At 36.0% G+C, this 288,358-nt stretch overlaps 1 protein-coding gene and 1 pseudogene across 1 annotated transcript in view; one reads left to right on the top strand and one right to left on the bottom strand.

Moving 5' to 3' along the window:
* Window positions 1-62,036: 62,036 nt before the first annotated feature.
* Window positions 62,037-174,161, top strand: LOC100762937 (annotated as a pseudogene).
* Window positions 174,162-207,649: 33,488 nt separating this feature from the next.
* Window positions 207,650-288,358, bottom strand: part of Cnbd1 (cyclic nucleotide binding domain containing 1) — a 358,967-nt gene continuing 278,258 nt past the window's right edge. The window contains exons 11-14 of the mRNA XM_035439974.1: window positions 280,545-280,550; window positions 245,246-245,313; window positions 222,780-222,839; window positions 207,650-207,766 (exon numbers count right to left, since the gene is read on the bottom strand). Of these exons, the coding sequence (XP_035295865.1) occupies window positions 207,650-207,766; window positions 222,780-222,839; window positions 245,246-245,313; window positions 280,545-280,550 (251 nt within the window). The remainder of the gene's footprint in view (window positions 207,767-222,779; window positions 222,840-245,245; window positions 245,314-280,544; window positions 280,551-288,358) is intronic.

Consider the following 288,358-nt stretch of genomic DNA (forward strand, 5'->3'; position numbering starts at 1 on the left):
AGCTGATGGAAGAAAAGGCTAAACAATGAGATGAACTCTGGAATCCAGTTGCAGAGAGGGAGGAGTCATGAGCAAAGGGATCAGTACCAGATTGGAGAAACCCACATGGACAGCTGACCTGAACAAGGGGTTGCTCTTGGACCCCAGACCGATAGCTGGAAAACTAGCATAGAAGGAGGATTTTAGTTTGGAATTCTGGGCAATCTATGGGACCACTCTTAATGGATCAGTATTTATCCCCAGTACACGAATGGACTTTGGAAACCTTCTCCACATAGAGGGATACTCTCTCAGCCTAGACAGATGGGGAGGGTCTAGGCCCTGCTGCAAATGATATGAAAGACTTTGAAGATTCCCCATGGAAGACCTTATCCTCCCTGGGGAGCAAAAAGGGGTTGGGATGGCTGTGGGGGAGAAGGGAAGAAGGGAGGGAGAGGGAACTGGGATTGACATGTAAAAGAAGCTTGTTTCTAACAACAAAAACAAAAAGACCAAGCTCCTTGCCTTGTGTTAAGATTGGGCAAGGTGCCCATTGTGAGAAACAGAATCCCACAAGCCAGTAAAGGAGTCAGATTCAGCCCTGTTCCCACTGTTAAAAGTCCTACAAAAAGATGAAACTACTCATCTGTCACATATATGCAGAGGGCCTAGTTCAGATCCAGGTAGCTTCCCCAGTTGATTCAGTCTCTGTGAGCTCCCATGATCCCAGGTCAGTTGATTCTATGGTTTTCTTGTGATGTTATTGAACTCACTGCCTCTTACAATTCTACCATCCCATTTCTATAGGATTCCCTGAACTCAGCCTAACATTTGATGTTGGGTCACTGAATCTGTTTCCACCTGTTTCTGGATGAAACTTCTCTAATGACTATTGGCTAGGTACCAATCTATGAGTATAGCAGAGTACAGGCATCATTACACTGTCATTTTCCCCCTCTAGTCACTATCAGCTCTATCCTAAGTCTCTGAGCCATCCAGCCTCTGAGTCGTGTCACTTCAGACAGTCAGCAGTTGTAAGGAGTTGGCTCACTCTCATGGCAAGAGTCTCAGGCTGGCCACAGTCTCTGGGTCACCCTTAGCCCAGCCCATCCCATAGACTATAAGTCAAAGATTATGTGTCTCTGTTGGTGTCCTAATCCTTCACACGGAAGTCTTGCCTGGCCATAGGAAATGACCAGTTCAGGCTCCAAATCTAAAATTGGCTATAGAATAATTTTTTAAATTATTTTTATCGATTATTTGTGAATCTAACACCATATTCCTTGATCACAATTGCCTCCCAGTCTTCCCATGTACAGATACTTCTCCCATGACACCACCCACCCCCAAAATCAAGTCTATTTGTATGGTCCATATATTTACTGAATCATGGTCTAAATCCCAGTGTCCAGTTCTCTAAGGTAAGATGAGTCTTTCTCCACCTGCATCCATGCTAAGAAGAGCTGCACAAATGCTAGAGCAGTGTGCGGTTAGCTCTCCCCAGGCCACTGCCTGGATCTATGTGCCATTGGCTTACAAGGGTTGGGAGCAGCTTACCATGGCTTCAGGTAGCACTCCAACAACTGCATATTTTCCTTTCAAGCTGTTGGCCAGTGTAATCTATGGCACCCCTAAACAATAAGAGCTACTGAGATTGTGCTCTGTTTCTTCATAAAACTTGAAGAAAAAGATCATAATTCTGCCACCACACAGAAAACTCTCTTCCATGTGAATATGTCTTATAAGTATCTGAAGATGTTACTTATGCTAACAAAGATAAAAACAGCAAACAACAGTCCTACCCATGTATAAAGACTGAGACTACAACAATAACTCATAGGGAACTACTTCATTAAGAATTTAACAGTGGCATTTATATATTGATGTAACTAGCAACCATTTAATAGGAATTAGGGCCCACTCTGTAGAAGTCAATTTATTCCTAGTACTTAACCCCAGCCAAGTGCCTATGGCTGGTGAGATTATAGCCCATAGAGAAGAATCTGCTACTGCCACCAATGCAGTTTTTAACACAATTCTAAAACCCTTATAATCCTAGATAGTGTATCTCTCACCTCTCACAAAAGAAGCTTCCTTTTTCAGCAGACAGAGACCCTTACAGAAAGACACAGCTGTTTGAAATACAGAAAACAACTGACTGTGGAATACCAAACCAACTGATACATTTACAATACAACATATACCTGAGGATTGGGAAATATTTCTAAAAAGGAACAAGAAAGCTTGTAAAAGACAGAGCCCAAAGAGTCTGCTATAATGTAAGGTGTTCTATATACACCAAAGAAGCTTGAACCATGACATCTCAAAAAAAATGACTGTATTTTAAAGCTGAAAGCAAAATATTTTTCACATAAAAGAGTTTGCACGGTGATAATAGCAGTTGACATGCCAGTGTGGACAGGTGAAATCTCACAAAGCTTTAATCCTAGAGAAAGAACTATGAGGAAATTAATGTTCTGAGAGAGAAATCAGTTTTCTCAAAGATTAAGTGACCCCAGAGAGAAATTATCCCATGGCAAGTGGTCAGTTCTTAACACATACACACATGAGCAACACTAAAGAGTCTCAGGAAGTTACACACACACACACACACTCTCTGTCTCTCTCACACACACAGAAGCAATCATTAAAGAAGATGTAAATTTGAAAGTGAGTGGTTCAAACACAAAGGAGTTGGAGAGGAAATGTGGGTATTATATAAGATATAACTCCAGTACACATGAATGGAATTCTCAAAAAATTTTAAATAAAAAGGAATTGCTATGTATTGAAAGATACATGGAAATTAAAAAAATAACATTAATAAGATGGATAATGATTTAGTAAATATTTTCAGTCAATCTCTAGTGTCACACCCATACCCTTTTCTTACCTATATACCCACATGCCCACACATACATATAAATCATATATACATGTACACATGCACACAAATGATCAGTTAGGTACTATAACCTGTAAATAATGAAGAAACAGCCATCAAATGACTTGTATAAAATACAAGCAAGTTGGGATGTGGCTGTGCAAATAAACAGCAGTCTTCCATGTGTTATTCAAAATGAAAACCATTACAATTCCATACTCAACATAAAAGGAGATAGTATAAGCCCTGTTTTATATGAGAAGTAAGGGCTGCCAACAGAGCTGAAATTAGTCAGAAGCTGTGCAGGGAGGAATGGAGAAGAGAAGCCACAAAGAGAAATCATATCTTCAAGGGGACCTAGCAACAGCATGCCTCAGAAGGTACCAGCACAAATCAAATCCCTTGTTGTATGGTACAAAGCTCTGTACTGTGTGATCTAGTGTCAGTATAAAAACTGGCTTGCCATGAGCAGTATAGAAGGCATCAACAAAGACCCCAGCAGCAGCAGTACCATGGACCCAGACATGGCCCTCAGAAACTGCCCATATGTCACCATAGCATCCGTGGAAGCACAGGCCACCTAGAAGCATGGCCCTGGAAGCAGCATAGGCCTCATATACCAACATGGTATAAGGTAGCTGAATAGCCCCTGAGCATCCAAACATCCCTCGGTAGTAACAGGAGCCATGAACATCAACCCAGTCCCTGGCTGCATCTGGGCCACAGACCCAGACAAGACATGGATCTAGATAACAGCCCGACCCTCTGACACCATCGACCCAGTGACAGCAAAGGTCACTGAGATCAGCATGGCCTTCGTGGCAGTGTTACCCTTAGACACCCACATGGCCACAGGTTTTGGCATAGATGCCTGCCATCCACGTGGCCTTTGGTGGAAACATGGGCCACAACATCAATACAAACCTCAGCTGTGGTGGGACCACAGACCTAGACATGGTCCTAGAAAGCAGCCCAGGCTTGAATGTGATGATGGCCCTAAGTGGCAGTGCAGGCTACCTAGATCGGTATGTTTACAGTGGCAGCGTGCATCTTAGAGACCATCATTGTCCCCAGGTGGCAGCACAGTCCCCTGACATCTGTGTAATCTTCAATGGTATCAAGAGCTGTAGACATCAACACAGACCCTGAATGTGGTAGGGACACAGACTCAGACATGGCCCTTGGCAGCAAGTATTCAGGCCCCCTCAGCTGCTTCAGGGCCTCCAACAAAGGCTTGGGTATTGGCTGCATAGCCCAGAACTGGATATCACCTTTGGCTTGGATAGCAAGCAGGACATTCATATTAACCTGTTCCTCAGCACCCTCAGAGTTTTCAGAATTTCCTCTCTCTTTAGCCCATTAACTGCTCCATCTCACTCTTCTACCTCTCCACCCTGCATTTGCTCACCAAAATGGTGCCTGGATGCCCTGGATGCCCTGGATGCCCTGGATGCCCTGGATGCCCAAGACTAGAAACCCTAGGAAGCATTTTGTTTAGTCTTGTCAGTCCCAGTCACAAGCCATGGAATGAAGCATTAGTATTGCTGTTGTTCTCTCATGGGCCCAGTGCCATATTTTTGGTTCTTTATATGTAAAGACTATGTATGGAGACTGCAAACTATATTGTCTAAAAGGTGTTGTTTTGAGCCAGGTGTTGGTGGCACACGCCTTTAATCCCAGCACTTGGGAGGCAGAGGCAGGCCAATCTCTGTGAGTTTGAGGCCAGACTGGTCTCCAGAGCGAGTGCCAGGATAAGCTCCAAAGTTTGTTGGAAAACAACCCTGTCTCGAAAAATCAAAAAAAAAAAAAATAAAATAAAGGTGTTGCTTTGTACCTGAAGAAAGGATTCATTGATTATGAGCCCTTGCTTCTCTTGCAGAAAACTGTATTCAGTTTTTAGCACCCAAATGATGTCTTACAATTGATTTAAATGTATTTCCTTGGATTCTGACATTATCTTAGGGCCTCTATGGGCACCTGAACACATACACATAAATAAAATACAATTTTTTAAAAGTAAAACAAAAGTGTTCATTTTGTCATATTATAGAAATTATTGTTTTCTAGTAAATAATTTGGTGAGACTCAAATGCACAATCCTTATTTATGGTAGTTTACATTCCTAAATAATCTCAGTTGACTTCTTTGATCTTCAGTTGAAATGAATTCCATGGTAATTATTAAATTATATTGAAAAAACTAATTAGTAATCAATGGAGATTAGCATTTCTGGAAGGGTTACTTACAAAGGAGCATCACTTGTTTTGCTTATGAGATAGATATTCAAGAAAATAGATTCCATGACTTGTGTGTATGCATTTGTAGCATTTTGAATTTATGTGCATGAATGTGTACTTGTGTGGATCTGAATATATTTACAAGAGGGTGGGTGTGCCTGTGTGCACACATGTATAAATCCAAAGTCACCATCAGGTGTGATTCCTCCATTGCTGTCCAACTTTACTTTATGACAGAGCCTCTCAGTGTACAGAGCCTATCAATGCAGCTATACTGGATGACCGGTGAGCTTCTTGTCTCTCTTATCCCCATGCTTCAGTGTTAGGGTTGCAACTAATTGCTGCCCTGGCTTTTCATATGAAATTAGGTGACCTTAATAACAAAAGACACTAGCAGAAGTGGATGGTCTACAGTCTGATTCTGTGAGAAGATTCATGACTATATATGTGGGGGCCATAGCTCATTTTCTGCGTTGATAATGCAGATTGTCTGTTTAAAGTTGCTCACATGTCTTTTGGTTTATTGTCTACATGTTTATCTGACATCTATCTAACCATGATCTATCTATCTATCTATCTATCTATCTATCTATCTATCTATCTATCTATCTCATCTATCATCTATCTATGTATCTATATCTATCTTTATCTACCATCCATCCATCTCCCTCTCTCTCGCCATATGGCCAATCTAGTTTACACAGAATTAGAAGAGAACTTTAAAAATGTTTGTGATCACTGTTGTGAGCACTCTCTTCTTATTTTCTACCTATTCATTTCTTATTGCTTCACTGTTATATGATATCATGTACATTAATATTAATATAAAGTTTTAATAAACATAATATTAAAACATGTATTTTTTAAATTAAGAGTTAAAGATCATTACAAATAGAATACTAAACACAAAACTAAAAACAAGATGTAACAACTGATAAGTGAACTAATAGTAATGTAGAATGATCTTAACATTATGAAGAAATAAAATCTGATGCTAATAAAATTCCTTTTGGGGGGTGGGTTTTGAGAAAGGGTTTCTCTGTGTAGCTTTGGAACCTCTCCTGGCACTTGCTCTGGAGACTAGGCTGGCCTCAAACTCACAGAGAACCACCTGCCTCTGCCTCCCAAGTGCTGGGATTGAAGGCGTGCCCAACCAATGCCAGACTAAAATTCTTTAAATAAAAAATATACCACAGTTACACCAAATAACCACAACAACACAGAGAACACAATAAATAATAAATTACTAAAACAAGTCTTTGTTATATTACAAGTCTTTGTTAAAGGCAATCAACTATTCATGAATAACAGATTAATAGGATCTATAAATTGAACAAGAAGGAACTTTGTGTTTACAGGGCTACAATAACTTGGAAATGGTAAATAAATATATAAATACCCTAATTAGTAGTCACATTGACCATTAAGATGCTGGACAGGTAGAGGGGCTCAATTCAGTCTTTAGGGTGGCCTAAGAGTTATTTACACACTAGTAAATGGTGGAAAATATATTAAGTAAAAATAAACTTTCAGTCAATTTATCTGAGTCAACACAAGGCAAAAAATAAAACTTTTTAATAGTTATACATCTTATTACAGCCAAAATCATTATTTTATTTCCCTTGAATTTACTACCAGGAAAAAAAAATGTGTTCAGAATTTAAATATCAGAATATTGCTTTAGTTTAGTAAGTCAAAATGTTTTTTTTTTTGTTCATGACATCTAGATTTAGGAGTTAGTAAAATAATTCCCAAATATCTTTCTTTTAATATGACTTACATGAAGGCATTTGGGCTGAGTCAATGTATTAAGGGATAAATCTTCAGCAGTCCATAAATGAGAATATCTAGTGTCTGATGAGCTTTATTGTCTAGTTGCATTACAGAAAGCTCAGTCTTTATTTTTCTGTTAATTGAAAACATATTATTTTCTCAAAGAGTAGATCCTGGTTATATTTTCCTTTACCTTAATTCTCCTAGTTCAGCCCCACCTCACTTCCCTTCTGGATTTATTCCCTTTAGAATATAACAGGCTTCTAACAAATAAAAACACAACATGACAAAATATAATAAGGTAAAGCAATACCTACCAATTACTTTTCCAAACTTTTTTTCTAACATTTCAATTGTGAATATTTAATTTTTAGGAAGTCTTAAATCACAGTTCATTGTTACTTACAGTAATGAAATTAGATTTTTCCTCTTAGTTTGTATAGTAGATTATAGTTGATAATTCATCTGGACTATATCTTCCATTAGAGAAACAAGTGGATGCCTTTGGATATCACTATATTCTCAGGAATGAATATAGCTCAGAGCACATAGTGGATACTCAAATATTTTGGTAATTTTTTAACAATAAATTAGAAAGAAAATGTGATGATACTTGCACCATATTTAGTTGACCAGAAAGCAATAATAACATTGTCTAATTCAATATTGATAAACATGGATAGATAGATAGATAGATAGATAGATAGATAGATAGATAGATACTGTATGTTCAATAGCATTTTCTTAAATCAGTTTCTAGTTAGTCTAATAAAATTGTTCCACTTAAGATATTACTTCGACTCTTCCTTCCCTTTCTGCCGACTCATCACAGACCAGGTGAGCGACCCCTGCTTCTACCCAATTCTTGTCCTAAGTGCCTTTCACCCAGATCCCTCCAGGCTTGTCCCTGCTTGAAACAGACACTCCCAGGAAGGGAGGAGCTCCCTGAATCTTGGTACAGGCCACTCTTCCTTCGGTTCCTGGCGACCGATCCACCAGGAGGTGAGTGATCCACTGCTCTTACCCAACTCCCTATCAAAGCCCCATCCATCCAAATATCCCTGGGCCTGCTCCTGCTTGGGATAGACCTGCCCAGGCAGTGAGGAACCCCCAGAGCCTGGAAACACCCCACTCTTACTTCCTGTTCCACCCCCACACACCTGATCCCTATGGAGGCCTAACTCCTTCAGAGTGAGGAGACTACGAGGAGAGGCAAGACCATCCAGAGCTTCGGACATTGAATTCCTGGCCCACACACACTACAGAGTAACAAGAGGAGACAGAGAGATCCTACCTGCACTCACTGGAAAAAGATATGGGAAGAAGACAGAATAAGAACTCACTCAACAACAGAAAGACCAATATGACACCACCAGAATCTAGGGACTCCACTCCAGCAAGACCTGAAAAGCCCAACATAGTGCATGAAGAAGAGATGGACCTCAAAAATTATCTCAGCAAGATGATAGAGACCTTCAAAGAGGAAACAAGAAAATCCCTTAAAGAAATAGAAGAAAAAGCAAGCAAAAAATTACACGAAATGGAGGAAAAGACAAACCAAAAAATTCAAGAAATAAACAAATCTCTTAAAGAAGCTAAAGAAACCCAAGATAAAACAACCAAACAAGTGAAGGAAGCCCTTGAAAGAGTTCAAAGCATGAAAGCTGAATTAGACACAATAAAGAAAACACAGAACGAGGCAATTCTGGAAATGGAAAGACTGGATAAACGATCAGGATCTAAACATGTGAGTATAACTAATAGAATCCAAGAGACAGAAGAGAGAATCTCAGCTATTGAAGACTCGATAGAGGATATACATTCATCAACCAAAGAAAACCTCAAGACCAACAAATCCCTAACACAAAATATCCAGGAAATATGGGACAATGTGAAAAGACTAAACCTAAGAATAATAGGTGTAGAAGAAGGTGAAGAAACACTGCTCAAAGGTACAGAAAACATATCCAACAAAATCATAGAAGAAAACTTCCCCCAACCTACAGAAAGATATGCCTATGAAAGTACAAGAAGCTTATAGGACACCAAACAGACTGGACCACAAAAAGAAGTCCCCATGACACATAATAATCAAAACTCCAATTCTACAGAATAAAGAGAAAATATTAAGAGCTGCAAAGGAAAAAAGCCAAGTAACATATAAAGGCAAACCAATTAGAATCACACCTGACTTCTCAATGGAAACTCTGAAAGCCAGAAGGTCTTGGATAGATACCCTACAAGAACTAAGGGAGCATGGATGTCAACCCAGACTACTGTACCCAGCAAAACTTTCAATCATAATAGATGGAGAAAACAAGATATTCCATGACAAAAACAGATTTAAACAATACATATCCACAAATCCAGCACTACAGAAGGTTCTGGAAGGAAAACTCCAACCCAAGGAACATAACTACATGCACAAAAACACAGGCAATAGATAATCTAATTTTGCCAAACACAAAAAGAAGCAGGAGGGCAAAATCCACACACAATGACACCACCAACAATAAATCCAAAACAAACAAGAACCAACGAACAATGGACATTAATATCCCTAAATGTCAATGGTCTTAACTTACCCATAAAAAGATATAGGCTAACAGAATGGATACGAAGACAGAATCCATCCTTCTGCTGTTTACAAGAAACACACCTCAACTTCAAAGACAGGCGATACCTCAGAGTAAAAGGATGGGAAAAGATTTTCCAATCAAATGGCCTCAAGAAACAAGATGGTGTAGCAATCCTAATATCTAACAAATTGGACTTTAAACTAAAATCAATCAAAAGAGATGAAGAAGGGCATTTCATATTCATCACAGGAAAAGTCCATCAAGATGAAATCTCAATCCTGAACATCTATGCTCCAAATAAGAAGGCACCCACATTTGTGAAAGAAACATTACTAAAGCTCAAACCACACATAAAACCACACACACTTATAGTAGGAGACATCAACACCCCCCTTACGCCACTAGACAGGACCACCAGACAAAAACTTAACAAAGAAACAAAGGACCTGAAAGAAGTTATGACCCAACTGGGGTTAACGGATATCTATAGAACATTCCATCCAAACACAAAAGAATATACCTTCTTCTCACCACCACATGGCACCTTCTCTAAAATTGACCACATAGTAGGCAACAAAGCAAACCTCCATAGTTAAAAAAGAATTGAAATAACCCCATGTATCTTATCAGACCACCATGCATTAAAGCTAGAATTCAGCAACAATACAAATGGCAGAAAACCTGCAAACTTTTGGAAAATGAATAACACCCAATTGCACCATTCCTGGGTTGAGGAAGAAATAAAAAAACAAATTAAAGACTTCTTAGAATCTAATGAGAATGCAGACCAACATACCCACACTTATGGGACACTCTGAAAGCAGTGCTAAGAGGGAAGTTCATAGCACTAAGTGCCCACATGAAGAAACTAGAGAAAAGTCACATTAGAGAACTGACAGAACAACTGAAAGCACTAGAGCAAAAAGAAGCAAACTCACCAAGGAGGAGTAGACTCCAGGAAATAATCAACCTGAGAGCTGAAATCAATAAAGTAGAAACTAGGAAAACATTACAAAGAATCAATGAAACAAAGAGTTGGTTCTTTGAGAAGATCAACAAGATAGACAAACCTCTAGCCAAACTAACCAAAAGGCAGAGAGAGAGCACACTAATTAACAAAATCAGAAACGAAAAGGGGGATATAACAACGGACACTGTGGAAATCCAGAGAATCTTTAGGTCATACTTTGAAAATCTGTACTCCACAAAATTCGAAAATCTAATGGAAATGGACAGTTTCCTGGATAAATATCACTTACCAAAATTAAATCAAGATCAGATAAACAGTTTAAATCGACCCATAATCCCTAATGAAATAGAAGCAGTCATCAAAAGCCTCCCAACCAAAAAAAGCCCAGGACCAGATGGCTTCACTGCAGAATTCTACCAGAAATTCAAACAAGAGCTGATACAAGTACTCCTCAAACTGTTCCGCACAATAGAAGCAGATGGGATATTGCCAAACTCTTTCTACGAGGCTACAATCACTTTGATACCCAAGCCACACAAAGATAAGACTAAGAAAGAGAACTACAGACCGATATCCCTCATGAACATTGATGCTAAAATACTCAATAAAATATTGGCTAATCGAATCCAAGAACATATCAGAAAAATCATCCACCACGATCAAGTAGGCTTCATCCCAGGGATGCAAGGATGGTTCAACATACGAAAAACCATTAATGTAATCCACCATATAAACAAACTGAAAAAGAAAAACCACATGATCATCTCACTAGATGCTGAAAAAGCCTTTGACAAAATCCAACATCCCTTCATGATAAAGATCTTGGAGAGAACAGGAATAACAGGAACATATCTAAACATGATAAACGCAATATACACCAAACCAATAGCCAACATCAAACTAAATGGAGAGAAACTCGAAGCTTTTCCTCTAAAATCAGGAACAAGACAAGGATGTCCACTCTCTCCATACCTCTTCAATATTGTACTTGAAGTTCTAGCTAGAGCAATAAGACAAGAACAGGGGATCAAAGGGATACAAATTGGAAAGGACGAAGTCAAACTTTCACTATTTGCAGATGACATGATAGTCTACATAAGTGACCCGAAAAACTCTACCAGGAAACTCCTACAGCTGATAAACACCTTCAGCAATGTAGCAGGATACAAAATTAACTCAAAAAAATCTGTAGCCCTACTGTATACAGATGATAAACTCAATGAGAAAGAAATCATGGAAACATCACCTTTCACAATATCCACAAGCAACATAAAATATCTTGGGGTAACACTAAACAAAAAAGTGAAAGACCTGTACAATAAGAACTTTGTGACTTTAAAGAAAGAAATTAAAGAAGATACCAGAAAGTGGAAATATCTCCCGTGCTCTTGGATAGGCAGAATTAACATAGTAAAAATGGCAATCCTACCAAAAGCAATCTACAGATTCAATGCAATCCCCATCAAAATCCCAACACAGTTTTTCACAGACATTGAAAGAACAATACTCAACTTTATATGGAAAAATAAAAAAAAACAGGATAGCCAAAACAACTCTTTATAATAAAAGATCTTTTGGAGGCATCACCATCCCTAACTTCAAGCTCTACTATAGAGCCATAGTTCTGAAAACAGCTTGGTATTGGCACAAGAATAGACAGATAGACCAATGGAATCGAATTGAAGACCCAGATATTAACCCATGCACCTACGAACACCTTATTTTTGACAAAGGTGCTAAATCCATACAATGGAAAAAAGATAACATCTTCAACAAATGGTGCTGGCACAATTGGATTGGGACATGCAGAAAATTGCAGATTGATCCATACCTGTCACTATGCACGAAACTTAAGTGCAAATGGGTCAAAGATCTCTCCATAAATCCAGCCACACTGAATCTTCTAGAAGAGAAAGTGGGAATAACCCTTGAACAAATTGGCACAGGAGAATGATTCCTGAACATCACGCCAGAAGCACAGACACTGAGGTCTGCAATCAATAAATGGGACTGCCTGAAACTGAGAAGCTTCTGTAAGGCAAAGGACACAGTCAGTAAGACAAAACGACCACCCACAGAATGGGAACACATTCCCTATGGAGGGATACTATTGCAGCCCAGATACAGCAAGGAGGACTTAGGCCCTAGCCCAAATGATTTGAGGGAATTTTAAGGTCCCCTGTGGAGGGCTTCATTATCCCTGGGGAGGAGTTGGGGAATGGGTTGGGGAGGGTTTTTGGGGCACATGGGAGGATGGGAGGGCGAGGAAATGGGGAGAATGGATATGTAAATGTAAGAAGTAATTCAAGAATAAAAATTACAGATTTTCTAATCAAATGGACCCCAAAAACAAGCTGGTATAGGTATCCTAGTATCTAAAAAATTAGACATCAAAGTAAAATCAACCAAAAGAAATGAAGATGTTAATTTCATATTCATCACATGAAAAATCCATCAGGAAGAAGTCTCAATTCTGAACATCTATGCCCCAAATACAAAGGTAACCATGTTCATAAAAGAAACATTATTAAAACTCAAATCACACATAAGACCTCACACAGTAATGGTGGGAGATTTCAACACCCCACTCTCACCACTAGACAGGACCACCAGACAGAAACTTAACAAAGAGACAAATGAACTAACAGAAGTTATCACCCAATTGGGATAAACAGACATCTATATAACATCCCATCCAAACACAAAATAATATACCTTCTTCTCAGTGCCACATGGAAGCTTCTCTAAAATTGACCACATCCTCAGCAATGTAGCAAAACTACACAGACAAAATTTGGAATAACCCCCTGTATCTTATTAGAGATAAATACTGGTTCCACTGCCAGAGGCCTCATAGACTGCCCAAGCCTCCCAACTGACACCCATGTTCAACAGCTTGGTAGAGACTTAAGCTTGTTCTCCAGCTGTCAGACTGGGGTCCCTGAGCTCCCATTTGCTCAGGTCAGCTCATTCTGTGGGTTTCCCGAGCATGGTCTTGTTCCCTTTGCTTGTCACTCCTCCCTCTCTACAACTGGATTCCAGGAGATTGGCTCAGTGCTTAGTTGTGAATCTCTGCTTCTGCTTCCATCAGCTACTGACTGAAGGCTCTATGATGGCATTTAAGGTAGTCATCAGTCTCATTATCGGGAAAGGGCATTTAAGGTAACCTTTCTACTATTGCTTAGATTCTTAGTTGGGGTCATTCTTGTGGGTCCCTGGAGATTTCCCTAGTGTATCACCTACAATCCACAATCCTACAGAAGTTAGGAAACAAGGAGGACCCTAAGAGAGACATATGGACACCCAGAGGAAGGGAGTTAGTGATTCTTAAGGCTCCTTATTTCTTATTTGAATCTGGCTTAAATTTCTATGTAGGTTGCTAACTTATATGAGTTCTATGTTGTGCTACATGATCCTTTCAGACAGTTGCTGGGATAGAAGATTTACTATGCTTCTCATCTACTTTGTCTATGCACTATCACTATTGGTATTCCACTGAGGTCACTGTGATGAAGGGATTGATGATCGTTGATCTAAATTTCCACAAAACGGTTAAGATGTTTCCTTACAAGATGAGGCAAAAGCAGTAGAGACTACTTTATGACCTGATACTGCCTCTTTTCTCAGCTGGGAAGATACAGAAGGGGAACAAAGTCTATATAGAGTTGCTCTCTGAGAGGGCAATGCAATCTATTTAAATCAGAGCCAGTGGAGAACATACCTAGAGCTATTCAGATCATCTTCTGTCCTGTTATCACATCCACGCCACAAGTTAAAGCAAAACTCTTTTTTTTTTAGAAGAATTGCTCAGATTCAAATCACTTGCAGAATATTTTAGAGGGAGTTAGTTGGCAGAACAAGTAAATCAATAGAAATGCAATCATTGCAATTACAAGTGCTCTGAATAATTCCCTTTTCTTTTTAATATTAACTATTTTGAGAATTTCCTATATGTGTACTGCAGTCACATCTGTTCTACCAGCCTCTTCCAACCATACCCATGCCACCAACTACTCCATCTCAAATTCATGGCCTCTTATTTAGTATTGTTATATATGAATACATATGTATATAGGAATACAACATGCTGAGTCCATTTAGTGTTGTATTCATATATTCAAATGATTTCTGGAATGTTTTCAAGTTTTAATAAGAATAAATAAAGATTTGGGAGCCCATTCCACATGGAGGGGTGCTCTCTCAGCCTCGACACATGGGGGAGGGCCTAGGCCCTGCCCAGAATATTATGACTGACTTTGGGGAACCCCCGTGGAGGACCTTACCCTCCCTGGGGAGCAGAGTGGGGATGAAGTTGGGGGCTGTTGAGGGGTTGTGGGGGAAGGCAAGGGAAAGTGAAAAGGGATTGGCTTTGAAGAAGTCTTGTTTCTAATTTTAACTAATAAAAATAATCTCTTGGAAAAAAAACAGCATACACACCAGAAGTATAAAAATTAAGAATAGATAAAAGAATATTTAGTGTTGACAGGAGTTACTGTAATAAAACCATCTTGAATATATTATATATGTGTGTGTACATACATACACATATGTATATATACCTATATACACACATACATTTTATAATTAGAGAGACCTCATATATAATATACACATACACACATGTATATATGAAAGACAGAAAATTCCTCTCATGAAAGCACACTACAGAACCGTGGCTATGAGTTCACTTTTGCAGGTTACAGAAGCTGGAGTCAACAATGGATACTCCTGCCCAAAAAGCCTATAGAGTCCCAGGATGACCTGGCCTCCTCATCCTGCAACTTTTGTTTCATAATAGGCCCAGCCCACTGAATGGCATTTCTCATATTAAGATCAGTTCATCCATCTCAATCGCTGTTCCATTTTCCATTCTCTGGAAAAGCCCTAAGAAACACACTTTACCAGTGTGTTTTCCTAATCACCTGTAATATATCACAGATAGACATTTTGGGAAAAGAAATGATAACCATTCAACAATATGTACTGAACATTTGCTGTGATCCAATAATAGAAACACAGACTCTCTATGTTTACTTTGAATAATTTAGCAGGAGAGTAATAATTTATAGGTCTTGCCAACAAGTGATCAATATTAATTGGTTCTTGATCTCAGCTATTGATTTCAAGTACAATGGGAAAGGCAGACATTAGGCAAATGACAAAAAATATGTACAAAGTAGTCATTGGGTATATCATAGAATCTATATGATTTTAAGCAAAGTATAAGTAAATTAAAATAGACTGTCTGATATTTTAAATTATAGAATTTACTGTCTTGGGTAAATGAAGTTTTACTAAACCTGGATGTTAGGGTATTATTATTCGTGAATATATTTCAAGAGGATTTAGTGATTGTGAATCTAAATCGAGGCAAATTGTTTAGATGTTCCTACAGTGGAGGACAACAGAAAGAAGGAATGGAAGGGGGATTAAAAAGCGAGGAAAAAGAGTAAGAAAGGAAAGTAGAAGGGAAGAGACAGTAGACTGAAGGCATAAATATATAGTCAATATATTGGTTTATATACCTCCTTATATTCAAAAGCAATCTTTTATGGATAGAGGTTTATTATTTACTTAAACCAGCTTGAAGATAAAGATATCATCATTAATATTGTATTTTGTCTTGTAATGGATTTTCAAATTGATAACAGTTGCATGTAAATGTAAAATCTGCATAAAAAACCAAAAATGAGAATGCCCAGAGTTAACTGAAACCATGAAATGGACCAAATTGATCAGGCCTAGTTTCTGAAATATATTTTTAGGAACTTCTGTAGTCCTAACTTTGATAGTAGGCCACTGATCTTCAGTGTGGAGAAGCTATTTTTGTCCTTATTGAATAAGGGATATGGAGTCTATGTATGAAGAAAAGATATTTGTTGAGACAAATTTCTCTTGTAGTTTAGTACAGCTTCATTGAATTAGTATTACTTGGCTCTGATTCCAATAAAGCATTTAGAGATCAAATCATATATTAGCTTTAAGCTTCACCATATGATTTATGATTTTAATTTCAAATTCTTTAATGTTCCAAAACAATGGTGGTAAAATTGTTAGCCCTAAGGCATAAGTCTAGGATATTTATCTTGCCTAGATTACAACATATGGCATCTATTTGCATATTGGAAAGTGTCCACAGCTCCATTTAAGAGTTTGATGTTCCATTAAGTTTAATCAAAAGTCATTGTGACTACCACTAAATGGTAATGTAAGACTGAATGCTCTCTGATGAAGACACCATCTAACATTCCACACTCCGTTGTACAAAACATCATCACATGTAAAGAGGTTTTTCTAGGTAAAATGTGGCTTAGATGGACAATTATCTTTGAGCTATTTCTACATAATTGTTCTTATTACACGTTTCCACTACAAAAACAAAGTAAAATATAGTGAACCTCCAAAGAATAAATGGATCACAAACAATAAATTTTATTGAATTATTAAAACAAATTATATCATGCTTATATTGAGTCTATGTGTCCATTAATATAAAAGTTTTGTTTTAAAGATTAAATTCTACTCCATTTTGTTATTTTATTCAAAATTTTAATAGTGTGTAAATTATATATAAATTAATATGGAAATCACCTATAATATGCAATGTGTAAATTCATATTTTATTTCTAAATTTGTAGTGAACACATTTTGAGGTTCTGATTAATTATAAAAATTTATGACTTATATTCTGTCTTTGTTTTCCATTGCCAGGACAAAGTGCTATGGTAACAGCACGTTACAAAATAAGGCAATTAATTTAGGAGCTTACAGTTCCAGAGGTTTAGAGTCCATGAATATCATGGTAAGAATCAAGCCAATAGGTTGGCAGGAGTGTCACTGGAGCAGTAGCTGGGAACCTATATGTTGAAACAATATCCACAAGGCAGAGGGAGCTAACTGAGGATGGTATGAGTTTTTAAAATCTCAAAGTTTGCCCCAGTGACACACCTACTCCAACAAAGCCATGCCTCCTAATTCTTCCCAAATGGCTCTACCAACCAGATATCAAGTTTCCAAATATATGAACCTATGAAGGCTTCTTATATAAACCACTGCAGTTTCTGTCATAAAAAGGAAAGGAGAATATTAAACAAATATCTGATGAGTAAGTAGATATTTCACAGTCCTTAGTTGGCAAAATTAATATACATTTCCATTTATCTTTCTTTAAAATGTATTGTTTTCATTTTGTGTGTCTATGCGAATGCCTATATGTATGTATGGATGTGCATCACATACCTTCCTTGTGCTGAAGTTACAGGCAAAGCCACTGTGTCAGTACTGGCAACCAAACCTGGGTCCTCTGCAAGATAAGCAAGTACTCAACCCCTAAGCCATCTCTCCTGTTCCATACATTTTCTTTTGCATCTAATGCTTATAAATATTTGGCTATTTAGTTACTATTGAAAAAATTTTAGTTTTACGCTTTAACTTGCTGCTTTAAGTATTTTATTTAAAGTCTATTGAACTATTTTTATCTCATGAACTAATTTCATATGACCATTTTTTTTTTTGCATTTTGAGACAGGGTTTCTCTGTGTAGCTTTGGAGCCTCTCCTGGAACTCGCTCTGTAGACCAGGCTGACCTGGAACTCACAGATATCTGGCTGCTTTTGCCTCCTGAGTGCTGGGATTAAAGGCATGTGCCACCAATGCCTGGCTCATAAGACCATTTTTATATATAGTTATGTACTGTGTTTTAAAAATACTCCTTCTTTCTACCTTTACTCCTAGTCTCCCTTCCCCTTTCTTTAATCCCCTTTCTCTCCAGATAGCTTCACTTCTGCTTTTATTATACATACATACATACATACATACATACATATATATATATAAATCTAGGGACCAGAAATGAGACAAAATATGTAATATTTATTTTCCTGACTTTCAATTCATTTCCTGAAATTATCCCCAATTGTATACATGTTGCTATTAAAAAAAAAACAAAAACGTGTTCATCCTTCTTGATGGCTAAAACTTTTATTGTATTACTAGCCATCACAAAATTAAAATTAAAACTGGATTGAAATTTTAAGCTTACCCCAATCAGAATGGAACTAAGAAGGAAAATAATAGCAAAATCTAGGGATTGAGACAAAAGTAAACATTTATGTTCAGTGCCTCATGTTGAAATATAAACTTGTCCAGCTATTTTGGATATCAAAGTGGAGGTTTGTGAAAAGAACTCAAAGTGAATCTATCATATGATCCAAAGAATGAACGTGGGTGTTCACTCAATAGATTACAAATAAACATATCATGGGCATATTTGCAAATTGGTGCTCACTACAATTCTGTTACCAAACATGGGGTCACAGTCTGCACCCCTAGAAAACCATGTTTGGCAAAACTAAAGAAGACAGTTAAAAATGGCAAATTAAAATGAAAAAAAAAAGCAAAAGAAAGAAAAACTATTTATTTGGTGTACTTTTATGGAAAGAGGAACAAAGAGATATAGTAAAGACTCTGGTATATTTTCAAGGCCCTAACAAGAGACTGAAGTTTACATAGTGGTCCAGGATTATACACATCTAAGTAGCATCATTTAAGGTGCAGTTCCTGGCCATAATTGTCAAATTATCTTGGCTTTGTTCTCATCCTAATGGATAGTCTGACAAGTTATAACAACTGTGCAAAATCTGTTTCTTGGCCAGGCATCACACTTTTTTTCCCAAGCATGGGATTCCTGGGAAGAATTCTACCTTCATGGGATTCATTGACTCAGTAGTTTGATAGATTGAGGGACACAGGTGTCATTTTAGAATATAATTATTTCTTCTAGGACTGTTACAATGTAGCTCACAATAATTAAGTTATAGAACAAATGTAGCTGTCCATCAACAATAGAATAAAGAAATAAAGTATGGCATATATTTTACCGAAAATGTTGACCTTCTTTTGGTGGATATATAGCAATTTATTTGTTAACTTTAACTCAAATTTCCTTTATAGAAATATAGTGTTTCACCAGGCAAAAATTATATATAGTATGGTAGAGGCTAATAAGTCTAGTACATTGACCTTTATTGTAGAATCTTCAATTAACTTATTTTATGCTATTAAATTTGCTAATGTGTGTTTTCAAATTAAAAGTAATTGTGCCAATGTTTCAGAGCTAACAATTTTGAACTGTATTTATGTAGATGGAACACAAAACAGTTTACAAGATTAAAACCACTTTTTGTTTCCAAAGGAGTTTTAAAATTGTCCCCTTCTTATTCACACAATGTTCTTCTGGTAAATCACTTCACTTCATGTTGTGATATCCACAGTAAAATTCATTATCTTGCTAGGGATAAATGTCATATTTCAATATACTTGAGAAAAATAACATGATTTTATCCTTTGGATGACCACTACATAAATTTCCTGACTTTAAAGTACCTTATGCTTTATCTTGACTCCCAACAGAAACAGCTTATCTGAACAAGGGGTTGATCATGGACCCAAGACTGATAGCTGGGAATCCAGCATAGGACTGTTCCAGACCCCCTGAACAAGGATGTCAGTTTGGAGGTCTGTTAATCTATGGTGCCTCTGGTAGTGGATCAGTGTCCCTAGTACACAAATGGAATTTGGGAGCCCACTCCACAAAGAGGGATACTAAAAGAGTATCTTTTAGTACTCTTTTAGCCTAGACACTTGGGAGAGGGTCTAGGCCCTGCTCCCAATGATTTGACTGACTTTGAAGATCTCTTGGAAGGCCTCACCCTTCCTGGGGAGCAGAAAGTGAATGGATTAGGGAGGTAGAGGGCAGAGGAGGAGAGGAGGGAGAAAGAACTGGGATTGACATGTAAATGAAGATTGTTTCTAATTTATTGTTTTTAAAAGAAAAAAAAACAGTACTTTATGCTTTAGAAGTGTTTTTAACACTTTCTGACCCTAAATTGATTAAAGCAAACAAAATCCAATCAGGAATGTTATAGCTTACTTCAAGAATAACTGAACATCTTTATTGTATTGTTCCTTAATGATGTTTCCCCTAGGTGTTTTGAAGCATGGATAGGCTAAAATTAGCTTGTAATAATGTACTTATATGGTACCTACTTTGTGAGAAATCTTTGTCATTCATAATAAAAATAAGCTTTATACATATCCTGGGAAAACAGAATTAATATACTCCCCCCATCTTTAAAGACACACTTGAAGTTATTTCCTGAGCGTTGGCTCTCTTCCTATATGATTGACTCTTATCAGGTACACATTATTGAGACTTTCATTCTTAGCCCATATGTTTAGAATGCAGGTTAGCATGTCATCTTATTTAATAAATTAAACTTGATGAATATTGAAACAAATGAGGAATATATAGAGCATTGTGTAAATGTTTAAATAACTGGCAAAATAGTTTGAAACATCCTATAAAATAAATTCATTAATGATTTCACTGGAGAGACTCCATACATTTAAGGAAGGAATAGCCCTAACACTATGTGAATTTTCCAGATACATTTGAAGAGACAGTATTCATAGTCTCTCCCTTCTTATCCATGGTTTATACTAATTAATTACCAAATATGACAATAATAGAGAAACAAGAAACCACATAGAAATTTATTTTGTAGGCATATGTTCAGATTCAAAATAAAAATTTGGAACCAAAATCCACATAATATACATAAAAAGAATAGTGAATAATTTGTATTTTCTTTCTTTATTTTTTTGGTTTTTTGAGACAGGGTTTCTCTGTGGCTTTGGAGGCTGTCCTGGAACTAGCTCTTGTAGACCACGCTGGTCTTGAACTCACAGAGATCCGCCTGCCTCTGCCTCCCGAGTGCTGGGATTAAAGGCATGCATCACTACTGCCCGGCAATAACTTGTATTTTCAAAGACTTTATTTAGTTTATAAAATCCATTAAAAACCATACAATATGCACAGTGTTAATACAGTAGCCTTAGCAGCCACTGAAGTTTTGGGTACCTCCTTGTAATACTAGAAAGATAAACATTAGTTTTGCTGCAGCTTTGGTTTAACCTGTCATGTGATAAAGATGGTGGTACCTGGACATTTGGAGTGACATTAAGATAAAATAGTCTTCTCCTGATCAAAAGATTAGTATGGAACTTTTATGTCTGGGTCTGTAGCAGAGAACTAATAATGTTCTAACATCCCCCCAAAGAACACATATTATTGTCTTATCTGTTTAAGAGTCAGTTTAACTTGGCACGTCAATCACATGACCAAGAATCTGGCCCCCAGGAAATCTGGTTTACATGAAGATAAACTAAGGACAAGGAAAAATTAATAATGTACTTATTCTTCCCAGAAACTTCCCTTCACTGTATAGGCTTTTAATGCTTCTGTCACTTAACATGAAAGCCTTCCCACTTCTCTGAATTACTCAAAAACAATGTAATTTTTTCCTCTTTCTTTCTTTAAAATTTTTTCTTTACTTTTTGATACTGTCCGAAAGTTACTTTTTCAGACACTCATTTTCTTTGAAGCTATCCTCTCACTTCTACCAAGGGATTGCATGTTCCGCATGTCTGGTCACATATAATATAGCTTTTCCTCTTTCTTATCTTCATTGGCCTTCTCCTGGAAACTGCCAATGTTTAAACCATGCCTGGTATGGTGTTTTTCTCTCAAAGTCCAATAAAATTAATAATTTCTTTGTTTTTTTGAGACAGGGTTTCTCTGTGTGGCTTTGGAGCCTATCCTGGCACTCGCTCTGGAGACCAGGCTGGCCTGGAACTCTCAGAGATCCACCTGCCACTGCCTGCCGAGTGTTGGGATTAAAGGTGTGTGCCACCAACACCTGGCACAATAAAATTATTTTTAAGTGTTATTTCTAGTAAATATTTGCATTATTTTTAAAAACATTAAACAGTAAAGAAAGAGAAGCACAATTTCCTCAATAAATAACAGTATCATGAGTCTACTGTACTGAAATTGTAGAATTTGCCACCCAAGAATTATCACCAAAGTAGTAGAAGGCAAACTAGGCTAATCTTATGTATTAGGTTCATAATAAGAATTTCTTCACAAGCTCTAGTTTCTTTTATTGGAAGAAAGCTTTAGAAACCAATATTTAAATCTGTGTTGATATTGGCTTTAGGTTCATTAGCAAAGAGACCCAAGGAAAATATATATGTATTCTATTCTTTCTCTGTGTTTCACTCTGTCTCTCTCTGTCTCTATCTCTCTTACACACACACACACACACACACACACACACACACACACAGAGAGAGAGAGAGAGAGAGAGAGATAGAGAGAGAGAGAGAGAGACCCATGTTTATCTGCTTCTTATACATATTCTAATCTGCTTTCACATGTATGATTACTGACCTGGACAAGCAGGCAATTTATCAATGACAAAATCCTAATGGGGAAGACCTGGGATTAGAAGATAAAGAAGATAGGAAAGTGAGGAGCAAAAGATATTGCACAAGCTGATGACCTAAGCCAAGCAAGTTTGTTAAGAAGCACAACAGATATATAGATAGAAATGGCACAAAATCAGCAGGAACTCATACAATGGAAGGAAGTCAACAGGAAGCAAATCCAGCAATGCTGTAGAAGTGGAACACAGGATATATGGCATCAGAGACTGAACCCAAAGCAGCCTTGGGACTGAGAGCTCCAGTCTCCTCAGGTCTCTTTAACTCCTTTGAGGCTATGGCCCCATCCCCAGACAAGACCTTGCCAACTCCACCCCTGAGCAAGTAAACAGAAATAATTTCTTTTTGTCCTTCCACGGGGCCTCCTGAGAACACATTGGATCAACCGAGTCTCATCCAATTAGTCTATAAATGTACTCCCCTCTGTCAATGAGAAACTTTGATTCTACTACTTACATTCAATTTGATTGCTCATTTAATAGTTCATTGTGTCCATTTCAGTATACAAGCATAGGATTTTGTACTTTTTTACAGAAGCTAATATTGGTGATATTATTTTTAAAGTGATGTATGTGTGAATAATGTTTTAATATTACATGGGTTTTGTTTTTTTTCAGCAGATAAATGGGTATACCAGTGTTGAAATACAGGCATATAGGATGCTCAGAGCACAGTGCTTACTTTCCACCCTTTCTTGAATGGTCAAAAGAAAATAATATTTTCTCTTGTAGGAAATGACTCTGGGTGTTTAATATCTGCTGAAAATTATATAAGGAGAAAATTTCATTGATGAACTTAAAAACTGGATGTTTTGTTAAAATATTTTGAAATATTTCCATATAATTTAGGCTTATATTTCCACATTACATCATAGATTTAATACATCATAGTATATACAGACATCTTATTGCTCATTTTTTTTCTGATCTTATTTCAGGATTATTTTTTATGCTGTCATTGTAAATTTTTTGTGGTAACATACAATAAAAGATTGCCAATTGTGTTAACATTAGATGTTTATCTGTCTTCATCCTTCTTTCCTTCCTCCTTCTCTTCCTGGTCTCTGGATGTGAATATAAAACCCAGAACCTCAGGCATCTGAAGCATGTACTCCCACCTCCAGTAGCTGACAGTTGCTTTTTCTATTCAGTTAGTGCATATTTATTGCTTATCTTCTATGCTTGAGGTAACACAATTGGTCCACACATTCAAGCAATTTATTTGTACTCAAAGAAAAAATAAACAACTACAAACATAATTATCATAAGCAGGAAAACAACCATGAAAAGCTGAACCTAGACTTAGTGTTAGGGAAGTTTCTGCAGCTAGTTTGAAATAGTACTCGAAGGTCTTTCCTGTTTCTTCTTCAACCCAGCAGTATATTTGGTTTGATGAAAGCTTGAGGGATGAAATATATTACATTTTCTTTAACTGTCTTCAAACATCCCACAGTCCACATTTATTTTCTCATTCATGAGTACCTCTAGCACCTTGCTCATTATATCATCCTCTTTTCTCCATTTTTCATGTTTTCTGTATCTATATATTTGATTCATTTATTGATGCACAAGCACTGCCCTCAAGCAAAGACAATAAAGGATACTTTATGCTGAATGACCATGGTCCAGAAACACAGATTTAGGTTGCCCAACATTCCATGTTCCAACATAGGAGTAATTTTATGTCAAGAAAGTCATCACTCAACACTTAAAATGTACATGGGTGAAAATGTCAGCAAGGCAGCTTACAGCTAGGAAGAGAAAGTTCAGCTATAGGCCAGAGAAGTTATCTGATTGTATACCATTGGTGGACAGAGTATAATGTTTGGTTAAGTTACTATATTCCAAATATTTTACCTGTTTCCCTACTTGTTACACCTGACACACAGGTGAATAAGGAATAGCTATTTATGAAGCTAGACAGGGCCCTGATAAATTGTAATTAGTCTTTGTACCTGCAGCATTCTAATCTCTCGATATCACTGAAGTTCTAGTGAGTCAATCAACTTTTGCAAATACAGCTTTTTCTAGGTATTTCCATATTAAGCTTACTTAAGTTTTAGGCTTTGTCTCCATAAAACTTACTATACATAAGCTAATGGCAAATTACCCTTCATTTTAATCTAGATGTTTGTGTGACTTTATATTGGTATAATCAGCTAATGTAAAACAGAATTTAAAGTAACATTCAGGGAGAAATTAGTGAGTGGCTTTAAATAAGTATCTCCAGAAACTTCATAGAAGTTAAATTTTCTAACTTTTTTAACACATAGATATTTCTTCTTCACAAAAAAGTTAAACAAATATATAGGTTCAACTTTATGGACATCACTTTATCCTTTCCAAATGTAAAATAATGCTGATTATTTTACTTTATTGATATACCTTTATGAAGAATTAATTATTTTGTTTTTGAATTTACATATTTGCTGCTTATATAGAAAACTATCATGTTTTTTCATTAAATCCCTAAATGTAGGATTTGCTATTGAACCTTCTGAAGTAGTACTGGCTATTTTTCTTTTCAGCATATGTCATGCTAATAAATAGCAAGAAATTTACCTGTAAATTAATCTCTGATAGCTAGTATAGACATATTTGGCTCAAATAACTCACTTCTGAACCTTTTATATAGTACAAGGACTTCTTACTATGCAGCTAAACCAAGTCATTCACACATTTCAGGTTGCTGAGAATTCCCAAGGTACCCAATAATACAAACCAAATAGAATGAAAGTGTACATGATGAATATTCGCATAAAAGCAATTTAAAGCATGAGAAAGTCATTACCTCAATCTATAACATTTATATTAGCAACTAAAAATAATAACATCACACAAAACAAAACTAACAAAGCTCCAGTCTAATGTCCTTTCTCATTCTAAACCAATTTTATATATGAGCTCTACAATTAGACCATATTGCTAAAGTGGAGAATTAAAGCTCTAATAGGCTAATTCCAGACCATATCCAAAAATAAAACAGAAATTTGGCTTCCAGGAATAATTAGCCCAGGACAGTGTGTTTTTAAGTAAAACAGGATTTTATGAAGATGTAGCTTTTAATTTAGCATCAGATAAAATTTATGAATGCAAGAGTGCAAGAATTTGAAGAACAATAGGTAAGTTAACCATTTAAGTATCTACCCATCAAGGGATAAATAAAATGAAATAAATGATTATAGAATATAGTGGACTTCTGTATAAAAAGGAAGACAATCACTTTTTCTCAGCAATTAAAGAATATTATATATGCTTTTCAACACCTTGTTCTCTATTGGTTATGCCACATGAAATGTATTGTAGAATGAAACCTGAAACAGTTTAAAGAGAAAATAATATTCTATCCTTATAGCAGCAACAGATGATAAAATCTAAATTCATAAATGCTGTTGCATCCATTACATCCAGATGTTCTGCAGACAGTATTGCCATGTGTTAATTGATTGTCAGAGATTAATTATTTCCTTCATTACTCTGAGGTACATAAATTATGTGTCCACTGATCACAGAGATGAAAATCAATAGATAAAATATTCAATGAAAAGTGTTTCTCACAATATATATATATATATATATATATATATATATATATATATATATTGAGAATGTTGCTGCATACCTGTACCACAAGCTTCTGGCAGAAACAGGAAGATTAAAAATTCATTGCAAACCTAGTTTACATTGTAAAACCTGCCATAGAAAAAGAAAGCCTGTCACATGTGGTGGGATTGGAGCAGTAGCACAGGTAGTATAAATTAAGAAACTTCCTCATGATTTTCTAGAATCTGAAGTTAGGCAAGCCATGGGAAAAGTACATGTACAACTTAGTTCAAGAAATCTATTCAGTTAAGCTAATGAGAGTTCATTGGAGGTAGATGTAATTTCAGCTGTTTTAGACCCTTGAGCCATTTGCAACAATGGGAGTACAGTTTCTACACAGATCCATACAAGAGAAAAGGGAAAAGGATAGGCTTAGAGAAATTAGCACCTTCCAATTTCCATATTAATCAAGTCCATAAAATGCCAAAACTGGGAAAGGACTATGGTTTGTGGAACATTTTAGAAGATACTGTTTTTAACAAAGTTGTAAAGTGCACAGAGTATCACTACTACTAGAAATATGTTGAGTATCACCAATACACAACTTATTCTAAGTGTTCTGTACCAGGTCTCAACTTACTATTGGCAATGAGGATGATAGAATTTCCCAAATAGAGACTACCTATTATTAGCCAGAGAACCATAATTATTTCAATTGAATATTAATAGGAGAGTCAATGGAGAGTTCACCTTAGCAATAGTTTTATGTTCCCCAAATATTTGAACAATTGATCAATGGGTATCTTTATAAGGGCAGTACCTGATAATATAGTGTGAATAGAATCAGCGTCACAAAACCTTACTTATTAAGCCTTACACTAAAATTGCTTAATAATCTCCAATTCTCTTCAGAGACTGAAGTATCATTATCCTTCAAGGAAATCAGTAAGACACTTGGATTGACTCAGGCTGCTTTCCGCCTGGAAAAGTCATTTGACAGAATGAATATTTCTTAATACAGCTCTTGTTTTTTTCTGACTCTTTTTTTACTTTATTAACTAATTTTTATGCAAGCCAAGTAAATTTCAGTCAGTTTCTTTTGTATTTCCAGGCAGTTTTTGGTGGTTTCAATGTAGTAGATTCCTACAAAACTTCATTTAGTTTTCTAGCCAACCATGTATTAATTTTTCATACAATGTGGTCATTTCCTTTTTAATTTTAGAAGCACTCTTATTTGCATATCTACCCTCCATTCCCTCACCCTCTCATTCTCCCATATTTTCCACCAACCCCCGAACACCCCTTAACCCGCCCTTAGGAATAGTGAGGCCCTCCACCAAGGGGACTATCAAACTCAGTCACATCATTTGGTGAAGGACCCAGGCCCTTCTTCCTGTGTCTGGGCTGCAATAATATCTCTCCATAGGGAGTGGACTCCCAAAGTCCATTTGTGCTCTAGGGATAAACACTGGCTCCACTGTTAGAGGTCCCATAGATTGCCTTGGCCTCCAGACTGGCACCCACATTCCAAGGGCTTGGTTTGGGTCAATGCTGGTTCCCCAGCTTTACTACTAGCATCTCAATGTTCTCACTAGTTCAGGTCAACCACTTCTGCTGGTTTCTCCAGCACAATCTTGGCTCCTTTGCTTATCTCTCCTCCCTCTCAGCAACTGGATTCCAGGAGTATGGCTCAGTGTTTACCTGTGGGTGCCTGTTTCTGCTTCAATCACCTACTGGGTGAAGGCTCTAGGAATGTTAATAAAGGTAGTCATCAATCTCATTATAAGGGAAGGGCATTAAAGGCAGCCTCTCCACTACTGCCTAGATTCTTAGTTGGGGTCATCCCTGTGGACTCTCTAACTCTTGCCCTGTGCCAGACCTCTCTCCAGGCCTGTACTGTCTCCCTCTAACAAGGCATGTCAATTCTTGCCTTCCTCTATTCCTCCCCATCTCAGCCCTCCTGTTCCCCTCCCCCCTTTGCATTGTACCTCTATCCCCTTTCCAACTTCATCCTCAACCCCCAATGCTCCCATTTTGTTCAGGGGTTCTTGTCCTCCTTCCCTTCTTTGAGGGAACATACAATCTTCTCTTGGGTTTGTCCTTGTTTCCTAGATCCTCTGTAGGGGTGGATTCTAGGCTGGTAATACTTTGCTCTATGTTTAAAATCCATATACGAGTGAGGACATACAATGTTTGTCCTACTGTGACTGAGTTAACTCACTAATATGGTTTCTTCTAGTTCCATCAATCATCAATTTGCCTGTGAAATTCAAGATTGCATTGTGGGTTTTTTTTTTTTTTTTTTTTTTTTTTTTTTATGTCCGCAGCTGAGTATTACTCCATTGTTTAAAGGTACCACATTTTCTGTATCCATTCTTCAGTTGAGGGACATGTAGGTTGCTTTCAGGTTCTGGCTATTATAAATAACACTGTTAGGAACATAGTTGAACATATGTCCTTACTGTATGAATGTGCATTCTTTGGGTATATGCCCACGAGTGTAATTGTTGGATCTTGAGGTAAACTGATTCCCATTACTCCAAGAAATTTTATGTCATTTGTGGCTATTCTAAATGGTGATGTTTCTCTGATTTATTTCTCAGCATGTTTTTTCTCAGCTACTGATTTTTTTGAGTGAATTTCGTATCCTACCTCTTTGTTGAAAGTGTTTATCAGCTGTAGAAATTCCCTGATAGATTTCTTCTGCTCACTGATATAAACTATCATATCATCTGCAAATAGAGAAAGCTTGATTTCTTCCTTTCTGAATTGTATCCTCTTGGTCTCCTTTTTTTGACTAATTGTTCTAGCTAGAACTTCAAGTACAATATTGAAGAGATATGGAGAGAGTTGGTAGCCTTGTCTTGTTCCTGATTTTACAGGAATCACATGGAGTTTCTCATAGCAACATTGAAATGTGTTTCTTGTATGCAGCAGAAGGATGGATTCTGTCTTCATATCCATTCTGTCAGCCTGTATCTTTTTATAGGCAAGTTAAGACCATTGGCATTGAGGGATATTAATAACCATTGATTATTGATTGTTTATTTTGGATTTGTTGTTAGTGGTGTTTTTATATGTGGATCCCCCCTTTTTTCTTTTGGTGTTTGGTAAAGTGGAATTATCTATTGCCTATGTTTGTGAGTGTAGTTATCTTCATTGGGTTGGAATTTTCCTTCCAGTACTTTCTGTGGGGCTGTGTTTGTGGATATGTATTGTTTAAGTCTGGTTTTGTCATGGAATATCTTGATTTCTCCATCTATAGTGATTTGTTGGATACATAGTCTGGGCTGGCATCCATGTTCCCTTAGCCTTTGTAGAATATCTATCCAGGAGCTTCTGGCCTTCAAAGTTTCCTTTGAGAAGTAGAGTGTAATTTGGATAGGCCTGCCTTTATATGTTACTTGCCCTTTATCTTTTGCTGCTTTTAATATATTTTCCTCATTCTGTAAGTTTGGTGTTTTGATTATTATGTGACAAGGGAACTTCTTTTTGTGGTTCAGTCTATTTGGTAATCTGTAAGCTTCTTGTACTTTCATAGGCATATCCTTCTTTAGGTTGGGGAAGTTTTCTTCTATGATTGTGTTGAATGTGTTTTCTGTACCTTTGAATTGTATTTCTTCACCTTCTTCTATACCTATTATCCTTAGGTTTATCCTTTTCACTGTGTCCCATATTTCCTGGATATTTTGTGTTGGGGATTTGCTGTACTTGAGACGAGATTTTTTTTTTGGAAGGTGACTGTATATCCTCTAGCGAGTCTTCAGCACCTGAGATCATCTCTTCCATCTCTTGTATTTTATTGGTTATAGTTACATCCATAGTTTTTGATAATTTACCCAGATTTTCTATTTCCAGTATTCCCTCATTCTGTGTATTCTTTCTTGTTTCTCTTTCAGCTTTCAAGCACTGAACTGTTTGAATTGTTTCCTTCAATTGTTTGGTTGTTATTTCTTGGCTTTCTTTAGATTCTTTAAGAGATTTGTTTATTTCTTGAATATTTTGGCTTGTCTTTTCCTCATTTCATGTATTTCTTTGTTTGCTTTTGCTCTTTTTTTTCAATGGCAAAAATAATTTTTAATTTAGTTCTGTATCAACTCCAGTGCTCAGTCTCCCAGAGTTAAAATATCTTTCCTGCCTCACAATGGAAATGTATAAGAAGTCTTCCTTGCCAATGATACCTCCAACAATACAACTTGTGAATGTTAATTTTTGTTCAAGAACACACTGCATGCTCAAGAATCATTTTTCAGAATAAGACATGTAATATGGTCACATTTGCCATTAAATATTCCTCTTATAATAGAGACAATGCTGGCAACTTTGCTCACTCTACCAACTTTTAATGTTTTACCAAAAATTCTGAACACTCTTGAGTCACATAGTCACCCAGATTTTGTTCATCCCTATGTTTTCTTCTTGAGTTTTTAAATAACTTGTAAACAAACTGAGAAAAAAATTTTCCCAAATTTTTATAAATTTTAATTAGAAACAAGATTGTTTTACATGACATTCCTAGTTCCCCTTTTCCCTCCTTTCCTCCCATACCACCACCCCTAACTAAAACCCTACCTATCACATATCCTTTCTGCTCCCCCTGGATGGTGAGGCCTTCCATAGGGTGTCATCAGGGTCTGTCATGTCCTTTGGGATAGGGCCTAGGTCCACCCCCATGTGTCTTGGCTCAGGGAGTATTCTTGTATGTGGAATGGGCTCCCAACATTGACACCTATGATAGGGATAAGTACTGAACTACTACAGCAGGTCCCATAGATTTCCAAGGTTTCCTCACTGAAATCCATCTTCCTGGGGTCTGGTTTAGTCCCATGCTGGTATGCCAGCTATCAGTCTGGGTAGCATGAGTTCCCTGATGTTCAGGTCAGCTGTTTCTGTGGGTTTTGCCAGCCTGGTCTGGACCCCTTTGCTCTTCACTGGTCCTTCTCTGCATCTGGATTCTAGTTCAGTTCAGTGATTAGTGGTGGGTGTCTGCTTTTTCCTCTTTTTCTTTAAGGGATTTTTTCATTTCCTCTTTAAGGGTCCCTATCATCTTCATAAGATAGTTTTTAAGGTCCATCTCTCCTTCTTCTGTGTTGGGCTTTTCAGGTCTTCCTGGTGTGGAGTCCCTAGGTTCTCGTGGTGTCATTTTGGTCTTTCTGTTTTTGAGTGTGTTCATATTCTGTTGTATTCTTATTCCTTCTTTGAGTCAGTACAGGTGGTGCCTCTCCCTCTCCTCTAGTCTCCTAGTGGTGAATGTGGGCCAGGACTTCAGTTTCTGTAGCTCTGGATGGTTGAGCCTCTCTTGGTAATGTCCTCAGTCAAGCAGAGGGTGGAGGGTAGATGAGGAACCAAGAGTGAGGTGTGTCTGGACTCAGGGTGGGTGTTCCTGTCTGGGCAGGTCCACTCTACAGGAGGAGTAGGCCCAGGAAGATCCTAGGAGAGGGTGATGGTGGGAGTTGTGTCCAGAACAGTGCCCAGACTCACCTCAAACAGAGGGAAGAAGACAGAGGAGGGGCCAAGGATGAGGTATGGCCAGAATCAGGGTGGTCCTCCCTGCCTGGGCAGGTCCACGATATTCGAGGAACAGGCCCAGGAAAATCTGAGGAGGGGGTGATGGCAGGAGTTGGTAATATAGCAGAGCAAAGACTTACCACCTTCTTTTTTTATAGAATCTCATGTAGCACTAGTTCAAAAGCATTCATTCAGCTGCTCAATATTCACATATCAAAGATTGATTCACTGATATTCCAATAGAAATTAATCATGAACCCAAAGACTCACTCTGTAGCAAATGAGGAACATGGTGTGTATAATACTATAGGATCTACTATCAAATAACAAGTTCCTATAATCTGCCAGCCTAATACAAATACTAGAGACAATGCACAGAAGTATGAGAAATGATTTTCCAGTTGGCAGTACATACCAAATTGCCATTATGCTGTGCTGGTGCTGTAACTCTCAAAAGGAAAATGGATCCAAAATGAAACCAGGTAGACAGTAGTGGCAACTCTGAAGTGCTGCTAAGATCTCTCTACTAGATGAAGCATTCATGCCTCTGGCCTTCAGTGTTTAGTCAGTTCTTTTTGTATATTGTAGCAGATGAAAAGAGATGACATAGCCAAAGGTGTGTCCCATTCTGAACTGGTGTCATCCAATGAGTGATTGCTCCCTAGGTATAAAAGATCATCCATGACTCTCCAAAAATAGGCAGTACTGAAAGGCTGGCACAGATTTATTGTTTGTAGCGGGTGTCCAGTCCTACAGAAACTTGACTTGCTTCCCCTCTTATCACAGGGTTAGATCCTGTGAGTACTAGTTTATTTCTCAAATGCTAATTTTCACCAAGGCATGCTTCCCAGAGAAATCTACTTAAAACTTTCAGAAATTAAGTTTATATGCTTATACAACTATATAAAGATAGGAGTTTCCACATGTAGATGTGTTTCATCTATGTAGAATTTACTTTATTTTCATCTAAATTTCTTAAAAGTACACCTACTCATTAATGATTTTCCCATACTTTTAACAAAATTGTCAACTTATCTGAATTCAGTTATTTTTCAAAGTCAAATAATGAGTCAGAAAATATTTTAAAGTAAAGAAATTTTAACCAATATTCATTCACAGATTTTTATCTGTCTCAGCTATTATATATAAAAACACCCTCACAAGGAAAAACAACAAAACTTTATCTACACACACATTTTTCATATATATTATTTCCATGGTCAGTAAAAGGTAATTCAAATTTGCTAGCAATATCAAAAGGTAGTTGTCTTTATGTCTTTTCTTATTGTTGTGGTAAAATTCTTTGACTAGGGACTAGAGAAACAGCTCAGCAGTAAGAGCCCCTACTGCTCTAGCAAAGTCTCTGTCTTTGTTAGGGTTTCTATTGTTGGGAGGAAACAACTTTGCTATGACAACTCTTATAAAGGAAAATATTAAATGGGGGCTGGTATACAGTTTCAGAGTTTCAGTCTGTTACCATCATGGTGGGAAGCATGGCAACACACAGGCAAACATGGTTCATAAGAAGGATCTGGAAATTCTACATCTGGATCACCAGGAAGCCAAAAGAGAAAAGCACTGGACCTGGCTTGAGCATTTCAAACTTCATAGATCACTTTCAGTGACACATTTCCTCCAACAAGATCAAACCTACTCCATCAAGGGCATACCTCTAACCCCTGTCAAATAGTGCCATTCCCTAATAACCAAAAATTCAAATATATGAGCCTATGGATTATATATAAAAACACCCTCACAAGGAAAAACAACAAAACTTTATCTACACACACATTTTTCATATATATTATTTCCATGGTCAGTAAAAGGTAATTCAAATTTGCTAGCAATATCAAAAGGTAGTTGTCTTTATGTCTTTTCTTATTTCCTATTCAAACTACCACTTTAATTTGGTTCCCATTCCCCATGTCAGACAGGCCACAACTACCTTAAAGCAGATTCAGAGGATATGACAAGCTCAAAAAAATGTCTTCTTAAAGGATAGAGAGGTCACAAAATGTTATTTTAAACAGGTACTATGTGATAATTTCTTCAATGCTAGACTATGAAATTGAATAAAAGTGAAAATTTAGCATCTTTTTACTTTTAAAAACCCAATATGATTATTGTCAATTTCCATATTACTAGTAAATTATCATTGAAACAATATGATGAAGAATAGAGAGATAAGTCTTGGATGACCTTGTTGGAATGCATATTTGATTGCTCCCATAGGTAAAATGATAAAAACAACCTGACCAGCAGCAATGTTAGGTAGTGTAGACTGGGAAACCAGGTTTAGTACAAAAGAAAAATATGTATCATCTGAGACTTCACAGATATCTTCAGACAAGGCACCACAGTGACTCTGTAGGCTATTACTTGTGATAAGTATGTGACTGTCTGGTTCTAGCTAAAATTTCTTTTCCCAAGAAGGACCAAGTGTCACTTGTGAAAACACTACAATACCTTTGATGGCACTTTGTGTTTTCCCAAAGTTGAAGATCTTTTGTCTGATGCTTCCTTATATTTTCCTCTAATTATATTAAGCATTTCTGTAAAATGCATATGCATGTGCGAGCATCTACAAAGTCGTTCCCGACTGTCATGAATATATGCCGCTGCCCTGCTCCCCCCAAAGCATACTTGCGTGAATGTGTGCTTGCACACACACACACACACACACACACACACACACACACACACATGCACAAACACAGGGACTATATCCCTATTTTCTCCTACTCATGTTTTTCTGATGTTCTCTAGGATTCAAAACCTGAAAAAGCTTATTTCCAAAATTTTGTCTCTGGCCTCTTATTGCAGCCAATGCAAGGCAAGAAGCCTGAGGCAGAAGAATGAGGCCAGTATGCATTCTCGTGTGCCTTTGTGCCCAACCCAGGTTTTGGCAATGGTTGAAACAACTATTCTCTGGCCTTTCACATGTCCTATATTATCAGCTTCTTTCCATCAGGAATAGAGGTGATAAAAATTCCTTTCTTCTATGGACATTTTAAGCTTAAGAAACTTTTGGGCTTGGCTTTGTTTTTCTATCTCACTGTTTTTAAATAGATTCTTAATTAAGTAATTCATTTGAATAAATCATCTGGATGATTATTAGTTAAATAAGATCTTGCTCCAATGTAGCATTTTTTTCTAATTTCACATCTTAAAGTGATGTTGATGGAATTATCCTGGGCTATCTTTCTCTTGATACTTATTTCTATTCAAGTGTAGAAAGTAAACAAATATCTACATGTACATGTTATGTATTATTTGTTTCACACAGTTTACAACACATCATGAACTATAATATTGCTTTAACGTCTCCAACATTTACTATGTATATTAGTAGTAAAACAAACCATTTACATGTGTAGTCTGAATAGTAAGATATTATTACACTCTTGATTCTCTTCGGATATATAGCTTTTGTTTTAATATATTAAATGCTTTATATTAAACATATATGCTTACACATATGCTAAGTATATATGTCTAATATAAAGTATACACATTATTTTACTTAAGCATATTTTGCATTACTCTATTCATTTTTAATTAAATTGTCATTGAATGTCTTTTTTCCTACACTTCTAATTTGATTGTTGTAATTTTTTCCCTACAACTTGGTACAAAACCAGTCAGTTTACAAAACCAATGTACTGCCTTCTACACTTTGCAAGCAAGGCCTTCCTGATTTACTTGAGGCTAATGAGAGGATTTATGCTTTCAAAACTGCCCTTATAATTCTCATCAATGTTAAACAGAAAAGTAACTTCCATCTCTTGAATTTTGTTATGCAAAATAATAAATTTGTCAAAGTTTATAGTATTGCTTCTGATATATACGTTAATATTTTAAAAATAATTTCAATCTTAACTTAGGTTTGTTAATTTATAACGTTATCTTTTGATATGTAATTTTTCCATTTGAGAATAATTTTATCATTTTCATATAGATTTTGTCTAATTAAATTTATTGAATTCTACTTTCTACCAGTTACATTGGTATATTTCCCATGCCATGTCATCTCTGAATTTGTCATTTTCTAGCAGTCAAATCTATATTTTGCAGATGAATATATTTTAATTCAGTAGAAACTACTTACTATACCAACTAATGTTATTGGAGTAATGGTAAAAGAAGGCAGTATGGAGTCAAATGTCTTTGTAGAGTAACTGTTACACAGTTGAAACATGAAGCTCACATAGCCATATTGTTTGGAATGCAGTTAGTGTTTGAAATGGGTGCAATAGCTTTCTTCAGTTGTTTAAGTGTGTGTCATGTTCCAATTTAGACCTTAGAGCTGTTGATTAGAAAAATATTTGAACACTGTTAGCATTGCTTAATAGGATACACTAGTAAGAGCATTGAAGACAGTGGTGCTAAGAGTTAATTGAACTATGGGGGCATGGCTTAAGAGGTTTCAGAAAAAGATATTAATATTTGGCCCAGAGATTTTTCTTGTGATATTTTGGTGAAGAATATGGCTGCCTTTTGATCTTGTCCAAAGAGTTTTCATGAGGCTAAACTAAAGAGTTCTGGACTAATTTCATTGGGAGAGGAAAAATCCCAAAGCAGCCTAATATAGACTCTGCCATGTGGTTATTAACAGAAACTCTAATGAAGATTTATAATGAAAACCAGAAAGCTGAGAAAGTAAAAATACAAAAAGTTAAATTTAAGATTACTAGAAATAGGTTAATAATTAAGAAGAGCTAGCCAATAAGAAGCCGTAACCATCGGCCAACAGTTTAAAAAATAATATAATTCTCTGTGTGTTCATTTGTGGCTAAAGGGGTAGCAGAACCTGGCAGGACAAGAGAAATCTACAGCAACATTTGTCAACTTCTTTTACTGCTTGTTTCTGTTTTACTTCATTACATGATGCATTGCTTTAAGACTTTTAGCACTATACTGAATAAAAGAGAGTGGAAATACACAGGTCTGTATTTTGATAAGACTCGAATCTTCTCTCATTTGTCTTCCGATACCCTTCCCTTATTGTGTGTATTTAATATTTTAATTATAATATGGCATAAGGAGTTTCTTTTATGGTCATGTATATTTTGTATTCTGTGATTTTCCTATACCCATAAAGGAATGCCTTCTTTTAGAATTGGAATTTTTCTTCTTTTATTTTTTATTTTTTTTGATGATGTAGTCTTTGCTATTGACCTGAAATTCATCACTTTCTATGCCCATAATTCACATATTTGGTCTGTTTGTGGTATTTGAAAGTTGGGAATAGATCTCAAGCTTGTGCAGTATAGTCATCTTAGGAGAGTCCCTAAGTGTTTTTGTGCCCTGAGAATCTTGGGAGATTTCAAGAGGTTGATGATGAAAGGAATGGGTCTCTTACAGAGGCGCCAGGGACATCTGGAGAGAATTCAAGCCTGGCATGGAGGATGCTTCTAGAAATCGCTTTACTGTACTTGCAAGATTAGAATATTTCCAAGATAAATAAATCATTATCTGTTTAAATTATAAATATATAAAAATAATAAAAAGATATTTTAGACACAAGTTAATCTAGTCTGCAATATGTAATGTTCTAATAGAATTATTATTTACTCAAGCCATTGGTTGAAAAAATAAATATGTAACCCACATTTGTTTCAAAATATTTTTTTTAGTATGGTTAGTTTATTGTTTAATAGTTGTCTTCTGTTTGTCGCTCTGAGAAATTATTTAACCAAAATCTGTAAAGTTTTTTGTTGATCCAATTGGTGAAAGCAATGTTTGTGTCTCCAGTAGCCACATAGGATGGTTGAGTTGGGGGAGGGATTAGGTTGGAAAGCAAGGAAAGAGATATCTCAATAGAGGGAGTCATTATGGAGCTAGGGAGAAACCTGATACTAGGGAAATTCCCAGGAATCCACTAGGATCACCCCAGCTAAGACCACTAGAAATAGTGGAGAGGGTGCCTGAACTGGCCTTCCCTTTAATCACATTGGTGATTATCATAATTATCATCATAGATTCTTCATGGAGTAACTGAGGGAAATAGATTCAGAGATACACAGTCAAGCACCAGGCCCAGCTACGGGAGTCCAGTTGAAGAAACAGAAGAGAGATTATATAAGCAAGAGCTGGGATGGAGAGGGGGATGGGAGGATGGGGGTTGGGGGGATGGGTGTCAAGGTCAAGATGGGGAGACCCACAGAGATAGCTGACCAGGACTTATGGGAGACCGCAGACTCTAGACTGAGAGCTGGCAAGCCTGCATGGGACCAAATCACGCCCTCTGCATGTGAGTGGCAGTTTTGTAGCCTGATCTGCTTGTGGAACCCTGGCATTGGAACCAGGATCTATCCCCAGTGCATAATCTGTCTTTTTGAATCTCATCCCATATAGTGGGATGGCTTGCTCAGCCTCGATGCAGGGGAGTCAAGGAGCTTGGTCCTTTCTCAACTAAATGTACCAGGCTCTGCTGACTCACCGTGGGAGGACTTATACTTTCTGAGGAATGGATGGGATGGGTTGGAGTGAGGCTGGGGGAATGGAGGGGAAGAAGGGGAACTGTGGTTGGTATGTAAATGACTAAAAAAATAAATCAAATTTAAAAAATATATTTTGGGATTTAGAGATGAAAAATTGTGAGAAACCCTACCTTTCTAAATTTTACATTTTAAACTTGAAAACTTGAAAAAATATAAAGAGAGAGACAGACAGACAGACAGACAGACAGACAGACAGACAGACAGAGACAGATTTAATATCAAGAAATAATAAATGAAATGCTATTTGGAAGTTATGGTAGAGAACCCATTTAAAAATATCTTGTTATATGCTAATTAAAGATGAAAAGATAAATTTTTTTCTAATAGCAGCAAAGAACCTGTATGGGGAGAAAAGTAAAAAGAAATAAGTAAACCATTCCTTCCTTCCCCTTCCTCCCTCTCACACCTCCAGGATACTATACTTCCTGTTTCAAATGCATTGCCACTTTCATTAATTGTTGTTACCTATATAAAGTACATGTATAATATATACTAAATACTCATATATTGTGTATATTCCTAAATACAAAACCACAACTTGCTTCTGTCCACATTACCTGCATGCATATGTTATCAGAGGTTACCACTTAGTATTGGATAACCAATTTGGGGACTCTTCTGCTCTCAGAATTCTCAGGTTGTCCATAGTACTTTGTTTAAGGTGAGAGCTATCCCCACTTTTTCAGCATGTTCATTGGTGTTGTCATTGTTAAAGACTAGTTTGGGCTGCCATTCAAATGTGACTTTATGGAGGGTTTCTAGCACAGCTGATAGATCAACAACTAGTCCCTACACCTAAGACTCAGATATCTTTGCAGAAGAATTAAAGCAGTGTAAGAATCAGAGGACTAGGAAGTTTGCTGTGAGGTTGTGTCTCCTAAAAATGCTCTTGTTTTAAAACAGTACTGGCAATATAGTAAATACACAGAAAATTCATGTTATCTAATGAGGTGTGTGCTTACATCTAGGAAGGAGGAAGAGCCCTGACCCGAGACTTGGTTACCATGCTTGAATATTCTACACACTTGTAATATGTTTTAATTAGAATAATAGGTAGCATTTGAGCTCCCCAGTTTCTTTTAAACACAGCCTTATCATGTATGAAACTGGAAATACTCTCTAATCAACCATTCTTTATTTTTCTTCTACAGGTGCACTTGTTGAAAAAAAAGTTGATGAAATGAAGCCTTATGGGTACTACAGTTTAGGTAGCATTGAACCTGGAATCTTCTTTGTGATATGGATAATTTCAGGGTTTAATGAGGGAAATTTTTAAATGGTAGATTAAGTGGGATCTTTTAGGTTTCTTTTGGACTATTTAATATTTTCACTACATGACACATGGGTTATTGATTTAAGTGTTCTTTTCACAATTTTAGAAAATCTTATCCAGGTATGCTACAAGATGATGGTCTTCTTCAAAAATCACCCAATTAAACTTCTATAATACATTCTTCATTTCAATGCCCACCATAATCATTAAGTTCAATGGGAAAATGTTGCCTTAAGGATAAAAAATGAGAGATATATGAATTATATGCAAAATCACAAGGCAAAATATGTTAATGAACTCTGCTTCCTTCATTAATAACTTTTTTTCTTGTTTTTTATTATTGTAAATTTTAGTCTGTTTATAGACAACTCTTTCCATTTTGGGATAAACACATTTGGGATAAAAATGTGTTTCATCATCTGGTTTTAATCATTTCCACTTATATTGAAATATTTGAAAAGAGATAGAGTGACTTAGGTTTATGGCTGAGTTAGTACAAAAATGAAATATATGAATAACTGCTTGCCTTTCCTACATGTACCTACTAGCTGTCAAATCCAAATGTATAGAAGACTTTTATGTATTATTTGACAGTTTGCAATAATTTTTTCTTGATAATTTATTTGGTAAAAATTTCACAGTTTGGATTAAACTGAATGTATTCTCTATATGATTTATACAATGGTTCCAAAATCTAAATGTTCTGATTTTGTCATAAAACCAAGCAAAACCTAACATTGATATGAATGATATAGAAGGAGGATTTTATGTTGTTGTTGTTGCTTTTGGCTTTTGAACATTCACTATAATTTTATGTAGTATTGTAAAATAGAATAAATTTCAAAAAAGCACCAATGCATTGCCTAATTGAAACTGGAGTAAATTTCATAAATTAACAGTGCAGAGTTCTCTGTTCCCAAAAAGGCAACCATTGACAATGGAATATCATTATCATCAATGGCCATGTATCATCACCACACTTAACCAAACTCAAATTTTCAAATGAAATTTCTTTTTTACTTTAGTGCTGGAAAATGCCTTTAATGGGAAGATTTATATTTTCCACAGTTCCTTATTTTTCTGATTTCCAAGTTCCTGGTAGAATGATGTTATTATAGCTGACATGTATCTGTAGAACATATGAATAATATATTACACTTTCAAGCTGATTTCTAAATTTTTAAACAAAGGTCAGCTGTCTTACTGAGGGTTTTATTGCTTCGAAAGAGACTCTATGACCATGGCAATGCTTATGAAGTAAACATTTAAGTGGCTTGCTTACAGTTTCAGAGGATGAGTCCATTACCATCATGTTGGTCATGATGCAGAGCATGGCAGCTTGCAGGCAGATGTAGTGCTGGAGGAATAGCTCAGAGTCCTACATCTTGCAGGCATCAGGAAGTTGACTGACTCACTGGGCCATATTCTGATCATGGCAAACTTCAAAGCCCACCCCCACAATGAAACAATTCCTCCACCAATGGCATATACAACGCAACAAAGCCACACGTTCTAGTCTCGCAATTCCTTATTAGATTATGGGGGTCAATTACATTCACACTACCATATCATGTTTCAAATTTTGAAAAGTACTATCCTCTAGGATATGATACTTATCTTTTTCTATAACTCAACTATATGAAAAATGAAGTAAATGTATTCTCCATCAGTTTTGCACAACTATGTTCCTGAGGTTTTCAGAATATACATAAATGTAACAAAGTAAAGTAATTTAAAAACATCTCACAAAAGCCAGAAAGCAAAGATTTCTTAAACATCTGTCCCTTTGAGTTGGCATAAAAATATGTAGGAGTAGGTACATTGATTGTTTTTTAAAAAAAATAATTTCACTCCAATTGGCACTGTTAAAATTATTCATTGTATTTACAATTTTGTGATGGCTATTCTTGATTGTCAACTAGATTGTATCTGTAGTGACCTACAATCAAGATATGGAGGACAAAACTGTGAGAAATATATTTGCTTACTTGCTTGGTTAGAAGTGGGTGGATCTACTTCTAGTCCTAAATTTTGAAGTTGGAAGACATACTGTTGATTCAGATCTGGAGGCAGAAAGATAAACCTTTAATCTGGGCCACACCTTCTGCTGGTAGTCTATACATAGACATGAAAGAAGGAAGTTTTTGCTTTTTACCTGTTTGCTCTTACCTTGCTAGAAACTCTAATCTCTCATTGGCATTAGAGCCTACTACTGGGGTTCAAATGTTCTTTTGAAGACCAGCTAAGACTTCAAAGATCATGTACTGAACAACTTCTGTATTCTTGGCCTGTTAGACAGTCCCTAATGGTTTAGTTGGATGACAGCCTGCCTGTACGTCATTTAAAAAAACACCCATATTACTTTGGAGATCCCTGAGTACTACACATTTGTAGTTGCAAATATACTGATAAGCAATTAACCATATCAAATTTTGTTGACTCAGAAGCACCTGAAGATATATGACTTATCCTTTCCTAAAGTAGTGGGATCACCGAGGTTAGAATTCTCAGGGAAAAAATGTGAAACTAATTTTTAGGAGATTTAATTTTTATGAATGAGTTGAAGTCATAAGTAGAGAAAGTCTGAGTGATCATTGAACTCAATTGCTGATGAAGGGACCTGCCCATTTTTCTTCTTGTTACACAACACTTTTATCTTACTCCTGGTTATACTTCAGCAACTCTAAGAAAGTGTTCATACTTGTGTGTCAGGCTCAACTAATTCAAAGAAAAGTGTAGATGTCTGGCCTGGGAATTGGTATTTTCTAAACAATCTTTATAAATGAATTTGTAACTATTACAGATAGTTACAGCAGTAACTAAAACACTGTGCATTAGCAAATTCTCATGGTAAACATACTCATCAATATATGGCTAGCTTTTCCTTCACCAGGTGTTTATATTGCATACACCTGATCCTGTTACTTTGATATCTCTTCATTAACCAACAAGCAACAAAATCTTAAATAAAACTGAAGCTTACGTGGTAAAACAACAGATAAGAACATTTGTTCTTATCCCACAGGTGGTCAAGAATGTACCACAATTCTTGTGACATCCTCTATTTGATTTTCTCTAGTGTAGTAAAATTATCTCAAAAATAGTCTACCACAAGATCCAGCAATTCCACTCTTAGGCATATACGCAAAATAAGCACATTTATACAACAAGGACATCTGTTCATCGATGATCATCACAGCATTATTTGTAATAGCCAGAACCTGGAAACAACCTAGATGCTCCTCAACTGAAGAATGGATAGAGAAAATATGGTACATTTACACAATGGAGTACTACTCAGAGGGAAAAATAAATAATGGAATCTTGAAATCAGCAGGCAAATGGATGGAACTAGAAGAAACCATTCTGAGTGAGCTAACCCAGTCACAAAGAGACAAACATGGTATGTACTCACTCATATGTAAATTTTAGACTTAGAGTACATGATTACAAGCCTACAATCCACACTGCCAGAGAAGATAGTAAACAAGGAGGAACCTAAGAGAAACATACATGGTCCCCTGGAGAAGGGGAAAGCAACGAGATCTCCTGAGCTAATTCGGAGCATGGGGGGAGGGGAGAGGGAAGTCAGAGAATGAGAAACGGAGAAGAGGAGGGATGAGGAAGACATGATGGGGCATGGAAGTTGAGTTGGGGATGAACAGAAGAGAGCAATATAAAAGATAATATAATAGAGGGGGACATTATAGGTTTAAAGAGAAATCAGGCACTAGGGAAATGTTTGGAGATCTACAAAGATGACACCAACTAGCAATCTAAGCAACAGATGAGAGGCTACCTTAAATGCCCTTCCCTGATAATGACATTAATGAATAACTTATATGCCATCCTATAGCCTTCATCTTGCAGCTGGTGGAAGTAGAAGCAGACACCCACAACTAATACTGAACAGAACTGAACTGGAATCCAGTTTCAGAGAAGGAGGAGTGTTGAGCATAGGGATACCAGGCTGGTGAAATCCACAGAAACAGCTGACCTGAACAAGGAAGAGCTCTTGGTCCCCAAACTGATAGCTGGGAAACCAGCATGGGACTGATCCAGACCCCATGAATGTGGGTGTCAGTGAGGAGACCTCGGGAATCTTTGGGAACTTTGTAGTAGATCAGTACTTATCCCTATCATAGGTGTGCACTTTGGGAGCCCATTCCATGTGGAGGGATTCTCCCTAAGCCTAGACACAGGGGCAGGTCTAGGCCCTATCCCAAAGAATAAGACATAAATTGAAGAACCCTATGGAAGGCCTCACTCTTCCTCAGGAGAAGAAAGGGTAAAGGGTAGGTAGGATGTTAGTTGGGGGAAGGGCAGGGGAGGAGGGGAGGGAGAGGGACCTGGGGTTGACATGCAAAATAATTTTCTTTCTAAGTAAAATTAAAAAAATAAAAAAGAGAAAAAATGCAAATCTCTGGAAATAAAGGGACTAACTTCAAACCTTTCAATATGATTAAAAACATCATTGTAGCATTAATTGTTAAATGATTCCAAATATAAGATCCAGCAATTGCTTTGTTATTTGATTGGAGAATGATATTGAAAAGATTCCTCCCCTTACCCCAACAAAATAACTTTTCCTTTGCTAGAAGACATTGAAGACAAGTGAAACTCTCCAAAATAATTTTATTGCTTTAGAATTTATGGCTTGTTATTACCATCATAAATCACTGAAGCATGTAATTGCAAGAAGAAGAGAAGGAACAAGCAAAAAAAATGTACAAAGAGAAGTCCAACCACAGCTAGGCATTGTGCTGAATCATAGCTCCTTTTGACATAAAGAATATACTTTATTTTTTGTGTGGAAATTTTTCTTTACCTCTATACATCTGAGAGATGGTTTTGTAATTTATTCATCACAATTGAGTAATTCTAACCTCTAAGTCTTCAGACACTATAAAACATGTGTGAGGGCTCACATCTTGTTCATTAAACAACAGGTTATTTGAATAAATTTGTTACATTTTAAATCACAAACTTAAAACCTATTAGATTATGAAGATAGTAATATAAATAACATTGTGCTTTGTTGTTTAAAAGATTTTCAAAATCCTTCAAAGCATGGGTTTTTGCATTGAAATTCCTTTGTAATATTGTCAGTCACATAGAAATGTTTCTAAATATTAGGAAGTAATTTCTTTATTTCAATATTGAAGGAATTTTCATGTGTGATAATTTTTAAAAAACTATTTCATTTAACATCCGTATGCACACTAATTAAATTTGTAAGTTATGTTGAATAAATGATGATGATGGTCTCTAGAAGGCAGCTTTGGAAATTCCTTATCTGCTATGGATAATGAACCTGTGCATAAGGACATGCAATATGCAAGTAATCATGAGGATTACAAAAGAGTCCTTCACTTAGTAGTACAATTGTTCTTTCAAGACTGCATTAGATCCCCTCTTGTGCTTACCTTTGAAATGTTTTCAGCTTGGTTCAGATTTTAAATTCAATGAATTCTGTAGAAAGAGGTTTTAAGACCTTAATTAAAGGTGATTGTCTCATTTCATGTAAAATGAGCTAGGTGGAAAGAGGAGCACCCATACAATGCTGGTGGGAGTGCAAACTTGTAAGCCACTATGCTGTCTAAAAAAATTTGCAGTCACAAATAGTGCCATTTTTACACACACACACACATATATACATTAAACTTACTGTGAAATTATATGTATTAAGATGTTAGAGGCAATTTATATATGTAAGTAAAATTTTCATAAGGTTTTCATGCTATTTGATGGTTGTTTTAAGGTTAATAATCAATGCACCCTTTGCTGCTGCTGCCACATTAGATTACATTTCTCTTTTGATTTTGTTAGCTGAAACAGGTATAGCTGGTATGAAACTTAATTTGTAAATTCAGTCATGGGAGAACTACTGCATAGGAGAAAAACTTTCCATCTGCTACTGCTAAGCAGGTGAAATCTAAGTTCCCAATTGAACTGATATAATCATCTGTTCCTTATGATTGTTTTCTAGCATGATAAACATGGCCTCCCTGTGACTCTTCAATCACAATTAAGAATTTAGAACCTAGATATTTCTGCTTATATTTGTATGTGCATGTTAGTGAGCTCATACACTCTAAACATGGTTCTTAACCTTCCTAATGCTGTGACCCTTTAATACAATTCCTTATGTTGTGGTGACTGCAACCAAAAAATTATTTTTGTTGCTACTTCATAACTGTAATATATGGTTACTATTTTGATTCATACTGTAAATATATTACATGCAGGATATCTGATAAATCACCACTGTTAAAAGGTTCTTCAACCTCCAAAGGAGTTGAGACACACAGGTTGAGAAGCACTGCTCAATTTATATTGGACCTCAATCAATTAGGAGATATGAGTAGGTATTTACTTTCCCAAGTCTAATAAAGCTTTATTTAAATCCCCTTCTTCCATACAGATTTTACTCATCAGAAAAATAAAAGATTTTTCTTTCCTTTTTTTTTTTCGTTTTTGGTTTTTCAAGACAGGGTTTCTCTGTGGCTTTGGAGGCTGTCCTGGAACTAGCTCTTGTAGAACAGACTGGTCTCAAACTCACAGAGATCTGCTTGCCTCTGTCTCATGAGTTCTGAGCTTAAAGGTGTGCACCACAACCATCTGGCCAAAGATTCTTTCTTGAAGATCTTTGAGTGAAAATATAAAGTCTTCAAACTTCTTCCTCCAATTCTTCATTCTATTGAGGGATCACATTTTTGAAGCTCTCCATGGTGACCACAGTGTCCTTTTTCCCTGATCATGGGACTCTTGTGAACATTAAGTGCATTTCACATCTGGCAAAAGGGTGAGACTAATGCTGGGTTAAGATGGGGAAAATAATGAGACATGGAAAATGTGCCCTGAACTATGAACCAAGTTGAGAGTAAAGATTTCCAGTGCAATCACTAAAAAGTGCTGTGAAAAGATAGCTTTTATTTCATAGAGATGCTTCAAGTAACAATAAGAAGCAGCAATGAATCATGCTTAAGTGTTGAGCATACGAGCATACTTGGCTTTTCTTTTTCCCCAGTTATAAACCTGCCATTCCCAGTGATCTCAGGGAATCTATATACAATAGTGTCCTTAACCCTTTGTATTATTTTTTGTGTTCCATGGCTTTGCCTTATTATATTATAGTCCAAAAGGTGGGGGAAATGTTTCTCAGCTACCCTGAAAAGAAAGATGTAACATGAGGTCATTAAAACTATTATATATATATATATATATATATATATATATATATATATATTAAACCATGTCAGTGTGACTTTCCCTGTCCCTGTATTCTCTTTCTATAAGCTTGTGCTTAATATTATGTTAAAATATCTTCTTAATAAATTACAGTTCTCAATCATATTATCATGTCCAGAAATTCTTTTCCATAGTGAAATCTATAATCTGATCTATACCTGAGTAGAATACTTTGAGAAGTCCTGAGAGTGCTGTGGGAAGTGGAGAGCTCTGTCTGTAGTCCACACTCGACTGCCACTGCCACTACATGAGAAAATTTGCTTAATTCTTCCAAATATAAGCAAAGAAGTGAAGTTAAATGAAAATAGTAACAGAATGAGGGAGTTTGCAGAAAAGCAGTTAGGACCAACAGTCTCTGTTCTTTCTTATTGAAGTACATAAGTAGTTCCACCTTGAATACAATGTGACTTAACTACACATGACAGAAGAGAAGAAAATATTGGAAATAAAGGTTCATGAAGAAAAGAGAATGTATCACTACTAAAGAGAAAAGCATCAATGACCAATTGCTTTTCCATTCCTCTTATTTCTGTTAAAATAACTTTTCCAAATAGCATGGTCGCACAGTTTGCAACAGTCACATATAATTAACTCTTGTGAGCTCCTGCATGATATAGCCAATGTAGCAAAGATATTCTTCAAGGTAAAAGAAAAACTCTATGGGGAGAAAAATTGCTTCAAAGTGTAAAGAAATTTTAGGAAGAAAAAGTTTGAAAATCACTGATCTCTTTAGCTACAGTTATTCACTGTAGAATAGTGGAGGCAAAGCTTTCTCAGGCATGTAAGCCAACCATGTTCATACTATCATTTTCTTTGAACTGTAGCCTTTTCTAAAATGCAAATAAATTAAATTACTCATAAATGAAAATATGCTCTTTTACTTGTGAATTTTGATCACTATATCAAATCAAAGAACTTTCTACCTATTTTAGATATCAAAGACTACAACATTTAAGTGTAGAAGTAGTTGTCTCTCTCACAAATTCTAATTTTAGTGAATCATTTTCATTTTATTTGTTTTTATTTCACTAAAAAATAACATTGAAAATGAATAATAAATATGAATTAGAATTTTATGAAGTTTGGGATATTTTATTCAAAAAGGGAAACCAAGATGAAGAAAGCCCATATATATACATAATTTTGGATATAAAGAAAAGTAAAAAATGAATGTAACTAGATTTTCTTATTAAGTATATTAAGTCAGACTCTGAATAAAATGATCAGCTTTTCTGTCATTTGGGATTCTAGATTTTATATAGATAGATAAAATCATGTAAGTATACATAACAGTGTATCAGAAGCAAAACTGGATGGGGAAAAAGTAATTCTAATGGTAGAAAGGGTAAGTAGAAGGAAGGGTAGAGTTGCCGTATGGAAAGGGGCATGGACAAAGCACATTTATAGAAATGTCTCTAGGACTCCCAGTTCTGTGTATGCCGACATTATGCCAGCAAAAATGAATATGGACTTCAGAATCTTCAAACAGATATATTAAATGAAATTATACATGTCATTAAACATGCTCAAGATTCCATGAGTAAAACAAATGTAGCACAAGTTTGCAGGACTCCACACTACAATGTTTCGAGTTTTACCTTGTGAATCAAGATGAAGCATGAAGAATGTGTGACTTCTAATATCTTGACAGTGAAATATGTATTTCCATAGAACAACCCACCAAAAATGTATAATATACATAATACAACACACACACACACACACACACACACACACACATATATATATATATATATATATATATATATATATATATATACCAAAAATTTATTTTTAGTGACTGGGAGCATTAAAAGAATTATGGAATGAATACTTTTTAATGGTTCTCCAGTAAATTGTTTTTATTTTTTTATTTGCTCTGTGAATTCATACCATTAAGAGTAATTGGTAAAAAATAAAATAACCTTATAAATTGAAAATATTGCATATTCATGTATATTATTGCCATAATAATACTTTTTCCTGATTCCTTGTACCTTATAGATGAAACAAAATATAGTAATTAATATTCATAAATATTCATATTATTTAATCAATTTTATAGGTGTAGTTTTCTCTAATTCTTTTTTGTAAACAAATATAATTTGAAATTGTCAACAGTTTTTATTATGTTCACTATGAAAATACTTAAAATTACTGAATACTAGAATATTATCCTTCTTTGAAAATATTCATTTCTACCTGAGAAAACATCACCTTTTGGCTAACCTCAAATTGAGAGGAATCCTGACAAATAATATGTTACAGATATAATTTTATTTTAAGTTACACATAAATATATTATATCAAATATTTGTCTAGGAACCCTTTTTAAAACTATTTTATTATCTTGACATGTATATGAATAATCTTACTGTGTTCTTTTCTACATAACTTATTGTCATTGTCAATTGTCAACAATTTGTGGCCTAAAACCAGACACCTCAACTTTACACATTTTCAGATTACACTTAAAAACTGCTCCACAAAATTTCTTTCTCCAAATCAGGGTATTTCTACAGAAGGATGTATAAACTCAAGATTATATGTAAGCTCACTATTTCAAACCCCTTTTAATTTGTTCAAACCCTTGCTTGTTGTTTGCTTGGTTGCGTGTTTGTTTTAAGACAGGATCTCATATAGGCAGGTTGGTTTGAACTTGCTGTGTAATGGAAATTAGACAGGATCTCATGAAAGCAGTGCCATTCAGTGGAGGATGAACTGGGTCTCAAGTAGTCCCAGCTGGCTTGAACTTGATGTGTAGTGAAAGATGGCTGAGCTTGAACTGATGATTCTCCTGTTTCTATCACCCTGGTACTGAAATTATAGGTATGCTCTACCACTCCTCGTTTTTAATTTACTGCTAGTGGTAGGAATCCAGCTATGCAGACATTCTAAATGCTAATATCCTCAGACTCCTAGTTTTTTAATAAATTTAAATATTTTGTCATTTTAAAAACACGTTTTCTAAATTTTTATTTATATGACTTTAAAGTTGAAGATTGCTTATATTTTCCTCAACTTCTTTTTAGACATCTGTAAGCTTCAAAATCATTTTGAAGATATTAAAATTAAGATTTTAATGACTCATAGGACGTTTTTAATAAGAAAGTAACTCCTCAAAGGCTCATATGTGCCTGTGTTCCAACTGATGAGGAACAGCAGAGAAAATTGACTGCAGAATGTGCATTCCAGTTTAATTTTGGTTTCTGTAATCAGAACCCCCTTCATTTTGTAGTATATGACCTTTAGGTACTGTGGCTCCATAATAAACATATGTGAATTTTATAAACTCATTTCTATTCTAATTGAAAATAGAGATTTGGGGGATTTTCTGGCCTTGTTTGTCAAAGGGCACTATGCAGATCATTTCAAAAGAAACGTATAAGCTGGGCTCACAGCAGAAAATAAAACCAAAAGGAGGGAGTTCCCTTACAGGATTTCCACTTAAACTTTTATTAAGCTGAGGCACTTTTTCTTCAAATGCATCTTATAGGCTACTGGTTAAAACCTTTGGAAAACCTGTATATGAAGATGGAAAAGCACCAAGGACATCTGGGATGCATGTGTTTCACATTCTGGTCAGAAGTCTATATTTTCTCTTAAGGGGAGGCAATCCCACAAAAGAACGAGTTCATGCCTGCCAAGTATCCTTGTAAACATGGTAACAGTTTCCTACTGGCACACAAAATTATGGTTTTTGCTGGAGAGTTCTTATCTTTGCAATGCTTTTAGCAATATGTGTCCCATCTATCTGAGTCTTTGTGGCAAGGAAACTTGGAGATTGAATCTATACAGCATGGGTCACTGAGAAATGTCAAGAAGACTTACAATTATGTAAGGGTGAATGGAGATGTTTCCTGGCCAAAATAGCACCTTCCGGGTAAGTGGTATTGCTTCATATATCATTTAGAGACTGAGAATCTGATGTGGCAGTGTGTTCTGCTACGGCACTAAGAGACCTGGGAACACACTGGGACTCCCCCTTCTTCTGGGTCCCTGATGTACTATGACTTGTCAAATTATTACAATTATTTGTAAATTTTTATATAAATAAAGGTTCAGATTCATAAGTTTTACCATGAAATAAAATCATTTAAGCTATTATCAAAATTACACATCAATTTCTGCAGATTTTAAGCATTTAAATGAAAAACTCTGGAGGGAGCCTGGAGCAGACCTCTACTTATAGCTGACATACCAGAGCACATCCCTAATGAAGTCTAGTGTCTGGGGGCAGAATCCCACTCTTAGTTGCCCTGCAGATCTTGTGATATCTATTTACTTGGGTCTGTTTAAAATGAGGCTCTCCTTTTACTAGAACATGACATATTTATGCACATAGAACTAGATGGACCAACGGGTCTCCAAATGACACGTGTGTTGAATGAGTTACTCTGAAATTACTTGGTATGGTGGTTTGAATAAGAACACCCCATAGGTCCATAAGGAGTTGCACTATTAGGAGGTGTGGGCTTATTAGAGGAAGTGTGTTACTATAGGATGGGCTTTGAAGTCTCAGAAGCTCCAACCAGGCTTACTGGCTCTCTGTTTCCTTCTGCTGCCTCCAGACCAAGAGGCAGAACTCTCAGATCCTTCTCCAGCACCACGACTGCCTGCACTCCACCATGTCCTGCCGTGACAGAGATGTACTAAATCTCTGAACTGTAAACCATCCCTAATTAAATATTTTCCTTTCTAAGAGTTGTCATGATCATAGTTCCCCTTCACAGCAACAGGAAGCCTAACAGAGACACTTGGGCTTTTCACTAAAGCAAAAGATACTTTATGAAATACCAGTTTAAATTTTTTAGAATGTCAAATACTTGGAATTAAAAAAAGTTTTAGATGCTCACATTTTGTGACCCACACAAAGGCTTGTTTATCTCTCTGTGTGCACAGTGGTACAAAGGAGAATAAAACTTTTAAAGGGAATATAGTGAAACACATGTCAGTACAGTTGCTAAGATTTTTACCTCTGACTTAAAACATCAAACCATTGGCTTTAATACAATCCATGATGCCACCATTATTCCACTACCAACATGAATTACTTAGACAAAGAACAGAATTTGTGGTGAATGCATTAAAATCAGTGATACATAAAATTTAAACGTTATTTATTTTTTCCTTATATCCATGAAGTCAAAGCTTTTCCCAGACCCAGAAAGCCAAGTATTCACAGTGGTCACAGGAACAGTTCAGTCTTTCCTAGTTTGCTATGCTAGCTAAAAGCCCCCAAAGCATGCATATGAATAACAATGTACAAACAGTACAGACTGTATTCATTTGCTTAGGAATATATGTGTATACATGCACATATGTGTGTGTAAAAATCAATTGAAAGGATGCCATGAATTTGACAAAGAGCAAAGATGGGTGTATGGAAGTGTTTGGGTAAGGAAAGAGAGGGGAAATTATGTGATTAAAAGGGACTCGATTGTTTAGACATGAATACCATGAAAATGGGATTTTAGGGGTTTAGGCTAGGGTGTGTCTGTCACAGTATCACCAATAATTGTTCATTTTCTGTTGACAATTTTTCTGTCTAAAGCAAGAGAACAGAAGTTTTATTTTTTATCTTAGTTTCTATATATATATCCACATTCTTCTTCTTTACCTTTCAGAGGACTTCAGCTGAACATCTGAAGTGCATTCTTTTTCATTAAATTCACTGTGGATGGTAAGGACTTGAGACTGTCTAGTTTAGTTCTACGTCTCTCTTAATGACAAATACAGGACTCTATGTCTGAAAATTAGTGACGTTTTACAGAGTCTGTTTTAAAAGCACCGTGCTTGAGCTCACTGTTTCATTAGGCACTCTATTTTCACTGTAGATGGTAAGACTTGCTTTTAAAGGTATTATTAAATGAACTGAATATTTTCCATTATTGAAAACAAGTAAAAAAATCTAAGTGTGCTGGATTGAACAGTATACCTCTCAAACTCATTTCTTTCTGAAATTCCAGAATAACACCTTATTTGGGAATAGAATTGTGCAGATATGAGCATTTAAATGAGGCCAGAGACTAAGAGTGGGCCCTCCAATAATTTCTGTCTTCATAAAAGGGTCCTAGGGAAACAAGAAAGAACAGATATGACTGTGGAGGACAATCAAATGCCAAGAAGTGTAGCAGTTAGTAAAGGCTTGGACAAGCCAGGGATCATCATTCATTTCAGACATCAGAAGAGAAACCTTCCTGATACCTTGCTTTTGGACTTCCAGCCTCCAGAACTATAAAAGAAAATGTGCCCTCTGTTTAATGTTATCCAGTTTGTGTAATTTGCTCTGGTAGCCCTAGGAGACTAATAAACAAACAAACACACATCTTTTACTCTGAAACATCATCTTACATGCTTATTCCATTTTTACATATAACAATATATTAAATACCAACATCAATCTTTGACTCTGACTTTTTCCAAGCTAAATTCAACAGTTCCTTAAGACCTGTTTTTTCTTTCATGTGACATAATTTTATTCTGGTTGCTGAGTTTCAAAGTTATGTTGTATGTCAACCCATTATTAAAACATTATGACCAGGACAGAATGTACCACATTCATGAGCTTTTTGGGACACAGTAGAAAATGACTGAATTTAATCTTAGAACAATTTCAGTGGAAAATGATGTTAAAATTCTAAGTAGCATCTCACACACATTATTTAAGATACTGTTAGTAGTTTTTTAAAAATGTCAAAATTTATGACTTTTGTGAATTGTTGGGCCCTGATGCTTATGAGAGATTTTTCACATCAATATATGTAGACTCTATGATGGTGTTATTGATCACAACATATAGCTTTACTCTCAGACCCCTAATGTTTACGAATGTGGAATTTCAATGACGGTGAACACATCTATCCTCTAATTTTGTGCTACTTGATTATTTGAAAATCTTGCTTCCTGTGTGTTCATTGAAGTTATTGATAGAAATGCCAAGGAATCTTGGATAAAGTTTTTAAAATATGATCAAAATAGCATTCAGTAGCATGCAAACTGTTTTTTAAGAGAACTTCACCAAATCCATCAAGGTTCCTTAGGAAGCTATCTGAGCAATGAAAAATAAACAAAACAGCATAGTATCAGCGAACATTTTGTTGTAGAACTCACCAGAAGCTCATAAATTATCAATCCTACCTTGTGTTATTTAAAAATTTAAGATTTTTACTATTATATAACTCATCCATATAATTTACAATTAAAATAAAATCAAATTATTTTGGCAAAATTAATTTGTGAAAAAGCTTTTTGTCTAAATGTTCATAAATTTGTTTATAAACTTTAAAATTTTCATTTATTTTTAACAAATGTACTGCTTCTGAAGTAAACATTTTTGTCGCCCCCTTAAAAATCACCTAGCCTTAGAAATATAGCTTATTAGTCCTTTCAAATGAGATCAATGTGATTGGTAATTTCAGTACCTCCTTGCCCATCCTGGTATCCCAGGTGTTGTTTATGGTAATGGATCTAGGCTTTCTAGTCTGAGAACTGTGTCCTTGAAGGAAAAGACTAAAACACAGCAGATGCTACCTAGGTTTACCTGACATGCTACTATTCCTTTGCTTTCCCTGAGCAGCAATCCTAGGCCACTCCCATTCACTTTTCTTCTGATGTGGCAGGCAATGTTCTTTCCATGGCTCCAAGGAGACCTTGTCTATAAAGATCATAGAAACACTTTTCATTATGACACATTAGTGGCATCTACATTATTATTATTTTTTGCATAAAGAGTTCCTATTTTTAGAACTCTTCTAAACATGCAATTTTTGAATTGGATTATGTAAGTAAATTTACTAAATTATGTTTTATGAGTATTAGTGTTCTTAAACAACCCATGTATTTAAAAATATACTGGATATATTTTTAAATTAGTAAGTCTGTATGGATTTGGAAAATACCTTATGTGCTACTTCTTTGTATGTCACTATGTAGTAAATTTTAAAAGTGTTAATGTGAGTAACTATAAATCCTACAGCAAACGAAATTCTTTAATTGTGTAATACACTGTTTCATACAATTGCAGAACTTGAGCACAAAGCAAGTGGTGGGGGCTCATGCCCTTAATCCCAGCATTGGGGAGGCAGAGACAGGTGGAACTCTATGAGTTCCAGAGCAACCTGGTCTAAAATTAAGTTCCAGGACATCCAGGGCTATACAGAGACCATATCTAAACACACACACACACACACACACACACACACACACACACACACACACACACAGAGAGAGAGAGAGAGAGAGAGAGAGAGAAGAGAGAGAGAGAGAGAGAGAGAGAGAGAGAGAGAGAGACTGAAGGAGGAGAAGGAGAGGAAGAAGAAGAAGAAGAAGAAGAAGAAGAAGAAGAAGAAGAAGAAGAAGAAGAAGAAGAAGAAGAAGAAGAAGAAGAAGAATTGAGCACAAAATATTTTTCCTGAGGATTTTTCCTAACTTATTTAAGGAAAATATATTTAAACAATCATTGAATTACATCATTAGCACACAAGACTTTGGTATGAATTACTTGACCATATGAGTCAGAATGACGCACAAAGATTTCATCTAGACTGCTCTTCAAAGACAGCTCTCTGTTCAGCTGTGGGGAGTCCCTTCTATACTGTCTCCAGCTGTCTGTTTTGGAAGCAGCTGTCCCTAAGTTCACAACTCTCAAGGGAAAGAGATGAGCTGACAGAGCAAGTCACAGTGCATGGGTTTCCTCATTTAAGGCTACACCAGCATCTGTAACACAGCTTCCTGATTCACTGGCCAAAGCCCTTTCAAACTTTCATTACAACTCATCCTCTTTTTTCTGCTTAAGACTATTTCCTCCTCCTTCTCTCAACTGCTAGTCTCATATCTTAAACCCAACATAACTTATCACTATCTGTTTCTTGAGAACATAATAGTTGCAAGGAAGAATTTCTTTTATTCAAAACAATTTTCTTTGAATAAATTATTTTAGTGAGAGCTGAGTCAAACAGCTGTACAGGTCAAAGCAAGATTAGGCAAAGCCAGCACAGCTTGCTATATTTCTGCATGGATCAGGAACCATAAGCTATGGAAACCCAAAAGCAAGTTTGGTTAAAAGAAAGAAAGAAAACAAACATTTGGGAACAGATATAGCTTTATTTAGCTACATTTCTTTTTGGAAGACTTAATGGTAGGTCTCAATGTTCACTGCTTCTTTGGACTTAGAGCCAAGAAAAATTGCTAACCTTAATTTTAAAGAAGAGTATAAATTAGGGTCTAGACCAGATTATCAGTCTCTTTTATTTCTTTGCCTATTTTCAAACCTCTGCTAAACTTAGCCATATGACTAGCTCCAAGAATGTGTGGTAAAGATAATTTGGCAGCAATATTTTGCTGCTCAGATTTACATGAAGAAATGCAAATTGATTTAAGGAAAAATAAAACTGTCTTTTATACCTCTGATTAAAGTGAATCATTCTGTCAGGCCATCTAAGCAAGAATGTTATTAAAACTCTAGCCAAACTGAACAATCATTGTATGAAAATACTACCAAAATAAATATGCTTAAATTACATCTAAATCATATATAAAATGTGACATTATTTTCTACAAGTTCTGTCAATTGATTCTCAAATTCATTATATTTCTTTCTTTCTTTCTTTATCTTTTTTATAAAATATTTTTGAGACAGGGTTTCTTTGTGTGACAGCTCTGGCTGTCCTAGAACTAGCTCTGTAGATCAGAATGGTCTCTAACAGAGATCCTTCTGCCTCTGCCTCCCCAGGGCTGGAATTAAAGGCATGCACCACCACAGTCTGGCTGAGTTCATTATCTTTCTGTATACCCCTTTTCATAGAATCCTAATGGATACTGGAATGGGTTTACTTTAGCCTTTTATGACAGTCTATTTCAAAGAAGAAGCTATCATCTTGAAATATTTTCATATAAGCTATTTATATATAATATATAAATATTTCCATGTATCTATTTGCATGTTTTAATCTAGCTTTACCTAGGAGAGGGTATTTTATTTCTTCTTTGGTGCTGACATGAAGACACTATGTATTATAGAAGCATAATATGGACCTCTCCTCAAAAAATACTATAACATTTTGTATTAGGCATCAAGAGTTATTTAGTTCACTCATAATACTGGACTTAAAAGTATTTGTGAAGAGGTAACAGACGTAAATCTGCAGAGAAATATCCTAAACATACAGTTTACTTATCTGTTTATTCACAGATTTGAAAATTGAGCATGTTTTCAGGAAAATGTTTCTCTCAACATTATTGCTCATATTCATGTTGAAATCGCACATGGAAAGTTAGTTAAGAAGATATGTAAAAATAGCATTATTGAATGCATTATCATTGTTTAGGAGAGTCAGATCCAAATCCAAGTGTAGGACATGGAAACTTGCATTGTTTCCTTTAACAGGATAGCATAGACCTTCCTATGTTTAATGCTTTGGTTAGTGTTCTATGAAATATGTCTCAATTAATAACTTCTTGGTAGATGTTGAAGCATTATGGAAGTACACAGACTCCTACAATCCCTGAAAAGTTATGGAATCATACCCTCATGTGATGATAGATGAGGGATATTTTTAGAAAATTACCAACACAGTTAAGATGACATTACTACTCTCCTAATGTCTGTGTACTATCTGCTAAGTGAAATATATACATCACTGCAGTGTACTTAACCAATGAAATTAAATAGGTACTGATCCAATTTCTTAGCCATGATAATTAGCAAGTTGCATAATATTCCTGAGACCTCTAAGCTTCTAATTTGTACTTATTTGACTTGAACTTTAAGCTCTGAAGTGTGTGTTCTTTCTACTTCATTAAGCTCCCTCTATTAGTAAATTGAACCATGAAAAAACAAAATTGAGCATGGTGGTTCCACTCCATGACTAGAACTCAAGTGTTCTAACAGTTGTTCTTGATTAAATCAATTACATTTTAATAACCTTGGAACTCATCCCATTTTGGGTATGCCATCTGGAAAATGAACACAGGTAAATTAAAGTCATTTTATGGTTTGTAAAGATTACAAAAAATAGTATGTGCTAATCAGATATTGGTGCCATTTATTTTAAATAAACACTAATGGTTTATTCTATGAGCTTTCATATTACAAAACTAAAACATGATTCACCCCCTTAAGTATGTCCCCATGTTTCTTTATTTCCTCATAATCATCATGGACTTGAAAACAAAGTTTGTATCCTAGAAGAAGAAAATAGTGCAGGATTCTGTTTTGTTGACAATACATTATAAAAGCCCATTCTTGTATCTCCTGATAAAAGTTGACTATTCTGTCTCACCATGAAACACAAACAACAACAAAAAAAGAGAATATCGCTTGGGTGATGATCATTGCCTAATTTTGGAAAACTGACATATCTAATCTTTGTCATCATCTCAGTGTTACAGAGAATGCATCACCACTGTAGATACATTTTAGGATTTCATACATCTGATTGTAATTTCTCATAGTATTAAGAACATTTTTTTCATGAAAGAGCATCTGATTTTGTCCACTTTCTGTAGCCCTATTATAATTACTTTTAAGGTATTGTGAACTCCAATTTCCTTGACATTTCCTGGTTCATAAACTTCAACATCATTTTTACATGAATAAGGTTTTGCTCAGAAATGAATGTTTTTCACCACACCACAACTGACATAAGTATAACTAAAGGCAAAAACAAACAAAAAGAAAGAACAACAAACAGTGAAATAGATATGTTTTTTAAATTAGATATTCTAGACTCTGTGGAAAGAGTTAAGATTTTTAAGGTTTAAGCCCTTTCATCATAAAACATTTTACTAAGATTTCTTCCAGAACATTCCTGGTGTAATATTTCTTTTATTCTCCTGGCAGCAACTGAAGGTCAGCATGGTTAGTACAATGGAAGTCAATGAAATAGGGTCTAAGAAATTCCAATTAAATCTGCTTCAACGTCCTGAGTTTTCTTTTTGAAAAGACATGGTCCCAGACAGCGGTGATGACTACTTGGTTAAATGGGCTATGTGTCAAGTTTTACAGTGTTATACATGAGTTTAAAAGGTAGCAATATTTCTTTGTATGTTTTGTACAAAAAATTGTCCCTTATTACCTGACCGTTCAGAACAAATTGATGGTTTTAATTCAGAGAGGGCTGAAGGAAAATGTAAGTTACATTTTGTAGAAGTTGGTTTTGAGAACAATTTGGGGGATGGATAAATAAAACTATCCTGGTGTTACCCAGAGAAAGGAACTTCTGATCCAGAACTTACTATGATGGGAAAGACACCAGTGAGCTCTCCTTCCCAGAATCACCTTTAGCATTCTTTTATAAAGAAAACATCAATATGGCTTCAAACTACTGAATAACACTTCAATGCTGACTGTTTTAATCCCATCAGGTCATGACTTGAACATGGTGCCTTTATATTACCTGTAATATTTGTAAAAATTTTAGAATATTGCTTCTTTTCTTGAATCTTTCAAGTAAAATGAGTTTTTAATACTATTGAATAGTTTACTGGAGTCTCTTCCTATAACTGATATTTTTTTATTCCATGTGTAAACAAATACTTCCTGGATAGTAACATTAACAAACATAAAAAGTAGAGTGGTTAACATTAAGAAGTTCTCTCTAATGAGATATAGTTATAATTATTTAAAGTAAAATTCTAATGTCTGTTAGTTGGTCTAGAGTTCAAAATGAAGTAAATTTCAAAATAGAAGTCTTATTCATGAAGGTCGTACTTCACTCCCTGAAATGGAATCCATAGTCAACACTACTTTAATTATTAAGAACCTGAGACTAGACAGTCCATAGACCTAGTGTATAACCAAATAATACTGTTTGACCAAAGGAACCCCATGGGAATCACACCTCCCCATGCCAGACAGCAAGTCCTCATTGTTGAAGTCAAAACCTACATAACTGATTAAAAATGGAGATGCTGACACAGATCCTACATAGAGACCTCATCCATATGTTCCAGTGTTTCTGATACAGGAACCTATTCTGCATGCTTTCAAAAGAGAAATATAAATACCAAGCCATCATTAAACCTTTATCTAAAATGTTGTACCATCTACAAGATATGATAGGGCTATGGTGGCACAAAGCTTGTGGGAGTAACCAACCATTAGCTGATTTCACTCAAGACACACTCCACAAGATTGAACCCATACCTAAGCCTGCTTATGTGGCCAAAAACCTGAGACTAGATACCCCAGCAACCTAGGTAAAACCAAATAATACATATGTATAAAACAACTCCTATTGATATTCTTCTATAATTGTTTATGTTTTACATAGCTATTACTAAAGAAATATCTTCCTGCTTCAGGAAATAAAGACCCACAGCCAGACATTACAGACAGACCTTAGAGTACTCATCCTTAATAAAAGAAATGTCTCCATTTGACCTCATCTCAGAACTCAGAGAAGAGGCAAGTAGAATATAAGAACCAGAGAGGATGAATGAGATCAGGAAAATAAGGACCTCTAATTCAACATGAGCAAAGCTCATATGAACTCACAAAGACTAAAGCAGCAGGCAGAGACCATGTACAGATTTGAACTGGGAATTCTTCCTGTATACTGTGACTTTCAGTTTAGCACTTTTATGGGACTCCTAAGTGTAAAAACAGGTGGGTATCTAATTTTTGTGCTTCTCTTTTTCCTGCTGTTGGTTTGTCTTGTCCAACTTTTATAAGAATATTTTTGTTTTATGTCATTATATAGCATTTTGTTTTGTTTTTTAAGAAAAAGAGTGAATGAATGAGTAGATGGATGAAAATCCATTCACAAAGGTAAAGGTTAACAACTGAACTGTCATTTATACTTGCTAGGAGAGGGAAAATCAGTTTTCTCAGAAAGAGTGACACTGGGTAAATCAGCAACTTCAGGACATGTCTCATTTCAAATGTAGTTTACCAACAGATAATGGACTCTTAGATTGTGTGTGTGTGTGTGTGTGTGTGTGTGTGTGTGTGTGTGTGTGTGTGCGTGTGTGTTTATTTGGTTATGGTTTTGTTTTTGTTTTAGGTGGTTGTGGTTTAATTCCATTTCCCTGAGTTGTTTGTTCGTTTGTTTTGATTTTTGTTTGTTTCTTTCTTTTAGAACAGGGATTGTTGTTGCATTGAGTTTATGGATTTTTTTTGAGAATGAAATTAAAATTGGGTGGGGAGGGAGATGAGAAGATCTGAAAGGATGGGGAAAATAAGAATATAATCAAATATATTTAAATTAAAAATTTTAAACTGATAAAAATACAATTAAAAAGGCAAGAATACTTTACCCTAATACACACTTCTTGTGTATAACTAACACATTGATTTGCCTTCCTCTTAAAATACTGATTCTGTAATCTTCAGTGTAGGGTATGAAGCATTTCATGTGTTAGAGAAATATAGGTTAATCATTTCATGTTTGTGAATACATAGGCTATGTGTGATAACACAAAAAGTTCCAAAGTAGAAGTTACAGCTCTAGTAGGAGATAAATTCAATGAGAAATGATTGTGGGAAGTACATCTCTTATGTAGGCTAAATGGATATCACCTTAGCCCTGAAAGACATTAAATTGGTGTCAACTCAATGACCTAGAAAACTTCATGGATGATAAAGCTGCCCAGGAATTATTGCATGCTAATACAGTCAATATAATTACTAATACAAGTTTCAGTGTTTGGATTAATGTCTCAGGAAATAAATAAAGGTCAATGAGGTAACTCAACAATGAAGCCACCTAGCTTCCATTACATATCCTCAATGGTTTGTGAGACTTATTCAGCAGGTTGCATCTGGGGATCTAAAGATGTGTTCTTAGATCAATACTTTGCTCTAGGTCTCAGTATATTGCTTTATGTACTCTTGATGTACTTTGTAGGGAGCTGCAGAAAACCGCACCCAAAAGATGACGCCGGTTTCCGCCTTCCGCCAGCCCGACGGCGAGCGCTCTCTATGGTAAACAACTCCAAATAAGGCAAAGGTCATGTATCCTCTTAATTCTGCTTGGAGACAACCTATCCTGGCGCGCCACGTAGGGTTAGGTGATTGGTAGATGTAGACTATATCAAGCCCCGTCTCCCTCGGCCCGCCGCTGCCGCCGCCATTATACATTGTACAAAGCAAAGAGGTTCCCGATTAAACTGTGTTTGAAGAAGATTCCTCGATGTGGCGTCTTTCTTGCTGGTCAAGGGTGGACGCCGCAAGTGGTGGCCCGTACGGGGATGCCGCCACCGCCGCGAGTGGTGGCCCGTACGGGGAATTCAGAACTTCTCACAGTCGGGGCGGCGCCGGTAAGTTCCCAAGGTAAGTGGAACTGTAAAGTCCGCGGTGAATGCGGAGATAGGTCTCCGGTAAAGGAGCACCAAGGTCCTCAGGAAAGAGGAGATAGGTCTCAGTAAAAGAGTACCAAAGCCCTCGGGGAAGAGGCAGTAAAGTCTCCGGAAAGGAGCAACACTGTTCGCGACAAAAGCGAACCGAAAGTAAAAAACCTCGCTTCTGCTTTAATTTGCAGAGTGAGAGTAAGTTAATGGACCCTGCTATTATAGTGGTGATTTGGCTGCTTTTTAATATCGCAGTGTGGGCTTTTGTTTTCTGGTGGTGTTATCCGACTTGCACACCTTCGGAGCGCGCTAACTAAGACAAAAGCACAATGGGATCGTCACAATCACATCCAATTTTTCTGGCTCTTCAAGAGCTACTTCATTCTAACAATTTAAGGTTAACTAAAGCCACATTACAGAGGTTCCTGAGTGAATGCGACACCATTGCACCCTGGTTTGCGGCCTCGGGCAATCTCACTGTGGATAGTTGGGATAAATTAGGGAAAGACCTGGATTTTGCCTGGGAGCAAGGAGCGTTGAAGCCGAGTGTTCGCCCGGTTTGGCGTCTGGTGCGCAGCTGTCTAGAGGACAAAGGTGGAAATAAGAAAGCTATAGCAAATGGACAGGCTGCCCTTAAAATGCTCCAAGAAGAAAGGTCAGAACAGTCAGAAAGTGAGAGAACAAAGGAGAAAGAGAAAAGGGATAAGAAGCGAGTCTATCCTTCTCTAGGAAGGTTGAGGAAGGAATTAAAAGAACCAGGAGAGGATTCAGAATCAGAGGAGGATATATATGAGGATGAGGACATCATGGAGGAAGAGGAGGAAGAGATTATTGAGCTCATAGAAAAACATTCATTAAAAGTATCAGAAAAACAGCGTCCTAAAATGGCGACTGTAAAACAAGGGCACCGCCCTACCGCTCCTCCCCCCTACTGCTCGAAAGAGGAAGTAGGAGGTCCTGGTTGCTCCACCTTCTGTCCGGAAGTGTGGCGTACGGTTCGCACTGAGTTTCGGGTTACTCGACCACTGGCTTATCCAGTTTTTACAGACGGTAACCAACAGAGATATTATGAACCAATTGACTTTAAAATAGTCAAAGCTCTGGCAGAATCGGTACGCACCTATGGGGTGACGGCAGCTTTTACAATTGCTCAGGTAGAGGCGCTCGGTCGCTACTGTATGACACCCAGTGATTGGACAAATTTGGTAAGAGCTTGCTTATCACCAGGACAATATTTGGATTGGAGAGCTTTTCAAATTGAGTTTGCCAATGATCAAGGTGCGATTAATCGCGCAGCTGGTGATCAATATTGGGATGTGGACATGCTTCTTGGTCAAGGACGTTTTGCACAGCAACAAACAGGATATCCTCCTCAAGTGTATGATCAGATTAATCAAATAGCCATTAGGGCTTGGAGGTCTCTGCCTAACAAAGGTGAGGTCAGTGGAAATCTTACAAAGATATTACAGGGTCCTATGGAACCCTTTTCAGACTTTGTGGCAAGAATGGTAGAAGCTACAGGAAGAGTGTTTGGGGATCCAGATGCTGCTATGCCTTTGATCAAACAGCTGATTTATAAACAGTGTACAAAAGAGTACAGAGCTACAATAACTCCATATAAGGGTAAAGGCCTTAAAGTCTGGATAAAAGTCTGTAGGGAGTTAGGGGGTCCGCTGACTAATGCTTTACTAGCAGCTGCTGTGATACAATTAACTAAGAAAGGTGGAGGTTCAGGAGCTTGCTTTAAATGCGACAAGCAAGGGCATTTGAAAAAACAATGCCCCGAGGGAGGAAACACTAAAGTCAATAACTTTGCTCCGCGCCCTAAGCAACCTGGCTTATGTCCTAGATGTAGAAAAGGAAATCATTGGGCTAAGGATTGTAGATCAGTAAAAGACATTAGTGGACAGCCTCTTGTTCAGGGGTATGGAGGGGCTCCGACCCTCAAATTCACGCTTTAGTCAAGAGAACTCCACTGCTCGACAAGTCTTGCCTTATTGTGCACCCAATCGAGGCTATCCTCCTCATTGGACGCCTTGTCAGAGTCCGGATCACAAACTTAAGCAGATAGCTCCAGGTTTTGAATTTACTCCCCCTCTTGGCAAGTACCAGTATAACCTAACTCAGGGAGGTTCCCAAAGAACAGGCAGTAAAAATACCTGGCCATGGTTTCAATGGGTACTCTCCAACGAGCATGGAGCATTTACTTCTCTTGAACCTTTTACAGTTCTCCAGAATCTCTACATAAGACTTCTTAATGTTTCTGGTACAAGGGATGAGAAGGGACCTTCTCTTAAGAATCTATCAATACATAAAGCTTTAAATAATTTCACTGTTCCAGCTAGCCCAGTATGCTTAAAAGCTCCTTTTTTCTTTCTGCTCTCTAATGCTACTGATGCTACCAAAAAAATGATCTCATACAATTCGACTGATGTCTCCTACATTGCTAGCCAATGTTGGAATGGTTCTGCTAATACAGCAGTAGTGATGAGGATTCCTATGTATGTTCCTATTCCGGTCAAAGTGGATACAGGAATGTTTCCCATTACAGAAATCATCAAAACCAAACGGGATTTTGGCATAACTGCAGCATTGGTTACTGCCATTACCCTTTCTGCAGCAGCGGCTACGACTGCCGCCGTTGCCATGGCTGCTCAGGTCCAATCAGCTGAGACAGTCAATGACATTGTGGAAAAAACAGCTACAACATTAACTACCTTGAGATCTATTGATGGCCACTTAAAAGCTGGCATTCTAACTGTAAACCAAAGAATGGACCTGTTGCAGGAACAGGTAGATGATTTAGTAACCTTAACTTCCATAGGATACATTCATTCCTTTTCTTCTTTGTATATCACCTCCAGGATGGCCAATAATTTCACGGAGAACAGCAACCTGAGTTGACAGTTAAGTGCCTACCTTCAGAAAAATTGGAGTCAACAGTTCGAGAACCTGACAGACACCCTGACACAACAGATTATTGCCGTAAATGCTACACACCTGAGCCTGCCCACTGTTAATACCCTCTTAACTACCCTTAAGCGAGCCTTTAGTTTAGTTAAGAAATGGGCTGGAATAGGGGTTATGTTTTCCATGATGCTGTTAGCCATTTTTGTTTGCTTATGGTGCCTATACAGGATCAGGAAGTCACAAAAATCCCAAGCTGCTATGTTGGTACAGGCCTTTGCTACTGTGGAAGCAGGACAGTCCCCTCAAGCATGGTTATCCATGCTGACAGACAAATAGATGTCTGTCTTGCCCTTGCTGAGTGAGTAATGCGTATCTAAATCAGTCATGCTCAATGACGGGCACCTACCCTCATGCTGAGCAAATAAGCATACATGTGTTCCCTTCAACCTAAGACATGAGCCTATGAGGGCGACACAGTGACTCTTTAACGGGTAAGATAGGGACACTGGGGTTAAACCTAAGACAAAGATGACTAAAATCTGACAACAGATAGATACTGCTACTCCTATAATATTAAAACAAAAAGGGGGAACTGTAGGGAGCTGCAGAAAACCGCACCCAAAAGATGACGCCGGTTTCCGCCTTCCGCCAGCCCGACGGCGAGCGCTCTCTATGGTAAACAACTCCAAATAAGACAAAGGTCATGTATCCTCTTAATTCTGCTTGGAGACAACCTATCCTGTCGCGCCACGTAGGGTTAGGTGATTGGTAGATGTAGACTATATCAAGCCCCGTCTCCCTCGGCCCGCCGCCGCCATTATACATTGTACAAAGCAAAGAGGTTCCCGATTAAACTGTGTTTGAAGAAGATTCCTCGATGTGGCGTCTTTCTTGCTGGTCAAGGGTGGACGCCGCAGTACTTCTTCATTACAGTAATAAAATACTGTATAGATTTGATAATGCACTCTTCAATCACATGTATCAGACTTTGATGAGATAGGAAAATTCAGCAGAAGCAAAAAATTATAATGTAAGACAGGGATGAAGAACAAAGTGGTAGAGGCTATCAAAAAGTGGAAAGTTCTCCTATGCTCTTGGATATGTAGGATCAACATAGTAAAAATGGCTATTTTAACAAAAGCAAACTACAGATTCAGTATAATCCCCCATCAAAATCCCAGAACAGACAATTCTTCACAGACCTTGAAAGAATAATATTCAACTTCAAATAGAAAAACAAAAAGACCAAGATAGCCAAAAATCCTATATAATAAATGAACTTATGGCATCACCAACCATGACTTAAAGCTCTACTATAGATCCATAGTAGTGAAAACAGCTTGGTATTGGCATAAAAATAGACAGGTGGATCAATGAAATGGAATCAACGTCCTGATATTAGTCCACAAAACTATGAACACCTGATTTTTGACAAAGAAGCTAAAATTATACAATGCAAAAATAAAACATATTCAGTGAATGATGCTGATATAACTGGAAGTGGACATGTAGAAGAATGCATATAGATCCATATCTATCTATATGCCATGCACAAAACACAAGTCCAAATGAATCAAAGACCTCAACATAAATCTAACCAAACTGAAACTCATACTTAGAAGGGAATGTGGGAAGTAGCCTTGAATGCATTGGCACAGGTGACCACTTCCTAAATATAACACCAGCAGCACAGACACTGAGAGCAATAATTAATAAATGGGATATCCTGAAACTGAGAGGCTTCTGTAAGGCAAAGGCCAAGGTCAACAAGGTAAAATCATAGCCTTCAGAATGAGAAAATATCTTCAGCAATCCCACATCTGACAAATGGGTGAACTCCAAAATATATGAAAAAGCAAAGAAACTAATCACCCAAATACCAAACATTCTAATTAAAAGGTGGGGTACATATCTAAACAAAGAATTCACAACAGAAGAAACTCAAATGGCTGAAATACTTTTAAGATTTTGCTCAACATCCTTAGTTATCAAGGAAAAGCAAATCAAAACAACACTGAGATGCCATCTTACAACTGTCAGAATGCCAAAGGTCAAACAAACTGATGACAGCTAATGCTGGAGCAGATTATAGACTGGGGAACACTCCTCCACTGTTAGTAGGGGTGCAAACTTGCACATCCATTTTGGAAGTCAGTATGGTTGTTTGTCAGAAAATAGGGAATCCATCTACCTTAAGATTCAGCAAAACCACTTTTGAGCATATACCCAAAGGATACACATTTATAACAAAAGAACATTTGCTCAACTATGCTCATGGTAGTATTATTAATAATAACCAGAATTTACAAACAACCTGGATTCCCCTCAACCGAAAACAGATAAAGAAAATGTGGTACATTTACATAATGGAGTACTACTCAGAGGTAAAGAAACAACGACATCTTGAAATTTGCAGACAACCTAATAAAACTAAAAGAAAAAACAATCCCAGGTGAAGTAACCAGATGCAAAAAGACAAATATTGTATGTAGGCAACATGTCTATGAACCTGCAACTGTGGCCACACCCCTTTGGGTGTGTGAAGCTTGAGGCGTGGCTTCAGTTCATGTGGTCTTTCTAGTGGGTCAGCAGATCCCCTAGTCAGGGCAGATAAATTCTCCCTAGGCTGTTTGTATTTTTCTGTGTAATTTGCTCCCTAATAAATACCCATTTATCACTTATCTCGAGTCTAGTGAAATCTTTACACCTATGCCTTCATGTACTCACTAATCAGTGGATATTAGGCATAAAGCAAAAGATAACCAGCTACAACCCCAGTGAAGAAAGGTAACAAAGAGGACCCCAAGAGAGACATACATGGATCTACCTACAAAAAGGAAAAAGACAAGATCTTCTGAGTAAATTTGGAGTATGGGAGGGACAGGTGCTTGTGGAAGGGTACATGGGATTAGAGAAACAGTAGTGAGGAGGAGAACATAAAAGAACAAGACAGTTGATTGGGAGGAAGGCCAGAGAGTGATAGCAAGGGAAGAAATATTTTGATAGAGGAAGCCATGATGGGATTAATGAGAAATCCTACTCTAGGAAAGACCAATTAATACACAAGGATTATCCTAGATAAAACTCTAAGCAATAGTGGACAGGGTGCCTGAACTGGCCTTCCTGTATAATCAGATTGAGGACTACTATTATTGCCATCAATGAACCTTCATCCAGTAACTGATGGAAGCAGATGCAGAGATCCACAACTAACCACTGGGCCCAGTTCTCAGAGTCCAGTTGAAGAGAAGGGGTAGAGATCATATGAGCTGTATGAGTTTTCACTCCTACCAGCAGTGGATGAGTGTTCCCCTTTCTCTACATCCTCTCCAGCATAATCTGTCATTGGTGTTTTTGATTTTAGCCATTCTGACAGAAGCAATATTATGGCAGTTCCTCAGAAAATGGTAATCAGTCTAACATAATACCCAGCAATTCCACTCTCAGGCATATACCCAAAAGATGCACATTCATACCACCAAGATACCTGTTCAACCATGTTCATAGCAACAGTATTTGCAATAGCCAGTACCTGGAAGCAACCTAGATTCCCCTCAACTGAAGAATGGATAGAGAAAATGTGGTACATTTACAGAATGGAGTACTACTCAGCGTAAGAAAACAATGGAATCTTGAAATTCACAGGGAAATAGGTGGAACTATAAGAAACCATCCTGAGTGAGGTAACCCAGTCACAAAAAGACAAACATGGTCTATACTCACTAATATATGGATTTTAGACTTAGAGCAAAGGATTATCAGCCTACAATCCACACTGTCAGAGAAGCTAGGAAATAAGGAAAACTCTAAGAGAGACATACATGGTCCCTGGAGAAGAATAGAGGAAATCAAGAAAAGAGATATCATAAAAGAGGGAGCCTTTATAGGTTTAAAGAGAAATCTTCCACTAGGTAAATGTACAGAGATCTACAAGGATGACCCCAACTAAAAAACTAAGCAATAGTAAGAGGCTACCTTAAAGTGACCTTCTCTGATGATGAGATTGATTACTGCCTTATATGCCATCCTAGAACCTTCATCCAGTAGCTAATGGAAGCAGAAGCAGCCCACAGGTAATCACTGAACTTAACTTCTGGAATCCAGTTGCAGAGAGGGAGGGGTGTTGATCAAAGGGGTCAAGACCAGGCTGGAGAAACCCACAGAAGCAGCTTACATGAACAAGAGGGAGCTCTTGGAACCTAGAATAATAGCTGGGAAACCAGCATAGGATTGTTCCAGGCACCCTGAACATGGATGTCAGTTTGGAGGTCTGGTTAATCTATGGGGCCTCTGGTATTGGATCAGTATTTATTCCTCATACATGAATGGACTTTGGGAGCCCACTTCACATAGAGGGATACTTTCTCAACCTAGACACATGGGGGAGGGTCTAGGGCCTGCTCCAAATGATATGACAGACTTTGGAGATTCCCCCATGGAAGGCTTCATCCTCCCTGGGGAACAGAAAGTGGTGGGATAAGGGTCACTGGTGGGGCAGGGAAGGAGGGGAGAGGGAGGGAACTGGGATTGACATGTAAAACAAGCCTGTTTCTAATTTAAATAAAAAAGGAAAAAAAGTAAAGCACTTAAAAGAGTAAAAAGCAAAAAGAAATCATATTAGCAAAGTGGTCAAGACCATGATGGGAAAACCAACAGACACAGCTGACCTGAGCTAGTGGGAGCTTACTGATTCTGGGATGATAGCTGAAGAACCTGCAAAAGACCAAACTAGGCCCCCTGAATACAGGTGACAGTGGGTAGCTTGTGCAGTTTGTGGGGCCACTGGCAGAGGAACCAGTATTTATCCCTAGTGCATGCATGAATTGGCTTTATGGAGTCCATTTCCTAGGGACAGATATGTTGTTCACTGTAGGCACAGAGGGGAAAGCATTGATCCCGCCCTATTGTGGGGATAGGACAGACTTGGTTGACTCCCCATGGGAGACCCTACCCTCTCAGATGAGTAGATAGGGTGGGATGAGAGGATGGTAGAGGGTGTGGGAGGGGGAACTGGAATTAGAATGTTAAAAAAAAAGTCTTGAGCCAGGTGAGATTGCACACACACAGCAGGCTAAGGCAAATGTATCTCTGAGTTGGAGGACAGCTTGGTCTACTTGGTGAGTTCCAGTACAGTCAGGGCTACACAGTGAAACCTTGTCTAGAAAAACAAAAACAAACAAATAAAGAAACAAACAACAATGACAAAAACATGTATCTACCTCTCATGTGTCACTGAATTCTGGAAAATACAGGGTTCCAAACAAAGGGCAATTCAAAGCTCTTCCCTAAAGGATGAGCTCTATGGAGGCAAATCAAAGACAAGATGGGTAAAAACTGCCAAGAAATGTCTCAGGGGGCAAAATGTTTGCTCTGCAAGCCTGAGAATACAGTTTAATCTCCAGAACCTATGGATGGGACAGGAATGTGGTATATATTTGCAATCCCAGACCTGGGGAGGAAGAGAGATGGTGGTCCCTGGGCTGGCTGACTGGTTAGCATAACCTTCTTGGTGAATTCCATAACAGAGAAAGACCCGCAAAAAGAAGTAGTGACACCTGTGGAACAACACCAAATTTGTTCTTGGCTTCCAAACTGTGCGTGCGTGCACACGCACGTGTGTGCACACACACACACACACACACACACACACACACACACACACACAAACACAAACACACACACACAAACACAAACACACGCGGAGTGGAGGGGAGAGATTAAAGAGTCTCACTCAAGGGACAAGCCTATGATAAACCTTTAGCTGTCCATCCTCTGATTAAGATTCTAAGAGAAAAGCAAGTGTTGGAATGCCATCAATAAACTTATTTTTATCCTTCAAAAAAAGAAAAGAAAAGAAACACTGGCAGGATTATACCAGCATTCATGGGACTGTGACAAGATGATCATGAGTTTGAGGTCAACCATGAAGAAACACCATGACCTTAACTCACAAAAAAAGGAACTAGAAAAACATAGCATAAAATGAGAAGTGAACATGGCTGAAGAACATTCCAAACTAGGATTTCATTCTTCTGATACCACAAGCAGAGGTGATGACAAGTGTTGCTCTTATCAAGAATGTTAGTAAATTGATCTCTAGAGAAAACGGCTGGTGTTCTCACAGCCCTGAAAGATACTATTAGTCTCCTCTGGACAAAACCACACTATGTTTACTGTTGGAAGCAAAATGCACCCCCAACCTTAGTGTTTCTTCTCTGTGACAAAGGCATGTTGTTTTATTTCTGCAATCCTGTATGGATCTAATGCAAGAAGATGATGATACATCACTTCCCACTTCCATCAGTACATGAAATAAAGTATTTTCTCTATAGTGAATATCATGTTTTTAGTAATCACCTATTAACTTGCTCTCATATAAAACAAAATTAAAAACTCTTTATAGTCCTGTACATATAATACTATTGTAAAAGCTGTAAAAGTAACAGCAAAGGACTTAACATTTGTAGGTCATGGGAAATGTTATTCTTTTGATATAAAGTTTCTAGACAGATGGGCATTGCAGACCCCTTTTTATTTGAGCTCCAATCGGTAAAAGAGTTTTATTTTGATTCTGACAAAGGACACATATCTCTATTAGCTACTTTTGCCGTTACTAAATAAAGGATAAAGTTAATAAGGACAGCATAATCAAGGCATGTTAAAGAAATAGAAAAATGAATGCGTTTAAATGAATGAGTTTGAAATGAAATGAAAACATTTAAAATCAAATTAAGACAGAAAAACAGCAATCTGATAAGTGAATTTGAGGAAGATAAAACTTTAATTGTATTATTTTGGAAGCATGCTTAATAGTTGTAGCTTATTATCTGTTCATAATAACAACCACTTTTGAATTTCATTATTACAAGTAGTATATAATTTCATCAAGTCATTATATAGTATGCCTCAGATTTGCTACACATATATTATGTACATTTAAAAATTTAAACATACAAAAAGTATCCCAAGAGTAAACAACAAAACAATATCTATTCCTGAGTTTTATTCCATAGGAGGATATGGGACATAGTAAAGAGGGTAGGAAGACAGTATGAAACAATCTAAGACAAGAGGAGTCCTAACTCAAATTTCAACAAGATTAATCGCATCAATAATTCTTTGTAATAGGTATACTGAAGGACAGTGGACCAGAAATCAGAAATTTTGGATATATATTGGATTCTATAAAGTTTTGCTTAATGTGCCATAAAGTTCATAAAGTCAACTTTATTATGTTTAGTAAATCGTTCTGTTACCCTCATGAAAAATGAAAATTGTAGACCCTTCAGCAGCTTCATATGAAATAATCTCAGGACCAAAATGGTAAACCAGATAAAGAAATATTTCTTTACACCAAATCACTGCTGCCTAGGTGATTGATTTTAATAATTGTCTAGTAGCAATTTATTTAAATATTCAAAGTAGGAAGAATTATATTAAAATGGCAGTATCACCAAAGTCAGTTCCAGGATTTCAGGAAAGGGACTCTGCAGAATGGATATTTGGCTGAGCCCTGAAGTATCTGTTCAGAAAAGGTATAATATCAGAAGTGGCAAATTCCCTAAATTTTCCAAGAGTCTGGTTATATAATTTCTGCATATTTTTGACTTCATACTGATAACATGAAGTTTTGATTTCTAAAGTGATCAGGGATTAATTATGGTCATGATTGACCTAGCACTTTCCTAAAATAATGGATTTTTATAATAGCTTGCTAAGGTATCAGCCCACATATACTAAATTATAGTTTTCAATTTTTTCAAGACAGATACTCAAAATAAACTTCTGCCTATATTTTCAGTAGTTATGAATTTATTTTCTTAATGACAAATTTAAATGAAAATTTCTTACAGTCTTTACTCACAGTAAATTTATTTTTAATATCCTAAATCCATTGGATGGACAGTTAAATAGTTAGACAGATTTGTGGTTACAATGCAAGAACTATAAGATGGTTCCATTCCACTTAGAATTTTCCCAGTTCAGAATCTTACTAAAACTCTCTGAAGTGATGCTAGATTCTTGCACTTCTTTTAAAGCTAATTTTTAAAAACTTCTGTATCTTAGATGCTGTGCAAATGCATGACAGGTGACAAGAATGAAAGGATCTTATTTGACTTTGGCTTCAGAAACAAGATGCAGCTTGTCAAAGGCTGTACTCACTTTTTTCATTGAAGATTTTTTGAGATTGATATGTAAAATAAGATTGTTTATAATTTAAATAAAGTTTATAAAAATAGACTTTTTAAAATATGTGGCCTTCACATAATATTTTTGACATTATTTAATGCAGTTTTGACAGTGTAACCAACTCTCTTTTGTATCATTTTCTTCAAATTTTACAAAAAATATAACAGTTTATAAGTGATAATATTTAACCAATTCCAGATTATAAGATACAAATGAAGAACTCAAGTTTTTCTATTACTATCAAGAAGAGTGTAATTTATCTTAATGATTACAAATTCAGAATTCATTAGTGTATAAATATTTTGCCATAATGTTCAAGAAGAATTTTAATGCATTTAAAGCTGAAAGTACAATAAATTATTCATTGAACACACAAAAATGATTTCTGCTTCGATTTTAAATGTTTTAAGTAAAATGCAAATGTAGAAGCATTCACATACTTTCTGCTGACATCAAATGGAGCTTCTGTGAACAAACATTCTGTTTTTGCAAACATACACTATAAGCAAGAGCAAGTTACAGTATTGATTTAAGTGACCTTGATAGTTTTCACTACTTTACTTGCTGTTGATTAGTTATGGTTCTGAGATCCTCAGAAAATTGATGAGGTGGTGGTGATTGTGCAACTGAGAGAAAAAGGCCTTGGGGGGATTAACAGGAATAAAAGGGCTTCATTTATAGTAATAATAATGAACTACATCACTAAGAAAGATTTAAGTAGAAAATAGTCTTATATTAATGATTAATTTTAAGAAGCTCATGAGGGGTAGAAATCTTAACTGTAAGATTTCAGAAATGGGGAATAATGAAAGAAGGTTTTAACTGAAAGGGGGGATGGGAAGATATGTCAGAAAATGGGGTGGGGAAAAGATAATTATTACTAAAGATGTTTGAAATAGTGAAATAAAAATCTCCTATTTAACAAAAGTTTAGAAAGCGTTTGGATAACCTACACAAGATGGTAATGCTTCCCCCAGAAAACCATAGTTTATCAAACAAAAGTTCTATGACAAGGTATGTAGAAGCCCCTGAAACATTGGGATTTATAGCAATTCTCTTGGTTTCTCACCAAAATTTGATGGTGAGATACTATAGCTTATATTTGATCACAGGATATGACAAAATCAGGTTGGTTCTTACTTGGAAGACTCTTCCCTGCTATTTACCTTTCACAGTGCTGGAAGACGCTATGAAGGCTTCCCATAGAGAAAGCTACTAATAGTCTTATCCAGGTGTGAATCCTATGAACCACAGCAATGACAGACCTGACAATAAAGGCCCAATGGAGAAATAATTACATTAATGTTATGGGGCTAGCCAATCACTTTCTGATTGATTGTAAGGCCCACTCCACAAGAAGGAATTTATACCAAATGCTGTGCACCAGATCAAGGACTGTGGTTGTAGTTTATAATCCCTAGAGGAGAATCAAAGAGCTGTTTTGCTAAATTAAAATAATATGAAAGTGTGTTATAATTATTGATTTTATAGCCCTAGATTATTATAGCTCTAAGCTCACATAAGGTGATCTTTCTACACTGGACAGCATCATAGACTCATAATAGCTTAAAGAGGTTAGAATACGTGACTGTGGACTACTGGACTTAATTAAGACATCAATGTCACACAAGCACTCACAGGGCTCAAGGGATAATGTAGGAAAGGAATCAAAAGACTTTAAAAGCCAATGGTGCAGAGGGCTCTTCCAGACTTTGCATAAGCAATGTACTCTTGAAGTCATTCTAGTTGTGGTTAATCTTGAAACCTTACTTTTCTCTGAACAACTGTTGATGAACAGAGGTGGCTAGAAAAAGGGATGTCACTACTTTACAGTGATGTAAACAATGATATGTGGCTCATGATGTTTCAATAAGCTTATACCCATGCTCCTGCAAGCATATCCATTTAAACTCAATAAAGATTGTTGTTATACACACTCAACACACAAAGACATGAAAGCTGATAGGAATTTTATTGTGAGATTTGTTTCTTTTATGAATATTCAATTTGATGACTATTAAATCCTTCCTGTACTCTTATTCCTCTTTCACTGCTTATTTCACTGTATTCAATCTCATTCCTATCAAGAGCCTTCCCCCAAGGTTATCTTCTTAATGTCTACATGCCTTCCAATCATGACACACTGTGCTGGTTAGTTTTGGTTAAGTTGGCACAACCTATATTGGCTAAAGAAGGAAAGTGCAATATCAATTGATGTCTGTGTCCTTTCAGAATGCATTAGAGAGATTTAATATTTTCTCACCAAATATTTTTTGTTTCAGAAAACTCTAGTATTTTAATAGGAATGTGTCATTTTTATAACTTTTAATATAGCACTGTTTTATGAAAATTCATTAAGTGTAGACATTGTACTATAAGTCATAATACAGTAGAAATTAATAGTTATAACTCACATGAAGAAAAGCCCTTTGGTAGCTTCCATAATTTTGAAGATTGGAAAGGGATCCTGAAATGATAACTTTTGAGGATAACTATTGTTACCCTTAGAAACACTGGCTAAATTCTAATTAAAATACAAAAATAATTCTTCAGTTTCTCACTTATAAAACTGTAGGTACTCCAAGTTGTAAGCAGATTGTTTAATTGTCTATTTGCTCTTACTAGTCATTCACTCAATACTCGTTCTAAAATGACAACTCATTTGAAATTAAATGCCTGAACTGCCTATCTGGTAACATTATGTTCCTCTGAATGTTTTTATCGTTTAATTTACAAATCATTTAATATATGTTAGATTAAGAAACTGAAGAAATATACATTGCAGCGCCCATTTGCGCACTCCACTAGAGTCATTGCTCTCTCATCAACATCCCTGGAGAATGCTATGGTGAATGTTGAAATTGATCAATAAAGCATTTAAAATATGATGGTAGCCTTTTCTTAATTGTTATTTATTACTTTAGAAAGAAGAATTGATACGTGGGCATCTTGAATTACTTTCTTAGAGTCCAGGATGAAATAAGATCTCAAAAAAATGTCAATGAAGGACTTCACATACAACTTTTCCCAGTTTTGCTAAATGTCTAAAGGCTGTATTTAGAGATGGTCAGTGTAGACATTAAAACAGTTCAAAAAACAAAATTTGAAATAGAATTTACCTTCAGAGTTGAAATATTGAGCTTCATTAACATACATGTAAATAAGAGAAAAAAAAAACACTTTAGGGTCTTACATTCCACCATTAGATGGATTAGGCATACACAAAAGAGTAAACTCCGAAATTGGCAGATCAATAATAGAATAATCAATTGTTGAAGGAACAATGCAGCAACAGAAAACTTGAACACATCTCCTTTTTATTCATCACACATCATCATTTTCAATATGACTCGGAGGATTAAAGAAAAGACTCAGCAGCTAAGTATTCATTGCTCCTGCAGAGGATGTGAATCCAATTCCCAGGACCCACACAATGTCTCACAACTCTCTGTAACTCCTGTTCATAGGATTTCAACACCTTATTCTGGACTCATCCAACAGCACACATATGTGTTGCACATGGACACATGCCAGCCAAACATTCATATACATAAAAACAACAAACCAAAGGTAACATGAACTACATTTTATTAGGAAGGAGGACTATTAAAAAGAAATGTTTCAATCTGAAATTAGACATTACAGATTGTTCAAGACGAGACAGGCTGTTTTTTTTTTTTATTACCCCCATTCTGTCACTACAACAATCCGTTGTCAAAACAGTCCACACATATGGTATTTATAAGAAAACTTTAGTTTACTTCACATGATTTTATTTTACTCTAGACTGCCTGCAATTCAGATGTTCTTTTTTTTCAATCACTGAGGATAATTTAATAAGATGTTTTCTTAGACAAAGCACCATTCATATTTTAACATCCAATCACAAACTTTGCAGAGCTTCTGAGATGAGTAACTTTCCATGTTTCCGTGTAAGCTTTCAGAAACCATCTGTCTGTTATATTTTTTCCATGTAAAGTTCGGGAATGAAGAAAATTTAAGTGCCAAACATAATAAAGAATCAATTACTGACATCAGGGTGTTGAAGAAATTGTACCTATGGAAAATCCTTCTACAAATCTAAAATGACATTTTAACTGTTTGTTCTTGTGTCTTCAATAAAATAAAATGGTAAAAACAGGAGCAAACCGAGATAGTAGTGGTAAGTTTAACTGAAATGACAACACTGAATTATAAAGAATACATATGTTATTATTGTATAGAACTAAATTGAGAACAAATGAGTATTTTTTATTTGATTGGTCCTTCACTTCTGAAATTGGCTAACATCTGCAGTGAGGTCTTTTTGTGCATTTTAGTCTGTCTCAGTTTGCAGCTTAAAACTCAGAACACCATCCTGTTGTTTATATTTTCATACATCATGAAATATGTTATAATGAAGCTCTTGGGATTATAACTATTTAAAGTAGTTGGCAAAAGGTTTCAGGCACTGTAATAGTGACTGTTAGTAAAGACATGAAGTAGCAGAGTTACACATACAAGTGCTTTTGTCTTTCTGTTGTATCTGTCAATTCCATAGCTCACTGTATACTTGAAATAATGACATTTCCAAAGATAGGTTGTTAAAAGTGAATACTTTCAGATTTAAGAAGAACTCCAAAGAATTGTTTAGTCAGTTATATAATGGATGACAACAGAAAGCAATAGTGGAAAGGCCAGTTTAAATGCCCTTCCCTTATAACGAGATTGATGACTACCTTATAAGCCATCCTAGAGCCTTCATCTACTAGCTGATGGAAGCAAAAGCAGACACCCACAGGTAATCACTGAACTTAACTTCTGGAATCCAGTCGCAGAGAGGGAGGAGTGATGAGCAAAGGGGTCAGTACCAGGCTGGAGGAACCCACAGAAACAGCTGACCTGAACAACGGGAGCTGATGGAACCTAGACTAATAGCTGGGAAACCAGCATAGGATCAACCCAGATCCCCTGAAAGCGGGTGCCCTTTAGGAGGCCTCTGCAATCTATGGGGCCTCTAGTAACAGGTCAGTATGTATTCCTAGTGTATGAATGAACTTTGGGAGCCCATTCAACATAGAGGGACATTCTATCAGCCTAGACACACAGAGGAAGGCCTAGGCTCTGCTCCAAATAATATGACAGACTTTGAAGTTCCCCCATGGAATGCTTCACCCTCTCTGTGGTGCAGAAAGAGGATGGAATAGGTGGTCAGTGGGGGTCAGGGGAGGGAGATGGAACTGGGATTGAAGTCTAAAACAAGATTGTTTCTAATTTAAATTTAAAAAGAAAAATGAAGCTACATATAAAAGGCAATACTGAATTAAAATCTGCTTTAGAAGTAGCACATGGGTTTATATCAGTGCAAAAGAATAACTAATCTCTCCAAGTTACAGAACAATAAAAGAGTCAAAAAAGGCTAAAATATAGATAGTAGGTGTGGGGATACTATAGATGACCCAGTTTATAGGTCGGGTCAAGAGGATGAAAACAGAGTGTCAAAGAAATAAGTAAGCCAGTAGGATAAATGAGTACTATCTAAATATTTTGAGTAAAATTAGTCATATTTGTGTCAATGTCAGTGATGAAGTTATACAATCACATATGTTTATATAAATATATATCTTACTATATATGAAAATGTTGAAAATTCTGATAAGAATAAAGAAAACACTCCTCAAACTCACAAGCTTGACAATAAAGAATTATCCTGTAGCAAAGAGATGTATGCAAGTAAAATGATAGTATTTTTCTAATGTCTGTGGAATATCAGTGGTATTTTGACAACACAAGAGTGAATAAATACTTTATGAAGCCTATTCAACATCATTCTTACATAGACTCAAATGCTTTCTGGAAGGGAGTGTTGAATTTTGTATTTCTAAATAAAACTGGAGTCAAGAAGGCTTCAAGTCCCTTCCAGTCTCATCAACAAAGTTTACTGGCAGTCTCCCTACAGTTATCATCCCATGCACAAAGGTCACTTAATTACACTTCCAAGTGCAGCGAAATTATCATTTCTTGTAGCTGTCATTTTGATCCTAAAATAGGCACTGTCTTCTTCCTGTGGATGTTAACATATAATCAACAATAACTGACCAAAATTGACCTTTTTTGACCCATAGCTGAAAAGAAACTGTTGTGTTTTTTTTGCCAGAACAATCCACTTCAAAATGAGCAAGTCTAATATGTAGAACTTCTGTCTGTGGCTGCTGTCACAAACCTCAGTGCATAGCCCAGTAGTTTCTTAAGAGATAAGCAATGTGCAGCAATAAGAGGTTACACAGTATGGCTTTGTCCTCTGAATGACATTATGTGGTCAACTATAAAATAAAATCTCACCAGGCTCAATAATGAAACATGAGACTTCAGGAGTTTGAATTACATCTCTGGCTGCTGTGACGATCTGACTATCTGAACAGCTTTAACTTCAAAATTGTATGATGTATTTCCTGATATCACAGGTAAGCCAAGTTATTTCAATGAGTGTCTCACAAGGGTTAGATTGCTGGTTGTTAACTTCCATTTTAAGAAACTTTCAGAAAGGAACCATTCCTGAGGTCAAGTCCAGCCAGAGCAGGCTACATTTGATAATGTCTAAATCATAGACAAAGGTGCTAAATCTATACAATGGGAAAAAAAGATAGCATCTTCAACAAATGGTGCTGGCACATCTGGATTTGGGCATGCAGAAGATTGTAAATAGATCCAAATCTGTCACCATGCAAAAAACCTAAGTGCAAATGGATCAAAGACCTCAATATAAATCCAGGCACACTGAACCTTCTAGAAAAGAATGTGGGAGATACCCTTGAATGAATTGGCACAGAAGACTGCTTCCTGAACATTACATCAGTAGCACAGACATTGAGGTATGCAGTTAACAAATGGGACCTCCTGAAAGTGAGAAGCTTCTGTAAGGCAAAGGATACAATCAGTAAGACAAACCGACAGCCCACAGAATGAGAAAAGATCTTCACCAACGAGACATCTGACAGAGCGCTGATTTCCAAAATATAAAATGAACTCAAGAAGCTAGCCACCAAAACATCGAACAATGAAATTAAAAAGTGGGGTGCATCATATAAACTATATGCCTAATTTAATGTTTTTTTATGAGTTACCTTAGTTGCAGTGTTTTATTACGGAAAAGTAACTAAGAGAGGGTCTAAGTGTCTCAGTCTATGTTCAAACCTAAAATATAAAAACATAAAGTATGTACACCAGTAACCAAAAAAAAAGTGGGGTGGAGAACTAAATAGACAATTCTCAACAGAGGAAATCAGAAATGGCTGAAAGACACTTTAAAAAGTGCTCAAAATCCTTGGCCATCAGAGAAATGCAACTCAAAACAACTCTGAGATACCACCTCACACCTTTCAGAATGGCTAAAATCAAAAACACCAATGACCATCTATGCTGGAGAGGATGTGGAGAAAAAGGAACACTCCCCCATTGCTGGTGGGAGTGCAAACTTCTAAGACCACTTTGGAAATCAGTATTGTAGTTGCTCAGAAAAATGGGAATCAGTCTACCTCAAGATCCAGCAATTCCTCTTTTGGGCGTATACCCAAATAATGCATGTCCATACACCATGGACATATGTTCAACCATGTTCATATCATCGTTGTTTGTAATAGCCAGAACCTGCAAGAAACCTAGATGCCCCTCAACTGAAGAATGGATAGAGAAAATGTGGTACATTTATACAAAGGATTACTACTCAGCAGAAAAAAACAATGGGATCTTGAAATTCGCAGGCAAATGAATGGAACTAGAACAAACTATTCTGAGTGAGGTAACTCATTCACAAAAAGACACACATGGTATGTACTCACTCATATATGAATTTTAGACATAGAACAAAGTATTACCAGCCTATAATCCTCTTCACCAAAGTAACTAGGAAACAAGAAAGACTCTAAGGGAAAAATGCATGGATCCCAGAGAATGGGAAGGGGCAGGAACTCCTGAGCTAATTGGGAGCATGAGTGCAGGGGAGAGGGAGCTACCAGAATGAGAGGAGAAGAAGAGGTGAGAGGAGGAAATGGAGGAGCAGAAATGTTGAGTTGGGGGGAGAATAGAGGAGTGCAGGATGAGAGATACCATATCAGAGGGAGCCCTTATAGGTCCGAGGAGGGATCTGGCCCTAGGTAGATTTCCAGAGAGCTACAAGGATGACACCAACTGATAATCTAGGCAATGGTGAAGAGGATAACCTAAATGCCCTTCCCCCATAATGAGACTGATAACTACTTTTTATGCCATCCTAGAGCCCTCATTCAGTGGCTGATGGAAGCAAAGGCAGACACCCACAGATATACACTGAATTGAACGCTGGAAACTAGTTGCAGAGAGGGAGGAATGAAGATCAAATGGGTTGGTATCAGGCTGGTGAAACCCACAGAAACAGCTGACCTGAACAAGGGGGAGCACATGGACCCCAGAATGCTGTCTGGGAGGCCAGCACAGGACTGATCCAGACCCCTGAAAATGAATGTCAATTAGGAGGCCTCCACACCCCAGAGGGCCCCTGGTAGTGGATTAGTATTTTTCCCTGGTGTAAGAAGGGACTTTGAGAGCCCATCCCATGTGAAGGGATGCACTCTTGGCCTGGACACATGGGGGAGGGCCTAGCCTGGCCCAGGATGATGTGGTGAACTTTGGGGAGCCACCATCAAGGGCCCTACCCTGCCTGGGGAGTGGAGGGTGGATGAGGTGGGAGGCAGGTGGTGGGGCAAGTCAGGGGTTGGGGGGAGTGTTGGGGGGAAAGGGAGAGAGAGGGAGAAGGGATTAACATGTGAAGCAAGTTTATTCCTAATTTGAACTAAGAAAAAAATTACTGAACTTCTTGGCATTATTTTTCTACAGTTTTATGTTAATTCATAATACATTGCATCTCTTATGTTTGCTGCATATGTTTGTCAATGTGCCTCATTTCCTCTCAGACAGGGTCCTTTCATTTTTATTTAAAATAGACTCTTTAAATATAATATATTGGATCACCATCCCTTAACTCTTTCCAGATTAGCCCCACCTCCCCAGCCACCCAAATCTACATCCTCTCTTGGTCTCTCTCTTTGGAAAACAAACTGCAGGCATCTAAAATACAAAATAAAAATGTAATAATAAATTAGAAAAATAAGAACAAATGAGTCTGAATATGATAAAACTAACAAATAAATAGAAAAATAAGAACCAGTGAAAAAGCACAAAAACATATATAGATGCAGAAACATCCACATTCACAATCACAGAAATACGGTTAAAACACAAACATACAAATTATATATAAGAACAGATCTGTAGAGTAAGATGAAAAGAAAAGAAAAAAATGTTGAAACAAAGCATAATAAGATAAAAATTCTCCAAAAATGAGATTGAATTTGTTCTGTATTGACCATCTACTTTCTTAAAAATGCTTTGTATACCCAGTCAGATTCCTTCTGATGGAGAAAACTAATTTCTCATCTGTTAATGGCTATCAATTAGAGACAGATTCTGGATTCTGGATGTAAACTTGGGTCCAATTCTACTCTTGAAACCTCACAGTCTCAGACTTGTATAGGCACAGGGAATGCTGGCATAGTCACTGTGAGTTATTATGTGTTTTGGTCTTACTGTGTTAATTAGAAAACCTTGTTTAATTTGTATCCTCCATCACCTTGGGCTCTTACAATTTTTCCTTCTTAGCTTCCATAGGGTTCTTTAAGCAGGTAGGAGAGAGACTTCATGGAGACATCCATTTAGGACCACATATTCCCAGGCATCTTACTCTCAGCACATTGCCCAGCTGTGGGTCTCTGTATTTATTTCCTTTTACTGTAGGAGAATGCTTCTCTGATAATGGCTAAGCAAGATACTGATCTATGAGTATAGCATAATTTCAATTGGAGTTGTTTTGTTGCTCGGTTCTTTTAGCAAAACAGTAATATTTGGGTCTTCTCTAGGTCTTTGGCCTATCTGGTCTCAGTTTTCAGACCACCTGACTTTCATCTCATAAATAGGGCCCTGTGTTCAACTGATATTGGTTGGCTAGCTCCAAAAGATTTGAGCCACTATTGCGCTAGCCCATTTTGCACATAGGTCACCATTGTAGATTGAAGAGTTTGTAGTTGGGTAGGTATACAGAGTAACTTCTAGTACCCTGAACAATCTCTATTAGAGGCAAATGAGTTGTATACATGTTGATTCAGCAATAGGACTTTCCCATTAGTTTGAGGAGAGCAACCAATAGACTTAACATTAGCTTAGGTTAATGGGCTCCTATGGGATTCTTTGACCAGCAACTTGAAAAGATTTAGCCCACTCACAGAGGTGGAGTCATCATTTAATGTCCAGCTATGATTAGTGTCTACTGTTATTTGACGATCCCATTTATATCACTTTTGTATATGTATATATTTTAGGAAGCTTCTACTGTATTAGGTATCCATCCAAACCCTCAAATGACTCAAAGTTTTAGCTGCCCATCCCCCATTCCCTTTTCCATCTCTCTTTTTTCTCCCCCTCCCCATTTTATCATCCCATTTCAGCCTCCCTCCATGTCCACTTGCATCTATACATATTATGCTACTCAATTTCTGCTCCCAAGGGAGATCCAGTTCTTCGCTCAGTCCCTTATTAAATACATAATATCTGTGGTAATATGGTTGTAGCCTGCTTATCAAAAATGTAATTACTCACATCTGCATATAAGCTGACACATGTCATATTTGTCTTTTTCAGTCTGGTTACGTCACTCATGATGATTTCTGTGAGTTCCATCCATTTAGCTGAAATTTCATTATTTTATTTTTTAATAGTTGAATAATATTGAATTGTATAAATGTACCACATTTCCTTTATTCGTTCAACTGTGGAGGGACATCTAGGTTGCTTCCAATTTCTGGCTATTAAGAATAGAACAGCAATGTACATGATTGAACAAGTATCTCTTCATCCTATCTGTGATAGGATGAAGCTTGTTTAGGGTAAATGCTGAAATATGGTATAGGTGGATCATGAAGAAGAGATATTCCCATCTTCCTAAGTAACCACCACACTGATTTTCATAATGACTGTACAAGCATGCACTACCACCAGTAAGTGTTCTGTTACTCTGTCTCGCCAGGATGAGCCATCATTTGTTTTCTTGATCTTGCCCATTCCAATTGAATGTAGGTTTGATTTACATTTTCTGTGTGACTAAATATATTGAACATTTATTTAAGTTATTCTAGCCATTTGCATTTCTACTTTTGAGAATACTCTGTTTAATCTCTATGCAATTATTAAATAATTGTGTTATTATATTTTTATGTCAAGTTTCTGAGTTCTTTATATATGTTAGATATTAGCCCTCTATTGGATGTGTAGTTGGTACAAATATTTTCTCATTCGTAGGCTGCTACTGTTGCTGAATGATGGTGCCATTTGCTGTACAGTGGCTTTTCAGTTTCATGATGATCAATTTTTTAATTGTTCTTACAGTCTGTGCTAACATTGGTCTGTTCACAAAGTATTTTCCTCTACCAATGAAGTCAAGACAAATCTCCTCTTTCTCATCTATCCATAAGTATGGGTCTGTTTGCATCTATCTACATGCACTGATCCAATTTGGACATAATCATTTGTAGAAGAGGCTGTTTTGTTCCTCTTGTAATTCTGACTTCTTTGTGAAAAAGAAAAGTCAGGTTTTCATAGGTGTGGGAACTTACCTGTGGGCCTTCATTTCAATTCCAGTGCTCTACCTATCTGTTTCATGCCAGTTCCATTACTGTAGTTCTGTAGTATAACTTGAAATGGGGGATAGTGAGACCTCTAGCATTTCTTTTATTCTTCAAGATTCCTTTAATTATCCTTGTTTTTGTTTTTCCATTTGTGTGTATTTCCATATGAAGCTGAAAATTGTTCCTTAAAGATTTGTAGATAATTGTGTTAGAATTTTGATGGGGAATTGCATTAAATCTGTAAATTATTTTGGAGGGTAGTCATTTTTACTGTATTAGTTTTACAGATCAAGGAGCATGGGGGATCTTATCCCTATTTTGTTCTTAGTCTATTGCCATTTGCATATAGGAAGGCTACTGTGTGTGTGTGTGTGTGTGTGTGTGTGTGTGTGTGTGTGTGTGTGTGTGTTAATTTTATACCTGCTACTTTGCTGGAACTATTTATCAGCTGTAGGACTTTCCTGGTTGTGGGAAAACTAAGCCTCAATGGGCCTGACAGCTGGCCGAGAGCATGCACAGTTGCTATCTCCTGACAGCTGGCCTGGGTCTGCCAGAGGGTCTTGAGAAGAACAGAAAAGAGATGATGTGGACCTATGAACAGTGACCATGTCACATCAGCAGATGACAGCTCAGTGGATTTCCTCTCCTGGTACAGGCTTATGGAGTACATAAAGCTTACGCCTTCCTGGAATAAACTGTTCTTGTTGTTTCATCTTGTTCCCAATACCTGTGTCATTGGTGTTGAGCCTACTTTCCCCCACCCCTAAGGGACACAATTTGAGATCCTGCAACACCTGGTGGAATTTTTAGATCACCTATGTATAGTATCATACCATGATAAAATAAAGTTATTTTGATTTCTATCCTTCTTATTTGTATCCTGTTGAACATCTTCAGTTGTCTATTGCTCCTTTTAAGACTTCAAATATTATATTGAATAGGTATGGAAAGAGTGGAAAACTTTGACATGTTCATAATTTTAGTTGCAATGCTGTGGTATTTTTCTCCATTTATGGTAAAGTTGGTTATGGGCTTTCTGTAACTGACTTTATTATGTTAAGACATGTACTTTGCTTCCCTAGTCTCGCCACTCCAGAACTTTTATCATTGAGGAGTCGAAGAATATTTCTTCATTTAATGAGATGATTCTGTGGTTCTTGTCTTCCAATATGCTTATATGGTGGGTTACAGCCTCCATCTCTAGCATGGAGCTACTTAAGCATGGTGGATCTTTATGCTGTGTTTTCATACTTAGTATTTTAAGATAAAGAAATTTTGCAACTGTTTGTTAGGAAAATTGGTATATATTTCTATTGATTTTCTAAAATATTTATTTATTTATTTTACATCAGGACCCCAGTTTCCCCTCCCTCCTCTCTTTCTATTCTCTCCCCACTATCCACTACTCTTCTGTTTCTATTCATAAAAGTATAGGCATCCCACGGGTATCAACAAAGCATGCATAGTAAGTTGCAGTAAGACTAAGCACTCCCCCCTCATTGTATTTAGGCTGGACAAGGCGACCCAGTATAAGGAATAATTCCCAAGAGCTACCCAAAGCATTAGGAATAGCCCCTGTTTCAATTATTAGGAGTCACACAAACAGAACAAGCTACATACTGTCACATATAAGTACAGGGCCTAGGTTGGCCTGATGCAGGCTTCCTGGTAGTTGGTTCAGACTCTGTGAGTTCCCAGGAACCATGTTAGTTATTTCTGTGGATTTTCTTATGATGTTCTTGACCCCTCTGGCTCCTACAATTTTTCTGCCCTTTCTTCAGCAGGATGTCCCAAGCTTGGACTGATGTTTACCTGTGGGTCTCTGTGTCTGTTTCCATCAATTACAGGATGAGGGCTCTGAGATTACATTTGGAGTAGTCACTAATCTGATCAAAGGAGATGTCCAGTTCAGGCTATGTATCCACTTTTGCTAGGAGTCTTAGCTGGGGTCATCCTTGTAGATTCTTGAGATTTTCCCTGGCATCAGGTTTCTACCTGATTCTGAAATGCATCCCCTTTCCATCCATCTCTTTCAGTACTCTCAACCTCCATTCACTCCCAACCAACTAGCTCATATTCCCAGCCCCACCTGCTCCTAGTCCATCTAGGGGATTTCTTCTCCTTTCCCTTCCCAGAAACATAAATGCATCCCGCTTGGGCCCTCATTGTTATCTACACTCTCTGGGTGTGTAGACTGTAGCATGGTTTTCCTTTATATCTAAAATCCACTTATGAGTGAATTCATAATAGTTTTGTCTTTCTGGGTCTGGGTTACCTCACTTAGGATGATTTTTTTCTACTTCCATCTATATGTCTTCAAATTTCCTGACGTCATGGGATACTTAATGTAGTAAAAACTACATATTAGAGTAATTGTGGCCTCATAAAAAGAATTTGGGAATGTATCTTTTTTTTCTTCTTTGTGGAATAATTTGAGATATATTTTTCAATTCTTCTCAGAAAGTCTGGTGGAATATAAAAATAATATCATAATGATATTATTATAAATATCATTATTCATAATATATTGTGTAATAATTAATATATTATATTATTATAGATATCATAAATGAATAGAACATATAAACATATATATATATATATATATATATATATATATATATATATGGTGAGAGATATACAACTCTAGATATCAAAGTTTCTCTGAAATGTTATCTTCTCTATGTAGCAATACATAATATTTTTCATGCAAGAAGTGATTATTAATGATTGTGCTGCTTTTTCATCTTCACTAATTTGTTTGTATTTTAAAGTCATCTAAAGTGTTTCATTGACACTTAAAATTGATATTGTTGGTTTCCTACCACATAGAATTTCTTTATTTTTGTTTTTCATTTTCATTTTTGTTGGTTTGTTTTCTTTTTGTATTTCAAGACTGGGTTTCTCTACACAGAACTGGCTGTCCTGGAACTTGCTCTACAGGCCAGGCTGGCCACAAACACAGAGACATCCACCTGCCTCTGGTACCTGAGTGCTGGAAATAAAGGCACGTTCCACTCCTGGCTAAATTTCCTATAGTATATAGCATTTTTAACTAACTAAGACAATGCTGTATATATCTTGTATAATATCTATTAAGGATAACTGTAACATTGGAAATTTTGCCTTGGTAATCTTTGTATACAAGGTGAGTTGAAGTTTGAGAAGAACTTACAATGAAATTTTAAGGAAAATTAATGCATTTTGTTGAAGAAATCAAAATAGAGCACTCATGAGAAGCCCACTAAGACATTTTACTTGTATATACTATTAATGTGGTGTTTATTATTATCATTGCTTCTTTGCATTGGGTATAGAATTCTCTGCTTTTATGAATTTTAAAATGTTTATTTTATATAGCTAGCAATCATGAGCCTTCTAGTTTCACTTAAAAGTTAAAAATAAAATGCTTTGATAAATTCTCCAAGAAACAAAAATTGAACACTAAAGGAAAGCATCAAAGACTTTTTTTTTGGCTTGAGAACTAAAGAAACAGAGCCGTGGGTGAAAGAAAACTTAACAAATCATGCAGAGAGCAGAAAAGTGCACCTCATCCCCCATGGCCTTTACCAAACAGTCAGCATAAATCTCCAAAAGTCCTTTCTGCTTCCCCAAGGAAAGTTAAAAATGCTTCCTTATACTATAAAGTAGACACTAAGTACTGAGGCTGCCATGGAAAACACTGGGTAATAAATAACTGAAAACTCCAGGAGACAGGATCCCTTCCATTAAATTTTATGTTTTATGCTCATTCCAAGCAAAAATAAAGTGACTGATTAAATTTTCCCTTCCAGGGGGTTTTATTAGCAATTTCTCTTTAAAAAATCACAACTTAACATGAATGTTAAATAAATATTTTACAATGTGTGAAGTTCTAAATTTGTTTCTATACATATTAGGATCTAGCAAAGTGTGTGAACTTCAAAAACACACCCAATCTGAAACAATGGAACATCCCTAATTTTTAACCATGATTATCATGGTTAAAATTCTTTGCTACCTGAATTCACAAGAACATCTTTTGGGGGCTTACTTCCAGTAATTAATACAAACAAGGAATTAATAAGAAATTTCCCAGCTTAAAAATGAAATCTTGCAAGTACACTATTTAAGATTAAATTGTAAATATTACTTTTGTCAATGAAAATAACATTTTCTTATACTTTTATGTGTACATATAAAACAATCTTCAATGCAGATGCAATATATTTGAGACACTGTCTACCTAGACTTACTAACTGGCAGAATATCAGTACAATATTTAAGTGATGTGACAGTTATTTTTTATCATAAAAAACTATACACATTTTAAAATTAATAATTCCTTTAAATGTGTGCAGTAACCTTGTATTTATTTATTATATGAGGTCTGGTCAATGAAGAGAAATGTCATAATAAAAGATAATCTGTTATCTTATCTATTTCTCTGTTGAAATCTAATTCCACATTCTAAACAAACAAAAAAGAAGTAGCTGCCCTTTTCTTCCTGATGTCATCAGGTCATCAGTTCATGTTGCTGATCTTAACACAATGCTCATTGCTAAAGAATTGCAAAAGTTTGAACATGCTCTACTGGTTGTCACAACACAGTATGGTTACTACAAAGCACAACCATCTTGTGCTTCTTCTAACACACTCCTAAAACTACAATTGTAAAGTTATGTGAATGTAGTTCAACCAACTTTAAGGTGTCAAGTGCTCCACTTTACCCAGCAGTCAAATTGAAAGTCTTATCAGAATTTTACAGAGGGAAACATAGGAAAAAATTCAGAAAGCAGACATGTTAAACAACAAAGCTTTCTATGCTTTTGTTAGTATAAAGTGGATTTTTCTCACCAGTCCAAGTGAACAAGGCCTATTACTAAGTTTTCTGTAGTTATTGTTTGTTTCCCTTTTTTATTTTTTTAAAACAATTTTCTCTACACTGAAAATTGGGGGTAATATAAGAAGTACAGTACACAGCAACAGCGTTACTTATGAATCTGCTTGTGACTGGAGTAAAATTTCATCTTCAGGAACAGTTTTCTGGCACTTTCATAGGGACTAAAATTCCTCAAGAAAAAACAGAAGGTGAAAACATTCAGAACAATATACAACTACATGGTAAAAGCTAAATCTGCTATAAACATTCAGAATTGGTCCAGTTAGTTCAAAAGACTTTCATAAATCTCCCTAAACTTAGAACAAGTTGCTTCTCCAAATGGTTCACACATCTGCAGTTCCTGTTTAAAGCTTTGTTTTCCTTGTGAGATGCATTTTCATTGCTCTGCCAAGCACAACATAAGCTTCTTTCCATTTGGAAGAGAAATGACATCTAATGACCAGGTTGATTTAGAGTAATTTTTCTTAAGGGATCACACTTCCAGCTCTCCCCTAGAAAGAGCTATATTTGAAGGAATTATTAAACTTTATGTAGTATACATTAGAAAAAACTTGAAAGATCAGCAGGAATCTGAATTTTATTCAAGAATAGTGCTAACTCAGGAAACATATATGAATATATGACAAAATTATTATTTCTCTCAAGAAAGCCACTCTTTTCATCCTTCTTCAGAATACACATGTTGACTATTATGCAATTTGTAGGAATTGTTGTCTCCTTAAATAATATTGATCTTGGACTGCATTTCAGTCATGTGTATAGAAGAAAGGATGGCTAAAGACAGTTGACCAGTTTATGGTAACAATGCCAGATGAAGCCTAGAAAAATAAGGACACCATAGATTAAAAGGGATAATAGACAGAGCTTTAGTAATAGCTAATTGGTAGTACCAAGTGAATCTTAATGACCTAAAGACTTAGGTGGTCTGAGAAGTTCCAGACAGGAAGTTGAGTTGACTGGTAATACTGGTGAACTGTTGAAATCCAGGAAATTTCTGAGAGGAAAATCAGCACACCAATCCCAGCTGATATCTAGGACTTTGTGGCCACAGGAAAACTGACCTGCAGATAGAGTCTTCCAAGAAGTTCCCCTTTCTGGCCTGTTAGATCTCCTATTGCCGTGTCATATTGCACAGTCTCTACTTGCATGTGTTCTGAATAAAGAACAATTCTCTTTCTAGAGAAGTGGGTCTGTTTCTTTTATTTTAGGTCACCTCCAATAGTCCTGCTCTAACACAAGGTGTCTTTAAAAGACTTACATCTACTATCACCAAAGCTAAACAACTCTAGAACGACAATAATTAAAAATGCCATCTTTGTGAATAATGTTAAAATAATCTCCAAGGCCAACTGGACTGGACTTGGGTTCATGTATGTAATTCTAAACTGTTTCTTTGTGTGAATTTCCAAACAGATTTAAGTGAGGAGGGAAGACACACTCTGAATGTAGGTGGCATTATCCTATGGGTTGTGATTCCTATAAGACTAATAAGAAAGGGCAAAGTAGTCTAAGACCTGTTTTCTGTTTCCTGACTGTTAACAAAGTTTGAGCCCTTGACTACAACCACCGTTGCCACCACACATTCCTCACTGGGAATGATTCCTCAAATTGAGTAAAAATAAAATTTTATGTCCATAAATTGCTTTCATCACATATTAAGCAAACTAACCAATATAGGAAGTTGATACTTCTAAGTGTGGCCATTGTTCTGTTGTGTGAAATATGTGTTTCAAAGCTAAAAGTACAGTGTGGAGTCAGCTTAGGAGGGGCTGCTTGTGCTGCATAGCATGAATGGAGAGCAGGGTCAATCCCAGCTCATTGGAGTATACGTGGTGCCATCACACATACTGTTACTAGATACAGAATTGCATGATTTGGTGTTTGGCATTTTCTAATGTTAGAGAATGGCTCCATTTTCTGATATTCATTAAGTTACACCATCATTTTATGATATTACTAAGATTATCATATGCAAATAATCGATAATTCTATAAAAAATATCTATACACTTATCATCTACCTATCATCTATCTATATATCAGTGCTGTTTTATTTAAATTATTTGGTGAAATATAGAGCATATATTAAAGCACATTTAAGGAATTTTTTTTGCTGTGATAATACATCATGACCAAAAGCAACTTAGGTACAAAAGGACTTATCTGACTTTAAAGCTTTTAGTCCATCACTAGCAAAGTCAGAGCAAGAAGCCAGGAGCAAAAACTAAAGAGAAGCCAAAGAGGAATGCTGCTTACTGGCTTGTTCTCCATGGCTTGCTCATTTTTTTTAATTATTATACCCATGACCACCTGCGCAGGTGTTATACTGCCTAAAGTATCATGGGGTGTCTCATGATGCTATTCTTTAAATTTGGGGAATTATGTTGCAATTGATTTATTATAATTTTCTGAGAAGGGTGCAAAGCGTTTTGATAAAAATAATCACTCATACTACCATTTTTCTTAGGGACATGAGTTAATATTTTGCCCAAGATGCATGGAATTATGCCAGCTTTTAGGTTGCTATTTTTGGCTTATCCTAAGTGTTATCAACCAGGATGTGTCTCAACCTAATTGACTGAGTGACGGCTGTCTGCCAAAAAGAACTCCTGAAAAGTTTTTAAAAACATTTTTATAATCATGTTCCCTAGTCAACCTTTAATAAGAGTTCAACAACAGATGTTGCTCCATCTTTGTCAGGATGGTGATGTATAGAAATATCGGTGGGAAACCACATAGTATAAAGGCCTCCTTTTGCTGTGCTCACTAATATGTCATGAGCTGCACACAAAGGTTGTTCTTAAGGGCATTATTAATAATTGTCTTGTAGGTCACAACTAAAGCAAATTTAATTTATCAGCATCTCAATAGTATTATCACTGTGGTGATTTTCATTCTCCATAAGGTGGTCTTTCCCAGCTGCAGGAATGTCAGTTTAATGGTACCCATTTCAAAGCCATTTTAGAAATTTTTCATCTATGTGATGAACTCATTATTAGTTTCTCATTATAATTCCTCTGAAAGCTGCTTATAAATAGGGAAAAAGTGAAATGTACCAATATGCTCATGATAATTGTATCTGACAGATTTGGGGGATATGGCAATCAGATTTATTTCCTAATCAGATATTATTAAAATGTCTATGCTCAAAATTTAAAAATTTAAGATATGTTAGAGATACTTATGGAATCATCCTTTCTTCTATTTCTACTATTTTACTCTGCTTTGCCTTTCTTTGTGTACATGTCTATGTGTGGAGGAGAATACAGGAAAATTTGAAGACTTCAGATGCAAAAGAGATAGAGAACTAGTCCCAATAATATTTTACAGATTGCAATATAGCTAATTTCAAACTAACATTGCATAGTATTTGGGAGTCATTCATTACTCCCTTCATTTAATCAATCAGGCATCATCAATTCAACAACCGCGAAAACTAAATATTGTTCCTGCAGTGTTACAGTCTTAGTGCAAAAGTCAATTTGAAGGTCTGTGTAACTGGAAATGTAGACAAAGAAATCAAAGGTTATATGTACTATGATAAATACAGTAAGATATCCATATAGAATTATAGTTACATAAATAATATATGCATTTGGATATTTAGTATATAGAAATTCAGAAAAGTAATACTGATTTTTCCATGCCATCTGTAACATAAAAATGTAAAGTAAAATTATTAAGTTCTACAAGTAGTCTATACTTGTAAGTATTACTGGGACACAATTAGGTAGATCATTAGTTAAGTCAAAATGTTAAATTATTAACTTGCAGATTGTCACACAGTTTCGGAAGGCTGTTATTGCATTCCTAGAGAATGTTGATTGATTTTGTGTTCCATATGGACTTTTTCATCATAAGTTTATTTTCGGTGGAGAGCCTAACTCTAAGCTTACCAGTTAGGGCAGGAATTCACAGACATGGGAAAACGTTCCTATGCACAGCTAATCTCTGATTTTCATTTCAGAACCAGGTTCCCCAAGAGATTTAAGATTAAGAGAAGTGTTAAAGAATAAGTTTTTGTCCACAGCAGTAACTTAAGTCTTTATACTTAAATTAAGCAATCCAATACAATGTTTATTACATCAGAAATCATTTGTCTTTATAATTTATCATATTTTACCTTCCATTTAATATTAAAATAAAATACTTATAAATATCCTTGAATTGTTACTGAATATTTATTAAGAAAATTTTAGTAGATAATATCTAAAGTTGTACCATCAAATATCATATTACCTGACATTTGAACTTAGTATTAGATGACATAAATTAGATATTTATCTACATAAAATTTAGAGACCACAAATAAGAAAATTGTATAAATTTAGTCTTTCTGACACTGAATGAATTTGCTTATCTATTGCTGCATCTATTTTTCTGCATATGACATGATTTTGTTCATTTTATGGTTGACAAAAGTTTAATTGTGCATATGAACCACATTTTCCTTATCTCTTCTTACATTTGTGGACATCTAAATTGGATTCATAACCTAGCTATTGTGGATAGTTCTGGAACATACATTGATGTCTAAACTTCTGTGAGATGTGCTGCCCTGGAATGCTTTGGGAAAAGAAGGGATAGTGTAGCTTGCTCTTATGATATTTCTTTTTAACATTTTAAAATGTTTTTCTTCATCTTATTTTGTTCAAAAAAAATCAGGCATTGTATTCTCATCATTGGTGTTTCTACTTTTAGTTTCTGCAGCTCCTTCAGACTGACTTCCATAGTGACTTTTCACATTTCCAACAACAGTGTACAAAGATTCCCTTCGGTCTACGGACACTCCATCATCTGGTCTTTTTTTCTTAGTAACTGTCTCTTAGGTGAAACAGAATCTCAAAGTAGTCTTAATTTGCATTTCTCTGATACTGAATATTCTTTCATGCATATTGGCTATTTGTTTTCATCTTTTGTGAATTGTCTCTTCATTTCATTAGCTCATTTATTGACTGGGTTGCTTATTTCCTTACTATTTAGTTTCGAAGGTATGTTGTACATTTGAACTATTAATCAAGTCTAGATACACACTAAGCTGTATTGATAAGCACCATTTTCCCCAATGAATGCTGTGCTTTTGCCTTTGTTGATTGCTGGTATTATTTCAAGGCTGACTGATTTTACTCTGAAAGTCTTTACCTATGTCCATATCCTGTGTATTTTCCCTGTTGTTTTCTCTAACCTTTTCAGATCTTATGTAAAGGTCACTGAAGCTGAGTTGATTTTTACAAGGAAAGAGGAGGGTGAGTAGGATCCTTCTGCATGTGAATGCAGATTTTTTTGTATTAATTCTGTAGATTGCTTTTGCTATAATAGCTATTTCTGAACATTATTTCCCAGTCCATAATCATATGAGAGATTTCCATATTTTACTTGCATTGTCAAATTTATTATTAAGTGTTTAAAAATTCTCATTGTAGAGATAATGATTAGGCCTATTCCAGATGGGTTTTTTATTTGTTTTGTTTTCTTGTTGTTCCTGTTTTTTTTTTTTCTTTTTCTTTTGACATTGTGAATGGCCGTGTTTCCTGATTTCTTATTCAGCTTGTTTGTCATTTGAATGTAGTAAGGTTAGCAACTTTTGTAAATTAATTTTCACCCTTCCACTTTATTCAAAGTATTTACTGAATATAAGAATTTTCTGATAGAGTTCCTCATTTATAGAATCATATCTACAAGGAAGGATACTTTGACTTCTTTTCTTACTATTTGCATTAGTATCATTTTTCATTCCCTTCCTTGACTTACTGCTCTAGCAAATACTTCAAACACAGGATTAAATATGTGTAAAGAAAGTGCTCATACTTGTCTGGTTACTGTAGGAGATGTTTTAAGTTTTCTTCATTTAGTATAATGTGTACTATATACTAATTTATAGTTAAAATTATGCTGACAAATGTTCCTTTAATTTTTACATTATTGAAGACTTTTATATGAAATGATGATTTTTTTTGATGCAAACAGCATGAGGTTTTATTGCTTTATTTAGTTGCTTAACGAGCTAACCCCATGTTAGCTCAGGCCTTTCGTCCATCGACCATGGTGGATGGCTAGGAAAGACAGCTTGAAGCATCTGCATAGAGATCTTACAGGGCAGCATAAGGGTAGTGTCTAGGGTTATGTACAGGCTCAGGATTGTTGTGCCTCCAGGCTTGGAGAGTTTGCCCTGTGTTGATTGGTCAACTGGTTGTTATGGCCCATAGGCCCTCCCAGGGTGGTTGGTATGCTCTTCGCATCATTGCTGTGCACTTGTCTGTAAAGCACACTCAGAACCATAAAGCATAGCACCACCAGCTAACTTCTGATTGGTTCCTTGTCACGAGGCAGGCATCTGACCTCTTAGTGACTAAGACAAGGTCAGACAAGCACATGTTCCACTGTTATGGCTGCTAAAATGGGGAGCTGGTCCCTTCATTCCCCCATATTTTTTTTGGAAATTCCAATCATGGAATTGCTGTTTCTCTAGCATCCCCATCAGGGAGTGAGAGATATTGGCATCCCCATGCAAGGGAGTTCCTACTGACTTAGCATTTTAAACATTTTTTAAAGTTCCTTCAAAGTGGCTATTGGCTTGAGATTTTTATTTCTAAGTTCATTTATGCAATGAGCTGGATTCATTGATGCATATAGGTTGGTCTATCTCTACATCTTAATAATGACAGAATTATAAGTGTTATTACAGTATATAAAACCAGGTTTATAATCTTTATTATTTACAGTATTTGTTTATTTGTGCATTGTGTGTGTGCACATACACACTGTGCACACGGGCACATGCTACAATTCATGTTGGGAAATCAGAGGTCAACTTGAATTATTCTTTCACCATGTGGTCCCCAGGGGTAAATCTCTGGTCATATGCTTGGAACAAGTCCTTTGACTCACACAGCCATCTCAGAAGCCTGTGAATGATCTTTTTGATGAGTTTTTATCCAGTTTGCAAACATTTTACTTCGGTTTTTAAAAGAGAGACTGACCTATAATGTTATGTTTTTGTCATTTCTTGTTTCAGAATAACACTTGCTTCTTAGAAGGAGTTTGTGACACTTATTCCTATCCTATTTAGTGGAACAGTTGGAGAAACATTAGCATTAACTCTTCAAAGGCCTGACACAATTAAACAGTGAGTGCATCTCAACTGGCATTTTTTTTTTTTTTTGGTTTTTCTAGACAGCGTTTCTCTGTGTAGATTTGGAGCATATCCTGGCACTCTCTCTGGAGACCAGGCTGGCCTCAAACTCACAGAGATCCATATCTGTCATTTCCTTAAACTGATATATTTTATTATGGCTTTGTTTTCATTAATTTTTCAAAACTTTAAATTATTTATCACAAATTTGAAAATATTGACAGGAGTTTTTATGTTCCTGTACTAAAATATTCTGATAAATGCCACCTAAGCAGAAAGGGTGCATTCTGGCTCATACTTTGGAGAACAATCCTCCAATGTGGAGAAATCAAGGCTGGAGTAGATTTTTGTTTGTTTTTGTTTTTGTTTTTATTTTATTTTTTCCAACTTTTTTATTTGAATTAGAAACAAGATTGTATTACATGACAATCCCAGTTCCCTTCTCCCACCCGTCCTCCCCTACCCACCCACCCAACTAAAACCTTATCTGTCACATATCTTTTCTGCTCCCCCTAAATGGTGAGGCCTTCCATAGGGTGTCATCAGTGTCTATTGTATCCTTTGAGATAGGGCCTATGCCCACCCCTGTGTGTCTTGGCTCAGGGAGTATTCCTCTATATGGAGTGGGCTCCCAAAATCCACACTTATGCTAGGGATAAATACTGGGCTTCTACAGGAGGTCCCATTGATTTCTGAGGTTTCCTCACAGAAACCCATGTTCCTGGAGTCTGGATCAGTCCCATGCTGGTATTCCAGCTATCAGACTGGGAAGCAAGAGTTCCCGGATGTTCAGGTCAGCTGTTTCTGTGGGTTTCACCAGCCTGTTCTGGACCTCTGTGCTCTTCACTGGTCCTTCTCTGAATCTGGGTTCCAGTTAAGATCAGTGATTAGTTATGGGTGTCTGCTTCTACTTCCACCAGCTGCTGTATGAAGGCATATAAGTCAGTCATCAATCTCATAATCAGGGGATGGCATTTAAGGTAGCCTCTCCTCTGTTGCTGAGCTAGTTAGCTGGTGTCATCTTTGTAGATCTCCAGACATTTCCCTAGTGCCTGATTTCTCTGTAAACCAAAAATGTCTCCCTCTATTATGATATCTCCATTCTTGTTATCATGTATTCTTCCCCTGACTCATACTTTCTGCTCCCTCATGTCCTCGGCATCCCACTTCTTCTCCCCTTCTCATTTTCCTAGCTCCCTCCCCCCTCTTACCATGCTCCCAATTTTCTCAGCAGAACTTGAACCTCTCCCCTTCTCCAGGGGACCATGTATGTCTCTCTTAGGGACCTCCTTGTTTATTAGCTTCTTTGGCAGTGTAGATTGTAGGCTGGTAATCCTTACTCTATGTCTAAAATCCGCATATGAGCGAGTACATAACATGTTTGAATTTTTGCGATTGGGTTACCTCACTCAGAATGGTTTCTTCTAGTTTCATCCATTTTCCTGCAAATTTCAAGATCTCATTGTTTTTGTTTTTTCCCGCTGAGTAGTACTCCGTTGTGTAAATGTACCACATTTTCTCTATCCATTCTTTGGTTGAGGGGCATCTAGGCTGCTTCCAGTTTCTGGCTATTACAAATAGTGTTGCTATGAACACTGTTGAACATATGTCCTTGTTGTATGAATGTGCTTCTTTTGGGTATATGCCTAAGAGTGGAATTGCTGGATCTGGTGGTAGACTGATTCCCATTTTTCTGAGCAACTGCCATACTGATTTTCAGCAGTGGAGAAGTGTTCCCCTTTCTCCACATATCTCCAATATGAACTGTCATTGGTGTTTTTGATTTTGGCCATTCTGACAGGAGTAAGATGGTGTCTCAGAGTTGTTTTGATTAGCATTTCCCTGATGGCTAAGGATGTTGAACACTTTCTTATGTGTCTTTCAGCATTTTAGATTCCTCTATTGAGAATTGTCTATTTAGTTCTGTACCCCACTTTTTAAATGGGTTGTTTGGTGTTTTGGAGACTCACTTCTTTAGTTCTTGGTATATTTTGGAGATCAGCCCTCTGTCAGATGTGGGGTTGGTGAATATCTTATCTCCCAGTCTGTTAGCTGCCATTTTGTCTTGCTGACTGTCTCCTTTGCTTTACAGAAGCTTCTCAGTTTCAGGAGGTCCCATTTATCAATTGTTAACCTCAGTGTCTGTGCTACTGGTATAATGTTCAGGAAGCAGTCTCCTGTACCAATTAATTTAAGGGTATTTCCCACTTTGTCTTCTAATAGGTTCAGTGTAGCTGGATTTATGTTGAGATCTTTGATCCATTTTGACTTAAGTTTTGTGCATGGTGATACGCTTGGGTCTAACTGCAGTCTTCTACATGTCCGCAACCAGTTATGCCAGCACCATTTGCTGAAGATGTTCTCTTTGTTCCATTGTATAAATTTGGATTGTTTGTCTAAAATCAGGTGTTCATAGGTATGTGGGTTAATATCAGGGTTTTCAATTCTATTCCATTGGTCTACCAGTCTATTTTTGTGTCAATACCAAGCTGTTTTCAAGACTATAGCTTGAAGTCAGGGATGGTGATGCCTCCAGAAGTTCCTTTATTATATAGGGATGTTTTGGCTATCCTGGGTCTTTTGTTCCTCCATATAAAGTTGAGAATTGTTCTTTCAAGGTCTGTGAAGAATTGTGTTGGGGTTTTGATGGGGAGTGCATTGAATCTGTAGATTGCTTTTGGCAAGATTGCCATGTTTACTATGTTGATCCTACCTATCCAAGAGCATGGGAGATCTTTCCATTTTCTGGTATCTTCTTTAATTTCTCTGTTTAGAGACTCAAAATTCTATGGTACAGGTCTTTCACATTTTTGGTTAGTGTTACCCCAAGTTAGTAGCTTTAAGTAACTGGACACCTCACATCTGCAATCATGAAGGAAAGAGTGATGAATATTCTCAGCCCATTTTCTACCATGTATGAACTCTAAACCTCCATCCAAAGTAATGGTGCCACTCATACGCTTGGCCAGTTTTCATTTCTGCAAAGTCATAAGGTGCATCAATAACTTAACCATTTGAAATGTCTATAAACTCTTTTAGTAACATGTGTTCATCTGGGCTACTTTAATTGTATGCTATGCATTTGGGTTGTGGTTTTATTTTCATTCAATTCTAGGAATTTTCAGTTTGTTTATTTGTTTGCTGAGGTATTTGTCATTTCATGGAGTGTTGGTCAGTCTCCTGAAATTTATGTTTTATACTTTTTATTCATTTTTTATTCTCATCTTACTTTATCATGAGTAGATGGAATATTAGAAATTATATACATACATGTATATATATTTGCAGATATTTCCATAAGCTGCTTAGAACATTTTCTTTTGCAATATATGGATTAAATTATATATATATATATATATATATATATATATATATATATATATATATATTTGCTGAAATATAACATTATATAACACAGATATGTTTCTTTTTATTTGAGTGACCTATTTATTAATGAGACTGGTGTACTAAAGTCAATACCTTGAACTGCATTGTAGTTGTTCTGTATCTTTATATGTAATAGTGTTGATTTTATGAATTGGGTATACTTGTTTTCTGTGTTTAGAATTGAATGGCTGGTTTCTTTAATCAGTGCCCTCTCTTATTTCTTACAGTTTAGTACAGCTTATTTTGATTTAAATTCCATTTTGCCATACATAGAATAACAAATTCATTTGTTTCTTAGATTTTGTGACTATAATTTCATAGTATAATTTGTGTTAATTTTTATGGTTCCTCTAAAATTGTTCTTTCCCTTAGGATTGCTTTGGGTATTTTTTCAATTTTTTTTTATTAGTTCAAGTTAGGAACAAGTATGTTTCACATGTCAATCCCTTCTCCCTCTCCCCCTCCCTCTCCTCACCCCAATCCTCCTTCCCGATCCCCTACCTAACCTGCACTCCATCCACCCTCCACTCCCCAGGCAGCATAAGGCCCTCAACAGATGTGGGGCTCTGCAACATCCACCATATCTTCCTGGGCTGGGCCTGGGCCCTTCCCCATGTGTCCAGGCCAAGAGTGCATCCCTTCAGGTCGGATGGTCTCTCAAATTCCCTTCTTACACCAGGGAAAAATACTAATCCACTACCAGGGGCTCCCTGGAGTGCAGAGGCCTCCTCATTGACATCCATGTTCAGGTGTCTGGATCAGTGCTATACTGGCCTCCCAGACAGCATCTGGGGTAGATGTGCTCTACCTTGTTCAGGCCAACTGTTTCTGTGGGTTTCTCCAACCTGGTACTGACCCCTTCGATCTTCATTCCTCCCTCTCTTCACTGTACATAATAACAGCACAGTAAATGTCCATGTTCACTACTGCTTCATTTGCAAGTAAAAGATTGAGCCTCCTAATTGTCCATCACCAGACAGATAAAGAAAAATATGGCATACATGCACAGTAGGATTTTATTCAGACAGAAGGAAAATTGAAACAGCAGCATTTGTAAGAAAATGGATAGTATCACAAATGAATATGTTAGTCAAAATAAGCCAGTTCAAAAACAACACATACTGTATGTTTTCTCTAATGGAATCTGGATTTAATTTCATAAGTGGGTGTGGGCATGTGTGTATGTTTGTCTGTGTGTGTGTTTGTCTGTGTGTGTGTTTGTCTGTGTGTGTGTGTGTGTGTGTGTGTGTGTGTAACAGAGAGAGAGATTTACACATATGTATCTGTAGGTCATGATCTGAGAAAGGGCCTATTACAGAGGAAGTAAAGATATTAAGTTGTGGAAGAGAGGGAAAATCAAGAGTAATTTATAAAAGTGACTTGGAAGCCTGGCGGTTGTGGTACACACCTTTAATCCCAGAACTGGGGAGGCAGATTCTGGCAGATCTCTGTGTTCAAGGCCAGCTTCGTCTACAGAGTGAGTTCCAGGTCAGCCAAGACTGTTACAGAGAGAAACCCTGTTTCGAAAAAATAAATAAATAAATAAATAAATAAATAAATAAATAAATAAATAGTGATTGGGAAGGAGGAGTCAGGACTGTTTGAAGGAAGAAAATGGATCAACAAGCAAGGATACAGAAGCTAAAGGAAGGGGAAGAGAGTGTGGTTCAAACTGGAACAAAGTACCATGTCTCTTATGTATAAAAATTTAATAATGAAACCTATTACTTTCTATGATGACCTAAACATTTTTGAAATGTCAATTCTGCAAACATCATGGAAGAGCAAATAGGATGCTTGCTTGTTAAAGTTATCTTAAAAAACTGATTGTTACACTGTATATAAAAACAACATTGTCAAATACTCATTTGACATGTAGGAATGTGGATCTATCTTAAAAGGTGAACCAAAATTATAACATTTAATTACTGAAACCAAAAATCAGGAAATTTTAGAGATGATCGCAATTTTAATTCTATTAGAAAAGTACAGTTCAAAGTGATTGGAGTTAGGCTTTACATTGTAAGAAAAGACACATGGAAGAAATGTTCAAGTAACTATAAGATTTGAATATACCACAATGTTTTCAATTTTCTTATTCACACTAATTATGCAGAGATTGTGCACACATAGTGGGCACATTTGCCTGTGTTGTCACTTTCTTATACTGATTTATAAAATATGGCTTAAAATAAATTGTGCCTGGAGCATGCAGATTGAAATACACAGACAAATTTTAAACATTTACTTGGAAAGGTTAGTGCTTATCTTACAAGGAATTCTGTATGTTTTTTAACAATGTTACCGTCATTACATTTAAGCATCATGAGTAAAACCCTTTTTTTCCAAATATGTAGCAATACTGTAAGTATAGAATGCAAGTCATAATAATTAGTGCAACTGGTAATTTTCCTTTTAAAGACAAGATATGTAACTAAGTACTCAGCACTTCCCCTGCCTTCCAGAGCCTCAGTATTTTGTTGGGGTAGTGACCTATGGTTTGTCTTCCCCGAGTGCTCATGCATCAAAGCTAGCCAGTACAAAGTAGAACAAATATGGTGATGCAGTAATGATTATCTTCTCCCTTAGTAGATTTCCAAAGATGCCAAGTGCATACTTAATGCAATGTAGAAAAGAAGCTAAAACCACCCTAAAGGAATGTAATGTACATTAGTGCAGAATTTCACTCTGAGGTGTAATTTTAATTTAAGCTTAATAGCTCCACACAGTATTCTTTGTGCCTGCTATGCATAATACTATTAACAAAGAACATGTTCTTTGTATTGACTGCTTTGGACATTTCCTTGATTAGGAGAATTACATGGCTGACAAATCTGCTGCAACAAAACCATTAGAATTTCTGCATTCTTCCAAGATGGGGTGACTAGGTGACGTTAGTATTTATTCTCTAGTTTCCCCATTTTAGTACTAGACAGTGATAAATTTCCTCCCAGAACTTGTATTCCATAGGAAAATAATAACAGACTTTTGGCTGTATAATGCAAGCACACAAATAATTCAAAGAAACAAGGAAAACTATACACTCATACAAGTAATTTCTAGAACCATTTTAAGATGCTACTCATCAAACAAGCATCTTTGGATCATGAACAGTGCCCACCAGCAAAGCACCAATAAGAAAAAATGTGTCTAGTGATTCCTTAAGACAACTTGCCTGTGAGAGTTTACATTCAAGCTGAAAGGTGGGATTATATTTGAAAAAGATTCTTATTTCTTTAATATCAGTGTCTTCTTGATCTTTGCTACTTAGTGATCATTTTTAACTTATGTCTTTGGTATTTTATCACAAAGGCAATTTCGTTATGACTCAAGCCAACAAAATTTTCTGAATGTATATATAAGTATTTAGCACATTATTTGGTTCCCACATAGTAACAAATCGTGTAAATTTGTTTGTGCAATAATTTCTGTATTCTAGTGGTTAAGAAAGTTACCAATTTAGGGATAAAATTGAAGATTCACTTCAGAGTTTCATATTTTTACTGTTCTATTACTTTTTATTTAGTTTAGAAACAATCATATTTTACATATCAATCCCAGTTGCCTCTCCGCCCCATCATCAAATGCCCCCACCCAGTCCCTAACCTACCCGCCATCCAATCCTCAAGGATGGTAAGGCTTTCTCTGGGGGATCATCAAAGTCTGTCACATCATTTGGGGCAGGGCCTAAGCACCCACATTCAGAGGGCTTAGTATGTTTCAATGCTGATTCCCCAGCTTTATGACTGGTGTCCTTGTGCTCTCACTTGGTCAGATCCGCTATTTCTGTGGGATTCTTCATAGGTTGTTGATCCCTTTGCTCATCACTTCTCCCTCTCTACAACTGTATTCCAGGAGTATGGCTGAATGCTTAGCTGTGGGTGTCTGCTTCTGCTTCCATCAGTTACTGAATGAAAGGTCTAGGATGGTGTTTAAGGTAGTCATCAATCTCATTATGGGGGAAGGGCTACATTCCGAGTTCATGAAGTTTGGATAAGGCACTAGCTTCTAAAGAACAACCTTGTGTTTCAAGTGTGCATTTATGATAGGAGTACATCATATAAAAACCTATAACTTTTCACTGGAAAGTAAGTAGGAAAATACTTTATGAGAGCTCTGAAAACCTAATGACAGGAAAGCAGCTATTTCTTGTCAAAGTCTATCAAGACAATAGCAGAAAATTAAGACAATAGCCAGATTCAACCTGTTGATTGTAATGTATCATCTAGTTGTTAAAAAGAACTTGAGATGCATATTTGTTTTCATGATAGTCTGTTGCTTTTCTACTTTGACCACTTGACCATAAATGCAATAATTAGTTTTAAAGATGTTTAGAGTAAATGATGGATGATTGCTCCTGGTTTATATTTTCTGATATTTTCTGATATTTTCTGATAAGCACATAATTATATGCTTCAAATGTAAGAAACTTTATGTAGAGAGACTTGCACTTTTTTCTTCCCCAAATGGATTCTTGAATTCTATTAATCTATCTCTATAAATGAAAATGTAATATGGTAATCATAAAATATCTAACAATAAATCACCAGCTAATTATGCATTTTCAACACATGCTAGCCAGAGTCTAACAGGAACTTACCTATAATTTGGCAAATTGGGGCTATGTCTTATAGGTGCAGATAATAGGAAACTGTTGGATATTTTGGGATAAGGAAACTAAGAAGCAATTATCAAAGATAACAAATCTGGGGAGAGACTTTTTGTTTATATAATGGCATAAGGTAAGATATTATGGGGTAGTGATTATGACAAAACAGAATATCGATAGATGATTTGTACATAGCGAATATGATCAGGTGTTTATAAATCAGTGATTAAATATGATAGAATTTTATTTTAATATATTATCTGAATATTTTAAGAAATACTTTTTAATTTTTGAGGCTACACTTTAATTTTATCTCTCTCCTTTTGTGGAATAATTTTTTTGTTCACTGTGAATATGTGTCTCTGCCAAGGTGAATTCTGATTGTTGTAATGAAGAGCTGAGTGGCCAATAGCTAGACAGGAGAGGATAGATGGAACTTCTAGGTAGAGATGGGAACACTGGGAAAGAATCAGAGAATTGGAGTTTCACCAGTGAGATGTGAAACAATTTGGATGTACAGTATAGAAGAGAAGTAATGAGCCACCTGACACAACATAGATTAATATAAACAGGTTAATTAAGTTTTAAGAGTTAGTTGGGAATAAGCCTAAGCCACAGCCAAGTTTTCCTAATTAATTAGAAGTCTACATGTAATTATTTGGGAGCTGGTGGTCCAAAGAAAGACCAACTATATTCCCCTTTCCGTTTACCTCCTTCATGGCTTGTTGAAAACTTTCAAATTCATGGTCTCATTTTTCATAAACTTTTGCTACATACATTATTTAATATGAATTTCCAAAACTGAATGGATGACAAATCATTATTTTAAAATTTTATGAGTATTAAATGCAAAAGTCAGACTTTATAAAATAGAGAATTAAAATACCTAACATTTTTATTGATCAGAATCCATATTCATTTAAGGCAAAGTAAGCATAAGACTTCCAAATAATGTTATGCACTGAGACTGTAAAGCACAACCAAAGCTATAGGTGTGATATCCATGGATAATTGATGAAAGTTGTTACATTTATGTGTAGTTTAATATTAAAAGCTATACGTATTGATGGTATTCAACACAACATTTTAGATATCTAAGATTTAAAAAAGCTGTGGGAAGTGTGAGAAGCATATGGAACACTAACCACTTCAAGGACATGACTATAACAATCTTGAATTCAAAGAAGGTCCACCTATAAGGTCTACATAATGATGGAGCCTGACATGGTGTCAGGAGGAGGGTACCAGGCCTTAACCCCTTCCTGGAGATTTATACCAACTGAATGGAATCTGGAACAGGAGAGGCTTTTTCCCTAGTGTTGTAGTCACTGGTAATGGACCCACACTCCTGTAGACATCCTGTCAACCCCTCCTCTATAAGTAATTTAGTATGTCACTATATTTAAAAAACAGAGATAGGAAAGCATTGAAGTAAGTAAAATGGAAGAAGGAGAGGATTAGTAGGAGTGTGGGGTGAATAATACAGAGTATTATTGTTAACAAAGAGGAAAGTGATCAAAATACATATTATTTAGGCAAATAAGCATAGAAATAGAGCCCACTATGTGTAATTAGTACATGTTAGTAAAATTAATATAATGAAATAAAGACCAAGGAAATTTAAGAAAATTGAACATAATACATTGCTTGGATAACTTTTTTGACTCCACAAGAAATAAATAAACATTGAATTCTAGGTATACAGGTACATCCCATAACCTCTTAATACTTCACTAAGATCTTTCTACTAAGTTACTTCCCTAGTGGGGATATTTACTCACAAAATTTGCCTTGTTGTTTTTCTTCCTGGGCATTAAGAATTTAACCAAATGGAAAGTTTCCAACAGCTTTTGCTCTATTAGTTTGTACTGTTTTCATCGTGAAACCTGTTATTTTCAGAAATTATTGTATTTCTTTCCTTGGCTAGTGTCAATATAACATGGTATCTTTGTGTTAATATATGATGTTTCTTTTTATCTCCAACATGTAGAAAAGTCACTGGTAAGCTGCAGTTCTTTAATTAGCATTTGAAGACAATGAATAAAATGCAATTGCAGGTATTTATCTAGAGATCAATAACTTTACTTGGTAAGAGTATTTACTTATATTGTACTATCATTTTAAAGTCTACACTTAAAATATTCACTGCTTCAGTATTTTCTACTGTTTGGAGATGTCTTTTTTCTCCTAAAACCTCATTATCTTAAGTGTTAAGCCCTTTGCATTTACTTCTGGATTCCCCATTTCTTTCTTATTCATTGTTCCAGGTTTCTCTCATATTATATCTTATGAATAAGGACATTTTAGAGGGATAACAGTAATTTAAGAAAGCATTGTGAATATTGTCTGATATTTCAAAAATCTTATTAGTATTAAAAACCCCTTTGTATGGAGGAAAGATCCTGAGTGCAGTCTAAAATATCTTTTCAACGTGTAATTTTCAGTTGATGTTCACCACAGATTTGATACAGAAAGATTGATATATGAGAGATACCTTTGTTTTAGCTTGAAGGCTGTTCTATATAGCATTTGTCTATAGAATTGGAATAAAATAACTATTATTTGTATCACAGTGTAACCAACATGTACATATTACTTAAACATGTCATTGAGCTGGTGACTCTTAAGTGAAAATTCAACTTTGTCTTTGAGCCTCCAAGTATTTAGACAAAGAAAAGAAAAAAGAAAGAAATCATGCAGTATTACACAAAACTTATGTGACAATTAATAGTTTGGAGTAGTGAAATGTCTAATTTGAATTGCCATTTGAAATCTGAGTGCCATCTGGTGGCCATTCTGGCCCCTAAGTTTTGATAACAACATGATTGCTTGAAGACAATTCATTTTTATTTTTGTGTATGTGTTACAAAAGATTGCCATCTGTATTTTATTACCATCAAATAGTAAATACAGTTGTAGTAAGAAATGCCTCAATATATGATTTTAAATCTATTTTTTCTTTCTTGCTAATTCTTTTTAATTTTGGCCATAGAGATTCAAATGGTTTAATTGTGTAATAGTATCTGTGCAAATGCTCCATAGTATTTTCCAAAATTTGATCCACAGTCTTCTATTATTTCATAAAATCATTAAATTCTTAAGGGTTATGGTTCTGAAAAGGAAAGATGACTCTTGACCCCTGGTTTACAGTAAGAGACAGGAATGGGATAATTTATATTCCAATGTATACTTGCAACATGCTCATAACAGTTCTAAACACTGTCTACCTATGTTGCAATAATAAATACTCAAAATGGCTTTTAAGGAAGGCACATTAATATGCTCATTTGACAGTTGGGAAAACCAAAGCCAAAGTTAAGTTGAGGGTGGCATTTAGTGAGACAAAATGATTACCCTTTAGAGACTCTATTAATTATTTTTTCATAGTTATACATGACACTTACTAACAAACATGTCTTTTGAGTGACCATGTAAGTCAAAAGCTCTTCAAATATAAGCACTTATAAGGCATGAATATGGAGATTATTGGATGGTTGTCAAAGGCAAAAATATATAACTTTTCTCATCTTTTTAAAAGTGCCATTTATTTTAAGTAGTCATGGTTTTGTAGACTATCCATGCTTGATTCCTGTTTGTGTTTTTCTTCTTTGTTGTGAACCATGCACACACTCTATTGCTAAATTCTAAGTTCTGAACACTAATAATAGTTACTACACTATTTCCTCCTTCCCATGCTTCCTTCATGACTTCCTCACTCACACACCAAATCATACCTTATTTTTTAGTACCAAAGGAGTAATTGCAAAAAGAGGACAAAGGAAATATCCCATCCCCAACAAAGCCAGAGATGGACTGATTCTAGCTAACAGTACTCTAGTATCAGTTACTTAACATAGGCTCTCTTTGTATAAATTCATTATCACATTTTAACAGGCAATTTCTAAGGAAACTAAAGTTTCTAATATTTTAATTTATTTCCTTTAATCATATGGTTAGGGGTGTACTTTGGTAGAAAAGATTTAACTGGGTTTTTACTGAGCTTTCTACATCACAGAATTTAGATAGTTATTTTCTCTTAGATATATTTTACCATCTGCAATTTTATTGGTTATTAGAATATTTAATCTCTCATTTGCCAAATTATTCAGTAAATACCTTTATGGTAACCTCATACACCATTAAAGTCATCTATGGAAGAGAAACAAGGGCAGAGCGGACTTTATCTGCATAAAGATAATTTATTAAAATGGATAGTCATCAGAAAATAATTCTTGGTGCTGGGATTTTTTTCCCAATCATGAGTAGGAACTCATGAGTTAACGACCCAAAGCATCCATATAAAAATCTGGATGGAATAATGTTTACTCATAATTCCATCACTGGGGACAAACACAGGTGAATCCCTGGGGCTTCTTCCCAGCCAATCTACATAGACTGGGGAACTCCAATTTTGGTGAGAGACCCATCTCATAAAAAGTGGATAAATGACTGAAGAAAGAACCCAGACATGACTTCCTGGTTTCCACCTGCACATCTGCACACATGAGCAGACACACACACACACACACACACACTACCAAAACATCATGCTAAAATAAAGGTAAGATGCCAATACTGTGTAACAAAGGTGTTAATCTATCAGAAGATTTTCTTGTATGTGGGTGGGAAGTGAAAACCTCATCCTGTATTACTGACCATTGGGCTAAGGCTTAGGAGGCAACTATGCTGTCTGTTCTATGTGCATCTCTGAAAGAGGAATAGCTTAATTTTAAATAGTTAAATCTTTCCTGAGCTATGCAAATGGACATTTATTTGATTTCTACTTTTTGACTATTATATGAAAACTTACTTTAATTATTTCATATCAAATTTCCCCTGAAATACAAACATTCCATTAGTAAAAATGAAATTGTCAAGACATGAAGATCTAGTTTATTGCATATGAGATGTTGACCTTCACAGAACACCTGTTGGATGATGCATAAATGTGTAGATAATTTCTCAAGACTTCCAAATCATTGTATTCTTTCTTGCCTTCTACCAAATATATTCCACTGTCTGTTTTCAATGATCATTTGCATACTTCTGTCCTCAGCATCTAGTACAAAGTTCACAAACACAATAAGTGCTCAATAAAGGCTAGTAGGGAGCCTGGGAGGGAGAAGGAAACTGGGATTGTCATGTAAAACAATCCTGTTTCTAATTCAAATTAAAAAAATCTGAAAGAGCCCTTTCCAACCTATTCACAACAAGGTGAGTGAGCCTCTTGCTCTTACCCAACTCCCATTCAAAGCATCATTCACCCCAATCTCCCCTGGCCTGTGCCTGATGGGACAGACACGCCCAGGCAAGGAGGAACTCCCTGAATCTGCAAACACACCACTCTTCCTTCCCTTTCCTCTGATGGATCCACAACAAGGTGAGTGAGCCTCTTGCTCTTACCCAACTCCCATCCAAAGCCCCATTCAACCCAATCTCCCCAGGCCTGTGCCTGCTCGGGTAGACCTGCCCAGGCAGAGAGGAACTCCCTGAGTCTGGAAACACCCCACTCTTCCTTCCCGCTCCCCCCCAACCTGACCCCTACGGAGGCCTAACTCCTTCAGAATGAGGAGACTACTAGGAGATGCAAGACCATCCAGAGCTGCACACAGTGAATTCCTGGCCCACATACACCACTGGGTCACAAGAGAAGATTGAGAGACCCCTCCTTCACCCACTGGAAGAAGATAGGTGAAGAAGACAGAATAAGAATTCACTCAACAACAGAAAGACCATTATGACACCACCAAAATCTAGGGACTCCACTCCAGCAAGATCTGAAAAGCCCAACAAAGAGCATGAAGAAGAGATGGACCTCAAAAATTATCTCAGCAAGAAGATAGAGACCTTTAAAGAGGAAACAAAAAAATCCCTTAAAGAAATAGAAGAAAAAGCAAGCAAAAAATTACACAAAATGGAGGAAAAGACAAACAAAAAAATTCAAAAAATAAACAAATCTCTTGAAGAATCTAAAGAAATCCAAGAAAAAACCACCAAACAAGTGAAGGAAGCTCATGAAAAAGTTCAAAGCATGAAAGCAGAAATAAACACAGTAAAGAAAACACAGAATGAGGCGATGCTGGAAATGGAAAGACTGGAGATAAATGATCAAGAACTAAAGATATGAGTATAACTAATAGAATTCAAGAGATGGAAGAGATAACCTCAGCTATTGAAGACTCCCTAGATGATATACATTCTTCAACCAAAGAAAACCTTAACTCCAACAAATCCCTAGCACAAAATATCCAGGAAATATGAGACACCATGAAAAAACCAAACCAAAGAATAATAGGTATAGAAGAAGGTGAAGGAACTCTGCTCAAAGGTACAGAAAACATATTCAACAAAATCATAGAAGAAAACTTCCCCAACCTACAGAAGGATATACCTATGAAAGTACAAGAAGCTTACAGGACACCAAACAGACTGGACCACAAAAAGAAGTCCCCATGACACATAATAATCAAAACACCAAATCTACAGAATAAAGAGAAAATATTAAGAGCTGCAAAGGAAAAAAGCCAAGTAACATATAAAGGCATACCAATTAGAATCACACCTGACTTCTCAATGGAAACTCTGAAAGCCAGAAGGTCTTGGATAGATACCCTACAAGAACTAAGGGAGCATGGATGTCAACCCAGACTACTGTACCCAGCAAAACTTTCAATCATTATAGATGGAGAAAACAAGATATTCCATGACAAAAACAGATTTAAACAATACATATCCATAAATCCAGCACTACAGAAGGTTCTAGAAGGAAAACTCCAACCCAATGAACATAACTACACTGACAAAAACACAGGCAATAGATAATCTAACTTTAACAAACACAAAAAGAAACAGGAGGGCTAAATCCACACACAATGACACCACCAACAATAAATCCAAAACAAGCAAGAACCAACCAACTTACAATGGACATTAATATCCCTAAATGCCAATGGTCTTAACTTACCCATAAAAAGATATAGGCTAACAGAATATATATGAAGACAGGATCCATCCTTCTGCTGTTTACAAGAAACACAACTCAACTTCAAAGACAGGTGATACCTCAGAGTAAAAGGATGGGAAAAGATTTTCTAATCAAATGGGTCAAGAAACAAGCTGGTGTAGCAATCCTAATATGTAACAAATTAGACTTTAAACTAAAATCAATCAAAAGAGATGAAGAAGGGCATTTCATACTCATCACAGGAAAAGTCCATCCAGAAGAAGTCTCAATCCTGAACATCTATGCCCCAAATACGAAGGCACACACTTTTGTAAAAGAAACATTACTAAAGCTCAAACCACACATAAAACCACACACACTTATAGTAGGAGACTTCAACACCTGCCTTGCACCATTAGACAGGACCAGCAGACAAAACTTAACAAAGAAACAAAGGATCTGACAGAAGTTATGACCCAACTTGGTTTAAGAGATATCTGTAGAACATTCCATCCAAACACAAAAGAATATACCTTCTTCTCAGCGCCACATGGAACCTTCTCTAAAACTGACCGCATAGTTGGCAGCAAAGCAAACCTCCACAGTTACAAAATATTTGAAATAACCCCATGTATCTTATCAGATTACCATGCATTTAAGCTAGAATTCAATAGCAATACAAATTGCAGAAAACCTACATATTAGTGGAAAATGAATAATACCCAATTGCACCATTCCTGGGTTGAGGAAGAAATAAAAAAAGAAATTAAAGACTTCCTAGATTTTAATGAGAATGTAGACACAACATACCCAAACTTATGGGACACTCTGAAAGCAGTGCTAAGAGGGAATTTCATAGCACTAAGTGCCCACATGAAGAAACTGGAGAAAAGTCACATTAGAGAATTGACAGAGCAACTGAAAAATTTAGAGCAAAATGAAGCAAACTCATCAAGGAGGAGTAGACGCCAGGAAAAAATCAACCTGAGAGCTGAAATCAATAAAGTAGAAAGTAGGAAAACAGTACAAAGTATCAATGAAACAAAGAGTTGGTTCTTTGAGAAGATCAACAAGATAGACAAACCTCTAGCTAAACTAACCAAAAGGCAGAGAAAGAGCACGCTAATTAACAAAATCAGAAACAAAATGGGAGATGTAACAACAGACACTGAGGAAATCCAGAGAATCTTCAGGTCATACTTTGAAAACCCGTACTCGACAAAATTTGAAAATCTAAAGGAAATGTACAGTTTTCTGGATAAATATCACTTACCTAATTTAAACCAAGCTCAGATAAACAGTATAAATTGACCTATAACCCCCAATGAAATAGAAGCCTTCATCAAAAGCCTCCCAACCAAAAAAAGCCCAGGGCCAGATGGCTTCCGTGTAGAATTCCAACAGAAATTCAAACAAGAGCTAATTTCAGCACTCCTCAAACTGTTCTCCACAATAGAAGCAGATAGGATACTGCCAAACTCTTTCTACCAGGCTACAATCACTTTGATACCCAAGCCACACAAAGATATGACTAAGAAGGAGAACTACAGACCAATATCATCCCTCATGAACATCAATGCTAAAATAATCAATAAAATATTGGCGAAACAAATCCAAGGACATATCAGAAAATCATCCACCATGATCAAGTAGGTTTCATCCCAGGGATGCAAGGATGGTTCAACATATGAAAATCCATCAATGTAATCCACCATCTCAATAAACTGAAAAGGAAAAACCACATGATCATCTCACTAGACACTGAAAAAGCCTTTGACAAAATCCAACATTCCTTCATGATAAAGGTCTTGGAGAGAACAGGAATAACAGGAACATATCTAAACATGATAAATGCATTATACAACAAACCAGTAGCTAACATCAAACTAAATGGAGAGAAGCTCAAAGCATTTCCTCTAAAATCAGAAACAAGACAAGGCTGTCCACTCTCTCCATACCTCTTCAATATTGTACTTGAAGTTCTAGCTAGAGCAATAAGACAAGAACAGGGGATCAAAGTGATACAAATTGGAAAGGAGGAAGTCAAACTTTCACTATTTGGAGATGACATGATAGTATACATTACGAACCCGGAAAAACTCTACCAGGGAACTTCTACGGCTGATAAACACCTTCAGCAAGGTAGCAGGATACAAAATTAACTCAAAAAAAAAAAAAAACAGTAGCCCTACTATATACAGATGATAAATCCAATGAGAAAGAAATCAGGGAAACATCACCTTTCACAATATCCACAAGCAACATAAAATATCTTGGGGTAAAACTAACAAAAAAAGTGAAAGACCTGTACAATTAGAACTTTGTGACTTTAAAGAAAGAAATTAAAGATACCAGAAAATGGAAAGATCTCCCATGATCCTGGATAGGTAGAATTAACATAGTAAAAATGGCAATCCTGCCAAAAGCAATCTACAGATTCAATGCAATCCCCATCAAAATCCCAACACAGTTTTTCACAGACATTGAAAGATGAATACTCAACTTTATATGGAAATATAAAAAACCCAGGATAGCCAAAACAACTCTTTACAATAAAGGATCTTCTGGAGGCATCAACATCCCTGACTTCAACCTCTACTATAGAGCCAAAATTCTGAAAACAGCTTGGTATTGGTACAAAAATTTACAGATAGACCCATAGAATCCAATTAAAACCCTGACATTAACCCACTCACCTATGAACACCTTATTTTTGACAAAGGTGCTAAATCTATACAATGGAAAAAAGATAGCATCTTCAACAAATGGTGCTGGCACAATTGGATTCAGACATGCAGAAGATTGCAGATAGATCCATTCCTGTCACCATGCACAAAACTTAAGTGGAAATGGATCAATGATCTCACCATACATCCAGCCACACTGAATCTTCTAGAAGAGAAAGTGGGAATTACCCTTGAACAAATTGGCACAGGAGACTGATTCCTGAACATTACAACGGCAGCACAGACATTGAGGTCTGCAATTAATAAATGGGACCTCCTGAAACTGAGAAGCTTCTGCAAGGCAAAGTACACAGTCAGTAAGACAAAATGACTGAAATGGGACCTCCTGAAACTGAGAAGCTTCTGCAAGGCAAAGGAAACAGTCAGTAAGACAAAATGACTGCCCACAGAATGGGAAAAGAACTTCACCGATCCCACATCTGACAGAGGACTGATTTCCAAAATACACAAGGAGCTCAAGAAGCTAGCCACCAAAACACCAAACAATGAAATTAAAAAGTGGGGTGCAGAACTAAATAGAGAATTCTCAACAGAGGAATCTGAAATGGCTAAAAGACACTTAAGAAAGTGCTCAAAATCATTGGCCATCAGAGAAATGCAACTCAAAACAACTCTGAGATACCACCTCACACCTTCAGAATGGCTAAAATCAAAAATACCAATGACAATCTATGCTGGAGAGGATGTGGAGAAAAAGGAACACTCCTCCATTGCTGGTGGGAGTGTGAACTTGTAAGACCACTCTGGAAATCAGTATGGTGGTTGCTCAGAAAAATGGGAATCAGTCTACCTCAAGATCCAGCCATTCTTCTCTTGGGTATATACCCAAACAGTGCATGTTCATACAACAAGGACATATGTTCAACCATGTACATAGCATCATTGTTTGTAATAGCCAGAACCTGGAAGCAACCTAGATGCCCCTCAACTGAAGAATGGATAGAGAAAATGTGGTACATTTATACAATAGAGTACTACTCAGCAGAAGAAAGCAATGGAACTTAAAATTCACAGGCCAATGGATGGAACTAGAAGAAACCATCCTGAGTGAGGTAACCCAGTCACAAAAAGACAAACATGGTATGGACTCACTCATATATGAATTTTAGACATAGAGCAAAGTATTACCAGTCTATAATCCTCTTCACCAAAGAAACTACGATACATGAAGGACTCTAAGGTATAAATGGACCCCAGGAATGGGAAGTGGCATGAACTCCTGAGCTAATTGGGAGCATGAGGGTAGGGGAGAGGGTGCTGTCACAATAAGAGCAAGAGAAGATTTGTAGAGGAGAGGAAATGGAGGAGCAGAAATACTGAGTTGTGGGAAGAATGGAGGACAGAGAGCAGGATGAGAGTTATCATATTAGAGGGAGCCATTATATGTCTGAGAAGAGATCTGGAACTAGGGAGAACTCCAGAGACCTACAATGATGACATGATCTGACAATCCAGGCCATGATGGAGAAGATAACCTAAAAGTCCTTCCCCTAAAATGAGATTGATGACTCTTCTTTATGCCATCCTAGAGCCCTAATCCAGTGCCTGATGGAAGCAGAGACAGACATCCACAGACATACATTGAGCTGAAATCTGGAATTTAGTTGAAGAGAGGTAGTAATGAAGATCGAAGAGTCTGTACCAGGTTGGAGAAACCCACAGAAACAGTTGGCCTGAACAAGGTAGAGCACATCTTTCCCAGTACAGGACTGATCCCTGAACATAGATGTCAATAAGGAGGCCTCTGCATTCCAGGAAGCCTCTGGCAGTGGATTAATATTTTTCCCTGGTGTAAGAAGGGACTTTGAGAGCCCCTTAAAAAAAAAAGCATATTAATGATACAGGGTTCTTGCATTATTTTAAGATGAACAAAGCAACAAACATCAAAAAAATCAAACACAGAATGTCAACAAAGTCAATATCACTTAAATATTTGACATTTTTCAAAAGAAATATTGCTAACTGATATAAGTTAAATTTGTTTGTTTAACCCGGCCTTCTAATAATCACTCTATTTATACCTTTAAATGGCCTATTTTTGAAGAGCATAGACTTGGAATGTCACCCAAAAGACATTTGGAAATTCATTTTATGAGTAAATTTCATAAAACAGTTGAAAGACTAGCAGACTCTTAATAAGATTTATTTTGTTGTGTAATATGTATTTTGCTTCAAAACTTGTGTAAGCTGCGCAAAAATTACTAGTACTTGTCATTCAGATTTCAGATAGTTCAATAAAGATTTTATCAACATGAAAGGATAAACTACAATTTTACACAGTCTTTCACAGAGCTCAAATTATTAGGCACTGCAAATGGCACCACAGAACACAATAGGGGTGCTAAAAATCAGAGAGTATTTTCAGGTAATCTGTAAATAGTTTCTTTAAATATTAAGAATTGTTTTGTGTGTGAAACAGAAAGAACTATGAAAGTGATCAACTCATTAGCTGTAAAAATTTTCCTTTTTCTACTCTCAGAATATATACCAGTAGTAAAGATAACCAACTCTCTTACCTATCATTGACCTTTCCAAATGATGATAATATATGTCCTGGCAAGATATTATCAATGGTGCAAATGACAGCAATGTTATGGAAATAAACAACCACTTCCTGATTGAATTTAATGCCCATTCCATAAGACAAATACCATAATGCCTGGTACCATTAACTGGGCCAAACCCTTGTGAATAGCCATGTAATATGTATTTAGGCAGAATGTATGACTGTTACTGTTGGGGCACAGAGGTACTTGTATTCACAGATAAGCACTAAGAGAACCAGGAATGTTGTCCACACAAGAGTGTCTCTTCAACACAAGAGATACAAATCAAATATCTGCAATCCATCCACAAAACTGAAAGTGTAGGTTGTTAACAACCTTTTAATCTTTTTACTACTTATGAAATAGACCTCATACAAATTACCCAGAATTTTTATCTCAGACTCTTCCCTCCCTACAACAATACCCTTAGAGGAGATGTCACAAGCACTTTATGGCCTGCTAATATATTTGGTATTGGTCAGAGAACAGAGACCATACTAGATTCTAGGTCATTTAGGTACATAAACTACCCTCAGGGTCACATGTACTTTCTAAAACATTTTCTATGTACTCACATCTTACACATTATTGTACTCTTGGAATTGAACTGATTTGATTGATTGTTGCTGGGAAACCTTTTCCTAACTTGTGCAATCTTTCTTTCTTTCTCTCTTTCTTTCTCTCATTCTTTATTTTGTGCCTCAATTTCTTCTTTTTTTCCATTTTTTATTTGAATTAGAAACAAAATTGTTCTACATGTCAATCCCAGTTCCGTCTCCCTGTGCTCCTTGCCTACCACCCACCCAACTAAAATCCTCCCTATCACATACCCTTTGTGCTCCCCAGGGAGGATGAGGCCTTCTATAGTGGCAGTTCTTCAGAATCTGTCATATCCTTTGGGATTCGGCCTAGGCCTAACCCCATGTGTCTTGGCTCAGGGAGTATCCCTCTATGTGGAACAGGCTCCCAAATACACACCTATGCTAGAGATAAGTACTGATCTACTACAGGAGGCCCCATAGATTTCCGAGGTCTCCTCACGTTCCTGGGGTCTGGATCAGTCCCATGCTGGTTTCCCAGCTATCAGTCTGGGGACAAAGAGCTCTCCCTTGTTCAGGTCAGCTGTTTCTGTTTCACTAGCCTGGTCTGGACCCCTTTGCTCATCACTTGTCCTTCTCTGCAACTGGATTCCAGTTCAGGTCAGTGATTAGCTGTGGGTGTCTGTTTCTACTTCCACCAGTTCCTGAATGGACGCTATAGGGTGGCATATAAGTCAGTCATCAATCTCAATATCAGGGGATGACATATAAGGTAGCCTCTCCTCTCTTGCTTAGATTGTTAGTTGTTGTAATCTTTGTAGATCTCCAGACCTTTCCCTAGTGCCTGATTTCTCTTTAAACCTAAAATGTCTCCCTCTATTATTGTATCTCTTACCTGTTTTCTTCTATTCTTCCACCAACTCAACCTTCCTCCTACCTCATGTCCTCCTCACCCCTCCTTTTCTCCACTTCTCATTCTCCTATCTCCCTCTCCTTTCCCCCCATGCTTCCAATTTGCTACCCTGGCAAGGAAACGCCTAGAATTAGACTTTCTGAAGTCTGGCCCAGGTTACTGAAGTCAATCTGTACCAGGTTTCCAATTTTATCTCTTCATGTGATTTGCTTCCCTGTATGACACTGTAGGGACTGCCTCACATTATTAAGCTAAAAGGACACACTATTAAACTAGCCTATAGGTTCTTAAGTGTATAACTATATGTTAGTTTTTCTCCCAACTTTTATCAGAGAAATGTTCTTTTTCAGTAGTAGCAGTAGTACAAATGTGTAGAAATCAAGGGACTGATGAGTGCTCAATTCTAAATAGGGCATCTATTTTGCATCTATCCGTGGTTCCCATACTCCAGCACAATTGTGGAAGAGATGGCAGAAAAATTATAAGGGCCAGTAGTAGTGGCCCTTATGATAGTGAAACTGTATTTGCTGGGATGTGAGTGTTTCTTATACACATAAACTCATAGAATCTGTGACTGTAAATACAAGACCTGAACAAGATCAAGTCAGTAAACCCTCAGTATGAATAGAGGAGTAACTTATGAAGTCACTGTCCTAATAGAATGCATCTTCTCAATTGGTATTTTCTCTTCATAGATGCCTATTTTGGGAATCACCAATACAGAGTCAAGTAAAAATACAAGGGAATTTATTAGGGAAGAGCCTTACTTACAGAGCGACCCAGACAGCCTGTGGGGCAGCAGTAAGTACAGCAAGCCAAAGATGAACAGAAGGGGCCTTCCACATGCATGCCCCTCACTCTTAAACCATCCCTACATCACCCTGACCATGCCCTTGAAGGCACACCTGTAGCCAGCCCCTAGTGGGTGTGGTTACAGTTTCTTCTACAGATGTCCTTGTTAGTTTTTGTCAGCTTGACACAAGCTTGAGGTATCCAGGGAAAGGCAAAGCATAGGTAAGCTATACATAGCTTAGAGTGCCACACTCATCACATTCATTCATTGCATGTGTAGTATGTGTATGTATGTGTATGATTACAAATATATGGCTGCATTTTTTTTTATTTTTGCTGTGTTAGCCTGAGGATGGTGTTGTGAAATTTCTTCAATCACTATCCAACTTATTCAGTAAGACAGGCTTTCTCAGTTGACCCCAGAGTTTGCTACTATGGTTTGTGTAGCTCTTGGAACCTCCTAGTTCCATTTTCCTAACAGTGGCAGGTTGTCAGGACACCTTGGCATTTGCTTAGGAGGAGGAAACTGAATTCTGATAATTATGTTTGCATGGTAAGTGTTTTATATATTAAGATATTTCTCCAGCCCTTACTCAGACTTTAAAAACATATATCATCTTATTAATTAAAATAGGACTATGATATATTACAGTTGGAGAGTACTTGTATTCCATATGTGAGGGTCTAGTTTGAACCCTTATAATGCAAATAATTAACTGAATAAATACTGAAAAAATAAGTAAATAATCATCATCTATCTCATAATCTCTTAACTCATCCTGAATATACTTCTAGCTTAAGAAAGTTACATCAATGTTTGTATGCAAATATGGCATCCTTATCCTGTCTCTGTAGTTTTAAATGTTCATTTCTTACTCTTTTATCCCTTAAGAGTTGATCATTTCTGAGCTACCAATTACATTTTTATGCATGCATTCATTACAGAAAAAGAAAAATCCACAACAATGTTACAACTAGAAAACCAATTAATGAATCACCAGGACCAGAATGACTTTGTAGTTGTAGAGAAATCATTGAGGTACATGACATTGAGTCTTGGAAACTGCCTCTTTGAATGGTAATGTTCTATCTTTTGGTGTATTTTTATTTGCCAGGTTTTTTTTTTAAATAAAGTGATTTTAAAAATTATTAGTAGAGCTTCAGTCTCATGACATTTTACATAGCCAAGAATTCTCATGACTTTAAAAAAGGGAATTCTAAATAAACATTTTCTCATTAGCTGTAAGTTGATACATAATGTATTATGGATGACTAAACACAATCTTCACTGCTGAGATTATTGCTTTCTGAAATAGTCTCCTAAGTGCTTTACCACATGTACATATTCACCCTCTTGCAGAATCCGCAATTGCCTTTAAATGGAAAACAAGTTATTTTTCATTAAATGAGATTCACATATATTGATATTCTTATTACAAAATCTAAAGCAAAAGATGTACTCATTCCATTAGGTCACTTGTGTGATAAAAAGAAATAAACCATTGTTTTATTAATCCAGTGTCATTTTGAATCTGTGTTATTTTCATGGAAACCTAATTCCTTTAGAAAACACAGGGGCTGGTTAGGAAGAATGAGTTTTCTAACTATGTCCATATTCTAATCTCTAGAACCTGGAAGTGTGTAAAGAAACAAAAAAAAAAAAACATTGAAGGCACAATTCAGGTTTCCTGTCTTATAACCTCTATATAAGTGGAGTTCATGTTTTAACCTCATAGGCACACTCGGATCCTTGTCCTCAAAGGGGAATCTGAAGACAACAAATGAGTACTTCAGAGAGATGATATAAAGACTGGGCTATTCTTATTGATTTGAAGACCAAATGAAAAAGAAAGAGGGAGAGGAGGAAAGAGGGTGGAGGAGAGAAGAGGGAGAGAAAGGGAGAGAGAGAGAGAGAGAGAGAGAGAGAGAGAGAGAGAGAGAGAGAGAGAGAGAGAGAGAGGAAAGGAAGGAAGGAAGGAAGGAAGGAAGGAAGGAAGGAAGGAAGGAAGGAAGGAAGGAGATGGGAGATGAGCAAAAAAGCCAAGCCATCCTCTGAAAGTTGGGAAAATGCTTTTCTCCCTCAGCACTCCCAGAAAGAACCCCACAGGGCCAGCAATTTGCACCTACACTAATAAGATCTCTGTTGACCTTCTGACATTAGGTATATAAAATAATATCTAAATGATCATTTGTGTTTGTGTCTATGTGTAATAGAGATCAATTAAGTGTCCATCTCTCTGTGTGGTGTGTGTGTGTATGTGAGTATGTGTGTGTGTGTGGTATGTTTGTGTGTGTGTGTGTGTGTGTGTGTGTGTGTGTGTGTGTCATGTGTAGAAGCACTAGAATTATATTCATCTATTATGACAGCAAGTGCAAAAATGAATACACATTCTTACCCAAGGTAAGAATAAATAAATAAATAAATAAATAAATAAATAAATAAATAAATAATCTTTTCTCCTATATTGTGATGTGAATCAATTGTTTAAAAAAAAATGTATCCTCAGGTTGAATAACTATGCAGGGAAGCAAAAATCCTTGACTATTACTTTTAGAATTGTCAATCAAATGTTAATTACATATGATACCAAAATAGTCTTGTCTGCTCCTGGCATTTATTTGATCTGTCTGATGGGAACTAAATATGGATCCTTAATTGTCACTTAATATGTGACCTGCACATTGCTCTAACACATGATATTCACATAAACCCAAGTCATAGAAATAAAAGTAATATCCGCAGACTTTCTATCAGCTTCTTAGGCAGTGCTGCATTGGCACAGTTCTCTGATGCCTGTTTTCGCCTCCTTCCAACACAGCTTCAGGCTACAACTCCACCTTTCCTTTCCTAGCCCTAGAAGGGAACTTACATAAACTACCATTTCTGTTCATTCAACATTCTATTACCCTATGCCTAGGTGGCTGATCATAGGAAAGCACACCTTATAAGAGACAACATCAATGGAGGTTGCTGCTGGAATTTTTAGGTTATTTGCTGCAATGACAGTTGCTTAACAACAGTCAGAAATGGTTTGTTCCTCACTCAACACCTAAATTATTGGATGTGCACTAACTACCCAGCATCTCCACTCTTGATGATATAAGTGCAAATAAAATCTGTTTTGAGGTAGTTCTTTTTATCATTTTTTGAAAAGAAACTTTTCTCATTTTACACATCAATCTCAGTTTCTACTTTCTCCTCTTCTCTTACTCTCCCCACCTTCCTCCTACAACACTCCCTGTTCAATCCACAGAGAGGGTGAGGCTTCCCATAGGGAGTCAAGAAAGTCTGGCACATCACTTTGGGGCAGGACCCAGGACCTCCCCACTGTATATAGGCTGAGAAAGAAATCCTTCCAAAGAGAATGTGCTCCAAAAAGCCAGTTCAAGCATTAGGGATAAATCCTTGTCCCACTGCTAGTGGCCCCACAGATGGTCCAAGCCACATAGCTGTCACCCACATTCAGAGGCCCTAGTTTGGTCCTCTGCAGGTTGCACCTCTGTCAGTCTAGAGTCTGTAATCTCACAGTAGCTCAGGCCAGGTGTTTCTGGGGGTATTTTCAAACTGGTCTTGACCCCTTTGTTCATATTATCACTCCTCCCTATCTTCCACTAGGACCCTGGGAGTTCAGCACAGTGCTTAGCTATGGATCTCTGCATCTGCTTCCATCAGTTGCTTGATGAAGGTTCTTTAGAGCATGGGGGAGTGGGGAGAGAGGTAGGCACATTGGGAGAGACAGGTGAGATGGGGAGATAGGAGGAGAACATGAGGGAACAGGATGGTTGAGATGGGGGAAGGACATAGAGGAAGTCATTATGGGGATAGCAACAAACCTGGCATAATTTCCAGGAATCCACAAGGATGACACCATCTAAGAACCTAAGCAATAGTGGAGAGGATGCCTGAATTGGCCTTCTCCTGTAATCCAGTTGATGACTACAAAAAAATCTTAGGGTTTTTTTGTTTTGTTTTTTGGTGTGTGTGTGTGTGTGTGTGTGTGTGTGTTTGGCTGGTTGGTTTTGTTTTGCTTATTTGGTTTGGCTTACTTGACTGCCAGATCTTGACAAACAGCAATATGTTATATATATATATATATATATATATATATATATAATATATATATATATATGGCAAGATCATTGAATAAGATCCATAGGACTGAATTCTCTAGAAAGCAAACCTTTTTTATTGACCTAAACAATAGCATCTAAAGATGAATTTTATTTAAAACAGATGATTTAATTTTTATAACTGAAAAGTTAATTTTAGACTTTGCTACAAAAAATGCAATAAGAGCTTACATTTGTCCAGTGAATTTTAACCTCTGAAAGAAGCTTGGAGTAAAGGGAATTGGGAATATCGCACCCCACCATTTCATCTGTAGCTCTGTAAATCTCTGAATGCTAACATTGCACCCCACATTTCATCTCTAGTTCTGTAAATGTCTGATGGCTCACATTGCACCCCACATTTCATCTCTGGTTCTGTTAGTCTCTGAATGCTTGAGTTAGTTATCAGAAGCAATGGTCCACATGAGGAATTAAACATCTGATTTTCAGTGAGGCTAACAATGTATTAAGCAGACCCTGCTTTAAGTTAGACTCTACTTCCTTGAGAAAAGAGGCTGGGCATGTATACTTGCCTTATACATTTCCATTGAAATCTTTTTCAATTTTTACAGAAAAAATTGTTAGTTTACTTGGTAAACTACAAACGGATAACCAGAAAAGGAAATAATGAAAGAACTGCCTAAAATCAATAATTTTTCAATTAATGAATTTAGTTCTTTGACAATTACATATACATATTTAATGAATTTGAAATAAATTGTCACCATCTATTTTTATCTCCCCCTATCCAAAGACCTTTGTACCAGCACTAATTTGTTTTGGTGACATATTTAGCTTAACTAAGGCCATCTGTGTTATCATTGGATATGTGCAATCCATTGTATACTGTAAGTTATGGTTTTCCACATTTGATAGGGGAATTGGGCATGATCTCCCACACCTAAACAAGAATCTGTCTCCAACTGGCTTCCACTATCAAAGGAGAAATTAGTTCTTTTCAGTCAACTCTCACTGTTTATATGAACCATATTCCAGTGTGGTCCCCATGCCAGCAATGAGCAAAACAAAAGGAACTCCATAGTATATTTATAGATTTTTTTCTATTTTTTAAATTAGAAACAAGCTTGTTATACATGTCAATCCCAGTTCCCTCTCCCTTCCCTGCCCCCGCCACTAACCCCTTATCTCATCTCATTTCTGCTCCCCAGATAGGGTGAGGCCTTCCATGGGAATCTTCAAAATCTGTCATATACTTTGGAGCAGGGTTTTTGCCCTCCCCCATGTTTCTAGGTGAGAGAGTATACCTCTATGTGGAATGGAATACCAAAGAACATTCATATGCTAGGGATAAATACTAATCTACTACCAGAGACCCCATAAATTGCTGAGGACTCCTCACTGACACCCACTTTCAGGGTGTCTCGGTCAATCCTATGTTGGTTTCCCAAATATCAGTCTGGTGTCTTCTTCAGGTCAGCTGTTTCTGTGGGGTTCACCGGACTGGTCTTGACCACTTTCTCATCACTACTCCTTTTCTGTAACTGGATTCCAGGAGTTCAGTTCAGTGTTTAGCTGTGGGTGTCTGCTTCTGCTTCCATCAGCTACTGGATAAAGGTTCTATATTTGTAGATTTTAGTTTTTGTTTCAAATTGCTTTGCTAGAGCACACAGACACACACACACACACACACACACACACACACACACACACACACACACACACACACACACACAAGTTTTATTGATCTTTTGCTTGTATAATTTGGTTGCCATTTTTTTGCTCTGTGTGTGTGTGTGTGTGTGTGTGTGTGTGTGTGTGTGTGTGTGTGTGTGTGTGTTTGTGTGTGTGTGTGTGTGTGTGTGTGTGTCTGTGTATGCGTGTGTGTCGTTTATTACTTGTTCATTTTTTAAAGGGAAAAATAAATTGAGAGGAGTGGATGGGTGGTAAGTTAAAGAGTGTCTGGGACAGTTGTAAGAGGGGAAAACATAATCTGAATATTGTATGAAAACATTTTCTAATAAAAATATTCTTTTTGGATTTTTTATTTGAATTAGAAACAGGATTGTTTTACATGACAATCCCAGTTTCCTTCTCCCTCCCATCCTCCCCTACTACTAGTCACCAAATAAAACCATACTTATTACATATCCTTTCTGCTTCCCCAGGATGCTGAAGCTTTCCATAGGGTGTCATCAGAGTCTATCATATCCTTTGGGATAGGGCCTAGGCCCACCCCTGTGTGTCTTGGCTCAGAGAGTATTTCTCTATGTGGAATGGGCTGCCAAAATCCACACCAATGGTAGGGAGAAGTACTGAACTACTACAGGAGGTCCCGTAGATTTCTGAGGTTTCCTCACTGAAACCTATGTTCCTGGGGTCTGAATCAGTCCCATGCTGGTATCCCAGCTATCAGGCTGGGGAGCAAGTGTTCCATGATGTTCAGGTCATCTGTTTCTGTGGGTTTTACCAGCCTGGCCTGGACCCCTTTGCTCTTCAGTTGTCCTTCTGTGCATCTGGATTCCAGTTCAGTTCGGTGATTAGTTGTGGGTGTCTGCTTCTACTTTCACCAGCTGCTGGATGAGGGTTATGGGGTAACATATAAGTTAGTCATCAATCTCATTATCCGAGGAGGGCATTTAAGGTGGCCTCTCCTCTTTTGCTTAGATTTTTAGCTGATGTCATCTTTGTATATCTCCAGACATTTCCCTAGTGCCTGATTTCTCTGTAAATCTAAAATGTCTCCCTTTATTATGGTATCTCCATTCTTGTTTTCTTCTATATTTCCCAATTCAAACTTTCTGCTCCCTCATGTCCTCTGCATCCCTCCTCTTCTCCCCTTCTCATTCTTCTAGGTCCCTCCCCTCTTCCTGTGCTCCCAATTTGCTCAGGAGATCTTGACCCTTTCCCCTTCTCCAGGGTACCATGTATGTCTCTATTAGGGTCCTCCTTATTTACAAGCTTCTCTGGCAGTGTGGATTCTAGGCTAGTAATCCTTTACTCTATGTCTAAAATCTGCATACGAGTGAGTACATACCATGTTTGTCTTTTTGTGATTGGGTTACTTAGCTCACAATGGTTTCTTCTAGTTCCATCCATTTTCCTGCAAATTTCAAGATTCCAATGTTTTTTTTTGCTGAGTAGTACTCCATTGTGTAAATGTACCACATTTTCCCTATCCATTATTCGGTTGAGGGGCATCTAGGCTGCTTCCAGCTTCTGGCTATTACAAATAATACTGCAATGAACATAGTTTAACAAATGTCCTTGTTGTGTGAATGTGCATCTTTTATGTACATGCCTAAGAGTGGAATTGCTGGATCTTGTGGTAGACTGATTCCCATTTTCTTGAGTATTCGCCATACTGATTTCCAAAGTGGCTGTGCATGTTGGCAGTCCCACCAGCAGTGGAGAAATGTTCCCCTTTCTCCATATCCTCTCCAGTATAAACTGTCATTGGTGTTTTTGATTTTGGTCATTCTGACAGGAATAAGATTGTATCACAGAGTTATTTGATTTGCATTTCTCTGATGGCTAAGGATGTTGAACACTTTCTTATATGTCTTTCAGCCATTTTAGATTCACTATTGAGAATTTAGTTCTCTAACCCACTTTTTAATTGAATTATTTGCTATTTTGGAGACTAGCTTCTTGAGTTCTTTGTATATTTTGGAGATCAGCCCTCTGTCAGATGTGGGATTGGTGAATATCTTTTCCCAGTCTGTGGGCTGTCATTTTGTCTTGGTGACTTTGTCCTTTGCCTTACAGAAGCTTCTCAGTTTCAGGAAGTCATATTTATCATTTGTTTATCTCAATGTCTGTGCTACTTCTGTAATGTTCAGGAAGTAGTTTCCTGTACCAATTAATACAAGGCTATTTCCTATTTTGTCTTTTAATTGGTTCAGTGTGTCTGGATATATGTTGAGGTCTTTGATCTATTTTGACTTAAGTTTTGTGCAAGGCTTGGGTCTATCTGCAGTCTTCTACATGTTGGCAACCAGTTATGCCAGCACCATTTGTTGAAGATTTTCTTTGTTCCAGTGTATAAATTTGGATTGTTTATCAAAAATCAGATGGTCATAGGTGTATGAGTTAATATCAGGGTTTTCAACTCTATTCCATTGGTCTACCTGTCTATTTTTGTGCCAATACCAAGCTGTTTTCAGGACTATAGCTCTTTATTAGAGCTTGAAGTCAGGGATGGTGATACCTCCAGAAGTTCCTTTATTTTACAGTGTCGTTTTGGCTATCCTGGGTCTTTTGTTTCTCCATATAAAGTTAATAATTCTTCTTTCAAGATCCATGAAGAATTGTGTTGGCATTTTGATGGGGATTGCATTGAATCTGTAGATTGCTTTTGGCAAGATTGCCATTTTTACTATGTTGATCCTACCTATGCAAGAGCATGGGAGATCTTTCCATTTTCTGTTTTTAAAGAAGCCTTCATTAAAATAAGAATAGAACTTTTCCTGATAGTTTGAATAAGCATTATAATTTTTATATCTGTGGCAAGAGCAAGTTAAGTTAATATACTTTTTAAAATGCAATATTTCATAATGCTCACTAGCATTCTTTTTAAAATACTATTTCTCTAAGCATTGGTTCATATGATTTATTGGCTAGAGCATACAAAAGAGACATATATTTAAGATATATTTAACCTTACTGTAATTTATGGTAAGTATTCAAAATAGTAGCATAAGCCATAATGTGGTGAATTAGACAGCCCACAGGATTCCTGCTCACCAATGATTGAAATGAGCAAGAGTAAAAGAATGTTAGTGTCATGCAATCACACATCACATAATTACAAGATAAAATTCCTGCAAAATAAAAATGGATTGCACTTTAAAATTTTTTATTTCACAATAGATTTTACCTTCTCTTTCAAGTTTCTCTTGAATTTTTAGTGTCTCATACCTGTCTAAAATTATAGAGCATGACATGTGTTCTAAAGCAATGCCAAAAAACATAGAGAAAAGAAAAATAGATGCAAAGAGTAGAATTATAGTTGTCAGCTACAAGATGAAGGAGAAATACAGAAATGTAGGTCAAAGGATACAGGGTTGTGGCTATGTCACATGAATATTTCTAGAGATCAAGTGCATAGACAAAGGGTGATAGTTAATAATACTGTATTACCACATGTTTGCTCAAAATGTAGATTTTAGGTAATTATTTGCTTTGATTGTTAATATTAATTTTCTTGATTTCTGCAAGGATGTGCATTTATGTAAAAATATCTTACTGGATAATTTAAACATATGCAATATCATTTAAAAAAACAACAAATGCTAATTAAATTTATCAGTCTGAAAAATAAGGTTACCTTTTAGAAATAATAGTTGTCACATATCTAGGACAGATAAAGTTAAACATACATACAATGCAATATAATTAAACACACACCCATACAATGCCAGTAACTCTGTAGTAGTTCATTCTTATCTTATTGCTGGCAGAATAGTGTCCCTTTCTTAAAGAAAGCTGAATATGCAATGGCAACATGCCTCAGCAATTTAGGCACTCAAAAAATCAATGCTCTCTATTCATTAAAGTAGATCACTATGAAAATAAATGCCAGGCCAGAAATGCTAAAAAATAAAGTAACAGTATATTGCAAAGGTCTTGGACACAGAATTTCTGTGTACTTGTTTTGGAAAAGGAAACTATAGTAGCAAATTGTATGTGAATGGGAACTTTCCCTTAAAATGAACTTTATAAGTGTAATTAGAAATAATGAATGTTGTGGGTACCATTACTAACTGTATAATTACAAACAAAATTCGCAATCACCTAACCCTCATCATCCATTAGATGAAATCCGGGATACTAACTAGGTACAGAGAACTACAACTCAGTCAGATTAGTAGAGGAAATGAGAAAGGTTGTGGCTTGTCAAAACCTCTGAGAAGTTTGCAGTGTTATATAACTTGAAAAATAATATGTTTGTCATCATTTCATGGCTTGTGGGGTACTACATATTCTGGGTATAGTCAAAGAACTTTTGGTGCTAGAAAAATAGCTCAAAGGTTAAAGCAATTACTGCTCTAGCACAAGGCCTAGGTTAGGTGCAGTACCCACATGGTGGCTCATGACTATAAGGAAATTCCTGTTTCAGGTGACGTAACTTCCTCTTCCTCATCTGTGAGCATGGGTTATACACAGTGCACATACATTTGGGCAAACACTCAGGCCTATAAAGTGGAAATAATAAATCTTGTGTTCAATAAAAGAACTGTTTTTCTTCTAGCATTATCAGTGGCTGAAGCATCAATGTTTTCCTGGTGTTTATTAGTCAGTGGTATGGACACTTGTCAGCTGTGCAGACAAGAAGTTGTCATATGAGACCGGAAAGAAGTTTAAGGAAGCTGGACTGTTAAAACTAACAATAAACCTTCACTTCCTTTTGGAAGGAGGCCCCATCTCTTCAAAGGTCTCTTGGAAAGATAGATTGCATCAAAGATTAGCTAAAGCTTCACTTGTAAGATGTGTCCTGAAAGTCAAGAGACCTCTCAGCATGGCCTTAGAAATAGACATGGTAGTTTCTCTTTTCTTTTTGCATTATTTTATTTTTTGATTTCATTTTAAATTCTAATCACTGTTCTCCCTCCTGCCCTTCCTCCCTCCCATCCTTGTCCCTTCCAACCCCCTCCCCTGCCAGCCCACCCCAAGTCCACTCCTCCTCAAGGGTAAGGGCTCCCACAAGGAGTTAACACAGTGTGACCCAATATGTGGGGACTGGGCCCGCCCTCTCTCCCATGTATTAAGGCTGAGCACAGAAGGCTTACTACTATGGGGAATGGGCTCCAACAACCTAGCTCATGTACCACGTTTATATCATGGCCCCTGAACCATTCAAGCTTCACAACTGTCTCCCACCTAAGGAGGGCCTCCTTTGTTCCTCTGGAGTCTCCACAGATGTAAGTCTAGAGTTCCATGAAACTGAACACTAGCCACTTGGGATCTTGCATATGGGGCCACGAGAATGGAAACATTTTGACAACAAAAGACTCTACAAAAGAAGGTAAGAGGCAGTTTGGGCAGTTTAACTGTAAAACACATCAGCTCAAACATCCATCAAAGAATGCAACATAAAATCTAGCTTTGGCTTAGTGTTGCAATATAAACCTTCTCAAGCAAAATTAGAAACAGGTGAGGATATGAGGATGTGTGCAAAGACATAAAGGAATCATGTCTTACAGAAAAGAAGTTACACCCTATCATTCATTTTTATGGTCTGATAAGCAGGCACAATTCCTGTGGCTGAAAATAATATGAGAGTAGTCATTGTTTGCAGATATGACTCCAGGAATCTTTGAAGAAGAAACAGAGCTATCGGGGTTGATGCTAACAATATGGTTTGGGTTTGGTAAACTCTTAATCATTTTGCCTTTAATTTGACATTACATTATATAAACAACTATAAAACCTATTTAATGGCAGAATATTTAAGTATTTAGGATAAACTGTGCTTTTACTGGCAAATTACTTTAGACTTTTTCGTAAAGATTAATTCATGGACAGGAAAAATGTACAATCTGGTATTCACAAGATGAAGCATGCAGCACAGACCTTGGTTGTTGGAAAACACATTTATTTTCTTCTCTCAATATTCATTATTGTGTAAATGTTAGGTGATACCTGAAAACATTATGCTATTGTACAATAAAGTTAGAGATCTTTATATGTCCTAGAGTTGTATGCATTACTTTAGAGTCAAAAAAGTTTATTATTAATCTCTTTATGGGAAATGTGAGGAGAAAGTACTGCAGCTCTCACTCCCATCTAGAAGCCATTGTTCTTGGATACTTGTTCAGTACCTTCTCCACAGAGTACCTTGGTTTGCTTAAGTATCACTGCTGTTGGTTCTTATTTCAACACAGATCAGCTTCTCATATAATGGAATACTTGATAAATAATATTTTCTTGAAACTTTGTATTAGAAATCATTAATTTCATTAATTGTCTTTACATTCAGAACTTATTATTTTCTGGGTAAATCTGTACATTATGAAGTATATACTAATAAAAAGTTAATGGTTAGATAACATTTACACATTTCAGAATACTGTGTTTTATAAAAATTTAGTTAATATGTGACACCTATGATCTCATTTTTAGTAATATTTTAACTTATTCCTTAAATTTTCATACATATAGACAATGAATGTATCTGGATCATATCTACACCATCTTTCTCTCATATCCAATTCTCCTGAAGTTTTTGATATCACTCTCTTTTTAAAGATTAAAACATTTTTCTCTCAGTTATTTTGTTAGGTATTAATGTTTGAGAACTTCTTATATCCATATAATGCATTTTGATCAAATGCAGTCCTCTTTCCTTCTCTTCATCTCTTTCCTGCAACTATCCATCCCTAATGTCATAACCACTAAATAAAATAAACTTCTATTTTTCAGACACAAAGGTGAATTCAGTTAAGTCTAACAATAACTAAAAATTATGAACATTGACAAATTTTAAATTTAGAAACCTGTACAAATAATCTAACCATAGTAATCAACAAAGTATAGAGAAAATTTTGCCTGAGTTTGCTTTGAGCTGGAATTAGTGAGTTTTTATCACCGAAGAAATATGTGGTACACTGTGCTCAAAGTTAAGTCAGGGCTTTTATTATGAATACAGCATATGGGTCATTAGGATTAATATGATACTCAAAATGCAATTTGTTTTCATTTTTTAAACACAAGGAATTATAGGAGCCATTCTATCATCTTAGACAATTATGGTAATACCTGGAAAGTCCATCTATCTCTTCTATGCTTTATTATTTCTTAATCATTACTAGTGTTTTATATTGAAATTTTATTTAAGTAACAAAGTAATTACATATGAAAGACTTTGAAAATATTGCATGACCCTCATTTGTCATGAAAGAGTATTAAAGTATTCTAAAGCCATGGCTCAGTTCCTGGTAGAAAGAAATTATGCTTAAGTATGTCACCATGAATTTACCTATTCATGAAACTCTTCCTCCATGATGAACTACTAGGAGATGAGCAATAGAATGACCACGTACTAAAATCAATTATCTTCATCTTTTAAAAAAGAAATCAGAGGCTCTTTTCTTCCACAGTCAAAAGGACATGAGCAGAAGGAGTACAGACAAAACAGTTGCCCATTCCCAATAAGTTATTCCCTTCAGATAGCCCCAACTGTAGCTGTCAGTACAGTGCCATTTGAGGTGGATACCATGAGACCTGGAAATAAAAGGCCTATCCCCACAGAAAAGTAACAAAAGCCTGGACAAGGTATGAAGTGATGGTGGGCTGAAGCATGACAGAAGCTAAGGAGGGAAGCAGAAATATGCTCAGAAACTTGAAATTGAGACCAGGAGATATTTGCAACAACAACAACAACCAAACTTCCCTGATCCCATTTCCTCTGTGAGCTATATAGCATTACTAAAGGTGTGCTATGAGTGTGCTGAGAACTTAACACAGTGTTCTAATAGGGAAAATATACACTACTTAGTGTGTTTGAATTAGGGATACCAGTATACTCCTCCAAATGTGGAAACAGATGCAATAGACAATCCAAAATAGGGCAAAATCATACCTTCTCAAAGAAGAAATAATAATACCTAATACTTTGCTAATTTCACTGTTTCATTTTTTGTTATTTAAATTTTTGTACTTTAATTACTAAGTTATTTTGTTTTAACTTGAATCTTCCTGGGACAGACTTTTATGACGGCCCTTTCATTTTGTACCCTATAATCATTTTCTAGTGCTTCAGTAATATCTCCACTATATCTCATAACTCTATGCACTTCCCTTTACATTCTCGCTTTACTTCTTCCATTTCTCTTTTCCTGTCCTTCCTCATTTTCTACTTAAACATTGATAAATTTATTTCTAAAAATTTTAAACTATGTTTTCTCACCAGAAACCATACTGCCTCTGTTTCTGAACCTCAGCAGAGATATGAGTCAGTAGCACCAATGCCTTCACCTGAAAGTCAACACCATGACTGCTATTAAATTATTATGGACAATAACAATTTATCACCTAAATAGCTGTAGGAAAGATACCTCAAATAAAACTAATTAACAAAACCAGTGGGAAAATGATGAAACACACATGAAACACACACACACACACACACACACACACACACACACACATATATATATTCCCAACTGCCGATTAGAATATAGCAAAATAACAAACTATGAGCCAATACACTGAGACTTCAGACTGCTCCACTGTAAGTACCCCAGTTCCTCATTATCAGAAACTAAAGTGAATGGGATTAGCTGAAATGTAAGAAAATGAGTTCAGAGCATTTATTTTAAAATAAAAATTTCTCAAGTGAAGACAAATGTCACAAAAAAGCAACTACAGACATAAACAAAATGCCTGTTCTTTGATAAAGAGGAAACGGAGTGGGAATGTATCTAGGGAAGAGGAGAGGTGGACTGAGCTAGGAGAAGTTGAGGGAAGGGATACTGTAGATAGGCTGTATTGTATGACAGAAGAATCTGTTTTCAGTGAAAAAATTGCTAAAATAGATGAAAGTATTGGTAACTTGTAGAAGATTCCAAAGCAGAGGAAACATGTCAATTATTGAGACCTTGAAAAAATACAGAAGTACTGGAAATTAAAAGAAAAAACAAACAAAGCAGAAAGAATTATTAATAGAATAAAGCAGAAAAGTTAATTTCATGGAAGAAGGGCACAAAGACAATATAACATCTAAACATAAATAAAGGAAAAATGATGAACAATATGAACAAAATTTCGAGAAATCAGTGAGATAAGTGGGCAAAACTAAGTATATTGCTGGTGGAGAATAAAGCTAAGATAAAGCCCCCAGTAATAGATCATTTCTTCTGAATTTACTGAAGAAAATACCCTAAATGCTAGAAAAAGACTTATAGATTAATGGGAATTCAGATCCTCAAATACACATGATAACAAAGGATATGCCTGAATGTAGCCAAGTTGAGATACCAAAAATAAACAGGAAAGAAAAAAAAATGATAAATGCTCTACTGTGCTGTGAAAGCAAATGGGGTATCAACTGACATACCAGGAAGAAAGACACATCTGTATTAAAATTCTATGAGGTTGATTAACTGATGATAGTTTTTCCCTTTTGAAAAACTAGGATTTTATGAATCTTGAGTCATTATCTCTAGCTATCCTTACCCTGCTAATATCTACTCATCACTCACCCTTGTATCTGGCCTCACATCATTGGGATTATCAGGTAAATTCTTTTGGAATGTATGAAAAGACTACTAGCTTCCACTACACCAAAAATGAAGAAGATCATCAAATAGCATCCAAAACCTAGAGCAGAGACTTCACTACTGTGTTGTAACCCATCTAATATTCTCACAAATGCATTTTAAGTGTGCCTTGGCTTAAGAAATTTTTCCCCAGCAATTATGAAAACTTCATGAAGCTGTTACCAATTTGGAACTTAGTATTTGGGATTGCCAAGGCAATGGTGTTTCTATCCAGAATACAATTTCCTTATTCCTCTTGAAGGAGAGCTGTGACTTAATGTTTAAGTGGATAATGATAGAGTGCAGATGCATGCTGGAAGATGATCAATAAAAGGAAAAATCTGAATAAAAAGGCTATGTTGGAATTAATTCCTTCATATGTTAATTACAAATGAATTGAACAAAAAATTAAGTTACATAACACCAAAATTAATGTGTAATAAGCCGTTCATGGCAGAGTTCTCAGTTGATTTCAATGCAATAGTAATACTCATTTCTATTTTTGGGTTTTAAAATGTCAATCTATTGATTAATACTTTCATTTGGCACATGGTGACATTTATTGTACATCAATGTATTAGCACTCATTTTGCTTTTGTTGTTGTTCCTTGACAAGATCTTATCACAATCCAAAGAGTAAACTTGAAAGAATACATAATTTTTCTTCCTCATCATTCACCATAAAAAACTTTTAAAGAATGACATGACATTGACTTGATGTGTTACAATTAATGAAAAAAACTTGAGTTTTAGAATATATATTTTAAACTTGATAATATATTTGAAATGAATATCAAGTTTTGAAAAATCTCCATTGTTCCAATTCTAAATATAAAATATGTATTAACATGGGATTTCTGATTTCATGAACTATCATTTATTCTGATTGATCTGGAGATAGATTTCCCCAGAACACCACGAATCCATTATTCACATACCAGTTGAGGAAATTATTTCTATATGAAAAACTTCTGTTGATTTGCTTTTAGTTAGTTCCACATGTGTCAATAAACCCCCAACTGCAGAAAATTATTATTTTTCTTTCCTCATACCTGTAGGAAATGATTCCTGGGGCTTTTCTGTAAACACAATATGCATTTATTTCTTATTTTCTTTCAAAAACTTGTGAATGGAATATATGATATAGGTGGGGATATGTTAGCAGTGGAGAATCAGTGTCAAAGAATGCCTTGAAATTCCAAAGGCTTCAAGAGAAACAATCTAAAATTCCTCTCGAAGGCTAACCAATTGCATTAGTTTATCTTCCACTATTTCAAAGTATCTGGTGAGGGGGAAATTTTCCTCATTCTAAAGCAATCTCTTTGAAATATTGATTAATTCCTGTTTCATATCTTATCAATAATTTTATTAATAATTGAGTATCAAATCTATACAATTGAGATATTCAATTCATTTGTGACTTCCTTTATAGTTCAAATTTTTATATTATGAAATAAACAATAATAAATACTGGCATGTTTGTTTTTTGTTAATATGAAAAATTTCTCAAACAACAGATAGTCATATTATTAGTTTTTGTATCAAAATAAACTTTATCATTCACATATTCCCATTGCATTTCAAGATTTCAGGTATTTTCCTTGTGTCATGTAAGAAATACTATCATCTTATGCTTGAAGAAAAGAATTAAAATAAAGGAAAATAAGTGATCTTCAAGCTTCAAAAGCAGTTCTTGTGTGATTACATGACATTTTCTTTTAAATTTTTCTTTGTAGTATTTGTATAAAAATATGAATGCCAAAACCATGAAGAAAGAGAAACCATTGAGTCCTCAATGACAGACATTTTAAAAGGCTTAAATTGTTTTCAGACTTTTTCACAGTGCAGTAGGGAACTCTTTTTTAATTTTTTTTATTTAAATTAAAGACAATCTTATTTTACATAGAAATCCCAGGTTCTTCCCCTTCCCATCCTCCCATTCCCCCCACCAACCTCCTATCCCATCCTCTCCTCAGGGAGTGTGAGTTCTACCATGGGGCATCATCAAAGTCTGTCACATCATTTAGGGCAGGACCTAGGCCCTCCCAACTGTATCTAGTCTGAAAGAGTATCCCTCCATAGGGAATGGGCTCCTAAAGCCGAATCTTGCACTAGGGATAAATATTGTGTTCACTGCCAGAGGCCCCATAGACTGCGCAAGCCCCCCAACTGAGACATTCAGGGAGCCTGGCTCAGTCTTATGCTGGCTCCTCAGCTGTCACACTGAGGTTTCCCCATCATGGTTTTTACCCCTTTGTTTATCACTCCTCCTTCTCTACAACTGGATCCCAGGGGTTTAGCTCAGTACTTAGCTGTGTATCTCTGCTTCTGCTTCCATCAGCTACTGGATGAAGGTTTCTATAATGGCATTTAAGGTGTTATCAATCTCATTATAGGGGAAGGGCATTTAAGGTAGCCTCTCCACTGTTGCTTAGATTCTTAGATAGACTCTTCCTTGTGGATCCCTGAAGATTTTCCTAGTGCCAGATTTCTTGTTAAGCCCATAATGGCTCCCTCTATTAAGGTATTTCTTTCCTTTCTCTCCTTCTTCTTGCTTCCCTCAAATCAACCTTCCTGATCCTTCATGTTCTCCTCCTCACAACTGCTCTGCCCTCCTCTATCTCCTACTCCACCTACCTCCACATGCGCTGCCAATTTACTCAGGTGATTTTTGTCCCTTTACCTTTTTAGCGGGGCTCCAGGGGTGTATGTCTCTCTTATGGTCCTCCTTGTTTCCCAACTTCTCTGGGGTTGTAGATTGTTGGCTGGTTATCCTGTGCTCTATGTCTAATAGCCACTTATAAGTGAGTACATACCATGTTTTTCTTTCTGTGATTGGGTTATCTTACTCAGTATGGTTTTGCTAGTACCATCTGTTTGTCTGAAAATTTCAAGATGTCATTGTTTTTTATTTCTGCTGACTAGTACTTCATTTGGTAAATGTACCACATTTTCTTGTTAACTTACTGCACATTTAATGTACAATATTCTGAGAATTGTGCCAGGTATCCAGTTTAATCACACCAGCTTTTCAGCCTTGTTTGGGCCTTTTCTTTCAGGAGAGACTTTTTGAATCTCTGTTGTGGATTGCATTTCAGAAAAGAGTTAGTGTTTCTCATGTCAGTTATGTAGAACATTAAGCGTAGCAGGGTGTGGAGCTGTATCCCCAATTTGGCCAAAGAGAATTACAAAAGAGGAAACTTTGCTTCAATTTCACTGACTTCTCATAAATTATTTCAAAATGTTCAGTGGAATTTGTTTATTTTCTTTGTCCCTTGGTAAATATGTGTGTTCTAATTGAAAATAATAATAATAATAATAATAATAATAATAATAGGATCTGCAGTGTAAGAGTGTTACACACTTTGCTGTGAAGAGTGAAGAGATAGAGGCTCCATCCTACTGTCCCCTGTCCTAACACTGTGAACTTGAGAAGCTACTTAAATCTTTAAAAACCTGATTTTCTTTCTTCATTTGCTTAAAGAATAATTTCAACTCAGTGTGGAGTCTCTTCTGTGGTCAGAGATAAGCTTCCTGAAAATTTTTTTTTAACACAACAAGGCCTTTACTCAACAATGCCTCACTCCCTCTGTCCTTGTGAGAATTCTGCATTGATATTTCATGTGAAGGGCTTCTGATGTGCCTCTGCTCATGCTGTTTTCACCTTTGAATTTTCTTTCTTTTAAATGAACATCATACTTCAAATTTATAGATCATGAATGATATGGGTCTACCAACAACAAAAATAGCACAATAAAAAACCAGCAGCTATATGAGGCACATTACAAATAATGTGTAATCACATTATTTTCATTTTGTCTTGTTTTAATTGTCCTTTTTCCTTCCTCTTTTCTTTTTTTTACCTGCATATAACTTATGGCTAATTTTATTGCCATTAAAGTTTAACTTCCAAAAAGTAGCATGAAACTCAGATCAGATCAATCATTCTACTTTTCTCCCAAAAGCTTGAATGAGTGAAAAAAACAAAACAAAAAAACAACAATAACAAAAACTGGGCAATTTGTTAGTCAATAATATATGGAGGATTCAAATTTCCAACTTGATTCTAACATATTTTGACCACATAAAGACATTTTCCTGACTCTGGCAGATTTGCTTTCTCTGTCCAAACTTCCTTGAATTTCTGCTTAATTGACAAGTGTAGAAAACATATTAGTAAACAATCTGGTTAGACTGTACTATCTTATTATTAAAGTCACTCACCTGGCATTTTCAGCACCACCCTTTACCCTGCACACCAGAGAGGGTCCTCATTTCTTATTGCCAACCACTACATTCATCCACAAGTTACATGTTTATACAAAACAGGTTCATGTGAATACAGAAACAAAGAATTTGCTTCCAAGGTGACATAGTGGCAATATACTACTCTAGAAGAGCTCAAGAAAGATGCTGAAACAAAGGTGACAGATTAAAATAAATATTCCATTAACAAAGACTCATTAAAATACAATAAGTAATTAGCGATGTTGGGATGCAGCTCAGGGGTAGAGGGAATGCTTAGCATACCCACAGCTATGCTCAAGGTTATAGCTCTAGTGCATACACACACACACACACACACACACACACACACACACACACACACACACACACACCTTCCTATATATTTTAGAGCTTAATAAAAAAGTAAGAGAGACTGACATCATTTTGAAGTTGTAGCATCATAAAAACAACCAAAATTCAAAAGAATAAGTGAACAATCATTATGATATCATCACAGATACTTTGTTTTAGAATGTGTATAAATGTGTTAATAGTAACCAAATAATTCCATAATTATTATTCATCATTACCTCAATATAGTTAGAAGACAAATTCCCTACTCATTTGAGCAACTAACTTTATTAAAGACAAATATTGAAATCATAATCTTCACCACATGAAGGTTGCAAGGTGAGGACCAACTAAAACACTATATTGTTTTCTCCTTTTATAATTAATTTCAATTACTTAAAAAATAGATTACTTTGACATATAATGAATGTGCATACTCTTTTACATTGGACCCTTTCACCCTTACTAGCCTGTCATGTCTTCTGTGTTCCTCTTTCATGTTCTTTTTACCACCAAATGTTCTGATTTTGCTTTCATTTATGATTTTTGAAAATATTAGACATCACATATAAGAAAATCATGGCATACTTATCTTACTTTAACCTCTATTAATCTCACTTATTTCCTCATTGCTTATCCCTGATACTCTTCAAGGGTTCTTCTTTCTACTTTTACATTATACATGTAAACACACAATGTAATATGTATCTATTTCATATATATGTATGTATACATATATATTTCTCCTGAGTCTGGAATGTTTCTCTTAACAAAATAATTTCCCATTTTGCAGATTTTTCTGAAAAAGACAGGTTTTATCCTCCATATGGTTAAACAAACTCCACAGCATATATATATATATATATATATATATATATAATATAATATATATCACATTTTTATTTATTCATCTATTGATGAACATTAGTAGTAATACTAGTACTTAAAGCCTGGATGGATTTTTTTATTAAATAGATAGTGTTTGAGGGTGTTTTGTTCAGTACTTATGCACACATACTCTCTCTCTCTCTCTCTCTCTCTCTCTCTCTCTCTCTCTGTGTGTGTGTGTGTGTGTGTGTGTGTGTGTGTGTGTGTGTGTGTGTGTGTGTGTGTGTGTTGAAGTTGTAGTTTAGTTTTGTTTTCTATTGCTTTAATCTTTGTTGATTGAAGAATCATTCTGGCTGTTAAATAAACAAAATAGATGGTATATGTCATTTAAATGTATTAACATACCCCTATAATTTAGTAACATTCTGCCACAGTGACCTTGATTACCATCAAAATTTAAGACAGATTTTACAATGAAATTGCAATTTTATACTTACATTTTACACATTTTCTGTACATATTGCATATTTGCCTCTATATTCTCAGATTGTCATGGAAGAAGATTTCTAATTTTTTGTCAATAAATATTTCACTTCCTCTGCTGAAGGATCTGGCTGTAGGTGTAATGAATTACCTTCCATCTGATTTAGCTCTGTACTACTGATAGATTTTTGCTCTTATGTCCACATAAAGAGACTCAAAACTGTCACTGATGAACCATAAAGTCTTTAATTGAAAAGTGGTGAAAAATTTTTATGAAAATTTTACTTCACTCAACTTTCTATTGTATGTTTAGAATCATATTGCCTAACTGTGACTATCAAAGGACAGTGAGGATGTCTAAGAAAAAGGCATTATTGACAGTATTTTTATAAGTACCTCTCTATAAGCAGCAAATATGCCAAAGTTGAGCTTATATGAGGGTAGATTCAAAGTCACATTGAAAAAGATCAGACAAATGAGTAATATACCTCCCTAGAACAGTGGTTTTATAAAGCGACAACCATAGTATTCATGTAGCAAATATCTTTTTTTTCTTATTTTTTAATTTAATTTAATTTTAATTAGAAAGAATCTTGTTTTATAAGTCAATCCCAGTTCCCTCTCTCTCCCTCCTCCCCTGTCCCTACCAACCCCCTGTCCTATCCCCTTTCCGCTCCCCAGGGAGGGGGAGACCTCCCATTGGGGATCTTCAAAGACTGTCACATCATTTGAAGGAGGGCCTAGGGCCTCCCCTATGTGTCTAAGCTGAGAGAGTATGGTTCAATGTGGAATAGGCTCTCAACGTCCATTCATACTCTAGGGATAAATATTGAACCACTACCAGAGGCCCCATATATGGCCCAGGCCTCCTAACTGACACACACATTGAGTGGGTCTGGGTACATCCTATGCTTGTTTCCGAGATATCAGTCTGTGGTACAGGTCTTTGTTCAGGTCAGATGTTTCTGTGGTTTCTCCAGCCTGTTCTTGACCCCTTTGCTCATCACTCCTCCTTTTCTGCAACTGGATTCCAGGAGTTTTGCTCAGTGTTTAGCTGTGGGTGTCTGCTTCTGCTTCCATCAGCTACTGGATGAAGGCTCTATGATGGCATATAAGGTAGACATCAATCTCATTATAGGGGAAAGACATTTAAGGTAGCCTTTCCACTATTGCTTAGATTCTTAGTTGGGCTTGTCCTTGTAGATATCTGGACATTTCACTAGTTCTCTTTAAACCTGTAATGGCTCCCTCTATTATGGTATCTCTTTTCTTGCTCTCCTCTATTCTTCCCCCAACTCAATCATCCTGCTCCCTCATGTCCTCCTCTCCCCTCCTCTTCTCCCCTTCTCCTTCTCCTAACTCCCAATTAACTCAGGAGATCATGAACCTTTCCTCTTCACTGGGGATCCATGTATGTCTCTCTTAGGGAGCCCTCTGTATTCTAGCTTCTCTGTGGTTGTGGATTGTAGGCTGGTAATCCTTTGCTCTATGTCTAATATCCATATGTGAGTGAACACATACCATGTTTTGTCTTTTTATGACTGGGTTACCTCAGTCAGGATGGTTTATTCTAGTTGCAGCCATTTGCCTGTGAATGTAAAGATTCCCTTATTTTTTTCCACTGAGTAGTACTCCATTGTAAATGTATCACATTTTCTTTATTTTCTATTCTTCAACTGAGAGGCATATAGGTTGCTTCCAGGTTCTGGCTATTACAAATAATACTGCTATGAACATAGCTGAACAGATGTCCTTGTTGTGTGAATGTGTATCTTTTGAGTGTATATCTAAGAGTGGAATTGCTGGATCTTGTGGTAGACTGATTCCCCTTTTCCTGAGGATCTGCCATACTGAAAGCCAAGGTGGTTATATGAGTTTGCACTCCCACTATTAGTGGAGAAATGTTCCCCTTTCTCCACATCCTCTCTAGCATAAACTGTCATTAGTGTTTTTTATTTTAGCCAATCTGACAGGAGCAAGATGGTATCTCAGAGTTGTTTTGATTTGTAGCAAATTTCTTTTTTTGTTGTTGTTTTTTCCCATTTTTTTATTTGAATTAGAAACAAGATTGTTTTACATGTCAATCCCAGTTCCCTCTCTTCTGCTCCTCCCCTACACCACCACCCCCAACTAAAACCCTACCTATCACATAACCTTACTGATCCCCAGGGAGGGTGAGGCCTTCCATAGGGGGTCTTCAGGGTCTGTCATATCCTTTGGGATAGGAAATTTCATTTATTTATTTATTTATTTATTTATTTATTTATTGGTTTTTCGAGACAGGGTTTCTCTGTGTAGCTTTGGATGCTGTCCTGGCACTCGCTCTGGAGACCAGGCTGGCCTTGAATTCACAGATATCTGCCTGCCTCTGCCTCCCGAGTGCTGGGATTAAAGGCATGTGCCACCAACGCCCGGCTCGGGATAGGAAATTTCTTAATGCAATGTTTGTTATTGTTTTTAAAGTCAAGCATTAATTAAATAAATCTTTTGTCCTCTGGAAAAAATTGCCTCAGAAAAAATAAGCACATGAAAGAAACTATGCTTTAAAATAACCCTCACTTAAGCCATCTTGAAAAATAATCATTTTTATTTAACATGTATCAATGAAATTAGCAATATTTAATCAATTTTTCACAAAATTGTTAATTATATTCTCCATATGTATGTATGTGTATGTATATATGTATGTGCACATTGGTATGAAAACAGGACTTTTAAGAATGCATTATACACACATATATACATACAGAAACATAAGTACATGTGTTTATATGAATAGGAATACATGGCAATATTTTGAAGTCAAATGAGAGTGAACTTCATAAAAACAAACAAAAGCATCCAGAAATTAATGTAAACTGAAGTAGAATAAGTCTCCTTCAGCTGCTTAGAAAGCCTCAATTTAGTGACTTCCTCCCTTTCCTGCTTTTAATGTCTCAGTTCTGCAGTCTTAAAGCTGAGCCCCAAGCCCTTATCTCAGTCTTCCATATGTCCTTTAGGTGGCACTCTGAACTATGAAGGGTAGTTGCTTAACATTTTAATAGGGCTCACACATGTGGCAACAAGAAGTTAAAAAGAACAATTTTGGAATGAATAATAGGATCTGCATTTTAATAATTCATAAGTCTCCTTGACAGGCAAGATTTTAATTACATCTCTATCAGCTGCCTCTTTCAAATTTCAGCATAGCACAACAATAAATAGCATAACAATATAACTGCAGCATACTGGCACACACTATTTGAACATACTGAAACTGTGTGAGCCACAATGGATTATCTTATGTTTTGGGATAAACACTAAAATATAAGCCTTTCTAAGGTAAGGATTTTATTTAAAGAAATGATTAAATTCAATTTTTATGTTTATTATATTAGACACAAAATTAGCTTTTGGGGAATCAGATCATTCACAGTAGCTGATTACTATATAAAATTTTTACTTTAAATGTTTATATTTTCTTAGTCTGCCAACAAAGATTTTATGTGAAACAGATGAATGAGATTTTGTCCATTTTATTCTCCTCATAACTAAAGAGACACCCCAAAAGCTGCCTGTTTTTTAGAACCCTAACCTGCTTTAATTACCTCTCTAATTTTGTCACACAATAGAATACATGAGATATGGTGTGTGACGTCAGTGTCTTTCTGTGGATTAAATTATTGTCTTCAGATCAACCTTCATGATTAAAACATTTATTGAAGAACATTAGCTAAATAGCTAATCTCTCTTATCAATATGAAACCGTCCATATAAATGCTACAGCAACATGGACAACATGTGAAGTGATTTTGTATCATGTTGTGATGTACGGAGGGGTTCTACGTTTAGATCCTTTTCTTTAAAAGTTTTGTGTACTATTGATATGTATATGAATGCTGGATTACTGAACTCATGATGAAAAGTAAACAACTTTTTGTGAGCTCCTTATCCCTTTAAATTGACTTAATCATCACCAGAGTTCTCTGATACTTACAGAAACTATCTTTAGAAAATATGTTCACAATTAAGAGAAGACACGAATTTGTTTTGAGCCTGCTGTGGTAGCACATGTATTTATTCCAGCTTTTAAAAGACTGAGGGAGAAAGGTACTGCTTTACATGCCAAATTATGCCACACAGTGAGACTTTCTCTAAGAACAATGCCCCAAAAGAAATAATAAATATATTACGACTGAAGTGAAACTATTTTGAATAATGGCATCACCACCACCATTGCTGTCATCTTCTATGTCACTGGAGCAAACTAAATCAACCACGCTCTTTCTCTAGTTTAATCTGTTTTTCATCAATAGTATGAAAATACCTCAATACTCTAGATGGCCCAAGCCTATGCACATATAGGCAGAATTAATTGTACTTAGTGGGTTATAAAACAAATAAGAAAACATGAGGTTGGGAGGGGGATATGGTGGGGAGCATTCATTGTGAAGTTTGAGGAGAGAAATGAGGGAGTTTGATATGATCATATTTCATGTACATAAAGAGCCTAGAAAACCCTCCATAGTGTGTAAATAAAGGATGAAGTGCTAATTCAATGTGTGCTCTTGTTTTAGGCTCTGAAATGTCCAGGACTAATGCCTCATATCCATTTGAAGCTTGTAAAACCTTCTTCCCCAGGTAAGGTTCAGAAGGATAGTAAAGCTTTCTGCTGGTATGAGTGCAAATGTTGATAGTGTATGGAAGTACAAATGCTTAACAACAATTGAACACTGTGTGAAAAACCTGCTGACTGCAACTCCCAACTCCTGATGTTTTCAATTAGAGATTGCTACCTAGCCAGTTTACCAAGGTTATCTAACCCCAACACCCCAGTGTTGTGCATAATAAACATGCAGAGGTTCTTGGTGGTTGGGGTCATCTGTCTGCCTCCATCAGAGCATACAGAGCCCACTGGACACCAGATTTTCTATACCTCGAGTCTGTATATATGTCCTTCCTTCATTCCTACAGTCACATTTTCAAGGTATTAAGCCATGTAGGGTTTGGTAATTGTGTATTTGTATGAAAATATCATTTAAGATGTCATAATATAAACTATCAGGAAACTTTTTTTTACTTCTTTCCATAGTATCATCATAATTGTTAAATACTTAGGTTAATAATCTAATCTTTCTTTTTAGAGTTTAGAAATAGCTGCAAAATTACTAAGTACACATGGAAATAAAGCAATCAAGTGAAAGATATAGAAGTGATTCACACACTCCTGGGTTACCTGGTAATTCACAGATAATTAAAGAAAGAGGTCATTGGATTAGCCATTTTCAGGGTTGACAGGTGCTCATTGTTTAACATCAGTATAGGAAAACTAGCATAAGGCCCAGTTGTACGAGAAGTCAAAGTAAGTACTTACATGTAAATTTGTGTTATCTTGCACTCAGCAAATATTGGGGAATAAAAAGAAACACATTTAAATTTTAAGTTCATTAAAAGTTGTCTTATTTTCATATATTAATTTTGAATTTTAAAATATGGAAGACAAAAATATGGAAGTATGAAAGTTTGATAAGAATAAAAGTATCCAGTGTGTTAAATACAAAGGCTGTACACAAAAATTCTAAATTAAGAAGAAGCTTTTGAGGTAACTGAAGCCCAAAATTGTACCAATTTTCTAAGCACCAGATATGAAAGTGTAGCTTATTTGAGTCATTCTTTGTTCTGATGCTTTAATTGTGTAAGTTAAATTGATAGATTGACTAAGTACTATAGTCATTTTAGTGAAAGGAAAATTACTAGACTCATGCATAACCCAATATCTCAAATCAAAACATAATGCAGTGAAGAGAAAACTGAAGTTAAACATTATTTTTGGCATTAAAATGGACATGTCTGCAGTGTTAGGGTCCCTCCATTTTCACTCTTCCCCTTTCTCTGTATATTCATTCAATACTTGATCAAATTTGTTGGGTTAAGGAAATGGCATAGAAAAAATGGAAAATTATAAAGCATATCATAATAGAATGAATATGAAATTACACTACATGTCCCATACTGTCTTTCATAACTCACTATACCAACATTGAATATGTTTTCTCACTTAATATAAATCACAGTTTAGTATTTTCATAGTATGTGTGATTTTCATACCCTTTTTCTTTATATTTATGGATATTTAAAAGGGAGAGTTTGCACTCAAAATGTTACATGGACAATTGGAATTTATACTCCATGTCTTCAGGAAGTTTATTCAATATCTTTCAAATTTGATTTGGTATTTTGGTACCTGAAAAAAGTCAGACACTCAGCTCTGGCTTCTGACTAGGTTGAGAATCTAGTGGAAATGTATCCATGAGGCAGAAAGAAAACTATTGTTTTTCTTCTCAACGATACCGGACTGCAGATCACAGATAATGCAAAGGCTATTATCTCTTTCTGTCAAATACTGAACTTTGATTTGAATATTAAGAAAGATACTGTATTTGAAGACATTCTAGCTTGGTCATTACCATGGTCAAAATGAATAGTGAATGAGTTAAAGATCAATCTACCTTAAGATTAATCTTAACAAATATTGGTTAGATTGATTCCACCCTGAAGAGCAAAACTGACTATGATTACTCATACCATCAATGATTGGGCATGGTGGTTTTCAGAATTAGTGTAAGAGTGTTTAAGGGAAAAGACTTGTGGCAACTAAAAAGGTATCAGTCTGAGCCACACCGCCAAAGGCCTTTGGGAGCCTTTTGTATCAATGAAATAAATCCAAGTCTAAATTGACTGGCTTAAAAGAAGAGGTAACATGCTAACTTTGAAAGACATAGCTCTCTAAAGCCAGTGGCAAGATACTGTGTCAGGTCCTGTCCCTTATTTATCCACAGAGCTAGATCTGGCATTAAATACTAAAGTTAATGGGTAAGAAACAAAATAAGAGGATGCTGGAAATAAGAAAGGCATTACAGAGAAAATCCTTCTAGAATCAATTTCTATTCTAAACTGATATGTGCCATGAATGCAATATGAAGATTTAGAGGGTTGTTGCTGTAGATGTGTTTAAGGAAGTTTTACTTCCTTGGTAGAGCACACATTCTTAGTGAACACAAAATAGGCATATTGTAGAGTAGAGTCTTATCAGGTAGATCTTTACATACATTTTTTTATCCCTGATTTGAGATAAATGTCACCAGTACAAAACTAATGTTAATTGAAAGAGGTTAACATTAACCTCTACCTCAGAGTTAGTGAGCTGAATTGGTCAAAAGCATTCCACAAACAGAATTGAAATTTTTTTCATTAGGATGTTACCATAATGCTTCAACAAAATATTATTGTATATGCACAATAGTACCTGTAATTGCTAGTGCTCATGTAACCATACCAAGGAAAGCAGAGAGCTAAAGTAGAAAAGCCCACAAAGAATTTATCAGCAATGTCACATCAGAAGTCACACAAAGGGAAACATGACAAAAATGGTATGAAAAATAGACAGATTCAGGTCCAGATTACCTTACTGTTAATGAATTTAGTAAATAATGCAAAATTTTGCATTTTGAACATTATTTCCTCTCAATCATGGACAGATTTTCTGCATATCTCTGGATTTTTTTCCTTTCTACTGCTTCTGTCCCTATTTTCTATATTTTACATTATTTTCATTTATGTTTTAGATCATCAGTTGCATGATTTATGGGAAGCAATATCTGCAACTGCTCAAAGAATGAACAGTTAACAAAAGAATAAAATAAGGCAATAAGAATGTGAGGTTGCCTTGCCTCTCTTTTCACTACCTTATGGATTTGCTCGTTTGAACTCAATGTGAGTTGTTTGTGGAGAAATAATGCAGTTTGTAATATATCGGTCAAAGTATTTAAAATATTTTAGAATATTTGAATAACTGTGTGTGGGTTGGGGGGTGGGGAGGTGGGTGCATGCTTGCAAGGCAGTCAAGCAATGAACTCTAAAATCCCAATTTAATTTTGCTTTACACTAATATCTTCTTTTGTAATGCCACCATGTCTTTCCAATAAAGTGTACATCCACCCATTATATGCATGTGATTGTTTCTTTTATGGCAGAGCAGGGTAGGTTAAAAATAAAATATCAACTACACTGGAAACTTGCTTTGTTTATGTGTGGTATTAGAATAGAAACAAGGCTCAGAGAATTCTAGAAAAACCCTCTGTCTCTGAGATACATACCAGACAATATAAAATTGGAGCTTAATTTTGATATATTACTCAACCCAATGTGAAGGAGCTGCAGTGTTAGCTGTTTACTATGGAGTTAATAAAAGTTTGTGTACAACATATGATTATTTAAGTCTTAATATTACTATATATATATATGTGTATCTTCAATGAAATTATACTGTAAAACAACTTAATAATCCCAAATATATTAATTCCTTCATAATATACAATCTATTGGAAACTAAATATCTAAATAAAATAAATCTAAATAAAATTTACATATTTGAAATCAGTCTACCCCACGATCCAGCAATTCCTCTCTTGGGTACATACCCAAATAATGCACTTTCATACAATAAGGACATATGTTCAACCATGTTCATAGCAGCATTGTTTTTAATAGCCAGAACCTGGAAGCAACCTAGATGCCCCTCAACTGAAGAATGGATTGAGAAAATGTGGTACATTTATACAATGGAGTACTACTCAGCAGAAAAAAGCAATGGAATCTTGAAATTCGCAGGCAAATGGATGGAACTAGAAGAAATCATCCTGAGTGAGGTAACCCAATCACAAAAAGACAAACATGGTATGTACTCACTCATATATGAATTTTAGACATAGAGCAAAGTATTACCAGCCTACAATCCTCTTCACCAAATAAATTGGGAAACATGAAGTACTCTAGGGGATAAATGCAGGGACTCCAGGAATTGGAAGGGGCAGGAACTCCTGAGCTAATTGGGAGAATGAGGGGAGGGGAGGGGGAACTGCCAGAATGAGAGGAGGAGACGAGGAGAGGAGAGGAGGAAATGGAGGAGCAGAAATATTCAGTCAGGAGAGGAATAGAGGAGAGCAGGATGAGAGATACCAGATTAGAGGGAGCCATTATAGGTCTGAGGAGAGATCTGGCACTAGGGAGACCTCCAGAAATATACAAGGGTGACACGAACTGACAATCAAGGCAATGGTGGAGAGGATAACCTAAATGCCCTTCCCCTAAAAGGAGACTGATGACTACTTTTTATGCCATCCTAGAGCCCTCATCCAGTGGCTGATGGAAGCAGAGGCAGACATCCACAGATACACACTGAATTGAACTCTGGAACTTAGTTGCAGAGAGGGAGGAATGAAGATCAAAAGAGTGGGTACCCGGTTGGAGAAACCCACGGAAACAGCTGGCCTGAACAAGGGGGAATACATCAACCCCAGATGCTTTCTGGGGGGGCAGTACAGGACTGATCCAGGCCCCTGAAAATGGATGTCAATTAGGAGGCCTCTGCACTCTCGGAGGCCACTGGTAGTATTTTTCCCTGGTGTAAGAAGAGACTTTAGAGCCCATCCAGTGTGAAGGGATGCACTCTTTCCCTGGACAGATGGGGAAGGGCCTAGGCCCAGCCCAGGATGATGTGGTGGACTTTGCAGAGCCCCCATTCAGGGCCCTACCCTGCCTGGGAAGTGGAGGGTGGATGGGGTGGGGGTAGGTCCGGATGGGGTAGGAGGTGTGGGGGTGAGGGGAGGGAGAGGGAGAAGGGATTGAAATGTGAAACAAGCTTGTTCCTATTTTGAACTAAAAAAAATATAAATAAAATTTAAAAAATTACATATTTATATATAATATAATGTTGCTATTTATATTATATAAATAAGGCTAAGTTATAGAGTATTCAATAGCAAAATTTATTTCATTTATCCAGTAGTAAGTTCTTCAAAGATATAGGAGAACAAAGGCAGTAAGAATGAAAAAGAAGGTGTAATTTCTGTGCAGCAGACTATATGAAACAAATCACATTAAAAGTCATATTTAATCTTAAGCTACAAGAAATGTTCAAACATCTTGTTTTTTCAATAACTCATTAACATGGCACAAAAAGTTACTTTCAAATTATTAAAATTAAAATTTTATAAAAATATAATAAATATTTACACAGGAGATCTTGTTCCTTTTGCCTTCTTAGAGGATCCATGCATGTCTTTTTTAGGGCCCTCCTTGTTTCATGGCCTAGGTCTTGCCCCAAATAATGTGGCAGACTTTGATGATCCACTATAGGAGGCCTTACCCTCCCTGAGGAGTGGATGGAGGGTGGTAGGGGGATGGTCGGGGAAATGGGAGGATGGGAGGCAGAGGGAACTGGGATTGGTCTGTAAAATATGATTGTTTTTAATATAAATAAAAATTAATTAAAATATTGAGTTGGATCTTGCTATGCATTGCAAGCAAATATAGCTAAAAACAGAAATTTTATTTGATTTTTTTCGTTAATCCTTTATAAACCTTTGTAGTACTGTGCTGTATCTCTCCAGGCCATTAAAGACCCCTTCTCCAATGCAACTTTGTAGTTTGCTGAGTTCTGTGTTTAATCCAAATGAAATACATGTATCTGAAATTTTAGAGTTAATATCTACAAATGTAAGGAAGCATAGGAAGTTGTCTTTTCTGGGTTTGTGTTATGTCACTCAGAATGATTATGTCCAGCATCATCTATTCATCTACAGATTTCCAATTTTTTAAATTTTCTTAACAGCTAAATAATATCCCACTGTGTAAATGTTCCACATTTTATTATCAACTCATCAGTTGATGCACAGCAATCAGTTTCTGTTTCCTAGTTGTTTTAAATAGAGCAGCCAGCAACATGGTTGAGACGGTATCTCAATTGTTGGATATAGAATCATTTGAATATGAACAGTATAGTTAGATTATATGCTTGGTTTATTTCCAGTTTGAGGAACTCCAGACTGATTTTCGTTATGGATGTATCATTGTGGAAGAAAGAACAGAAGATTGTAACAGATAGCACTGGTGGATGACTAAAAGGATGCTTCTAGACACAGAAAGGCAATTTCATGTATGAGTTCACCACAGGTGAGATAGCATGTACAAGACCCATTCAAAGTTAAGCCAGACAAAATTCCAGAATGAAAAGGAGAGGCTGGCATGCAACTGGTAGCTACTAAAATAAGAAAAGATCTTTTACTTTATGATGTGGTGTCTAGTAAGTTGGTCATATTCAAGTGAAAGGCCATACAACCAAGATTATTCAGGCTGCACTACCTGTACTTGGTGTGTATAAAACTTCATAATAATAATAGACAAAATAAATTTGACTGAGAATGGAAAGGGTGGTCATGACAGAATGGATATGATCAAATACATTGTACAACATTCCCAAAGAACGAATACATTGGATTTTAATTAACGGAAATGAAGAGCATTTGCCTAAAATTCTAATGCAGTATTTTGATTGACTAACATTCACCAAGAAGTAATACCCTCCATTACTACCAAATAGATTCAAATTTAAGTTACAATAATTTTTAATCATAATGGCTTTATTATTTGCTCATTTAATGCCTGCATAGCATGGGCACAATTCATAGAACTTTCAGTAGGAAATATGCAATGCAACTGACACAGCTTAAATGCCATTTTATTTAAGAATCAAGACCTCAGATTTTCCATTTGATTACATGATCAGTTCATACAATATGGTTGATGAGAGCTATCAGTCAAAATTTGCTTTATTAGCCTGTGTTTAGGTAAACTATGTCAACAAAATATGTTTATAGTAGCAAAAAATAAAATCAATCCTTTGTTCCTGCGGTAAGAGGCTAAGAGTTTCTTTCCAGTGACAAACACTGTAGTATTTGCCCAGCAAACCATTGAACATGTATCCCTCAAACTATGAGACAAAAAATAAAACTTCCCCCTTAAACATGGTCTTGTCCAGGAGATTGAAAAATAATTGAGTGCCCATCACCACATCTTTCATTAAAGAGTCTCTGTGGCAGACTATCACACATTTTATTATTTATTTAGCATGTTCTGCTAACTTCACATGTTTACTTCTCTTTTGAGTACAATAATCAAATGAAAATTCTCCACTCAAACAGCATCTCATAATTTTTCAAGTGAGGACCACTCAAAGTGCATTTCTGCACACAGAGTTTATGTTCTTTTGTAAGTAAATTACTTCATGATTTCACTAGTAAATCTTTCCATGTGGTTTATTCCTATCAAAAAGTATCCTTGTTTTGGAGTGAGCCATTTCATCACATTGTTGGTAGAGAGACACAAGGTATGAAAATGCTATATTTACAGAACTGAGGACCTGGAGCAAACAACTCATTAAAATATTTTTGGGGAGTGTTAGAGGAAGAAGAAGTGAGAGAGACAGAGATGTAAATCCAAATCTAAAATGAAGGCATAATTAAAAAGAAATAATTAAATCTGGTGCTTTTACAGAGGTGAAAACAAATTTGGTAAGCAGAGGATTATTTCATCTGGATCCATAAAAATATACACCACATCAGAGATTAAAAAGTTCTTCTACATGTTATATCAGCCTTTCTCTTTCATTGCCTATTAGTAGGATGGGATCTACCACTGTGCTAAGACATCTGGAGAAGGCCCAGGATATGCTGTTGCAGCCATTACAGCATTTAACAGCTGTTAAAAAAGGATGCCATTGCAAACATCCTGGTTGGAAACCTGGAAGAAGGCTTGGCCTCTGTGGTGAAGGAGTGAGAAGCCCACTGTGGACTGACTGCCATGCAAAGTGCTTTGAGAATTCCTCTATTTCTGTAATGCAGCATTGACAGTATGTTAGTGTTTACTGTGGAGAAAGTCTGTTTTCAGCGAACGTGTGCAATGGAAAATATTTGGAGAATAGACTATTCAGAGCTCAGAAACTTCCTGCACAGTGCTTTTGAACTGTGGTGATACAGTATAAATTCACGGTTTGTGTTTATTGATTCTCAAGCAGGAGAAAGCTTGCCCCATGACATTCCAGGCCAGAGTTAATATTTTGGATTAGTATGACATGATTAAAATATAGATGTTTGGGCTGAGTTTAAATTAAAAGAAAAATAATCTCTTTGGGGAGGAAAAGCCTGTTTTAAAGAGAACAAGTAAGCAAGTAAACAAAAACCAGCTGATCAGAGTATTTCATGGTGTATTAAAAACCAACCTACTTCAACAGAAATGTGAGGATAGCCAGAAAAATAAACAAATCGCTGACAAGCCTGAAGGAGAGGGTTAAGCCCCACAAGATAAAGACCTCACTTTCATTACACATCTTTGTCTTGCATTTCTATTCCCAGCTGAGACTGTCTGTGTGGTGTAATGATTTGAAGCTGGTTTCATTGCAGTACACATTTTGATAAATATTAGATGAGCTCTACAGCTTCCCACGGTGCAAGCTGATCCCTGGAGTCATGCAACCTCTGCCCATTCAGTATGGAGAAGTCTCTTATTATTGTCACACATCACCTGAATTCCCAGTACTGAATGTAAAACTACAATCTACTTTTCCCTCAGGATTTCTGAACACTTTGTCAAGTGCAGCAAATCTTATTAATTTGCTGTGATTCAGGTAAATGTTATAGACATTCTGACTTTTAGCTTTATAAACGATTTCCTTAGTCTCACAAATGTCTCCTGGCTCATAAAAATGGTGACATATTTCAAAAAGAACAGTGTAGATTTTTAAATGAAGTATATAAAATTCACACTAAAATGAAATTTTAAAATTTGAATGTTTAATTTTTAAATTTTCTAATTTTGTATTACCTGCATGCCCAAAATACCTAAAGTCACAAACACATAAATCTGTAGCATGTACTTGATATATGCTTTGTCATACATGTTTATTCCACTGAAGGAGAAGAGCTAGATGATGACTGGTGTACAGTTTGTCACAATATAAAAAGAAGTTTCAAGTCATTTCTGAGACATCTGAAAGCTATGCAAAGGAAAAACAAGCTTTAAGAACTTGGTGTATTAGTATTTTTAGCATGAACAACTGAGATAAAAGTCGTGTGAATTGAATGGACCTGCAAAACTCTTGATAATAAAGAAAAATGATGGAAATCAGCCTACACTTGAGTAGTTGATTACATACAGGGCAATGAGAATTGTATGACCATTTCCAAAACAAATAGGATGCAACCATGGGTACCAAGCTATTTCTAGTGAGCACATATGAATGTACTTATTATAAATAAAGGAAAAATCAAGAAAAGAAATAAAGGAAAATCAAACAGTAATATATCATTTGAAGTAATACATTATCTTCTTCCAGGGAATGGTCCTTACTTAACAATTAGATCTCAGAAAGTGCACAATTCTGGCCAGAGTATAGCAATGTCATAATTTCATTGACCCACCAGATGTTTCCACATCTGTGGTACATCTGTTTAAACAGAACTCCAGGAGGGTCTGCAAAGAATAAGAGTCTAATATAATGTAAGTTCTTTTCTACAATGTTTTCTCTGTCATCAAAGAAATTTAATACCCCAATTTATTGAAAATCCCTATTTCAGTCATTTTTGGAAGAGGAATTCATTTTGAAGATATAACCATGCCGTTCTATCTCTCTTTTTGTTTTGTTTTGTTATGTCTCTTAAATCAAAATCAGTTTACTGTTTTACAAAGATAGCAAGTGGGTTTCTCATGTATACATTAGTAACCAAATGATACAAAGAGACTAGAATTTAGTATGTTAATTTCAATTTTCATTTTCTTGTAACAGTCTTAAAGAATTTCTTATAATGTAACATCAAATGGAGGGGTGTATTGCATTAAGGCAGGCAGCAATAAGGGCTTACCCTGGAAAACATTGTAAGCATCTATTTCTAAAAATCTTTTACAAATAGTTATATATCCTTTCTAGTGAATTGGAATGAAAGATGTAAATACAAGAATAGACTCTGATGACACCCTATGGAAGGTCTCACCATTCAGGGGGGGCAGAAAGGATATGTGATAGGTATGGTTTTAGTTTGGAGGGGTGGTAGGGGAGGACGGGAGGGAGAAGGAATCTGAGATTGTCATGGAAAACAATCCTGTTTCTAATTCAAATAAAAAAAATCAGAAAAAAGAATATCGCTTTTTACCAGCTGTGAATTAGTATCCTATCCTAGAAAGATGGGATACTCAATATACTGATTCCAAATACCTTATGTTTCTTAGTATATGAGGTAGATTTCTATATCCAGTCACTCTGATCAAATGAACATCACTTATGAACTGAATGTAAATTAGAAATGCAATCACATGATAACATAACATTTTATGCTCATTGTTCCCTGATGGATTTAATAATATCCAACTTCCAATCAAATACTATTTTCTTTTCCAGATGTACTAATGCATATCCTCACTAGCATCTAACTTATGTTTCAAAAATGGTGGGTTAGTTGCCATATTACTGGAAGAGTTTTAACACATTTTCGGTATTTTCCAAGATAATCTGACTGAAAAGAACTATCCCTACCTTTATTATTTCCTCTGTATATGTTTGCACGCTTATTCACAGGTGCACATGTACTGGTTAGATATGCATGTGGAAGTAACATGAAATCCCCAGATGTTTTTCTCAGATGCTAGCCATCATTTTTTTGAACAATCTTACTAGTCTGGAACTTACAAGATAGATTAGGTTGATTGCTAGGGATCTACCAATTTCTTGATCTCCAGTGCTACTTCTTCCCCTCTCCAAGCCTTTCATTTTTACTTTGGTCCTGAGACTATAACACAGTTCCTCCTGCTTGTACAGAAAGTTAATGACTAAGCCATGCCCTAGCCTTTAACATAGCATAGATGAAAATACACTGGTAAAATATTTCAAACTAGTATGGTCACATCACAATATGACCATAAACTTTGGTTTGCATTAATGTTTTCTGAGCCATAATTGATTGATACCAGTGTCTATATATAAGCAGTTAGAACCAAGAGTGCACATCTATCAGTTTTCCTCTTTCCCCAGTGTGTAACCTATATAGTAGCAATCCTGTAAAATTTGAAATGAATTACCCAAGAACTCATCCTTTTAGAGTCATAGTTTTGTTTGCAATTTCAAACTGTCATTTTCACAATTGATAGGAAGTCACTTCACTTAACTCTGTTTTGTCTTTTACTTAGATTGTCTTAGACTTCATAGATATTGCTTTAGTTCTTTATGGACAGTTCAAGTGAACACAGTATTGTAAAGACACTGTCCTTTTGTGAATTTAAAAGATCAATGTTCTATATCAGTTTTATTCTTAAAACTTGTATACAAACAACATCTAATTGTATTCCTTTGCCAATATGCCACTCAATTTAGCATTTCATTAAGCTCTATTGTTATACTCTTACATTTACTACATTTACCTATCATTTATTAGAGTCATTGTGCCTTTGAATAGGATGGATGCATAAGACTAAACACAAATATCAAAATATGTTGTGTATATAAAGGATAGTGGGTGTATAAAGATCGCTTGAATTCCTAGAGTCAGAACACCAAAGGAAGATTGTAAAAGTGTGTTTTGACTCCAGAGTGTCATAAAACATAACCGAAATGACCAGATGAGGAAATCCATGCTTAGACTTGACAAAACATAAAAAACGGGAGTTATTTTTTTCTGAACAAAGATAAATAAATTATACATAACAACCTAATTTCTGTTACCATGTGATAAAAAGCAGATTTCTTAGGAATATTCCAAGAGTTGAGAATTCTAAACTAAACAAGAAAAAGAAAGATTCAACTTCTTGTACTTCTCTTCTTTTCCAATCTTTTCACCCCATCTTCTGCAGTGTTCCCTGAGCCTTATCTGCAAGAGTGTTTTTATAAGCATGTACTTTGGAACTGTGATCTGCAACTCTGTATTTTGATGGGTTGTGGTTTTCTATTTAGGTGTTTCTTCATCTTTTGCAAAGAGAAGTTTCCTTGATAAGAGAAAAGGACTATAATTATTGGTGGACATAGGACAAATATTTGCAGTGTTGGTAGGGATTATGCTGGATTAATAAAGTGGTTATTTTCAACTTTTTTCCAAAATTCATGACTTTACTATCTGAGTAGTTGTCTCACTTTCCAATACCAGGCATGATTTCTTTCTTGTTGAGCAAAGCTGAAGTCCAGTTATAAAGCTATGGGTTGTTATCAAACTATGTGTCCATTAATATACCCTTAGAGTTATTATACCATGCTGGCCTTTGCTCTGGTTTATAGGCATCATACCTGGTTAGGACTGTTAGTTGCTTCCTCCCTCTGGAATCCTGTAAGGCAACTTATGGTATGGTAAAATCTAATCTTCAGGTTAATTCCAGCTCTGGACCTTTTGGTTTTTCCATCTGAAATTCATGGTGTCTTCATCACTAAGGACTTACCTCTCCCATATAGTAGAAACTATAGACAGTAGTAATTTTACGGTAGTCTCTTAAACAACTCTGACCAACAACTCAAAAGAGGGCTTCTCAGGCCTCATGTTGGGTATTTTTGTTAGATGATCTATGGCTCTTGAAAGGACCATTGCCAACCCAGACTGACATTTTTTTCATTTAAACTATCCAGGCAATTATGCATACTATTATCAGACCATAACTGAAATAAGATAATTTCAGTTAAACTATATATGTATATTCATGTATGTAATGACAGTATGGCTGTGACATCTACCACCACTTTTATTGAAAGAGCTGATTCTGCTGCTTTTCATGACAATGTGGGTGTTCCATTCCTTCCTGGCCTCTCTATGTATGTCCTTCCCAAACCTGTATGCTACTGATAGAGGAGGGCTGGTCTTTGGTTAAGGGTGTATAATAGCTGCACTCCCATGATAGAGCCTATATACAAGTTTCCAATTTATTCCTAGAAAGCTAATTGATGAGCAGTTGTATAAATATAACATTTTTGTTGTCTGATTGAATTGCAAGGGGATTTGAAAAAAGTGTCAGTCTTAGTTAGGGTTTCTATTACTGTGAAGAGACATCATGACCATGGCAACTCTTAAAAAGAAAACATTTCATTGGAGCTGGCTTACAATTCAGAGGTTTAGTCCATTATCATAATGACAGGAAGCACAGTGGCATGCAGACATGGTCCTGGAGAGGTTCCTGAGAGTTCTACAGCTTGATCTGCAGGCAGCAGGAACTGAGAGCCACACTGGGCTTGGCTTGAGTGTCTGAGACTTCAAAATCCACCCACAGTGACATACTTCTTCCAACAATGTCACACCAACTCCAACAAGACTATATAATCTAACAGTGTCACTCCTTATGTTTATATGGAGGCCATTTTTATTCAAACCACCACAGCATCTCAAAAGCTTTTAGAAAAAGTGAGAAAACCTTACCAAACAAATGAGAAGTCTATGTAAGATGACCCTGCAGGTAATAGCACTTGCTGTTGTTGTATCACTGAGTTTGTTTCCTTATAGCTATATCACATCACTTACAAATGTCTTTAAGTCCAGTTCCAGGGTATCTAGTATCTTTTTCTATATGTAGGGACACAAGACTTGAATTTAGTACACAGATGTAAGTGCAGACACTCAATACATGCCAATAAAATAAAAAATATACACATGCATAAATAAGTCTTTAAAAAAACAACTAAGTGAATTCTTAATACTATGTTGTAAGAACCTGAAGTAATCAGATAGGGCTTTATCTGATAAAGTAATAATTAAATATTTTCAATCGGAAAGAAGATCTATTTGATGATGAGTTGTGCATTGGAGAAGGATGGTTTGGCAAATTGTGGGTAGAAATATTATTGATAGAATGGCTATTAGTCTCATCTAGTTTAAATTATATTAAGAAATTAAATGGTAAACAATAAGGAAAATTTCAAAACTATTTCAAATTTTCTATTTGCAGAAAAATTTTTGAAGTCCCTGAACCACTATGCATGCTTTCTAAGAGCAATTCTCTGTTTTCACGTTTTACTTCTCTATTTCCACTGATTGGCTTAGAGCCTGGAGTCATTTTATATTCTATAATATCTGGGTACAACACAGTAAAAAACTCAGTGATGCTTATTGATTTGTTCATAATAAGCTATATTGGGAAGAAAGGTAAAAGGGTAAATTATGCACATCTAAAAAGCATTACACAAACCACCTATCGTCCTGTCCTTCAGTCAGCCAAAAAATCAGTTTTAAAATTGCTATTTGTTAATAATGTAGACAATTTATTTTTAAATGTTATAAAACAGAATACCTCTAAGTATTCTGTTTTATAACATTTTAAACTATTTTATTTTTTAGCCATACTTTTTTCTCCACTTTTTATTTAAATTAGAAACAAAATTGTTTTCCATGTTCCCTCTCCCTCCCCTCCTCCCCTGCCCACCACTAATACCCTACCTATCCAATACCATTTCTGTTCCCCAGGGAGAGTAAGGCCTTCCATAAGGTTCTTCAGAATCTGTCATATCCTTTGGAATAGGGCCGAGGCCCTCCCCCATGTGTCTAGGCTGAGGGAGTATTGCTTTATGTAAAATGGGCTCCCAAAGTCCATTCCTATGCTAGGGATAAGTACTGATCTACTATAAGAGGTCCCATATATTTCTGAGCCCTCCTCACTGACACACACATTCATGGGGTCTGGATCAGTTCCATGCTGGTTTCCCAGTGATCAGTCTGGGGGCCAAGAACTCCCCCTTGTTCCGTTTTTGTGGGTTTCACAGGCCTGGTCTTGACCCTGAGGCTCATCACTCCTCCTTCTCGGCAATTGGATTTCATTTCCGTTTAGTGTTTAGCTGTGGATATCTGCTTCTATTTCCATCAGCTGCTGGATGAATGCTCTAGGATGGCATATAAGTTAGTCTCCAATCTCATTATCAGGGGAGGGCATTTAAGGTAGCCTCTCCTCTGTTGCTTAGATGGTTAATTGGTGTCATCTTTGTAGATCTCTGGACATTTTCCTAGATTATGCATGAAGCATACACAGAAATGACTCTTATGAGTATTGTCATACAAATTCAGAATTGTGGTTTATTTTATGATGTGCAAAATTAATCATTATAATAAAAGGAAAACTGCAAATATAGAAACCTCAAATATGATATTTTTCATAAGTGAAGAGGTTATTACACATTGCAGAGACATATATGGTACATTTGACAAAAGAATGAATGAGAATATATATATATAAACTTTTAGGGACAAATATCCATCAGCTTTTTAGCAGGTCTTTAAATAGACTGGTGTTTTTTAAAGTCATGGTCCCTGACATGAAAAACAACATGAATGGTACATATTTACGTGAGTTCCCAGGTGTGACATATACAATGGACAACATACACCTTGTTACTGCTTCACATTGTTCTTAATTCACAGTCAAGGGGATAGATGGAAATGAAAAGTTCTCACTTCCCTGTGCTGAGCAACATACCCTTTTTTCTGATTCAGGAGTCTGACTCTTCTAGCATCTGTGGCTACATGCTAAAACACTAACCTGTTAATTTTCCAATGGAATCAAATCTTTGGAACCAATATGATTCTTAGAAATATATATATTAACTAAAGAAGTATGAAAATAAGTATACAGAGTTGTAATTTCCTCATGGGTTACTCAACTGCTTATTTCACATATTTCTAAACTGGTACTGAAAGTATTAACAATTATTCTTTTTTATATCTGCACAAAGGAGAATTGTTTTAGTTGAAATTGTTAAAAATTATTAATAAGCTTTAGAGTACAGGTGACATTTTTAAATTCTCATGTAGATTTTCTAATGTGAGTAGTTTCTTGTTAACAGTATAAAAAAAAAAGGTTGTGCCCATGGGCCGTGCTTCTGCCTGGGGCCAGATTGGTGTCTGTTGCCCATATTGCCAACAGAGACCATGATGATGTTTATGCCATGTGCTGCCCCCATGGCCAAGACAGTGTCTGTCTGTAGTGCATGCTGTGTCGAAGAGACATGTTGATGTCCACAGTCTGTACTACTACCTGAGACCATGCTGAGATCCATGGTAGATGGTGTCACCAAAGTGATGTAGATATCTGTGGTTTGTGCTGCCTAAGACTGAAAAAGTCAAGAAAACTTCTTTGTAGTGGGGCCAATGAATCATAGAAATATTCTTGACATGCAGCCATTGAAGAGAATCTTTTTTTTTAAGACAGAGTTTCTCTGTGTAGCATTGGCTGTTGTGGAATTCACTCTGTAGGTTTGGCTGGACTTGAACTCACAGAGATCTGCCTGTCTCTTCCTCCTGAGTGCTGGGCTTAAAGGCATGAGTCACCAAAGAGAACACTTAAAAATTGCCAGAGGGATGCTTAAGTATAGGTGTCATATTTGATGGCTCCTGGAGGAGATGGGGATGGAGAAGGACTCAGTTTTTTTTTAAGGGGTTGGCTGCTGGGAGTTTTAACATGCTCCAGCAAGTAAATGGACAACACAAATTGGACCTGTCATTTTTTGTTCTTCTTTTTTCTTCTTATGGTGGGGCTATCACAAATGTTGGGCATGGAACCTGAAAGACTGGGAAGTGAGTGTTAATAGTGTGCATTATTTGAAACTTCAAAATAATCAATAAATATATTGTGAAAAACAGATTGTTTGTAATTAAGACCTATTTACACACTAACATTCACTGTGATTTTATACTAAAGTATATGTGTATGAAAATCAACTGAAGCAATTTGTCTCAAGGCTCATGATGCTATGAAAGAGACAATGTATCTTTATCGAGTGTTTTGGCATTAGAATCAAGAAAACAATCCATAGAGTTATCAGATAAAATATTCAGAGAACTTTAGAGAAAGAAGAATGACAATGTGATTTGACAGCAAACTAATCATCTATTTATAATAAATAATAACAAACTTTTCAATCTGATTTACATAATATATGTGTTAAGTACCATTGTATAAGCCCAAAGAATTATATGTTAAAATATAATAAAGAAATGCAATTTATTTACTCTTATCTTAGAAACAGAGTTTTAAGTGGGATTAATATTTGTAATAAAATTGCATTCAAATGTAATGAAAATGTGTAACAATAAATCATTTTGCCAGCTGTCAGAGCCTTGCCACCCTGTGGGTACCCAAATAAACACACAGAGATGAATATTAGGTACAATGCTGCTTGCCAATGACTAGGATTTCTTACGTGCTAACTCAGTCTTAAATATCAACCATAAATACTAATCTATATATTTTATAAAGACATTTTATTGAGGATGCTGGTGGAATGCATCCTCTTCCCAGGATCACATGGGAGACTGGAGGAGAAGAAAGGAGGAGGAAGGGAATGATTTCCTGCTTTTCCCTGTTTATATTATGAGTTGGCCTGCTATGTCACTTCATGCCTGGATCACAAGACTTCTCCTCAACTCCTACTCCCACCTATCTTGCTTCCCTATTGGTCAATACTGCTTTATTCATTAACCAATAAGAAAAACATATACACAAGAAGACCTTGCCCATCAAAAATGTGTTTTTCCATTGGAATATTTTGTTTTAGTACAAAACAAATGGTTCACAATATTAATATTGAGATCTTCCCTTGGACGGTTTCTTCATAAAGGATGGCTTTTTCATTTATAAATTTTAATTTAAATTTTCATAGTTGACCATCAAAAATATACATTATGATAAGGGAACATAAGGGACTTAGTAGGGAACAAACAATGGGAATGAATGCTTAGAGTGTGAAAGCAGGCCTTCTCTGTCATTCAAAGGCATGTCTTGTACAGTTTAGAGCAATAACAGAATATATCACAAAAGAATTTTGGATGGTATTATTTGAAATGAATTATACACACAAGATGTGGAGTTCAACTGTATGAAGTCACGCTTTCTACATAGTTCTCAAATATAATATGTCCCCTGGCTTTGTGTAAATTGGAAAATATGCAAGAATACAACACACTTCATTGGAAAGGTTTAGCAATATAAAACTTATGTCATCTATGGTGTGCAAAAGTAACGTGTAGGAAATCTACAGCATTATTACTTTTACTATGTCATTGAATCACTACTTAAAAATTAATTTGTTTAAATATCAGTCCCAGTTTCCTCTCCCTCCCATCCTCCCATACCCCCAAGAACCCCACCATTCCATCCCCCATCCACTCCCCAGGGAGTGTGAGACCTTCATGAGAGAACATTAAAATCTGTCAAATCATTTAGGGCAGGTCCTAGGCCCTCTCTTGTGAATCGAGGCTAAGAGAGTACTCCTCCATGGGAAATGGGCTCCCGAACTAGGGGTACATCCTGGTTCCACTGCCAGAGGCACCATAGACTACCCAGTGCTCCTAAGATATTTAAAATAATGGTTACTATTTACTAACTGCATCATTTATGTCAATTGCATTCATATCATAGAGTAAATAATATTCACATCTTATCAATGCAAACAAAGTCTAGAGTATTCAGTGGCTGCAAAATATCATGTTATAATATATGGTTTATGACCTAATAAAGCCACTGGGATCAGAATGAAAATCTAACCACAGTCATAGAAGCTGGGTAGTGGTGGCACACACCTTTAATCACAGGACTCAAGATACAGTGGCAAATATGAGTTCAAAGCGACCCAGGGCATCATGAGAGTGAATCAGTCTAAAAGAAAAACAAAACTCAAGCCTTTAATCTCAATACTATCAGTATATAGTGTAGAAGCAGGACATTCAGTATTCAGTCTTAGGCATTCAGTCTCCACTGGAAATTAGTCTCCAACTGTATTGAGTATACGATTCCCCTTCCAGTTTGGTAGAGGTAAGTGCTTTCTGGTGGTTGGCTGCTTTGCTTCTATGATCTTCAGCTTGAATACCAATATCTGCCTCTGGGTTTTCATTATTCATGTTAAAATAACCACTGAAAGTGGCTATTGCAACTAGTTCTATTTCCAGGGGATGGGCATAGTCATTATGCTGTTCTGTGTATAAGTTTGTTATGCAGGTCATGTTTCTGACAGTATAGTACCAGTAATTACATTACTGAAGGAAAATTGTCATTTATTTTAATGTGGTGAGTCCACTGATGATAAATGTACCAAGTCAGTTCTGAGTTATGTAACTAGAAGAAGGAGTTGGAAACCCTTTCTTCCCATATGTATTTGTTAGCCTATAAAATGTGAATTTTTATTTCTATAACCTCATAAAGTGGAAGATCTGGGTCAAGAATTAAAAACAAAATTTCTCTCAATGGTAACAGGTTAAACAAGAGAACTTTGTTCAAAAGATGTTCCCGGGTAATATGCATTAAGGATGATGACCATGAGATATGGAGTAATTCTCACTCCAACTCACAAGTACTAGGATTATAAGTTTGTGCCTCCATACCTTGTTTATGCAGTTCTGCAGATAGAACTCAAGGATACTTGCATGTTAGGCAAACCACTCTACCAACTAAAATACATGCCTCGGATGTCTTTTGTTTTCTTTCAATACTGAGAATTGAAACTTGAGTATAGCACATGTTAAGAAAGGTACTCTATCACTGATATATATTCAATGCTCAGCCCTCTAATTTTCCAAGTCTTGGCTTTTTCAGGAAGACCTTAAATTTAGCTTGTAGTCAAGGCAGATTTTGAACTTGTAGGCCTTCGTTTTGCAACTCCAAATACCTTTGAAAATAGGCCTAATCTATCAGTACTGAATATTTAATGTTTTAAAAGTAGCGAATAAATTGTGAATAATCAATAGGAATTAAGAATTTTAAGGCGGCACAGAAAGCATGAATGAAAGATTCCATTGAAATTCTAGGAAATCCAAACTTGTATATATATAAGAAGAAATCTAAAATCAAATATTCCATGGGATACAACACTCCAAAAGAAAGAAAAACAGGAAGAAATACAGGAAAATTGAAGATCTCTAAAATATTTGGATAAAAAATTGTTCCTTCAAGTGAAGAATAAATAGTATGGAAGTTTCATTTGGAGTGAGGTTTTATAAGAAATATAAGGAGATAAAACTGAAATTTAATGGAAATTATGAATAATATTCTGAGAGAAATTTATCAAACTAAAATTTTATAATCAATAAAATTCTCTCTGAAGAAAGGAATTAAGCTAAACATGTTTTGAAATTTTATCAAAGAGCACCATTGAAAAATATTTTAAAGTCTTAAGGTGGCTGAAAATTCCCCAGGATTGAATGTTTGTATGCACAAAGGAATTAAAAGCAATAAATGTGTAAATGCACAGGTAAAATGAAAATTAGCATTTCCATAGAAGAGTTAAATAACATAGGAGGAAAAAATAGAACTAAACTTCCATAGATCAATAGCACTAAAGTCAGAATGGAAATGAAATGAATTGTGTATCACTTCTTGTTTTAACTTGAAAAACATATCACATGTCAAGAATCATATGCAAAGAGGAAGAAGTGAATCATATGCAAACAGGAAGAAATGAAATAACTGAATGCAGGCCACATTTGAGAAAGAGATGGTAACTGAGCAGGAAGCCCCCTTAGATCAGAACAGTTCTTGGACAGAGTTCCCAACTGTGAGTTGTCTTAATCATAATAACTCCAAATATATAACTGAATTACAAATGACTGCTGATAAATTTACTAGGAAACTACCAAATGTACTTTTAGAATATCAATGATCCAAGGAATAAAATTAGAAAATATTTTAATTAATTGTTAGTAAAACCATTTAGCATCAAATCTTAAATCATTAACAATTCATACAAGAAAATGTATAATTAGATGTATTGGAAAATAAAATGTTTCAAATTACACACACAATCATATCACAGTGTATATCAAAGTTCATCTTGTGGAGATCTGTACTTTCCTCTATGATAAAGAATATGGGGATCACACTCAGGTTGTCAGACATTGCAGGGAGAACTTTACCTAAGCCATTTTGTCTGCCAAGGGCAATGCTTTTTTTTTGTTTTGTGTTCTTTGAATGTTGAAGTAGTAAATAGCTGTTTTGCTCTCTAGGAGATCCTTTCAAATTATTAATGCAGTGTAACTTCTTTTGTGAGATAATCTAATTTCATATTTCCTTTTAAAAGCATAATTAGATGTTTTAGTATGCAGTTATTTTTCTCACCTAGAATCAGTGCTTGGTGACTGCATTTATTCTACCTAAATTGTTGGTGTCTTTCAGAGGAACATTTGATTTTAAATATCACCTATATTTTAAACTTCATTTAATGTTCTTCATTATTTTCACACATTCCCCACATATCCCACATAGAGCTCTTATGTTACTATTAATGATGCAAGGGATACTCTGTCATCAGCGTAATCAGAGTTTTCAACAGTTAAATGCCACAGTGCACAAAAGCATTACAGCTAAACTTCAGGTTCACTAATTTTTAATGTAACTATCTGTTTTCAGTAACTTATTTAAAAAAATTAAACAGTTGAAATTTAAAAATAAATGTTTCACTGCATGAAAAATAACAAAAATATCTGATAATGACTGAATTAGGTTTAGAGCTAAACTCAGAATTCATTACATGCTCAATCAGTAGGTAACAGAGTCAACATGGAATAAGCTGACAAGATGTTTTTGTTAGGATCATAATAATATTTTGATATGCTGTAAATTATTTGTAATTATTCAACTCATCCAAGTAATTCACAAATGACTGTCATATGCCAAGATAATAACCTATAGTTTTATACTATAAGAACATCCCCATTTTATATAAAAGTGCAGCCGCCAATACTAGAAGTCTAATTTAGGATTCAACTTATATTACAGAAATTATCTCTGATTTTCTTCACAAGGATGAGATATGAGTTTTAAAAATCATATTTGCAAAAATCAATGTTCAATCTAGAGATACACAAAATTTAAAATTCCTAGTCTAATTTTAATGCAAAAGTATCAGAAACTTCTTTCCCATAGTTGGTTGCCTTATGTATCTGCCTTTAGGCTGATCCTGTTTCCTGAGAATGCATACGAGTCCACCTAAACTGCACATACAACATAGGAGACAAAGATCCTGGAAATACTACCAATACTGAGACATCAATACTGAGGATATCCTAGACTGCTTGGTTACTACTCAGTTTCCCCACTGTTGTGACCAAATTCTGGATCAACAAATCACCAAGAGACCCATTCTGATGCAAAAGCAAAGAGATTTTTTATTGTTTAATGAGCAGCTAACTGTCTTTAACTTGGGCCTTTTGTTCATCATGGCAGGTGGAGTAAGAAGGACCCCAAGAAGCCACCACCTTTACTGTAAAGCATCCCAAAACCTGTCTGCTAATTTCTGATTGGTTCCTTGCCATGTGGGTATCTGACCTCCCAGTGACTGGAGCAGCTCCTACAAAGTCAGAAGTTGGGAAACTAAGCACATGTAGTAACTCAAGGACCTTTGTCTTGCTAGGTCTTTTCTGCAGCCTGTTATGGCTGCTAAAGCAGGGGACTGAGAGAGGGTCTGGTCCCTTCACCCACCGCAGCGACAAAACATCTGACCATAATTTTAGGCAGAGAAGATTGGTTTGGGTTCACAATTTGAGAAGAACAAATATGTCATGGAGAAAACAGAGAAAGAAGTATGGAGCTCTGTCAGCTTTCTCATTTTTATTCAGTCATTGACTCTAACCCAAGGGATGGTGCCACTCACACAGAGTTTTTTCTCCTGGGTGAATCACCTCTGTTTAACCTCTCTGTAAGTACTTTCTGAGATACCTAGAGATATGTCTCCTGGATATTAAGGCTATTGATCTACTCTCAAACATAGTCAAGCTTTACAGAATTAATTCATACTTTATAGCACATTTGGAATATGTTTGATGCAGTCAAATTATTGTTGAAAAATATGTTCCATGATCATATTTGGAAATACCTACATAGATAAACACATTTTTTCTGGGACTTTTATTGATTAGAAATAATGGATGGCTTAGTTTTGAAACATAAGCCATCTTTCATAAAATTGTTTCTTGTATGTGTCAGCAAGATATATTAATAGTGGTTACTTTTCCCAAAATGCGCTATTTATTTTAAATTATATCATAGTTTTATAATGCATGATATAAAATTACCATTATCTTTTGGCACAAATAAAAGTTTCTGTTAGCTATAAATATATTTTGGTTCTTCCAATACATTCTGCTTTTCAATTATTAGTTGACCACCCAAGTGAAAATTCAAAAAACCCCACTACTCCAAAGGAACTCCAGACTTATAAATGTATTCAGCTACACTCATGCCACTAGCTCTTTCCTTACCTTGGCCCTGGGTCTTTCCTAGGACATCTTGTGTGTGTTCATATATATGTATACATGGAAAAATATATGAAGTGTTCCTCTCTTTTTATAAGTCTCTTAAAGTCTTGACCCACACAGTAAGTAATACACCATAAAGAATGTCTTAACTCTCTTTAAGAGAAGTATGATAAAAGATTTGAATGTGATAGAAATATGAGGTCATTATATTTCTATTGGCTTTCATGGAATGATTCCATTTCATTATATCCTGGATTTTTTATTTCTATAAATTCTGATCCTGATCTTTTACCCACCAGCGTTACTTTTTTAAAGTAAATCTCGTAGTCTGATATAAACATAATGCTTCACACAATACAATCCCTCTATAACTATCCTATTTTATTTGAGAGCCCTTAAGAGATTCTTTTTTAAATTTTATTCATTTTATATACCAACTATAATTCTCCATACCCCCTCCTCCTACTCCACTTTCCCTTTCCCCAAATCCACCCATCAATCCACTCTTTAGCAAGGGCAAGGCCTTCCATGTGGAGTAAACAAAGCCTGGCATATTCAGAGACAAGGTCAAACTCCTCCCCTACTGCATGAAGGCTGAGAGCAAGGCTTCACAGCCATAGCTGTTGGAGTCCAGTTGGATAAAGGAAGGAGGGAGTATATAATCAACTGTGATCAAGACAATGAAGGGGAAACCCACAGAGACAGGTGATCCCAACTTGTGGAGCACACAGACTCTAAACTCACAGCTGGGGAGCATGCATGGGACTGAACTAGGCCTGCTGCATGTGGGCAACAGTTGTATACCCTGATCTGTTTGTGGGACCCCTGGCAGTGGGACCATCTCTTAAGGTATTTTCTAATGCATTTATAAATAACACACATGAAAAGATCTTAGGCTAATGTAGTTGTAAGACTCTAGAAAAAGAAAATAACATGTTAGAACAACTACTAGTTCTCAGCATAATGGATAATAGGGAGCATGTCACACTAATTCTTTTGAAGAATGGTTTTAAGGTTGAATAGAAGTAGGTAAAATCATTGAAGAAATATTGAGTAAAATAATGTAAATGTTAAATGTAAAAAAGAGTCAGTCAGCCAATATTTTTCCTTCTCATTGTGTATTAAGTTAGCTATCCTTTGGTCTTTGCATGTCCATATACTATCTAAAATTAGTTTGGTGATAATTACACTATAAATTCTAGGATTTTAAATCATAAAGAAGACTGGACATTGGACAATACTGAACCATCCTATATAATCATTGACTAATTTATATGTACTTAATTACTATTGTAGAAGAATGATTCCACTGATGCAAAAATATACATATAGCTCAATGTAGGTAGACAGATATTCCAGAAATAGAGTCAAATAAATGCAGGCTAGTGATCATTGAAAAAGGAGTAAAAACAAAATAACGGAGAAGAGTCTTCAGCAAGTGCTTCCAGAGCAACTGAACATGTATGTACAGAACAAGAAAACAGAAAAGAAAGATAGAAACAAACCCAATGACATTTACACAAATTAAATAAAAAAGGATAAGAGGGTAAAATCTAAAGCTTTATAAGAGGAAAAATTTAAGTGAAATAGATTGGGTTAATCATTTTGAAATAGATGACAAATTTGTAGCTTATAAGAGAAAAAGGTAATAAGTTGAACTTCCTTAAATTAGAAAGCTTCATGAAAGACATCATCAGAAAACTGAAAAGATCATCACAGATTAGAATATATGTTTGAAAACAAAATATTTGATTGAAAACTAACATTGAAAACACAAAAATAGAATGTTAAAAACTTACCAATAGGCAAATAATGATTAGAATGGACACTTCACCAAAGAAGATGCACAAAAGCAATAAGACTCCTAGAAAGATATACTGCAGATGATTGAGAAGTACAAAAAATAAAACAATCAAAAGTTAGCATCACTGATATGTACTTGTATGGCCAAAACCCAGAGCACTGATTACAGTAATGCTGATGAGTATGGGTATCAAACTCTCATTCATCACCAGTGCTATATATATTTCGTACACTAGCATACATCCTGAATCTACTGTGCTCCTTGATGTATACCCAAAGTACCTAAAACTCATGTCCATATCAAACTCCTATCATGATGTCTATATAGCAGTTTTAAGTATACTTTCCAAAGCTTAAGTGGTTGTTTGGTTCCAGCAGAAGATCACAGCTATCCATATAAACTTGACTAAAAACAGGTTTCTTCTACTTGGGAAAGGTCATCCTCTTTGGCCAAGTGTGCATCTTCCAGAGGGAGACAGAGTTGATGGAGGTGAAGGAGGATTCCTGCCTAGCCAACCAGATCAACTTAATAAACTCTGGTAATCAATGGTATAACAGATGTGGCAGCCAGATCAGAAAATATCAAGATAGATTTCTTTTAAAATTGTAGGCCCTTGTAAGCCAAATATTTTCCACTGGAAAGCCACACATTCAGGAATATAAAGCCAACACAATTGAAAAGGGTGTTGGGGGCACAAAGTTGGGTAGTACCGAAGGAGGGAGGAATGTTGGATCTGAAAGAAGTTGGACAAAGAGGTGAATATTTAAATGCATTGTATAAAATTTCCAAAGAACTGATAAAATATTTTAATAAGTTCTTAAGTATCTATGGTAGATTGAATGCAATGGGACCCCATACTCTCATAGGGAGTGACACTATTAGGAGGTTTGGCTTTGTTAGAGTAGGTATGTCCCTGTTGGAGGAAATGTGTCACTGTTGGGGCAGGATTTGAGGCTTCCTATGCTCAGAATAAGTCCCAGTGTCTCAGTCAAACTCAGGTTGTCTACAAGATGTAGGACTATCAGCTACTCCAGCACCACATCTGCCTGTGTTCTTCTGTGCTCCCTATCATGAAGAAAATGGAACTGTAAGTGAGCCACCACAATTAAATATTTTCTTTATGGAGATTTTGGGGTCATTGTGTCTGTTAAGAACAATAAAAACCCTAAGAAAGAAGTTGGTACCAGGAGTAGGGTATTGTTGTGATAGGCCAGATCCTGGTTTTGTTTGGAGATGTTTGCACTTATTTACTTTCAGCTGTGAAAGCACTGGAATGCTTTAATTTCTTAATGGATCATATTAGTAAGAGCATGGAAGACGGAGGTGCTGAGAGTTATTTAAACTGTCAGGGGCTTATTCAAGTGTTTTCACAGGAGAATTTTTATATGTTGCCAAGGGATAAATCTTGTAATACTTTGGTGAAGAAAATGATTGCATTTTGTCCTTGTTTGAAGCATGTCTGAGGCTAAAGTAAAGAGTTTTGAATTAAATGCATTGGCAGAGGATATATCAAAACAGCCTAGTATAGACTCTGTCATGTGGTTACTAGTGTTCAAGATTATAAAAATTCATAATGAAAAGGAGAAAGCTGAGCAGAATAAATTACAAAATGTAAATTTTCAGTAGAAAAGGAAGCATCTGGAAGAAGAATGGATCTAAATTTTATGTTCAAGAAGATAAACAGATTAAAAGATAGAATATATGGAGTGGTGACCTCAGGGATCCCATCCAGCTAAGATTCCAACTTATGAAAAGGAAATAAGGAAAAGATTACAGGCAGATGTGATAGGGATACCTTTTATCCTAGCACTGGGAAGGTAGAGGCTGGCAGATCTCTGAGTTTAGGCCAGCCATGTCTACAGAGCAAGTTTCAGGACAGCCAAGCTTAGACAATCAAATACATAAAGCTGGTGAAGGTGAAATCGAAAAGGGGGCCATGTTCTAACTCCAGCCATCTTCAGAAACTGGCAGGTTTGGCTTTATGGTTCTGGATTTAAAGTTAAAGATAGAATAAAGGAGTTATGGAATAAAGCAGCTGTCAGGCATGTGTCATGGGTGTCCCTGACACACGCCTAATAGAGAGGCCATTCAGTGAAACTGGGAATAGAGCCAGCCCAAAAGAAGGAAGTATGCTGCAATCAAGAAAGCTGAATGGAATTAGAGGTCTGAAGATCATTTTGACATCAGACATGGAGATGCAGATTTCAGAGTTTGCCCTGCTGGTTTTCAATCTTGTTTTGACCCAATATTTCCTCACTATGTTACCATCCTTGTGTTTTGGAATGCTAATATATATCCTTTGCCATTATATGTTGTATGTGATTTAGTTTGTGATTTTGAGTTTTTTAGGTGATTACGGCAAAGAGATTGCATGAATCTCAGAAGAAACTTTGAACTTTGGAGTTTAAAATATAGTTGAAACTGCAACAGAATATGGGGATTTTGAATAGGACATAATGTGTTCTGCATTATGATATTGTTTCAAGCTTCAGGAGGCTAGGGAGTAGAAAGTGGCTGTTTGAATGTAATTGGCTCCCATAATCTCATAGGCTTTTCCATTATTACACCAGTCTCACTTGCAGGCAATGCACCATTGTAAATCAAAGGGTTTATTGATGGGTTGGTGTTTACCTTTCTCCTTTGGTGGAGTTCAGAGTATTTTCCAGTACCACAAACAATAGTCTATAGTGGTGAATTCTCTAGGTAGACACTACCTCAATTTCTTCCTCTTCCTTCCAGATGACTCTGTCTAAGGGATGGCCTTTGTATCTAAGCACCAAAAACACTATTCTGAAGAAGTATGATGGATGTTTCAAAGACATCTTTCAGGAGATCTATGACAAGCAATAAATACAAATCTCAGTTTGAAGCTCAGAAGATCTGATATGAGCATAGGCTCATTGATGACATGGTGGTCCAAGCTATGAAATCAAAGGAAGGCTTTATATGGGCCTGTAAGTTCAGTGCTTATTCCTAGCATAGGTGTGGACTTTGGGAGCCCATTCCATATAGAGGAATACTCCCTGAGCCAAGACACACAGGGGTGGGCCTAGGCCCTATCCCAAAGGATACAATAGACACCGATGACAACCAATGGAAGGCCTCAACATCCAGGGGGAGCAGGAAGGATATGTGATAGATAGGTTTTAGTTGGGGGGGTAGGGGAGGGTGGGTGGAGACGGGAACTGGGATTGTCATGTAAAACAGTCCTGTTTCTAATTCAGATAAAAAAGTTGGATAAAACTATGATGGTGATGTGCAGTCAAACTCAGTAGCCCAATGTAATGGTTCCCTTGGCATGATGACCAGTGTGCTGATTTGTCCAGATGGTAAGACAGTAGAAGCAGAGGCTGCCCATGGCACTGTAACACGTCACTACCGCATGTACCAGAAAGAACAGGAGACATCCACCAAGCCCATCCCTTCCATTTTTCCCTGGCCCCAAGGGTTGGCCCACAGAGCAAAGCTTGATAACAATACTGAGCTCAGCTTCTTTGCAAAGGCTCTTGAAGAATTCTGCATTGAGACCATTGAGACTGGCTTTATGACTAAGGACTTGGCTGCTTGCAGTAAGGGCTTACCCAATGTTCAACATTCTGACTACTTGAATATGATTGAATTAATGGACAAACTTGGAGAAAACTTGAAGGCAAAACTTTGAGGTCAAACCTGGGCTTAGGGGGACAAGTCTTCATGGTAACTAAGTCCACAGGTTTAGATTTTTTTAATAGCACCCAAGGATAAAAACAAAAATCATTTTGTAATTTGTTCAAAAGACAAAGTTGAACTTTACTATACATTTACAGGCTTTTTCTTTTTCATAGTTATTACCACCTTAATGAATATGGTGGGGACTTTTTTTAAAATTGTATTTTATTTTGTAGTAACAGGAATTATGTTAGTACCCACTCACATTAACTGTCGCTTTTTCCTTGCTCTAATGTAAATAACAAAAATCAGAAGTCCTATAAAAGGTGAACAATAGCTACAGTATGGTTCCCTATAAGGGTGAAAAGGAAAGCCACTCACTTCCCCTGTTGTCTGTGAGTGTGAGCACTGGGGGATTTTGTGTGCAAATGTTGCACTGTGTGTGGAAGAGCTGTACAGTGAGCTCACACAAGACTTAAACAAATAGAATGTTTGTAGCTGAAATGCATGGCAGCCATGTTTGTGAAGAGCATCTATGTGTCCAATATACCAAGTATGTTTTAAGGCCACTGGAGAATTCCAGCTGTAGACTAAATGCAGGTTGGAGGTTTGCTCTTTTTTATTTCATTTCTTCCTGTGGCCTAGCCTAAGTATTACCTACCCCAGGTAGCACATTTCATCCATGTGGAATAAGGGAAGTTGTATGTTTTTTGGATTTCTGCTGGCATGTTTCATTTCTTTATATAGATGTGATTTTTTTCAGAAGTTGATATTGAACACCATTCCAGTCCTTCTAAACTGTTAATTCTCATTAAAATTAAGTACTAATGAAAAAGAAATGAGCTGTGTGGGTGTTGTCTTCAACAATGTGGCATTCCTCTTAGTTTGGGGAAACAATCAATAGTCTAGATTGTTTGGAAATCCCCTTTGTCCAAGAACTTGATTAGATTTAACCCCATTTCTGGTATTTGAAGCTTCATTTGGTGAGGAGAGATGTCCAGTTGGGTTCCGTGTCACTTTTAAGATTGCCTAAAGGTGTCTTCTTTAAAAAAAGTACTAAAATTATCAGAAAAATAACAACATGTATTTTCTGAATAGTTAAATCATACAGAAATATGTAATGAATAGAGTATATAAATACAATGTTTTTGTGTAAAACAGTATTAATGCTTATGTTAATATGAGCAACAATCCTGATGACCTGATACATTTGTAATTGGTAGAAACTCCTTTTCCCCATTAGCCTTAGTGTTGGTAGAAATTCAAGTTTTCTAAGATAAAGTTTTAGAGTAAAATTAGAATTATATATCTAGAATTAAGTTTAATCTGGCTTGAGTCAAACATATTTTATTAAAGTTCATTACAACCTCAGTCTTGGCCCACCCTCTGTCCTCTGCCCTCTGCCCTCTGGCCTCTGCCCTCTGCCCTCTGGCCTCTGCCCACTGCTGTCTGCCCTATGCCCTCTCCTTGAGGTGAGTGTAGGCTCTGCTCATGGCCCAACTCCCACCATCCCCCCAACTTTGGGTGTTCCTGGGTTTGCTCCAGTCATAGAGTGGATCCACCTCAGCTAGGAGGGACTACAGAGAGACTGGCCACACCTCACTCTTGGGCCCCATGTGCCCTCCAACCTCCACCCTCCACTTGATTCTAGGCCCCCCTATGCCCTCTACTTGAGTGAGAAGAATATCAGGAGAGAGTAGACCATCCAGAGTTGCAGACACTGAAGTACTGGCCTTCCTACACCACACGGAGACTAGAGGAGAGGGAGAGACCCCACTTGTCACCACTCAAAGACGTGATGGGAAGACAACTATATAAGAACACACTCAAAACAGAAAGACCAATATGATACCACCAGAATCTAGGGACTCAATGACAGTAAGACCTGAAAAGCCTAACACAGATGAAGCAGAAGAGAAGGACTTTAAAAACTATTTTATGAAAATGATAGAGACCCTTGAAACAGAAATGAGAAAATCCCTTAAGGAAATAGAAAACATATATGAAATGGAGTAAAAGACAAACCAAATAATTAAAGAAAGAGACAAGTCTCTTAAAGAATCTAAAGAAAGCCAAGAAAAAAACAAACAAACAAGTGAAGGAAAAAATTCAAACAGTTCAAGACTTGAAAGGTGAAATACAAACAATAAAGAAAACACAGAATGATGGGATACTAGAAATAGAAAAGCTGGGTAAACTATCAGGAAGTAAAGATATAAGTATAACCTTTAGAATGCAAGAGTTGGAAGAGAGAATCTCAGGTGTTGAAGCAGCACTAGAGGAAATACAGACATCGACCAAAGAAAATCTCAAGTCCAACAAATCCCTAACACAAAATATCCAGGAAATATCGTGAAAAGGCCAAACAATGAAATTAAAAAGTGGGGTGCAGAACTAAATAGAGAATTCTCAACAGAGGAATCTGAAATGGCTGAAAGACACTTAAGAAAGTGCTCAAAATCATTGGCCATCAGAGATATGCAACTCAAAAAAACTCTGAGATACCACCTCATACCATTCAAAATGGCTAAAATCAAAAATACCAATGACAATCTATGCTGGAGAGGATGTGGAGAAAAAGGAACACTCCTCCATTGCTGGTGGGAGTGTGAACTCGTAAGACCACTCTGGAAATCAGTATGGTGGTTGCTTAGAAAAATGGGAATCAGTCTACCTCAAGATCCAGCCATTCCTCTCTTGGGTATATACCCAAATAGTGCATCTTCATACAACAAGGATATATGTTCAACCATGTTCATAACAGCATTGTTTGTAATAGCCAGAAACTGGAAGCAACCTAGATGCCCCTCAACTGAAGAATGGATTGAGAAAATGTGGTACATTTACACAATGGAGTACTACTCAGCAGAAAAAAGCAATGGAATCTTGAAATTCGCAGGCAAATGGATGGAACTAGAAGAAACCATTCTGAGTGAGATAATCCAATCACAAAAAGACAAACATGGTATGTACTCAGTCATATATGAATTTTAGACATAGAGCAAAGGATTACCAGTCTATACTCCTCTTCACCAAAGAAACTAGGAATCATGAAGGACTCTAAGGGATTAATGGTCCCCAAGAATGGAAGAGGCATGAACTCCTGAACTAATTGGGAGCATGAGAGTAGGGGGGAGGGAGCTGCTACGATAAGAGCAAGAGAAGATTTGTAGAGAAGAGGAAATGGAGGGGCTCTCAAAGTCCCTTCTTACAGCAGGGAAAAATACTAATCCACCACCAGAGGCTCCCTGGAGTGCAGAGGCCTCCTTATTGACATCCATGTTCAGGAGTCTGGATCAGTCTTGTACTGGCCTCACCGACAGCATCTGTTCAGGCCAATTGTTCCAGTGGGGGAACAATTTTTTGAGTTGGGGGAAGAATAGAGGAGAGAGAGCAGGATGAGAGATACCATATCAGAGGGAGCCACTATAGGTCCAAGAAGAGATCTGGATCCAGGGATATCTCCAGAGACCTAGAAGGATGACAAGATCTGACAATCCAGGCAATGGTAGAGATGATAACCTAAAAGTCCTTCCCCTAAAATGAGATTGATGACTTCTCTTTATGCCATCCTAGAGCCCTCATCCAGTGGCTGATGGAAGTAGAGACAGACATTCACAGATATACACTGACCTGAAATCGGGAATTTAGTTCAAGAGAGGGAGGAATGAAGAGTGAAGGGTTCTGTACCAGACTGGAGAAACCCACTGGAACAATTGGCCTGAACAGATGCTGTCGGTGAGGCCAGTACAAGACTGATCCAGACTCCTGAAAATGGATGTCAATAAGGAGGCCTCTGCACTCCAGGGAGCCTCTGGTGGTGGATTAGTATTTTTCCCTGCTGTAAGAAGGGACTTTGAGAGCCCATCCCATGAGTGGGATGAACGGTTACACTCTGGCCCTGGACACATGGGGAAGGACCCAGGACCAGTAAAGGAAGATTTGGCGGACTTTGCAGAGCCCCAGTTGAGGGCTCTACCCTGCCTGGGGAGTGGTGGGTGGATGGGGTAGGGGGTGGGCTGGGTGTTGGGGAGGAGGGATGGGAGTGAGGGGAGGGAGAGGCAGAATGGACTTACATGTGAAACAAGCTTGTTCCCTAATTAGAGCTAATTAACAAAAAAGAAAAAGGAAAAAAAGTAGAAAAATATTTCACCTTAAAAAAAAAGTAACATATAAAGGCAGACCTATTAGAATTTCACCTGACTTCTCAATGGAAACTTTGAAAGCCAGAAGGTTGTGGATAGATGTTCTACAAATGCTAATGGAAAATAGATGCCATCCCAAACTACTATAAACAGCAAAGCTTTCAGTCACTATAAATGGAGAAAAAAGATATTCCATGATAAAATCAGATTTATATAATATATATCCACTAATCCAGACCTACAGAAAGTATTGGAAGAAAAACTCCAACCAAACAAAGATAACTACACTCACAAAAACATAGGCAACAGGCAATCCCACTTTACCAAACATCCAAAGAAAAGAAACAGGGGTGGGGGGAATCCACACATAATAACACCACCAACCACAAATCCAAAAAAACCAAAAAAACAAAAACAAGAATCAACAATCAATGGCCATTAGTATCCCTCAATGTCAATCGTCTTTGATGGCCTTCCCTTTTAATGAGATTGATGACTATCTTGATTAACATTCCTAGAGCCTTCATCCAATAACTGATAGAAGCAGAAACAGGCACCCATAGCTAAGCACTGAGCCACACTCCTGGATCCCAGTCGCTGAGAAGGAGGGTGGATGAGCAAATGAGCCAAGACTGTGTTGGAGAAACCCACAAAACAGTTGGCCTGACCTAGTGAGACCCTAGTTGTAAGGCTGGGGAACCAGCATTGGACCAAACTCTAAATGAGTGCTCTAAATGAGTGCTCTAAATGAGGGTACCTGTTTGGAGGCCAGTTCAGTCTATGGGACCTCTAACAGTGGAGCCAGTGCTTATCCTTAGAGCACAGATGGACTTTGGAGGCCCATACCCTATGGAGGGGTACTATTGCCACCCAGACACAAGAAAGTGGAACTAGGTCCTCCCCCAAATGATGTGATGGACTTTGATGGGATCCCATGAAGGGCTATCCTTGGATAGGAAAACCGGGTGGCAAGGGAAAGTGGGGATTGATATGTAAATAAGAGTGCTTCTAAAACAAACAAAAAATAAATCACATTACATATACAGAAAATTTTTAAAAATTTATATAATATTCTTTTCATGATTTTTAACCTACTGAAGTTTTATTTAATTATAAAATTGCCTGGTCCACATAGATCATATAAGCCATTGGGTACTTTATATAATTTGACAAAAATTAAGTAATAGATTTTCTATTCAAGTACTGAATATTATACATAAAATTATTTCAAGAACTTTTCAATTTTCTATTTTCTTTTGTGTGCTTTATGATCAGAATATCTTATAAAATCTTATGAAATTTTATTAAAATTTATGCTTAATTCATTCCTATTTTTGAAAATTCTTCATGAATGTTATTGTTTGATACATATTGATTTCAAAATATTGAAACACAAAACTGAAAAATGTTTCCTCACAATCTACTCTTCTAGTGATAAAGATGAAATGAGCCCAAAAGGCCTCTTAGAGCACAAGTGTAAACAATTCTGAAAATAGTTTATTTTTAACAGTGAAAGCTAAAATTCAATAAAAATTAGCATCAATGTGACAGTAGCAGAGACACACAGCACCTATGAATAGAAGCAGGTTATTTAAACTTAATTTACATGATTAAATGTGAGTGATGTGCCTTAAGATTTTTGGCAGACTAAATGGTTTATGTGTTTGTCCTAATGCTGAGCAGACATAGTCAATGATTGAATTTTATTCATGTCAGATATGAGTGTTTGCCATAACTTTGAAACTTGTACAAGGACTACACTACCATCAAATCTATATGATACCAACAAATAGTGGAGTATTTAGCCCTAATTTTAAAATTATTTTACAGGAATGAAAATCTCTAGGCCCATCTTCACATGCCTCTATGTGAAATTCACTGATAATCTAATACAATCAACAGTTTGTATTTCTATCAGAAAAGCATTTGCACGTTTTATATGTTTTTAGATACAAGATCTCATGGCAACAGAACACTAGCTACAGCTATAATGCCACCAAGTTACAAGATCCGACAAACCAAGTAGAAGCCATTCGAGATCAAATTACAATATATTGGGGTACTCTTTCTTGCATTCATGGGACTGAGAGGGTAAAGTGGGATGATCTCATGTTTGAGACCAGTCTGTCAAACATAATGCATCAATGAGCCCACCAAACACACACACACACACACAATGATGAGCATGTGGATTTGACAGTAAAATGTAGAGATGTATGTTACATATTAATAGTGAGCATGATCACAGTCAAGATCACAAACACAATACAGAAGAGTTTATGTGTTATATACTACCATTGTACCAGTATAATTCCCTCAGTTCATACTTTCAGAGTGATAAGGAAATGTCCTTCTGATTGACAACAGGAATTAAATATTCAGATAATGCATCAAAAGATTCAAATTGATGTATCTATGGAGGCCAACAGCAAATGCCTCTCTACTGTGGTCCAAAGATGGTTATTATGGAAAAATCTCATTGGGCAGAGATATAGGAAATATATCACAATCTTAAGCACAATTAAATATATGTCATGAAATAAAATTGGCTTAAAATATGAAGGCATCATTTTACATACAATGATTAGTAGATTAATTGATTGCTATCAGATAAAATAGAATACTACAGTCAAAAGTTTCAGAGTATGGATTATTTGGTGTTTTGGAGATTAGCTTCTTGAGTTCTTTGGGAGGATAAGAGAGACATACATGGTCCCCTGGAGAAGTGGAAAGGAGCAAGATCTCCTGAGCAAATTGAGAGCATGGGGGAGGGGAGAGGGAGCTAGGAGAATGAGAATGGGTGAAAAGGAGAGGTGAGGAGGATAAGAGGGATCAGGAAGCTTGAGTTGGGTGAAGAATAGAGGAGAGCAAGATAGATATACCATAATAGAGGGAGACATAGGTTTAAAGAGAAATCAGGCACTGGGGAAATGTCTGGAGATCTACAAAGATAACATAAACTAACAATTTAAGCAACAGAGGGGAGGCTACCTTAAATGCCCTCCCCTGATAATGAGATTGATGACTAACTTATATGCCATCCTATAGCCTTCATCCAGCAGCTGGTGGAAGTAGAAGCAGACACCCACAACAAAATACTGAACTGAACTGGAATCCAGTTGCAGAGAAGGAGAAGTGATGAGCAATGGGGTCTGGACCAGGATGTTGAAACCCACAGAAACAGATGACCTGAACAAGGGAGAGCTCTTGGTCCCCAGACTGATATCTGTGAAACCACCATGGGATTGATCCAGACCCCATGAACATGGATAAGAGTTAGTAGACCTTGGAAATTTATGGGTCCCCTTATAGTAGATCAGTACTTATCCCTAGAATAGGAATGGACTTTGGGGCCCCATCCTACACAGAGGGATACTCCCTGAGCATAGACACATGGGGATGACCGTAGGCCCTATCCCAAAGTTATGACAGACTCTGAAGACGCACTATGGAAGACCTCCCCATCCCTGGTGAGCAGAAATGGTATAGAATAGGTAGGGTGTTATTTGGGGAGTGCAGGGGATGAGGTGAGGGAGAGGTAACTAGGATTGACAGTAAAACAATGTTGTTTTAATTGGAATAAATTTTTTTTTAAATTTCAGAGTATGGATATCAAAAATACACATGAATCTGGCCATATAGTATGAGTGTTAAGTTTCATCTAAACAAACACCAAGGAGAATATTCTGTGGAGATGCATTACCAACTAAACAAAATAATATGTTAATTTATATGAATAAGCACAAGGATATCAAATGATTCTATTAATGGAGTAGATGTCTGGAATTCTTTTTTATTTTATTTTATTATTTTAAATTAGGAACAAGCTTGTTTCACATGTCAATCCCTTCTCCCTCTCTCTCCCCTCACCCTCACACCTCCTATTGCACACAACATACCCTCCACCTCATAAAACCCTCCACTCCCCAGACAGGGTAGGACCCTCAACAGGGGCTCTGCAAAGTACACCACATCATCCCTGACTGGGCCTAGGCCCTTCCCCATGTGTCCAGGGCAAGAGTGCATCCCTTCACACAGGATGGGCTCTCAAATTCCCTTCTTACACCAGGGAAAAATACTAATCCACTACAGGGGCCTCCTAGAGTGCAGAGGCCTCCTCATTGACATCCATGTTCAGGGGTCTGGATCATTCCTGTACTGGCCTCCCAGAAAAGTCCCCCTTGTTCAGGCCAGCTACTTCTGTGGGTTTCTCCAACCTCTTATGAACCCCGTCGATCTTCATTCCTGCCTCTCTGCAACTAAGTTCCAGAGTGCAGTTCAGTGTGTATCTGTGGATGTCTGCCTCTGGTTCCATCAGCCACTGGATGAGGGCTCTAGGATGGCATAAAAAGTGGTCATCAATCTCAATTTAGGGGAAGGGCATTTAGGTTGTCCTCTCCACCATTGGCTGAATTGTCAGTTCATGTCATCCTTGTAGATCTCTGGAAGTCTCCCTAGTGCCAGATATCTCCTCGGACCTATAATGGCTCCCTCTAATATGGTATTTCTCATCCTGCTCTCCTCTATTCTTCCACCAACTCAATATTTCTGCTCGTCCATTTCCTCTTCTCTTCTCCTCTTCTCCTCCTCTAATTCTGGCAGCTCCCTCTCCCATACCATCATACTCCCAATTAGCTCAGGAGTTCCTGGACCTTCCCATTCCTGGGGTCCTAATTTCTTTGGTGAAGAGGATTGTAGGCTGGTAATCCTTTGCTCTATGTCTAAAATTCATATATGACTGAGTACATACCATGTTTATCTTTTTGTGATTGGGTTACCTCACTCAGGATGGTTTCTTCTAGTTCCATCCATTTGCCTGCGAATTTCAAGATTCCATTGCTTTTTTCTGCTGAGTAGTATTCCATTGTGTAAATGTACCACATTTTTTCAATCCATTCTTCAGTTGAGGGGCATCTAGGTTGCTTCCAGTTTCTGGCTATTACAATCAATGCTGTTATGAATATGGTTGAGCATATATCCTTGTTGTATGAACATGCATTATTTGGGTATATACCCAAGAGAGGAATGGCTGGATCTTGAGGTAGACTGATTCCCATTTTTCTGAGCAACCACCATACTGATTTCCAGAGTGGTCTTACAAGTTCACACTCCCACCATAAATGGAGGAGTGTTCCTTTTCCTTCACATCCTCTCCAGTGTAGATTGTCTTTGGTATTTTTGCTTTTAGACATTCTGACAGGTGTGAGTTGGTATCTCAGAGTTTTTTTGAGTTGCATTTCTCAGATGGCCAAGGATTTTGACCACTTTCTTCAGTTTCTTTCAGCCATTTCAGATTCCTCTGTTGAGAATTCTCTATTTAGTTCTGCACCCCACTTTTTTTAATTACATTGTTTGGTGTTTTGGTGGCTAGCTTCTTGAGTTCATTTTATATTTTGGAAATCAACCCTCTGTCAGATATGGGGTTGGTGAAGATCTTTTCCCATTCTGTGGGCTGTCGTTTTGTATTACTGACTGTGTCTTTTGCCTTACAGAAGCTTCTCAGTTTCAGGGGTTCCCATTTATTAATTGATGATCTCAATGTCTGTGCTACTGGTGTAAGGTTCAGGAAGTGGTTTCCTGTGTCTATTCGTTCAAGGGTATCTCCCACTTTCTCTTCTAGAAGATTCAGTGTGGCTGGATTTATGTTGAGATCTTTGATTCATTTGCACTTAAGTTTTGTGCATGGTGACAGATATGGATCTTTCTGAAATCTTCTGCATGTCCAAATCCAGTTGTGCCAGCACCATTTGCTGAAGATGCTATATTTGTTCCATTGTATAGATTTAGTGTCTTTGTCAAAATTAAGGTGTTCATAGGTGTGTGGGTTAATATCAGGGTTTTCACTTCGATTCCATTCCATTCATCTTTCTATTTTTGTGCCAATACCAAGCTGTTTACAGAACTATGTGTCTATAATAGAACTTGAAGTCAGGGGTGTTGATGTCACCAGAAGACCCTTTATTGTCCAGAGTTGTTTTGGCTATCCTGGGTCTTTTGTTTTCCATATAAAGTTGAGTATTGTTCTTTCATGGTCTCTAAAGAACTGTGTTGCGATTTTGATAGGGATTGCACTGACTCTGTAGATTACTTTTGGCAAGAATGCCATTTTTACTATATTGATTCTGTCTATCCAAGAGCATGGGACAGCTTTCCATTTTATGGTTTCTTCTTTAATTTCTTCCTTTAAAGACTCAAAGTTCTTACTGTACAGGTCTTTCACTTTTTTGGTTAGCATTACCCCAAGATATTTTATATTGCTTGTGGATATTGTGAAGGGTGAGGATTCTCTGATTTCTTTCTCATTGCATTTATCATCTGTATAAAGTAGGGATACTGATTTTTTTGAGTTAATTCTGTATACTGCTACTTTGCTGAAGGTGTTTATCAGCTGTAGGAGTACCCTGGTAGAATTTTTCACGTCACTTATGTAGACTATCATATCATCTGCAAACAATGAAAGTTTGACTTCTTCCTTTCCAATTTGTATCCCTTTGATCTCCTTTTGTTGTCTTATTGCTCTAGCTAGAACTTCAAGTACAATTTTAAAGAGATATGGAGAGAGTGAAGAGACTTATCTTATTCCTGATTTTAAAGCAATCTCTTTGTGATTCTCTCCATTTAGTTTGATGTTGGCTATTGGTTTGGTGTATATTGCTTTTATCATGTTTAGATATGTTCCTGTTGTTCCTGTTCTCTCCAAGATCTTTGTCATAAAGGATTGTTAGATTTTTGTCAAATGCTTTTTCAGAATCTTGTGAGTTTGATCATGTGGTTTTTTTTTTCTTTTTCAGTTTGTTTATATGGTAGATTACATTGATAGATTTTTGTATGTTGAACCATCCTTGCATCCCCGGGAAGAAGCCTACTTGATCATAGTGGATGATTTTTCTGATGTGTTCTTGGATTCGATTCGCCAATATATTTAGTTGAGTATTTTTGCATCTATGTTCATGAGGGGTATTGGTCTGTAGTTCTCTTTTTTTAGTTCTATCTTCATGCGTCTTGGGTATCAAAGTGATTGTAGCTTCGTAAAAAGGGTTCCTTCTTCTTCTATTGTGTGGAACAACTTGTGCCGTACTGGTGGTAGCTCTTGCTTGAATTTCTGGTAGAATTCTGAGTGAAGCCATCTGGCCCTCGGCTTTTTTTTTTTTTTTTTTTTTTGATTGGAAGGCTTTTGATGACTGCTTCTATTTCATTCGGGGTTACAGGTGGATGTAAACTGCTTCTCTGTTTTTTGGTTTAATTTTGGTAAGTGATATCTTTCCAGGAAACTGTCTATTTCCTTTAGATTTTCAAATTTTATGGAGTACAGGTTTTCAAAGTATGACCTGATGATTCTCTGTATTTCCTCAGTGTTGGTTGTTATACCTCCTTTTTGTTTCTGATTTTGTTAATTAGCATGCTTTCTCTCTCTGCATTTTGGTTGGTTTGGATAGAGGTTTGTCTACCAATTCTCTATTGTCACTTCTCTCTAGTTTCTTCATGTGGGCACTTAGTCCTATGAACTTTCCTCTTAGCACTGCTTTCAGAGTGTCCCATAAGTTTGGGCATGTTTTGTCTACATTCTCATTCAATTCTAGGAAGTCTTTAATTTCTTTTTTATTTCTTCCTCAACCCAGAAATGTTGCAATTGGGTGTTATTCAATTTCCACGACTTGGTAAGTTTTCTGCAATTAATATTGCTGTTGAATTCTAACATTAAAGCATGGTGATCTGATAAGATACAGAAGGTTATTTCAACTCTTTTGTATCTGTGGAAGTTTGCCTTTTTTGCCAACTATGTTGTCATGTTTAGAGAAGGTTCCATGTGGTGCTGAGAAGAAGGTATATTCATTTCTGTTTGGATGGAATGTTCTATAGGTGTCTGTTAAACCAATTGGGTCATAACTTCTGTTAGATCCCTTGTTTCTTTGTTAAGTTTATGTCTGGTGTTCCTGTCTAGTAGTAAAAGGGGGGTGTTGAAGTCTCCTACTATAAGTGCGTGTGGTTTTATGTGTGGTTTGAGGTTCAGTAATATTTCTTTCACAAATGTGGGTGCCTTTGTATTGGGGACATAGATGTTCAGGATTGAGACTTCATCTTGATGGACTTTTCTATGATGAGTATGAAATGCCTTTCTTCATCTCTTTTGGCTGATTTTAGTTTGAAGTCTAATTTGATAGATGTTAAGATTGCCATACCAGCTTGTTTCTTCGGCCCATTTTATTGGAAAATCTTTTTCCAGCCATTTACTCTGAAGTAATGCCTGTCTTTCAAGTTGAGGTGTGTTTCTTGTATGCATCAGAAGGATAGAATCTCTCTTTGTATCCATTCTGTTAGCCTGTAACTTTTTATGGGCAGGTTAAGACCATTGACATTGAGGGATATTAATGTCCATTGATTGTTGGTTCCTGTTTGTTTTGGATTTATTGTTGGTGGTGTCATTGTGTGTAGATTTCACCCTCCTGTTTGTTTTCCTGTTTGGTAGAATTGGATTATCTATTTCCTATATTTTTGTGAGTGTAGTTATCTTCTTTGGGTTGGAGTTTTCGTTCTAGAACTTTCTGTAGTGCTGGATTTGTGGATATGTATTGTTTAAGTCTGGTTTTGTTATGGAATATCTTTTTTCTCCATCTGTAGTGATTGAAAGTTTTGCTGGATACAGTAGTCTGGGTTGGCATCCATGCTCCCTTAGTGTTTGTAGGATATCTATCCAGGACCTTCTGGCTTTCAAATTTTTCTTTGAGAAGTCGGGTGTGATTCTGATAGGTCTGCCTTTATGTGTTATTTGGCCTTTTCCTTGACTGCTCTTAATATTTTCTCTTTATTCTGAAAGTTTGGTGTTTTGATTACTATGTGTCGAGGGGACTTCTTTTTATGGTCCATTCTGTTTGGTGTTCTGTAAGCTTCTTGTACTTTCATAGGCATATCCTTCTGTAGGTTGGGAAAGTTTTCTTCTATGATTTTGTTGAATATGGTTTCTGTACCTTTGAACTCTATTTCTTCACTTTCTTCTATACCTGTTATTCTTAGTTTGGTCTTTTTATGGTATCCCATATTTCCTGGATATTTTGTGTTAAGCAGTTGTTGGACTTGAGATTTTCTTTGGTCGATGATTTTATATCCTCTAGAGAGTCTTCAACACCTGAGATTCTCTCTTCCATCTCTTGTATTCTATTGGATATACTCACAACTTTAGTTCCTGATCATTTAACCAGCATTTCTATTTCCAGCATCACCTCATTCTGTGTTTTCCTTATTGTTTCTATTTCAGCTTTCATGCCTTGAAGTGTTTCGTGTGCTTCCTCACTTGTTTGGTTGTTTTTTCTTGGCTTTCTTTAGATTCTTTGAGAGATTTGTTTAATTTTTGAATTCTTTGGTTTGTCTTTTCCTCCATCTCATGTAATTTTTTGTTTATTTTTTTCTTCTATTTCTTTATGAGATTTTCTTGTTTTGTCTGTAAAGGACTCTATCATCTTCTTAAGATAATTTTTGAGGTTCATCTCCTCTTCATGCTCTGTGTTGGACTTTTCAGATCTTGCTGGAGTGGAGTCCCTAGATTCTGGTGGTGTCATATTGTTTTTTCTGTTGTTGAGTGTCTTATTACTCTGTGTTCTTCCCATCCCATCTTCCAGTGAGTGCAGGTGGCTCAGCTTCTGGTGGCAGCAGGATCACAGAGTGTGTGTGAGTGAACAAGGATGGGGTGTATCCAGACTCAGGATGGACCTTCCTGGGGTTTGTGCACCCACTGATGTTAGGGTACAACACAGGACAGAGGACAGGTTGTAGTCAGGGGTGAGATATGTCTGGACTCAGGGTGGACCTTCCAGACTGGGGAGGTCTACTCTTGTCTGTGTGTGGTCAGGCAGAAGCAAGTAGGTGTTGATGGATGAGGTTGGGGGGCAGGCAGAGCAGCACCTAGACTCTCCTGAGGCTAGGGCACCCCCCACCAGACAGAGGGAAGGGTGTAGACAGTGGTGAGGTATGTCTGGACTCAGGGTGGGCCTTCCGGTCTGGGCTGGTCCACTCTTGTCCAGAGGGTGGGGTGTTTCAGGCAGAAGCGAGCAGGGGTTGATGGAGGAGGTTGTGGGGTGGGCAGAGCAGTGCCCAGAATCACCTGTGGCTAGGTCACTGGTCACAGGATTGATGTGTGGCATTGTTATAGATACCCAAATGACCACCTAGTAAATTCATCAGAACCATTGCTTCCATAACTGAAAATCTGACTATGATTCAAAGTGTTCAGGAAATTACTAATTTTCTCTATTTCTGGAAGTTATTAGTTAGTTCATTGGTTCATTATATTGAGTTTTTTTATCCCTAGAGGAGGCAAAGTTCATCTAGAGGAAAATGAGCTACTCTTACATGTATTTTGCCTTTTCAACCTACATTGTCAGTCGGGTAAAGAACAAAAGATATAGAATTTGTGAAATAAATGACACAGTATCTCACCTAACATCAAGATAGACCAACCTCTGCTTTACAGAAACAGAAATGTTCTAGTGAGAACATGACAATGAGTTCCTCTATTCCATTATAAACTCCCCCCGCAAAAACTACCAGCTTACAGACAAATAGAGAAAACATATGTATATATAATCTTACTTTAGTTTGAGTATGGTATCATGTATAGATGGAATGGCAACCTTCAGGAAGAGATAAATGCTAAATTGATACTATTTTGTGTGGTTATAATACATGAGCCTTGCAACTATAGTTTGGAATTAGGAATGTCTCCATTTAAAAACTATCAATGACTCAGTTGGGACATTGTATAGACTTTACTGTAACTCTAAGTTACCTGGATTAAAAATTGTTTATCCTTATAGGAAAAGCATGTCCAACAGGTAATTCATCATGAATTGTACTAAACTCATCTCTGTGACTTGTCACTTTACATCGTTGTGATAAGAAAATAAAATGAAAGATGAAGTTACCTTCCTGACAGTAGCAATTCACCAAGACCTTGAAGGTCAGTTGTTTGACCTTGTTATCTATTTGTAGCAGGCAATAAGATGACTTGCCCCTCTGCTTTGCTTTACTTCCTTGACATTCACAGATTATGATAATTAATTAAACTACTCTAATCTTCTCCCAAGAAACTCCATGAACAAATGTTTTTCTTCAAAAGTATTGTCTGATAAAATATTCCAGGCAGTATTTGACACATTGCTATAGCACTCCGTTGTATGTATTGAATACTGAGTATGTGACTAAGTTAAAAATATTAAGAAGAAACATTTATTGGGAACTTAATATAAGTTTTTCATACTGTTTATCTTTTTCCCAAAAAAAATCATATGAACTCTGTGATATTCTATTTACTTTAAAGAAGTCAACAATTAGAGAAATTACATAAGTACTGCCTCACCCCATCTCAGTAACTGCTATGGTTGAATATGAAATACTATATAGGAAATCATGTGTTTAAACACACAATATCTAGATAATAATGCAGTTTTGGGAGGTTATGGAAGCTTTAGGTCATCGAGTATTAGTTGATGGGAATGGATCACTCAGCACAGGACTTGAAGATTCTAAAAGATTCCAGTTCCTATCAGTGATTCCTGTCTGCAGATGATATAGACTAAGCTACAACAACATCTATACTTTCCCTTCCTAATGGACTGTGCCTTTAACCCAAGGGCCAAAATAAATGTTTATTTAAGTGGTATTATTGGGCAATTTTTCATGGTGACAAAAAAAGTTTACAAAGAGTTCGAAGCTTCCTTTTCAGATTGTTTCAATTCCATATGTATTTCTTATGAAGAATTTGTTCATGTAATGTTGGAGGCCAAGAAGTATTTCAGTCTACAGGCAAAAGTCCTGGGATAAATCACAGTTTAGTTTAAAGGCCCAAGACCTGGAAAAACAATGTATGTAAAATGCTAACAAAAGGGCATACCAAGAGAAGGTAGATAGCTCAAGCTAAGCATCAGGCTCAAGTAAAAACAGAATTAATAGCCTCTTCCTCTTCTTTCTTGTTCTACTCAGTTGTTGCAGGTATTGGAAGAGCCACACCCATACTTATTCATTTTATTGAATCAAATACTATCTATTTTGTTTGTGAGAGTTGGGAAAGTTTTGTCCTTAAATATCAAACATTTGAATTACTTTCCGGTTGTTTTAATTTTCAGTGAGGAAGAAATTATCAACAAAGTCCCACCTCTTATTAAACTTGCTTTTATTCATCAATTGTTTTAAAATAATCTATTAGTATTATTTTAATACTATAATATCTACTGTGTCTGCTTATATTTCTTGTACTTTGTTTTTTGCCCAAGCTTCATTGAGTTCATCTTATTGCACACATACAATTTTAATAGTATAAATCAGATAATCTCCTCAAACATTGCTTTATCACACATATTTTATAGGCTTACTATATTGCTTGGAGTATTTTCTTGCACATTCACATACTATTATTCATCAATATTTTACTATTTGGGGGATTACATGATATCCTCAAGCTGTTCTTTCTGCAACTCATAGTCATTAAATGCTGTTTTCTCCATAAATTTACACAATGAACTTGGCAGAATGTGTCCTGTCTACTTTAAAGTCAAAACTTATAGCGCTCTTTATCCAAAAATCATTACATTGTTTTGAGCTATTTTATTGTTTTCAAATAAAGAAAATTCATTTTAAACGTTGCAATTTCTGAAGCACAGAAACAAAAGACAAAAATGAGAAAGAAAAAGAATGTTTGAAACCATCCTTACTTGAATAATTACCATTTTAAACTTGTATATACTTTAATCCAACTATTATTGGCACGCTTCTATCATAAACTGATTCTTATATTTTAACAAAAGCAGTAATACTCTCTGACGACTATTCTAGTATTTAAATTTACATTAAAGATATTCTATATCTGTTCCTGAAGAAGAAAATGAAGTATCCAGGGATAAATTCAGTTCATATGCCAATTCGTATCTTAAATAGATTAAAGATTCACATAGACTTATATTAATACATGGAAAATCTATTTGCTTTCAAATGCCTATTTTTCACCAGAAAACACAAAATATCTAAAAATAATGGAATCATTACTTAAATAGATCATGGAGTATAGAAGGTATAGATAGAAGAGGAAAGGAACATATTTCTGAAAAATGACAGGTAAGGGATTGCACTCTGAAGTCCACTGTAAAAAAGATATATTTTGAGACCAAACATTTCATAGTTAATAAATTACAGTCTGAAAATTTATCAAGATGCTTAAAGCTGGTAATGTATTTTTAACCTCTCTATAGTGGTGGGAAAAATGATGGACTGTGAGCGTGCAAAATGCAATCTGCATTTAGAATATCTGAAAGCAGAAAGACTATCATTTGTCATTGAAGTACTCTTATCTAAAGTATAAAAAACTCAAAACTTCACAGTTTCCATTTCAATGAATCAGCACCAGAGTTATAAATAGGATATCTTGAATAATAGATGGTACCCTATTCTAGACATTTTCAATGGTAATGATAGAATATTTTCTATCAACAGCCAAAAGTTCAGTTTTATGACATGTTTGTAACACTGTGTTATAACTTTTAAAGTAAGTTATACAATTCTTCTTTAGAAAATCATTATTTTTTAAGCATAATTATATTAGAGTTTCTCAACTTTGAATGCACTTCAGAATCACGTGAAAGACATTTTCGGTTTTTAGAATGTGTGTGTGTGTGTGTGTGTGTGTGTGTGTGTGTGTGTGTGTGTGTATGTGTGTGACACATACACACACACACACACACACACACATATATATATATATGGTTTTCACCTGTGTTGTTTAGGTGTGTGTATAGGTGTGTTTGCCCAAGCACACATATGTGGAGGCCAGATATTTATTTCATGGTACTTCTCTATTTTTCTTCACTTTATTTATTTATTTATTTATTTATTTATTTATTTATTTATTTTTGAGATAGGCTGCCACTGATCGAAAGCTTGCAATTTTGGCTGACCATCAAGGTCCTTAAAATCCTCCTATCTCTATGTCCTCTTACTGGAAGTAAAGATGCATACCTAGATTTTTACCTGCATGCTCCTGAGTGGATAGAAATTTACTCACTGAAATATTTCCGTGTGTGTGTGTGTGTGTGTGTGTGTGTGTGTGTAAATATATTGAGACATTCATATATTTATATATATACATATATATATATATGTATATATATATATATATATATAATTTTATTTGGTAATTGGAATAGCTTTGTTAATGGTGCTAACCATAAAGACAGATTTTGGGAAACACTATCATACACAAATGAGAATTCATGCATAAGAAAATATTATTAAACATGCTTGCTTATTTTTTAATTCTAGTATATGAGTAAACATTTTTATAAAAAGATCTAGTCTTACAAAAATATTATAATTGTAGTTTATTAAGCTTTCCTTTTCACAGATTATTTAATTGAAATACTTCTTTATCTTTCTGACAAGTAAGATAGATATATAAACTATTTGAAAGTAAATGGAAATATTTACCAATAATAAGAGTTACTCTAGCACCTTTCAACTCCTGCTCAGAATTTTATGCCTTCAAAAATACAATAAAGTGAATATTAAAAATTTTAATCAAATATAAAGTGTCTATATTTAGCAGTTACTATATGTAATACTTATATATTATTATTATAATGAATTTTGGTGATTCATGCATAAGCACACACCTCTATTCCACTGTAAATGGCATCTGATTTTTACCTGTGCCATGATATTTTATTAGACTAGCTCTGTTGCATAACTTGAAATTATACTAAAAATGAGCAGCATTTTATTGTTCATGATTGTATTTGCTGTCCTGGCTCTTTTGTGTTTCCATAAGAGTTTTGAGACTGACTTTTTTCAGAATTTATGAAGAATTATATTAGAAACAGTATTTTCAGTCCATGAAAGGACTTCTAGCATAACTGTGACTATATGTACAGACTTTCACAAGATCAAGCCAATAATGGATGGATGAAGTATTCATGAAATAGCAAGTAGGTAAGAATCTATTGACAATCAATGCTTGTTGAAGGAAGAAGACAGATTATTTCAGGGATGCAGTCCTGAGAGTCAACCCATGATCCAGTATATTTTCCTACATGAATACACATGAATGTGGCAATTAGTGAACTCAATGTTTTTTTTTAAATGCATAAGTTGGGAGGGAAAAATTTTGAGAAGAATAGGAGATGAATTTTAGGCAAGGATTTGATCAAAACACATTGTTGGGTACGTATGAAACACATTGGGTATGTATGAAAATATCTAAAAGCAATTATTTTTTAAGTTTCAAATTTTATTTATAAAGAACAAGGAAGAAAGGATGGGAGGGAAGAAAAATGAGAGGGTGAGACAGAAGGAGGGTGAGAGGAAAGGAAGTGAGGGAAGAAAATAAAACAGAAAAGAATTAAAATTATTTTTGAAATTCAAATATATTGTTAATAGATACAAATTTAATTTTAATAATTACATTATATATTTTTTCCAAAAATAACCTCCAATTTTAATTATTTAGAAGCATTCTGTCTCCTCTGAACTCTCTTCACATACACAGCATGGAGTTCAAAAGGCAAGTAGGTTTGTAAGACATGGGGTGTGTTAGAAACAGCTTTTCTGATCACTGCTCAAAGCTGAAATTTTTGAGTTATAGCACAAGTTCTTAATAATAAAACATAGAGTCATATATTAGGCTTAAAGCTGAAATACCCGAGAAGCAGAATATCCACTAGAGCTCTTACCTCTATGAAATCCTCAGAATGAAAAAAAACCAAGCTCCTTTCTCATCCGGCCTATATGTCCTCCCAGCCAGCAGCACACTCCCCGTCTGTATGTCTCCAGATGCGTAAGGTTAGCCAGTAGCTGGCTACTGATCTTCAGGCCAGCTTTGCTTGTTAGAGTATAAACAAGATATCACCACTCTGATCTTTATATAAGTGGAAGGCGGATGCCAGTAGAACACCCAATGGAATTTTTGTGTCAGACATACATGATGCCATTTAGCTTTTCTTTTCCTGACTTAAGTATATAGAAAGCTTGGGAGAGCACCAGGCTTAGAAGGCAGATGTGTGATAGGTGAAGTGTTCCTCTACATATCATTCAAAATACAGTGGTTAGAAGTTTGCTTAACTCACAATTTACAAAGAGTAAGTTTGAGAGAATAAATTACGATCCAAGAGATGCATAGCATCATCAAAGAGAGCTTTCAAAATTCAAGAGACCCTACATATTTATTTATTTATTTTACATCCTGACCAGTTTCTCTTCCCTCCTCTCCTCCCATTTCCTCCCCTTACGTCCTCTCTACCCTAATCCTAAACTCAATCCCCTCCCCCTCTGTTTCTTTTCAGAAAGGGGCAGGCCTCCCATGGGCATCACCAGTGCATGGCATCATATCAAGTTGTAGCAAGACTAGTATCTCCCCTTTTACTAAATATGGGCAAGGCAACCCATTCCCAAGGACATCTCCTGCTCTCACTGCTGGAGGTACCACATGAAGACTAAGATACACAACTGTCACACATAAGTAGAGGGCCTGGGTCAGTCCCATGTAGACTCAATGGTTGCTGCTTCAGACTCTACTCGTTCCAATGAGCCAGGATAGCTTTCTGTGGGTTTTCTTGTGTGATATCCTTGACCCCTCTGGATCCTACAAACCTTCCTCCTTCGCTATCAGGATTCCCCAAGCCCAGTATAATGTTTGGCTGTGCGTTTCTGTATTTGTTTCCATTAGTTAGTGTATGAAGGTTCTCTGATGACAATTGTGGTAGTCAACAATCTGATCACAGGAGATGGCCAATTCATGCTATGTATCCACCACTGCTAGGAGTCTTAGCTGGAATAATCCTTTTAGGTTTGTGGGAGTTTCCCTTTCATCAGGTTTCTACCTGACCCTGAAATATCCACTTTTCACCAGTCATCTCTTTCAGTACTCTTCCCTTTCACCCAGACCCCAATAAGATCTCTCAATTTCCCAAATTGAAGACCCTAAATCTTAATGGTGTCTAAGTTCTTAGAACTGTTAGAGATTATTCAAGCTCATTCCCAAGGTAAAATTCTGAGATTAGCTTTAAATGAGGGAGGGTCATTATGTGGTAACATGGGTGGGCTATATAAGAAGTCTGAAATATTACATAAGGCTTTTGACAAAAAAAAAATTGTCCTGTTGGCTCAGATGTCTCAAGGAAAGACTTGTTTTGAGAGTACCAGAAAGCAAACCATGTCTGTTTGCAGCATGTGTTTCTAATTACTCAAAGTGGTCCTTCCATACTGGTATTCTTTGTCTGCTATTAAAAGTCAGCTATGTAAGTTTAAAAATCAAGAGTTTTCCCATAAATTATTTGTTTGATTAAAAAGAATATCCTGTTAATATGATTATGTAAGACCAGCAATTAAAACATCAGGTGAAATATTTGAGACCATTGGACCAGGTTAAGTATAAATTCTGTCTTGAATTAGATAATGGGCAAGGCATTGAATACATTTATATAAACAGAAGTTAAGTGACAGGGGTTAGCAAGAGATAAAACTAAAAAGATTCACTCTAAAGATTATCTGTTCTCTGAGATTAGGGATTTTGTTGGAATAACTGATTGCAAATGCATCTCAGAGCCCTCTGAAGCCTATTCTTCAGTAAATTAAATGAAAATGAGGTATCAGAGACAATGATTTTGCACCAACATTATTTAAAAAGGAAAGGTATTTGGTTTATTCTCCCTGTAGAGATTTGGGGGAACAAAGGACAATTAAACTAATGTGGTTGTATTATGTCATATAAACCTCAAGAAAATTAGATTAATATACAACCTTACTTGTATGTGAAAGACAGTAGCATACACAGTTCCCTCATGTGAGTTGAAAGTTCTGTCCTAGTGGTGTTTTGCATTCTCATATGTAGTAAGTTAATGGGAGGAGAATCTTAAGCTGCAATGGTCCCTGAAACTTCTTAATGGTCCAACACATTCACAATATTGACTGCATTAAGGACTATGGATTCAACTCCTCATCTCCATGATCTAGTATTTTGAGTCCAAAAGTGAAGTTTGATAAATCAAAAGGTATCTCAATCCTCAATTATTTGCTTTCCTTTATCATCACTAGAAAAATTGACATAACCTGAACTAAAAAGTCTAATTCTAACTGTCCTCACCTCCCTTTTATAATAGCCTATATTTACAGTTGGGCTTTTCTATAATGGGATCTACAAAGACTGTTACACTTTACATGGAAATAAACCCAGATAGAAGATATTTGGCAGTTGCTTTTCTCACTGTCTGCTAGTTATTAGCACATGAATTTTACTTTAGTAGTTTCATCTTATTGGATTCATGACATTTCAATAAATAGCCTTATTTAAATACCCTGCCATAGATAACATTTAAGCAAAGTATCATCACATAAAATTTATCTATTTATGAGGGAAGATGAACAGAAATCTTGACACAATCTTGACTCTGACACTTTAAGAATTCTTATGGAATTTTCTTTCTACACTCAATCCTCTGCACAATTTGATTCTTTTCTTCACATTTTGTCATTTGATTTCCTTGGCTTTCATTCTTGAAAATGTTTAAGTATCATTCCCTTACAATGAAATATTTCTTTCTGGATTCTATGTTCTCTTTACCTGCACCTTGCTCCTCTTTAGTGAACATGTATTCATGGTGTGCCTTCTCACCTTGGTTAACTGAATTAAAATCTTATTTTAGTTGTTAAAATGCATTATTGATAATAATAAAAAAGTACCTCAAATGCATGTGCTAAGGCTAACCTCTTCTAGATAATGCCTTTCAGGGACCTTCCCAGATGATCTTACATGTATAAATCCCACAGTCAATATTTACCATCACAATAAACTCTATCATTTGGTTGAATAATCTCAACATGAGATTTTAAAGCCACATGGGACAGAAGTTCTAAATATATAACTATCTTTGAAAATGAAATCCTCCAAAGAAAAAAATTCTATCACCAAGTGGAAGGATGTTTCAACATATACAAAATAATAAATAAAATGCCAAATGTAAGTAGAATCAAAGGTTAGAAACATAATAATCTCAAATGATGTAGAAAAAGTATTGTGAACAAACCCAATAGCTCTTGATTAGAAAAGACTTGAAAATACCAGTCAGAAATAGAAAATTCATACCACAAAATAATAAAGATATTTAATAGGCCTGTTGACAAATTTATTCTAAATTGGGGAAATGTGAAATAATTTTCTTTCACATCAGAAATGAGACAAGGTTGTCTCCTATATCAAGCTTATTTAATATAATATTTCAATCTAAGAGAAAAATGAGAAGAAAATACCAAATTAGTCCTCTTCAATGATATGATATGTATATAACTTCGTCAAATCAGTGCCTAATTTCATGGGAACAACTAATAACAGCAAACAGATGAATGGAGTTTCAGTGAGAGATAATATGATGCTTGCTACAGTGTCTTCTATGGTAACAATAAGGAAAATTTTTCCTCAAATAATAACACAGGAAATCCCCAGAACTTCAAGGTATTTATAATCCAATAACTCACAGCCTTCCCCCCACCCCCGTGTGTGTGTGTGTGTGTGTGTGTGTGTGTGTGTGTGTGTGTGTGTGTGTGTGTGTGTGTGTGTGTGTGTGTGTTTATTTTTGGATGAGTATAAGAATGGACAACCATAAATTTCCAAATCCTCACTGAAGAGTGATCACTCCTCCACCAGTAACAATCCTCTGCCAGCAGCTTTTCGGTATTGGATGAGACCAAGAGATAATTTACCTCATCTATGACAGGCTTTTGGCTGACTTGATCCTCATGTAGGTCTTTTGTCTGTAATGATAGCTGCTGCAATTTCATCATGGCAAATGTGTGGCCATCTCCAGACCATAGTATTTCCCAGCACCCCTTTCCCAGCTCTTAGATTAGGTATTTATGACTCTTCTTCCACAGTATTTGCTGACCTTGGTGATACTGAGGGGGCATTAATATAGAGTTTCCATTTAGGGCTGAGTAATCAGGTTTTTTCTGCATCTTTCCATTGATTGATTTCTACCACAAAAAGAAGCTGTTCTGACCAAAGCTGAAAGCAGTCCAGATTTGTGTGTATAACCACAAATATCCAGAAACAATATAACAGCATGACAATTTATCAATATAACAATAGTATAGTCTTGATAGGCCCTATGACATCTAAGAGCATTTATTCACATTACAGTCCACAACAATTGTGTTAATGTAAAGAGAAATGAAAATGAACCGTGAATGTTTAAAATTCCAAGTTGTTTGTTTTTAGTTCTAATTGTTTCTGAGACACAGCCATGTCCATTGTTGTTTAATCATGTTCATGCAGCCAAAGGGGCTTTTATTAATGCAACACTCAAATTTTTGTATTCATGATCAAATTCGAATAGGTTAGTGTCATTTGGAATAAGGCCATCTATATTTACATTAAAATTCAAAACCTAACTTACTCCAGACTAAATTTCCTAATTTTCCTTAAAATATATTGCTTTTATTCTCTCCTGCTCTTGGTAAAATTAACATATTAAGACATTAATGTTTTACTTATTCTGATATCATCCTACAAACATTATTTATTACCATCCCCCTTTTCCAAATTAGTGAGAGCTTGTGATTTTACTTTCTGTATATTGGCATTTATGGTGATCTTTAGACTCATATACCAGAAGTAAAATTCACAAAATAAATACAATAAGCTTAGAATTTTTAACTGGGGAACATTTTCTAAAGTGTTATATTTCAATGTTGGTGACCAATAACTGAAATAAAACAGAAGATAAGAAAAACATTTCAAGAAGAAAATTGAGTCCATGTTAAAAGAGTTTGAATTAAGTTTTAGATATTGTAACAATAGTGCAGGTATAGTCCTCAGGAATTTGTTGAAATCTAATCCTTAGAGAGGGGCAAATGATGTTGATTGAATTCATTCTTAGGAAACAGAATGCCATATGACTTTTCATAGCTCAAATTTTTACTTTATTTCTAGATGCAGAATGCAAACTTTTCACAGTTATGTTCCAAAAAATAAAACCAGAGAGAATTAGAGTTAGGAAAAATTAAAACAAAAATAAAAGGCCAAGAGATTTCTGTCCTGTGATGGGGGATGTCCTAATGTATAAATGTTTCTCATATTGGTTGACGAATAAAACACTCTTTGGCCAATGGAAGCAGGAAGATAGGTGGGTCTATGAGATGAGGAGAATTCTGGGAATTATAGGCATAGAGGCACTGCAAAGAGACACCATTTAGCAGAGGAAGGAGTAACAGGTCCAGACCCTTCTCAGGTAAGATAAGAACATGTGGAAATATTAGATTAATAGAAATGGGTTATTAATTAAGACAGAACTAGCCAATAAGAACCTCTAGTCATTGGCCAACAGTTTTATAATTAATATGGCATCTCTGTGTGCTCATTTGGGGCTGAAGCAGCAGAACCTGGTCAGCCATGAAACTCTAGTATCAGTCCTAGTATAAGTTTTCATTATAAAAGCTCTAGTTTCCTTAAGATAGTCTTTCAATTTCCAATAAAGTATTACCTATGCTTGTTGAAGGTATTTCCTTTTTAATAATGAAGATATGTATATGCTGTTTCCCAAATAAGCCATATTAAACATTAATTTCATATACTAGCCTTTTAAAACAGAGTTTTGAATATATCATTTGATCCCAAAGAATACTGACATCTTGGAGCCATTCAAGTTTAGTACAAAGAGTCAGAAACTGTAATAGAGAGATGTTCTAATATGTATAGTTTTGAATTGTATATTCTTAGTGACAAAAGATATTTAACATTTCATGTATTTACTGACAATTTATGTCTCTTTACTTGAAGACCCTGTTCAGTGTTTCTTCCATAAACTGGGTGACTCACTTTTAATAGCATGTAAAATGTCTTTGATTCTCTCTGTATAGCTTACATATAGGTCCCTTGGTAGATTAATAGTTGACAAGGATTTTCTCTCAATGACAGACTGCTTCTTCACTCATTTGGTTTGCTATGTTAAAGTTTTTTAAATGCATTCAGTACCATCTGTGATTTCTTGCTGTTAATTCCTAGGCTGACTTACTCATATTCTGAATGCAATTACCTTTGTGTTTATCTTGGAATGATCCTCCTGTATCTCTCTCTGGTAGCAATACTGCTTTAGGGGTTACATTAAGTTTCATGTTAGTTTTGTGCAGGAACTGGAAATCCAACTTTCTAAGAACATTTGTTAAAGAGGTTGATTGCACTTCTGCCAGAAACCAGAAAGCTAGAGCAGAAATCTCTTTCTTCCCTTCTATTTCACTGCAAGGCTTCTGTTGGAATACAAGAAAGGCTCAACATAGAAAAATCAATGTACATAATAAAGAACATGCATAGAGTGAAGGGAGAAAGAAATGTGATCCACTATGTAATTACTGAAAACACTTTTACTGAAATTCAATATATTATATGATTAAAACTTCATATAAATTAGTAACACAGTCAGCCCCCACTGTTAATAATGGAGAATTACAGACTTATGTACTAATTATGTATTGTAAAATATGGTTAAAACGATTTAGTTTCAGGATTTCTTATTATTAAATGATTCTTTTGAATTTCCTGTATAGGAAATTATATTATTTCACTCTGTTTTTCTCCAGGTTTTATTTTTATCATATCTGACCTCATTTAGATATCTGTTTAAATATTACATCATTTGAATATTTTATCTTTTCACTGTATATGAAACATCTTCACTATATCACCTCCACCTGCTACACATTTTTACTTTTTTCTTTACACAACATTATACTTCCCATTAGTTATTTTTGTTTTACTTCCTCAAGAAATATGAATTAATATTATTTAGTGCTTACTATATACATGACTCAACTTAAACGTGATGTATATTATGTAATACCTTACATTATAAGGGATATACTACCACATTCCCATTTTTGAAGATAAAAACTAACTAAATTTTTAGTGAATTTAGTACCTGCAAGAAGGTCATGGAATTGTCTTCCTTGGCTCTATTTATATCCTGTATTATTGATAATGTTGATAATATTGATTTGTGTATATTGAACTATCTTGCATTCCTGGTTAAATCAACATGACCACAATATATTGTCTTTTCAATATGCATTGTCCTTAAAACAAACAGGCAGACATGTGCAACAGAAGAGTCAGATATTATGCAATTACTTTGTACATTGTTGCTAGTTGATTTTGCGTTGATTTAAGATTTGAACTCATTCACTCTAACCCCATGAGAAATAATTTTGACCACTCTAGGTATACTGCAAAGCATAAAATTATTATATAAAAGACAACTAGTTTCTCATTTAATATTAATAAAGAGGCAAAGTCAAAGGTCAAGAAAATATTTACATGGATATAATTTCAAATAAAACACTCTATAAATCTCATTGGATATACATAAGATCTAAATGAAAAAAATCTAAATATCACCAATGAATGAAAAAAAAATGAATTAAGTAGATTGAGTATTAGTCCAGAAGTTATGGACTGCATCCATTGATATGATCATGTGATTTCTCTCTTATGTGTTTTTATGTGTTACGAATTGCTTTAATTGATACCAAGAAAAATGCAATTTAGTCATGTTTCATAACTCTTTCTACACATTGTTGGATTTGATTCTGTTGAGTATTTTGAGAGTAATTAGCATTTTTTAAATATTGGTAACATATTTCAAGAAGTATAGTTTTTGCTCCTGAATCCTGCATCTTTAATGAGTAGAACATGTCCTTATTGGCATTTAGCTAATACTTATGAAATAAATAATATTAAGGAAAATTATTGAGGTTAAAGGCATAAATGATATGGAGAAAGACAGGGATTCATGTTGATATTTCATAAATACATAATAGAACTCTACTTTCATGATTTAGGCAGATTTGTAAATGTTTTAGGAAATATTAAAAACACAAATACAGAAGCTTATGTAAAATTAGTCTAAGAAACTCAAACCTATGATATTTTCATTGCTACATAATCAATTGTCCCTAAAAATAGCTTAAAACAATAACAAAAACCACCCACTCAAACTCACTCTTCCATTGTGTTTCCTAGGATAGGAAGCTGTTTGTGGATTCAAGATGCTCATGGTTTGTAATGAATATTTCCTCAAGGCTTTGCAGCTACCCTAGGACACAGCTGAAATAACCAGTTCAAAATCCTCCAGGTGATTAGCCAAGGTCTTTAGTTTAGCTGTTGTTCAGAAGCCTCATTTCTTTGCCATAGGTGTCTGTCACAGCTGTTTGGGAAATATGATCTATCTTCACTATATATAAAGGGCGAAAAGATATGCAGGAAGGATGGAGATTTGAGGAGAGGAGAAAGAAAGAACACCAAGAGGTTTCCATGGACAACTTTTTAGATTTTGTTCTCTTCTGAGGATTGTTGTTCTGAAGTGCTCAGAATTTGTACAAAGGATATTTATAGAAGCTATGGGATGTCCCATTCATTAGTAAGTTATGTCAAAATGAATGAAAACTGAATTATATTGTTGTTGAAAAATGACAAAAATCATTCCAATAAGGAGCTCTGGAGTTTAATGCATGGTTACATTTTGGAGGACTAGAAAAAACATTCACACGAAGAACCTGGACAGAGTTCCAAGAGTCTCAAAAATCTTATATATAATAATTCGAAAATTTTGTGGTAATATAAACCACTTTATACTGTCAATCTTCCTCACTTACATAAGGAGGAATCATCTCTAGTTAAATTATAATGCAAGAAAGAACTCAACAGGCACCATAGATAGCAGTTTGTCTACAATCTGATAAATTTTCACCATTTTGGAAATATGAATGTTTGAAAAGAAACTTACCCAAGTTTACATTATTCGTAAAGAGAAAGTGAAACAGCATGTCAGAGAAGAAATTAAAATAAAAACAGTAGAATGCCGGGAAAACAATCCATTGTTTAGCATGCTTCCTGATCAAGCGGGTCTAAATTTAGAGGTCATTTATGAGTTTTGTTCATTTTTCAGCAGTCATGAAGAAAAATTCTGCCCTATCATAGTGAAAGAGATCATGTGACATAGCTAGAAGTTTTTTGGTTCCTTTTCATTTAGAGACACTCTGAGTACTTGTGAAACAAACACACATTCATTGGTTTATGATGGACTACACTTTTTCTTATGTTTCTGATACAGAAAGAAAAAAATTACTAAACTATTAACCTGTCTCTAGTCCTTGTATACATAAAAGGAAATAACAATAGACACTTTCTCACAATCTTCTTTTTTGAAGATATTTTAAATTTTCAATTATGTGTGAATATGTGTATCTGTGTGTGGATTTATGCACATCATAGAAGTGCTTCTGGATGTCAGAGGAGATTATTAGAATCCCTGAATGTTGAGTTGACAGGGAGTTATAAACTGACTGACAAGATTGTAACAAAACTCTGATCTTCAATAAGACTAGTAAGAATCATTACCCACTGAGGGAGCTCTGCAGCCCTGAACTTATACACTTTTTCATTTGCTTGTTTGTTTGCTTTTACAAGAAAGTGTTTCACTGTAGCTTTGGAACCTGCCCTGGAACTCTTTGTAGACAAGGCTGGCCTTGAACCACAGAGATATGTCTGCTTCTGCATCCTGAGTACAGAACTTGGACACTTTTGATAGCAAAATTATTATGTTCTCTTAGCTTGAATTCCTGTCCCTAGTTCCTATTTATCTCACACACTCTTAATGTGAAAATTGTTCAAGGCAGAAAAACAGTGAACAAACCCATTTCTATCCCTGGAATTAATAATAATTTATTCTCTGAAAATTGAATACTGAAACTGTATAAACAATTTTAGTTTCTACAGAATTTGGAGTAAAGAAAACTGCCACAGTCAGCATTACAAAACATCCTTAATCAACGTTCATGTCTGGTGACATTCAGAAGGGAGAGGTAAGACCTGGTACTTGTATAGCTGTCAAGTGATCTAAATATATTGAGGTACCTTGATAATTACTTTGGGTCATGTTTCCTCTCATTTCAAAACTCTCCTAAGACTTTCTATGTTTATCTCCTAAACGATTCTGAATCTGTATTCCTTTATTCACTCTTAGCATTGCTTATTTCAAATACTCCAATATTTCATATGGACAATTAGCATAATTTTCCTGTTGTACTTCCACTTCTAAGTTCTCCATGGTATGACCTTCATAAAATGCCATTAATATTCAATCATTTCATTATACAAGAACATTCATTGATCTGCAGGTCTCACAGTACAAAAATGTGAGTCCGAAGTATACAACCTATGCTAAACTATCATATCACTGTCACTTGAGACAGATATATAATTACTGCACCAAGTGAGAAATGAAAATGTGGCCACATTTTCAAAAAGTAAAATTTTTGAAATGGAAAGAGAAGACTAGTAAGCATAAAATTAGGTTTTTCATGCCTGGAAAAAATGACAGATGACTTGTCTTGACCTTATCACTTACCATATCATGTTCTGCTGTTCCAGGCAGTTAATTCCTGGTTTAGACATGGCCATGGAGCTTAAGATCTGGAACTCAAATGCACATTGCTCTTGTAGGTAATACAATGCTCCATATCTAATTACTAGACAGTTTTTATTCCTTAGATGTGCTGTTTTTCCTCTAAAGACTCAAACATTTACTCATGAAATCATCTTTTAAAAATTAATTTTAAGCACCATTTCCTGAATGGCATCATAGTTCCCACCATATGTTTACAATTGTAGTTATAGTTACAGATTCTTTTCACATTACTTTTCTTCTACACATGGATTAATCTCAAGAGAAGGACCCATATGTTCATTTTATTTAAATTTATTACATGAGGTTTAATATACAGCTTCTATAAATGCCTGTGTAATTGATGTATGATAATTGTAAATAACATAATGAACTTAGCTATTAATGTCTGTTATTCCCTCTCATAAAGCTAGATATATTGGCACAAACATGTAATCCCACCATTTGGGATGCTAAGGATTTTGAGCCCAAGGCTAGCCAGTACTACAAAGTGAGTTCAGGATCAATATAAACTTGTTACAAAATACTAAGAAACTAAAAACACACAAAGAAAATAAAAGCCTGACTTGAAAACATTAAGAAAATTAGAAAATGTTTTGTGTTTACAGTCATTGGTCATAATAAAAAAAACAAGTGTTTTAATAGTCTGAGTTCCCCCTTGTTCAGGTCAGCTGTTTCTGTGGGTTTCACCAGCCTGGTACCTACCCCCTCGATCTTCATTCCTCTCTCTCTTCAACTAAGTTCCAGAGTTTAGTTCAGTGTATATCTGTGGGTGTCTGCCCCTGCTAGATGGATGAGGCACTGGATGTCACTGGATGAGGGCTCTAGGATGGCCTAAAAAGTAGTCATCAATCTCCTTTTAAGGGAAGGGCATTTAGGTTATCCTCTCCACCTTTGCTTAGATTGTCAGTTTGTGTCATCCTTGTAGGTCTCTGGAAATCTCCCTAGTGCCAGATCTCTCCTCAGACCTATAATGGCTCCCTCTAATATGGAATCTCTCATCCTGCTCTCCTCTATTCTTCCCCCAACTCAACATTTCTGCTCCTCCATTTCCTCCTCTTCTCCTCTCCTGCTCGAATTCTGGCAGCTACTTCTCCCCTAACCTCATGCTCCCAATTAGCTCAGAAGTTCCTGCCCCTTCCCATTCCTGAGGAACATGGATGTCAATGAGGAGGCCTCTGCACTCTAGGGGGCCCCTGGTAGTGGATTAATATTTTCCCTGGTATAAGAAGTGATTTTGAGAGCCCATCCCACGTGAAGGGATGCACTCTTGTAATGGACACATGGGGAAGGGCCTAGGCCCAGGCCAGGATGGTTGGTGGACTTTGCAGAGCCCCCATTGAGGGCCCTACCCTGCCTGGGGAGTGGAGGGTGGATGGGGCTGGGGGGTAGATCAGGGGTGGGGGTGAGGGGAGGGAGAGGGAGAGGGAGAAGGGATTGACATGTGAAATTGTTCCTAATTTGAACTAATAAAAAAATTTAAAAACAGAAAAAAAGTATGAGTTTCATATAAAGGGAAAATTACTTTTAAAACCTATTAGAACTGAGCTGATATTGAGCTGATTCCCTGCTTCTAAGTAAGGATAAGGATGCAAGTGAATTTTTGTATCTATACTTATATAATCAAATTTCACTACAATCATTTCTGAATATAAGAACATTTTCACATATCAAGTGAATTAACAATCTCTTTCAAAAATATACCATGACACTAGAAGAATAATTTTATAAATAAAATGTGCAAACAATGGGATATACTATATGTTTTTCTGCAGTAGATATTGCAGAATTTAGAAGGATCCAATATATATATATATATATATATATATATATATATATATTACATATTTATAGTACATTGTATGTATATTAGTATAAACACACACACACACAAGGTAGCAGTTGAAAAGTTGTACAAACACTCTAGGCTATTTTAGGATTATGTGACTCAACAAAAATATTTCATGCAACTATATTAGGTAGACATTTTCAATACATATATATAGTATCTAGTACAGAGTGAATATTCTCTTCTTTGTGGGTAATTCTAAGATTTAATAAAACTGCAATGTTTTATAGGAAAATGCATTTGTTTTTATTTTTTATGTGACAAGATGGAATAAAACATGGTGTTTTGATGTGGGATAATGTTCTTGTTCACTGTAAAGATTTGTCACTCATTTAAAAAGCTGATTAGCCAATAGCCAGGCACTAAGTATAGGTGGGGCTACCTATACTTAGGTGAATTCTGGAAAAGAAAAGGCAGGGAGAGGAGTTGCCAGCCAGAGGCAGAGGTAGCAAGATGAGAATTCCTTACTGAGAAGAGATACCAAACCACATGGCTAAAAATGGCCAAGAATTATGGGTTAATTTAAGTTGTAAGAGCTTATTAGTAATAAGACTGAGTAATCGGCTCAAGAGTTTATAATTAACATAAGCCTTTGTGTGTTTATTGCGGACTGAATGACTGCATGACTGGGCAGGACAGAAACTATCATGTACAATGTTTTATTTTATGTGTGCTTAAGGTTTACATGTAAGAAACTATTTTACTTACAAAAGTGTACCACTTTGAAATCGTTATTATGGAAGATACCACTTACCTTCTGTTATGATATAGTATCTCACAAAGAAAAATCTATGAAAATGTAAAAACTAGTCAGTAATCCCAATAAAATATATTGAGATGTAATATACAACTAAACCACTAGAAAGATTATTAGTATCAGTTGTAGGAGATAAAACAGATGATAGTTTTATGACGTGTGTGCTTATAACTAAAGTGAAATTTTAAAATAAATAAATAATAAGAACAAAAATAGTAAAAGCAATTCAACATCAAAGATGGGTGTGTCAGCTTTAATTAGTCAATGTATTTAATAAGTGACAAGGGTGTCCTTGAGATTTCTGGGTATACTTGTCCAGGGGTGCTCCCACTTTCCGAAGCCAGGAAGAACTCCATTACAATGCAAGATACTTTTAATTGTCTTACTCTATGAAAAAAAAGGAATATTGTTGAGGAATAGCTGATCCTATCATCCTCAAAGATTGAAGTTAAAAATAATAGCATAAATTATATACAAAACCATAGGGATCATAGATTGAGAGAGTTTTACATGACTAGAATGTGTTCTGTGAATTCTAATGGGTCTTAATAATAAAAACCTGGAGTCATACTGGGAAAATGCTGAAAGATCAGAAAAACAAAAATTCCAGCCATTGAAAGGGTGATCCTTTCTCTACAAAACCTCATACTGAATGCTCTAAGCTCCTGTCTCCTTCCACCTTATATTCCTCTCTGCCCAGCCATATCACTCCTGTCTCCACCTCCCTAGGTGTGGGATCAAAAGTTTGTGCTCTGTTTCTCTTTCAGACTGAATCAAACTTGTGTAGCACAGAGTGGCCTTGATCTCTCTGGGCAATTAGCTGAGGTATGCACTTTTGTCAGTAAGTATGGCAGGGACTAAGCTTTATTTGCACAATGGAAGATATAACAATCTGGAGAATAATATTCATATTTAAAGAACATAAATTATTCTATATTTGATTTTATTTTTATGTTGCTTTTTAACTATAAGAATCTGATCATTAAAGACAATGGAAAATGAGTTTATAAGTAAGCAAAAGGAATAGTTCTGTGTTATATAAAATGTTCCATTTAACTCTTATAACATCAGTGAAAGATGGAGAGTTTTTCATTTTCAAATGAGAAAACTGACATATTTTTAATAAAAATCTCTGACTCCTGTGACAGATGTTAATAATTGCATTACAGTTTGATTTAAATAAATATAATAATTAGATTTAATTCTTGAAAAAGAAAATTTCTAACTATTAAAACAAGCATCCATAAACAATTATGAAATCAAGTTAACATTAATTCAATTTAAGAGATAATATAGTTATTCTGAAACTATATCTCCTCTCAAAAAGCTGAATATGGCTCATTCTGTCATACCACAATTTTGTTCATTTTTTTCTCATTAGTTCAGCAAGCTAATACTATTGCGTTTGTTATGGTAATGAAATCCTCACACCCACAATTCTTTATTTGAAAGATTAATGTGCTTTGTCTTCCTCCTACCATGAAGCTATTACCCATTCACCTGATTCAAACTACAACATATTAAATTACCAAATGTGCTCCCACAAAATTTGGTATAATTTCAATTTTAACTAAAGTTGATTATCAGAGTTTCCGTAGTAACTCAAAATTACCTATCCATATATGTTAGGGGACTTCCATACAATATTTTCAAGCCAAAAGGAATAAGCATCAAACATATGGTGGATAATAAGATCTATGGCATTGCGACAATCAGAGATATACCAGTGGAACTGGAGCATATAAAACACTTGGAACAAGGGGACAACAGTTTGAAAAGCCAAAAATTAAGGCTCAGAATTTATATAAACTGCTGAGTCATTCAGACCCATGGCAGGAATGTTCAGATTTTAACCAATATTCTCTTTTTTTACTGATACCATAAAATAAGAACACATTCATGTTCAAATGAATAGCTCAAAGCTAACCATTTCATGGTAAAAGTAGAAGTTACACAGCCAGAAGTATTTTAACCAATAGGGTCACAGAATGTCAGATAAGTATATCAGTTCAAAAGCATTAAAAAACATGGGCCATTGATTCAGATACAGACACCAACAGAAATATCAGGTTTTTTGATGGAATATCAAACTGAAGTATATTTCTGTATTTTTATTCCAAAAGAATATAGGTAGGCACTGCTGATGGTCAGATGGGGCATACACTTAACAGATTTTTTAGGAAATAGAACTCAGTCACTCAGAGAACCATAAATTAACTCATTACATAACATTGTTCTAAGTCAAATCAAATCTATCGAAGAAAACCAACTCTCTGGACTCACAAGAAACTGAAGTTGATCATTTTTGGATAACTCATTCTTTCTAGACCAGAACAATGTAGATGTCTTCGATCTAATGAAACCTAAGCCTTTGAAGAGAAACATCTGGTCCTTCCAGGGATCATGTTCTATAATGTGTTCCCTCACACTCAATGCTGGGTGACTTGCTCTACTGGTTGTAAAAAGCATGTCTGTGGTCTGTTCTCTCCAGTTTGAAAATACAGTTATTCTTAAGCATGCCATCTTGATCAATAGAAGCAGAAACACATGGAACAATCCCAATTCCTTTTGACATTTGTGAGTTGTTCCCTATCCCTAAATTCTTTTGTTATTCATAAACCAAATGAACCATTTCTGTCTCTTGTTCTACAGTGATTGCAGATGTTAAAACTGAGTAAAAGCACAGTGTTGCTGGGAGGTGAAAAGTTCACTTACTGAGTTCATGCTTTTTTTCATTCTATGAATTTACTGTGCTTGACTTTCATAGATACACATAAGAAACCTGTGCCTGCAACTGAGACTTTCACTTAATAACCTGTCTTCTTTGAGTAACATTTGTGCCCATGTAGGATACTCATGTCAAACTCCTTAAATTTTTTTAATTATGTTTTGAGTAGCTTACAAACTAGCAAGGCTTCATGGAATTTCTGCAGGCTTCTTCAGTTTGGTTTAAATCATTCCTATACTTCACGTTGCCAAAACCCCATGTCCTACGTGATTAAACCTTTAGCTCCCACTATCCTTCTTATTCATTACTGTCTATCACAAATGTGTTACAATATTCCTTCTTATTATGATTTTTACTTGATTAAAAGATCATGGTTCCAAACATGTTCCCAAGTAGATTTATCATGCACATTTCATTTTGGTTAAATCTCCTTTCCATATATTTTGAAATAGCCATCACTCCACTACCACCTTATATATAACCTATCCCACTCTTTAAAAGCAAACGTTCTGGTCCATTACTATCTCCCTGAATAACACATGTACTTCTGGCTAAACTCATAAAATACAAGATTGGAAACTAAAGCCTATGTATAAGATAAAATGTTAATGCCTTTTCTTTTGGGACATGGGTGACTTCACTAAATGAAGTTTCTTTTAAGTTCCAATAATTTATTTACAAATGGCATGCTTTATGTTTTCTACATAACTGAGTATATGCCACATTTTCACAATCTACCATTTGAGGGACATCTAAGCTGATTCTGTTTTGAAATTGTGAATCGAATGGCAAACATAGATGTACAGTGATAATTGTAGTAAGATAAAAGTTTTGGGGGATGTATACTTAGGATAGTATATCTGGATCATACTGCAGTTCTAGTTCTATATCTTTGAAGAAACTTCCAGACTCATGCCAAAATTACTGTACTGGTTTACATTCCCTTCAAGCAGTTTGAAAAGATTACTTTTTCACCAAATCGATGACAGCATGCATTGCCACTTACATCAATGATGATAGTCATTCTGACTGGAATGAGTTGGAACCTTAAGCCATGTTTAACTCCACTTCACTGAAAGTTAAGGATGCTAAATGTTTAAAAGGGTTTAATAGTATTTTGTATTTATTTTTAGCAATTTTCTGTCCAGATCCATAGCCCAATTTTCAATTGGGTAGTTTGATATTTTTTTATATTTATAGACACTAATCTTCTGTTCAGAGAGGTTTGGTTGGTAAAGATTTCCCATTCTGTTGGCTGCCTCCTTAAGCAGTTGATCATTTCCTTTATACATGATTTTCCAACAAATTACTGATCACAGAGTTCCCAGAGGCACAAAATCAATATATGGCATTGTATTTCTTCTGGTTGTCCTTAAGAACTACATGGTAAAATCCTGTTGTTGAAGACACCTCACACTTTGTTTTCAGGATATAAAGAAATCAGTGTTGAACTGACAAAGAAACACTATCATTGCTAGATAGCTTTCACTGTGCTTGAAATTTCTATGCAGAATCTGTGTTGAGGAAAAAAAATGAGGTCAACAGCTTTACCTTATGCTGGGCAATGAATGCTATAACTTGGGACTATGAGGCAATATGGTATCACTGGATAATATTGGAACAACTGTAACAAACCATTCTCTTGATTAGATTTGAGGCCTTCTCCATAGGAGGGAATGAATGCATGATACTAAAAAGAAGATGAAAATCTGTAACTAGAAAAGCCATTGGCCCTAACTAGGAGAGAACCTATTGATGTGATTCTGATTAAAAACAAAGCAAAACTATGTAGGCAAATTCTCCACTGAAAATTTATATGTCTATTCATAGATTTGTGGTATTCTCAACTCTGGTCAGAGAAGTTCCTCTTCACAGAAGGAGTGTTCAATGTCAAGACTAATAGCCATTCATAATACTGAAAATAAGTGACTGTGAGTGCCACAAATGGAACACCTGTATCAGCAGACATAATGGAAGAGTGTGTGGAAAGAATTTAAGAGCCAATGGATAGGGAGGGATGCCAAGATAGGCTGGATTCTAGGTATAAAATGGCTGTTAAATGTATACTGTTAGCTGATATTGTTACCTGCAAAAAAAAGAATTAGAAAGAAATTCTAACTGGAAAGCAGAGTGGTTCATGATGCCCTACCTCTAGTTGCAGACCTATGTCAGTAGATGGTTACTAAAGGAGAGAGAATCACTTTGGGGGGGGCATGGTGACCATTGGAAAATTAGCTTTGCCCCAATTGATTACCTCACACATGCACACAAATGGGCATAAAGAAATGAACACAAAGTTTTGAGAAAAGTATTGGGAAATAGGAATTTTAGAGAGGAATATGACCAATGTGTGTTATATCCATATGTGAATTAAAAATACAAGTAAAAGCGACTAAGTATTAAGGATAATCAAAAGCCAGATTTGCTCATTTGTTGTTGGTGTTACATTAGGCTTAGAATATAGCATGTTAGCATTATTTCTGCTTATACCATCAAGTTTTAATTATGGTAAACATGAAAAATAGAAAAATCTAACAACTGGAAAATCAGTAAGTAGCCTAAAATATCCTAAATTGTCTAATATCCCCATTCTTCGACTTCTCACAATATGTAAGTAAAATTATATGTAACCTTACTTCTTTAAAGGCATAGTTCAGTATTCTTAGCTCCCTCTACATTGTGGTATTGCCATCATCACCACCCACCTATGTAACATTTTCATTACCATAAGCTGAAACTCTCTAGTCACTAATGAATAAACCCAAACTGTTCTCTCCTCAGTCCCAGGAAACCTCCATTAAACTTTCTGTCTTAGTGAATTTGGGAACTTATAGGAGAATCATCTGCTATGTGCCCTTAGATTTCTGGCTGTATCTCTTAGTCCAATGTCTTCTGGGGACAGCTGTACTGAAGCATGTGTCTGAAGTTCATTTTCTCTTGTAGCATTGTCTTAACTGGAAAATATGACTATGCTTGGCAAAAAGAAGATAAGAACTTGAAAACTGAAAAAATAATTTCTATTAATGAGTTCATTGGACTGTAAATTACAGTGGGGTGTCTGTGTTGGGTGGGGACTGAGGAACTGAAAGTGCAACATCACTTACACTAGAAACTTGGTTATAACACAACTTTACTTGTGGTTCACATTAGATACAGAAATTTATGAATTACCGCTTGGATTGAAAAATGGACAAACTGTGGAATAGCCTCCTGATGGAGTCCCTCTTTTGCAAAGAACAGTTTTTTGTTTTGTTTTGTTTGTTTTTTGGTATCAAAAACCCAACCATGCAAATCATGCCATTGCTATAAAGTGAGCTGTGGGGACAAAGCTGTCCAAAGTAAACACAAAGGATGAAATCTGTCCACATCTTCCCACACTGCTAGAAGAGAATCCCAGTGTTAATTGCCTGTAAGTTTCTGATGACAGAACTTGGTCCACCAAACACTTCATTCTCAGAAGTGATTAATTTACTCTAGAATCTGCACTAACATTTCCCATTTGCTTATCAACAACAAATCAGTCCAGTGATGAGGGCTAATTTCTCCTTCTGGAAAACTACATAATAATTGTATTTTGATTATAAAAAAGCACTAGGTTCACAAAAGTCAAAGACAGGGGAAAAAAGTGATCACAAGATGATGGATGACTTTACTCATTTAGTTACAAAATGTTTATGTTTTCTGACATGGAAGTATAAGAAGAAAAAGCATCAATGGACACAAAGTACTCAATACAAAAAGTATCCGAGAACAATTTTATTGTTGTAGGTACGTGTCTCCTTATGGACCATAAATACATATCATTCTTAAATATTTATGAATGTTTCATACACATTTCACATATCTATATAGATAAACATTTTTATTGAAACACACTTGAAATTTAAAGATAGTCCAACATTCTTCAGCATATTCTACAGCATGCATAACCTTATGAACCATCAAACAGACCTTGAGAGTTTTATCATCAAGCTGGAGTTCACCCATCATGAGGATAAGATCAGAAAGCTTTTGTTTTGGTTAAGTACATGAACAATTGCTGCTCTTTTGTGAATCTACTTGCCATTTTCTGGAATTTTGAGTTTCAGAGGCTAAACTCCTTGACCAATCTTCGTCTTGGGTGTACCTCTTACCCTCTAAACTGCAAGGTGTGTCTGTCAAGCGATTCCACTTGTGCCCTAGCCTGACATTCTCCTCATTGCCCCTGCTATATAACTACATGCCTGTCTTTGACTTCTAAATAGTATGCTCTCAGACTTGGGGTTTAATCTTCAACTGGGGCTTAGTATCCTGGATTTTTATCTCAAAATTCATGAGAATTCACTGGAAATAATCCTATGACTAACTGAGCTGCTGTTTCCTGATTACATATTGTTTAAAATTATTATTGTAAACAAGTTTTAAATTACACATTAAAGAGAAATACTTTACATTTTATCTTGTGGATTATTTGGAGTCTTAAATTATAAGAACTATAAGAAAAATTATGGAAATATATAATTCAAGATAGGATATTACTATTCATAAGTCATATTAGATTAGTGGTTGGACTTCGTGCTGTCAAAAATAACTAAAGGAAGAATTTAAGTAAGAATTTATTCTAAGACTCAAGGGGATCTCTTAACTCAGAAAACCTGTAAAATAAAAAAAGATAAGTTAAATATTTCTGAAACTAATGCCACAAAAGAAATATGCTCATTCTGGAAAGAAAGCATGGATATTTGGTAAGAGAAGATGAGGCCAAAACAAAACCAAACTCAATAGGTCTGCCAACAAATACTGTAGCTCCATTTCCACCATCTGGGAAGAATGGTGGCATCTTCTTGGATCTAATAGAATTGGACTGTTTCATCTCCTTTGTGCTGACTGAAGAATGCATAGTCTTTCTTGAGCTAACTCCAGTTGCTATGATTTCAGCTTTCTTCAGCCTACTAACTTCAAGATCATGGAACTTCCAACATTCTAGGTTCTCCATCAAAATTTAGATTTCATTTTTGCAACTTCATCAATGACCTTTCAGGAATTCCTTGCAGGGAAGCTGACCCTACACTAAGGTAGCTGGCTTCAGAGGCTTTCTGGTGCTTCAGTGCAAGCCCAAATTAACCCATGAGTCTTTGATTTTGCATCTCTAAAGATTGTCATCAGGAGAATAATGCTGCCAAATTCTGCTATCAGCTTGACAAACCATCTTATCTCTAGCATAGCTCTAGTAGGCTCTGTATACCTTGGTGTTCAAACCTGGAAACATCCTTCCACATGTGGTTGGTGTTGAAAGGAACCACTTTAGAAGCACCCTGGATTCAGGTTCTCTCCCTTCAATTAATTTGTATTTTTATCAGTTAAAGGTGACTTTCAGGACATTTTTCCAGTCAATTGTGTGAGGCTTCTTTTTCATTGCATAAATCTTTTCAGGAATGTGTTGCTTGTTTTCCATTTTGACTTTGTCTGAAACTTTATATGCAAACTTGCTCCTTTCCTCACCAAATTTTCATTTTCCCAACTTTTCACTCCACATGCAGCTTTCTCCCACTGCCAACCTGAAAGGAGTCAGTAATAATCACAACACAGCATGAATCCTAAGCTATTTTAAACCTTCATCCAAACAAATTAGACCACTATCTTTATCCAGCCTCACTGGATTTCTCAAGACTCACTAAGGAAGAAATCAGGTATTTTTAGCACATTATGACATTAAAGGTCTTTAGTCCAGTTCCCAGCAGTGCAAAAACCTTCTGAGCCCATTTTTTGTCTGCCCTTCTATTTTCTACATTTCCACTAGAACATCTGATGAAGCTCTGATTACAACATCCATGCGTAGCTACAAAACTACTTTACACAGACCAGTGTCAAAGGCCTGCAAACTACAAATATTGTTTGTCAGGCCAACAGCCCCTCTTCCCAGTATCAGTAATCTGTATTTCTTACCAAGTGGCTAAGAGATGGAGGATTTGTTTGTGACTTAAGACCCCATGCATGTCATCAGAGTAGAGAGACAAAGGCCACTTGTTACATTGTACTTTAGTTAGGAAGCAGGGAAATGAACACTAGCACTCAAGCAGTTTTCCCCTTTTCCCTTTCATTCATTCTGGACTCTAGACTATGGCACAGCACCTCCCATATTCAAAGTAGTTTTTTCCTCTTTAATCCACCTTCTCTGCAAATAGCCTCAGGGTGTCTCCTAGGTGGCTCCATGTCTAGTCAGGCTGACAGTAGAATTAGGCCAATCACAAATAATGTAGAACCTTGTGTACATAAAAGGAAAATCATCTGAAGGTATAAAATCCTTCCATTTAGAAAAATAAAATAAGGACTTAGTGGTAGATGACTGCCTAGATTATTATCTTGATCCCCAGCACAAGAAACGAAACAGCAAGCAAACAGAAGTAACAAGCAAATGCAGATAATATACTAAAGGTATTAACTCTGATTACGTGAATCAACAATAAAACATTGAATTCAGAAGCATTTTAATGCAATAGTATGCATATTAATCTAAGAATCTTGAATTAATTTCAATAGAGCTATATGTCTAATTGTGCTAAAACGAATTTAATGGTGGAATACATAATATATGCATTAGATTATATATTAAATATAATAATTTTTAAAAATTACTTAAATGTAACTAGGAATTTTATAATTAGTCTAAACAGATAAAAGAAAATTCAGATAATTCAAGAAAAAGATGTCTGATGAGCTCATATTCACTTTCATATGCCCACTTTTGTTTTATAACATTTTTGTAGCAAACCACACAATGATATTTATCTACTTATTATATGTGATGCTTAATTTTAATTCATCTTACCAAAATGTAGAGTCACCTAAAATGGAATCCCAGGGATTTCCTAATCAGGTTGACTTGTAAAACTTTTGTGGGAATTGCCTTGATTATTTTAATTGAGTTGGAAGAACTACCATGAGTGTAGGCAGCATCACTCCATGGACTAAGCCCTGGACTCTATGGAGAGAGCAGGATGAGCACTGGCAAGCATTTACACACCTATTGCTTTGTTCTAGCTAAACATATAATGTGACCTGATCTTAAAATCTCCTAACACCTTGAAAACTCTAATGATGGTCTGTAACCTAGAATTGTGAGCTAAGTCAACCATTTTTCTTTTAATTTGCTTTTGTCAGAATATTTTATCAAAGAACCAGAAATTAATATAAGACAATATCGGACACACACACACACACACACACACACACACACACACACACACATATATATATATATATTATATATATATATATATATATATGCGTGTGTCTTTAGGGAGATCCAGATCTATGCTTCTGAATACATTGCAAGCCACAATAATAATAATAATAATAATAATAATAATAATAATAATAATAGTAGTAGTAGTAGTAGTAGTAGTAGTAGTAGTTAGTGTGACAAATTTCTTTTTCAATCAGGTAATGATAAGAAATTTGTATTATCAGATGAGTCCACTTTCAGCATAAAATTTGCTCTTATTAAGGTCTGCTTATGGATTATTTTTGTGCTTTGCATTGGACAAATATCTGAAAATCAAATACCTTCAAGTAACCAAAATTCCTACAACCCAGAGGAACCAACAGTAAGACAATAATTTTAAATCTGAGACAATGCTTCCACACAACTTGGAAAGTCAGGTGTAGTACTGCATAACCTTAATCCCAGCACTTAGACGTGGAGGCAGGAGAATAAAGAACTCAAGGCCATTTTCAGCTAAATAGAAAGTTTGAAGACTGCCCATGCTACAAGGAACCATCTCTCATAAAAGCAAAACCCAACCAACCAACTGAAGATAAAATCTGAAGGGAAAGTTTAAAAGTAAATTTCAAAGAAAACTTTCCCTGCAGATGAAAAGTCAGAGGATTTAATGTATTAATCATTTGTATTTCACTTTACAATAATTTTGCAGAAGAATAAGTAAATATTTTTTAAATCAATAGGTGGTATACTGAGAAATGTCTGAGTAAATTTTTTGATCATTAAACTAAGTTTGAGGCCAATATGATGACTAAAGATAGCATTCTCTAGAGAAAAAAAATCCCATCTTTTGTCATGATTCTTAAAATTCTTCCAGCAAGTTGGGCAGGGATGGTGCATGCTGTTATTCTCATCTTTTCCATTCTAATCTCTTGCCTGCCAATCTGTCCAAATGCCAACATATTCTTTTTCACTTAAGGAGGGAGCCTGAGGTATGAGGTCAATTAATACAATACTGTGGGACATACAAACTTAGGCATAACAACTGAAATTTAATTTAGTCATCTCATGTTAATTACTAAGAATCCAGAAGAGAGCAACAACATAATTAAAGGGAAGGGGAGTAGGATTTATGGGGAAACAGAAGGAGATAGTGAAATATAGCCTCAAGAAAAGACAGCTAAAAGATATTTAATTTCATTTTCCTAATCCCCAAAGAAATAGAGTAGAGGAAAGTTATCAGAGCCAAAGAACTGCTATAAATATCAATACACATATAACAGTTACCAAAAGTATATGTGCAATTAGGGCATTCCAGTATTTAAGATTTATTTATATTTTCTTTAGAATTATTTGTTTTGGCCTCTGGACTCACAGAGGTACACTAACTTACAATACCAATGGATGAGAATTTTGTGCTTTGTTTTGCTTCCTGTGGTGAGTTATAAGGTGTTGAATTGTATGTTTGTAGTGCAAATTGGAGATATGGGATACAGTGAGGTTATTCTTTTTTTTGAATGTAATAAGAATATCCATATCCCTAGATTAATTTGAGATCCTTATTAAGTATAAAAATCAATTGAAATAAACCTAACAAGCTGTAGTAGATGCCATTAATCATTTAATATGCAAAATTAAAAAAATTAAGTTGACACTCTTTGATCATCAGACCCCATTTCTGATCCATAAAATCATTTAATTCATGAGAAGATCATAGCTTGAGAACAGAACTGAGACAGTGATGTAATCTCTTGCTTATGTAGTCTATTGCCTATTTATACTAAAATGTATAAAATTATTTGAAAACAAATAGAAAAAGTTTATATAACATATTTGGAAAACAATTTCCACTCAGCGCTTTTATTTCACTGCTGTTAATGCTAAATTCATATTTCATTTTCACAACTCTATTTTGATTCTTCTTTCTTTTTCTTTTTTGGTTTTTTGAGACAGGGTTTCTCTGTGGCTTTGGAGGCTGTCCTGGAACTAGCTCTTGTAGATCAGACTGGTCTGAACTCACAGATATCCACCTGTCTCTGCCTCCCGAGTGCTGGGATTAAAGGCGTGCACCACCAATGCCTGGCTGATTCTTCTTACTTTTATTATTCATTATAAATTATCAGATTTTTAAAATCTTTCTTATGGGACAACTATCAAGAGCATTCTGGTATGTAAGGTTATAAAGCTAAAATTGTATGAAAACACTAGGAAGCTGTATTTCAAAGTACCCTTTCTAATTCTCTTACTCATTCTCCCATCAAGTTTCTCTAGGTGGCCAATGTCATTCTATTTCACATACTTACTATTCACAAGCACCTGCAGGTATACTTACAAGAAGAAAGGGAGACATGTCTACAAAATGTTAGTGGATATTAATTCACCACTTATTCATAAATTATACAAATGCCTGTACACAATCCATGTTCATCAAAACAGGATTGTCATATGGGCAATTAGGGAACATTTTAACATGCTATGCTGCTATGATTCAAAGAAATATTAAGATATTCAATTGGTTAATAAATCAACGGAAAACACAAATTCAGAGACAAAATTGAATCTTGAGGGTAAGGGATGGAAAAATAGTTCAGCAGAGAAAATACATATGTAGCCTGTTAGATCTTGGGTTAAGTTTCCAGCTGTTTTGGGACATGGGATCCAAAGAGATGCTTGACACAGAGTACATCATTATAAGTAAAAGGAATTGTATTAATCTGAGTGTTTGTAGAGTTCAGAATTGATTAGAATAGCAAAGAAGGTTAAATAAACACAGATGATTGGGACACTCAGTACCATATCGGGCTCGCACATATTATCACTGTAGATAAAATAGTAATGAACAATTAAAATCAAACATTATTCCTTTGAAATTTACTTGAAGAACCAGAGAGACTATATAGGAGTACTATATGGAAGTTCAAGGAATATTTGGTCCTTTATAATGATATTAAGATCCCTCTCCCTCTTCCTCTCCATCTCTCTTTCAAAATTGCTTTCTTTTATATCCCTCAGTAATGTTAAGTGATCATTCTATTTCTCAGCAAGCCCTTGCCCTCCTTCCCAGTTCTGTTGGGATGACATTCCATGCTCATATCAGTTACCCTATCATGTAGACAACTTTAAGTTAGTAATGTTACAAGATATGGAAAAGCAGTTATGATGGAGTCCATGGTGCCAAGACAAGAGATTAATCTGTACCATTCCCCACAAGACACTATTTGTAACCTGAGATTTGCTGTGATGGTAGTTATGCACAAAAATGTTGACAAGTGCTCTAAAGATTTTTTAAGATAGGTGGGTGGTTTCTTAAACATTACCCACTATTGTGTACAATCAGGTAACTTCATGGTCTTTCCAATTAAATATTATGCTTCTATTTTTATGACTCAAAGAGGTAAAGCTCTTTGTAGGAAGTGGCAAGGGTAGAAAGACTATGCATATGTACATACAGTTTTAAAAAACAGTTCAGTAAAGTTCTCTTAAGTGACAAAACAAGCCTTCCTTAGTACTAAAACATCAAACTTCAAAGATAAATAAGGTAGAGCAGGGGAGGTTTGAAGGAAGGAAGTGATCAGAAAACCGTAATTAAGTCAATGAGATATGGACTTTTCAGTAAAATGGAAAAGCATAAAAATATTGGTTTTATTTATATTACTTAACACATAGGAGTAAAATCTCATTTTAAAAATAACTAGAACATAAAAGAAAATTTATTTCTTAACAGAAGACTACCGTTCATTTTTTAATAAATTAGTATGTCTTTGAAAAAATACAGATCTCATCTGGGGCTAAACTAGAGCTCATTGATTGATAAGACTAAGCAATTTCATAAGAATTATCTTAAAATGATGCATAATTGGAGCCTTAGTGTAATCCCACTTCTGATACTGAGCCAGCTCTTCTTTTTCCTCCTCCAGAGTGTGCAACCGCTCTTTAATGTATTTTAACAGCTCGTTGATTTTTTCCCATTTGCCCTCTGTTTCTTTCATTAGAGAAATGCTTTCTTCTTTGCGTTCATCATATACTCTAGTACCAGCTACTTCTCTGAGCAGCTTTAATCTCTGAGAGTCTGGTGCTGTTGCCATTTGGTTGATCTTTCCTTGTTTAACAATGTAATAGGGATTACTTCGAGAAAACCCAGCACTTTCAAGAAGATTCATGACATCATTTTTCCTCGTCAAGCTTGGCCCGAGTCTCATTGAGCTCCTGGTTGTAGATGGTGTACTCCAGGGCACGTCTCATCTTATCCCACTTCTGACACCAGATGTAGTAGGTAATTACCAATACGGAGTGAGGTAGAAATATAAGGGTATTTAATAGGGAAAAGCCTTACTTACAGAGCGAACCAGCCAGCCGGTGGTAGTCTGTACAGCAAGAAGCAAAGAGAGACCGAAACCAAAAACGCAGTCCCCCTACTCACTCTGACCACGCCCTCACAAGCCCTCAGGTACTCCTGTAGCCAGCCCCTAAGAAGGCGTGGCTACAGCTTCCCCTACACCTTAGAGGCAGGAGTGAGTACATTTCTGCCAAAGACTGAAACACTGCAGATGGCCTGATAGGTGGGATTTCACATAGGCACTTGCCCAACTCTTCATTTCACTGTTTTCTCATAGTAGAGACAACTATTTGGAATTTTTTTCTGACAAATTCCTTAAATAGTGGGCCAATGGCTACATATCTAAAACATGAACAAAATACATACTTGCCTACAATAGCTGTTCTGTTACTTATCTGGAGGTTCCAAACATATAGCTGAGGATGGAGCCACTTTTAAAACCCTTTTTTCAAACTAACCAAGAGGCCAGTGAGAGGATATTTTTAGTACACTCCCACACACACAAAATTAATAATATATGCAAATAAGACATTCAGTTTTTTTTCCATTATGTAGATTTATGTAAGTAATGGCGAAGATAGCAGTGAGCATAAGGATTACAACTGATAATGATTCTGGCAGTTTTCCAAGTGATTCAAAATTCATGTTGATACCATAACAATGTAAAATAAACATCACTATGTTTTGTGTGATGCTTATATGGAAAAATGAAAATGGTTTTATCCTCCTTAGTCCTACATTACAGTGACCTGTAAATTAAGAAAGAGAACAATACAAAATTTCAATTGAATTGCTTCATGTATCTGGTTCTTGAATGTCTCTGGCCTTTACTGTCTTCTATATAATGCACAGTCAGCTAATTCACTTGAAAGAGGGGAAAGGGATAAAATATCTAAATTGGTTAGCAATTAGCAGATATGAAAGACCTATTTGTCCCTGTTAATTAGTTACAGTAATTTTGCCTTAAGCATAAAGAACTAAATATATTGTCATTACAAATCTTTCTGCATACATCCATTATAATGAGATTATCTTAGTTGATGCACTCATTTCTTGAAATTGATGAAATTAGACTGCTTAAAGGAAAGAATGATTAGTTATACTACACATTTTGTTGGTATATATAGTTTCATACCTTGAAATGTTTCCATTCTTTCGCTTGTACCTTTTGTATATATTCATGTTTTACATCTTCCTAGAAGAAAACATAATATTCAAGTAAGTAAGTGAGTAATAATTTTGATTAGTATACATTGTATGTCCAACTAATAAATTTGCAATTAAAAAAATCATTGAAACACATAACCATGAGCAGCTAGAAAACCTCAAAGCAGCTTAACTGGGTGGGAAAAAAAAAAACAAGTGAGCCCACTTTGTTATTATTCCATCACAAAGAATCTAATTAGATCTTTAAAGACACACACTTTCTAGAAGTATAATTTATTAACACATACTATAAATAATTATTATACAAATGATTTAGTACATTTTTATAAAATGAGAATAAATATATCCAAAGCCTGTTTTATATATTTGATGATTTCAGACATGTGTATAATGTACTGTGGTCATATTCAATTCTCAAAGTCTTCTTTTAACTCCTCCTACAACACCTCATGTTTTTCTTCATGACTGGTTTTCCTCCACCTTTCATGTTTGTCTGTCTGTGTGTATGTGTGTATGTATATGTAAATATATATATATATATATATATATGCATATATATACATATATACATGTACAAATGTATACATATATGCATATATATACATATATATGTTTCTGTGTGAGTGTGAGTGTGTGTGTGTGTGTGTGTGTGTGTGTGTGTGTGTGTGTGTATAACCCAATGACTCTAATTTGTAGATGCATTTTAGGTTATTTGGTGGAGTATGGGGAGATTATGAACAGTATGACACTCATAATACTTAAAATTATAAACACAATCTTCTCAGTCCATGGAATATGATCAGGGCTGGAAATTAATTAGTATGCACTGTGTACAACCACTAAAATTACAGTTAAAGAAGACCACACATAATGATGAGAAGCAGAAAATACAAAACACAGATACAATAAAAGATTGGTGTTGTATAACACATTTGTGAGGTCCTCCCTGGAAAATACTGCTTCTCTGCTCTCAGAATTCGTTAGTTGCCTGTAGTTCCTACTGTAGGGTTAATGCTCCATGTGTAACCTGAAAATAAAACTTTGTATCATGATTAATGAAAACCCAGAGACTGATAGTGAGGTCGAAGCTCAAGCTGAGGGTCAGAAAAACAAAGCAGCCATCCCCTAGCTTTTACCTCTACCTCACACTGTAGGGTAATCTGGTTAGCTCCACAAATCCTGACTGCAAACCTAGACTGTTGCCTCTCTTCAATGTGGCTGCAGACTAAATCTCTCATGGGATTCTTTGGTTCTTATTTTATACCTCTCTAGAGCTGTGATTAAAAGTGTAGGATCCCAAGTGCTGAGATCTCCTTTGTGTGAGCTGTTTCTCTTTAGGTCTAGATCAATTTCATGTAGCTCAGTGTGACCTTGAACTAAAAGATCCATCCACATCTGGCTCTTGAGTCCTGAGATTAAAGGTGTGTCATGCCACTGCCTGGATCTATGGCTTGCTAGTATTGCTGCTGAAATTAAAGTTGTGTGTCACCACTGCCTGTCTCTATTTGTTGTTAGGTTTGCTTTCCAAATCCTCAGAGAAGCTTTAATAAGGCATAACTAATATATCACCACACCAATGGTCTTTCCCCCATTCATGATTGCATGTCTACTGATTTTATTCTTGTTCAGTTCTTGTTTAGGCAGCAATATTGATGAGACTCCATGGCCATAGTGTCTTTAAATTTTCTAGGAGTTTCAAGCTCACAGAAAACTTCCTAGTTTTTTGGCTCTTACAATATGTCTGACCCCTCTTCTGTTAAAATCTGAGTTTAAGACTCTGAGGCATAGATAGAGGTATTATATTGTAATTAGTAACCAATAGTCCTACCAAGCTCTGATGCCTATGAACCACAATAACAACTGGCATGGTGCAATATTCATCTGGGTGCAATAGTGGCACACATACCTGTTGGTAACCAATGGCTTTTTAACAAGACTTAGGACCTATTCAACAAAAGGGAAACCATGTCTGGTTTTGGAAACCTATAAAACTACCTGGCAGTAATGAGGGCATGTATCTTGTAGAAGATGTTACAAGTGCCACTTTACTGAAACTATATAATTTCCAGTTGCATTCTAAATATATATTCTTAAACCCACAAATAAGTATAGGCCTCACTTATCATCGAAGAAACATCTTGTAAGAGATAGAAATAGTTACAGAAAATCACAACTGATCAGAATTAAAGAAAAAAATGACAGTGAGCCAGAGGATGACATTGTGGAGAGCCACAGCCCTAAGATGGCGCCTGGCTGGATGCCAGGTAGTCCAAGCTTAGCTGTAAACAAGCCGTATTTGGAAGTGCTTGAGGCATCGGGCATGCTTCCTCCTTCTGTGGCCTATCTGGGATTGCAGGATGGCATGAACTGATTGGGCACTGAGCATCTACTTAAGGGCTTTCGGGGGCTGGGAGAAGAGAGAAGCTGATGATGTACAAGGTTCCTGAATAAACTGCTTGAAGAAGAGTCGTGGTCATGTTTCTCTTGCTGGTCCAGAGAGACGCAACAAGTGGTGGCCCTTACAGGGAACCTCCGTGGGTGAACAGCTCAGAACTTCCTGCAGTCAGGGCAGTCAAATGGTAAGTCCCAGGTAAGTTGGGACCAAGCTAAGGACCTCGGTAAAGAGGCAATAAGGTCTCAGGTGAGGAGCAACAAAGTTCCAGGATTCGGACAAAGCAGAGGTAACCAAAAGTGAAAGTATGGGAACTACAACATTGCAACCAATTTTGATTGCTCTTCAAGAGCTGTTACAGTCTAAGGGATTGAAATTAAAGAAAAGTACTTTAGAGAGATTTATCCAAGAGGTTGATGTGGTAGCCCCCTGGTTTGCTGATTCCGGTAATTTAACCACCAGCTGCTGGGATAAGTTTGGGAAAGACCTAGACTTTGCTTGGGGGCAGGGGACAGTGAAGCCCGGGACAAGACCAATTTGGAGACTTGTTCGCAGTTGTTTGGATGATCAGAGATGTTGCAGAGCCGTTGAGAAGGGGCAGGAAGTGCTAGAACAGCTGAAAGAGGAGCAGTCCCCTAAGTCAGAAAAGGACAGTAGTGAGGAAAGTTCAGAGGGGAGTAGCTCAGACACAGAAGAGGAACTAGAAATGCTAGCAGAAAAAATGGAGAGGGCATCTTTGCAGAAGCATTCAGGGTTCCTCGAGGTGGAGCCAACTGCTCCAGGACCGCCTCCCCCTCCATACAAATAACTTCCTCCCCAGTGGTTCTGGGGGAGCGTCCTTTTGCCCAGAGGTATGGAAAGAAGTGAGGCATGAGTTATGTTATCCTGTTTTCCAGAACAACGCAGGACAGTGCTATCATGAGGCCCTCGATTTTAAAACGCTCAAAGCCCTTGCTGAGACCATGCGTACTTATGGGGTGACTGCGGCCTTTACCACGGCGCAGGTGGAAGCTCACTTGCCATTGCATGACTCCAAGTGATTGGATGAGTTTAGTACAAGCTTGCTTAACCCCGTGGCAATATTTAGACTGGAAAGCCTTCTTAATCGAGTTTGCCAATGAGCAGGCTGCCGTTAATCGAGCAGCAGGAAACGCAGCCTGGGATGTGGACATGTTGCTGGGGCAGGGTCGGTTTGCTCAACAGCAAACAGGATACCCATTACAGGTCTTCGAGCAGATCAATATCATAGCAACTCGAGCCTGGAAATCATTGCCCAATAAAGGAGAAGTGAGTGGCAATCTCACTAAGATCATTCAAGGCCCCATGTAACCATTCTCTGACTTTGTAGCAAGAAGGTTGAGGCAGCAGGAAGGGTCTTTGGAGATCCCAATCTAGCTATGCCCTTAATAAAACAGCTTGTATTTGAACAATGCGCTAAGGAATGCAAGGCGGCTATTACTCCTTATAAACATAAAGGATTAGAGGCTTGGAGTAAAGAACCTATTAAGGGTGCTGTGAATATTTTTACTGATGGATCCAAGACTGGGTGTGGTGCCTATGTAATTGGGGAGAGTGCCCCAGTTGTTTGTCAATTTATACCAGGATCACCTCAAATGGTGGAATTCCAAATAGTTCTTGAAGTGTTTAAAAGTGTCCCTGAGACCTTCAATTTGATCTCAGATTCTAATTATGTGGTTAATCTAGTTAAGGATTTAGAAGTCGCTGGGAAAATAAAGGTAAATAGTCCCATTCAAAATTATGTGAACCAGCTACAAGAAATTATTTGGAAGCGCTCGCAACCCTTTTATATTCAGCATATTAGAGCGCATACTGGTCTGCCTGGAGCAATTAGTGAAAAGGATGATTTAGTGGATAAATGTACCAGAATGCAGTTTGCATTCGCCTCCCTTCCATTGGATAGAGCTCAACAATTTCATTCACAATTCCATGTTAATTCTAAAACTTTGCAATGCCGCTGCTCGTGATATGGTTAAGGATTGTAAGGATTGTGTTACTTTCCTACATCCTCCAGCTTAGGGAGTAAATCCTAGAGGATTGACTCTGCTTAAGTTATGGCAAATGGATGTTACTCATATTCCTGAATTTGGGACATTAAAATATGTGCATGTATCTGTGGATACCTGTTCTGGAGTGATACATGCTACCCCCTTAAGTGGGGAAAAACAAGGAATGTAATTGCCCACTGCTTGGAAGCTTGGGCTGCATGGGGCATGCCACAACAACTGAAATCAGCTAACAGACCAGCGTATACCGCTGTATGCTTTTCTGCCTTTTGCAAACAAATTCATATAGATTTGAAGCATGGACTTCCTTATAATCCTCAAGGTCAAGGTATCATTGAATGAGCTCATAGAACCTTGAAGGAATGCCTAATAAAACAAAAAGGGGGAATAGGCCAAGGCTGCACCACCAAGGAAAGAATATCTTTAGCTTTATTGACTCTTAATTTTTTTTTCAACTGGATGTGGATGGGCGTTCAGCTGCTGATCGCCATCATAGTGCCCTACCCTGTACTAAGGGATTGGTAAAATGTAAGGATGTCATTACTGGACTGTGGAAGGGTCCTGACCCTGTGCTATCATGGGCGAGAGGGTCTGTTTGTGTTTTCCCTAAGGATCAATCAGAGCCGATGTGGGTTCCAGAAAGGCTGACAAGAAGAGTCCCTGCCTCTGAGGATGGTAAAAATCATAAGCAGACCAATGCACCTGATGCTGGCGATCATGACGGTGATGCTGATCAACAAGACAACAGCAGAACCCTGATGGGGGATTCTGTTGGTGTTCCCGAAACCACTGCCAATCAGACATTCTGCTCAAGTTTTCCCTAGATTTTTTTAGTAGCAATTTGAGTTTAAATTTACCTTTTTTGCCTTTAGATAAGGATATTAGTCCTTTAGAGGGTAATGTTAGTTTTGGTTTGCCAGGGAATTTGTGCTTTTTTATAGTTAGTAATATTAGTCAGAATAATGATGGGTGCCCTGGGAGGAATGCTTATCCTTGTCAGTATCATTGCTTTATGGTGTATCTGCAGGATGAGTGTTTTACAAAGGAGAAGTAATGCCATGATTGCACAAGCCTTCACAGCCCTGGAGGCAGGGCAGTCTCCTCAGGCTTGGTTAACGGTACTCAAAAGCTAAGTAATTACTTCCTCCACACAGGTTGCGAGACGTAGTACTGCACATAAACTGTGAACTACATGAAGGGCAAGTCTGATTGCATATGGGTTGGTATCGTAGTAATCCCATCTCTGACAAAAGATACCAGACTGGTGTAGCTCCAGCTTGGCTGATACCTAGGCATGGAGCCATTACATTGTGCCTTATTTTCAGAGATCAGACCCCTACCCTTACCTGTTATGCTACAAAATAAAAAAGGGGGAACTGTGGAGAGCCACAGCCCTAAGATGGCGCCTGGCTGGATGCCAGGTAGTCTGAGCTTAGCTGTAAACAAGCCTTATTTGGAAGTGCTTGAGGCATCTGGCGCACTTCCTCCTTCTGTGTCCTATCTGGGATTGCCAGATGGCATGAGCTGATTGGGCACTGAGCATCTACTTAAGGGCTTGCGGTGGCTGGGAGAAGAGAGAAGCTGATGTACAAGGTTCCTGAATAAACTGCTTGAAGAAGAGTCGTGGTCATGTTTCTCTTGCTGGTCGAAATAGACGTGACATGACATGAGAGAGCAGAAAGATTGAGTCAGGGGAAGAACAGAGGAGAACAAAAAAGAGATACCATAATAGAGGGAGCCATTATAGGTTTAAGGAGAAATCTGGCACTAGAGAAATGTCCAGTAATCTGCAAGGTTGACCCCAGCTAACAATCTAAGAAATAGTCGAGAGGCTACCTTAAATGCCCTTCTCCAACAATGAGATTGATGACTTCCTTATATGACATCCTAGAGCCTTCATCTAGTAGCTGATGGAAGCAGAAGCAGACATGCACAGCTAAACACTGAGCTGAACTCTAGAAACCAGTTGCATAGAGGGTGGAGTGATGAGCAAAGGGGTCAAGACCAGGATGGAGAAGCACATAGAAATAGCTGACCTGAACAAAGGGGAGCTCATGGACACCAGACTGATAGCTGCGAAAGCACCATAGGACTGTTCCAGACCTACTGAACATGGATGTCAGTTTGGAGGTCTGGTTAATCTATGGAGTCTCTGGTAGTGGATCAGTATTTATCCCTAGTACAGGAATGGACTTTTGGAGACCAATTCACATAGAGGGATACTTTCTCAGCCTAGACAAATGGGGGAGGGCCTAGGCCCTGCTCCAAATGATATGACAGACTTTTAAGATCGAAGGACTCACCCTCCATGGGGAGCAGAAACAGGATGGGATATGGGCTGGTTGGGACAGCGGAGGAGGAGGGGGATAGGGAACTGGGATTGACATGTAAAACAAGCTTGTTTCTAATTTAAATAAAAAAAGGGGAAAAAGTGAAAATGTGGTGCTTAGTCAAAACAATAACTATACAAAACAAACATGTAAGTCTCTTTAAGCATGTTTGACCTTTATAGCATTCCGACCTAGTAAATTATAAGACAAGGTGAAATAAAACCTGCTATTTACTTAAAGTGAAATTTAACTAACATGATTTATATATTGTTATGTAACAGTTATAGTGTTCCATTTCTTTTGTTAATTTTTCTTTTGGCTCATAATACCCATAAAACTAAATTTTTGAGCATGATAAAGGGATTATGGCTCTCTCTATATAATGATTCAATGTTTGCAGAATTTCATATAGTATTTTAAAATAACTACCTTGTTCATAATCTGCAACACAGCTTTTAATTATCAAATGAGTGCCAGAATTTTACAATTTCTAATAATTTTATTTATGTTTTATTTTTACAAGAATTTGATTGAACACATGAACATAAAAACAGAAAAACAGGAAAAGCTTAAACAGGAAAAGCTTGTTCCATTTTGTTTAATTATTCAAACCACAGCCTGTGACACTCCTTTGGGTCAATGAGCAATTAACATAATACAAATGATAATTTGGTTTCATATGTTGTCAACTATAAGAAGAACATAAAATGTATAAAATATACAGCTGCTTATTTATCCTCTGAAGCATGGTCTAGTGCATAGTATGCTTTCAGTAGTCAAATATAACTTGCTCACTACAATGGTATTAATAAAAACTGAATATATTAACAGAAGGTAAGTCACAGATATGACTCATTTTATTAAGTATGAATGAACATAATGCTAAATGTAATTTAAACATTAACTATTAGACACATAATAACCTTATTTTATTCACTTCATGTTTTACTTTGCTGTTCAGAAAATAACAAATACAGGGATTTGGGGGTAAAAAAGTTGTGTAGAAGCATGTAAGTATTTGGTTTTTATTTGAGGATGTGATGATTTGGCAGCATCTTCTAAAATGATGCCTGTAATGACTCTCAGCATAAAGCAAACTTTGAATTAATTACAGTGGATATGGCTTTCCTGACATAATTTCTCATACATGGATTGTGTTCTGCATAACTTCACATTGTAGAATAACTAATGACCCCATTCTCTTTTTGGCAGTCCAGTGAAAACAAAAAGCAGATGTTCAATATGAGCAGATGTCCAAGGTGACACACTAAACATATGCAGCACTGGAAATCCTAGATGTTCTGGCCTGTGAATAGGACTGGCTGCATACCCAGGGTCTCTACTAAGTAGTGTCTGCTTTGGTCAGAGTAGGATTTCATCATTGTATTAGATAATGCTATCCTCCCACATTGTAATTTTTAAACCATGCCAAAGCACTTCCTTCCAAGAAAATACGAGTAATGATAAACACAAATTTCAAATCCCTAGTTTTTCACTTGTCATATTATTTCTACAGAAATTAACAAATAGGGGCTGGGAGCTTAGCTCAGTGAAAATGATTGCCTGGAATTCAAAGGTCCCTGGATCAGTCCTAAGCAATGTAACAGCAACTATAACAACCACATCCAAAATCAACCATAAAATCCAAGAATAGCAAAAATAATCAATGGACTATATTTTTTTAAAATGATTGGCACCTTTGAAATACATTCTTTTGGAAGTTTATTTGTCCAATTTTATGTATATTTTTATCCTGCATATGTGTATATGTATAATATTAAAGAAAAACTTGAATTTGAGAGGGAGGGAGTGTGGGAGAAGTTGGAGGAATGATAGAGGAGGAGAAATAATTTAAAAATATTATTTATATAAGAATTTCTCTAAAATGAACAAGCAAATAAACACACACACACACATAAAATGCTTTTATGTTTATACTGTTGTAAATCCTAAAATTAAAATAATATAGAAGAACAAATATGCATGACAAACATAACTAAAGGAAAAAAGTATTTATTTGCCTCATAATTCCGGACTAGCTCATCGTTGCAGGAAATTTTTCTTGAAAATAGATTTTTTCCATAGAAGATATGATGATCACTATTTCCCATTATCCAAGATGGGAGACACCAATTAAACAAGAACCTTTGGACACAATACTGACATAGGTATGGATTCACAAAACTGTGGCAGTATGCACATGACCTTCATGGGTGTAAGCACAATGGAATTCCAACACTGAGCAGGGATGTGGACACACACTTCCATCCCTGATCTAGAAGCTATCTCCAATTGATAACCCCTGGCAAAAGAAAAATTTGTTTTCTCCAAGTCTCACTGCATACACAAACCACATTTCAGAGAATTTAAGATGGCAGAACATTGAAGCAGCTAGTCACATTGCATTTTTATCAAGAGCAGAAAGCAATGAATTAATACATGCACAACACTGTTCAACTAGGTTTCTTCTTTTCATCCAGTTCAGAGCCCAGGCTTTGAAATGATGATGCCAACATACAGAATAGTCTTTCTGCATTAACTAACACAACTAATGTAATTCCAAACTAGTAAATTCCATCCTAATCAAAGCAGTTCTTCATTGTGACTGTCCCTTACAGATGGCAGTGTTTTATAAATAAAACACTAATTGGCTTGAAGCCAGGCAGGAGGCATAGTCAGGTCTACCATACTAGGAGAATTCTGGCTAAAGGAAGGCACAAAGACACCATGTGGCTGTTGAAGGAGTAACATGCTGGAGCATTCTCCAGTAAGATAAGACCATATAGAAGTACACAGATTAATAGAAATGGGTTAATAATTAAGAAAGAAATAGCCAGTAAGAAGCCTAAACCACCAGCTAAACAGTTTAAAATTAAGAAAAGACTCTGTGTGTTTTTTGGGGGGCTAAACAGCTATGGAACCAGGTGGGACAGAACCTCTAATTACACTTATGATCTATAAAAGGTCATTCAAGACTAAAAATTTAATATTTAGATCTATTAATTTGGTACTTTTGATATTTTAGTATAATGTTTAAGAAAATATCACATTTCCTCAACTATAACCATTGAACATTTCCTTCAATCATAGTTTTTTTATTTTAGTAAAACTGTAAATATCATAACTGGTTTTAATGTTACCAGTAATTTTTGCAATTAAAAGTAATTTTAGTATTGCATGAAAATTAAATGATACCTGAAATTCAATTTCATTTTTATTGATGGCTAGAATCAGAAAAATTTTATGTGAAAGAATTTATTCTGGTGATCTTAAACTGCATTGCATTTCAGTTTAGTGCCCATTACTACTCACAAATATGTGTGACCAAAAAAAAAATGTTAGTAAATATTTGTCTATGTCTTTATATTAATCACCATGTCTAACTTTAAAATATGCAGTATATCCCTTTAATGAATATCATTTATAAAAGTATCTATTTGTACATCTATAAAATACAATCCTCCCATTCTTTAAAGTCTCACTATCTATTATAGAGCAATTTAAGCACGCAAAACCTCAAAATTTTCCAAACCAGAGAATAGATTGAAAACAAAATGAAATAGAGACAAACATTCCATTAGTGTTAAGGTGTTGCTGAGGTGGCTTGAGGTTTGTGCTCTTCAGAAGTGTAATTGTTGACTGTGCTGTCTCTTCTCCACAAATAGACACGATCTCTGTCTAAAGCCAGGGTTCTAATGGAACTGCAAGGGATTTCAGGTAGTCTGGATTCTCCAGGGCTGCTAAAGAATTTTAACATGGCATAAGTTTGCTTGCCCTGGTTACATTTTTGTTTATGTTAACTTTGCTTTAGAGAGTTGGGTAATAAGCTAGTACTTTTGCTGTAAATATAAGCAGGCCATTAAACTTTATGAAAACTAAAACCTTTACATTGCCTCTGGGTACACTGACTAGGCTCCTCTGAGATTGTCCAGATGTGACAGATGAATGAATCCCACTGTGCTGATCTTTATCCTGGAGAAAATCCCAGAATGTTCTGGCCAGAATAAGTTTAAAAAGGTTGCTTAGTCATACATTGCTTCCTGCTTCAAGTCCAGAATCAATAATGGGTCTCTTGATTTTGCATTTATATCTTATATTTATATGACAACACCCATTGTGAAATGCCATAGGGCAGATGTATTATAAAAAATACACAAAATTCTAAGAGCCAGAAGTCATTTTTAATTAACATATCAATTAGGAAAAGCTCCTCTGAACAGATGTCCCTTGCATTGTGCCGAGCCACTCAATGAGCTGTTAGGTCAAGAACAGAAATAAAATCGTGAAATAGACAAAAGGTTTTGGGCAATTGCAGGAAAACTCTGGTTGGAACTGTGTCTGTCAACATGCCACTACAGTATCAAAAGTTTATGTCAAATGGATGTTTTTTGCTAGTGGAAGTAAAAACTTGTATAGCCACTACAGAAATCAGTGTTGAGGTTACTCAGAAAGATGGGAATAAATCTCCCTCAAGATGCAACTATCTCATTTTAGGGTACATAACCAAAGGACTCTCCATCTTACCACAGAGACACTTGCTCAACCATGTTTAATATTACTCTATTCATAACAGTCAGAACCTGGAAGCAACCTAGATATCCCAAAACAGAAGAATGGATAAGGATCTGGTACATTTACACAATGGAGTATTGCTCAGCTCTTAGGAAAATTTGCTGGCAGATTGATGCAACTAAAAAAGAAAATATCATCCTAAGTGAGGTAACCCAGAAAAATAAATATGGTATGCATTTGTTTACACTTGGATATTATCCATTAAGTAAATGATAACCAAGCTATAATCCACAGACACAGAGATCTTAGGTGTAGAAATAGGGACTGGAAAGAAAACGTGGTTCTCCTTGGGAAGGAGAAATAGAGCAGATCTTATGGATGGACTAGGAGCAGAGTCTACTGGACATGGGGATCATTTGTATAGGAAGGGAATGTTTGGGGAGACATATACTTGAAAGGCATTTGTGAGTTGTATGGAAACCATGTGCATGGAAGCTTCCTAAAGTTTATAAAGGCAATCCTAGTGAAATCTCCAAATAATGGGAGAGACAGTACCAACAGGTCATCACTTGTCACCACATGAAGCTTTCAGTACTGTGTCTGGGTAAGATAGAATTGATTTGTTGGATAAAGTGGTCTCTGGAAATGCCCAGACAATACAGGTTGATGCTGCTCTGCAGACCAACAGCAAGGCCCCACTGCTGAAGACAATACCCACAGAACTCACTTAACAATGGAGAGCTTAGTCTGGTTCCTACATAGAATCTTCACCCTTATGTTCTAGTGTCTTTGGCACTGAAAGGTAATCTTCCTCTAACAGAAAAAAAAATGTGTACACCAACCCTGTCATCATTCTTTGATCTACAGTGCTGTCCTGCTTGTAAAATATGCTAGGGCAATGGTGGGACAAAGCTTGTGAGAGTAGCTGTCTGATTTGACTTCAGGCCCATTCCATGAGTTAGAACCCACATCAAACAGTGCTTGGCTGATGAAGAACCTGGGCCTAGACAGCTCAGGTGCCTAGAGTAAAACCCAATACAACTGTCACCCACAAAGTATCAATAAAATGACTCCTTATGATATTATGCTATAGTCATAGAAGAAACCAGCAATAAATGTGTTTAAGTTCAGGTTACCTATTCCAAAACAATTTTGAGTGTTGTATTTCATTGTTACTTTAGTTTTCAGTTTTTGACATACTACTAAGGTTTGTTCCTCATGGAGGGCACTCAATCTAGTCTAACTTCTGTCTCAGTTTTTAATTATTTCTTAAAGTCTTAATGAAGAAAAGAGATGTGCTTGCCTGGGTCTGAGCTTACACTTGAAATAACATTATGGGAAACCAAACTAGAATTTCCTTATTCAATTTAACCCTGTAATTCCTCCCATACCTTTCATTAAAAGAAGTGGAGACATCAATCACTATATTGCCTTTGGAAAGATACAGACAAAGGTGGAAAACTTATACACTTCTGTTACTTTGAATTTGACTTCTCTGCCTTCTACCTATTGATTTTTACTTCTTAGGATATACTCCCTATGTATTCCCACCATGTTGGAGAGAATCTGTGACTATGTGAGAAAGAAACAGTAGCATGGAAATAAGGTTCAGAGCATTACTTTTGATAACTGAAAGTTTGTAAAATTACAATATCTCTAAGTGGTAGAACCAATTGTTTATCCATGTTAGTAAAATATATTTGGATAATATTATCATTATTATTATTTAATCTTTCCCTTTACCCTTATACATAATTAATTAACTTATTAGTCATGAAATTAAACAAGTATACTTACTTAAATTATCAAAGAACATGCTAAACAAGGCAAAATCTCTCCCTACAGAATGGGAAAAGAACTTCACCAATCCAACATGAGATAGAGGGCTGATCTCTAAAATATACAAAGAACTCAAGAAACTGGACATCATCCAATTAAAAACTAAAAAATGGTGTACAGATCTAAACAGAGAATTCTCAAAGGAACAATCTCAAATGGTGGAAAGACACTTACAGAAATACTAAACATCCTTAGTCATCAAGGAAATGCAAAAGAAAACCACACTGAGATTGCATCATACACCCATCAGAATGTCTAAGGTCAAAAACACCAATAACAGCTTATGCTGGATAATATGTGGAAAAAGGTGAACACTCTTCCATTGCTGGTAGGAGTGCAAACCTGTACAGCCAATGTGGAAATTAGTATGACAATTTCTCAGAAAATTAGTCATCAACCTATGACAAGACATTGCAATACCACTTTTGGTCATATACCCAAAGGAGGCGCATTCACACCACAAGGACATTTGCTCAGCTATGATTATAGCAATATTATTTGTAATACCCAGATCTTGGAAAGAGCCTAGATACTCCTCAACTGAAAAATGGATAAAGAAAATGTGGGGTATCACAATGGGGTACTACTCAGTGGTAAGAAACAATGACATTCTAAAATTTGCAGGCAAGTGGAAAAAAAAAAAAAAAAAAACCTGAGTGAAGTATCCCAAAGTCAGAAAGACAAATGTAGTATATACTCATTCATAAGTGGATACCAGACATAAAGCAAAAGATACTCAACCTATATTCTACAACCCCACAGAAGCTAGAACCCTCTTCCAGAAATAGATGGAAGCAGATTTGGATATAGGAAAGGGTAACAGGAAAGTCAATATTACTTAGATGACCATTTTAGTTATTGTATGTGAAGACTTGGTTGTCTTTGAGTAAAAAAATTTGGAAATTATATTCTTTTTATAAGTTTAATAGCTAAATAACTACTAACTAATCAAGTGTCAACTAGAAAATGGAGAAGCTGCATGTACCACATGCATTGTGAGGTGACTAAGACAGGCTACCTACTAGGTTCCTCTGTGTTAAGCCATTGATCTTTCTGTCTTTGAATGTCAACAGCTAGGGAGTTAGGGTAGCCAAGATCACAGATTCCAGACCAAACCCATTTCCTTGGCTTTTATTCTCCTTTTCACTGCTGCTATGCTCCTGGTAACTGTCAAAGAGTAATGAAGTGGATGTCAGACATGAATTACAGGTTTATGACTAGGGAAGCCAGGAAAGATATTAACTGACTTCTCCAGAAAGGACTTCATTATTAGTATGGCATTCTATGAATTTTTATACTACTTTCCGTGAAGATTCTTGAAATAACCTACTTATTAACAGATGAACATGAAACTTGAGAAGGCCAACTGATAAGGAATTCCTTAATTTCCCCAGTAGCTTTATGATTCTTAAATTTTATAGTGATCTTTTCATATTTCTCTTTAAAAGCTGAGTGTAATTATTGTGTTACAGATCATATTTTTGCTCAATAATAAGCATATAACTTTCCATAAGCATAAAAGTATCTTGATTGAATTTTTAACAATTAAAAAATGTCATTTTTCCCGGGCGCTGGTGGCACACGCCTGTAATCCCAGCACTCAGGAGGCAGAGACAGGTGGATCTCTGTGAGTCAGTTCGAGACCAGCCTGGTCTACAAGAGCTAGTTTCAGGACAGCCTCCAAAGCCACAGAGAAACCCTGTCTCGAAAAACAAAAAACAAAAACAAAACAAAAAAAATGTCATTTTGTTTTTCATGGTATATTCATATAAATTTCTATGCTGAAAACAAAATGTGTTAACAGTATCACAGAAATAAGCTCCAGTATTTTCAAATATTTCTCTTATTTTCTGTGTTTCTTTTGTTCCTTTTCATATAGTCAAAAAACATCTCATCTCTGTACATGGATATAATATATACACTATATATATATATATACATATATATATATATATATTATATATATATATATATATATATTTCCAAAATGTTTGAAGCAATAGCATATTAAAACTTGTTAATCAAGTAACTGAAAAACCTTATTCTCACTATAATTGGATGTTTATTAAGTGTTTATGAATAGATCTCATGAATATAATTCAGAAAGAGAAAGCACTTACAACATGGGTCAAATGACCTGAATATCAACTACAAAAGGTTTTCCTCTGACTATCACATGTGCAGTACACACATATGCGCGTGCACGCACACACACACACACACACACACACACACACACACACACTGATTATAGATAAATTTAACCATGTGAACAATAATCACCATAATGAAAATTAAAACACTATTGTAAAATCTTTGGAGAAAAACATGACAAAAGAAAATACTCAGTGTTTGAAAATTCTATGATTTAACACTGTTAAAGTGCCTAAAATACAAAATACACACATTTAAAACTCTCCTCATCAAAATACACATGACATTTTTCTTGAAGATATAAAATCCAGCCTAAATTCAGGTAGAAACTCAAAAAACTCAAAATAACCAAACCACCTTGGAATATAGGCAAGCATGAAGAAAGAAATCAGCCTTCATGTTGGCAGCCAACAGCACTTCAACAAAGTTACTGTGTGTGTGTGTGTGTGTGTGTGTGTGTGTGTGTGTGTGTGTGTGTGTGTGTGTGTGTATCAAAGACAGTATAAACATCATATAACTGGTGCTGGGTTAACTAGATACTCATAAACAGATGCATAATTTCTGTCTCTCACTTCTTAAAATCCTCAGCTCAAAAAGATGAAAACCCTGAATGTAAAATCTTATAATGTCTTTGAGAAAACATTGGAGGAACATTAGCACTCATTGTATGAGAAATGATTTAGGATATAAGTCTCATAAAAAGAAATGTGGATAGAAAACTAAGATTATATAAAACTGGAAGGTTCTATCCAAGAGACAATTTACAGAGTAAAAAGACAATCTATTCATAATGGAGAATACCAGGGAACTATTATTTGCCAAGATATTTATATCTTGACATGGTTACAATCTGAAAAGAACTCAGCAACAGAAACATTAATGTAACTAATCTAAAAATTATCTAAAATAGTCTTTATTTAAAGAAGTTATGCAAATGACCAGCAAGTTTAATATACCCCAAGACTATGTATGTGCCTAGAGTTGATACTGCTTAGAGTGGGCTATATCTCCCTTAGGAATCATTAATCAAATATTGCCCAATAAGAGTTGCTTACAGGCCAATTTGAAACATTTTCTCAATTGATGCTTTCTCTTCTTTTCGTGACTCTAGCTTGTGTCAACGTGATAAAACACACACACACACACACACACACACACACACACACACACACAAACACACACAGAGAGAGAGAGAGAGAGAGAGAGAGAGAGAGAGAGAGAGAGAGAGGGGGGGGGAGGGAGGGAGAGGGAGGGGGGTGAGAGAGAGAGACCACACCTTTAACTAGCACAGTTACTAAATACCTATCTAGAATTTAGTCATCCCAGCAAAAATAACATGAAGTAAAAAATCTTTCTTTGTTCACATGAGAAATATTAGCATATACATGTTTAAAGACCAAAAGTGTATGATGTGCAAATGGATGTGTACGGAGAAGATTATTTAAAGTTTTGATAATTAGAAGAATATAGGCAACTTTGAATCATTCATTTGAAAAACTAAAGCTAACCAATTCCTTCCAAAATATGCTATAAATTTTTCATGTCTCCAACTAGAAAATGACAATATAAAGATCATTCCATGCACTCTATGAAGAAAACCATTTTGTTCTGACTTCTTGTAAAAGTAGATTCAGAACTTCTGTTGGGCTGAGTAGATTAATGTGTATCAAAGCACTGATCTGGTTGGAGAAGCTTAGGGAGAAGGAATCACTTTTATAAAGTGTTCTACATTCTGCTAATGCCACAAGGTCATGAAAATCAGCAACCTGAGGAATAGCTGTCATTGTCATACTGATGACTTGGCACTATTTGTCTAAGATGCTGAAAGGATTTGCTGTGAGTGAGAATTGTTACTAGGGACAAAGAGGAGCTGAGCTTTTGATGATTCTGAGTCTGCAATGATGAAATTAGAAACTTTGAAAAATATCAAACACTTAGTCAATTTTCCCCATATGATTTCTTTGTAATACAAAGGCTAAAAGAAAATCTAAAGGAACAAAATTATTGTTAAATTACATTCTCTAACTTTATTGGAAACCTTGATGAGTAACTGAAATTCAGGAAGCAGACCATTGCATTTCCTGTGAGATTCAACTCAATTTTCCTTGATTGGATAAAGTGACCAATCCAGCTCTTTGTCAGCCTACTACAGAAATGAATCCAATCAACAGAGGAATATCATCTAAAATCTGAATAAGTATTTGTTAATTCCATTATTAAATTAAAAGTTATCTGTCATAAGGACAATCACGCCTAACAGAAAAGAGGATCTATAGATATTTTACATACAATGTCTTATTAATATTAAGATTAGTAGATTAAGGAATTTAAAATAACTTTAAATGCAAGTTTCTAGAGGAAAAGATGGACTACAAACTCAAATAGAATTATAAATCTTTGGTGTTATGACTTCACAACAAGAAACCAACACAGAAAAATTTACAATCATAGAAGACAAAATTAGAAAACTGGAAGAAAGGAAATTAATGACTCTAAAGTGAAGGAGAGATAAAGACAACAAGAAACACACAAATTATGTAGGAAAGAGGATATTGTAATGAAAAATTTTCACCTATGTTCCCATGGAATTCAAAATGAGAACAGACAATGAAACAGCAATATTATTTGAAATATATTACCTATATATCTCCCAAACCCAATGAAATTTAAAGCTCATAGATTTAGAAATATAAAAGTAGAGCACTATACAAAAATAAAACCAAAAGCATATTCATGCACAGCAAAATTATATTATTTCAAAGTAAGATTGAGCTGAAGTTCCACTGCTAGAAAAAAAGAACCATGGGCAACTAGTAACTACTGAGAGGGAGAACTAGTGTCTCCCAGGGGTGAGCACCCCCAAATGGTTATCCAGTACAAAACAGTCAGCCCTAAATTTATGTACACCCAGACAACACTAAAGCACTCAGAGAACTGTGCAATACATATATATATATATATATATATATATATATTATATATATATATATATTGTAACAGTAGTAATCAGATTAAAAGAAACTATCAGTGTGAGAATGAATGGGAAGAGGAAACACAACTAGAAGGAAGGAGCCAACAGTGGAGGGTTTTAGGAGAAAAAATGAAGGGGGAATGTAGCTATATTTTGATTGCCAAAAGCAATCTACAGATTCAATGCAATCCCCATCAAATTCACAGCACAATTCTTCACAGACCTTCAAAGAACAATTCTCCACTTTATATGGAAAAACAAAAGACCCAGGATAGCCACCAACAACCCTGTATAATATAAGAATGTCCAGAGGTATCACCATCCATGTCTTTAAGCTCTATTATAGAACTACAGTCCTGAAAATATCTTGGTATTGGCACAAAAATAGGCAGGTAGACCAATGGAATCGAATTAAAAACCCTGAAATTAACCCACACATCTACGAACACCTGATTTATGAACAAGAAGCTAAAATTATACAATGGAAAAAGAAAGCATCTTCAACAAATGGAGCTGGCATAATTGGATGCTAGCATGTAGAAGACTGCAGATAGATCCATATCTATTGCCATGCACAAAACTTAAGTCCAAATGGATCAGAGACCTCAACATAAATCCAGCCACATTGAACCTCTTAGAAGAGAAGGAAGGTGGTACCCTGGAACAAATTGATACAGGAGACTGCTTCCTGAACATAACACCAGTAACACAGACACTGAGATCAACAATTAATAAATGAGAAGCTTCTGTAAGGCAAAGGACACAGTCAGCAAGACAAAAAGGGCAGCCCACAGATTGGGAAAAGATATTCACCAACCCCACTTCTTACAGAGGGCTGATTTCCAAAATATACAAAGAACTCAAGAAGTTAGTCTCCCAAACACCAACTAATCCAATTAAAAAGTGGGGTACAGAATGAAAATTTTGAAATTATAAATAGTTCTTAAAATTGAAAATATATCACAGTAGGTTATTTGGTTGATATCAACAAGTTAATTCTAATAGTTAAATGCCAATTCAAAAGAGAAAAAAACAAGAGAATTGCTATGTAAAAAGGCTATGTAGGAATAGTGGCTTGGCCAAAAAGTCAGCATTTATAGAAAAGTTAAGGCACAGTAGTTATTAGCTTGAGAATAAACAAATACATCAAGAAAATACAAGAGAATTTTGAGGCTTGTCTATCTAATAATTTGCTTTCTAAAAAATACGGCAGTGCAGTTCAGTAAGTACATGGTGACTTCTTTCACAGTAGAAGAGTTACTCAGAAAGACCTTCAAATCGCACCACAGACAATAGTCAATAGCCAATTCCATATCAATGGACATGTAAAACTACAAAGCAATTAAGGTTATACCTTGGAACATTGACTCTGATTGAGCAGGTGAGTTTACATAATGATCCTCCCAAGCCAACACAGACAGACATTTGGCTATATACCTGCAGCTATCATAAGAGCAAACAGAGCTATGTATAGAGTTCATTTTGTTAAACCATAAAAATAATTTCATGTCTCAGGGAAAATGCTCATCAGTACAAAGTGCATAAAACTTATAAATGTGTTGTATTTAGATATATGATTTGCTTGCTTAATTTTGACTATGCTAGAATATAGTAAATGAAAATGATGCTAGCTTTTGCAAAGTCCTGGAATAGAAGTCCCATGGAACGGAAAATTCAGATCAGCTTGGTAACTGTCATAAAAGAGCATAGTTGTGTAGACAGAGTGAAAAATGAGTATATGATCATTAACAAGTTGACATAGTAAACGATTCTGTTTTCTTTTCATGTGTTTAGCACAGATGTTTCTGGCTCAGTGTTCAGAATCCAGGCTTCTTGTCACCAAATTGGAAGATGGACTTGGCACATTTTTGTACTTAGCATCTAAAAGCAATCTATCTACATAGCAGTCATTAGTAAACAATCCAAGATTTAGAGAGTGAAGGAGACTTACTTCAAACCTGTCCCTGCAAACTACTGGAAATATTTTAATTAGAAACTTCTAAATCCCTCTCTAGACAAACTTCCAACCTAGGATTTTCTCCTAGCCCTACATTACTATGCTTACCTATCTTTTAAATGTCTACTCCTCTTAATATATCACATGCTCCATTATGCCTGGACTAATGCGAAGCATAACCCAGATTGCATTCAAACATAGATAGTCCTTTCAAGTCCTTCCTAATCTCACCACTATGCATGAAAAGAACTTTGACTACTTTTTAAAATACAAAATTGTATCCCTTATCCAATTTATGGAACTATATACAGATATAATAATGTTATTTTATGATCCAAATATAGTGTGTAGATTTATTGTTGTTATTAGGAGATAGCATCTAAGAATTACATATGATGCCCAGGGCACTACTGACTGAAGCTCCACTCCCAAATAAGGAAACTCTTTGTCATATCCCCTTTGAAATAGCATTTCCTATTCCAGGCCAGTGGCACTGCTGTAAAGAACATCACCTAACTTTTGTTCGAGATTTTCGTCTTTCTATTCAGTCAGACAAATCTGCACTTATATCAGCAGAGGCAAAATTTAATTTCTGGGAATATGCAGTTATCATTGGTACTAACAGATACCATCAAAGCTTATAATTTCTCATCTCATAATGCCCTTCTTGGAGGAGGTGATGGCCCCATTAGCATCATGACTTGTTATTAGGAAAATACGAAGAGGCAGTATTTTTATCTTATCATGCTATGTTGATTTCAACCAAAATCATTTGAATGTTTTACCTAAATTTTTAAATCCAAAAGAAATTCTCAAAATGCAATTCAAATTTCACTTTCTTGAAGGAAAAAGCAGAGAAACTTATGTTTTTACAAAAGTTGGGTTTTGAACAGGTTTATTGTATGTTTCAGTTCAACTATAATGAAATACCAAAAGCATCAGAGAGCATCATTTGAATTTCACTAAAACCTCATTGGTAGCACAGAATGGAGGCTGGCACTTAGAACCGCTCTATAAATACACCAACATTTAAAAAGCCACTTTAGGTATTTCTAACCCTCAAAGATTTTGGAGACCTAATCCATCAAAATTATTTCCTTCTTCCTTTGATCTCTCTAACATTTTCTCACATCACATTTATATAACATAAAATCTGTCACAAATTACATATAGGAGCTCCATTCATATAGCCTTAGTGTTTTGGGTTCTAGCTTCCTTTCAATAGGATTAATTCCCTTCGTAGAGACAGATTTTTCTAGGCTGCTATGGACTGCTATTGACATCAGATTGTCTATATGTTTTGGCATACCAGATGAGACAGTTAATATTCTGGTATGAATTCAGCTTCTACACCTTTAATAAACACATTATAAATGCAATTTTATACAGATAGACATATGTTTTATAAATACACATGTATATTTGTGTGTATGTACATATGTGCATATATATGTATATTGCAGCTATATAGCACAATAAATTTAAAATGCAAAAAAATTAACTGCATCTTTTAACTATCTATGTAAAAGTTTATAGTCTGGGGTGGAGATGACTCAGTGGGTAAGATCTCTGACTGTTCTTCCTCAAGACCAAGCTTTAATTTCCAGCACCCACATGGCAGCTCACAAATGTGACTCCAATTCCAGGGGTTCTGACTAACTCATCCAGACTTGCAGACAAAACACCAATGAACATGAAATATAAATAAAATATTTTTATAAGTCTATAATCTTCCTTGGAAAGGAAGGGGCCAGGGTTGGTGGGGGCAGGGGAGGAGGGAAAGGGAGGGAGAGAGAAAGGGAGATGGAATTGACGTGTGAAGCAGGTTTGTTTCTAATTTAAATAAAAATAAATTTGTAAAAGATTATTATAAACAGAAACGAGATCTGTGTTAACATAATAAAACAAAGATATGTGTTAAGGAGTTGACAAAATATTGTTTCCAGTCATTGAAAGGAAAAAAAAGAGAAACTTTTCTATAAGACTACCTAAAAACACAGTGTTATTAGGGTAGGTCATAATGGATTTGCAGCCTAACTATAATGCTATAAAATGTTACCACAGTAAAAGCCAAACACATGGGTGGATGAGTCACTATAATTCTTTTAACATTTCTAATCATGATGTTGCCTAAAGAATATGCCACATTGCAATCACTTTAGTGGGGAAGATACAAACCATTGGAACACCAAAAATAAGTATCAACATCTAGTTCCTGCAACTGACATTTACTATAGTATGAACAGTTTTCTTACTTCTGTCAGATGGCCAAAAGTTGGTTTTGCTGTTTGAATCATAAGTTCCTTGGTCACAGAGTCCAATGCTATAGAAAAATTATATTAAAAAATAACATTATTAAAAATAATTTTAAATATTAATGAAAAAGTCAACTTATTCGTCCATTATTAATATGAGAAAATAAGACAAAAGTGAATTTTCTTTAATAATAAAATAGATTTATTGATTCATCCCATATCACATTCACAGAAAACAACATCATCCTGCAGAATTGGAGCATAATGATTCAGTCTAATTGTCATAGTACACACATTCATAATCAAAAATTATTATCATTTCTGACCTACTCTTAAAAGAATCACTTCCACTACACAGCAACAGAGCATTAAAGTACTATTTTTAAAGTATTCCATACTCCGAAGATATGGGCAAGTAAACCAAATTAAAAGGTGACATACAATTTATCTTTCAAATGTGTGGCTGTTGGAGAGCAAAAAGAAGTTATTTATAATTATACTGCAAATAGTGTAGAAAATGTTGCATGTAGAAACTAAAAGAAAGTATACTTGTAACATTTGGGAATGTCTAGATTGTAGAGCATAAAAGCACTGCAGGATGGTCAACTACCCTCTATGGATCAGAATTAACACATGTGGAAAGGTATCAAAAAATAAATGTATTCTGAGTCAGTCACCAGGCTGGAAGCTGCCTCTGATGATACTGACTGCCAATGTTTTTAAAGAGGGGAGGTTTGTTCTGAAGATAGGAGAGAGCAAAGGCTTCAGAAATCCACAAACAAAGTAAAAGAATGACCAAAAAGCATAGAAAAAAAAAAGGTGGGCAACACCCTGATTAGTAAGCCCAAAATGAGCATTGGTAACTTAACTACTAAGGGAGACCAAGGCAAGAGAGTTTTCTATGAGTTCAAGACAGGCTGACAAGCCTGGGATACAGAGCAAGAATTTGACGTAAAAGAAAACAAGCAAAGTAGCAAGCAAGAGTCGTAAGAAACATTCATGTGCAATGGGAGAGGAGGTCAGAATACCCCAAAGACTGTTTCATCTGGTCAGCTCCTTGGTAACTTGGTAACTCCCAAAACAGAAGCGAGGCAAGAAAGGAAAAGGACCCACTAAAGCCTCAAACACAGTCCACACTGGAGAGGAATAATGTGATTCACATGCAGTGGTAGGGTTCCTCATAGAGGGAAAACTATTTTTAGGCTTCCACTTTAATGGTTCTTTATTTTGGGGGTCTTTTTCTTGTAATTTTTATTTATTCTTCTCTCATGTAATACATACCTGACCACAGCTTCCCTTCTCTTCATTTCTTCCAGCCCCTCATCCCCAGCCCACACACTCACCTTTCCTCTTCCCAGATTGCCTCGCAGTTTCCCCCAAGAAAAAAAGCAAGCCTCCAGGGCTTAACTGAACATGGCACAAGAATATATGGTAAGACCAGTTCCAAACCTGAACATCAAGACTGGACAACTTGTGTTTATGTTATCTCTGAGTGTGTAAATGAGTGATTCTGCTTCTCATTTCTTCTCTTGGGCTCTTTTCCTTCTCTTTGTCTTTTCCAACTCTAATGTGCTATCTTTGCTTAATTTTATTATACTATATTTTATTTATTAATATCCCTTAGAAGACCATTTGTTTTCTAATGAGAAACAGAAAGGGAATGACTCTGGGTGGTAAGGGAGCTAGGGAGGAACTGGAAAGAGTAAAGGGAGGAGAAACCATAACCAACACATATTCTGTGACGAAAGAAATCTATTTTCAAAAACAGAAAACATAATAAGAATTTGAAAAGAATCACTGAATAAACTTTAAAAAAATATGAACTGCCATAAGGTCTAGGAACAAGTTCAGGAGCCTCAGTTTGGTCTGCTATTGGCCAGAGATAAGGAATAGTCTAGGAAGGCAGTTGCAAATAGCAGGAAGGCTAGACATTGTCAAGACAAAGGAAGTAAGAACAGAAGGCTTGGTTCAGGCAGGTTTTGTAAAGATAAGGCCTCCCACCATTGTTGACCAGGGCCAGAGAAAACAATGAAATTAACCCTGACAATTGACAAATCTTTTCCCCTTCATTTAAATCCTTTAAACTGAGACACTTCCAGTAATCCTTTATGTTTTAATTTCATGTAACTTTGTTATCACTTCTCCCTCTTACCCCGAGCCAATCTTTTGTCTCATTGATATAGCATTTTTCACATTTGTCTTACAGAGATTTTATTTTTATATTGAGAAAGAGTCTTACTATATAGCTCTGGCTTGTTTGAGACTTACTATGTAAACCAGCCTGGACTCAAGCTCACCGACTTCCACCTGCCTCTGTAGGAATTAGAGGTCTGCAATGTCATGCTCATTCCCTGCAGAAGCTTTAAATCCATCACATAATGTTTGGTATTTTGCCAGTTGCCTTTTTATGATCATTAGAAATACAATGGCCTCTAGCCAAATTTAAGTTTATTTCTATGTTTTGTATGAATTTTCTACTGTTGCTGCTACAGCGAACTTCTCCCAAACTAGTAGATACAAAAACCTCAACACAGAAGCCAAGACATATAAAAATAAAGCAATGTAACTTCACCAAAAGATCATAACTCCTCAACTATTGAACCCAAATACACTCTCAGACATCAAATGCCAGAAGATTGCTAAAGCTAACTGATAAAAATGACCAATGTATTTTAAAGGGGATAGAAATAAGAATCTGAATTTAATGTAGAACCTAGGGAAGAGTCAGAATCAAGAAGGGAGAAATCATCAATCAGAATGAAAACAAATCAATATGGATAAAAAGTCAGCAACTTAAAAATTCATAAAGAATAGTGATGCTTGAAAGGACATAGAGAAGTTTCAACACCAATAAATTCATTTAAATCAAAAAACCACAGTGGTTTCCTTCAAACAGAAGTAAAAATATAATGGATTGAGGACAAGGCTGACAAATATTGCATTCAAATATCAAAAATAAAAAAGGTGAACATGGCCCCATACATTCAATAATGCAGAAATACAAACAAGAGATAAACCTAAGAATCTAAGAAAAAGGGAGCTGACATAAAATGAATCTCAAGGAATTCCTAAATAGTCCCCAATCTAGAGAAAGAAATTGAGTTTCAAGTATATGATGCACTTAGAACACCAATTAGACATGACTAAAATGAAATCTCACTACATCCTCCCCCGTGGCACAGTATACTGAAGATCTTAAAATATAAAGAAAACAAGTAATATTAAAAGCTATAAAAGAAATCTACCAATTTTCCTATGAATGTGAAAAAGGCAACATTATAAATTAGATCATAATAACTGATCTCAAATTATATTATGGAGCCACAGTGACAAAAGGCAGTCTAGAACTGACACAAGAAAGAGATCTATAAACCTCTGGAATAGAATAAAGAACCCATAAATCCCCATAGTTATAGTCATCTAATTTTTGACAAGACTGTCAAAGCATGCATGGGAGAAAAAAACCCTCTTTAACAAATGTTCTTGACAGTACTGGATTTTCACTCATACAAAATTTGAAAACTACACCCACCTCATTCTGCACAAAATCAAGTAAAATAGATCAATGACTTTACTGTTAGACTCATAACTTTAAAACTGCTACAGGAAAACACTTCAAGATATAGACATAGGTAGGGAGATTGTAGAAGGGATCCAAGTGGCATGAGAAATCATCCCAGGAATTGACATATGGGATTCTATATAGTTAAACTTCTGTACTCAAAAAAAAAATAGACACTAAAGTCAAAAGATAGTCTACAATAAGCAAAAACTCCTACAAGCTCCATATAAAATCTTGAATTAGTATATAGAAAACAAAAAATTACAAAGACAAAAACAACAACAAAAGAAGAACAAATCATCTGAATGATAAATGTGCTCATAGATAGACAATTCTCCAAAAGTACAAATGATTGATAGTTGAAAAAGTTTTTTTCACATTGTTGGAATCAGACAATACAAATTAACACTGTTTTCTCATCCAAATAAAAATAACTATCATCGAGAAAATAAAGAACAAACAAAAGTTCATGGAAAAGAGTAATGTAGGAAGAGAATCATCCTTACATACTGCTGATTAAGTCATCATGGAAAGTAGCATGAAAGTTTTGCAAAATAGAAAAAAAAACTATATTAGAATTACCATACCACCCAGATACACCACTTTTTATAACATCCATGAAGGATATATAGAGGATTTATATGTGTACTGTACACACATATTTTAATGTATCCTTCACAATAACTAAGTGTTAAGTTTCAAACCAGGGACAAATTCCTGAGTTGCCTATTTAACATAATATAGCAGACCTGGCATTCAGGATATCCCAACATCCCCCAGTCCCTACATGTTACAGACTGGCATACCCTGCCCTCTACCCTGAACTCTCCATCCCAGAGGATGGACTGCCTCCCACCCCCCAACCCCTGCCCAGGTTTTTCCTTATATAATCCAGATATCAATAAACAAAGTTATACTGACATCCTTGACTATTCTGATATTACATCATTAATAAACACATCATTTAATTAACTCTTTCATCTTGAACAAAATATTCTAATATATAAATATGAATATGGAGAAATAAAATTAAGATTGTGTAATTTATTCACAAGCCATTCAATTATTGGATAAGTTGTTTGTATCATTTTTCTCTCTAGACCTAAACTATCTCCATATTTATTTGATTCAATATTGACAATGTGATGAATTCACTGATATTAAGGTAAAATATAAAATTAAGGTATTCTTCAATGCAAACTGTATGTCTACTAACCAGTGTTACAGTTTTCATAATTATCAGTATTCATAAAATTTTCATGATGAGACATGTTTAAATAACTTTTGCTCTATAAAATTTTAACAGCAGTGACAAGCACAACCCATTCAGCTGCCCTGTTAGTTCCTTTCCTTGTTTCTGGGGCCAAATACTTGACAGAAATAATGGAATGATTATAGTTTATCATTAAACTATAGTTTATAGTTTAAGGTGCCATCCCATCACCATGGGTTAGACATTGTAGCAAGTGTGGAGGCATGTTGGGAGGAGGAAGAGGCTGGCTGGTCACATTGCATTCCTGCTCAGGAAGCAGGAAGTGGGAATGGGTTATAAATCCTCTAGACACTCCCCTCAGTGACACACTTTCTTTAGTGAATCTCTACAACCTACATTTCCACAACCTCCAAATCTTTGCTACCTGCTGAGGATCAGGTATTCAGGCATGAGCTTAATAGAGACACATAGGTTGGAATGTTCATGCCAAAACAACTGCAATCAGGAACCACTGAAGACAGGTGAAGCAAAAGTATTCAATAACAAAACAATAAAGTTACAGACACTTTGGGCACAGCCTAACGGAAATTGAATATGAAAAGCATCAAAATCTGAGGCTGCTAGCTCTCTGCATTGGGAACTCTCGTCCATTTAATCCTGCCAATATTTCTTCCCCTATTATCCCCTGCTCACCCTCGCACCTCCTCTCCTCTTCTGTAACATTTAATATGACAGAACCAAGTATGAGCTTATACAATGTTGTAATTCAGGAAATTATCAGTAACCATATTGTTAGGAATCATGTTGGGTTTGTCCATACCAATAAAATTGCTTTTATTAGAATAAAGGCATAGACCTAGACCAATCACATCTGTGAATAAAATCTATGTTATTTTTAAGGTAAAGAAGTAAAGTTTTTTGAAATAAATAAGTGGTGATAATTCATATTTAATACTGAATATTAAATCACTATATGCCACCCTACAGAATTCTTGTCATTTCCTGTGATATTATAGGACTTCAAAACTTAATTATTTCACCACACACTATATTTAATCTTGCCACAATTGGACAAATGACATCTTGGCCTCTCAGGAAAACCAAGAAATCAACATTGTCAGGATTTTAGTCAGGGAATGTCAAACTGGATAAAATAGATTAGTTAAAATAGATAATTCAACATAATTAAGATACTGTTTCAGCTACTGTTAACATAAGACAACTAGCATTATGAAAACTTTGTCTTAGCTTTTGGTTAAATCTCTAAACAGAAATAGCACCTCTCATCATAACGGCTAACAATATTCTACTCACTATTTCTTATATAACAGTTTTCCAATATCTATAGCATAATGTTGCATTTAGAAACTTAAAAAATAAGATAAGTTATCTGAGGAAAATGTCTCCAAATTAAGATAAAACATCCCTTTGTAGAATGACCAGTTTAACATAATAACATTTAAACATTCTAAATATTTGGATTTCATTTAATTCTAGCAGGACTCATTGAAAAGACAGAAATCAGAGTGCAAAAAACATATTTCGATGCTTTACTTGAATCTGGCACGTGGGATTTTCACTCCTTTCTAACACTTAACAGTCAGAGATGGGTGCAGGAACGCCAGGTGATTCCATTTCAGTAATTATGGTAGTCATGAAAGAATTATTGTTTCCTCTCCTTTGTAGTTGCAGAAAGTCCTGAGGAGGAACAGCTGGAAAAGTAACGTCAGATTGATCTGCAGGATGTAATTCAAAGGTTCCTGCTGTTACCGATTTCCCCAAAAAAGAATGCCCTCAAGAGTTGACAGATTTTCATGAGCGTGTATATGTGGAGCTCTAAAGCTCACTGACTGTGAAAGAAATGGCCTATATCTAACTTCAGTCTGCAAAAAAGTAACAGTTTTCTGGGGAGATACATGATGGTTCTCTTTCAATCTAAAACTGCACTGAAATGCACAAATTTTTGGTTATTAAAATAATCTTACATTCATTGAATGATGTTGATAAACTATAGAATATAACACAAACACAGGGTATGCCAGCTGCAACATGCTAGTGTGGTGCTACAATCATGCATATGTGACCGGCTTTAAGATTCGCCAATAATTTTTAACTTTCTACCTTGTGAAGTAGGAGTAGAAGCGGTACCGATGGATATAGTTTATAGCACAGGAAAGTGTTAACACCTATTCTACATACAGATTTATTCAAAATTCATTTTTGTCTTTCTTAAATGCTTTGTAAAACTCATGAGTTAAAAACAGGGAGTATGGTAGGAGGATTTTAAATTACACATTCAGTTGTTTAAATAAGCTATTATTTACGGTTTATTTCTACTGTGGTTTTTCTGGTGCTTACTTTTCTATAAATTTATTCATTTCCTAGAAATATTTAAATTGATTAGCTTGGATAATTATAGTAGCATGTTTTGGTTTCTAAAAACCACCATCCATATGCATTTATTTTTCTCATATAAGAACAATGCATTTTTCTTCCTGTATAAATCTCCTTTAGAGCCATAGCAACATTTTCTTTTTAATTACCTTGTGATTTTGATAACGATTTCTGCTGTTGGGTTGAATTCACACTTTAACTTATGTTTTGATAATTTCACTATTATTTTATGCATTGTAACTTATTTCTTTTTATTGCCCTTTTATTGAAAATAGATTATTTTCTCAAACAATGTATCCTTATTACAGTTCCCTCTCCCTCTAATTCTCCCAGTTCCAAACTCTCCCTCTGATCTAGATCCACATTTTCTTTCTCATCTTAGAAAATAACAGGCTTCTAAGAGATAACAATCTAACATGACAAATAAAATATACTAAGATACATCAAAAATCATCACATCAAAGTTAGACAAGGCAAACCAACAAAAGGAAAAGAGCCCAAGAGAAGGTATAAGAATTAGAGACCCACTCATTCACACACTCAGGAGACCCATGGAAATAAGAACCCAAAAGCTATAATATGTATGTAGAGGACCTGGTGCAGCCCAGGGTAGGCCCTGTGCTTGCTGCTTTAGTCTCTGTGAGTTCATATGAGCTTTACTCATTCAATACAGAGGGCCCTGCTCACCTGGTGTCCCTCATACCCTCTGGCTCTTACACTCTTTCTGCCTCATCTTCCATGATGTTCCCTGAGCTTTGTAGGATTTGATGGAGACCTCCGGTTTAGAAATCTGTCTTCCAATCTCTCTCTCTGTAACTCATTTCTAATACCCTGAAGGTGCTGATAAGATTATTACATCCATATATTTTTCCATTTTACAATTCTTTCTCTAAAAACATGATGCCATTTATCACAACCCAATGAGTTTTGATGTACAATCAGTACATTCTATTAAGTGTAAATTCTTTACTATTTCTATTGTGATATATTCTTGATCCATGGGCCCTTCAGTATGATTTTTCTCAGTTTTACTATAACTGGAGGTTATTGCTGTTGTTATCTGTTTACTTCTGGGTTAACTGAAGAACACATTCTTACAACTACATCCTCTAAAATATTAGGAAATATGATGATGCAACAATGCAGGTTCAACCTTATAACATTTTGTTGAATCTACATATGACTATTGATTTTTTGGCTTTTCTAATAGGATTTCCCTGTGTAGCCCTAGTTGTCCTAGTTAGTAGATCAGAATGAACATAAACACACAGATATCCACGTACCTCTGCTTCACAAGTGCTGGGATTACAGGCCTTTGTCACCAACATCCAGCTGACTATTGACTTTTTATTTTGATGTTATTTGTGTTCCATAAAAGTCACTCACTTAAAATGTACAACTTGATGGGGTTCAGAATATTCACAAAATTAACAACCATAATGGCTTCCAGAACATTTTTGTACATGAAGACAATGTATCTTTTAGCACACTCTTTCCATTTCCAGTACTATTATCCTTAGTAAGCACCCATTCATTTTGTCTTTACAAATTTTAGTATTTCATGCATTTTGTATTCTTAATACAATTTGCTACTTTTAGTACTAATATTTTGGCATACTTTTCGTGGATTGTTCAATAAGCTTATAGAATAAATCAGTACTTCAATATTTATTATGGCTGAGTAACTTATATTCTAGGTTGTATTACATTTTATTTATTCTTTCATCAGTGCATTGACATTTAGTTTTTCTCCATTTGAAGCTATTATGTAGAACATGAATTTGAACATGCAAAGTGCTTGTGTAGACATATTGTTTCAATCTGTTGCATATGCATAGGAATGGAATTACAGAGTCCTGAGGAAACTCATGGTTTTCTTTTTGAGGATTCCCATAACTCTTTTCAAATACTTCCTCCTTTAATATTCTTACCAGTTGTGTTTAAAATTTCTGTACTGTACTCTTCATGTGCTGGCTAACTTACTATAATCCCTACTCTTAATTTTTCCTGTAAAATGAAATAACACACTGTGCTTCAGACTTGAATTTTGCTTAATAGATATAGTTAACAGCACTGACTACTCTTCCCATGGATAACAGTTCAGTTCCAAGTACCCATGTCTGCCAATAAACCCAACTCTAAGGGACACACTTACCCTCTTCTAATCTCTGTGGACACCTACACAAAGAAGGCATACACACACACACACACACACACACACACACACACACACACACACACACACACACATCTGAATGTGCTTTAAATTACTATATTTTCATTTATGTGCCTTTATAGAACCAACAATATGTCCAAAATGGCACTTGTCTACAAGTTATGTGTGGTGATATTTTGTTTCATATTACAAATAAAGCTTGCCTGAAGATTAGAGTGCAAAGCTAGCCACACTAGCTAGCCACAGATGCCAGGCAGTGATGGTACACACCTTTAATCCCAAGCACTCTGTGAAACAGAGGCATATGAATCTCTGTTAATTCAAGGCCACCTGGGGCTACATAAAATTGATCCAGTCTAAAAGAGAAACAGAGCTCACACCGCTGATCCCAGAACTTGGGACACCAGCACAAGGGAATTGGAGACAAGAATGATATGGGTGTTCAGAGAGAGGAACTGATTGCAGTCTGAGGTCAGCTAATCACCCTTTGGGTCTGAGCATTGGTAGAGATGAGAACTCTCTAGTGGCTTGCTGCTTTACATTCCTGATTTTCAGCTTTAATCCCAATATATGTTTCTGGGTTTTTATTAATTGAGCAAAAGATAGGCTTTAAGATTACAGCACTGCTCAACTGCTCCAGTCCTGCAAGACTCAGTTTACACCATGAATAGTGTTATTTCCCAAAGCTATTCCAAGGCTAAATGGAAAGTATTCTAATAGGAAAGCTTGAATCCTTCAAAGTTGGCAGACTAACCAAGGTCCCTTGTATAATTACTCCTGAATTGCTGAAAGTATGTTACTTTCAATGAACTGAAAAATTTTATTTATGCAATTTCTCTATATTCTCAATCCTTTTCTTATGGAACCATGCTTGGAGATTCTTTGCTACCTGTGGTAGTAGCTTCAAGGGTCAAGCTGCAAGGGTCTATGCTGTCTCTGGCTAGACTTGTAAAATTCATTTTAGGATTTGTGTAATATTGTGCCTTGTTAGGTTTGAAGCTACATTATGAGAAATATACAAATATAATAATTGCATCATGAGGCCCGAGAGCTACACTAATCTTTGGGTACAGAGATATAAATTTAAAACACAGATTGAAATGCAATCTTGAAATTTGCAGGCAAATGGATGGAACCATTTGAAGGAAACCATTCTGAGTGAGGTAACCCAGTCACAAAAAGACAAACATGGTATGTACTCACTCATATGTGGATCTTAGACACAGAGCAAAGGATTACCTACTGGTCTACAATACACACTGTTAGAGGAGCTAGGAAACAAGGAGGACTCCAAGAGAAGATTACATCGTCCCTCAAAGAAGGGGAGAGGAACAAGACCCCCTGAGCAAATTGGGAGCATTGGGGGGGGGAAGAAAGGAGGTGGGAAGGGGAGAAAGGGAATGGGGAGGAGAAAAAGAGAACTAAGACAGGGGAGGAATAGAGGAGGGTAATAAAGGAGATGCCTTGATAGAGGGAGACAGTACAGGTTTGGAGAGGTCTTGCACAGGAGAAATGTTAGGGGATCCAGAGGGATGACCCAAACTAAGTATCTAGGCAGTGGTGGAGAGGCTGCCTTTGATGCCCTTCCCATATAATGAGATTGATGACTACCTTGGTTACCATTCCTAGAGCCTTCATCCAGTAGCTGATGGAAGCAGAAACAAGTACGCACAGCTAAGCACTGAACCATACCCCTGGAATCCAGGTGCAGAAAGGGAGGAGGGATGAGCAAAGGAACCAAGACTGTTCTGAAGAAACCCACAGAAACAGTTGACCTGAGCTAGTGAGAGCACAGAGACGCTATTTGTAAAGCTGGAGAACCAACATTGGACTGAACCAAGCCCTCTGAATGTGGGTGCCAGATAGGAGTCCAAGACAGTCTATGAAACCTCTAATAGTGGAGCATTGTTTATCCCTAGAACCTTTGGGAGCCCATTCCACCATGGAGGGATACTATTGCAGCCCAGATACAGCAAGAAGGACCTAGGCCATCCCCCAAATGACATGAAGGACTTTGGTGGTCCCCCGTGGAGGGTCTCACTATCCCTGGGCAGGAGGTGGGGAATGGCTTGGGGGTTTGGTGGGAACATGGGAGGATAGGAGGGAAAGGGAATGGGGGCATGGATATGTAAATATGAGTGCCTCTAAAATAAAAAAAAATTAAAAAATGAAGATTGACACAAGTTCCATTTACAAACTAATAGTAGTATGTTCATTCTAGGGATCTGTAAACTACAATGTGTTCTGTTCTTGGTCAGAATTACAGTATCAGCCATGGGATTCCTCCTGTGGAACTTGCTATCCATCCATATATATATACACACACACAATATAAATATATGCTTTAAAATCTCAAGCTTTTATGTTTTATGTGCCTTTTCAAGCATCCCTTCTTTTAGTTTGTCCTCCCCTGTTAGTTCAACTTTCAGACCTCATCAGAAAGGTTTTTGGTTATTGTAGACAATAGCTAACATAAAAACTCAGAATCTGTCAAAGTAAAAAGGCTATCAATGGAGAAGTCCCCACAAATGGGACATCCTGAAAACTCCTCCCCAAAGCTCAAGGATAATTACAGAAGAGAGAGAAGAAAGATTATAACAGACAGAGGTTCTTTGGGAACAAAGCAAAACAGTGTCCACTCAACATGGCTGCACTGATGAATTCACATAAACCATGGTTAACTGAACAAGACCTACATATGATAAAGCCAATCAACATTATATCATGGAATATGTAGAGACTCATGTTGTGTGACAAAACCTTTCTTGGGGAAACAAAACATACCTGTCTACTCCCCCAAACAGGGAGCCCACAATAGACAAAAGCACAGGTACCACAATATTCAACTTGGGGAACCAATGAGTTTTATTGGAGTTACTTATATGAATATGGATGAAAATTACTGACAGAAGCATAAATGACCCAAAGAGAACTGCATTACCAAAGCTCAACCTTGCAAGATTGACAGTTCACAAAATCTAGAACTTGGAGCATGCAGCTCAACAGGTTGGATTATGTCCCTTCCAAGTGACTCAGTTCTAAGAAGATCAGCTGTTCTCTGCTTCTTCCAGGCAGTTGGTCTTATCTTAGGCTTTTTTAGGGGAGGGGGCTTGTTTCATCTTGGAGGAAGGGGCCCAGTTTATCTTGCCAGTTTCAGGGACTTCCTTCCTAAAGCTATTTGTAGTATTCACCTTCTTTCTTAAGGAGCTTCCCTGTATGAGGGAATGTTTTGCTCTCACAGGACTCTTGTTACAGAAGTTCTCATGCATGAGTACCCATCCTAAACTGAGGTTTTATAAGCAGTTGATGGTTAATTGGAGAAGAAGATTAGAAGATTCTTTAATGTTTTCTTTAAGGGTTGACACCTAGTAGATCAACCATATTCCAGTAGACCACCTCTAATCCAGGAATGTAAGAGCAGGAAGAACTGAGATCAGCAAGTTACTTTTCAAAAGTGAAGTAGGTAGAAAGATGAGAGTAAAGCTGGGAGAGTTGAGAAAGGAGTAGGAGTGAATAGTTAAATATAACCAAACTATGTTATATTAAATTCTCAATCATATTATATATATATATATATATATATATATATTGTATCATTATAAGAACACAGATTAAAAACTAAGCAAAATGATCTAATTTATATCCAGTAAAGCTTTCCTTCTTTTTCTTTAGTTTTGTGTAGGTACCTGTTCTTAACGCTCATATTATACATGTTTTCTACTGTTTTGTACTTTCAATATTTTATGTCATTTCTGCCCCTAGGAAAGTTTTTATATGTATTTTGTCTTTTAAATTTTATTATTATTGAGTGTATTTATGATTTGAAGGAGAGTATATGTATTCCAAGGCACATATTTGGAAGTCAGAAGACAAGTGTGTGGAGTTGGCTGTCTTTCTCTTTTATGTGGGTCCCCAGGATTGGACAATGGTTTTCAGGTTTACATGGCAAATGCCTTCAACCAGTGAGTCATCTCTCCTGTCCTTATTTGCTATTTGCTATCTCTTTGTTCTGTGTAGTGTTATTCATTTATTTTCCCATTTTTTATTTAATAATATTTTCAATTTCAGTACACTGTACTAGTTTCATATTTACAAATATCATCACCCCTTTCTTTTTAACATGTATTTACTATGCAAATTGACGGGTTTCATTATGGGAGTTTAAAAACTTCCCCTAGAAATTAAACATTCATTATTACAGTGTTATCTTGTGAGTTCATTATAAACAGCCAGATCTTAACTCAGGTTTACAAGATAAAGATCCTTTTTAAAGGTACCATTTAAATGTTATGCATATTTAATTTTAGGATGTTTCCCACTGTGGCAGATCCTGGGTGTTGATGAGAAGGTTCAGCCGATAGTCTCTTTGTTCTCTTGAAGAAATACAATCCCTGTCTTTCTCAGAGTCAATAGAAGTGTCACAGATTCACTGGGGAAAATACTTAGAATATTTTACTAATTTTGAATGGAAAACTTTCAGAAGTATATGCTGTGTTTGTGAATATATGTGACTATGTGTGTGTGTGTACATGTGTGTAAAAACGATAGAGAAATCTGTTTTAAAGTTTACAGTAATATACTTAATCAATCTGAAAAATTCTTCATAATTCATTTACTTCCCAGTAGCCTAAAGAGGAGAGCAGATTCATTTGTATCATTTGATTTAAGTTTCATAGCCTTCTTAGCAGGGAGTTTATAAGAATAACTCAGTCCTCCATGAAGGAAATCATATCCACACTTGTTGATGTCTGAACAGGAATCATATAAGTCTGCCTATGCTACCTTGAAGTGAATTTAGAAAAATATCAGAGAGAAACTTAATGAGGATAGGTTTCAAAAATTTCAGTAATAGTCACAGACATGTCTTTGTTGAACACAAAAGACAAAAGATAGTGCATAAGCATAATGCATTCACAATACTAAAAGTCAGATATTTTTGTTCTAATACTGCTCTTTTGGTAGATACACCTGAAATTTTACCATTATATACAATTTTAAGATATGAAAAGAGGACAACTTAAGATAATATGGAGAAATGGCATGTCTACAAAGGATCCAATGACACAGTAGCTATCAGGGCTCTCAATGTACTCTGAAGGCAATAGCATCAGTTCCTGGTATCTTCTTGAAATTTCAAAGTCTTAGACTTCCACCCATAGTCACTTCAACACAATTCTGAAAGCCAGATGTTGCTCACATTGCATAACAGCTGCAGTGGGCAATGAATAGTCAATAAATCTGTATTTATCTACATTGAGTGGCTTCTATAGGTCTACAATCTCTGAGGTAAGGGAAGAATGGCAGTTCTATGTATACCTATAAGCCATATGGGAAAGTCTACATTGTACAGTTATCTGTTTATTATGAAAAGGACCCTCACCTCAAGCAATATACCCTAGTCATCATTGTGGCATTGCTTGTTATCTGAGATAGAAAATCTTGTTATCTGAGTCTAGAAAATCATTAGTCTAAGTTCAGTTTTTTTCTACATAGCAGGTCCAAGGTCAATTTGAACAATACACAGAAAACTTCATAAAAAATAAAGGAGGATGAAGATGGAAGAAAAGATGGTAGGAAGGACGACAGGAAGAAAGAAAGAAAGAAAGAGAGGAAGGGAGGAAAAAAGATATGAAGATTGGTTGTTTGTGCTAATAAACTAACTGTGTGAAATCAAACACTGAGCATTCCATACTACTACTCTCTGAGGAAGAATTAACAACAATTTGGATTTCCTAATCCCTAGATAGTGCTCCTGGTGTCACCAACAGCTTATGTTCATGGTGGTGTAGTCTGTAGTCCAGATTGCACAGCAAACCTCCATTTATGCTATGCTAAGGTGACAGCTTTGGCCTAGTCCTGAGTGGCCAAATGATGTTATATACAACCATAGAGAAGCTGTTCTTGGAAACACACATCTTAGGAAAGAGCAGTATCAGTGACTACCTTTACAAATTTTACTGCTCACAACACTAGGTGCCTGGATGCCAATATTGATGGGGAGCTGTGACACATTAAAATTTTAAATACATTTTTTATAAATAGTCTGAGAAACTCAATGTGAAGTAGATTTTTCTGGTTACTTAAATTTTTCCTAAGTGTTTCACTACCACAAACGCAATATGAAGAATTTGTTTCTAATCAACAGGAAGGGTGTATCTGTTTACAATGAATGAAAATCCCATAAATACAATTTGTTTAAAACAATAAGGAAAAATGTGTCAAAATTTTCTCTTATACACTAAAAATCACCTCCCATTTTAAATAAAATATTACATATTCTTAAGCAAGAAGGCTCTTTAAAGCTCTAACTACTTCATCTAAGTATTAAAAGAAAAATAGTGGTTGAGTGTCATTAAGATAGCATTCATCACTGCTGTGATTGTCAGAGTGGAAAGATTCAGTATGCAGAGCTGAAAGGGGTTTAGAAAATATACATGATACAACACAATTGTAATAATGATGCTTAAAACTTCTAAAAGGAGTGATCTTACTCCATAATACAAGACTGAAAATACCAATATATCCATGTCATTTCAATAACACTTCTCCTGACAGATACTTTATCTACGGGGGACTCTTAAAATACTTCTTGAATATTGGTGAAGAACTTTTGGGCACAGTATGATGTTTGTGGCTTTAATGAAAAGCAAAATTTAAATATGTATAAATGTGGATGAAATAGACAATTAAAATATATTTTCAGTTAATCTCTGCCTGTGAAAGACATTGCAAAACCTTGCCAGGAACATACAAAACTAGATGAAAACTAAACATGGGCTTTGGTGAACGGAAGTGTTACATTTATATGAGTTTATGACACCTCTCTTGCTTTATTATCTCCATGAATCATTTTTTAAATTATCTTCATTGTACATTGTAGGCATTTATTGATTGAAATAATAAAATCAAATATTAATAAAATTTGTATTCTTATTTCAGAAAATAGTAAACCATTAATGAATTACTGATAAGGAAATATAAATAAAGTTATGATATTGAAATTCAGAGAAAATGGCTACATCTTATAAGCTTCTAGGGCTTCCTTTAAGGAATAGCACATTAAGGACCATTCAAATGCTACATAATGATATTTCTATAAACAACAATAATGCTACCACTTCCCAAGAACCTTTTATAAACTATTTCCAAGTAACAAATGGGAATCATATCTTTTTGGTCTTGTTGCTTTGTTTCGTTTGTTTGTTTGCTTGTTTGTTTGTTTGTTTTGAGACAGGGCTTCTCTGTAGCTTTGGAGGCTGTACTGGAACTAGCCCTTGTAGACCAGGCTGATCTCCAAGTCACAGGGATCTGCCTGCCTCTGCCTGCTTAGTGCTGAGATTAAAGGTATGCATCACCACTGCCTGGTAAATGGGAATCATTTTAACTAAATCTATCACCATATAATTAATAAATATGGGCCTTAACAATATTTAGTTTCTACCTTTAAGAAAAAGCAAGCTGCCTTTGGGTGTTTGAGATTAGATTGACATTCAAATCATCTTCCACCTTACAGCCTGAATTTCTTTTTTTTTCATTTATTTATATTTATTTATGAATAAGTGTATACATATGTGGGAAAATTGCACATGTGTTGCAATTGCCTGTGGATGCTAGCAACGGGCACTAGATCTCTTGGATCAAGAGTTACAGGAGATTGTAAGATGCCCAGCATGGATGCTAGGAGTTGGATTCAGTTCTTCTATGACTGCAAAATGTGCTCACAAGCAGAGGCACCTCTCATGCACCTGAATTAATTGTTTTATATCTATAGTCTCTTCTTTGTCTAACAATGGTTAGGCATTTTAGGTACAGCAACTACAACTTGAAAGAGAATCATTTGTTTACTTTCTATATGAAAATTAGATAATTTCCCTTCTATCAGCAATGCTACATAAAATTACTGTTCTGCGGCACAGACATTATTTTTGTTCTTTTATACTGCTATAAGTCAATCAGTTCATTGCCAAAACACTTGCCAGAAGTAAGTAGGTTGAGCCTGAGAGGAAAATATGAGCAGATATGGGACAGAAATGTCATCTTAAATTCTGTCAAAGCACCTGTGCAGGTAAAGAAAGTTTATAAGAGCTGACCTTCTAGTAACACAGTATTTCAGTGTTAAAGTGACTGTAAGGCATTTGGTATTTCATTTGCACACTGTAAATAAAACATAAAGATTCCAACCTTCAGCTAACCACAGCAACCAGCAACCACAGGCTGAAACACCAAGTAATCATAACACGGATTCTACAGAACTGCTTTTACAAATATAATCTGTGACAAATTTGGGGCTACTTAACAGAGTCATGATAATCACCTTCAAGTAATAAACAGAATAAAATAACTAGCTATAGTTTACCACTCCAAGTCTCACTCGGTTAATTACTGGAGCGAAAGTTCTATGTGTTGGTTTGGATTCAGTAATAAATTCTTTAATAAGAAAGAAGATTGGAATATTGGCACTTTCATATTTATAATGACTTAAAAACTAAACTACCAGTGGAGGTAAGATAGTACTGTAAAAGGGAGATGTTTCATCGATTTCAATCCTTGTAGCCAGACAAAAAGATATCATTACTTCAATACTACATGAACCACAAAGCAGCTGTTTCAGTCTTTGAACTCATCTGTTTTAATATCCCTGCAATATGCCTTGAGCCACTCTCTTCTTCTTCCTTGGACAGAACCTTCCATGGGATTTTCCTCTGTGCTGTAATTTCATCCTACCCCTTGATCTTACACCCTCTCCAGAGCTGTATTTTGTTAGACGTGTCTCTGCAGGATCTGTCACCAGAATGCTGGAAGTAGTCCACTTTCTTTAAAGTTCTCAGTGGGACATCTGAAGTCTAAACTAAATGAAAGTATCATCTATAAATCATGGTCATTTATTGTGAAATATTGCCATGGCTTTTAGAGATCATATCTGTTATCTTAACCATTGCTGAGAAAATATTCATGAATAGAAATGACTTCATAGATACAAACAAGTTAAAATTCAAGTAATTTGTGTTGCAGCTTATAAGAAAATACATGAAAAAAACAGTCATTCAGTCATTCAGATGATTTACTTAGTAAGTAAATCATGTAAAAAGCTTAGTAGCAGAGTAAAACCAATAATGATAATGATTTCTTAACAACAATGCAATTTCACAGTAATTGACTATGAATTATTGACAGTACATTCACTTGGTCCATGCTTCAGAAATCTGTTTGTGAGTGCTTATATTGAGCAAGAAGAATAAATATCATGAGGTTTTGTTTTGAACATGGGAAAAGTCATTCTAATGATGGATAGCAACATTCAGCATTGAGAAAGAAGGTTTCCTTCTCACAGCACAAGACGTCCTAAGCATCTGGGATCTGAGACAAACCCATTGCTCTTGTTTCTTAGCACTTATCTAAGACAGGTACTACTACATGTTTTTCCATTTTGGAGGAATCAAACCTTCAGCAATATCTTCCAATTCGAAATAAATTGTGAAAATCAACTATTGCCTTAGAAATAAAATATTCAAGGATCATATCTATAATACTAGAGTGATTTTAATGTAGGTAAAACATCAATAGGCATCAAATGTATTTGCTTTTAGTATATTTGGTTGGCTATAATCTAAATCACAAAATTGTATTTATGAATACATTTGGATTTGGAAATACCTAGTTTGCAGTAGAAGATTTTATGAAATAACAACTCCCAGGTTAGCAAATTAATGGCTGTATACTAAGAAAATCCCAACATGATGTATGGCTCTGTCTTCTAGGCTACATTTATTATAGGAGCTTCTTTAAGGAGAAAGATTAATTCCTCAGAATTCATCTAGGGGAAGTGTTCTAAATGCACAAAACCTAAAACATCTTTCTAAGATAAATTAATTAAGTTAGCATTTCTAGGACTGATAATATAGTCTAGTTATTTATTATTTCAAAAGCAGTATACAGCCAAAGCAAACATACTGTTTTATCAAGGCTTAATTTAAAGGTAAAAATTTACCTGTTTCCTAATTTCTAGCCTAATCAACATCCCTCTATTCTGCCTCTCAATATTAGACATTAATTTCAGATTATAGTGCATTTTTCATAAGATAAAGAAGCAAATTACAAGTCTTTCAATTTGTGCAGCAATGAATATAAGAAAAAGCAACTATTAGAAAAATCATCTGTTATTTATAAAAGGCATATTGAGAGGCTAAACATGTCCCTTTCTGAAAATTCTTAATACAGGCTACAAAAAGATAATCAATGGATTTTAACATCCTGATATTTTGTAACAAAGCTTAAAGACTCCTCTTTGATTTAAAACTTGCCTATAAATAGGCATTTTACTGAATGGTCAAGAGTTTTCTACTCAAGGATGGTAGAATCTTTTAGCAATTTAATGCTGCATGTCATAGAGTAACAATTCCAGCAATTTCATTAGTACTCAATTTCTCAATGGTGTTATGAATGCCAGACTAGAAAAATATGTATGTGGTGAATTGGGTGTGAAGTAGCTAAGTGTATGGGTAACTAATTAGCAGGTCTCAGTATTGGTAAGACCTCCTGAAACTGAGAAGCTTCTGTAAGGCTAAGGGCACAGTCAGCAAGACAAAACAACAGCCCACAGACTGGGAAAAGATATTAACCAACCCCACATCTGACAGAGGGCTGATCCCCAAAATATAAAAAAAAACCTCAAAAAGCTAGTCTCCAAAACACCAACAATCCAAATAAAAAGTGGGGTACAGAACTAAATAGACAATTGTCAACAGAAGAATCTAAAATGGCTGAAAGACAAATAAGTGTTCAACATCCTTAGCCATCAGGTAAATGCAAATCAAAACAACTCTGAGATACCATCTTACGCCTGTTAGAATGGCTAAATAAAAATCACCAATGACAGTTTATACTGGAGAGAATGTGGAGAAAGGGGAACACTCCTCTACTCCTGGTGGGAGTGCCAACTTGTACAGCCACTTTGGAAATCAGTATGGCAACTCCTCAAGAAAATGGGAATCAATCTACCACAAGATCCAACAATTCCACTCTTAGGCATATACACAAAAGATACACATTCCTATAACAAGGAACATCTGTTCAACTATGTTCATAGCATTATTTTTACTATCCAGAACCTGGAAACAACTTTTATGCCCCTCAACTGAAGAATGGATAGAGAAAATGTGGTACATTTACACAATGGAGTACTACTCAGTGGGGAAAAAAAGCAATGGAATCTTGAAATTCACAGGCAAGTGGATGGAACTAGAAGAAATCATTCTCTGTGAGGTAACCCAGTCACAAAAAGAAAGGCATTGTATGTACTCACACATATGTGGATTTTACAAAAAGAGTGAAGGATTGCCAGCCTGCAGCCCAGGCTGCTGGAGAGGCTAGTAAACAAGGAGGACTCTAAGAGAGACATACATGGTCGCTTGGAGAAGGGGAAAGGGACAAGATCTCTGAGCAAATAGGGAGCATGGGGGGGCGAAGAAGGGACTAGGAGAATGAGAAGAAGAAAAAAGGAGAGGTGAGGAAGACATGATGAGACAGGGAGGTTGAGTTGGGGGAAGAAGAGAAGAGGGCAAGATAAGAGATAATATAATAGAGGGAGACATTATGAGTTCAAAGAGAAATCAGGCACTAGGGGAATTTCTGGAGAGCTACAAAGATGCCACCAACTAATAATCTAAGCAACAGAGGAGAGGCTACCTTAAATTCCCTCTCCTGATAATGAGATTGATGACAAATTCATATGCCATGTTACACCCTTCATCCAGCAGTTGATGGAAGTAGAACCAGACTCCCACAGCTAAACTTAAACTGAACTGAAATCCAGATGCAGAGAAGGAGGACCGATGAGCAAAGGGGTCCATACTAGGTTGGTGGAACCCACAGAAACAGCTGACCTGAACAAGGGAAAATTCTTGATCTCCAGAATGATAGCAGGGAAACCAACATGGGACTGATCCAGACCCCCTTAATGTGGGAGTCAGTGAAGAGACCTTAAGAATCTATGGGGTCTCTTGTAGTGGATCAGTACTTATTCCTACCATAGGAATGGACTTTAGGAACCCATCCCAAATGGAGGGATACTCCCTGAGCCTAACATCAGGTGTTAGCCTAGGGCCTAATCCAAAGAATATGACAGATTTTGAAGACCCCTATGTAAGGCCTCACACTCTCTGGGGAGCAGAAATGGTATGGGATAGGTAGGGTGTTAGTTGGGGTAGTAGGGGAGGACGGGAGGAAGAGGGACCTGGGATTGACATTTAAGATAATTTTCTTTCTAATAAAAAAGAAAGAAAGAAAGTACCACATGTAACATGCATGATACACTAAATATAAATTTATATATAATTATGCTAAAAACTGTCATGTCTTTAAAACTTTTACCCAGTCACAGATCAAATTTACATATCAATAATTATTTCTCGTATTGAAAAGTTGATATCAGAAGAAAACTATGATATAGATATTTAATTTGTGTCTTGTCTATTGGAAGAAAGTCCCTATATGCATGGCGCTGAATTCATGGACACTGACTTGAAAAGAATCAGGTTTTAATAAGAATTCAAAATATTAGGTTATCTAAAATTCTGTCTACTTCAGTTTTTGAAAATTTGTATTTCATCATATAGGTTGACAGATTTTGAATCTCATGTCAAATGACATGTCCATGTCAGTTTTCATAATTTTTTAAAGAAAATATTAATCTTAAAAAGTTGTGTACTGTAAAAATATTACATCAACTGCATTTTATCAGAATATGAGATTGAATCTTTTATAATAAAATATTCACTATGTTGCCAATATAAAAAAAAAACACCAGTGATAGTTTATGCAGAGAGAGGATGTGGAGAAAGCGGGACACTCCTCAACTTCTGGTGGGAGTGCCAACTTGCACAGCCACTTTGGAAATCAGTATGGCGACTCCTCAAGAAAATGGGAATCAGTTCACCACAAGATCCAGCAATTCCACTCTTAGGCATATACCCAAAAGAAGCACATTCATACAATAAGGACACCTGTTCAACTATGTTCATAGCATCACTATTTGTAATAGCCAGAACCTGGGAGCAACCTAGATGCCCTTCAACTAAAGAATGGATAGAGAAAATGTGGTGGTACATTACCCAATGGAATACTACTCAGCAGAAAAAAACAATGGAATATTGAAATTTGCAGGAAAATGATGGAACTAGAAGAAACCATTCTGAGCAACGTAACCCAATCACAAAAAGACAAACATGATGTGTACACACTCATATTGGGTTTTAGACATAGAGTAAAAGATTACCACCCTACAATCCACACTGCCAGATAAGCTAGTAAACAAGGAGGACCCAAAGAGGGACATACATGGTCCACTGGAGAAGTGGAAAGGGACAAGATCTCCTGAGAAAATTGAGAGCAAGGGAAGAGGTGGGAGGGAGTTAGGAGAATGAGAAGGGGAGAAGAGGAGGGGTGAGGAGGACATGAGGGAGTAGAAAGGTTGAGTCGGGGAAAGAATAGAAGAAAACAAGAAGGGAGATACAATAATAGAGGCAGACATTTTAGGTTTACAGAGAAATCAGGCACTAGGGAAATGTCTGGAGATCTACAAAGATGACACCAACTAACAATCTAAGCAACAGAGAGAGGGTACCTTAAATGCTGTCCCCTGATAATGAGATTGATGACTGTCTTATATGCCATCCCATAGCCTTCATCCAGCAGCTGGTAGACGTAGAAACAGACACCCACAGCTAATCAATGAACTGAACTGTAATCCAGTTGCAGAGAAGAATGAGTGATGGGCAGAGGTGTCCAGACCAGGCTGGTGAAACCCACAGAAACACCTGACATGAACAACATGGAGCTCTTGGTCCCCAGACTGATATCTCAGATACCAGCATGGGACTGATCCAGACCCCAGGAATGTACATTTCAGTGAAGAGACCTCAGAAATTTATGGGACCTCCTGTAGTAGTTCAATATTTATCCCAAGCATAGGTGTGGACCTTGGGAGTCTAATACACATACAGGGATACTCCCTTAGCCAAGACACACGGTGATGGGCCTATGCCCTATCCCAAAGGATAGGATAGATTCTGATGACCCCCTATGGAAGTCATCCCCCCCTTGGGGATCAGAAAGGATATGTGATAGTTAGGGTTTTAGTTGGTGGGGGGGGGAATAAGGGAGGAGGAGAGGGAGAGGGAACTGTGATTGATATTTAAAACAATCTTGTTTCTAACAAATAAAAAAAGACTAAAAAAAGAAAGTGAAATAGATTCAAACATTATCCAAGGCAAAGCAGAATACATGTAAGGTTCCTGGCAGTATATTTAAAAGACAGCACCCTGAAAAAAGTGAAACTGCTTTCTTCTCTAGATGTGTATCATTAAATAAATATCCAATTTACTAACGAAGACATAGAGGCATTGAGGAGAACAGAGAAGAGAATTCAGGAAAGATGTTAAATTATCCTAAAATAATGCCATCATTCATTCAATACTAACATTGCTCAAAGAAGAGAATTTGTTTTGAAATCCTTGTTTCTTAAATTTCAAGCTTCACAACATCTGTACATAAAAGAAACAGATCAATAATAAGAAATATAACCAGTATCTGTTTTCCCATTTCACATAGGGTCTCAGAATATTACCCAAACTGTCTTGTAATTACCTATGTAGCCAATGATGGATTTATATTCACAATCTTCCTAACTCCATCTCCTGAATGTTTGGATGACAGGCATGAACAACACTACCCAGTTTAATAATTGTGTTTAAATCTTTCTTTGTCAAATGATTTGATAAATAAAATAGTCAAAACTTCAGTCATGTCAGTTTTCTGTATGTACACAGATGTATTTGAGATGGATATTCTTCAAACCTTTTAACCACCTGCAGAATACAGCATTTAAAGTGGTCTATTATTTTTTATGGTAAAGAAACACATCTGCTACTGGCAACACCAATTGTGTCAGAGAAGAATATGGGCATCAAAGAACTCAATATGAAGTTTGTGTTTAACATGACAAGACTAGCCATTTGAGCAAGAAACTGTATTTGCCTGGACTGTTTGATTGTATGCTGTATAAACTGGACATGCGTGACTCTCACAAAAGTGACTGCTGAACTTGCCAAAACAAAAGGGGACAGTCCTGCAGGGTTCTGGCTTCATGGAAGAGACTGCCAAACATTCTGCAAGACGCAGAGGAAAATGACTGCCAATACAGGCAGTACAGTTGCAAATTTCCTGCTTCACTGAGAAGTCTGCTCGACACCTAAGGCCTATAGGCTGAAGATGGGTACCCTAACGTTACAGAAAATTTTGAGTGACTTGTTAGTCAGAGGGATGTCTCTGTCAATTCTAGAGGTTAAATATTATCTTTCTGAGGTTTTTGATGGAGTTGAAGACAAGTTATATTTATTGTTTACCTTAGTTATGATAAAAGATAAGTTACACATAAACTTTAGACTAACAAAGATAGTATAGATGATAGAATATTTTCTTTAAATTTTCCAAATGCTAATGGACTAAATATTGTTAGCTGTAGTTCTTGATTGATAACTGTTTTGTTATATATAATGTTACTATGTTAAAATTAATATTCCTTTTTATTTAAATAGATAAAAGGAGATGATGGGGGATGTCTTTCTGTATATATGTTTCTCTTATTGGTTGATGAATAAAACAGTAATTGGACACTATCAAGGCAGATAGTATAGGCAGGGCTACCAGATAAGGAGAATTCTGGGGAGAGGATGAGGAGATTGAGCCAAGAGAGATGCCATGTAGCTACCAGGAAAAAGGATACCAGGCATTGTCTGGTAAGATAAGGTCATGTAGAAATACATAGTTTATATATAGTTATGGGCTAAAAATTAAGAGAGAGCTAGCCAAATAAGAAGCCTGAGTCATCGGCCAAACAGTTTATGATTTATATATGCTCCTGTGTATTTAGTTTGGGAATGAAGGGGAGCAGGACTAGGTGGAACAGAACATTCATCTACAGATCTCTATGAATTTGAGGCCAGTATGGTTTTCATAGTGAGTTCCAGGAACAAGTAGACTTGTCATAATATAGTAGAATGTATATTTAAATGTATATCTAAATTCAGGTAAACATACAACAATAAAATGTGTTCACAGACAATAATTTAATTTCTTATACAAGGCTACTGGTCTCAAAAAAGTAACTAAGTTAAAAAAAATACCTCTTGATAAGAGGAAAGGGTATTCCATTTTTTTCACATAGTAGGTAGTTCTAATAATTATGACAGCAATATCTTCATGTTTGATTTAGTTTTAATCCCTCTTTTGGTTTGCAAAAGAATTTTAACAATAGAGTTAAAGTACAATAAGTCACAGAGAAACTTTAAAAGGCATGTAGAAGTTTTAAGCAAAATGCATTTGCTGCTTAATACACAAAGCAAGGGTGACATGGCAAATTTAAATTTCTAAGGAAAGAATGTCAGCACTCACATAGGACTATTAAAACCTGGGATTTTGAAAGATATACATGGAATATAAAACAAAAGAATGGATTAGATTATTTTACATGTGGATTATCTAAAACATATTATTTTATGGATATGCACACAACAGAATGAAAACAAGCTGAAGAGCATCTTACAAAGTTGAACAGCATCATTATAATGTACATTTCAATTCAGGTCAACTATGCAGCAATCAAATGTGTTCACAGAGAACATGAATTGCATATTTGATACAAATCAAGAAAACAGCTTATCACCAAGGTTAGATGAAAGAGTGGAACTTTTCTTTACCAGTCTATTTTCTCCAAAAGCTGGAGTTCAGCATACGCCAGTGTGAAAGTATGATGTTGGGGGGCTCCAGATATACAATGAAACTGTAATTTTCAAATGTTTTCAAACCTGTACATAAATTTTTAAATGTCTCCAAGTAATATATAAATATGAAAATCTTTCAAAATTATTGTAACAATGTTCATAAAAGGCATTTGACTACAGGTATAAGCCATAGCATAATATAATTATACTGATATCTCCAATCTGAGTAAAAATTGATCATTATAAATTTATTGTAAACTTGTGATTATCTCAGGATTAAGGTCATTACCATAACTACATATATGTGGTACTTTAGCAGTGGAATGGAAGGAAGAAAAATTGTTTGAATTGAAGGCTGTACATTTTCAAACAATATATTTTATTACAACTGGATTCCTAAGCTAAAAGAAGAGATGAGATTTGTATTATTTTTTTGCAAACTATCTGTACTCTGGGGATATAAATTATATTTTGTAGTAGAGTGCTATATCAAGATTTCCAAGGACAAAATTTGCATCAGTTCCAGGCCAGCCTCATACATCACACTTACAGAAACAATCACTGGTCTTTAGAAGAAGTTGCTTTTTGGGGGATCAGATCAAGATGATGGATAAAGCAAAGGGTAACAAAGAAAATAGGCAAACTGAAGACTTCTGTAAATATTTATAGAGGGTGTGGTTATTTCTTCTACATATATAAATTACTTGTGGAATGCTGCAGTAACTAAACTGAGCATGTCTGGATGAAATAGTATGTAAGAATCATGCCCCCCAAAATATATGGTAAATAAAAAATATGTAAGGCAGGAGTGGATCCAATAGATTGCATGATATAACTTACTGTAGATAAATTTGTCATATGCTACAACACTTTATTTCACAGTCCCTTGGCCTCATTGCATTTAAATGTCTATTATGGTAAGATCTAGGGCTTCAATTACTTGACATTTAGAAATGTTTTGTCTTGTTACGAATTTTATTTCATTTCACTTATCTAAATTCTAACACTTAATTCTAACATAATAAGTTCTATAATATTGTATCTTATTCACAAAATATCTAATACAGATGAAGAAATATGCTCTCTAAATATGTCCACAAAACAAACATCTTCCTTACTTGTGATAATAAAAAAGAATATGAGATATAATTTTTAAAAACATGGAATTTTTATTGACCATATGTACAATCTAGTTAAGATTTTGAGAGCCTACTCATCTTGATCATATGAAGTTGATGCCAATAGATTTATGCATTTATAAATGATCTATTCAGTCTTTGCTTTTTACTATTGCAGTCTTTGAATCTATGCATTTTACTCTTTTATACACTGCTTATATGTGGATTCATGGTTTTCTTTGTCCTTAAGTTCCTGGTTTATTTCTTTAACATAATGCCACTATGGTCAACCATGTTACCACAAATTGAATGTCTTTTCTTCCCAAGACAAGAAATGTCATCTTCTGTTTGTTAATAGTACAGAGCCTTTTTCTTCTATCCAAGATTCTATCCTGAACAGTTATGCTAGAAAACTAGTTAATTTAAACATTTATTTAAAGACTGAAATAAATACATTTATTTAAAGACTGAAAGAGAATAGCATGGTAGTTAATATTTCTGTGTTGGGGTAGTGGATGCTCTACAGATTGACTTTCTTAGTCAGAGTCAGGGACTTTGCTTTTTTTTCTCTATATAGTTTCTCTCTAAATTTGGAAGGTATTTTGTTTAAGATTATTGTCCTCTCACTACTAAAACTCAGCATAACTGCATGCCTCCTCATCTTTCCAGTAACTAAGTGCAAGGTGAGCTGCTTAGTCACGCTGGTAAACCTTCAGGAATTGGTAAGTGCTGGGTAATTGAGAATGGCTATCTTCCTGTTGGAGAGGCTGAAATAAAAGTTCACAACACTGGAGAGAATCTCCTTCCTTCAGACCCCAGCATAGACCCTACTATATGCAGATAACATAATTTGTTGATCCATTCATTGATGGGCTTTTAGGTTTTGTTCCACATCTCATCCACTACAAATAGTACTTTGGTAAACATAACTATCCCTTTGAGATTCTGATCTCAAATACTTTAGAAAATACACAGGAATTGAATTGCTACATCATATGCCTTTTCTATTATTAATTGTATAGGTATTTCTTGTGTTTCATAGTAGATATACAAATTTACTTTCCCATCAATGATGCTTAAATTCTGCTTTCTCATTATTCTCTTCAGGATTTATTTCTTTTTGTGTTTATAGTATACATTCTAATCAAGAAAGGATATTGTCATATAGATGTTTATGTCACTAATTTCTCTGATTATTAGTGATATTGAACATTTTTCATTTAGTAGTAAATTTGCATTTCTTTGTTTTTAAAATTTTATATATTTGGAGGAAAGATTATGAGAACAAATGTTTGTGACACTATCTAGGTGTGAAAACCCAAGGACAGTCTTGTGTATTTCTCCTTATTGTCTACTTTGTTTGATATGAGATCTTCTTACATTGTTGCATCCTCCAGGCTGACTGACCTGAAAGTGTCTAGGAATTTTCTGCTGTTTGACCTGGGAATACAAATATGCAATATCAAGATGAGATTATATGGAATTCTACAGATCCAAAAGGGTCTTTATATTTGCTTTTTGAATAAAATTATATATTTTCAGATGATTATAATGGAAACACGTGTGTGTGTTTGTTGTGTGTGTGTGTGTGTGTGTGTGTGTGAGAGAGAGAGAGAGAGAGAGAGGGAGGGAGAGAGAGGGGGGGACAGAGACAGAAATAGAGAGAGACAGAAATAGAGAGAGAGAAAGACAGAGAGTTTTGCCAGTCTCTCAAGGATGCCACTAATGAACAAGAAATCAGTGTTGGAAATAAAAACCTAATGACTCAATTTGACTGCATTAGGCTCTATGTTTTCATCAAGAGAAAACACACAATACAGAGTAGAGAGAACATGTATTATAGAAACTCTTTAAATGTCACAAATCAATTCTCAAACTGTCTGTATCTTGTAAAAATGGGAGTTCACAGAAGTAAGATTCTTTTTGGATGCCATTCTATTAAAAACTACAGATACAGTGTTTCACAAATATTAGTTGGCTGATTAGATGAAAGGTACATGGGTTTTTGAGCTCTCTTTTTTCAATCCTAGTTTGCAATAATGAAAGCAAAGAAACCTTATTAGGTTCTACACCCTGGCAAGGAGAACTCTTCTTCTGCTTATAAAGCTGAATTAAGCTACTTTGATTTAAATATTGATCATGATTCAGTCAGAGTCAGTAATGCATCAAATTCCATTTTTATTCCTTTTGCTTTATTATCATTTTCAGAACTCCGGGAAGAAACATTAAAGCTCCCCCTTTTTTTCCAAATTGTAATCATATTCCTTAATACTGTATTGCACAGATCATTTTGCACAGATACTCTCCAATTAAACACCTCTGATTGATATCTGTGTTTATTCTTTCTTGTTTACCTGTATACTCTGAGACTAGCTTATATGGATTCTAGAGATCCATACAAAAGTATGCCAGGAAATATTAGAATGAGAATGTAGCATCTCTACAGGGTAGAAAATTGAATAATCAAATGCAAATTTAACTTGTAATATAAAGTAACTATAAATAATTTTGTGTGACTATTTATAACAACATATTTTTAATTAGATCATATTTTATTTTATGTTCATTGGTGCCTTTGCCTGCTTGTATATCTGTGTGAGGGTGTTGGAACCTCTGGAACTAGAGTGACAGACAGTTGTGTGCTGCCATGTAGGTGCTGGGGATTGAATGTGAATCCTCTGGAAGAGCAGACAGTGCTCTTAACTATTTATCCATCTCCTCAGCCCTTTACAACAACATCTTCTAAAAGCAGTTCAGAGTGTTATTTTATACTACATATTGTTTCCTTTGAAAATCTAGTATGGCTTCTAAAACAATATTTTAACTTAAGGGCTTTCATTCAATCCCTAAGATATATAATGCTAAGAAAAGAGATGATATGATACATTAACTGCAAAGGACTACTTGTCATGAGTATTACAAAGTTAGAAAAAATAACCAGTATGTATTTTATCAATAGGTTTAATTTAGCATTACCTACAATATTGATCAATTTTTATTTTCAGTTGATGAAGAAATTATAAGACAATCTATTGATATTAATTTTAAGTACTGATATATTTTTGCTTTCATCTTTAAATGTACTAAATTCTGCTACTTTGTTCACAGACACAATATATGATGATATAGACCATTTTTCATTGTTGATGGAAATATGCAACTAAATTGTAAGTTGTTTTCATGTTGTATTATTTAAGTGGAATCTTTTGTACATATGGTGTTCATTTTATAATACTACCCAAACTTTCTCAGAAAGAGACATATAGAAATATATATCTTCCTTATACACATATTTTTGTTGTATATTGTTTTGTGTAAGAGATATCAAGTTCTTTTAAGTGGAAAATTTCTGATTGTTTAAAAATGATACAAATCGTTTTCTTTTTAGGTCTTAGTTTGGAAATTATTACCTTCTAAAGATTGCCTCAAAATCTTGCACTTTTGTCAATTGTATGACTCAGGGTAGCACTTTTTAGTTGCTATAACAAACAAATGAAAACCCTGGATGATTAATCCAATCAATGTTTATTTTGTCACTTACACAAAGTTCAATACAGATGTTCCTGGATGAGCTATTCTGCTCAAAAACTCTATCCAAGAAAAAAAATAAAATTTTCAGGCTTCATGTTCCCACCGTCTTGTAATTCTTTTTTGGAGAACTTCATTTCCAGACACTGAGTGAGATCATGGAAGATCATATGATTCATGGCAAACAACAAAGAGGTCCTTTTATGCTGTTACTCAGTGCCAGTTGCATTACTGCAACATAACTGAAAGACACTAAGGGATTTAATTTTTCCATTTGCATAGGAAAATTAAAGGAATATTTTTTTCAGCAACTAGCAAGTTTTTGCCATATAAACCATACAGCACAGAATTCTTAGATGGAGCTGGAAAACATTATACTTGATGAAATAACCCAGTCCCAGAAAGATAAGTTGCTCATTTTCTTACTGTAAGTTGATGTTAGCATCAAGTGTTTGCATTTGGGTGTTTATTGGAATACATGTAGAATCCAAGAAACTGGAGAAAGACCATTTGGTGGAGAAAAAGTAGAAAAGTTTTATGCGAATTAAACCTTTCATCCTGGAAGAAAACTCACTAAGACACAAGATATTCTAAAGAGAGGTGAAATATCCCATCCATCCTGAAGGGAAACATATTAAGCTAGGGTATAAACAACACAAGGACTTAAGGAAGTCCCTAAAACTGACCAGATATGTTATATCTCTCCCTCTTCAAATGAATATAAGTAGTAAGAACTATAGAGATATTCTCAGACAACTGAAATGTATAGAAGATGTTTAGACCAGACATGCAGCCCAGAAGATGCAGAGAGAAGCCAGAAAGTCTGGAAGAGTTAGAGACCAACTTCACTGACTGGTAGAAGGTGATACCACCTAAGCTTTCATAGAGGAAGACTCTTCCATTCCTTGAACTGCCTGCAAGTTGTACACTGCTTTCCAGGTTTCCAAGTTCTGTGATTTCTCACAGTGCTGGGGTGGGTTTTGTTGATGAGAGAATCATTTCTGCTTCTGAAAGTAACCCCCACCCACAGTTCTATAAATAATTTTTAAAAACTCACCAATTAAACTTTGGTGGTATTCATATTTTTCTGTCATAGGTCCTCTATCTGTGGTGAATAGACATTTCTCCAGTCTCCCCATAATAGTGTCAAACAACAGAGAGGAAGTTATTATGCAGGTAATATAAAGAGGAAAAAAAGAATAATGAAAAGAGATATTTAAGTTAGGAGTGAAATACGAGGGCATGGCAGAAGAGGGAAATGGAAAAAATAAATTTAAGGATGTTTGAAAAAGACATGTAAGCCTAAAATTTTATAAGTTTCATATATACAATATCACTTAATTATACACGTGTCAATAAATATATACAATAGCTTAATTGAAGTTATCCTTCAGTTGATTAATTTTATCCCAGAAAACCCCAGTGCCAGGTGTCAGAGGTATCCTTGAGTCTGTCCTAACAGCACAAGCTATCACCACTCCTCTTGGTCACCCAAGAAAGCTTGATGGTAAGGCCTTACCATCAGTTAATGAAGCCACCTCAGTTAGTCACAGAGCATGAAAAAAATCTAGTCAGTTCTGACCAGGAATCTTCCTGCTAGCTATCACTCATAGTATTGACAGATGTTGTGCAAATTCTTATGAGAAAAAACATAAACAGTCTCACCATGCTTGATTATGTAAGCTGAAATAATCAGCAGTATGACATGATATGCCCATGGGTGCTATAGTGGCATGGTTATAATGGAAGGAACCAATTTATTTCTGATTATATATAAGGCCCAAGCCACAAGACTAAACACATGCTTGGTACTGCAAATCTGACCAATAATCCATGATTGAGAGACCCTAGGCTCTAGGGATGAACCTACTAAAATTTTGCTAAATATATATCACCTGATATTACCCTCTAAATTGATACCTCTCTACCTATAGATTAGCGCCATTCTAAGACCTCAACAGAGAAGTTTTATGTAATAAATGATAGTTCATGCAGAAACTTACAAATGGTCACAATAAAAAGAATAAGTAATTGCAGAGTGCTTAGCCAGAAATGGGAATGCTGTATCACACCATTTCCCCCCACCTCAGGGACCATCACAAAAGAGTAAGTAGAAACATTTTAAGAGCCAGATTGCATGGTGTCCATAGAAAAAGAAAGAACTTTGAATATGACAGGATCAGTTTGATCATGAACCTGCAGAAGATCTGCAAAGTAGCAATCCCATCATCATTGTTACATAGAGTAGCAAGAAGTTCATGAGCTACCATCCCTGACTAGTAATACTGTCAAACAACCACACTCAGACATAGTGTAAAATAGTATGCATTCCTCACAATAAATGCACTTCAAAGGTTGTGTTTCTTTGAGCACATAATTATTGTGCACATTGTTGTGTACATTCTTATTACCTTTTTATGAATCATTTTGTAGATGATTTTAGAGGATTAGTTTACAAAACAATATAAGCAAACCAAAGGTGGAAAACAATATTCACAAAGCCCAGCTGGGATTTTCAGTAGCTATATTGAGTTCCTCAAATGCAAACTGTGGAGGTTTGTGATAATTCAAAGTTTGGTAATGCAGTATAAATCAAGATTCATCCATGTTCTGTGAATAACATATGCCTTGTTTTCTTCAGTTGTTGTGCAAAACATCCTGATAAAAGCAATCCAGAACAGATGGAATTTATTTGTTTAAAAACTCCAGTATGCTGACTATCATGGGAGGAAAGCCACAGACACAGAAGATTGATATAACTGGTCAAATTATGTCCTCATTCAGAAGAAGAGTATAATGCATGCATTCTTGTAAGTGTTCAGCTTGCACAGTCCATTAAGGATTCCTCACCCAGAGAATGGTCCCAACCACAGTTACAATGCATCTTTTCATATCAATTAATTTATCAAGGTAATCTCATACAGATATGGTTAGAGGCTAATCTGAATCCAGATGGTCCCTCACAAATGATCCTATATACTTGGTTTCTAGCTGTTGAGCTAAAATTAGTACTATCCATCTCACAATAAAGCATAATTATGTGTACATAAAATTGTATGTGTCTATGCATAGTCTTAGAATCAATTTAAAACTACAGAACCATAAAATTTACAAGGAAACTTGAATTAAAAATTATATTAACTGTCTGGCATTGGTGGCACATGCCTTTAATCCCAGCACTCAGGAGGCAAAGGCAGGTGGATCACTGTGAGTTCAAGGCGACCCTGTTCTCCAGAGCAAGTGCCAGGATAGGCTCCAAAGCTACACAGAGAAACTCTGTCTCAAAAACCAAAAAAAATTATATTAACTTAGTCTAAAACTAAGTTAAAAATAAATAACTTTTACCACCATTAGTATTGTTTTGATTTTGATGTCTGATCAAATATTGTGCTTATTTAACTAGAAAGACATTCTGCTTATAGCTTGGCAATTTCTTATTAATGGATATTTTATTAGTTATATTCTATAATGACAATTATAAAGCATCAAAGCATTTTCAAAGTAATTTTCAAAGATATGTTACCCATAGCTTTATATAGTCTGTCATCTAAATTCCTAAACTAAAATTAATCTACGATTAAGACATTATAATTACAAGATTGAAAAATCAAAATCATCAAAAGTTAGTGATTACATTTGAATTATTATGCTAAAATGCTTTATATATGCATAAACAAGAAAAACACCAAGACCTCTTCTTTTAATAGTGTCTTAAAGCTAAATTATATGGAGCAGTGATTTAAATTATGGTATTGACATTTGGGGTCAGATATCTAATTAAACAACACTTTTGTGGTTGGTGGCTTCACCAAAATCCATTAATTTAATAATGCTGGATTCAGAGTAGGCAAAAATCATTATTGAACATGAATCATCATCTTACAGAAAATACAGTTCATAACTTTATTTTTGTCTTGAAAGGAAAATATGAAACAAAATTTAAACTTTTATTTTTATTTAAAAATATGTAAACTCTGCTTTTATCTCTGGAATAATCACTTTAACCATGAACTTGACAAGGTTGTGCTTTATAGCAGCAATAGATATATAAAAAAGAATCTGATATAAAATAAACAATTATATTTTACTAAATTCATGGAAAATGTAGAGAACGAAAATGAAAAATGAAATAATTTTACATATTTCCGTAAAGAATCCTTAGTCATGGGTGGTGGCTGACACCTGTAATGCCAGTCTTGGAATATTGGGGATGAGTATCCTTAGGATAGAGGTCAGGGTAGGGGACTTAGCAAATTTGAGGTTAGCTTAGACAGCATAGTAAATCCTGCCCAAAACAAAAGGAAAATTAAGATACTGAGGATGAGGAAAATGGGAACAAGAGAGTTAAGAAAGTAAAAGAGGAGAGGAAGAGGAGGGGAAATAAATGAAAGAGGACACAAGGCAAAAGCAAGCAAAAAAGAAAACATGTTGATTCTATTATAGGAAAAAACTAGAGTAACTTGACCTGGGACCGTAGGCATCTGCATGAGGGTTTAAATAATTAGGATGCAGTCTCTGCACTTCCAATACTCTTACCTCACCCCAAGAAAGTGAAACAGCCCCTCCTCTACCTTATAAGGGGTCTGAATACCTGAAACCATGCCCATAGGGTGTGGCCAACACCACAAGTTCACTGGCAAAGCAAGATGACACTACAAAATAGAGTGACCCAGTCCAAAAAAAGAAGACATCAAAACTTTATTATATATAAGTTTGGGGATTTAGGTAATCTCTGATAGGGAAAGAAATCATAGAATTGAAGAAATCATAAAGGAAAGGTTAAAGAATAAAGAAACCATTTATTTGTAGACAAAATTTTAGTTTCACAAAGGGGTATTTTTCTGGACTCACTGTTTTGAACATCATCTACACTTACAAAATTTAATATATCCTTTTTATTGTGGTATTTAAGAACTTGATATTGATGATAAACAGTATGGATGATCTCTGACTTTCTGAAAGTATTTGGCAATCAGTAAATATATAAACAATATTGTAACAAATTTCCCATTTCTTCAGTGATGATCAGAGATAATAACTAAAGATATCTAAAATAGTATGGAAAATATTCATCTACATAATCAGAAAACTCATTGAACTTCAAGTGGAATAAGTTAACAATATCCACATATCAGGATGCAAAAGATAAGCTTTGGAAGCAGCAAGAAGTGACTCATTATGCAGAAAAAATAATAAATAATATTGTATATCAAAAAGCCTTATTTAGAACTATATCAGACAAAAGACAGAGAGCATGCTGCAAATGCCTGAGTAGAGTATGGCACCCAAGAATTAGAAATTTAACAAACCTTATCTGCAAAATGACCAGGAAATAAAGCAACTCTAAATAATGACTGAGAAAATTTGTCAACTGTAAAGTTAATCTACCAAAAATGGCATGTTTATCACCTGAAAAGACAGTGTGCAATAATTTGCTTTTACCTGACCAAATAAAGTATACCATCAGAGGTAATTATATGGGTAACTATAAAATATAATATAAATATAAATTTTAACTTTTTCAACCATAGAAAGAAAAACAGATCACTCAATTATTGGTAGGAGGATACAGACCCAAGTAACCAGTTCTTTATTTGATTTGCTAAGGGGCTGTTCCAACAAACATCTGACCTGAACAATAGGAAACTCATGGACCCCAAACTGATAGCTGGGAAACCAGCTTAGGACCAACCCAGGCCCCCTGAATGTGGGTGCCAGTTAGGAGACCTCGGCAATCTATGGTGCATCTAGTAATGGATCATATTTATACCTAGTATACGAATGGACGTTGGGAACCCGTTCCACAGAGAGGGATACTCTTTCAGCCTAGACACACCAGGGAGGGCCTAGGCCCTGCTCCAAGTGATATGACAGACTTTTCATATTCCCCATTGAAGGCCTTACCCTCCCTGGGGAGCAGAAAGGGGATGGGATAAGGGTTTGGGGGTCAGGGGAGGGAGAGAAAACTGGGATTGACATGTAAAACAAGCTTGTTTCTAATTTAAATTTTTATGGTGGGAAAAAATCATGACTGTAATAATGTTTCACTGGGCTCTTGCTCTCTGTCTCTTTGTCTCCACTCTCTTCTCTTTCTGCTCCTGTCTTCCTCTTCTCTTCTTTTTTCCCTTTGTGTCTCTTTATCTTTTTTTCTCTTTCCTTCCCCCTCACTCCCCTTTTTAATAAAACTTCTCACTCAAAAATAAATAAATAAATAAATAAATAATGTTTCACAGGGAGAAAAACTGATTCCTTTTTAGGTATATATGGAAAATAGAGACCATTACTAGGTGCAGCTTAGTAAAAATCTAACTAAAACTTATAATTACATGTAAAACATCTACATCGATATAACAGATTAACAAGACTCTGAGAACTGTCAATTAATTTGTTATTAAAATACTGCCTTATTAATGTGGGCTCTGCATGTGTAGATCTCGGGGTAAGTCCCAGTTCTAGTCTTTCATAACTATGATAGAAGAAATTCACTGAGAAAGGAATAAGGAACCAGGTCACATAATTGTCTTATTAAAAATTTATGCAGTCTACAAATGTCAAATAAGATCTTTATTCATGACCATGATAAAATGAGATGACCAGTGACATTTTGTTATTTGACTAAGGACAAAATAAGCAAGGTCATCTAGCCATATACAAAATACCAAATCCCGTATCTCCTACATAAACTACATGCCTGCTACATCTGTTTTATTTATAGATTTATCTTTGCTATATCCATCTGCTAGATAAAATATATTACAATAGGTTGTTTTCTTACATCATTCAATCTATACCAAAATCTTAATTCCTTAAGTGGTTTTCTCTGGCCATTTAAGCAAAACAGAAATTTTATAAGATTCTTTTGGATGTTCTGTTCTTGACACAAGCTATGATTCTTCATAATGTTTGTTCTAACTCACTATATTTTTAATACAAATGAACAGCTGGTGTTTCCCTCAAAAGAGTTGGAGAAAGCATACTGATATTGCTTTCTTTAATGTTCCAGTTTCTAGTTTTATAAAAAAATAAAATAAAATAAGGTTATTAGGTGAGCTTGTTTTATGCAGTTGTTGCTAGTGTTGAGCTAAAAGCATGTAAAATAATTCTTGGTTTAGCATGTATAGTCTAAGGGTAGACTGAAAGACTTGGCTTAATAGCTACAAGCAATATGTCTCATAACGCACTTATTTAAAATTAATTGTAAAGAACCAAATCTTGAAGACTTTTACACACAGCAAAGATACAAAAAATACAGAATGAGGGAAAGGATTTCTATAATGACCTCCATGTTTTTCCATATGCTCTCAAACACCTATGTAAGAGAATGATCTTTGGCTGGTAGGGAGGAGAAAATCAGAAAAGCTCAATGCAAATGAAATTCAGTGGTGAGGATTCTTCATATGTAAGATGGAGCTAACTGGATAGATCAGACTCAAGTGGCTTTGGGTCATCCAATGTGACAACTTCAAATCACAACATGGACCTTTTTCTAGCATCTTTAGAAGTGATCCTGGAAACTGATACTTCTCTTGAGTTAATGTGAAAGAGTTCCATATGATCAATATTTTGTTTCAGGTTTATGAAACCTAAGAGGAGAATTTATTTATGCTTTCTACAAATCTGACCTTCCAACCCTGAGCACTGTTCATAAGCTTCTAAAGTTATGTTGAGCTGATATAAAGCAAGAAGAAAAACATGAGCATGCTTCAGGTTCACTAGTACAACAATGGCATGACTGTTATATATGTAGCTACCCAATCTCTCTCTGACTGGATTTGAGTCCCACTGCACAGAAGAGAATTTGCCTGGTACAGTTAACTGTTTTCAAAACCTGTGCCTGTTGAGTTCATACATTGTAAGTAGAAGGTACTTACTGTTGTAGTTTCAATGCTTTAATTTTTATGTAATACCAACCTAGGTTCTTAATATTTTATCTTTGCCACATAGACAAGTGTTGTATTGTTAACTTTAATCTGTGAACCTTCTCTTTGTAGTAACTGCTGTTAATACATGAATTTTCTGAGTGTCAAGATAACTGAAGGGCATTCACTTCCTGGGAAGGCACTGTCCATGTTAGCCAGGGAATCAAATGGATAATCCTCATTCTTCCTAATACCCATCAATTCCTGTAATTCTGAACCCTAATCTTATTCCTAGCTTTGTAGCAGACCACCTATTATGTCCTTCCCTTTCTCTCTATCTCCATTCTCAATATATCTTCTCCTCCAGACTTATTCCACTACCTCATTGCTTTGTCTCAGCCACCAAATAGCACATGTAGACACTCCATGGAAACCTGTCAGCTACTAATGGCCAGACACTCAGTCTTAATTGCAACTTTGTAGCTGACAACCTGCAGTGGTTTCTCCTTCATCTCTGCTCCAATTCCCAGGACTTTATACACAATCTCATGGCATACCTAGCTTCCTTCCCTCATATGGAACTCCTTAGCCCCACCCTTCTAGCCCATCCCAGTTCCTTAATGCCAACTCCTTCTACATAGAAACAAGATCTATCTAGGACCCAAGAAATCTCAACTGGCAGGATCCAAGACACATTATCTAGTAACCAAGCCAAAACCACAACAGTCTCTTAAGGACCAGGAAGAGCAAGGGAAAACAAGGCCCAGAACACACACCCAACAAAGAAAAGACCAGATATCAGCTACAGAATTACAGTTATACCAAAGCCAGATGCCTAGACTCCAGCATAAAAACACAATCAATGACATCAAGGACAATGTGTTTCTATTAGAGCTCAGTAATCCCACTACCAGACATCCTGAGAAATGAAATACAGCTGAAGCACAACAAAGCATTTCAAAATAGCTATTATGAATATGCTCAAGGACTTTAAAGGGGATTTTAATGAATATATTAAGGAAATCTATGAATATAAAAACCAACAGTGTAATGAAGAAAACTCTTCAAGACATAAAAGTTGATAGATCCACTAAAGAAAATGCAACCAAACCCTAAAATGAAGAACAAAGAAAACATATTAAAAGTTGATAGGGAAAAAGACAAAATAACATATAAAGGCAGATATATTAGAACAACATTTGACCCCTATTCACGAAATCTCCAATGTCAGGCCAAACCATCCAGCATCTACAACAATTAGTGTATTTGACCTGCCTACACTCACTGGGGGAGGTGAGTGTAGGGCTTCCCCTGCCTACCTCCCTCCCCCACTTCCTTGGAGTCTCCTCACCCAGGGACTGCACCTAGTACCATCCAGCCACACTGAACATCTTAGAAGAAAAAGTAGGAAGCACCCTTGAATGAATTGGTACAGGAGACCACTTCCTGAACATAATACCGGTAGCACAGACACTGAGATCAACAATTAATAAATGGGACCTCCAGAAATGGAGAAGCTTCTGTAAGGCAAATAACAAAGTCCATAAGACAAAATGGCAGCCCACAGAATGTGAAAAGTTCTTCACCAACCCACATCTGACAGAGGGTTAATTTCCAAAATATACAAAGACTCAGGAAGCTACTCACCAAAACACAAAATAATCCAATTAAAAAGTAGAGTACAGAACTAAATAGATAATTCTCAATAGAGGAATCTAAAATGGGAGAAAGACACTTAAGATATTGCTCAAAATCCTTAGCCATCAGGAAAATGTAAACCAAAACAACCCTTAGATACTATCATGTACCTGTAAGAATGGCTAAAATCAAAAACACCAATGACAGTTTATGCTGGAGAGGATGTGCAGAAAGGGAAATGCTCCTCCTTTGCGGTGGAGTACAAACTCATTCATCCACTTTGCAAATCAGTATAGCAGTTTCTCAGCAAAATGGAAATAAGTCAACCTGAAAGTCCACCAATTCCACTCTTAGGCATATACCCAAAGGATGCACATTCATACCACAGGGAAATATGTTCCATTATGTTCATAACAGCATTATGTGTAATAGCCAGAACCTCAAAGCAACCTAGCTGCCTTTCAGTCAAAGAATGGATAAAGAAAATGTGGAATATTTGTAGAATGGAGTACTACTCAGAGGAATAAAACAATGAAACTAGAAATTCACAGGCAAATAGATGGACCCGAAGAAACCATCCTGCGTGAATTAACCCAGACACAGAAAGAAAAACATGGTATTCACTCATAAATGGATAGTAGACATAGAGCAAAGTGTTACCTATAAGCCATAACCCCAGAGACACTATGAAACAAGGAGGACCCTGAGAGAGACATACATGGTCCCCTAGAGAAGGTGAAAGGCACAAGATCTCCTGAGCAAATTTGGGAGCATGTAGGGAGGTAGGAGAAAGAGAAGGGTGATGGGAGGGGAAAGGAGAACATGAGAGATCAGGAAGATTGAGTCAATGGCAGAAGAGAGAAGGAGATCAAGAAGAAATACCTTAATACAGGGAGAGATTATAGGTTTAGAGAGAAATCTGGCACTAGGGAAATGTCCAGGGATCCACAAGGATGACCACACCTAAGAATCTAAGGAATAGTGGAGAGGCTACCTTAAATGTCCTTCACCTATGAAGAGATTTATGACTACCTTAAATGCCATCCTAGAGCCTTCAATCATTAGCTGATGGAAGCAGAACATCTGTTCAACTATGTTCATAGCAGAATTATTTGTAATTGCCAGATCCTGGAAGCAACCTAGATGCCCCCCCAATTGAAGAATGAATTTAAAATTGTGGTATATTTACACAATGGGGTATTACTCAGTAGAAAAAAAAAACAGAGTCTTAAAATTTGCAGGCAAATGGATGGAACTAGAAGAAACCATCCTGAGTGAGATAACCCTGTCACAAAAAGACAAACATGGTATATAGTCATTATATATGGATTTTAGACTTAGAGCAAAGGATTGCCACCCTACAACCCACACCACCAGAGAAACTAGGAAACAAGGAGGAACCTAAAGTAGACATTCATGGTCTGCTGGAGAAGGGGAAAGGGACAAGATCTCCTAAGCAAAGTGGGAGCATGGGGAGAGGGAGAGGGAGTTAAATGAAAGAGAAGGGGAGAAGAAGAAGGGACAGGAGGACACATGAGGGAACAGGAAGTTTGAGTAAGGGAAAGAATAAAAGAGAGCAAGAAAAGAGATACCATAATAGAGGAAGCCATTATAGGTTTAAAGAGAAATCTGGTGCTAGGGGAATGTCCACAGATCTACAAGTCCAGACAGAAATTTTAGAAGTTTTATAACTGAATGAAAATGAAAACACAAGATATCCAAACATTTGCAACAAAATGAGGTAGTTCAAAGAAGAGACTTCATAGCACTTAGTGCTGATATAAAAAAATTGGATATGTCTCATATTAGTAACTCAACAACAACCATGAGAGCTCTAGAATAACAATAAAACATAATAGCCCAAATTAGTAGAGGTCCAGAAATAATCAAAAAGAAAAGCAAACAAAATTCAATACAAAGAATCAATGACAGCAATAAAGATGTCTTTGAAAAAAATCAGTAAGATTGACAAACCTTTATTCACATTAACTAAAAGGCAGAGAGAGTAAATCGAAATAAACAAAATTATAGTTGAAAATAGTTTTGTGATCCACGCAGCCTAGTTTCAGACCAATATATGTGTGTTTTTCCAATGGGTCTCCAAATGAGACAAAAAGCCTCTGGGGACAGTCTCACTTAACAAGGACCAGTGGACTTTAGAACCACAGAATACTTCTGGGACCACACAGCCCGCATGTTCTCTTCTCTCTTGTAAAGCTGATTCTCTTGGCAGTTTTAGTGTCATTTTGTCAATAATGCGTGGGACAGAGGTGATCATTCCTGGAAACACCATTTTTCTTCTCAAATATTTTTCCTAAAATTTTTTGGAGCTGATGCTCCTCGAGTGTCTTGTCTGGAGATGCCAGCTGTTACTTAAGATGCCAGTAGCTGTCCTGGTTGATTGATGACCAGATCAGATCACTCCTATTTCTGCAAATATGTTTGAATGAGATTTTTGTTCTTGAAAATGTGTGCCACTGTCACTCACCTTTTAGTTTTGTAAAGATAGGATGTACCTGGCGTGATACTTGGCTGAGATAGCATCATGATAAACGTTGGTTTTGTATAAAGATGGTTGGATGTAAAATTTGGGGGAAAATGAACTTCACATATTTGTTTTGCCAGAAGTTAACAATGGAGAATGAACAAAATTTGTTTGCTATTATGGAAATCATGCTTATTTTTTATGTATAAAAATGGCTGGTACTATTTATATTCAGGCCAGCCACTTATGTGAAATTCATATGGTGGTTGGACTGTATTTGTTTTCTGCAGTGATGCGCCATCTGCATCCTAGGACCTGGACACAGGCTGTGGCAGGCCATGATGAAGAAAGAAATAACAACA

The sequence above is a fragment of the Cricetulus griseus genome, chromosome 2, assembly GCF_003668045.3.
Source record: "Cricetulus griseus strain 17A/GY chromosome 2, alternate assembly CriGri-PICRH-1.0, whole genome shotgun sequence".
Lineage (NCBI taxonomy): Eukaryota > Metazoa > Chordata > Mammalia > Rodentia > Cricetidae > Cricetulus > Cricetulus griseus.